This window comes from Staurois parvus, unplaced genomic scaffold (assembly GCF_062004578.1).
Source record: "Staurois parvus isolate SC_StPar_1 unplaced genomic scaffold, SC_StPar_1.0 ptg000988l, whole genome shotgun sequence".
Taxonomy (NCBI): Eukaryota; Metazoa; Chordata; class Amphibia; order Anura; family Ranidae; genus Staurois; species Staurois parvus.
The window spans coordinates 4,639,563-4,927,920 of record NW_028318784.1 but is presented as its reverse complement, the minus strand read 5'-3'; the positions used below and the strand labels follow the sequence as shown (position 1 = coordinate 4,927,920).

The 288,358-nt window shown below is 40.8% G+C and overlaps 2 protein-coding genes across 3 annotated transcripts in view; one reads left to right on the top strand and one right to left on the bottom strand.

Moving 5' to 3' along the window:
- The first annotated feature begins 115,234 nt into the window (after window positions 1-115,234).
- CHODL (chondrolectin) lies at window positions 115,235-235,691 on the top strand. 2 transcript variants are annotated; one of them, XM_089657376.1, is made up of 7 exons: window positions 115,235-115,609; window positions 208,959-209,271; window positions 214,091-214,248; window positions 218,691-218,738; window positions 227,271-227,354; window positions 227,700-227,802; window positions 235,158-235,691. In XM_089657376.1, the coding sequence occupies exons 1-7, from the start codon at window positions 115,519-115,521 to the stop codon at window positions 235,240-235,242; spliced, it is 882 nt and encodes a 293-aa protein (XP_089513502.1). In that variant the 5' UTR covers window positions 115,235-115,518; the 3' UTR covers window positions 235,243-235,691. The 2 variants fall into 2 exon arrangements, with proteins under 2 accessions (XP_089513502.1, XP_089513503.1); XM_089657377.1 differs by lacking the exon at window positions 218,691-218,738.
- A 42,055-nt stretch (window positions 235,692-277,746) lies between these two features.
- TMPRSS15 (transmembrane serine protease 15) overlaps window positions 277,747-288,358 on the bottom strand; it is a 450,422-nt gene continuing 439,810 nt past the window's right edge. The window contains exons 25-26 of the mRNA XM_089657394.1: window positions 287,601-287,740; window positions 277,747-278,730 (exon numbers count right to left, since the gene is read on the bottom strand). Of these exons, the coding sequence (XP_089513520.1) occupies window positions 278,575-278,730; window positions 287,601-287,740 (296 nt within the window). The 3' untranslated portion in view covers window positions 277,747-278,574. The remainder of the gene's footprint in view (window positions 278,731-287,600; window positions 287,741-288,358) is intronic.

Below are 288,358 nucleotides of genomic sequence, written 5' to 3'. Positions count from 1 at the left end.
ACTCATAATACAGGTGCACCTCAGTTTACGAATGCCTCGGTTAACATAATTTTCACTTTACGAATGAAAATCCATTGAAAATAGTGCCTCAGTTTACAAATTTTTTACAAATGTTTTTTGAAATCTGAAGTGTATGTCGGTGCCGATTTTTAAATGCAATTGCCGGCTTTTTTCCCCTTCACTATAGCTCACAGAATTAGCTGTCACTTTTCCCGGAGCTAAAGGATACTTTGTTTCTTTTATCCCGGGAAACAAACCAAAAGGAAACATTGTTTCTTTTAACTCAGGGAAATAAACTAAAAGGAAACTGTCTTTCTTTTAGCTGGGGGGAAAGTGACAGCTGATTCTCTGAGCTATAGTGAAGGAAAAAAAAAAAACAGTGATATACATTTAAAAACCGGCACTGACCTATAGTGACAGTGACTTTTGAAAAACGTTTTCTGACCTCCGGAACAGATTCATTGGTTGTCAATGCATTCCTATGGGAAACCGCGTTTCAGTTTATGATTTTTTTGCAATACAAAATGCATTAAATTCGTAAACCAAGGTACACCTGTATATGTATTTAAATTTGGATTTAGCTGTTTGCATGAAGTTCAGCTCCAAGGATTAGTTTTCTTATTATTTTGCTGCAATTTTGTATTCTAGACCTCTTTGTATAGCATGTTGAGTGCTAACTATCGGTAGGAGAAAGCAATTTATATAACTTGACAGCAGTCTGTAATTAAGATTGGAGGCATCATTCCAGAAGAAAACACGTGTCATCTTCATTGCGTCCTTTCTTCAAGATTCAGCTTTCTTTCAAGAGAAATAAGACCTTGAATGAAATCTGAAGTTCTCTATTCTTTTACAGCACTTCGCTCATGCGTAATAATTACTTTCTGTACCATAGGAAATGAGTGGTTTACTGTTGATATGAAACGTCCAAAAGCTTGGGTATAGTAATACTGTTCATTTTGCTGGTTAAGGCCTGACATTTCTCGGGATCGATCATATACTTAGCTCAGTTCATTCAGCAATGGCCATAAAACTGTCACATGCAATACAGAGCTGCCACCCTCCATGTAAATACACAATTATCTCATTGTCATCTTATCAAATGCCTCATGGATGCTCATGGTCAGATTCCCACCTTTAAAATCAGTATATCAATCAATAAAATTTGTGATGGGTAGTAAGTTATCAAGATAAAAATTGCCTGTGTTTTTATGGTCATACAATTGGACATTTAACAGCTTCTTATCCTTGTGGTTTTAAAGTGGCTGTAAAGGCTAGAGTTTTTTTTATACATTAATGTATTGAAATAAAAAGTCTTTCATGTTTTGCTCCCCCCCCAGTCCCCCTAAATACTTACCTGAGCCCAATTTCGATCCAGCACAGTTCCCAAGAACAGCAGCTCTAGCTCAAGGACAGCAGAGGGAGCTATTGGCTCCTGCTGCTGTCAATCACAGGCTGTGAGGAGAGTGAGGGATGTAGCCGAGCACCAGTGTCTATAGACACAGGCAGCATGGCTCAGGATTGAACCTGCAGGTATGCCACCATAGGAAGTGGAGCCCAGGGTGCCAGTGGAGCTGCTCTGTGCAAAACCATTACACAGAGGAGGCAAATATAACATGTTTGTTATTATTATTATTATTTTTTAATTTAGCCTTTACAATCACTTTAATGTGGCATGGGGCAGGTCCAGACAAACCTTCAGAAAACAACCTAGGAGCCAGCTCTAATAAGTAAGGAGCTAGGTTTTGATATGACAATAATTGGAGGAATTAGTAAAATCCATAACAACAATTTTTTGGTGCTATGGCCCTTTAAAATGAGCTGCACCAGATTCAAAAATCCCTGCCACCCATTCTGGTAGCTTTACTGACAAAAATTTTTTTCTTGAGTTTGTAGATAATGAAACTGGAGGTAATTAAGGCCAAATAGAAGGGTGATTTCACACTGCCCTACTGCATTTTGGGCAAAGGGCAGATAACCTGCGGTTTTCTTGAGGGTTAGCTGTGCTTTTCCATTGGCCTCTATGAAGACCTGCACTCTTGGTGCAGTTCCAGAAAGCACACCAAAATTCCTGGATGTTCCATCTTAGGTTTACTTTCTGAAATTGCACTGTAACCGAGGACATCATAGAAGTCTATGGGAAAGTACAGGTGACAGAGAAAGAGTGCACATTAAAGCGAACTACACTGTATCTGAGCACCACAAACCAAAAGCGCTATTTAATTCATTTTTAATAGTCAAAGCAAACTCACTCATCCATTCATGTCTCCATGCTTTATTTTGCTTAGAAATAACTTAAACCCCCCAGCATTTCTGGCCATGGCCATCTTAAGTAAGGGCAGATGATTCATGTACCAATCACTTCCTGGAATCCATTTTCAGATATACAGGCAGGAGGGTGTGCTTATCTGAGAAAACCTCATGTTCTTTTTTCTCACCTACCAAAGTAGAGGACAATAGAGCACTGGTAAGTGCACACTGGTGTGGGGGCGCACTGTGACCACTATGTTTTTTATCACTGAATATTCTTTGTTTTCACTGGATGTTTTTTCATCACATGGTGGATTTAAATATGTGATGATTGATTTAGATTCACATTAATTTATTTATTTTCCCACTTAATTTTTTCACATATTTGTTATGAGATTTTTTTGGTTGTTTAAATTTTTTGGAATATATGTACATTTTTTATCATTGGCTTACCACTGTTAAGTGTGTGCGCCAGTTTTCCACTATCCCTGTGGGTTTTAATTTTTATTCAATTTTCCTGTTGTGTTTCTATAATTAAACACTCATGCCACCTCTGTACTCATAGAACTCTCACCTCCAAACTGATGTAATAAAGCATATATGTATATATATATTTTTTTTAATTTAAATATTTATTGATTTTCTAAATAATTACACATTTCCATAATATTCACATTACATATACATAACTATTTCCTATCACCTTTCTTTTTTTCCCTTTAAAACAATTCCCTCTTTCCCCTCCTCCCTGACATCCCTACCTCCCCCCCCCCTCCCGACCACCCACTCTGCATTTTCTCCACAACCTCTCGACTTAAGCATGAAAAATCTACCCATCTACTCACTCTATATCATTCTATATTTCACTTTTTCACGTTTACTCCCGATTTTTCCCATTTCGCATAGTATATCCCCATCTTATCTTCCTGCATATGGTAGAGCTTTTCAAACTTTCTCATCTGGTTCACTCTATCTATCCAGTCTTCCTCTTTTGGTACTTCTACTTTCCTCCAAAACTTAGGGATCAGACCTTTTGCTGCGTTTAGATAGTACCCTAAACCTGATTTCTTATATTTGCTGACTGATAACTCTGTGCTATGTAGCAAACAGACCTCTGGGTCTAACCCGATGTCAATCTCAGTTATGATCCCAATTAAATGTACTATTGTTTTCCAGAATACTTGAACTTTTGGACATTCCCACCAAATGTGATACATTGTACCCAGTTCTCCACACCCCCGCCAACACCATGGTGATTTTTCCCCACTTATCTTATGCTGAACACTCGGTGTAATGTGCCATCTTGTCAAACAATTATAATTTTATTTCCACTTCTCTCATGCTTAAATTCTCGTGAGTAAATCTATTTATTTTCTTCTGTTTGTCCTCATCTAAAACCACCCCCATATCTCTTTCCCATTTTACTATGTGAATTGGCTTTGTGTTTGTGTCTAATTCAATGAGGATCCTATATATTTTAGCAGTGCCGTGTTTCCCATCCCCCCGTGATTCCAACAACCTTTCAAACAAATTCCATTCCTTTTTTCGTTCTCAGGGGCTGTGGGAGGTTTCCAATAAAACATTTTAATTGGCGATAGCGCCACTCATCTATCCTAGTAAAAATCTCTCCCGTTTCCTTTTCCAAATCCTTGAATGATCTCAATTTCCCCTCCCCCATTATATCTCTAAGTTGGACATCTTCCTTTTTAAACCATTTACCCGTTATCTCCTCTCTGCCCTGGGGGAAAAAATTCTGTGTTTCTTAATGGCATCAATATTGAATTAAAATCCCACTTCATATATTTGTGTAAATTATCCCACACCCTTAGTACATTTAAAGTAAATACGCTTACATCCTCTTTTAATCCTCTATATTGTGCTGGTAACCATATAATTTTACTTAAATTAGTTCCACTAAGTGCATTTTCAATTTTTACCTAACTTTTCCCCTCTAGATTAAATGTCCAATCAAAAATTCTCCCTAAAATTACTGCTTTGTAATATCTCTTAATATCTGGAACTCCCAATCCACCCTTCTCTTTATTTCTACGTAATAGTTCATAAGACAATCTCGGTTTTTTATTCCTCCATATGTATGTTGTTATCATGCCTTTTATTACCTTAAAAAAAGCTTCTGGAAGTTTAGTTGGGATCATTTGAAAGCTATATAAGATTTTAGGTACAATTATCATTTTTACCAGGTTTATGCGTCCTATCCATGACGAGATTCCTCTTTTTAATATTTTTAATTCCTCCTTGATTTCGTTTAATAATGAAATATAGTTTAATTTATACAGATACTTACTGTATATGAAGCAGTGAGTCGTACTCCTAAATATGTTATATCTGTTTCTTTCCAGATAAAGGGGAATTCTTTTTGTATTTTCTCTTTTTCACTTCTTGGAATATTTAGATTTAAAATCTCAGTTTTTGTTGGATTAATTTTTAAATTTGATAGTTCCCCATATTCCTTCAATAACTTCATTAAATTTGGAAATGTTATCCTGGGGTTTCCCACATAAAACAACAAATCATCTGCAAAGGCAGCCACTTTGTGTTCAATGTTTTCCATCTGAATTCCCTTTACATCTCTATTCTTCCTTATTGTAGACAACAAGGGTTCCAATGACATAACATACAACAAGGGGGACAATGGGCAGCCCTGTCTTGTTCCATTTGACATCCCAATAGGTTCCGTTCTTTCCCCATTTACTATGATAATTGCGCAGGGCTCCCTATATAGCCTTCTTATCCATTCCCTCATTCTAACTCCCATCCCCAGGGCTTCTAATGTGTCCATCATGAAACCCCAATCAACTCTATCAAAGGCCTTTTCAGCATCTATCGAAAGCACCGCCACCGGTGTTTTCCCTTTTCTACTTTTCTGGATGAGCATCAGGGATCTCAACCCGTTTTCCCTACCCTCCCTCTTCGGGAAAAAAGTCCACCTGATCCCCATGTATCCATTCGGGCATAAACTCTTTCAGCCTATTTGCTAAGACCTTTGCATATAACTTGGTGTCTGAGTTCAATAATGAAATTGGTCTATAGCTAGAACACTGAGAAGCATCGTTTCCTTCCTTGTGGAGCAACACCACATGAGCCAGTAGTGATTCTCTCCTCACGTCCATCTTTCCTCCCAGAGCGTTCATATATCTCTCTAAGTTAGGGATTAATAATTCACTAAATTTTTTATAGTACCTCACTGTGTAGCCGTCTGGACCTGGACTTTTCCCCATCTCTGTATTTTTTAATGCTACTTTTATTTCTTCTTGTGTAATTTCTGCATCTAAAGATTTTAATTGTGCTTCTTTTAATTTCGGTAGACCCGCATTTTTTAGATATATCCTTCTTTTTTCCCTGTTTTCAGTATTGTTTACAGAATCATAGGAAATGATGTTATACAACTTTCTATAATATTCCATAAACACTTTAGCAATCTCCTTATTTGAGTGAACTATTTCTCCCTTGGAGCTTTTTATTTTTTCAATATAATTCCTATTTTTCTTTTTCGGGGGGCTCTCATTAAATATTTTCCTGGTCTATCTCCCCATCTATACCTCTCACTTAACACTTTATTATAGATTCTCCTTCTCTCCTCCTCCATTAAAGTCTCTAGTTCTTTCTTTTTTGTTATTTTCTGCTTTATTTCTTTTACTATACTATTTTTGTGTATCTGTTCCAGATCAAATATTTCTTTTACGTTTCTCTCTTCTTTCTCTTTTCTTTCTTGCCCCAATCGCGATCAAGATACCTCTTATATATACCTTATGAGACTCCCACACTGTAGCTATCGACACCTCCTCAGTCTAATTCTCTTTGAAAAATCTCTCAATTTCTTCCCCAATCTTCTGGGCAGTATCTTTCTCCAGGAGAAGTGTCTCATTCAACCTCCAACCTATACCACCTGTCTTCCCCCTTCCCCATCCCATTTTCAACATAACAGGGGCATAATCCGAAAAAGACATTGCTCCTATTTCTACTTTAACCAAAAACTCTATAAGTCGATGATCTATCAATATATAATATAACCTCGAATACATCTCATGTGCAGAAAGTATTGTCTCTATCCTTCATATGCATAATTCTCCATGTATCCACCAATTGGAACTCATGGATCACTTTCTTTAGTAATCTCAGAGACCTACCCCCCTGTCTCTGCACAGAAGAGGTTGCATACTTTTGTGGGTCCATACAAAAATTAAAATCTCCATCCAGTATCAAACAACCCTTTTTAAAGTCCATCAATTTTTTTAACACACTTTTCAAGTATATCTCCGGCTTCTTGTTTGGGCAATATATATTAGCTACTGTACACTCCACCTCCTGCAATTTACCTTTCAAAAACAGATATCTCCCCTCTGGGTCTACTTTTCTATCCTCAGCTCAAACCTTATATTTTTGGAAAACCCTATTGCCACCCCTCTTGCTCTCCTAATCGGGGAATCTGCATAATACCATGTTGGATAATGTCTAGATTTTAACTTGACCTTTGATTCTATCTCAAAATGTTTCTCTTGCAAGAAAACCACTGATGATGCTCTATAATGTAGCTCTTTAAAAGCCTAAATCTTTTCCCAGGACAATTCAACCCATTTACATTATAAGTAATAATTTGTAACTCTTCCATCCTTCTTAAATCTCTCTTCTTCTCCTCCCTCCCCTCTCCTTTTTTTTCCTTGCTCTAGTACCTCCCTCAATCCTGCAGAATGTTAACCCTAATCCCCTTCCCCCTCCCCCCACCTCCTCAACCCCCCCCCCAATTTCCCCCACCCATCCCCCTCCCCCTCTCACCTCTTCCCACTTCTAATATGCCTATTAATCATTTGTGGGCCTAATCGCCACTTTTGATTTAATACTTGGGGTTAAACTCCGCCCATGGGCAGCTCCTCCTCCCTCCCACCTCCCCTGCACCCTCTATCTATTCAATTAACGCTCTAAAGTTCCACAAAACCCCTTGAAGAAGAACTCTGGAGGATCACTATAAGGTAGTAAATCTATCTTATCTATATCACTACAAATCCACGGACCTCTAGAAACAAACATCATGAGGAAATGCTATAAGAAAGGGGAAGGAGAAGAGTGGAAAGAAAAAAAAAAAATTTCCCTTTTTTTCCACCTCCTCCCTCTACCTTCTCCCTCTAACAGACTGCCAGTCCTCTTGTCTTGTCTCTCCTATGTCTCTATCTTCTTCTTCCTATCCGGCAATCTCCATTCTGTGCAACTCAAGCCTTTCACAGAAGTCTCTCAAGTCCTCTGGAAATCTCAAATAAGCTGTTACTCCATTTTTCCAACCAATCAGGCACGCTGGAGTCCCCCATCTATAAGACACGTTCTTTTTTCTCATCTGCTCTATCAGAGGTTTCAGGGTTCTCTTTCTCCACAAAGTCTCTGGTGTAAGGTCTGCAAAAATCTGAATGTCCATTTCTCCATATTTAATTATTGTTTTGCTTTTGATCTTCCTCCAAATCTCTTCTTTATCCCCATACTTATGGAATTGAACAATTACGTCTCTCGGTTTTTCCTTCCCGGCACTTTGATAGCGCTTTCCTATTCTCAAGACACCGTCCATTTTAATCAATTCTAATTCAGGTCTGTCCATTATGGAGTTTAAAATTTTACATACTAATTCTTGCAATGCTTCCCCTTTTGCAAGCTCTGGTACTCCTCTCATCCTAAGATTGTTCCTCCTGTCCCTATTGTCTTGTACCTCTAATTTATACAACAATTTTTCCTGGGATTTCCCCATATTCTTTATCTTCTTTTCTAGTTCAGAAATGTTTTGGGTCTGATGTTTAATTTTCTCCTCCGTTACTTCCACTCTCATTAGCACCTGCCCCAAATCATTTCGGATAGTTGCCATTTCATTCTATATTGTTTTCTCTAAGTCCTTAAACATTTCTGCCATCTCTTTTTTATTCGGTACTTGTAATTCACTTTCAGTTTCTCTCAACTCCATATTTCCTGTTATTTGTTGACTACTAACATTCAAGCCCATCGATAATCTAGGACTATTTTCCAGACTGATATCTCCTTCACATTTTCCATTTATACCTTGAAGCCTTTCTGGGGTCACATTTCCTTGAGACATATATTTTTTAATTGTACCCGCTTGGGACCCTTTAAGCCCACTTCCTTTAGTACTTTTATTCTTCATGTCTTCTGTGGGCCTTATTCTCCTCTATGGTCTCATATAATAATAGATGTTGCAAATATATGGTAGGGACCCAACTTTGCCTAACCAATTGTCCAGTTACTCTCCTTATTAGATTGCTTAATCTTCTTTTTACCACTGCTTCAAAGCCCCTGGGAATCCCCTCTTCTCTCCTTCATCCTTTGCTCTTATAAACAACACCATGAAATGCTTAAAAAGTATTAAGCTCCAGCCGCACTCACTCACCCGCCTCTCTCCTCTTCTGCAAAGCGGCTCCGGGTTGCAGACATCAGTCTCCTTTCATCAGATCAATCTCCAGGGGGATTACACAGGGTTGCTTCAATTCTATTTCCCTGGTTCTTCCCCAATAGGGGTCTATCTGTGGTTCACAGGAATGCCAGGGCGCACGTCTTCTCTCTGGTCCGGGTGACAAGCCACGGAATACACTGAGGAGCCGACAGTCCCTCTCCTCTCCTCTCCTCTTGGGATGCCGGCCACCTTCCTCCCTTCCCAGCGCTCCTTTGTGGCTGGCCACGTGGTCATGCCGCTCTCCTGTCTCCCGGCAACCCAGCTCTCTGACTCGCCAGCCTCCGGGTGGACCGATCTCTACCTACAGCTCCCAGTCCTCTGCATCCCCGGACCTCCGCTCAGCCACCGAGGCCCCCATAGCAAAGGCAGGTCTCACCCCGGCATACATCAGCAAAGGGAGGGTCCCTGGGGAGGTTGGATAGAGAAGTCTATCGGAGAGCTCCTACATCGAGCCCTCCGCAGCAGCCATGCTTAGGCTCCCATAAAGCATATATGTATAAATCTGCATGATATCCAATACCAGGCTTTGCTGCTGCATATGTCACTTCTGGTCCGCTCATGCCCTATGCGTTACGTCACGGTCATGTAACTTCATCAGTGGATTGCTGCAGGTCAAAGTGACGTATCCAGAAGCAAAGTCCGGTATTCTTATATGATTCAATGCGATTTTTTAAGTTTTTAAAGAGTGAGTGCAATTTGTTTTCTTATAAAAAATACTATTAATAATTTACTGCACTATGAGAGGCCTTTTGGTATCTTTCCCTCGCATGGGCAAGGCAAATATGGCTGCATGAATATACAATAGCTTTAGGGGTTGCTCACCCCTTACATCAATGGAGCCTTTGGGAAATATATATGGAGAGTCCCTAGCGGTCTGGAGGCGTTGGAGGATTCGAGCATTGTTGGAATTCATGGAGATTTATACATGTATGTTTTATTACATTGGTTTGGAGGTGAGAGTTCTGTGAGTACAGAGGTGGCATGAGTGTTAAATTATAGAAGCACAGCAGGAAGATGCCCTTGGTGTGGGTGTCAAACAAGCACAGAACAAGAGTTCTGTTCTTTTACAACATACGATAGAACATCTGAATAAGCAATTGCATGGTGGACTTTAGCACATTATATTTTATTGAATTTTGAACTCTGAGAAAGTTATATTTTTTCAGTATGCTATACATGATTATTTTGTGCATTTGATTATATTTATTTATTTATACTGCATTTATGTGTTTTGAGGACTATATACACACTTCCTTTTACAAATAACACAATATACCTTCACCAGCCACTTTATTAGGTACGCCTGTTCAATTGCTTGGTAACACAATTGCTAATCAGCCAATCACATGGCAGCAACTCAATGCATTTATTATTACTATTATTATTATATAGGATTTATATAGTGCCAACAGTTTGCGCAGCACTTTACAAAATTAAGGTAGACATTACAGTTACATTACAGTTTGGTACAAGAGGAAACAGAGGGCCCTGCTCGTTGAGTTGGGTTGTGTGATAGAAAAGGCAATAGCTGTGGGGGATGAGCTGATGGAGGAAATAAAAGGCAGTTTACTAATTAGAAGCAGGATAGGCTTCTTTAAAGAGAAAGGTTTTCAGGGATCGTCTAAAGGTGTATAGATTAAGAGATAGCTGGACAGATTGGGGTAGGGAGTTCCATAGCATGGGAGAAGTCCTGGAGGTGAGCATGGGAGAAAGTGACACAGGAACTAGAGAGCAGAAGGTCTTGGGAGGATCAAATAAGTGGTTTGGTTGTTATTTTGAGACTAGGTTGGTTATGTAGCTGGGGCAGAGTTGTGGATGGCTTTGTAAGTTGTTGTTAGTATTTTTAATTTTATTCGTTGGGCGAATTTATTCATGATGGCCTGGAGGGAGGATAGCCTATGTAAAGGTAAGCCAATGAGGAAGGAGTTTCAGTAGTCAAGGCGAGAGATATCCAGGGAGTGAATTAGGAGCTTTGTGGTATCATTGGTTAAAAAGGGGCATGTTGTGGAGGTTGAGGCGGCATTATATGGACAGGGATTGGATGTGGGCCTGAGAGGATAGTTCAAAATCTAGGGTTACCCCTAGCACCCTGGCATGCGGGGATGGGTTGATAGTGGTGCTATTGGTCCTGACCAAGAAATCAGGGGAAGAGGCTTGTGGGGGATTGAGTTTTAGGAAGTGGTGTGACATCCAGTCTGATATGTCTGTTAGTAAATCGGAGATACATGAGGAAACTTATGGGGTGAGCTGAGGAGTAGAAAGTTAGATTTGTGTGTCATCAGCATAGAAATGGTATTGGAAACCATGGGAAGCTATCAGCTGATCCAAGGAAGAAGTGTAGATTGAGAATAAGAGAGTCCAAGGACCAAACCTTGGAGGACCCGGACAGTAAGAGGAGTAGTAGAGGAGGAAATAGAGTTGTAAGTGACACTGAAGGTGCGGTGAGATAGGTAAGATTCGAACCAACGGAGTGTACAGTCACGGAGACCAAGTAAATAGAGGGTTTTTTTTGAGGAGGGGGTGGTCAACTTTGTCAAAGGAAGCGGAGAGGTCCAAGAGTAAGAGTACAAAATAGTGATCATTGATTTTTGTGGTTAGTAAGTCATTTGTGAGTTTTAAGAGTCCAGTTTCTGTGAAGTGTTGTGGGCGAAATTCAGATTGAAGGGGATAGAGACATTTATTCTCAATAAGGTGGCAACTCAGTTGGTTGTAGACTGGATGTTCAAGGAGTTTGGAGGCAAAAGGGAGCAAGGAGATGGGTCTTGCCAAGATTGGTGGGGCCCAGTGAGGTCTTTTTAAGTATGGGTGTGACTAGTGCATGTTTTAGAGAGTTGGGGAAGATTTCAGTAGAAAGGGAGAGATTGAAGATATGCGTTAAAGAGGGAAGAGGATAGAACCAGAGGGTGACCGTAGTATTTGCAAGGGAACAGGGTCCAGGGGACAGGTGGTTAGGTGGGCTTTAGAAAAAAGTTTACCAACCTCCTCTATAGTAGCTGGGTTAAACGAGGGAAGTATAGATTGCGCAGGCGGGCAAGGAGTGTAGGGTGAGGGATTTGTCTGTACAGAGGAGATTTCGTCACTAATATCAATCTTATTATTGAAGTGATTAGCGATCTCCTGGGCAGTGAGTGAGTTAGTGGGTGGAGGTAAAGAAGGACGAAGTACAGAGTTAAAGTTAGAAAAGAGTTGATGGGGATTATGTGAGAGGGTGTTAATGAGAATGATAAAATAGGTCTGTTTCACGGTGTGGAGACAGGAATTGTATTTTTGAAGGACAGATTTATATTGGTCGAAGTCTTGCTGTGCCTTGTCTTACACCATAAACGCTCAAGAGCACGGCTACATTTTTTGAGGCATTTGGTATTGTCTGTTTGCCAGGGCTGTAGTGGTCGGGCCTAATTCTGTGTGTAGTGAGGGGGGTCCATGTGTCCACAGTGGATGACAGTGAACTGTTGTAGACAGAAGTGGCCAGGTTGGGACAGGAAAGGGCTGAGATTTTGTCATAGAGACAATATGTTGCAGAAAAATGAAGAGAAGGGTTAAGATAGCAAAGGTTCCTACAGGTAACTGTTTGGTAGTTGGAAGACAAGGAGGAAGAAGCCAAGGAGAGAGTGAAGCTAATAAGGGAGTGATCAGAGAGAGGAAGAGGAAAGTTGGTGAGGTTGCAAGGAGTGCATAGGTAGAAGAGTATGAGGTTGTGGCAGTTACCATTAGAGTGAGTAGAAGCATGTGTCCATTGTTTTAGGTCAAAAGAAGTGGTTAGGCTCAGAAGTTTAGAGGCAGCAGGAGTGTTAAGATTAATAGGGATGTTGAAGTCACCAAGAATGATTGTGAGAATTTCAGAAGAGAGAAAGTAAGGCAGCCAGGCAGAGAAGTCATCAAGGAAGCTTGATACTGGTCCAGGAGGCTTATAGATCACATTAATTCTTAAAGAAACTGGAGAGAATAGACGAATACAGTGAACTTCAAATGAGGAGAGGGACAGAGAGGGAGGTGAATGAAGGACCTGAAAAGACATCTAGATGTGGTGAAGATGACCTGCTGAAGTTCAAACCAAGCATCAGAATGGAGAAGAAAGGGGATTTAAAGTGTTACTAAACCCGCATCAGTAAAATCAGTCTGTATATGCAGTAAAGCATGCTTGATATACTCACTGTGGAATCTAAGGGGTTCATCATCTGCATTGTGTAAAAATGCTGCTTGATCCTGAGTTTTTTGATCCTCTCCTGCTCACTTTGGTGTGTATTGCTAGAGAGGTTTTTTTTTCTTGGGAGAGTGCATGTGATCAGCACAAACGGCTCTGTCCAGACAGAGGTCAGGGGTTCTGTATTCTCCCAGAGTAGAAACTCCTCCTGCAAGCTTTTACCAGTGCTCTGCTGAACACTGATAGAAGTCACAAGACTGCTCTAACTGCTGATGAAAAAAGATATTTAGCAGTTTATATTTTAGTTTTCATGTTCTGTGTGCTGTGGGAGACCAGAAAGAGCGAATGCAGGCTCCTGGAGTTAAGTGACTTTTAAAGTGACATAGTTGTTGGTGTCAGACAGGCTGGTTTGAGTATTTCAAAAACTGCTGGCCTGCTGGGAATTTCACAAACAAGTATCTCTAGGGTTTACAGAGAATGGTCCGAAAAAGAGAAAATATCCTGTGAGCGACAGTAACTCATGTCAATATGGACCAAAATCTCTTAGGAATGTTTCCAACACCTGGTTGAATCTATGCCATGAAGAATTAAGGCAGTTCTGTAGGCAAAAGGGGGTCCCACCTGATACTAGCAAGGTGTTCCTAATAAAGTGGCCAGTGCGTGTACATTTTTAATGTCAGCAGCGCAGCACACTTTTTCACCTTTTCACTATACAGTGGGGATCGAAAGTTTGGGCACCCCAGCTAAAAATTTGTATTAATGTGCATAAAGAAGCCAAGGAAAGATGGAAAAATCTCCAAAAGGCATCAAATTACAGGTTAGACATTCTTATATGTCAACAAAAGTTAGATTTTATTTCCATCATTTACACTTTCAAAATAACAGAAAACAAAAAAATGGCGTCTGCAAAAGTTTAGGCACCCTGCAGAATTTATAGCATGCACTGCCCCCTTTGCCAAGCTGAGACCTGCCAGTGTCATGGATTGTTCTCAATCATCGTCTGGGAAGACCAGGTGATGTCATTCTCAAAGGTTTTAAATGCCTAGACTCATCTGACCTTGCCCCAACAATCAGCACCATGGGTTCTTCTAAGCAGTTGTCTAGAAAACTGAAACTGAAAATAGTTGACGCTCACAAAGCTGGAGAAGGCTATAAGAAGATAGCAAAGCGTTTTCAGATGTCAATATCCTCTGTTCGGAATGTAATTAAGAAATGGCAGTCATCAGGAACATTGGAAGTTAAAGCAAGATCTGGAAGACCAAGAAAAATATCAGACAGAAAAGCTCGCAGGATTGTGAGAAAAACAATTCAAAACCCACATTTGACTGCACGATCCCTCCAGAAAGATCTGGCAGACACTGGAGTTGTGGTACACTATTCCACTATAAAGAGATACTTGTACAAATATGGTCTTCATGGAAGAGTCATCAGAAGAAAACCTCTTCTACGTCCTCACCACAAAAATCATCGTTTGAACTTTGCAAATGAACATATAGACAAGCCTGATGCATTTTGGAAACAAGTTCTGTGGACCGATGAGGTTAAAATTGAACTTTTTGGCCGGAATGAGCAAAGGTACGTTTGAAAAAGAAGGGGCACAGAATTTAATGAAAAGAACCTCTGTCCAACTGTTAAGCATGGGGTTGGATCAATCATGCTTTTGGGTTGTGTTGCAGCCAGTGGCACAGGGAACATCTCACGAGTAGAAGGAAAAATGGATTCAATAAAATTTCCGCAAATTTTGGATGGTAACTTGATGCCATCTGTGAAAAAGCTGAAGTTAAAGAGAGGATGGCTTCTACAAATGGAAAATGATCCTAAACACGCCTCGAAATCCACAGGGGATTACATCAAGAGGCGTAAACTGAAGGTTTTGCCATGGCCTTCACAATCTCCTGACCTCAACATAATTGAAAATCTATGGATAGACCTTAAAAGAGCAGTGCGTGACAGACAGCCCAGAAATCTCAAAGAACTGGAAGACTTTTGTAAGGAAGAATGGTCAAAGATACCTCAAACAAGAATTGAAAGACTCTTGGCTGGCTACAAAAAGCGTTTACAAGCTGTGATACTTGCCAAAGGGGGCAGTACAAGATATTAACTCTGCAGGGTGCCCAAACTTTTGCAGACGCCATTTTTTTGTTTTCTGTTATTTTGAAAGTGTAAATGATGGAAATAAAATCTAACTTTTGTTGACATATTATAAGAATGTCTAATCTGTAATTTGATGCCTTTTGGAGATTTTTCCATCTGTCCTTGGCTTCTTTGTGCACATTAATACAAATTTTTAGCTGGGGTGCCCAAACTTTCGATCCCCACTGTATATAGGTGTGGAAACACACTTGGATGTGAGCAGAGGTTGTATTCATGTATTTATTTAGTTTATTGTATTGGTAGCACAGGAGTAACACATTTTTTGTAATGACACAACGTACTTTAAAGCGGAACTGAAGTCCCCAATACTTACCTTTCCTTCAACAATTTGATGTCTTGTGCCTGGCTTCTTCCGGTTGTGACCACCATGATTGGATGACATCTCCCCTGCACTTGCGAAGAAGTTCAGTCATCCCAGCACACAGCTTGTGAAGCTCAGTGTACATTCTAAAGAAAACTGCAAGCAGGTGAGTAGGTTTATTTTATTGCAGAAGAGACATAGGGGTTGATTTACTAAAGGCAAATAGACTGTGCACTTTGCAAGAGCAGTTGCTCCAGAGTTTAATAAATGAGCAGAAACTCTGCTGACTTCCATCATCCAATCATGTGCAAGCAAAAGTGCTTTTTTAAATTTTCCTTGCACATGATTGGGTATTCTTTTCAAAGTGAATCTTTATCTCATTTACAAAGCTCTGGGGCACTTGTATGGTGCCTATTTGCCTTTAGTAAATCAACCCCATTGCTCCTATCTTCTGCAATAAAAACCAGCCTGCTCACAGTTTTTAAGAAGACTTAACTTCTACTTTAACACACCTGCATTAGCACAGCACACAAGAATGGACAGGCCATTAACCTTGGATGTGGCATTCTTGTTTTCCCTATACCTACCTGGAATAATATCCTGACAACCCTTCCCCATTTCAAAACTAAAAAAGTTTGGATGGAGATATGCTTTAGGCAGTGGACGTAGACTTTCTGTTTTGTTTATGGCAAATTCACTCGCTTATATAAAGGAACAGGTGTTAGAGACGAGGGTGGTTATATTCCAGCTATTCAGCTGAAAGGACTCTCAGGATTCCCAACTGTATTACTTTCCATTGCAAGGTACGTTTTACTTCTTTTATATTAGCGGATATTTTTAGCTAAGTTTATTCAAAAAGCCACAGAGTAAAACAACTTAATTTCGTAATGAATTCAAAACCTTGTAGTTAGACTGTACGGTTCTTCATCACAGGTGGATGGCAAGTTTTAAAAGTAGAAAAGAAGCATTTATTCATGAGAAAATTATCATATTTGATCAGCGATGAGTTATTAGCATACAGCTGCAAACTATTAGTTAGAGTGAATGCAATTACCAATCCACTTCCAAAAAAACCTGCATCAAGTCCTATCTTTTCCTGTTATCAATCAGGCAAATGATTCAATGTAATCTGTATCAGGCAGAAGTGGTTGGAGATGAAATTTTAAGGGGCCAAAAAATAAGTTTTGTAATTTAAAGTGGAGCCTCCTTACTGATCCATTCAGGAGTCATTTATTAATAAATGAATTTTTATTGATGGAGTCAGGTGTTCTGCACCCACACAAACATCAATTTCATTATGTAAAATGCATTCTATGCATCATCAGGAGAAAGTCATCATAAAAATCAGATCATAAATTAAAATTGATGATTGTTTTGTAAAATGTAGTAAGGCTATCTGCCATTACATAAAAGAAGTTGCACTAAAGTTTGTTTCAGTAGTAAAAAAGCTGGTAATGACTTTAAAGAGACCCTGTCATCAACCCATGCATAACAAGATTAAACTATTAAACTGGTATTAAACCCCAAAGCAAACATGTATTATATTGCAGCTTACCATTTCTTAAGTATGATGGCTGCATTCATTTTCTTTTTTAGACTCCCTTTCTTCTATTTTCATCTGGTGATCCAGCCAGTAAGTCTGTTGTTTTTCAAAAGATCAAGCTCTCCAGCAGAATGTATCAGTTACAGAGATGAGACAAAACATTTATACTGATAGTGGTCCTTACAATGCTCAGAATTTTTTATTTATTTATAGAAAACCTTTATCCAAAAAGGGAAAAAACTGTTTGCTGTAACTGCTAATAAAGTATTAGAATCCCAGTCTAAATCCCACCAAGATGTTGTCACTATTCTTGGCCAACCATAAGCAACTGAAGCATTTCCTGCTCGCAGCCACACAAATGCATGCCCCTAGTATACATGAGTGGTGAGAAAAGCATCAGACTGGTCCTCGCAGCATCTTCTCCCCTCCAAGCTGGACCAACATAACTATAGAGATGTGTACAATTAAAAAATGTGTTTAATGTCAGATGCGTTCGTTAAGTTAATAATCTAATTTCATCATATAATTTATGTTTTGATTGATTTGTTTTCAGAATTTGTTTCATATAGTAGGATTTGTTTTTTATATTCGTTATTTTCAAATTGATTCAAAATCAACATTTTGGAAGACGACTATATTTGCTCTATTTTTTCTGTTCTGTTCTTTTCTATTCCATTCTACTCTATTCTATTCTTATCTATTCATTCTTCTTTTATTTTCTATCCTATTCTGTTTTATCCTTTTCCAATCTATTCTATCGTTTTATTTTCTATTCTATTCAATTCTATTCTATTCTATTCTATTCTATTCAGCAGCCTAAGTAGAAATCACCATCTTTTTACTATTACTATAAATACCTTAGTGTATTTATTGCATTTATTTCCATTTCAAATTCAAATTTATTTTCAAATTCAAATTAATTTTCGAATTTCAATTCGGATAATTTGTTTTATTAACAATTATTTTGGATTCATTGAAATTCGTTACTATTGCGAGTCGAAAATTTGCATACGCCCAAATCTCAGAATAAAGAAAATATTGTCTGAATTTAGATTTGTAACAAAACAAATCACACATGTCTACATAACTATGTATAAAATATCCATACCTAGATATTCACTTTAAGTCATAGAGAAATTACTGTGAGGAGTCCATGTTTGTTCAGCTTTAACATCTGTTCATTATTCTGTATCATTTATCTATTTGTAGTATATGCATGTTTTTTGCCATCCTGACCCTGTTTTGTATTGACACTTCTAACTTTGTACCTGTTTAGTAAACTGCAAGTTAAAGTTACCTCTTGTCTGATAATTCGGCTCATTACCTATTCCATGAAATAACCTATACAGCTTAGTAAAACAATGCAATTGTTGTAGGGCTTTTAACAATTTTTATATGTACATGAAGACACAAATCTAAGTTACTGTGACCTAATTTGTGTGCTTGAAGAGGTCAAATCGTGTGTGGATAGACAAAAAACAGGTGGCTAAATGAATAAAACAATTGAGGACAGCTGCAAGGTTATAACATACAGCCAATCGTGATATCATCCCTGGAATCTCAACCAGGAATATCCAATATCGCAAGGCAATAAATAACGATATACAAACAATGCCTGTATATTAACCACTTACCCTCTGGAGGATTCACCCCCTTTCCTGACCAGGTCGTTTTTTGCATTAAGGCGCTGCGTTACTTTAACTGACAATTGCGCGGTCATGCAATGCTTCACCCAAATTTAATTTACGTCCTTTTTTTCCCATGAATTGAGATTTCTTTTGGTGGTATCCGATCGCCTGTGCTTTTTTTTATTTTTTCACTCTAAAAAAAAAGACTAACAATTTTGAGAAAAAAACTATATTTTTGACTTTTTGCTATTACACATGTCAAGTAAAAAAAATTTAAAAATCAAATGTCATAAATTTAGGCCAAAATGTATTCTGCTACATGTCTTTGCTAATAAAAAATCCCAATACGTGTAAATTACTTGGTTTACGTGAAAATTATAGCTTTTACAAGTAGCGCTATATATACTGGAATTTTTATTTTTTATTTTTACTAGTAATGGCGGCAATCAGCGACTTATAGCAGGACTACGGCAGGCATTCTGACACTGGGGGGAACTGACTTGATGTCACTGACATCCCCAGTGACACCAATACAGTGATCAGTGCTAAAAAAAAGCACTGACACTGTACTAATGGCACTGGGCAGGAAGGGGTTAACATGAGGGGTGATCAAAGGGTTAACTGTGTGCTGGGTGTGTTTTACTAGGGGGCCATATGTTTGTGCTTCACTGTAAGCGCACTGCTTTGTGCAATGTGCACAGGCTGACAGGGAGGAGAACTATTTTGTTTACAAACGGGCCGGGACCAGGTGATCGACAGCCACGGCCACGAATGGTGGCGCAGGTAGGGTGCTCACATACCTTGCACGTGCCCCCTACCTGGAAATGCAAAATCACATATATATACATTATTTTGCACACCCGTGCTGCCCTGTAGCAGTATTTCTGCTATAGAGCAGATGGGAAGCAGTTAAAAACACTATGCTGTAGTATGCTAGATAATATTGGAATGTTACTGCAAACTATTACCTTTCTATTTCTATCTGAAACACAAATGTCCTTAAATTACTATTATTATTATTATTGTTTATATTTTTTTTTGCCAAAGAACTTTACACAATTCAAATCTACAGGCACATTGTATTACTAGGCAAGTCATGTAAACTGTCTAAAGATTTGAATACTGTTCAGTACTTTGGCATTTTTATCTTGATTACCAGCACAAAATTTGTGTTCCTCCTAAAACCACTTTATCATATATAATTCTATAGCTTTGATGAAGGGTGTGTGGGCTGGGTGCTCTCTACCCCCTGAAACCTATTGACTTGTTACCTTGAATACTGTAGGCATATATAAATGATCCTTTTGGACTCTTGCACCATTGGAGTTGGAAGTGTCTTGTTGAGTTCTCTTTCTCTTTGGGCTCTGGCCTGTTTGGGTCTAGCACAGAATCCTCAAGCTGTCCTGCCTAGTCGAGGTAGATACAGCAACCAAGGTGGAGAGTCAGAAGAAGTCCTGCTGGAGGGGGATGGAGTCTTCTTCAGAGGAACTTGGTATTTTCTTTAGAGAGGATGCAAGAAGTTAACTACTGCCTGGCTGTGGAGCTCTAAAGACAATGCTGCCGATTCTCCTTATTTTTGCAATACACCATGGTTCATGTTCTCTTTATGCAGCAGCAGGAGTGTGATTGGACTCTGGAATATATGTTGCTGGAGATGTTCAAAGCTCTAACCCTCTCTACTTGTGACCCTGAGGCAAATAAAACATCTGGAAAAGTGACTAATGCCCAACATTTTTTCAACTCTCCACTACAGTTATAGATCCACTCTGTGGTAATATCAGTCCGCCAAGTCGCTGTGGGTTTCCTCCCAACTGAAGGCTCACTACAGCAGCAATTTCAAGCAGCTTTGAGCCTACCAGTGCTTGGAGAGTTGCTCTTCTTACCTATTTGTGTCACGATCAGGGGCGGACTGGCCATTTGGAAACTCGGGCACTGGCCGAGGGCCCGGGGTCAGTAGGGGGCCCCATGAGATGCCCCTGGTACCTTTTTCATAGGCTTTTTTGAGTTTGGGCAAGGACACAGGGGCCCCATGATCCCCTATTGCCCGGGGATCCCATGAGTTGTCAGTCCGCCCCTGGTCACAATCTAGCCAAGAATATTCACATCTTCCTAAATCCTATGCAGAATAGCCAGTCCTTGGAAACTGATTGTAAAGTGATGTGTTTAGAAGGCTGGCTTTGCTGCACATAGAAGCCTAAAGGTATTATAACTTTCTTGCCTGCACTTTGAGTTTTTCACCTGCATAAGATGTGCATTGATCATGTAGTTTTAGGGTGTCATTTGTCATTTGAAGAGTAAATCTTCACATTCTGTTGTCAGAAATTTCAGTTTGTATTCAAACATGAGGCACGCTGTATGACACTGCACTGGCTAGTGCATGGCCTCTGTCTGTAGTCAGGAGAACTGACACTTCTTATGAAGAAACTGCATATCCCACAATCTCTGGCTCTCTCAGTCTAGCATTGGTGCAGAGGAGAGCTAGTTAGATCTGACCCAGACATAAGCAGACAAAGCAATTAACAGAAATCCCTGTTTCATTACATTAGCACTCCTACATTTCTGATGCTAGAGGAAATGTCTAGTCATATGCTGAAAGCTATGTGACCTGGAACAAGACATGGCCTGTCCCTTTAGTAACTAAGAACAAGCTAGGTGAATGAATACATGAACATAGGGGAATCAATCAGTGTCACGGATCCAACCCACACGCACACGCCCACAGCGACTAGCTAACCGAGGCGCGCACGTGTGGCCGCGACTTGGGGTAAGAGGGAATAAGGGGGACTTAATCTGAATACATATAAGTATATAAGACAGGCCGTGATATACTTTCACAGCCCGCACTACCTCTGGCCAACACTGGAGGGAGACTCCACTCCAATCCAGCTAGCTGACCACACACACAGGCAGATATGATCTTACATACAATCTGGTGCACTAATTAGGGTTGAGGAGCAGCCTAGTGATCGACACACCCTTCTAGGATTCCTCCAGCTATCCTCCAAGCCAGAACCCCGGTGTTAAACACTCTTCCACTGTCCACACACCCCCACACCAGACACACCACAAATGGTAGCTTGCCACCACCCAAAAGTTTTACTGGCCTGCTGGGACACCACACACACACAGATCTCCGTCTGGCAGACCTGTTACCTTTACAATCTGCATACAATCTGCCAACATGCAGTGCAATTGCATACAGATAGGCAATGAACTTTTTTTTTTTATTCCAAAAAAGTTTTATTGAAGTAAGAAAGACAAAACAGATCATAGACAGATACGGATCGCAGTCCGTGCACATCTTCATATATGTTCTCCCGTATCGCAGACGGGAATAGGACGTTAGAATAGATTTTAGAGCAACATGCATCCAATTCCCACAATAAAGCATATGCAAAAAGTATAACCATAGTAATAATATATACCATCTGTAATGTTCGATAAATATGGTATACATTAGTCTCTATGTAGAGAGAGCTCAAGCAGCAAGACTATGAGGCGCAAGACAAACGTAATATCTCAAGGCACATATGTCTGCTATATCCGTATCCAAAAATCGTGGGTTAGTTTTCTAAAGTATTATCACACTTGTACATCTAGAAGTGTTCTGATCCTTGTAAATAATATTGCTATTTAGAATGTGAGAAAAAGGGTTGCTAAAACGAGAAAGAAAAGAAAAGAAAGAGACTCGAGTGGAAATGGAAAAGGAGTATGGGAAGTAATATCAGAGTGAGGAGGAGTGGGACAAGGAAGACATATAAATAGGGGGAGAGAAAAAAAAAAAAAAAAAAAAAAAAAGGGGGGGGGGGGGGGGGGAGTTGGGGATTAGAATTAAATAAGTATAACTAAACCAATCACATCACATAGTATCGGCCTGGTTATAACAGATGCTGTCTTAAATTAAGGTTATAATCTCTTTAAAGTCCAGTAAAGGAATTATTCCTGGGGTGAAAGATCCAGAGGTTCTCCAGTTTACCAAATCTTCTCGCTCATTCCTTCATTAAGCCATGATAAGTCTCAGTAGATAGGAAGTGAGTCCAACATGCCCATGTCTTCCTGAATCGCTCGGGGTGTTCTTTCGCCACTGAGATCAGCTCCTCCATTTCCGCGATCTTATTGATCCTAAGAATCCACTCTCGCACGGTGGGAATATGGTCTGATCGCCAATGAACAGGAATACACTGTTTTGCCGCATTTATCATGTGTAATGCAAGCGACTTACGATAGGTCTTCACAGGAAGAGAGGAATGATGGAGTAGACATTGTGCTGGGGTAAAGTCTAGGGCGTATGTAGTGACTTGTGCGATTATGTCCAAAACATTTATCCAGAAGGGCTGCAGTTGCGGGCACTCCCACCATATATGCAAAAGAGTGCCTGTTGCCTGGCAACCTCTCCAGCATAAGTTAGGAACATTAGGATCAAATTTATGAAGCACAGATGGAACTCTGTACCACCTGGAAAATACTTTGTAGTTGCCTTCTTGTGTAGAAACACACATGGACCCTTTATGTATGTGGTCACAAATCCGGTCCCAGTCCTCTGGAGAGAGTGGGATTTGTAGATCACGTTGCCAGGCTATACAAGCCCTCTGCAAATGAGAGGTATTGGAACTTTCCAAAAAAGAATATATCTTAGATATTACATGCCGCTGAGGGGAGTCTGTAAAGCAGAGCTTCTCAAATGCAGTAAGCGATCTTGACAAATCCTGTAAATGTGGGGAGTTACGCAAAAAGTGGTGTAATTGTCTATACATCCAAGGCGTTAGAGTGATGGAGGGCCACGCCCGAGTAATGTCTTCTCTAGATAAGAGCTTAGAATCTTTGAAGAGCTGACGTACTGTCAGGTTATCCTCACGGTTATACCCAGCGAGAAATGTTGGAGACATCCCTGGAACAAAGTCTGGATTCATTTTGATCGGAGTGAAAGGGCTCGGAGAGGAAGAAAGTTCTTTTTTCTGGAATAATTGTGAGCTACAGCGTAATGTGGGACCTATAAGTGGGTGATTTCGAAACTCAGAAGGGACGTGGGAAGTTTTCAGCCATGGGGAGGTAGAAAGAGGCGTCTGAGAAAAATCAGCCTCCAAACCAACCCAGACCTTAGGAATGTGATTCGTGGTCCAGTCTACTAACCTGGCTAGGTGGCAAGCCCTGTAATAACGGTTAATATTTGGTAATCCAATACCTCCATTCTGCTTGGGCATAGTGAGTTGGGCATAGCTAATTCTTGGACGTTTATTATACCACAGAAAGGATGAGCAGAGCGTTTTATACGATTGAAAGAACGAATTTGGCAATAGATAGGCAATGAACTTGACCGAGCAAATAAAGACACTAAAATATAATACAATCTAATCTCTCCGGAGATATGAACCGCTTAAGTACCCAGAAGTCACTTATTAATTTTATGATTTAATATCCCAAAAGTGGGCAGTGCATAAGATATGTACAAAGTATAAAAAGTTACAGAGAATACAAAAAATACAAGAAGACACACAATTGACTATTCACTATAAAATAAAAGGGAAAAGTTATCCTGCAACTGGAGCAAGTCAGAGAAAGTCCGCGACCCGTCAGTAAATAGGACGGACGCCATACGAATCACAACGTCCATATCTCAGGGTCCTCAATTTATGGGAATATGGACGTAGGCTGGACATTAGTCCATGGCCAACTGACTCTGGGGGGTGTTCCTGTACCAGCCCACAGGACACTCTGGGTACTGGAATGCCCAAAGTCGATTGGACCAGAAACGGTTTGAATCAAAATCAGGGATTGAATTTCCAACACCAGCGCATCAGCCCGATCGTGACAGTACCAATCACTGTTCAGCTGTCACCATCAGGCACAAAATAACCATTTTCTGCATTTCGCTGGGATTCTACATAGGCTACAAATACGATTTTACATGCAGATGTAGCCTACATAGTGTCCAATCAGAAGGAAGTATTTTCATCTCTCTGCAACTAATATTTTAGCTTTTATGAGAGATGAAATATATTCCTTTAATCTACTGATATACTTCAAAGCTCTGGTCTCCCGCTTGTATACAAAGCAGTGTGCTTACAGTGAAGCACACTCAGCCCAAGTAGTGAAACAGCACACAGCACAAATTTACCCTTTGATCGCTCCAGATGTGAACCCCTTCCTGCCCAGTGCCGTTTTATTAGCCTTGATCACTGTGTTGGTGTCACTGGGGGTGACACCAAGCCATTTCCTCCCAGTGTCAGAATGCTCACCTATAAGTCGCTGATCGCCGCCATTACTAGTAAAATAAATTCCAGTATATATAGCGGCATTTGTAAATGATTTAACTTTTTTGACCTATATTTATGACTCAATTTGAGTATATTTTTTTTTTTACTGGACATGTTTAGCCATTTGGTAACCGCGCTCTAGCTGAATGATGGCTACAGCGCGGTTACCCAGGTCTGGGAGGGCGTCATGTTATGTCCTCACAGAATGCGCACCAGGTGATCTCCATGATCGCTGTGTCCTTAGGACACAGCTGATCATGTGATGAGGTAAAACACCAATCACAGCAGCCTTTTACCATATGATCAGCTGTGTCCAATGACACAGCAGATCACGGAGTAAATACAGTTGTCGGTTATTGCCAGCACTTTCCTCATGCTGTCACAGTGTGAGGAAAGTACTGCAGATAACCGGCAGCTGTCACGGAGCAGATCGGCACTGATAATCAGGGCACTGATCATCAGTGCCCTGCAATGCCGCCCAGCAGTGCCTCCCACCAGTGCCCAACAGTGCCAGCCATCAGTGCCCAGCAGTGCCACACATCAGTGCTGCCCAGTAGTTGTGCCCATCAGTGCCCAGCAGTGTCAGCTGTCAGTGCCGCAGTGCCCATCAATGCTGCCAGTCAGTCCCATCAGTCAGTTTCGCCCATCAGTGTCGACGATTATTGCCTATCAGTGCCAGCTATCAGTACCGCCTATCAGTGACCATCATTGCTGCATATCATTGCAGCATCATTGGTGCCTCCTCATCAATGCTCACCAGTGATGCCTCATCAGTGCATCCTATCAGTGCCCATCAGTGCTGCCTATCCGTGCCACCTCATCAGTGCCCATCAGTGCTGCCTATCAGTGCCACCTCATCAGTGCCCATCAGTGCTGCCTATCAGCTCAGCTTCATCAATGCACATCAGTGAAAAAGAAAAATTACCCGTTTGCTAGGTTTCATAATAGAAACAAAGAAAAACTTTTTTTTCTAAATGTTTTGCTCTTTTTTTTGTTTATAGTGCAAAAATTTAAAAAACCCAGTGGCGATTAAATACCACCAAAAGAAAGCTTTGTGTGAAAAAAAAATATAAAAATGTCATATGGGTACAATGTTGCATGACCGCGCAATTGTCATTCAAACTGCGACAGCACTGAAAGCTGAAAATTGGCCTGGGTAGGGAGGGGGTATAAGTGCCCAGTAGGCAAGTGTTTAATAGCCAAAAGTCAAAAATATAGTTTTTTTTCTCAAAATTGTTTTTTTGTTTATAGCGCAAAAAAATAAAAACTTCACAGGCAATCAAATACCAGCGAAAGAAAGCTCTATTTGTGGGAAAAAAAGGATGTAAATTTAATTTGGGTACAGCGTTGCATGACAACGCAATTATCAGCTAAAGTAACGCAGCACTAAACACACAAAAAATGGTCTGGTCAGGAAGGGGGGTAAATCCTCTGAAGAGTAAGTGGTTAATTATTGCATGCATTTAATTATTTATTTCCTTTTGTGGATTGACTTTAAGGTCTTTTTATGTGGTATTTACAGAGTATTTTTACTATTTTCAGTAAATACTGCATGCTAGCAATAAATTTACATTTTCAGTATCGCATGCGATGTGTGGTCATGTGACTGACTTAACTCATGTGATAAACTTTAGTGAATTGTGACCTGTATCTGTAGAGAACATACTTAAGACAACTCTCAATCCCATCTGCCATGGCTGAAAGCTAGCCTGTACTAAATAAACAAAGCATTGACACTTCCAACTAATGTTGGAGCTTGCTTTTCGCTCCTGCACCCCCATCCTTTATGTTCCTATTAGCCTGTTGTTAGAACTGACTGTCTTGTCATTGGTCAAAAGGAATGTGTTGATATAAGGGGAGGAGGGCAAGCTCTATTACTACCAGAAAGTTTCAGAGTTTTACCTATCCTGCCTACCCTAAATGTCAGGAAGGGAGGAGCCAAAGCCAAACACTCCAGAGCCACATACAGTATGTGTAGTCAGCTACTGCTAGGTCCCTGCTCAGGGTTTAACTCCTAGGCAGGGGCGGACTGACCATTTGGAAATACGGGCACTGCCCGAGGGCCCGGGGTCAGTAGGAAGCCCCATGAGATGCCCCTGGTATCTTTTTCATAGGCTTTTTTTTAGTTTTGGCAAGGACACAGGGACCCCATGATCCCCGATTGCCCGGGGGCCCCATGAGTTTTCAGTCCGCCCCTGCTCCCAGGAGAAATGTATAGTCCTCAGTAGGTGCAGCTGCAGCAGTCCTCTCTCTGATAAGACATGCTGAGAGTTGTTAGATGGTTTCACAGAGTCTAATGGGCCAGGTCAGAGTCCTCCGAGTAAGTACTAATGATCCCTAGGAGAAAGAGGGCAACATCTGAGAGTTTTCTTGGCTAGGCAGAGCTATACAGTGGGATATAGAGAAAGACTGGTAAGTACAGAAAGCAAATTGTTAATCTGGATGGACATAGCAGGATGCTTCACCTTAGTAACCTCAGTTTGAATAAAGCAGAATGTTACAGAAATTAGTATACAGAGAAATGGTTCCCAACACTGTGGTGGCTCCCAAGGAGAGGAGGTATAAGTGCAAGTGACGTGCAATGTTCTGATTTTACAAATGACTGCTAAAGTTTGTTGACTTTTGTGTATGGCGTTGTATGTCGAAGACACCTGTCAGTATGTCTATGTGATACTAATGTCAATGCTATCTCTAAAGAATAACCGTAAAGTATGGAAACTATAACTTTTGTGTGGACATTCCTTTCTTGAACATAAAGGCCAATGGCCAGGGATGTCATGCGTAGGCCTATGCTAAGGAGATGGGCACAAGATGCCAGAAGCTTTCAGCTAATAGCAGTGGGATGTTGTCCTCTCTAGAAGGAAGCAGTGCTGGAGCTTGAGCAATTTGGCACCAACAGTCGGCCAATCAGAAGCTCCCTTACATAATCACTTAAATTTTGAATTGCTTAACCAGGAAAATACATTAAAATGTACCAAACATAGAAGACATTTACAAAGCAGCATCAAATATGGATTGATTTTGCGTGCTCACTGCGGAAGAAAGGAAATAAATAAGAAATAATTTAGAATACACAAAATCAAATGAAGTGCTTCATACTCTTGCCGGGAGACTGAGTGAAGTATAGCGCAGGGATTCACAGAATGATGGAAGGAGTATGGGAGCCATTAAACAAAGATGGTTTTTTTTCTAACATAAGTTCTTTTTTCCTGATTATCATTTGTTGCCGTCATGAATGTACGTTTTTATCTTGAGTGCTTTTCTGATTGATTTTCCTTCACATTTATTTCCATAGCACATCTCTCTTCCTTACCAGAGCAAAAAAACTCTGAGTACTTTTCATCTTTTTCAATATCAACTTCTTAGAAGTCAAAAGTAGTGAAATGAGCCCAAATGGGTATTTATTCTGCCTGGCTCCTGCCTGGACTAAGGCTCTGCACAGGGGTCCCACTGCAATTTGGCTTCCTTATAGCTGAGCTGCATGGAGGTTTGTTGTAGAATAATTAGACTCATTCACTTCAACTCAGCTGTAGCAATGAGCAAATCGATTCACAAATCAAGTGAATGGACAAATTGGGAATTTTCAATTTGCCTGAATATATGCATACAGATGTCTCCAATCTGCAAGAATCAGGATTAACTGGTTTGCAGAACTGTGTGATTTTCCAAAACCAATCTGCATGTGAAATATTTAGCTGAATCAAAAATTAACAAATTTTGAATTCTCCTAATACAGTCATCATCATTAACCAGCTGCTTCTGAAACAAGAACTCTATGACCCTTATAGTTTCTGCATAGAATTGCAGCAAAAACCATGCCTCTGGCCCTAGGAGTTTATACCCAGTGTTGTTACTGTATAAATAATTTCTATATTTACAGTAACATTGAGTTACAACCTTTTGCCATTACCGTAGTATATCCATATAGAAAACCAAAAGTACACTTTGTGCATTGGTGTTCCTGATGCCATATTAATAGTATATAATTAAAGTGGTTCTAAAGGCTCAAGGTTTTTTACCTTCATGTATTCTTTGCATGAAGGTAAAAAACCTTCTGTGTACAGCAACCCCACCCAGCGTCCCACAATCCTTACTTGAGCCCCCTTTGATCCAATAATGTTCTTGACACCCTCTGCTGTCTGGGGACTTCCTCCTTATTGGCTGAGATATCAGTGGGATCCCATTGGTTACTGCTGCTCTCAATCACAGCCAGTGAGCCAATGAGGAGAGAGCAGGGGGCGCAGGCCGAACCGCGGCTCTATGTGTCATATGGACGCATAGAGCAGTGGCTCAAGGACAAGCAGGTAGCATTGCCCCCAGGGCAAGCAGATTTCCCTGAGGGCACTGCTTGAGGGGGAGGAGCTAGGAGCACCAGCAGGGACCTGAAAAGAAGAGGATTGGGGCTGCTCTGTGCAAAATTACTGCACAGAGCAATTAAGTATAGACATGTTTGTCATTTAAAAATAAAAGAAAAATGAAGCTTTAGTGTCACTTTAAAGCCACGTTACCAATGTATGAAAAATTCCATGTTGTCATTGTGTTTATGATGCCATGCTGAAAGTGCCTGAATGACTCTGTGGGAATGATTTACTAAAGCTGGAGATTGCAAAACCTTGTGCAGCTCTGCATAGAAACCAAACAGCTTTCAAGTATTTTTGTAAAAACTTAATTGAACGAGCTGATTGGCTACCATGCACAGCTGCATGAGATTTTGCACTCTCCAGTAGTAAATCAACCCCTATGTCAAGTGACGCAGAGCCTGCTCCCAAAATCCCCTCTCTTACCCCCTTCAGGGAATTATGGCAAGAAATAGCATGTGCTTTTCTTTGTTAATCAGAAGCCATCATCAGAAACCCACACTAAATATCTGTCAGGCATGTCAGTGGTTGTAAATGTCAAAATAGTAAGAAGGTTGCAAGAGCCTTGTGCATTACCTTTAAAACCATTTATTGATTAAAATCATAAAAATGTGAATGCACAAAGGCTGTGTGTATATAAGCCTATAGTATGACCAGAACTTCATCACAGTCCAAATAGAAGGAATGGATGACCAATGAAGACCAAGGTATGGTGAAGTAGGCAACAAGGTGAGTATTATTAAAAATCAATCTTTATTCAGTCCTAAGGAGTACATGCATTCCAAAATGGACCCAACTGACACATTTCAGTCCAGCAGGGTCTTAATCATAGTTGGTGGGCTGAAACATGTCATTTGGCTTCATTTAGGAGGGTGTTTACTCCTTTGAATTGAATAAAGATTTCTTTTAATAACACTCACTTTGTTGCTGACATCACCTTACCTTCGATGACTTTTGCAAGTGGATTGGAGACCGCTTTTCAGGCACGGTGAGTGAAGAGTGCTGTATCCCATTTTATACCTGCAATTGGGTTGTAATGACAGCACTTTGTTTTATAACTTGGACCAATGTAGACACCTGAGGTCACTTAAATGTAGGTGCAAGAGCTGACATGTTCTAAAGGGCATACCCTCTTCCTCAGAGCTAATTGTCGATGGCTCTAGGTTAGTTTTTTTACATTTATGTTTTGAGTGGGGAGAGGTTAAAAACCTAAATGACAACACATAGATTTTTGGCAAATGAAACTTCATTGTCAATGTCCATGTGGTAATAATTGGTGTGTTATTTTGCTGCACATTCATCACAAGTGAAAAACTAGCTTATTGTACCAAAAACTAATAGTATTTAAGTTACATAAAGTGAGCTCTGATGTTAATGCAAAGTCTGCCTTTACTGTCTAGGCCTCCTCTCCCTGTAAAATCACCTAGTGATGGTATGTCCAAAACCATTTTGGACCATTATTATATGTTACTATCTTTCCTGGCATTTTGGAAATGTTATAGATATGCAATTTTTATCTGAAAGTGGTTGGGAATGGTGAAGGTATTAGTCATAGATAGTGTTATATTTTCTAAAAAGGTGCACCTATCCTTTAAATCTCTGCTGAACCAGATGAATTTCAGTCCATCTATGGCCAGTACTACCTTGTGAGGCAAGATATACTCACCAAAATCTGCCATTTTGGCCCTTTGCCAGTAACGTTTGTGGGTGCATGGAATGGCAAAGGAACTAGCAGGTGCTCCAACACTGTGCTACCTGTGATCACCTACAATCTCCTTGCGTTGAGCCACTCCTCTTCTGGATAGCAGTGACATAACTGAGACGTAAATCTAAAAAACGTAATTGTATTGTAGGCTGCCCTGACTGCATTTCTCTGCAGCATAACAAGCACATTTAGCCTGGGTTCACACTTGTGATGCTGCATATTGCATGTGATTCGCACAGGAACCACACCGCATTCCTGTGGAAATCAGTAGTAGGGTCACTGGTTCAAATCCCAACCATGGCACCACCTGCCCGGAGCTTGCATGTTCTCCCTGTGCTTGCATGGGTTTCCTCCAGGTAGTTCGGTTTTCTCCCACACTCCAAAGACATGCTGGTAGGTTAATTGGATCCTGTCTAAATTGTCCCTAGTATGTGCATGAATGGAAGTTAGGGACCTTAGATTGTACGCCCCTTGAGGGTTAGGGGCTGATGTGAATATACAATATATATGTAAAGCACTGCGTAAATTGATGGCGCTGTATATGTATCTGAAATAAATATATATATATATATATATATACCGAGTTTAAATTTTTTTTTACTCCGGGGAATGCAGAGCAGCTCAAAGAGAAGACACTCCAAGCCATTGAAAGGACATCTTCTTCCCAGATTTTGGCTGCTCTATGTTTCCTAGAATTTCTCTGGAATGAGTGTGATACTACCCTTGCCTAGGGGCCATGGACAGAAGATTGAGTAAGGAAAATACACAATATAACTTTTTACAATATAGGTACAATTAAACATACTATATTTTTACAGATTTTACCAAAAGGTCGGTTTTAAATTAACCCAATCTCGAAGTCTAACCTTGGTCTGACCACTAATCCTTACCCCCAGTTCACCCAAAATCCTAGTCCACATATTACCACAGTGAAGGTTATACTATCATGACCATACAAATGCCAAAAATATCATTATGTTATGCTCTAAAAGCTATCATATCAACAGCGATATTGTTGCTCTTGACAGTAGACAAAAGAAACTGTTTGGCAATATATATGCTAGCTGCAACTGAGTTTGCTCTTTGGAGTGCCACCAAAATAAAACCTTTGGCTGTTCAACCTCGGTCAAATAGCAGAAAAATTGGTCCTTTTTAGTTTTCTGCTAGAACACAGTGAGTTTTGGAAATGTAAAGAATAAAAAATATACAGTACCTATCTTAGTTAAAAATTTTACCTCTACTCAGCTACTGAAGTGGAAAAAACAACACAGATTCTTCATTCTAAAATACTTGACAGAGCTCACAAAAAAACAACTCATCTGATTGTTTGCCTATTCTTTAAAAGACCTTTCCAGCTAATGCCACTTTACCCATGACAGACTGCAGTTCTGGCTTTTATATCTAATATTCTGTGACTGCTGTGTATCTCCCGTGTTTTTCGCGTACTGTCTGCCTATGAACATTGCCTTCTGTTCTGACACTTTTTGATAATGATTTGGATATGACGTTGGCTTGAACTTTTCAATACTTTGTTGAATTACAAAAGTTTTGTAACTTGATTTATTACTGGCTTCTCCTTTTCTTCAGACAGATATTTTTTTCACTCTCACTAGACATATTTGAGGGAATTCAATAAAAGCATACTAACACGTTTCTGCTACTATAGCCCTTTAAAATGGCCTGTCCCAGATTAAAGAATCCCTAGCGGCCATTTTGGTAACTTTACCAACATGTGTGGCAGACACAGGTAGTTCTGAAAGTGGAGCTCCACCCAAAAGGGGAAGTTCCACTTTAAGTCTTTTTCCCCCCTGCTCCCCATTAAGGATTGGCACCTTTGGGGAGCGGGTAACCGAATTTGACAGGTACCCGCTCCCACTTCCACTGTGATCACCTAGGCGATCAGAAGTGGAACTTGTCCTCCCCTCTCCCTCCACGTAGTCTTCTGGGACATGTGACAGGTCCCAGAAGACTACGGGGGGTATTCACAAAGCGCAGAGCTTCTCGCATCACTATGTCACAGCCGAGTGCCCACACTGAAAATGCCGGCCGTGGTGAGGACACCACTGGACAGAGGGACAGGTAAGTGTCTGTATTTTAAAAGTCAGCAGCTACAGTTTTTGTAGCTGCTGACTTTTATTTATTTATTATTCAACTGGAACTCCACTTTAATAGTGCCACTTTTACAAAGTCTGTAGGCTCTAATGAGCAGGACCTCCTGATTCCCCTTGTATTGAATTATATTGTAACTGTACTGTCTGCCTTCATTTTGTAGAGTTCTGTGCAAACTGATGGCACTATATAAATTCTGTATAATAATAATATTATATAGTTATTCTTCCAGCTACATAGAATGTTAGGTCTTACATCTGAATTTACTTACACTAAAAGAGAAGTTTGGGATTACAAAAAAAACAAGCATTTATATGCACCTAGGTGGATGCAGCATCAGTCCCCCACTGGCTCTAAGACAGAGACCTGTATGCTCAAAGACAGCTGATAATTCAATTCTTGATAATTCAATTCTTTAATGAGCAGTAAGCTGGTGATTGTCAGTTACCAGCTCTTTGCTCTGCGCCTCCAACACTTCCTAGAACGCTGGGCTATGAAGGGGGCTCAGGCTCTCAGCAGCACACTTTAAAGTTGTGATCTCCCCAGAGCCTGGACCAGCTCAATGACATCAACCAACAGTGAGATTTAGCACGATGTCAGCTGAATATGGGTCACAAAAGTGCAGAATGAAGTGCACTCCTTTGATCCCCAGGAGAAGTAAGGCCAAAAGAGCTTTGGCCCTACTTTTTTAAAACACCAAGACCAGAAATATTGTATATATTAAAGAGCATCTATAGTCAAAATGTAAAACCATATATTTTCACATTGTATTTAAATTTTTTCTAGCCAACTTGAGTTCTGTGATACATATTTACTATGCAGTGTGAGTAGGCATTGCTGTGTCACACATTTCACAGAGCCTGACTTCTGAACTATAGAGGTACTGAGAAAAGGAGTTTCAGGAGGCAAAATCAGTACAGAACAAATTGAAAGTAAACAGCAGAGGAGAAGCTACAAAGCATGCTAGTGTAGGTGGGTACAGTCTGTATTCTCCACTGCAGGTGGCACTGGACTGCAGCGGCAATGCAGAGGGGAGAGGAAATGGAGGGAATTTGGGTTCCTCTATGGCTCTCTCTGTCATATGGAACAGTGATCCGGCTAGATGCTCTGGTCTCATGTGACCCTAGTGGACATCTTGTGTCAAGCAGAATCGATTTAAGACTCTGACCCCAGGTTTTGGCATGCTTTATGCAATTGACTAGAGTAGGGAAAGGTTCCCTGTCTGGTTAGGAAAGTGCTAGTGACAAGGAAAGGTTCTGGAGCAGTAGGGAAAGAGCAGGGACTACGTATATCTTCCTAGGAAGCTTCCCCTTTGGGCTGGACTCCACTACTTGTGGCAGACATTGTCTGCATCACTGAGTCTTCATACCACTGTAACTACACTGCAGTTCTGTGAGTGTTCCTGGTTGGGTGAGCCTCCCCCCTGGTTGTACTATTGAATTACTGTTATAATACATCATCTTTTGCAAATCGGGACTCTGTGAGCTTACTGCCTGCTACACCATACTACACCTATTCAACACCAAGAAGTTGTGGAAATGGGCAGCAATCACAACATAAAATGTGATTTTTCAAGTAAGATGATATTGGGTTGTAAAAAAAATATTTTTTTTGTATTGCCATTGTTATGCTGATTTCAATAAATGAAAGTGTATGACTATAGATCTCCTTTAAGTAATATTATAGTAAATAATGAGCTGAATGAAAAAACATATTAGATTTTATGATCATCTTCCTTTGAATTTCAAGAAACATTATAAAGGATTGTCAATGTTGGTAGATGTGCTGCAAAGAGAGATATGGAATGATCTAATTAATTGACTGATACCATTAGGATTACCTTTAATAATGAAGACAGCTTTCTGACTCACCCTGTGATAGAGTAATGCCTCTTTGTACCTTTGGTGCCAAAAGTCATGACTGCATTACTCACAAGTCACAAATGAGTCAATCTCAGAATACTCTAAAAGCTGCAGCTTCCTTTAAACAATGCCCAAGAAATCTTATCTGGTTTTAATGTTTATTTTATTTAAAGTGGGAATTTCAACTGACACAGAATATTTTCAAATAATACATAAAACCTTGTACTTAAAGTATACCAATAATATTGTTAGGCAAATACAACTTTAGGGAGATAAAGGATGAATTGTACACCGGGACCCATTTATATTGTTATCAGTAGCTTTGAATCATCATATGATTTGTAACTCCAGAGTCAATGCACCAAGTGAAGAGGATGAGGCACCATTTTCTGATTGTTTAGCACATTCATTATCTAAATTGCCTTCTACTGTATTTCTTTTTTTTTAATGCTTTTGGCCTTTTGCGGTTTTACTTGCCTCTTGTGCTAATGCATTCTAACTTTCTAAATTCCTCACAACTGCTCCCCATGTTTGGGGTACTATTAAGAAATAATGGCACCAGAAGTGCAACATGCTCCTTTCTGTCCATGTTTCAATGTTGGTCAGGTGTGATTTCAGCCTTAGAAACCATCCTATATGCTTTCTGACCTTCTTAGAGAAAGGAAATTACATCATAACCATGTGGCTTAACTAGGAAAACATCACATTATACAAGGAATAAAAATTGCACATTGCCAAAAGGTGGTAGAACCAGTGAATACAGTATATGATATGGGAATGCTTGATGCTCCTATGTATAAAAAGCGTGCTAACAGAGAGAAGAAATCAAGCAATTCCTTGAGTTCTTTTGGAAATTAAAATTTGAGGGGTAGGAACAAATGCTGATGCAGCATAGTAAAGTACTTGAGCAGCATCCCTATTTCTTTCCCTAATTTCCAAGAATTGTTTTTTTGTGTTATTAACGGGTGCTTCCATTACAGTCACAGCTGCTGTGTTATCCTAGCTTGAGAGGTTTGAAATAACTGATGAGAAGACCCTTGCATCTGCCAGCTAGCCTTGGCAGTTGCGTTAGCACATGGCCCTGGCACATAGAATTGCCATAGGATTATTGTCATAGGACTATTTTGCTTAGAACTCCAGAGAGTACTGCATTGCTAGCAAGTTAAATGGGTTGTAAAGCTGCAGCCAATTGTTCCACAATTTGTCATATATTATTTTAACATTATGATATTAAGATCCTATCTTTTTTATCATACCCTACAACTTTCCTTCCCATTGCTGCAGTCAAACATTTATTATTCATACAGAATACAGCTCTGTGTATATAATTTTGCATGTCAAAAACTGTGCGGGATGGACTATTGTGAAATGTAAAGCTTTGTCAAACGGCAGGTAACATAGAATGCTTTTCATGTATTCTTTTATTGAAGCATTAGTATGAAAAGCTGAGTCACACCTGAGCACCAGTTAGAAATGACAAGGGAGGTTGTCTTTCTCCATCCTGCAGAAAAAGGTCATGTGAAAAAGGTTCAGCACAGCATGTGAAAACCATTGTGAGTGAAGTGATTGGCATTTAAATCTGTTATTTCATTTATATACAATCTCTTCATAAAAACCTTTCACATCAGCTTTATTTACAGATCTACAGATTCTGTTGGCACTTGCATTAAAGGACAACTCTAGTTAAAGTGTGAGTGAAGGCAAACTGCTAAATTCACATCTGACATATGTAAGTGTGAACTAGCTTAAAGTGGGACTTCACTCTCCCAATCAACATTGACTATTTTTAATCCTTATGTTGCTATTTTTAGTATTCACTTGTTTTAAACATTTTTTTTTACATTTCTTTAGTTTCTTACTGGTTTCTGACCATGATGTCATATATCCTAGGAGTCTTAAGAGGGGATCAGTTTTCTCAGCTAAGCACACCCTCCTGCCTGCATGCCTGGGCTTAGAGGAGCTGGATTCCAGGAAATAAATGCTACATGGATCAACTGCTCTTATTCAAGATGGCCACAGTCAGAAGTGGTAGGGGGAGTTTTTCATAGTAATTTCTCAGTAAATTAAAGCATAGAGACGTGAATGGATGAGGGGGTTTGCTTTGAAAATTGAAAATGAATGTAATAATGTTTTTTGGTTTGCGGTGCTCAGATACAGTGTAGTTCTGCTTTAAGGGCCAAAAATGTGTACTTTTGTTTAGCCAGTTTCCTAATCCAGGTATCCTTGTCAACTATCACCACCAGAATCTGATTGTTGCAAGGAGCACCTTAGCCATGCATACCATAGCCATGCATGCACAAATGTAGATACTTAGGGTGTTCTCCAACTAATGAAATGTTGTTGTGCTTTGTGTGGGAAGTTGCCAACAGCAGCATAATCATCCTTCAACTGCTCTTTGTCATACATTTGCTTTGAACTTGAATGGCATGTCTTCTGGTCTTCTGATGATGAAGAGAGGGGCAAGAATTTCCAAACAAATACAGGAGGCATCTTCCCCACCAGTTAGCATAGGCTATGGGTTTCTCTCTTCTTAATGATATCCTGCTGACTACTTTGAATGTCATACATGTCTAGATATGTTTCATTCCCACATATCCACTTGTTTGCAAGCATAATGCCCATCTTATAAAGCTGGGACTTTCCACTGTTTACAATCTTCATGTATAAAAGCTCCATCTGGGATTGTGCAGTGCCCCAGTGGAACATATTCAGATTCCAGCAGGACTGTCCTTGTGCTGTTCAACCACATGAACAGTAACATGTTCAGGTCTTACTGTGTAGCCAGCTGCAAGCCAATGCCAACACATGTAGCAGCCATGGCTAGTGGCAGTATATATCTTTCATAGTCCAGTTGGAAAATGTAGTTAGTGGTTGCCAAAATGAGCCCAGTACTTAAGAGGTAGACCTAACTATCTTTTTGAATGAAGGAATAAAAACAGTCAGTGCACAAGTTGCTACTCTGTATAGGACATCAAACCTGACTGTGATTTACTCTCCACTGTTGCAAAAGGGCTGTGTTTATATTAAAAAAACTCAACAATGCTTACTAATTTGCCCAGGTTTTTAGCCATACAAACATTTGTAAAGTTCAAGTTTAAGTTGCATCCAAACTAAAGGGACTTTTTGGCTAAAGCAAAGGGACTGGACTGAGTTCACACCTTTGATGATCCTATAGTTAAAAAAAAGCTGAGGGCCTTGTAAAGAATATTCAGGATACCGTCACACTACCTGTGCTGTGATCATCCCATTCACTATTTTCAGGAGCCGTGAATATTAACGCAGCATACCAACTGAAAAAAATCTCTTATTAAGCCTATGGACCAGGGGGCACGCTCAGTGGCTGATCCTATTCTCCCTCTAAGTTGGATGACTTCCCTATGCTATCTTTGGATTACTATTTCCCCAGTTATGACTAATTTTTGTAAACTTAATTTATACCCTGCACTACAATGAAGCAAACAGAGACTGAAAGCCTGGGATAAATTAACGTTGTTGCTTATTGGTTGAATAAATTTAGTGAAAATTAAAATCCTCCCTGTTCTGTTTTACGGTTTGCTTCATTCCTCAGTGTGGATCCCTTAAACATTTAATAAACAATTTATCTCTATTGTTACATCCTTACTGTGGCAGTCTTGCCCCCCTAGGTTTAGTGAATGGATTCTTTGGAGGTCTTGGTCTCAAGGAGGCCTGGCATGCCCTGAACTATTCTTTAGCGATCCTCGTTACCCATGCCCACAATTGGGTAATATCTGAAGACTCCAATGCCCCTGTGGTCCTGGAGACTACCCACTCAGGCTCCTATAAGACGCTACAGAATATTCTTCATAGAGGACTTCATGCTCCCTATCCAACCCTCGCCACTTCCATGAATGTGGTGCTTAAAGCCTGGTGCATAACTATGCCTAAATCCTCTGATTCTTATAATCACTGGTCTCCCTTTACCTCGCTTTGGTTCACACACACACTTTTTTTTCTGTTCTGACTACTATCCTTATTTGATTAATTGTTGGTGTATGTTTATTGGGACTGGTAGACCCCCTGTTATTTAGTAGAGCAACAAAGACCATTTGGGGTGGTTACTCTTATAGGGCAGAAAGGCTATTGCACTCAAATGGAAGTCAGATAGGGATCTCACCCTAAACTACTGGGAGAAACTAATTAATTCTGTGATTCCTCTCTATAAAGTCACCTATCTTTTCCATGGCTGTCCTAAGAAATCTGACAAGGAGTGTGATCTAGCTTAATTCAACATCTGTGACTGGGTCCCATTCTGACCCCATATCTACCCCTTCTGGTTTTGGTACTTAAAAACTCTGTTTTGTTTCTACATTGCTGAGGTTTTGAATACATTTCCAAATGCCTTTGTGTCATTCTGAAATTTGTCAGATTATGGGGAATTTCCCAACAGATTTATTATCCTTATGTATGTTTTTTTCTGTTATGTCATTTGAGGAGTCCTCTTTATTACTGTTGTATTGCTTCCTGAACCGGCTTACAGTCTGGTGGACCTGAGCAACAGTTAGTACTGTATAGCTTTGTTGTTGATAAGCACTTATTGTACGTGTTTTGTATGCCAGGGTATTCCCAAAGACTCTGTTTTGTATTTTACTACAATTTTAGATATTATAAAAAAAAATTAATGCAAACCTGATTAGTGCTGCGCTAGTATAACCTAAAATAACATGTCCCCCCCCCCCAATCTACCATATAGGGTGAATGTAAGTAAATGTGACTAAAAAAAAATTCAGGAAATCACATTGTATGATTTTTAAAGAATGTGAATGTGCACCTACAATGTGAATTTCAGACCCCTCCATGATTTCTAAGTGGGAGAACTTGCACAATTGCAGGGTGTTCAAATACTTCTGTTCCTCACTGTATATGTAAATTGCCTAGACACCAGATTTATACAATATAATTATTTTAAAATATGAATGACTTTAAGAATGATTCATGAAGAGAGATAGAAGTAGATGCAATGATAAAAATGTTTTCACTCAGCTGGACCAAAGCAGGACAGAAAGAATTGCAATGGTTAATGGGCAGTATATTGCCCCAGTGGTAATAGGGAAAGGTTATCTACATTTCCCTCTATTCCAAACACCAGAAATATACCTATTAAATAGGATCTAAAGTTTACTGGAGTAGGCTGTACCCCCTAGATTTTAGTCACACCCATCTCAGATCTTTGAGATCACTGCATCCACTGGCAACCAGCCATGATCCCGTTTCTGATTTCCAATGTTAGTCCCCCCTTCTCTGCAGTGGTATGTTGCTAGCAACTCATGATATCATGTCCATGACCTTCCCCAGAATTTACAGGAGGATGGTAGTCAAATTTCCCTGGAGTAGACCTGAAGCCTGTTCTGCCTCCCAACTCCCACCTCCTGCCTGACTGGTGCTGAAAGCTACAGGGGTACTCCAAAGACAGGGCCATGGATAAGAGGGGTACCACAAATTCTCCTGTACAGGGCCCAGGCCAGCAGGGGGCCCAGACAGCTGGGTGAATCAGATTTGGGCAGGGTGGGTTATCGGCACGGTGGGGCAGCAATTACTGGAACCAATCCCCTTTATGGCTCGCTCTGCAGCAGCTGAAAGCTGAGGCAGAGAGAGGAATACAGTGGATCGGTCCCAGTAATTGCACCCATCATCCTCCCTGTGCACCATACATTTCCCCCTGCTGCCCATGTGCCCCCTGTGTGCCTCCACCCCTGCAGTGCCACATAGATTTTCTCTCTTCTACTTCCCTCCAGCTGCAAGCACACAATAGGGACCTTCATGATGGAGAAGGGTCCAGAAAATATGTCACATTTACCATACCTGTGAACTTTGTAAAATCCAAAATTTTGAGAGTGGGAGTGGAATAGGGGACACAGAGGTGGGTGAAGCCAACAGTGGCTCACATAGCGCTCTGCTGCAAATAGTTGGTGTGGCAAAATTGATCTAAAAGTTAGAGGGGTTTTAAGCTAGGACCTATGTACAGAATAAAAAGTATGTAAGGGAAAAGGTGCAGGGGTCTAGGTTGTGTAGTATATTGTGTGTAATATATATATATATATATATATATATATATATATATATATATATATATATGATATTGGAACACATATTGTTCAATCTGGGACAGGTCAGTGAAAAAAACACTTTACACATGTTAATTTAATGCAAGATAACCTGGGTACTCAGGGGCCGACTTGTTACCATCAAAGTAGGTAATTTGCAAACTTGCAAGGGTGATAAAGTGCAGATAGCTCAGTCAGAATTGAAAGGAGTTGGTCAACACCTGCTAAAAGAATGCATCTGTCCAAGCCCAAAAGGCATTAACTGTCACCCAGAAGATCAAAGGGGCTACTAAAAGTGGCCAATCAGAGTGCTTGCCATTATACTGAATGGGAAAAATGTGTATATTAAGGAAGCTTCTTTCTGGTTAAATGTCACAGGAGAAAGGGGTTCTCTGAAGGTTTCTAATGATTGCATGAATATTCTAAGTATCCTGTCATCTGCCTTGTCTGTACCTCTATCTTATGAACTGTCACTGAACTGATTAAATGCATCTCTCTGGAAAAGAACTGTTAGTTGCTGTGGGAAAAGTACATTTATAAATATACACTGGTCATACGTCCTCCATCATTGATATAAAACAGCAGATTTGTCTTATGAACTGTTGCTGTGTGGACCTTTATAATATGATAAGACAACAGGTTGGGTAATGTACATAGTGCAAGGGTCAGGTATGTGCAAAACACATAGTGCAGGAGTCAGGTTTGTAATGTACAAAGTGTGGGGGACATGTCTGTAATGTACATAGTTTAGGAGTCAGCATAGCCCAGCGCACAGCATTCCATATACATATTGCATACAACATACATACACACATAAAACAAGCATAGATTTGACTAGACACATTTGCATAAAAGATACATATGTAACCATCCTGTTCTAAACAGAGGTGACTATCTAAATTTAGCCATGCTGGTAGTCAACTGTTTTGTTATGTTTTTTGGGGTTGTATTCAATATGTGCAAAAAGAGATTACACAAATACTTAAAGTATAGCATCTATTACAAGTATTGACAAATACAGATAAAGATAAAGAAAATACAACAAGAATACTTAACTAAACATGCTGTTTCCGCCATGAGTCCCTCCATTATATGGCATGGCACACAGGTGACCACAGACACATGCATATTGCAGCTCTGACACGAGACAAATATTTCCAGTCTAGCTGTATGTGATATAATGGACTTGTGTGTAAGCAATCAACAACCCACCCCTCACCCCCCATAGATGGGTCGTTTATCGGCCGAATTTTTGTCCGCACGAAGAATCGACCGATATTCACGCCATTAGTGGGGCCAGCCCATTGGCTGTTTTTCACGGATCTCCTCATTTATTTTTGTTGGTCATGCTGGAAAATCCGCAAAAAACTGATGTTTTTCGTGGACATTGGTGGCAGCCTCGGCAACGTGGCCGACCGATTTTTCATTTAACGACCTGGCCTGCCTTAGTCAGCTTACAATGACCTATGGTCAGCTAAGGTAACCAAAATAACCAGGATATTAGAGGCTTCATTAGATATTTATGAGGCCAACATTAACGAGGAATATGAAATATGCAATTTCCCCTTAATCAGCCCAAACTAATTTATTGTCCATTTGTTCACTTGGTTTCCCCTAAGCTCAGTAGTGCTGTTGCTTCTCTCTACTGCCAGTAAGGTACCTCTGGCAATAGAGTGAGATGCTACTGTAACAAAATAACTAAATGAAATCTGAGTAACTAAATATAAAAGCCGTGTAAGCCAGCCAGCAGTGGAAAAGTGTTTCACCTTACTTATATACTAATCATTAACTTAACCATTGCAGCGCTATGCTCTACCTCACTCAATAGCACAAATCTATTAATACATCTTAACATAATACATTACTTTAAAAAAACTGATAAATAATTAATACCAAAATATATCACACAAATTAATAAATTGCTTAAATAACAGCCAATAAAATAGTGAAAACATTTAACATGGTAAAAAAATTGTCTTAAATATATATTGGTGTTCTGAATATAATAAAGTGCATAATAAGAAACCAATAAGATATTACAGATATAGAAAAAAGAGTTCATATAGTAATGGAAAATCTCCTTCCACAGTGAAAACCTGCTTAAATGTTCTTCATATTTCATGCCAAGTGACACTCTCCACCTTGTGACACTCAAAGCAGTTCACCTTCCTATCATGACCTCTATATGAGAATGAGGTCAAAAGCACACTTCCCATTTAAGGATTATATCTCAAGTGGCCACCCTCAAATGAGCAGAATGCTTGGGACTGCGAACGCTAGTGTGATTAATATACCATGTGTCACAATACCAATAAAGAGAGAAGAAGAAACTGCATGGTGCACTCTAGATGTACGTTATTAAAAGCCAAAATAAAAAGCCCCTTACAGAAATAAAATAGACCACAGAATATCATATCTCGACTGCTAGCTTCCAGAGTACACCAGATGTCTCTCCACATTGGAATGACACTGGGATCTGACTAGCATGATGGTATCATCAAAATCAGGATCACCTCCTATACGCCTTACGCCGGAAACACAGGACTTCCTTCCTACTTTTCCCCCTGGTATGTAAAGTGGGGAGGGGTGCAGGGACTGGGCTAGCACAAATACTAATTAGATGCTCCGAGAAGAGGAGAGGGCTGGAAGGATGAAGGAGAGGGCTGTGCTAGAGAATTGACTCCTGTAGTAGTCAAATTTGCTAGCAAGTTCATATGCATGTTGCAAGTGAACAAAAAATAATTTGTGAGAAGGAAGATGCTGTAAATAAACATTTAAATGTATGTTTCTGGGTTTTTACCTGGAGTTTGTGACAGGGTCTCTTTAAACATTTATGTTTGGTACATTATTTAAAATGGAACTATGGGAGTAATCAAACTACCAGTGCGTAAGGCCTCATTCACATGGGCATACCAGTATATACTAGAGATGTAAAACTTCCTGAAATTTTGAAGCCATGTAAAAAAAAAATCAGTTTGAAGTAGTTTTAAAATTTTATACAATTTAATTTTGTTACACGGGAAATGTGAAATGCAGTGTATATAAAAGTATTATGCTTGAAATAAAAGTAGAGCTTATCCAGTAAATAAACTAAACTTGCTTTTTAAAATTGTATTTTTATTACAAATGGAATAACAAGGACTGTATATGTTAAGAACATTTCAACTATACATGACAACAGGTACCTACCCCCCTTTCCCTCATAATAATTTAAAAGGTTCCTGCCAATATGAATTTTCAGTTATTGACAATGCTGATCCAGAAGCATATATGGTTCTATGAAGAGTTTGATCAATGTTCTCCTGATTTTCAATTTGTAAAACAGTGACAATGTGCACTACCAAAAATCTAATTAATTAAATGCAATATTAATAAAATATGATTAAATAATAATGAATCGTTGCATCCACTGATAAGTGATTCCACACCCACAAAAATATGATTCAATGTCGCACTACTCAATAAAACATCTCACATAAGGGCATAAATTCAATAATAGTAAAATAATCAAATAATCAATGTGCCCATGAAAAAGTTCATATCCATACTGTATGTGTAAGTGATCCAAAATGGTAATTCTGTGCTTCACCCAACAACTAAACTTCAGTGATCCGGAATCAATCAATTGTGTGATAAACACCACATGTAAGGATGGCCACTCACCAGAACCTACAGTATATAACTAAATACAATTCATAAGTGCTTGCTTGCATTTTCATATGCACTTTTTTTAGATATTTTATTGAGTAGCACAACACTTTCTATTTGTATCTCCTGATTTTCAGGTGCCATTATATCTATAAATGAAGGGTTTGTCTATTTTAGGGAGGCAGTGTTTTGTAACACATCTTTACTTGAAGATGCTACTGGTGAAAAAACACTTTGTGATGATCCAGAAGTAGCAAAAATAATGTTTCTGTAGTGAAAACTCTGTAGGGAAAAGCTACTTTAACTTTCATTCTGGTCCTCATTATTTCATTCCATAAAGTATATGTTAATGTCTTTAGGGCACTTCTGGCATGCCAGGATTTGTTTTGTCATCCTGGTAGTATTTGGAAAAGAATATTTCAAAATATTAGCAAATTGCAGCTTTGTTCTGAGCAGAAATTGCACTGTGGAAATGCTTCCAAACTCTAGATGTTGGTCTCACCATTTTACTGAGAGAGGGAAAAGGAAAAGCAATTTACTGGCCAGACTATAGTTAAACATTATGTTGTGATGGTGGACAACGCTAATAGAACATATTTAAAGATAAACAAATTTTGCCCTATTACCTGTCAATGAAGGCCTGAAAGGACAGAAACTTACATCTACTGTATCCCAACAATCCTCCAACTGTAGGAGATACAAGATGGAGCTCACAAGCAACCTAAACTGCAGAAATGCATATTTCTCTTGTCTGAGAGCTGCATTGAGAAGTACAGTGTTAACTGAATTGTATTCCAGGATTTCCTTGTATTTAGCTGAGAGAACTTGCAATAATTTAGGACTTTACATAAAGTCTCGGAAATCTTTCATTAAGGTCTTCATGTTATATAGTTTGAATACCATGTCATAGATATATTATTTATCTTTGTAAAAGTACACATTCCACACTTCTTTCTTTTTTTCCACATTTTCCAGAAAAAAACAGCTTTGAATAAAAAAACTGCTTTATTTTCCCAATTTTTCTGTGTTTTTTCCAGGCTTGTCACATCTCGAGTCAGTACACATGTATGAAGGTCTGTCTTCATCTGCACAGGATACACAAGTGTTCCAATCAGCCTTATGCAGGCAGCCTGTTCAAATCAATGACAGGCAGCCAGCTTCACAGACCTGCATGGATCTCCAGTCACATCCCAGAATGTAATTATCAAGGTAGGCCCGGAACAAAAAAAAAATAAGTGCAGGGTCGACATGACTACGGGGAATAGAGGGGCAACAGAGGGTTAAATTATGGGAAGGAAGTTTTGGGGATTAAGGCTTACCTTATTGGATGGGGGATGTTGGGGAGAGTCTCCCAGGGAGGAAAAGAAGGGTCTGTCCTCAAGAAGTCCAGTGGGGGAAGTTTGGAAGAAGAAGCTTCCCACCCTCCCTCCCCTTTGTGCTTTGGTTTGGATTATCACGGCAGCCTTGGCGGTGGTTGGTCTTTGGAAGAGAAAAGAATTCTGTATGGAGACAGATTCAGGACCCATCAGTTGTATGGGGACCTCCGTACATTCCATTTAACAAGGGGTTAACTCTGAATAGGCAAAATGGTGGTCACTGCAGATAAGTAGGGTTATCCCTCGAGCCGGTGTGTTGCGGCTGGTGATAAGTAGGATTGTCCCTGAGCTGGTGGGTTGCGGCTGGAGGAATGTTTTCCGCAAAAGTGAAGGTGGGTTTATGGCCCTCAAAAGACCACCACATTTTCATCTGTTTATAATTTGGAATGTTATGTTATCTACTGTATGTTAAAATAATTTATTGGTTAATAAAAGGCTGCTATGGCCATTTTGACTCCAGAAACTTGTTTGCGTATTTTGTATAGCTGGGATGGTGGAGGGTATGGCCTAGCAGGCTTGATTAGGTTGGAAGGTGTATATTCTACCCTTGTCATGCATGTGACAACTTTCTGCACAGTTCTGTATACCAATAGCCTATGTAGACAAAGATCCTTGCATCGGCCCTGGTGATGGGCGCAGTGGTTGTGGAGGGAGGAAGGTGTGTCCAGTAAGCACATGTTTACCTCAATGTGGACACTGACAGAATCATGTATTTGTCTCTAATAGGGATGCGCTGAATACCCCCCTGTTTGGTTCGAGGTTGAACATTAATGAAAGTTCGACCGCAAACTTCAAACAGAGGTGACAATTTACTAAGCGGTATCTTACCGCATCTGAGTATGTGGTAAGATACCGCACAGCTACTAAAATACTGCATGAGTTATATTATAAAGTAATGCTGTACTTTAGTAGTGAAAACATTATTCAATGTTTCAGCTATCAGCGGGGTTCCCCGCTGACAGCTGAATGTAAAAAACATTGCCCGGCAATTAAAAAATGGTGTGGGGATCCCCCAAAAATCCATACCAGACCGTTATCCAAGCATGCAGCCCGACAGGTCAGGAAAGCAGAGGGGACGACCAAAGCACCTTGTCCCTATGTTGAGGGGAACAAGGGCATCTTCACCACAACCATGACCAATGGTTGTGGGAGTCTGCATATTGGGGGCTTATCGGAATCTGGAAGACCCCTTTAACAAGGTACAATACATGGTACCGCTACTCATTCTCAAAATCCAAAATGTAGTGTAAAAAATTACAGTACAGAGTCTTTGACAAGTCCTTTATTAAAAACAAAAATAAAAAAAAGTCCCACGAAGTAGATCCAATGTCAATCACAATGCCTGCTGCCAACACCAAACTGAAAAAAAAAACTCTCTCCTCTGACGGCTGCGCTGGGATGACAATCAACTCGAACATCAAGCCCAACACTAGTCTCTTAGCAGGTACATGAATTGGGCGTAAGCACTGATGATGCTGTGTGCTGGTGGAATTCTGAATGGTGTATATGCATTCCTGAAGGTGGCAGCTAATGAGTTAAACTAGCCCTGCATGGTAATCATAAAACACAAGCACAGTGGTATTTCATTTTAAAGGATAAGTTCACCTTTGGTAACATGTTACACCCATATTTAGGGATAATAAAAGAGAAATGTGGGATTTTTTTTTTCTAAATCATACTTACCCGGGTGGAAGCAGGATGAGTCTGATGCTGTATCTGTCCCCTGCCAGCTCTAAGGGTGAGAACTCAGTGATCACATGACTACTGATCACTAAGCTCTCACAGCCGCTGTGAGCAGAGAGCGATGTCTGTAAGTCACTGCTGTCCGCTCTTCTCCCCCCCCCCATGCTCACTGGAGCACTGGGATGTGGAGGGGAAAGGAGGGGCTGGCTCAGGTTCTCAGCAGCTCTCTGAGAGACTGAGCCAGGTGCCCAGGTGCCACTCCAGACTCTGGGGTGGATCCCTACCAGGGGTGGACTGACAACTCATGGGGTCCCAGGGCAATAGGGGATCATGGGGCCCCTGTGTCCTTGCCTAAACTCAAAAAAGCCTATGAAAAAGGTACCAGGGGCATCTCATGGGGCCCCCTACTGACCCTGGGCCCTAAAGGGCCCTGCCCGAGTTTCCAAATGGTCAGTCCACCCCTGATCCCTACTTTAACCCCTTCCCACCGACGTCACACAAATATGCAGCCTCCCAGAACTGGGCTTTTTTCCGTTGGGCCGCATATTTGTGTACCTGTCTTTGTGCTGGGAGTGCGTCGTACAGCGCACTCCCAGCACAAAGACCGGGGTGTCACCGAGAGCCCCGGGCCCTGTTCTAATGATCGGGACCCAGGACTCCTGATGCAGGATCACAGTATCGCTGTGATAATGTGGCAAAAGCGATCAGTCACTGTGAAGCATGCCCTTCTTGGTTTTTTTTCTCTCTGAATGGAGGAGAGAGATACATTCTATCTCTCTATCTCTTTGCAGAGAAAAAAAACTGTTAAAAAAATAAAAAAATAAAAAGATAAATAAATAAATGTAAAAAAAAAAAAAAAATAAAGAAAAAATACCTAGATCAAGGTTTGATCTAGTTCAGGGTTAGTTTTTGGGTCAAGGTCAGGGTCAAAGGTCAGGGTTTTTTTTTAATTGGTATCGGTGTCAGTGTGTTTTAGGTAAAAAAAAACAAAAAATAAAATGCGCACTATTGTTTCTGGGCTGTAGTACAGGTACAAACAACAAATAACATACACATATATAATATTCCTGCTGTTGTAAAGAGCTGGAAAATTTATTTTGGGTTGTTCTTTGGTGGTAGGTTATGGTAGTAACAAGAAACACACAACTAAATATAAAAAATGTTTTTTTTACTATTTTGGGCCAGATAATAAAAAAAAAAATCAGGAGATATCCATTATCATTTACCACCAAATGAAAGCCCAATTTGTCCTGAAAAAAATGAGGCATAATTCACCTGGATGTAGAAAGTAGATGTGATGATATGTACGGTTTTACTAACACATGTCAAAGTTGAAAATATTATTGAGGCTTTAAGATTTGTTTTACCCTTAGGCGTGAAGGGGTTAAAGTTGGGATCTTTCCCCAGCCTGGACTGGCTGAGAGACTTCAGCTGACAGTAGATTTCAGCCTGCTGTCAGCTGAAAATGGATCACAGGAGTGCAGAACAAACTGCACTCCTGTGATCCACAGGAGAAGTACAGCAAAATAGCTCTGGTTGCACCTCTCTTTTAGGTAGCATGTTACTTTGGATCAGTCCCCTACAGCTCCCCGATTCCACCTGTGACAGTGGGCAGGGGATCCTCTCCCCACACCCACTGTCACAATTTAAAAACAATGCAGCTATGCAGGACTCCACCAATGCAGCCACACCCTTTATTCACACAGATCTGTGAATGAATGAACTACAAGTCCCGTCTGCCACTACGGCAGATAGATTGTATTTTTTTAAGGGTGTTGGTGAGCATTCACATATTTCTTTACTCTTCCTGCACTTCAGTAACTGCCTGCCTTATCAGAGGTACAGACAGACAGCTGAACTGAGTGAACAAAGAACCAGCAAACACAAATGCTCCTGCGCTTGGGGATGGACTCGATGCAGGCTACATGCACATTAAGAATGTCCTGGAACATGCACACCTTGCTGCCCTCAAATAGACTGGGCGAATCCAAATATACTGAATGAGGAAAGAACAAACAGAGGGTGCACATGCCTAGGGCATTACCATAAAAAATGTTTAATAAGAAATAAAGTAGGTGTTGTACTCACAAACGACAATATATTCAAGGCTCATCATAAAAGAACAGCTGGGTCAACACCGCGCTGAGTAACAGTCCGCAATAGGGAGTGTAGACATCCAATAGGTTGACGCATTTCGAGGACTTGCCTCTTCCTCAGAGCCTCAGGCTCTGAGGAAGAGGCAAGTCCTCGAAACGCGTCTCTGAGGAAGAGGCAAGTCCTCAAAATGCGTCAACCTATTGGATGTCTACACTCCCTATTGCGGACTGTTACTCAGCGTGGTGTTGACCCAGCTGTTCTTTTATGATGTGCCTTGACTTTATTGTCATTTGTGAGTACAACACCTATTTTATTTCTTATTAAACATTTTTTATGGTAATGCACTAGGCCTGTGCGCCCTCTGTTTGTTCTTTTCTCATTCAGCTGTATTGAGTGTGTGCAGGAGCCTAACATTGCACCCTTGATCTGCTGATCACGGGTGTAATTCTCTGCAGCCCCCTAAGAAAAAAAAAAGGCACACTCTTTTTTACCTGCAAAAAATGTGCATTTTTTTTAGTGAACTTAGGCTGGCCATACACTATACATTTTTCTAACAATTTTCTGTCCAATATCTGCCCAATTTCCTTTAGATTTACCTTCAACTATGTAGTGCAAGGGCCTGCCTAACTGGATACAATTGAAAGTGTTGTTTACGTTTGACTTCATATTATATGTTTTTTTGGTAAATCTAAAGCAACATTCTCAAGAAAATTGTATAATGTATGGCCAGCCTTAGCCTTTAATCTTCGCCCTGTGCAAAAATGTCTTCAGCTTCTGCTAATAGCAGATGAAAAGTGAGTCCTTTGATGTATCTATGTCTTGCTTGCTGTGACTAATCCCTAACTGCAGCGTTTCACCTTCATTTCTGATAAGCCTTCCAATGCATACAAAGACCCAAACAATATATTGGAACATATGTAAGCCTTTAGAAATGAGCTTTTCATTCTTAGAACAACATTCTTCATTTAAGCAACAAAAACAATTTTGCAACACTTTTTTATAATTATGATTCTTTTAATTCTTTTTTTATAATTATAATTCTTTTAATTTAAAAGGTTAAAAAATACATTCTTCTATTCTTTTGTTTTTCCTTTTTAAAGGAATTACATTTTATTAACATAATGCCAGCAAAGAAATTGTAATTATGCATTTCAGTCAAGGGTTGCTGGATGCTGCAAGTCGGCAAGTGTAACACAAAACTTTATGTAAGGCAGGCCATACATGATTAATATTTTTCGTTCAACAAGCAGGTTGAATAAACAATAAATCTGATTCCCCCATACACAAACTCATTGTGGATGGGGAATCACTCCTGCTGTGCTGTTTTGTTCAAACAGTGGGGAGCCTTCCCCGCCATCAGAATACAGTGACCAGTACTGCTGGCTGTAGCCAGCAACGACCAACCCGACATGACTAGTGCACAAGAGATAGGCTAGTCAAGACCGCTTACACCACCATCTCACTCTCTAACATGCCCCCTTAACATACCATTAAAGAAAAACATAACACCAATTGGAGTAAAATGACCAACACAGCCTTTTATTAACACTGCAACTTCAATACACAAAACATTCCTTAAAACAGAAACATACAGGAGAAGTTGTTGGTCTTCGAAGGCACCAAACCAAAACCGATATCCTCCTTTGGAACCTATATTATAACTAGGCCTTCAGCCACAATGCACAGGCTTGGAGACAAAAACATATCATACGCAGTGCAGAACCACCACCTTCCAGTTAAACCTCGGTTAACTGGAATTCACCTGGGCACACCATATCACCGATGGGTCCCAACCATTAGCTTTAGCTTCAAAATAAGTGCTGCCTCCAAAGACCAACAACCGCCCCCCGGAACCAGAACAAAAACCCAGGAATTGACAAAACACCCACACAACCCTAAGGGAGGGCGGGAGGGAAACTCACACACCACTGTCTCCTCCTGCACTGAACTGGATGACCCTCCCCATCCATACCCATAGGTGTCAAAGACGCCAACCCCCAGTCACTAGTCAGGTAACTTGCCCATATTCTAAATCTCACCTTTTTCTTTAACCTTTTCCTGTCTTTACTACCCCCCTCTTAACCCAGTCATGTCTGCCCTGCGCTATTTTCTTTTTTCTTCCTTTCGCTACGGGCATCTCTGTCTAGTTGTACACAAGTGGATTGATACAATCAGCTAGCCTGCATATGGATTGAAATTTGGCCAGTTCCTGCTGAATTTCAATCCATGTATGGTTTTAGTCATTGGCACTTCCTAAGTTTCTAAGCCACAGTAGAATAGGAAGAGTTTATCTTCATTACTGTTCAAGGTCAAAATATTGAACCATAAGCTTGACAACAAGGCAACTGCATGAAGTAATCAATGGCAGCCTCCATGTTTCTCCCATGATAAGTTTACTTTAAATGTAAATGCAGCCTTAAAGTGTATATCCACTTTTGCAGTAAAATTTTGGAAAATCCCACTATAAGTTTGCCATGGGTTCCTATTCACTTAAATGCCTCATTTAAAAATTTTTTTTTTTACCTTTTAGATGTTTCTAAGGAGGTGGTGTCATGACTATGCAATGTTTTTTGAACAATGTTAAAGTGAACCTGTCTCAAGTTTGCCCTTATTGACACACAATGCAAGAGGTCCAGTCTAGAAGGTCCAGGCTAGAGCATCCAAAAAAGGTAAGCTGCAAGTTATCCTATGGGAATGGTGGCATGTTACAAATACAAAGCACGTGTTATCCCAATTTGACTTAAAAATTAGAAACTTCAATCGAAACCCTTCTGACCGTTGGGGCTTAGAGTGATACTAAACATAAACTGTTTCATTTACATTAACCTTTCTCTTTCTGTATGTGAATGATGGCACTGCAATTATTTTAATTAACATAAAAATCTAAGTATCTTTTTACTAATTGATATACACTTGTCACATGACCCAGCTTTTCCTAACCCGTCTGCAGGGAAACAAGGGAAATAAGCAGGAGGAGCTTCTAGTCCTCTGCAGCTGGTCATATGTTCAAAATAAAAGAAAAAACAGCCTGTGGTACAGAGTAAAAATAAATAATTCATATAAATAAACAATTTAAAATAGTCATACAAAATCCCTAACTGCATTGGGGACATGGACAGGAGGGGGAGATAGGGAACAGCAGGAACAAACCAGGTTTTCTGTAGAATAAAGAAAACAAATCCCATAGTAAATGGGTGCATATGAACAGTATGTAATACAGCATTTATTGATAGTTTTTCATGATGTGGGTTTAGTGACACTTTAACCACTTGCCCTTCTGAGGATTTCCCCCTTCTCCTGACCAGGCCGTTTTTTGTGCTACAGCTCTGCGTTACTTTAATTGACAATTGCACGGTCATGCAATGCTGTACCCAGATGAAGTTTACATCCTTCTTCTCCCACAAATTGAGATTTCTTTCGGTATTTGATCGCCTGTGTTTTTTTATTTTTTGCGCTATAAAAAAACAAAAACGACAATTAAAAAAAACAATATTTTTGACGTTTTGCTATTAAACATGTCCAGTAAAAAAAAAAAATAAAAATTTTGTCATAATATCACACCAAAATGTATTCTGCTACATGTCTTTGCTACAAAATAATCCCAATACGTGTAAATGAATTGGTTTACGTGAAAGTTAAAAAGTTTACAAATGGCGATATGCTTACTGGGATTTTTTAATTTTTACATTTTTTTTACTAGTAATGGCGGTGATCAGCGACTGCAGGACTGCGGCGGACATTCTGACACTGGGGGGAACTGACTTGGTGCCACTGACACCCCCAGTGATACCAATACATGAAAAAAATAGCACTGACTCTGTAGTATTGGCACTGGGCAGGAAGGGGTTAACATGAGAGGTGCTCAAAGGGTTAACTTTTTGTAGGAAGTGTTTTACTAGAGGGTCCTTGTCAGTGTGCTTCACTGTAATCACACTGCTCTGAATGCTGTGCTGTGGACAGCCATCCAGAGCAGTGTGCCCGAGCTGAGTAAACAAAACAGTCCTCCTACCCATCGAGAGATCTTCGGAAATCACCTGCACCGGCGAATAATTACTGGCCGGGACCCCGTGATTGACAGCCACAGCCGCGAATGGCGGCGTGGGTAGGGCGTGCGCCCCCTACCTGGAAATGTAAAATCACATATATATATATACGTAATTTTGCACAACTGTGCCGCCCCGTACCAATATTTTTGCTATAGGGAGGTTGGGAAGCAATTGAAGAACATGTGAACAATGTGACTGGCTATCACAGTGCTCACATGATCGAGAGCTTTTCCCACCAGCTCTTCATTGTAAATGAGGACACTGGTTCTGGTGACTCTATTGTCAACTGGGGATTTTCTCTTACTTCCTGTTATGGCTATGGGCCAGGAAGTGAAGAGAAATCTCCCCAATGGGATACAGATGGCAAAAAAAACCTGACAGGGGCTATAACCCTCCCTTATTCTATCCAATATGAAAAAAAAATGTTTGCCTTTATTTATACTTTAAATTACATCCTCATCCTTACTGTATGTTCAACTACTGGGAACGAAAAAAAAAATACAGGGTGCTTCTTGATATGGGGACCATAAGGCTCACTCTATTTCCTGCCGTGTGACAGCACTGATGATTGGTGATTGGTCACTTAGGCATACAGCGCTGTCACATGAGGGCAGTTCTCAGCTATGTGTAATCTACATGTCACCCCTTCTGGTTTCAGTAGTCTTGAGCCACAGATTCAGACTCATGCATCAAAAAGAAAATAAGAGAACATTCATAATTCACATACTATGTTAAAAGACTATTGTTAGCTCTATGTGCCAGTATCCCCATAGGATAATACAGAAACAAAAACAAAAGAAGTGGTTGGCACTTTTGAGACACTTTAAACACTACAAATTACATGCAAAAATCTCCAAAATCCCATAGCATCTTTATTTAGCAACATTAAAAAAACAATCATGGCTGTTCACCAACCAATCCAGGTAATACTAAAAGACGGATCACCTATAACACGGGTGTCAAACTGGCGGCTCTCCAGCTGTTGCCAAACTACAAGTCCCATGAGGCATTGCAAGATTGACAGTTACAAGCATGACTCCCAAAGGCAGAGGCATGATGGGACTTGTAGCTTTGCAACAGCTGGAGGGCCACAAGTTTGACACCCCTGACCTATAACATTGCACCACTGCTTCATTTAGTGTATAGATGACACATAATAGTGTCTTATATTACACATGACTTATTGCAGTTAGAAGTGACCTGATGTTTCGAACAGATGTCTTTTTCCACGGTGCCGGGTGTATATTATACGATAAAAGATAAAAAGAGCATGACGGCTATGTGTTGTTAAAAACTACAAGTCTCCTGTGGTATATGTAGAATATCTGAAGGCCAGCCGGTTGGCTAGGAGAGGGTCACAAGGGTTACATAAAATAAGCAACAATCAATCTTTTCTGCAGTATTCTTGACATTATAGAGGTCCTCAAACAAGCCCAAAAGTGTTGTAAAGTAATTTATTTCAACAATACTGGAAGACTTCCTTTCTAATGATTTCCAGGCTAAACCTGAGTATTGAAATGCTCCCTCCCCCTCCTAACAGCTTTGCTGGCTAACCTGTATAAGAAAGTTGTATATGCTTACGTATTTTCAGCCTGTTCTAGTCCAGTCATCTGATCTGGCTTCCTTTTGTAAGTCATTCATGGCTGCAGGGGAAAGGAAAGAATGTCAACAATGGATGGGCCATAGGAGACTATGGATGATGTCACCGCTCTCAGTTATTCCTAACCGTTGTGGAGTGCTCTCTCCTCTCCCCTGAAGCCACTGCTGGCTGACACAGGGGATTATATGACTAGGGGAAAGTGGGCTGAAAATAACCTATTTTAAAGAGGTAAGTATATATATCTTTCTTACATGGGTTAGTCAGCAAAGGTGTTAGGAGGGGGAAGGAGCATTTTTAAGACTAGTTAGGTTTAGCCTGGAATTCTAAACTGAATTACAAACACATATAAAAGATTAATCCAGCTCCAAATTTAATAAAGTATAATTTTATTTTTTAAAATGTAAGAAATGTAAGTACCTGAGTTTGACCTGGTATCAGTCTTTGGTAGTCCCTGTACAGCAAAGCTCAGGCTGGAAGAGGTAGAAGTAGCAGATGCATGGGGTGCTATTAACAATTAAAGAATTTGGGGTTGTGAACATGTGCGCTTTACGCATTTCTGCACCCGTATAAGTGTGAGCGCAGCCTTAGCGTTACCTTTCTGGAGGTGAAATATAATTAGGTCTTTTGAACCAGCAAACACAAATGCTCCTGCGCTTGGGGATGGACTCGATGCAGGCTACAACCACATAAGGAATGTCCTGGAACATGCACACCTTGCTGCCCTCAAATGGACCGGGGAAATCCAAATATACTAAATGAGGAAAGAAAAAACAGGGCGCACAGGCCTAGTGCATTACCATAAAAAATGTTTAATAAAAAATAAAGTATGTGTTGTACTCACAAACGACAATATAGTCAAGGCACATCATAAAGAACAGCTGGGTCAGCACCACGCTGAGTAACAGTCCGTAATAGGGAGTATAGACATCCAATAGGCTGATGCGTTTCGAGGACTTACCTCTTCCTCAGAGCCTGAGGCTCTGAGGAAGAGGCAAGTTCTCGAAACGCGGCTCTGAGGAAGATGCAAGTCCTCGAAACACGTCAGCCTATTTGATGTCTACACTCCCTATTGCGGACTGTTACTCAGCGTGGTGTTGACCCAGCTGTTCTTTATGATGTGCCTTGACTATATTGTCGTTTGTGAGTACAACACATACTTTATTTTTTATTAAACATTTTTTATGGTAATGTACTAGGCCTGTGCGCCCTCTGTTTTTTCTTTCCTCAATTAGGTCTTTTGACCTGCTAAACTGAGTTGTGCTGAATAGCAGACCTGTGTAAATCTCAGAACAGAATGTTCCTTTATATGTATGTATAAATATATCTGTGTATTAATCTATTTGCCTAGAGGTCAGCTTTGAAGTTATGTTAAAGGCAAACTAAAACAAAATAACAAAATGTCATAATCACCTGCTCTGTGCAGTGGTTTTGCACAGAGCAGACCCGATCCTTCTCTTCTTGGGTCCCTCACTGGTGCTCCAGGCCCTTCCCTCCTGCTGAGTGTCCCCACAGCAAGCAGCTTGCTATGGGGGCACCCATGCAGGCTAACTCCCGAGTCACTGCCCTGTGTGTCCAAGCACACACACAGAGTCATAACTCTGCCCCACTCCCTCCTTCTCCTCTTTGGCTCACTGGTTGTGATTGCCAGCAGAGGAAGCCAATGGGTCCTGCTGCTGTCTCAGCCAATGAGGTGGAAGAGTCCCCAGAGAGCTGAGGCTGTCATACACATCGCTGGATCGCGATGGAGCTCAGATAAATATTAGGGGGGCTGGGGGGGCACACAGAAGGTTTTTTATCTCCACGCATATAATGCGTGAAGGTAAAAACCTGGAGCCTTTACAAGCACTTTGAATATATTCCTTCCCATGTCTGACTGAAGTACACTTACATGAAATGCAGAATTCTCTTTCCAGACTCCTTTCAATTATCCATCCCCCATAATTGTCGTCTTTCTAATCCCGCAGAAGCAAGCCCTCTCCTTGGCTACACCAAGAACAAACCTCGGTTTGGTAATTAAATGTACTGACAACATGAATTGGCCTGTCAAGGAAAATTTGTCAGTGACATTTAAAATGAGGTAGTTGTTTTGCTTTACTAATTGTTTCCCTTCTGTTGTGCTGTCTTGAAAAATTAACCTTTTTCCTTTTATGTTCCATTTGGGTTAAATTTAGACTGGAGGAAACAGGTGCATTTTAAATTTGTAATTACGGAAGCATTTTGTCTCCCATACTTTTCACACAGGTTTATTGTAATATGTGTGATGGATAGTGTTTGTCTGAATGCGGTATGATGATCAGCAAGTATAAATGACAAAAATGAAACTGTGCACCACCTCCCTTTTTTTTACACATGCTATTAACTTTAAGTGGAGGAGTTATTTTTAAACAGCAAAAATGATTTAATAGAGAGAGTACGGAAATTAGTTCTTCAAGACTGGCTTGAATATTAAAATGTAAATATCATTTTGTCTGTTTTCCCACAATAATCTGAACCAGATTTGAAATGTGTTTAGTAAATGATTAACTGCCTCAATATCAGCATGTTACACCAGCTTTCTGCCCAGGCCATGTTTCAGTTTTCAGTGCTGTGATAGTTTGATTGACACTTATTTGGTCATGCAACACTGTACCCAAATTTATATCATTTTTCTAGACAGATACAGCTTTCTTTTGATGGTATCTAATAACCACTTTTTTCTTTACTACATAAGGGAAAAATGACAAAAGTGTGATAAAAAAAAATGTCCCTACTTCTGTTATAAAACATATTTAAATAAATGCCAGGACAGTACAAACACCCCCAAAATAACCCCTTATTGGACACCTCAAGGTGATCTTATTTCTGCTACTTTTTTGGAAATGAAGAAACATGTTTGTATTGAAGTCTTTTTTTTTAATCAGGTAAAGTTTATGAAGTCAGGCCATACATTATAAATTAAAAAAACAGAAAAAGATGTGCTGTCTAAGTGCAGAAAAGGTTAAAAGATGCAATACATGTCTTTTAACATTTTCTTAATGTAGCAACTCAAATAAAACAATTATAAAATGGTGCTCATCAGAATCAACTGCTCTTGAGGCATCAGGTCCCATAATGCCCGCTATGTATGCATTGAATGACACAAAGAATTCAGCTGGGTATCCTCGGCTAGAGGACTGAAGTCTGGCTAATCAAAGAAAAAAAAAAAGTGCCGATTCCCCCATCCACACATTCATGTTGGTTAGGGGAATCTCTCCCACTGAGCTATTGTATTTTAATTGTGGGGAGCCTTCTCAGCCATCACAACACAATGATAGGTGTTGCTGGTGGCACTGATCAGTCAGATAAAATCCAACAGAGTGATTGTACAGAAGTCAATAAATAGATAGGCTTTTTTACAACCAGGATGCCCATCTGAACCAGACGAATTTCGATCCATGTACTGTATGGCCAGCTTAAAGATTAATTATAGAATTTCAGAGTTACAACAACTGGGTGATAACAGAAAAATCCTTGTAAACAGCAATAATTATAAATAAATACATCTCAGGTTGCAAAATGATAACCAAGGAAAGTCATACAATCAGTACCATCTAAACACATACACCTTAAAATAACACACAGTGACTGCCAATAGCAAGTATTAAGAATATGTTAGGTACTTCACAAGATTTGGTCTAATATTAGGTCTATTGGTGACAAACCAGGAGTAGCCAGCCAACTCCATCTTAAATTTTCAAATTTAGCATGGAACCCTCTATGTTGAAAAAAAAACAGTTCAAAATGCAGAGTATTCCCTACTCCTGATGGGTTGGTGGTTTCTCAGACTGCCAATATTGCAATAAAAGTTTCTCAGCTTGGAACAAGGCTTCTGAAATAACTACTCTAGTATGATCCGATAGCTAATTTCTTTCTAGGATACCTAATAGGCAAGGTTTGGGATCTAGTAATATATTGATGAACTTTGGCCCAATATCTCTGCAGCTTTGGGTAGCACCATAGCATATGTATGAGATTGCTATGGTCTCTACAACATTTACTACAGATAGGAGTCTCCAAAAGACCTATTTTATGTAACTTAAGAGGGGTAAAATGGATATGCAGTATAATATATAATTGGGAAAGTCGTTGCAAGATGTTTAGGGAGTTTAGTTGAATGACTTTCAGGGCACTCTCCCATTGGTCCTCATCCACAACACCTACAATACCTTCTCAACTCTCTATAGCTTGAAAGGATAATCTTGCAAGTAGGAGGAAAGTAAGATAGCATAGCAACAAGTGATGAAGCCCTTAGTAGTAGACGCATTTTGCAAAAAATTTAAGTCTTCTGTAATTAATGGAAAAAAGTTCCCTGGACATTGAAATTGCATTGCACTGAAAGTATTTTATGTGCAATGTCAATATGTCATGGATAAATCCAAAACACTTTAAAGCCCCCAAAACAATCCTACAATTATTGGTTGTCAGTGGCACTTTAAGACCCTCTACGCTACGTCATTGGCTGTCAATGGCACTTTAAACACTCTAAAAATTATCCCACAATGTTCTCATCCAGTATGATGTTAAACATGGAAAAACAATTCCACAATTATTGTCCAGTAGGGAGGTTTTTAAATAGAACCAGTTATGATCAGGCTTAGGAAAGTTACTGGAGCTTGACTTCCCTTGATTGCATGGCAAAGCTTCACCAACTCCCATCCCCCTTGTCCATTGTCTTCACTAATTATAATTAAAGACATGTTAGTGGATGTAAATAAGACCAACTCTAAACTTGCTTACAAAGATGGGCAGAGTGCCTGTCTCTGTACGCTATGTAGCAGTTGGAAAATTTGCTGCCATTAAGTCCTTCCCTCCCCTTCCCTCATTTCACTAGTTGTTAAGGATGTTGTCGGCTTCACAGTTGATAACCTCCTAGTAACCAGTGCTAGACGGGGCTTGATGGGGACACTAGTTCACCATCAGTTTTGCTCTCTCCTTGTGATTGACAGCAGAAAGTGGGCAAAATGTATAGCCAGTAACAGGCTGTCTATTGGCTATAGATCCACCCACTGCTTGCAGTCGATCACAAGAGCAGCACACATAATGGGGAATTAGTGTTTGTGAAAAGCTATCAGGCTCTGCCACCTAACCTAAAAAATTCTTAGCCGCTGCACTGTCTGCGTGACAGCTGCAGAAGCAGGAGAGAACTCAGCTGCACTGAGGGCATGGTGTCTGTATGGACAGTCTAATTGTGCCTATGTTTATGAATGTACTGCATGCTGTAGTACTACCAGCACCCTTTGCTGGAAACATCTGAACTCAATAATTTGGAGAGTTGTCCATACACTACCTTTAACCATATATTGTAGGTGCGATGGCCATGTATCCATATAATGATGGCCATATAATGCATAGTCTAGTTGAGAATAAGCAGGTTTTATTTTTCACATTTCTTTATTTTTATTTTTTTTTATTTTTTCCTTTTTTTTTTTTTTTAATTTAAATATTTATTAATTTTTCATGTTATTACATAATATTCCATAAGAAGAGACATAATACATATAAATAATCCATACATTTCTACTTTGTCCCTTCTATTTACCTCTTTTCTTTCCCTTCCCTCCCAACCCACCTTTTCCCCCCTTCCCCCCTTCCTCCCCTCTGCAAGGTCTCCAATCTCTCAAGGCCCAATAACTTTAAGTAACTTCCTAGTTTAGAGTTTTCTATATTTCTCTTTCAATCCTGATTTTTCCCATTTTTCCCATTGCGATTGGTATAATTTCAACCTGTCTTCCTGAGTATAATAAGATTTTTCCATTCTACTAATCTGGTTTACCCTATTGATCCAATCCTCCTCCGTCGGCACCTCTGTCTTCCACCAAAACTTGGGAATCAACCCTTTTGCAGCACTTAAATAGTACCATACTCCTGATTCTTTGTATTTATTTACTGTTGTCTCTCAACATTATGTAGGAGACACATGGTTGGGTCTAATCCTATGTCATTTCCAGTTATTATTTCTATTAATTTGACTATTGTCTTCCAGAAAACCTGAATTTTTGGACATTGCCACCAAATATGAAACACCGTGCCCTCCTCCCCACATCCTCTCCAACACATTTTTGAATTCTCCCCCCTCATCCTGTGCTCAGTGCTCGGTGTAATATGCCATCGTGTCAAACACTTATAATTAATCTCAACGTCTCTCATACTAATACTCTCGTGAACTAATCTAAATATCTTATTCTGTTGATCCTCATCTATCTCCACCTCCATATCTCTTTCCCAATTTGTTATAAAAATTAATTTTGTGTCTGTGTCTAATTCTGTGAGAATTCTATACATTTTTGTGACACCGTGTTTCCCATCTCGACGTGTTTCTAATAGCCTTTCAAACATATTCCACTCCTTTTTTAATCTCAAGGGTTTTGGGAGAGTTCCAATAAAACATTTTAATTGATGATATTTCCACTCATCTATTTTAGTAAACATATCTCCTCCCCTCTCTTTTAAGTCTTTAAATGTTCTCAATTCCCCCTCTACCAATACGTCTCTCAATTGGATATCTTCCTTTTTAAACCATCTCCCTGATATCTCATCTTTTCCTGGAGGGAAGAACTCCGTGTTTGCAAGAGGCATTAATATAGAGTTGAATTCCCATTTCATGTGTTTATGTAAATTATCCCATATCCTTAAAACATTTAAAGTATAAGTACTTGTGCTTTCTTTAATTCTTCTATAATGTGCTGGAACCCATATCATGTTACTCAAATTAATCCCACTCAGTTCATTTTCTATTTTTACCCAACTTTTCCCCTTATAGTTAAAAGTCCAATCATAAATTCTTGCTAAAATTACAGCTTTGTAATATCTCTTGACATCAGGTAGTCCCATCCCCCCTTTCTCTTTAGTCCTACTTAGTGTTTCATATGATATTCTTGGTTTTTTATTCTTCCATATATATCTTGTTAACATTCTTCTCATTATCTTAAAAAACACCTCTGGGAGTTTGATTGGGATCATTTGAAATCTATAGAGTATTTTAGGTATAATTACCATTTTAATTAGGTTTATACGTCCTAACCATGATGGGTTTCCTCCTTCTAATCTTTTTAGTTCGTCCTTAGTCTCATTTATCAGAGAAATATAGTTTAGTCTATACAGTTGTTTATATGAGGTAGAAAGTTTTATTCCTAGGTATTTTATATCTTTTTCTCTCCACATAAAGGGGAATTCTTTTTGTAGCTTTTCTTTTTCACTCTTTGATATATTAATGTTCAGGATCTCTGTTTTTGTTGGATTAATTTTTAGATTTGATAGTTCACCATATTCCTTCAGGATCTTCATTATACTTGGTAGTGTTATTCGGGGATTGCCTACATAAAACAATAAGTCGTCCGCAAAGGCCGCTACTTTATGTTCTATATTTTCTATCTGTATTCCCTTTATCGCTCCACTATTCCTTATTATTGATAGCAGGGGTTCCAATGTCAAAACATACAGCAAGGGGGACAGTGGGCATCCCTGTCTTGTTCCATTGGACATCCCAATGGATTCCGACCTCTCCCCATTTACCGTGATGATTGCGGTGGGCTCCCTATATAATTTACCTATCCACTCACGCATTCTCTCTCCAATCCCCAACACCTCCAAGTTGTCCATCATAAAGCCCCAGTCCACTCTATCAAACGCCTTTTCGGCATCAATTGACAAGAGCACCACCGGGGCTTTCCCTTTTCTACTTTTCTGGATAAGCATCAAAGTTCTCAACCCATTGTCTCTACCCTCTCTCCCCGGGACAAAGCCCACCTGGTCTCCATGGATCCATTCGGGCATTAGATCTTTCAGCCTGTTTGCTAGGACCTTTGCGTACAACTTGGTATCAGTGTTTAATAATGAAATTGGTCTGTAGCTAGAGCACTGAGAAGGATCTTTTCCCTCCTTGTGAATGAGAACGACATGGGCCTGAAGGGATTCCCTCCTCCCCTCCATCCCACCTCCCAGGTCATTCATATATTTCCTCAACTTTGGTAACAATACTTCACCAAATTTTTTATAGTACTTAACTGTATAACCATCCGGGCCTGGGCTTTTCCCTCCCCCTGTACTTCTTAATGCTGCTTCTATTTCTTCCTGGGAAATTTCCGCATCCAAGGAGTTCAATTGTGTTTCACTGAGCTTTGGAAATCCCGCATTTTTTAAATATATCTTCCTTTTTTCGTTAATACCTTCTCTAATTTCTTTTGGTGACCCTTGGTGACTGATGTTATACAACTTTCTATAACACTCCGTAAATACTTTAATGATTTCTTTAGTTGAGTGAACCAACTCCCCCTTGGGGCTTTTTATCTTTTCTATATAATTCCTGTTTTTCTTTTTATTCAGAGCTCTCATTAAGTATTTTCCTGGTCTATCTCCCCATCTATATCTTTCACTTAATACTTTATTATATACTCTTCTCCTCTCCTCTTCCATCAATCTCTCTAATTCGTCTTTTTTATCCATTAACTTCTGTCTTGTTTCTATTGTTATTTTCTTCTTATGTATCTGCTCCAAATCCAGGATTTCCTTTAAGAGTCCACTAACCCTTTCTCTTCTTTCTTTTTTCTTCCTTGCTCCCATCGCAATCAAGATTCCTCTTATATATACCTTATGACTTTCCCATACTGTAGCTGTCGATACTTCCTCTGTCTCATTCTCCTTGAAATATACCTTGATCTCTTCCCTGATCTTCTGCACGATTTCCTCATCCAAGAGAAGAGCCTCATTTAACCTTTATCCTAAGCCTCCCGTCCACCTTTTTCCCCATCCTATTTTCATTATGACAGGGGCATGATCCGAGAAAGTTCTTGTCTCTATTTCTATTTTAACCAGCATTTCAATGAGTTGGTGATCTATTAGAATGTAATCCAGTCTCGAGTATATCTCATGTGCATTAGAGAAGAAGGTATAGTCTCTGTCTTTCATATGCATCATTCTCCAAGTATCCACCAGTTGGTACTCGTGGATCGCCTTCTTCAAGGCTCTCAGAGACCTACCCCCCTCTCTCTGCATAAGGGAGGTTGCATCCTTTTTTGGGTCCATACAAAGGTTTAAATCTCCTGCTATTATCAAATGCCCTTTTTTAAACTCTATCAATTTTTTCAGCAAACCCTTCAAAAAGATCTCCGGTTTCTTGTTGGGGCAATATATATTGGCTAGTGTACACTCAATTCCCTGTAATTTACCCTTCAAGAACAGGAATCTCCCCTCCGGGTCAGTCCTTCTATCTTCCAACTCAAATCACATATTCCTTGCCAATCCTATTGCCACCCCCTTTGCTCTTTTAATTGGAGAGTCAGCGTAATACCATGTTGGATAATATTTGGATTTTAGTTTAACATTTGATTCTATCTCAAAATGTGTCTCCTGTAAAAATACTACTGACGTAGCCCTGTGATGTAACTCTTTAAACAACTTAAATCTTTTCCCAGGACAGTTCAACCCATTCACATTATATGTTATAAACTGTATTTCTTCCATCCTTCTTGATTCTGTCTATCTCTCTTCTGATTCGTCTCCTCCTATTAGGCCCCCCTACTATCTTGCAGCATATCAACCCAACCTCCCCTCCCTCTGGTCCCTCCCGCCCACCCCCCATCTCCCACTCCCACTCCCCTCCTTCTCTTCTTTTTCCCCTACCCATTTTTAGGCTTATAGACTGCCTACAAATCATTTGTGGATCTGTTTCCACCTTTTGATTTAAAATTTAGGGCGTAAGCTCCGCCCATGTACGGCTCCCCTCTCCTCCGACCCCCCCAGATCCCCTCTCTCTACCAGCTAGACTCAGAAAGAATCTTTACTTCTCTCCCTTAACCGAAGCTTCCTGGAGAACCTCAACTTCCAGGGGGGAGAGACCAGGGGCGAGAGAGAGAGAAAAAAAAAATATATATTTTCTACTTAATTCTCTCTCCCTTCCCTCCCCAACCCCGAAGCCTCCCTCCCCCTACCCCTGACCCGCTGCCAGTCCTCTTTTCTTGTATTCTCTGTATCTCCTTTATCTTCTTCTTCCCACCCAGCTATCTCCATTCTTTGCAAGTCCAGTCTATCACAAAAGTCCCTTAGTTCCTCCGGGAATCTCAAATAAGCTGTGACCCCGTTTTTCCAGCCAATTAGAGATGCTGAGGTACCCCATCTATACTGCACATTCTGTTTTCTCATTTGCTCCAGCAGGGGTCTCAGGGATCTCCTTCCTTTCCTATTCTGAACACTCCGTCCAACTCGATCACATCTGTATCAGGTCTGTCTCTTATGGAGTTCAGAATTTTTTTAACTAGTTCATATAGCGTTTCCCCTTTTGCAGTCTCTGGGATTCCTCGTACTCTAAGATTACACCTTCTTTCTTTATTTTCTTGAGCTTCCATCCTATAGATCAATTTTTTCTGGGAGTTTTCCAATTGGTTTATTTTTTTCCTTAGATTATCTATGTTTTGGGCCTGGATTTTAACTTTCTCCTCTGATTCTTCCATTCTTGTTAGCAGGTGTCCCAAATCATTTCGGATAGCTGTCATTTCATATTGTATCGTTTTTTCCAAATTTTGAAACATTTCTATCATCTCATTCTTATTTGGTACTTGTAGTTCACCATCAGATTCTTTTTTTCCCGAGCCATCCACTATTTGTTGGCTACAACTGCTATTCATGCCCAATGATAATCTAGGACTGTTTCCTAAGCTAGTGTCCATTTCCCCTTTTGCGCTTGCGACTTGGGCCCTTTCTGGCGTAATATTTCCATATGATGTAAATTTCTTTATTGTTCCTGTTTGGGACCCTTTGAACCCTGCTCCCTTGGAACCTTTATTCTTCATATTCTCACGATGGGATTTTACCGCTTCTTTATGTTTTATGGACCAGACAGGCTTGCTGTTTTTCCTATGTGTTTTTACTCTCCTGGGACCCCTAGGCCTCCTCTCTTATTCTCTTCCAACCCCTGGGAATCCTCCCCTCCCCTCTTTCACCCCTTGGACTCCTGTGTCACTCAAGGATCCACAACACAGTAAGCCCCCAGCAGCACTCACTCACCCTTCCCTTCTCAGGAGGTGGCTCCAGGCTCGTGGCTCCAGGCTTATGTGGAGGGCCTTCCCTGCTGCTCAGTCCTGGGGGGGGGATTCCTCTGGGTTTCCGATGCTGTTTTTCTTTTGGATTCGTCCCAAGGAAGCAGGATGGGTCTCTTTGCGTTCATGGGTCTCCCTGACCCAGGATCGGACAGCCAGCCAGGGGGAGCTTGCAGCAATAGACCTGCGGCTCCGTGTCACATCAGGAAGCCGGCCGGTTTCCTCGTTCCCCCAGTAATGCTCTGCGGCAGGTCACGTGATCCCGCAGCGTCTCCTCTCCTCTCAACCGCACGGATCTCCCACTCATACCTCGCCGGGGGATCCGGCGTGACACTGCAGCCTCAGACCAGCTCCCATCTCCGGCTCTCCGGGTTCACCTTCCACCTCGTCCAGACTCCGGTGAGTCAGCACCTAATGAGGGTCACTGGGTGGGTCGGGAAGTGGGACCCAGCAAGGAGGTAGAGCCGCTCGCTCCCCACAGCCTTTTTCACATTTCTTTAAAGAAGGATGAAATCTGAAGTTAGCATTAGGGGATATTTCAGTAGGTAGCAGCTTTCAATTCACTTGTACAGTGTGAGTTGCTATCTAGGCTAGTCACGTTTTGTAGGATACTGGAAGTGTAATGGTCAGGTGTCCACAAACATTTGGTCATATAATGTACCTGTTTGTTTAAGACCACTTATTGGTAGTGAATAGAGATGAGCGAATCGAACTTGGCGAAGTGGAATTCGTTTTGAATATCAGGAAAAATTCGATTCGCATTGAATCCGAATTTTAGCAAACTTCGGGTGCACGAATCGAATTTTCCCCGATCAGCCGGAAAAGTGTCACTGCAGAGAGCTCCGCTATTTCTGACAGTTCTGACAGTTCATTTACAGCGGTTGAAACATTGTATCTATTTGTTTCCATTTAGGATACAGATGTTTTTATTCGGAAATAAATAGATACAATGTTTCAACCGCTGTAAATGTGAAGGAACTGTCAGAGAACTGTCAGAAATAGCGGAGCTCTCTGCAGATACACTTTTTGCTGTACTGGAATTCTTCTTCTTTTCATTCTTCTTCTTCTTTTCATTCTTCTTCTTCTTTTCATTCTTCTTTTCATTCTTCTTTTCATTCTTCTTCTTCTTCTTTTCATTCTTCTTCTTCTTCTTTTCATTCTTCTTCTTTTCATTCTTCTTCTTCTTCTTTTCATTCTTCTTCTTCTTCTTTTCATTCTTCTTTTCATTCTTCTTCTTCTTCTTTTCATTCTTCTTCTTCTTTTCATTCTTCTTTTCATTCTTCTTCTTCTTCTTTTCTTTTTTCTTCTTCTTCTTTTCATTCTTCTTCTTCTTTTCATTCTTCTTTTCATTCATTCTTCTTCTTCTTTTCATTCTTCTTCTTCTTCTTTTCATTCTTCTTTTCATTCTTCTTCTTCTTCTTCTTTTCATTCTTCTTCTTCTTCTTTTCATTCTTCTTTTCATTCTTATTCTTCTTCTTTTCATTCTTCTTCTTCTTTTCATTCTTCTTTTCATTCTTCTGCTTCTTCTTTTCATTCTTCTTCTTCTTCTTTTCATTCTTCTTCTTTTCATTCTTCTTTTCATTCTTCTTCTTCTTCTTTTCATTCTTCTTCTTCTTCTTTTCATTCTTCTTTTCATTCTTCTCATTCTTCTTTTAATTCTTCTTCTCATTCTTCTTTTCATTCTTCTTCTTCTTCTTTTCATTCTTCTTCTTCTTTTCATTCTTCTTCTTCTTTTCATTCTTCTTTTCATTCTTCTTCTTCTTTTCATTCTTCTTCTTCTTCTTTTCATTCTTCTTTTCATTCTTCTTCTTCTTCTTTTCATTCTTCTTCTTCTTCTTTTCATTCTTCTTTTCATTCTTCTTCTTCTTATTTTCATTCTTCTTTTCATTCTTCTTCTTCTTCTTTTCATTCTTCTTTTCATTCTTCTCATTCTTCTTTTAATTCTTCTTCTCATTCTTCTTTTCATTCTTCTTCTTCTTCTTTTCATTCTTCTTCTTCTTTTCATTCTTCTTCTTCTTTTCATTCTTCTTTTCATTCTTCTTCTTCTTTTCATTCTTCTTCTTCTTCTTCTTTTCATTCTTCTTTTCATTCTTCTTCTTCTTCTTTTCATTCTTCTTCTTCTTCTTTTCATTCTTCTTTTCATTCTTCTTCTTCTTATTTTCATTCTTCTTTTCATTCTTCTCATTCTTCTTTTCATTCTTCTCATTCTTCTTTTCATTCTTCTTTTCATTCTTCTTCTCATTCTTCTTTTCATTCTTCTTCTTTTCATTCTTCTTCTTCTTCTTTTCATTCTTCTTCTTCTTCTTTTCATTCTTCTTTTCATTCTTCTTCTTCTTCTTTTCATTCTTCTTCTTCTTCTTTTCATTCTTCTTTTCATTCTTCTTCTTCTTCTTCTTCTTCTTCTTCGTCGTGCCCCGTGACTGCCCAAATGAGTGAAGTGTGCGGTGATTCTAAGATCGACGGCACTCATCTGCATGTCATACTGATTGACAGTATTATTTCTCTTCCCCAGCAGACTCCAAGGGCATTTAAATTAAAGGTACAGTGTTCTGCACTAATATAAAGGCTCTCTGAAGCCTAGAAACCCTTTTAATAAGTTAAATTCGCGGCGAATAAATTTGCATCGAATCGAATTTCTCCCGCAAATTCGGCGAATCAGCCGAATCGAATTTTTGAATAATTCGCATCTCTAGTAGTGAAGAATGGAGGGGCTGAGGGATTGTAGACATCAAGAACAAAACTCGACAAAAAGCATAAAAAATGTTCCGAATGTCCTGACTCTGCTTTTTGAGTTTGGATGCACTTTGGGAAGATTAAGAGATACAGTTATGGGTCCCTAGCAGGCAATGAAGCCTCTGCTGTATTATAAATGCAATATAAGACCATGCTGTTCAGTATAACAGTGATCCCTTTCTACATTCACAAAATAACTCTGGAGGAAAATGTTAATTGCACCTGCTGGGAACTGGCCACTAATAGCATGGGCACAGTTTCAGCTTACAATTAAAAAATACATTTCAAATGCAGATAACTTGATACTCAAGTCTTCTATTAATTTTTATACTGACTGAATTAAAATTATCATTAGTACTGTGTAATAAAGTATCCTATTCAGTATTGTAGTAATGGGACTACACTACACATACTCTGTTTTTTTTTTTTTGTGGACCCATGATCCCCCTTAATAAGTGGCTTGCGTAGAAATTAGTGATCATATGGGAGGTATGCAAGAAACTGCAATTGGAACCAGAGTTGTATTTAAAGTGTTTACCCTGAGGTAGAATTGTAACAAGGCTATGGACATTTAAAGAGAAATAAGGCAAAACAGTTTTTGCATTTTGGAAAGCATAAGAAAGGGTTATAACCCCTGTTAGGTTTATTTTGTCATATGTGTCCCATTGTTGAGATTTCCCTTCACTTCCTGTCCCATAGCCAAAATAGGAAATGAAACGTATGGAAAATCCCTTCAAAGTGAGGGAATCCCTGGTTATCACTAGGGTTACCTGAGCTAGTGTCCTCAATGGACGATATCTCCTCTATTACTCTGATGGGGACAACCCAAAATGTGGGGTTTTAATTTACTTTCAATTTTGATGGTAACGGTAAACATGACATGCAGAGAGAAATAATCTCCCTAATTGGGACACATGCAGCATTAAAATCTGACAGGTGTTTTAATCCTTCTCCACTCTATCTATAGCTAAAAAAAAAAGGTTTTGCCTTTATTTATACTTTAAGTCAAATAATTTCACCTGTTGCCACATGGAGGAACCCAACAATTTAGCTCTCCCATGCAGCCTTGGAGCTCAGCTTTTGGACCTTATGTACAGATGTGCAAAATACATCAAGGCACTTTAGAGATGACTGCTGTATACTAATAAAACTTGCTGCATTTCAAAGTGCCTGTAGCATTGGAATACTCTTGTTGTATCATGTATGAGCATTAAATAAGCTTTAACCATTTGCCAACGTCCTTTAGCAGATATATTGCTACAGGGCAGCCACGCTGTGCATAATCACGTATATAAACATGATTCTGCACTTCCTGGGCACGGGTGTGCGTGTGCGACACCGGCGCGCCACTTCTGCTGTGATTGGTCACAGCATAAACTGGTCAGAGGGTACCGGCCATTGGATGAGCGCTGGCAGCTGTCGACCAGCTAGGAAACTGACAGAACACAGCTCTGCCTATGTAAATAAGGTAGACTTGTGTTCCATCAGCGGCAATGTGCTGGATTCTCTTTTCCTGGAAGCAGGGAATAGAATCCAGTACATTACCTAGTGAAAACAGCACACACAGTAAACATTACACATAGCTAGGCACACAGTTAATCCCTTCATCACGGTAGATGTTTAACCCCTTCCCAGCCAGTGCCATTAGTACAGTATCAGTGCATATTTTTGGCACTGATCACTATTAGTGTCACTGGTTCCCACAAAGTGCCATTTAGTGTCAGTTAGTATCCGACTGTCCACCACAACATTGCAGTCCCGCTATAAGTTGCTGATCGCCGCCATTACTAGCATTAAAAAAACGTTTGTAGACGCTATAACTTTTGCACAAGCCAATCAATATATACAGTAATTATTGGGATTTTTTTTACTAAACATATGTAGCAGAATACAGATTGGCCTAAATTTTTGAAGCAATTTGATTTTTCAAATTTTTATCGAATATGTTTTATAGCAGAAAGTAAAAAATTGTTTCTGTTTTCAAAATTTTCAGTCTTTTTTTGGTTATAGCGCAAAAAATAAAAAACCTAGAGGTGATCAAATACCACCAAAAGAAAGCTCTATTTGTTGGAAAAAAAAATAAGAAATATAGTTTTGTTTATGTACAGCATTGCATGACTGCACAATTATCAGTTAAAATAACACAGTGCTGTATTACAAAAAATAGCCTGGTTTGGGAGGGGGATAAATCTTCCGAAGGTGAAGTGGTTAAAACAAGCTCTCACTGACCACTGTAGCTGCAAGCATTGTGGAGCAATTTGTCCTACAAATATTCAATATAAAACACTTTAATTTTTATTTCAGCAACGTAGCTCACACCGCTCAGCCTTCCAGCCATACAGTTCAGCCCCTTTCTGTGCATTTTTTACCTGTGATTACACGGATCTAAAATGGACTGCAATATTTTCCTATGGGTGGCGGGATATGACCGGAAATCTGCTTGCCTATATCTGCCCACATCTGGGTCTGTTCAGGTTCAATGGACCAAACAGAACATGTTTCTACTTTTCCTGACCTGGCCAGATGTTGGCAGATATAGACAGACTCACATCTGCTTACATTGATGTAACGCCTTCTAGGGTAGTTGCCTGGGTATGAGTCAGCCTGGGAGTGAGTCAGCGAGGGTACTTCAGGTTAAGGCTGAAAGGCTCTGTAGGTCAGTTCTCTGATACCTCAACCTGCTCTATAAACTTGTATCTAGAAGCAGTTGGCGGTGGCGAGGAGGGGCTGATCTGCATTCTTAGTGGAATCTGGTCAATTCCCAGGCAGGAGGTCTGGTATGGTGGCTAAACCAGTCCAAAATATGAGAGAGCCTGGTAAGCAGAGACGTCGGGTTGAAGGTGGTGTGAAGAAGTGCTGCTGGTGTGGAGTCTGGGAGGGGTCCCCAGAAGAGGGGGGTCTTCCTACAGGCTGAAGCTGGACAGAAGGACCTCCACTGTCCCATAGTCTACTGGGGAGAAACAGCCTGCCAGCAGGGAAGGAGGTAGCCCAGCATAAGGCCTGAAAACAGCTTCAACCTAAAAGTTACAGGAACAGGACAGTGTAAATACTTACACCCCCCCCCAGGCCAAAAAGGGAAAGGGCAGTCAGGTACAATACCTAACTAGTTCTCCCTGGGACTATATTCTTTGTGTGTCTCAGAATCAATTGCCCTGGGATACTGTCAAGACAGCCAGGTCTGAGCAGGTTCATTTAAAGGGAACAAGTGCTCCTTGCAAAGACTGTGTGCTAATCTGTAAGAACAGAAGTGCCACTCCTGAAAGAGTAGAGAGCCTAGGATCCATTTTGTGCTGTTTCCTGGATTTTTGCCATTTTGCCTAAGAAGTTTGTCCTAGAAGTTGTTCAGTTCCATTGGGTATCCGATATACCCCTAGACTCCATCCAAGTTGTTAACCCCTAATATACCAACAAAAACTAAGCTCATGGATTGTTTACCGACTTTAGATGAAAGCGTGGAAAATACGTGTTGCCTGTCTGTGCAGAGCTTAGGGGGACCCAAAACCTCAACAGCCCTTAAGAGGGTAGTGCTGCATTCAGATACCCTTAGGTATTGCCTGGGTCCCTTTGTCACAAGATGGAATAAAAATCGGAACAGACACAGATGTCACATATGAGACATTTGTTTCTGATCTGACTTGGCAGGGGATCAGTCTAAAATCCTCTGCTGAGACAAAATGCAGGGCACCTGTGTGAAAAGGGCCTAAACTATATATAGAGCAGTTGCATGGGAAAAGGGGTGAGCATAATGCTGAGAGCAGACTTGAACTGCCTCATTGCTTCCCTAATAACGTTTGAAGATGACTTGTTCTATAGTGCCTGTTACTACATAGGTCAGTGAGGGTTTGCTTTAAAGCTTTTTTGCTGCTTGTTAAAAATATTTAAACATTTTAATGTCCATAGCTTAGCCACACTTATGCAGACTGGGACAGAGAATACTCAGGAGTGACCTTGGGAATCCAGTCTACCCTTGGGCCTCCTGTCTATGGGAAAGGTGTGTATGATCCCCCTGAGCCTGCTGCCCTAGAAAGGTGACCAGGTGAACTTCTGTCTGAATTCTGAGAGGCTGGGTGAAGCTGTGTCCTTAACTGAAGTGTGAGGACCTTTCCCCAAGGAATCTGTAGCTGAACCAACAACTGTCTTGCAGTGAGGAGCTGATTCCACTGAATGTTGGGTTGGCTTAAAAGCCATCTGTGAGGACTGTAAATACTTTTTGTTCCTTACCTGTAGTCTACATAATCCATGGGTGTCCCATGCCCTAACACTCTCTTCCAGGAGTGCTGAGTGAGAGTCAATAAACACAATTTGTTGCACCTAAAAGTGACTTAACAAGCGATTATGTGGTCAATTTCAATTTATTTCCTCATTTTTTGTTTGTTGCTAAAAGTGACTGAAGCCCACCTGTGCTCATTGTTCCCCTATTACTAAGGACTAGGCCCTAAGGTGAAAGACTAGCCTCCCCCCACCCCGACAGTCCCTGGTGATCCCACGCTTTAGGAAGTGACAGAGGTGCTGCAAACACATATTTAAAAAAATATTGAAATGGTCTATACATTTCTTTTAAGTGATTAAAAATATTAAATACTCCATCATTGTGCTGTTTGCAGGAAAGCTTGTCCTAAAGGCTTTCACTTCTTTAAATACAAAATTCTTTCTCATGTTTAATTTAACATTTTCACAGTTCCAGCATTTTGTTTGAAATTGTCTCCTTGCCAGCAAATAAAGAGCTGAGAATCAGCAATTTGAATGAACAATGTGTGAGAAGTGACCTACTGCACCTTACTGTATTGCCATTTACCTACTTTAATCTCCTTAAAATCAAAGAGAGGTTGTGAAGCCAGGGGGCAATGCCAGGAAAGATACACTTTATGTAAATAAAGATAGAAAGGAACATGCTCTTCTCAATAATTCTCTTTTTATAGTAAAAGTGCTAAATATACGGTTGCACTGTGACCTGAGCACACAACTTTGGATGACTGTGTTGAATTCTGTTTTAGCAAGTCATAGTATCACACTGCATGCCATCTATAATGGAAGTACTATAGTAAAAAAGGGTTATGAAAAAATATTTAGGATTGTATAAAACATAGCAAAATTTAAACATAGAAAATGTGTTAAGTAATCACTGCAGATTAAATCTGCTGCATTGCTCCTCTGGATCTGGAGAGAAAGGTACAGTTTGTCTATGGACAATTTTTTCTTGCATATATGAATGGTTCCTAAAGTTTTTCTATAGGACAAATATATCTCAGCCCCTCATTCTTCTACAAGAATGCCGCTTTTGGGCCCTGTTCAAATATCACATAGTGTAAACGAGAGTTCCTGCTTGCGATTTTTAAAGTGTGATTTACACTTGTTTTCGTTCACTTAAATGGGCTGCCCAGTGCATGTTTGTCACCCAAAGGAAGCTTCTGCTCCTTTTTGGGCTATAAGCTTTGCATGATTTTTTAAAAGTGCTTTTTGTGGCACAATTCTGTCGCAAGACAATAGTTGCAAAGTTGCACCACATTTGGAGTGCCATTAGAAGTAATGGCACCCAAGTGTGTGTTGTGCATTTTTCCGTGATTTGGAATCGCGAACAGAATCACTGCGAATTTGCTGGTGGTTCCAAATCACCATGCTGTCATGCTGAAAGCTCGAGAGGAGAGGAGAGCCGGTAATTGGCATCCCTCAGAGGGGACATGTACACTGATCATCAGGGCACTGATAATCAGTGTGCCCTGATGATCTGTGTATCCCCAGCAGTGCTACCTGTCAGTGTCCATCAGTGCCAGCTGTCAGTGCTCATCCATGCCACCTGCCAGTGCCCATCACTGCCACATCAGTGCCTACCAGTGCACATCAATGCCACATATCAGTGCCCATCTGAGCTGCCTTTCAGTGTCACCCATCAGTGCCATTCCGTGCCAGCTATCAATGCCAGTCAGTGGCACCTATCAGTGCTGCCAATCAGTGCCACCTATCAGTGCCAGTCAGTGTCGCCTATCAGTGTGCATCAGTGCCGCCAATCAGTGCCCATCAGTGCTGCCTATCAGTGCCGCCTAACAGTGCGAGTCAGTGCCACCAAACAGTGCCAGTCAGTGCTGCCTATCAGTGCCAGTCAGTGCCGCCTATCAGTGCTGCCTATCAGTGCCATATATGAGTGCTGCCTTTCAGTGCCCATCAGTGATGCCTTTCAGTGCCCATCAGTGCCACCTACCAGTGCCTCCTCATCAGTGCCACCTATCAGTGTCCATCAGTGCAGCCTATCATTGCCCATCACTACAGCCTCATTAGCGCACAATAATGAAGGAGAAAAATCACTTATTTACAAAATTTTATATTAAAAACTAAGAAAAAACTTTTTTTTTTTCAACATTTTCAGTGGTTTTTGGCTTATTTAAAAAAAAATAAAAAACCCAGAGGGGATTAAATACCACCAAAAGAAAGCTCTATCTGTCACAAAAAAATGATAAAAATTTCATATGGGTACAGTGTTGCATGACCATGCAATTGTCATTCAAAATGCAACAGCGCTGAAAGCTGGAAATTGGCCTGGGCAGGAAGGGAGTATAAGTGCCCTGTAGGCTAGTGGTTAAAAAATAATATTTACAATCACCTTAAGTTTTATGCTGGAAATCTGTCAATCCTGCAAATTTTTAAAGGCATATTTATTGGTGTAGAGTGTTGTACTATGTCAGTGATTGATTTATGCAGAAAGTTTGAAGTTTTAGTGATACCCTTTGTTGGCTAACTAGAGTTATTAACAATGCAAGCTTTTGGGATAGCTTAGATCCCTTCATCATTTCACATTGAGAAATGTAGAAAGGTTGACAAAGGGATCTGAGTTATCTCAAAAGCTTGCATCTTTCATATTTCAAGTTTGCCATTAAAAGATATCACTTAAACTTCAAATATTTAGGCCTATTTAGTAAAACAGTACAAGGAGTAAGTTGTTATGTCATCTGGGAAAAAGATACCAGCCTTCAGATTCCTTCCATAATACAAACATTGGCAACAAGTCCCATTTTATTACCCAGTAAAGTAAAATATCACTCACATGAGAATGCTAGAAAGGAACAAAGTGCTAAAGAGAATCTGAGTACTGGTAGCTGTTCCCAAACAACCAAACATAGCCAAAATGATTATTGACCAGTGTTGCCTATAGGCTCCCTGCAGCAGCAGAGATGCAAAAATACAGATCTGCAGAATGAAAAGAACATAAGCAGGGAGATTCTTGTACTGAAAGTTCTCAGGTACAGCTTCCTCTCCAGCAAGTAGAACCATGATCAGAACAGTAATGCCATCACTAAATCTCACTCCAACTCCCCTGAGAATAACAGCCAGAGACACAGTGACTTAGGTGATCTCAGATTGTAGATATACAGTTACAAGGCTTAATGCACAGCAAGTGCACTGCGGTTTTCAGGAGGAATTCAAGAATGTCACAGCTGTTTTGGTGATTATGAAAACAGGCCATCTGGAATCACACTGATTCATTCCTGATTACTCATAGAGGTCTGGAGCTCTCACTTGACAGTGGGGTCTGAGAACTAGAAATTAACTCAGATGGACATTCCTACTATGCAGTGTTACTGAGAATGCAACATTTTATTTATTCTCAAGATGGCAGCATTCAGCACTTTTACTTGCTATAGCCTAATTACAGGTAGAGGCTTCTGGGAGTTGTAGGCTGAAATCAGAACTTTCCACACAGTAAAGTTGAAGTTAAAGGCAGGAGGATATAAAAGAAAATGCTTGGGCAGACACAGGGGGAGTTCGAGAAAAACGTTGCAAGTTGAAGGAGTGTGTGAGAGTTTGTGCCGAGCCTGCTCCAGCCCAGAGCAGATTTAACTGGAGCCAACAGTATAGCTGGGGAAGCTGAAAAGGAGACTGTTAAACTGGACACCATGAATGGAGGGCTGTTCTGGGAAGACCTGTCAGCTGCAGGAGTGAGTGAGTGGCGGCCACCATAGCCACATCCTCAGTTGATGGGTGTCTCCCACTGCAAGACAACTGTCGCTTCTCTCGATTGTCACAGAAAGACCGGGTGATAGGTTCACTGACCCAAGCATCATTGCTACCAGCTACATTTAGTTCTTGTTGCCAGCCATACTTGTCCAGGTTATAATCATTCTTCAACACTGGCCTTTTATTAGAGGCTAATTTACCATTGCCCTTTTATCTGCAAGCTGCCATTTTTTTGTCTGCCATCGTGGTCCCTGCCCACAGGTTGATGTACTGAGTTAACCCTTTGCTCCCTGCTGGGCAGAATGTTTTCCCAGTAGCTGCATCAGCTTCAGGCCTTTTAAATAGAGTGCTTCTGCTGCTTAAGTTAAAGCTCACCTTTTAAAGTGAATCACGCCCACAATTCTAACACCTCAAGTGACTCTGGCTAACAACTCTATAGCTTAAAGTGATCTGTGCCAACAACTTAATATCTTAAAGAAAACTGTGCCAAAAATGTTCTCTCTTGAAGGGAACCATCCTGTTCATTCCACATCTTATAGAGACAGCACTTTGCATTGCACACCAAGGGCCCCAACTAAGCTAGCAGAAGAATCAACCTTCAGATTGTGTTATACTCAGGATCTAGCCATTGAACAGAACTGGTGTGCAGGAGGTCTAACAGATTTTCTTCAGGCCCAAAACCTAGACTCTCCAGACTGAGGACTTACAAATGAGCTGGCCAGTTTGATCCCTTGCTATTTATATATGTCTCATTTGGGGAATGGGACAATCTCCCAGTCAGAAGGCGATTGTTTATGCCTTTGGTCCTGCGAGCATAGGCGGCCACACCTTAAAGGGTATTTGACTGTACTGTCACTGTGTTGATTCACTGTGTCTTTCAGTTAACCTTTAAATGGTTGCATTGCTTTTTCATTTTATTGCTGCCTATACAACCTGGTCATTGTTTATTACAGCTAGTGTGTATCTTACCTGTGTGACTGCGGGGAGATCTCCCTGACCAAGGTATTTTGGTGGTATCAGCAGGAGTGGAACTCCGAAGGAAAGAGCAGAGGACCCAAATCTATTGGCAGCTCCCTTGGGGTACCATTACAACCAGAACATAAATTACCATAGCACAGGGCATTGTGTCTGGGGATGTTAATGGCCATGCTGGAGATGCCATTTGGAAAAAAAAGTTAGTTATATAAAAGTTATAACTATATTTATCCAAACAGAACATGCTCTTTAATTGCTTCGACTTCTCTAATCTAGTGAGAAGAAAAATCTGGTTGCTCTGGCTAACTTGGCAAATGATTATTGTTTTTTCTGCTGTAGTATTGAAGAAAGCTGATTATTGTTGATAAGGCTGTACCAGAATAGAGCCTTTTCCTGAGTAACTGTGGCTTGTTATGACCTTACATTCAATCATCTTGTTTGCCCACGGAGTCCGAACAGCTAAGGGAGGGCCACCTAATATATGAGTCTGCAGCATGAACTGTTATCTGGTAATGAAATAAAGCCAACACTATTGTAATTACTGCTCTGTTTGTATATAATCTGCAATATAATTATTATTCAATTTTTATATTCCCAGACAAACCCTATACATGAAAATAATTACCCTTAATATACTTAATTTTCTCATGCTCTGTATAGCTTAATTAAAATATATTGGTATTAAACAGTGGGTACTGTTTCATAAATGGTCTTGTGTTATTATGTAATGTGTTATGGTGTTATGATTAGTTTTGGAAGAAAAAAAGGCTCCTCATGGAATTTCTTGTACCTAAAGAAACAATTATTGCTGGTTAACACCAGACCTAAACTCCATGTCATCTCATTATACTCTACTGACTGATGGTGGATATGGATTGTTAAACACAGATCTTTTGTGCTTCATGTTCACACAGCAGGTGCTTTAATGGGGTATACAAATGAAGGAAAAGATCTAGTATTAAGAGAGTATTACTCATAAATCTTCTATGATATCACTTTAAAGAGCAACTTCAGAAAAGGTTGTTAAACTGCTAAGATTACCCAGGAAAAACTGTAGCTGTGAAAATGTCAGCAAACTTGTCCACATCTTATCATAAAGTAGAGCTAAACCTAATCAATACATCTCAGATCCAATCACATCTCATCTAATTTCAAAAATTACATTCAAAATTTCAAACTCAAAATTTCAACATTGAAAAATTACCTGGTGATCCTTCCATAAGTGAACTTGTCAAGGCACTTTCTGTTGGTGGATAACAGTACTCTGTCGCTGTTTTCCAGCTGTGCTCCTGAATTGTCAACCTGTGACATGTGCCCCTGGTGTAGTACAGGCAACCTGTAGGCAGGTGCAGTCTCTGTTCTCCACTGTGGATAGCACTCGGTGGCACTCAGCTGCAGCTGGAGAGGAAGTCAAGAGAATCCGGTTTCTCTATGGTTTCCTTGGTCTCCTAGGCAGCGTTATGGTTGGCCATGCTGCATCCAGGTGACCCTAGTGATCACCTTTGGTTAGCTGAGCCTTTTTAAGTGCCTGCCACCAAGCTTTGACATGCTTTTTGGTGAGTTGATAGCATAGGGATAGTTCATCTATCTATCTGTCATGTAGAGTGAACAGTGAGAGGGAAAGGTTTCGGATGAGTAGGGACAGGCTAGGGACACACTAACATACATCTGAATCCTCCCCATTGAGCTCAGACCGGCCAGGCTGCATTCCACGCTCAGAAAGAGATACTGTCAGTGCATCAGAATTTATTCAATCCACAAGTCTGCACAAAATTGTGATTGTTCCCAGCTAGGTGCCTTCCTGCTGGGCTGTTTGTAAATTTGGGTCATTTCATCAAAACAAGTTTTGTTATCTCAACTGGACTCACTGCCTCCTCACCATGCTGCACCTACCCACAAGCTGTACCAAAACACAGTGCACAACAAGCATGTAGACAGAGAAAGACATGTAGAAAGAGAGCTGAATAAGCTGAAGGATGGTCTCATCCAGGGGCGGACCTACAACTCATGGGGCCCCCGGGCAATAGGGGATCATGGGTCCTCTGTGTCCTTGCCCAAGCTCAAAAAAGCCTATGAAAAAGGTACCAGGGGTATCTTATGTGGCCCTGTACTGACCCCGGGCCCTCGGGCAGTGCCCGAATTTCCAAATGGTCAGTCCGCCCCTGGTCTCATCTTTTTATCTGTCTGTTGCTGCTCATTTTGTGCCCAATCAGCCTGGAGGCAAAAGGGTCACCAACTTGACTGTGCTGTCTGCGTTAATCTCAGGAATGACTATGTAAAACGTGAATTATTTGGTAATTAAAATACTTTTTATTCTGTATTTCAACTGTGTATTTAATTCTTTAGGCTTTAAAGGATGACTGATATCTGTTGTGCATCCCCTCACTCAAATCATCCCACCCAAATCTACAACTCTTCCTGGGAGGCACACAGCCTTTTTTACAACACAGGATGGATGTGCATTTACAGTCTCCATTCATTTTTTATGGAGAAATTGTCATTATTAGTAGTAATGTGCAGTCCAACTGGGAGAGTTTTCTTGAGGAAGTTGTGTAATTCTAAGCTGGTTGTATAATGAAGGTCTATGTGGACCAAAGACAGCTAACTGCAGCATTTTGGGGGGAAGCTGGGAGGGAGCTAGTTAGTAGAGAACTCTGCTAAAAGTACTGTTATCTTTTAGGTTACAACTTAAACCTACATTTTTATTATCTTTAAAGGTCTGCAGGTGTTATAACTTCCCACTGTACCACTTCTGTTCCACAACTGTCTTCAGTCTTCCAGGTTGAATGTCACTCAGCTTCACTCATTCTGGAAGACTGAGAATTCTTGATGTCATGGTCCTCCCCCTAAAAGAACATCACCACCCATGGACTATACTGGTGCAGAGTGGCACTGACGTCATCATGTCTCTGCATCAGTGCGGACCATCCAGCCTCAAGAAAAGGAGAAGAAAAAGAGGATATTGTAGATGCAAGGACCATCCTGAAGAATTCAGGAAATTTAACTATTAGGACCAGTTCACACCAAATGTGTCCGGAGTGTGTTTTTGCTTACATTTCACACCAAACTCCATTCCCATGCATTTTTGATACGTTTTGTTGTGTTCCAGTACAGTTCTGTGCAGAAAAAATGTCCTACTTTTTTTTTTCTGCACTGGAACTGACTGCACTGGTATGAACTAGGGCCATTGAAATACATGGAAAACACTGTGCATGCATTTTTGATGCAGAAAAAAAGTAACAGACTGCATCTGGTGTGAACTGGCCCTTAAAACAAAAAAAGAAAAAATATAACCTTTAGGGGCCACACTGGGTGGAAGAGGATCAGTTTTGGTAGTATGGAGCCCTGAGTTGGGCTTTAAGCTACCTGCAGACTTTAGCTGATGAATAGCCTTGCATGCATACTGTGCACTCACATGAAAGCACATTGTAGAAACCTACTCAACCACCATGTATTTTCTGGTCTAGGGAGTTTGAGTTCTGACTTATCTTTTCTAGGCAAAAAGCTCACATGCCAATATGATGCTATTATGCATTTGGATGCTGCAAGCCTAGTTATAATCCCAGTACCTATGCTAACATTTCTGGACTTTAATAGTGATTAAACTGCGGTTCCTTGCCTGCCACGATAACTAGTTTAGTAAATTTGGAAGAGGGCCACTTACTAATTTCACGCAGGTCATTGATCATCTGTCAGAAGCTAATGATATTCAGTCTCATCTATGCAGAGTCAGGCTACTACCAGACACTTACAGTTAAAAGCTCTGTGTTAGTGTGCCAATTACTCTACTCTACTCATCAACTTAGACAAAAAAAAAGTTTCCAGATAATCTAATACGTTCTACATTTATTAATTTTCTTTAATGTATTCTCTATCGGAATCACACCGCTTTCCCAAATTTACAGAAGATAACGAAAAAAGATTTCAGCTTTTGCAGATACAAATCATTTACTGCAGTCTCTGTTCTTATTTTAGGGGTTTAATCTCTTGAAATTAGTGACGGACTATAATTATATTTCAGATTGTACAGCTCATAAATTACAAAGTGCTGTATATCCCTCTGGCTATAACAGTATGTTCCAATTTAATCACATTTAGACAATAATTTGGTATGGTACTCATCTTTTTTTTGTTAAATTAGGAACAAGATGGAGTGTTGACTGAAACGTCTTGGAACAATTGATTGATGATTGTAATGAAAGGAAATGTTAGTTAAGGTTTTCAGCAGTACATCAGTTTTGTTAAGGCTAATGTAATGGTCTCATCCAACTCACTATTAAACATAATAAAGAGGCCAGTATAAGTCTGCTACAAAAGCTGCTGAAACGTTTAGGACCCGTTCACACTTAAAGTGGTATTCCAGCCATAACCTAACTAAGCATAAATCTATTCCCACCCCTATTCTAAGCCAATTCTATCTACCCGGTTAAAGGAAAGATATCTATACTTACCTATTCTGAAGCCACTCTGGTCCGGTCACATGACCAGCTTCCAGTGCCGGCTTTAATGTAGAGAAGGGACAACCAACAATGGTTGCCCCATAGTAACCCTATTGGTTACATCATCACCCAGGCTCTGCAGTCATTGTTGCTGCCTCTCCTGTTCACTAAATCCAGCGGTGGGCCCAGTCATTCCCTGGATGCCTGGAGCAGCTTCACCAGTGCCTTTCAGGAGGATCTTGTTTCTAAATTTGGTGAGCTCTTGGGAGGGAGGGCTTTTTTTCAATGGATAAGCACAAATGAGGAAAAAGAGGCCAGGTAATGACTACATGTTTTTTAAATGGCAGAGTTGATCTTTGATTCAGGTAGAACAGAGGTCAAAAACTGGAAGAATGGCTCAAGAAGGAGGCAGGTCAGTACTACTAACTTCAAAGTTAGAGAAAAAAGCTGTACAGAAAAAAGTCTCTTAATGCTTCCTGGTCTCGCTGACTATACTGCTGTTCATGGCTGTATTTAACAGATACGAATGATGATAGATGAAGACACTTTAGCATCTGACACTAGTGAGAGTGTCACATGCCTTGCTCCTCGCTGTGTGATGAGGTTCTATCCATAGACTTCTACATCATTAATGTTTGCTGTATTTAGGTGGTGACAGGGTCTCTTTAAAGTCAATGTATAGTGAATTTGTATGTATGTTCTTTTTTATTTTCAGGACTAAAAAAAAAAAATCAAAAAATATATTTGGGTAATAATGAATTTTTAAATATATTTCTAGTTCTAGTTGTAAATATATTTAGATTTATTTTAGCCAACAAGTACAGCTGTAAACTACTTTTCAGATTGATCTCTTCTGCCACCTTAGCACCTGTGTAAACAGCCTTTTAATTACAAAGCTCAATAGCTAAAGATGAAATCTCACACACAGTACAAGTAAATGAGTCAAAGGAGTAATTTGTCCTTTATTGGATAGCTCTGTTCAAGGTTTGAAACACAATGAGCCTCTAGACAGGCAGCTTCTGCTAGGTTCTCTCTTTAGATAACACAGTGTTCTGGGACTCTTTTGTCATACAATAAATGTTTATTTGTAAATAAATAAAGTACAGTTGCAAGAAAAAGTATGTGAACCCCTTGGGATTATGTGGAGTTTTGCATGAATTGGGCATAAAATGTGCTCTGAACGTCATCTAAGTCACAACAATAGAAGAACACAGTCTGCTGAACATAATACTACACAAACATTAGATGTTGCCATGGTTTAATTGCACATAACATGTAAACATTCACAGTGCAGGGAGGAAAAAGTATGTGAGGCCCTAGCTTAATGACTTCTCCCAGAGCTAATTGGAGCCAGGAGTGAGCCAACCTTGACTCCAATCAGTGTGATGACATTGGATGTGTTGCTGACAGCTGTCCTGCCCTTAAAAAACACACACCTGTTTTGGGTTTACTGGTTTCAAGAAGCACTGTCTGATGTGAACCATGCCTCGCAGAAAAGAGCTCTCAGAAGACCTACGATCAAGAATTGTTGACTTGTATGAAGCTGGAAAGGGTTACAAAAGTATCTCCTTGAGCCTTGATGTTCATGTGTCCACGGTAAGACAGACTGTCTACAAATGGAGAAAGTTTAGCACTGTTGCTACTCTCCCTAGGCGTGGTCGTCCTGTAAAAATGACTGCAAGAGCACAGCGCAGAATGCTGCATGAGGTAAAGAAGAATCCCAGAGTGTCAGCTAAAGACCTACAGAAATCTCTGGCACATGCTAACATTTTTGTTGACACATCTACAATAAGGAAAACATGAAACAAGAATGGAGTACATGGGAGGACACCACGGGGGAAGCCATTGCTGTCCAAAAAGAATTTTGCAGCACGTTTGAAGTTTGCAAAAGAGCACCTGGATGTTCCACAGCACTACTGGCAGAATATACTGTGGACAGATGAAACCAAGATTGAGTTGTTTGGGAAGAACACACAACACTATGTGTGGAGAAAAAAAGGCCCAGCACACCAACATCAAAACCTCATCCCCACTGTGAAACATGGCGGAGGGAGCATCATGGTTTGGGGCTGCATTGCTGCCTCAGGGCCTGGACGGATTGTTGTCATTGATGGGAAATTGAATTCCAGAGTTTATCAAGACATTTTGCAGGAAAACGTACGACCATCTGTCCGCCATCTGAAGCTCCGCAGAGGATGGGTGATGCAACAGGACAATGACCCAAAGCATACAAGTCATTCAACAAAACAATGGCTGCAACAGCACAGAATACGCCTTCTGGAGTGGCCCAGTCAGAGTCCTGACCTCAACCCCATTGAAATGCTGTGGCATGACCTTAAGAGAGCGATTCACACCAGACATCCCAAGAATATTGCTACACTGAAACAGTTTTGTGAAGAGGAGTGGTCCAAAATTACTCCAGATCGTTGTGCAGGTCTGATCTGCAACTACAGGAAACGTTTGGTTGAGGTTATTGCTGCCAAAGGAGGGTCAATCAGTTATTAAGTCCAAAGGTTCACATACTTTTTCCTCCCTGCACTGTGAATGTTTACATGTTATGTGCAATGAAACCATGGCAACATCTAATGTTTGTGTAGTATTATGTTCAGCAGACTGTGTTCTTCTATTGTTGTGACTTAGATGACGTTCAGAGCACATTTTATGCCCAATTCATGCAAAACTCCACGTAATCCCAAAGGGTTCACATACTTTTTCTTGCAACTGTATATATAAAACAGATATAAATGATCGGTTTTAAAGATATAAACAAAGTTCTAAAAAAATAAATAAAATTGCCACACAGCCACTGTAGTCTCCCCTTGAGCTGCACTCTACTCAATCGTTTAAGCTATGATTTATATTCTTTTGCGGTCTCATACTCTCTCCATGACTAGCATTAAAACATATCTAAATCCAAAAACAAAAATGTATCATATTGCGGCTTGCCAGTCCTTGGATGTCCTTTTCTTTTTTCATATGATGATTCTGCCAGTAACACACTTTCTGTCCTAGGATGACAATGCTTATCCACTGTACTGTATCTGTGGGACAACAACATTGTCACCCTAATACAGGAAGAGTGTTAGGATTCCAGAACATCTATCTCTTTCCTCCTCTCCCCAACATTGCAGAGAGAGAACACAGGAAGTTAGTAGCACACTAGATTTTTGACTGGCTCAAGAGGCATTTTTTTTCCTAATTTTTAGGACTTACACAACGAAAAGCTTTCAGAAGTATATTTAAATTGGTTGTAAATATCATATATGATATATGAACACAGCATATCCTTCTATAGTGTGTACTTGTCTTTGTCCATAGCACAAAGTGTCATCTCTGTCTGCAGCTTCATTCCTCTGCTATCAGCATGAATCACTTCTGACAAGTTTTCCTGACACCAAGAGAAAAAAGGTGTCAGGTAGGGTTCTCCAGCAGATTGATAACCTCAGCTCTGTACCTGTGTGCTGTATGGCAGGTTAAGCAATCGTGCAAACAGAGATGGACGCGGTCATCCATTTTGCTCCAAAAACTCCATCTTGTATCTCCCTCTTCCCTCATCCTCCCTCCCTCTCTGTTGAGTGACACGTGGTCCCTGGATGCTGAGTTCAAAAAGGCATCAAGGCCCAGTGGGGGAGCTCCTGGCTATATACCCCAATTAGCCTGGCCTCCATATGTGTGCGAGACTCTGCTTGGAAAAGGATCGTAAAACCATAAACCAGTCCCTTGCTGAGCTTCAATAACATTCCAGATAAACAGTGAACCAGACACCACATTCAGCATCCACTTTCCCCTATGATTACATATCTTGGAATATGAAAGACTAACATAAAAACCAGGCATATATTCAGATCGGTCACTTTAATACAAATCGTGTGATATATTACACCCCCTAGCTGACAGCTACAGGAGAGCAGAAAATGATTTCTCCTTAAATGTCCCAGCAGGTATGTCATATTTCATATCTAAACGTTCAGCAGATGATTCTGCGTATTAATCTACCCGTGGATAGAATGTTACATGTACCCAGGAAACGTTATTGACCATAGTATAACTTGTGAGGGATTTGGTCATACCCTGAGCTTCCCGCCTACAACACCCCTCCCCAAATGAGGCGATTGGTTCTCTGCTTTAAGGAGACACCCTGCTGAGTTCCTAGCAAAAGGCTGTTATGCTTGAAGCAAGCTAGGCTGAGTTGAGCTAAGTTGAAGATTTTCCCTTTTAACATCGGAACTAACTTTGGGAGATAAGGCACCCTTTTGGATCAGGAAACTTGATCTGCTTAAACCAGGACATTTGGCAAGTAGTTTACCTCCCTAAATGTATTTCTGTTATCTCTTTGCTGTGTCATTGCTCTCTGTATATATATATATATATATATATATATATATATATATTGGCTACATCTTTTTCTGTAAATATTTTTATTGCACCCTTTTGACCTTTTAGTAATAAATCTTAAATAAATAATCCAGCTATATGTGCAACAACAAAATTTTCCCCATATAATTTCTACAAAATCATAAAGTCCAGTGTCTCTGTGATTTAAATCCAATAATATAAAGTCCAGTGTCTGAGACACTGGACTTTATATTATTGACTTTATATTATTGGACTTTATATTATTGGATTTAAATCACAGAGACACTGGACTTTATGATTTTGTAGAAATTATATGGGGAAAATTTTGTTGTTGCACATATAGCTGGATTATTTATTGAAAGAGGGTAGATTCCTGTTTGGATCTATTGATTTGAGTTTAAGCTTTCAGGGGGTTGAAAGTTTTTTCCAATTTGGAATCAGTGTAGGTGAAAGGGTGTTTTCTGTTTTCACATTATATTTATATCATTTTCACATTATATTTATATAGTAATAAATCTTACTTTCTGGAAGTGTTGAACTGTTTCTAAAGCTCTTTAATGCAAACTAAGAACCCCTGTCTCTGAAGAGTGCTACTGTGTGTTTTTAAACGTCTGCATACATCTGTGGTGACATTGTGTATACAAACGATTATTCATCATAGTGTTATTGCTAATATTGCCACGTTTCCTCTTTCTCTGTACAAAAAGGAGGTGGTAGCAGTGTGAAGGGTTAATTGCGTAATTAACCTGACCCAGTAACAATCGCTCCCAGGCTGCAAGTACACAGATTGTGGTCCATTAGCTGGAAAATCTTTGTGCAGGGTGCAGCTGGTCGTGGCATTGTCACGCACGTGACAGCGCGGTTTTAGATTGGCTAGTCCTTTGGTCACGAGTTTGGTGAGAAGGGCTGGGGTCTGACGCCACGATCGTCACAGTGGGGTGTGTCCCTTCCCTCCAATCAGCTTTCAGAGCTCTCCACACCAGGGACGGACTGACAACTCATGGGGCCCCCGGGCAAAAGGGGATCAAAAGTTTGCCCAAACTCAAAAAAGCCTATGAAAAAGGTACCGGGGCATCTCATGGGGCCCCCTACTGACCCCAGGCCCTCGGGCAGTGCCTGAGTTTCCAAATGGTCAGTCAGCCCCTGCTCCTCACTGAACTCTTCAAAGTGTAATTTTTTTCTCTCTACTCCGATTTTCTGAACTGTCATACAAGCTTTAAAAATTCTGGACTTTGAACACATGTAGAGAAGAGAAGGCTGCTGATATACAGGTACAACTTTGCAGAAGGATTTGTTTAATCTCTGTGTATCACCTGAGGTCAGTCACTTCACTGGGTTTACAACCACTTTAACAGTCTAAAGGGAGCAAATAAGGTTTATTGTTATACTTTACCTTGCATCTTTTATGCCTTTAGAGAACCATTAATCCTACAGTACTGTACACTCTGTTCAAAGAGCAACCAAACAGCTCAAACTAAATAAATATAAGAAGATGTAACATTACCAGCTATTTATATTACTAATACTACGAAACGGCTGAACAAGCTTTCTCCCATCATTTATTTATTCATTTTTAGCCTTGAACAGTTATGGTCAGTTCAAGTAAAGGCATGATGAGAATGTATAATTAACTGCTTGGCGACCGCCTACTGCAGATATACTGTGCCACAGCTGCCCTGCTGCGCATGTATGTGCGTGTGATCCAGTACTTCCAGGTAGGGGGCGCATGTGCCCACCACCCCGGCTGTGCTCTCTTTCACTAAAGCACAAGTCAATCAGTGGGGCCTGGCCAACAATTTATGGCCATAACCCACTGATCAGCTGAGCAAATAACAGACAGCAGCGATGTGTGCTTTTTTTTATTTACAGGGAGTAAAATCCGTCACATTGCTTAGTAAAAACAGCACACAGTACACACAGTAAACATTGTTAGCCACACAGTTAACCCTTTGATTTCCCCTAGATGTTAACCCCTTCCAAGCCAGTGTCATTAGTATAGTCACAGTGTATAGTATTATCATTGATAACTGTAGTAGTGTCACTGGAGATGTCACTGGCAGTTAGACAGTTCCCACCCAGCATCAGTTAGTGTCAGATTGCCCACCGCACTATCACAGTCTCACTATAAGTCGCTAACCGCCACCATTACTAGTAAAAGAACAAACAAAATTCCAGTATATATATACCATCATTTGTAGAAGCTATAACTTTCATGGAAACCAATCAATATACACCTATTGTGATTTTTTTTTACCAAAGACAAGTAGCAAACTGAATATATTATATCGCAGAAAGTAAAAAGTATTTGTTTTCAAAATGTGCAGTTTTTATCTATTTATATATTAAAAAATAAAAAACCCAGTGGTGATCAAATACCACCAAAATAAAGCTCTATTTGTGTAAAAAAAAATGATATAAATTTCATGTGGGTACAGTACTGCAAGAAATGGCCTGGTCATAATGGGGGTAAATTCTTCCATAGCTGAAATGGTTAAAAATGATATATCACTGTCTGACAAGAAACATTTGGCAGAAAGAAAAAACAATGGTATGATTACTAAGAGACATTTTATGAAGGCCTTTGAGCGAACCCGCCTTAATCAATACCTGCAGCAATGTAAGCGCTCTATCTTGCTGTAATATTGTCTCTATTAAATCTCTGATATTTGTTTACCATCATGTAAAACAAATGAACAGACAGAGGAAAGTGAAGCATTTAGTGGTCTGCTTGAATCATTGTTACGATTAAATTCAAGCATTTGGCAGTTGAGTGGAAATAAAAATACAACATAAGAGGAGAAGCTAGGGAAATGGATTGAATTCACAGTACAAGACGGCACAGCAGAAAGCATAAGGGTTCTTGATTTATGGGTAAAGCCAGACACAGGAAAATATACCTATGAACAATTACAGCCAGAGTAAGTCTCCAAATAAATTATTGCATACCAAAGGTTTGATGACCTAAAAAGCTCCAAAAACACTGAAAAAAAAATTGGCTTGTAAATGAAGATGTTCACTTCGGAATGGATCAAAGAATTTTGCAGGCAGTTGTTCTGTGAATAAATGAGCCTATATTTAAAACCTGTGTTTTGTATTCACAAATTTAATTTGGCATAGTCACATAAAGTTAATCAGTAAAAATGAAGGGGCAGTAAAAATGTACCGTTGAGCTTCTGATTAAGCTGCAATTTTATACTGTAAGCTCTAATGAGCAGGGCATTCTGATTTCTCCTGTATTCAATTGTACTGTAACTGTACGGTTTGCCCTCACATTGTAAAGTGCAGCACAAACTGTTGGTGTTATATAAATCCTGTATAATAATAATTACAAATGGCAGAGATTGGGGGGTTACAAGACACAGTTACAATGCTTCGCTTTATAGCTGTGGCAAGAACTATCCATCATGTCATGATTGGTGGATGGCAAGTCCACCAAACATAACCCATTCAAGCAAATAGGGAATCACCGCATATTTGTTGGCAAAAATGGGTTTAAACCAGGCGGTGAGGAGGCATCATATTGTCTCCTCAACCCCTGTCAAAAGCACTCTGCACAGGGATCTCAGAGAAGCAATGGATTTAGACACACATCTAAATCTACCCTAGTATTCAATGTCGTATTTAAAATAAAGCAGTACTAAAGACAAAACATTTTTGCAGACCCTTATTGAGACATGCAGCCTGGCTGGTCAGGAAAGAGAAGAACAGTGAGCATGTGCCCACCTCTCTTAAGTGGGGTAAACACTATGAGAAAATCGAACAAACTAGCATCTGATTTTCAACGAAGGTGTGTATCATGATGTAACGGACAATGGTATTAACTTCTATGAAAATTCTTGAGAGACAAAGACTAAAATTCTTTCTTGTGTAGGATTTCTATGTTCATTGCCACCTTCTTCTGGGTCGTTCTCTGCTTCTGATCATGTGCATTTGTTTCTATTCAATTATTTATCTGAATGTTCTATGAGGCTGCATAACCCCTGACCCTCTGGCTGGACAGTGTTGATTGGCCCTGTACTGAACACATGTACCCTCCCAAAGGAAAAAGAAAAACCTCTCTAGCAATACACACCAAACTGAGCATGTGCCGAGTGACTACTAGAGCTCTGTACTATCAGCAGATGGATTGGGGACAGTAGAATAAAGGGAGGATCAAAGAATACAGGATCAAACAGCTTTTTTACACAATGTGGATTAACCCTTTATAGCCCACAGTGAGTATAACAAGCATGCTTTACTGCAGATACAGACTGGTTTTTACTGTTGTGGGTTTAGTAACACTTTAATGCTGAGTTTTAATCTGCTTATATTTTGCCTTCCTAGTCCTAACCCTTGGAGGGAGTTATGCAAATATCAAAATACCTATATGGGTAGATACTAAACACTGTCACTCCCAGCGCTCAGAGTACCACCGCTGCAAAGGTGGACCAGAAATGATGCACAATGAACTCCACCAGAGATGCATAGCTGATGCAGCCCTCCTCAGATAGGGGAATCATGTGACAACTACAAAAAGAACACACAGGAGGGAACAACCACCTACTGCAATACCAGTGATTTATTCTTCATCAAAACAACACAAATGCCAAATGGAGACTCACAAACGTTGAAGATAAAAAGGCGTATAATGATGTATAAAACCATAAGATGGCACAGTATATGGGAATCGTGTACCAACATGCACCCCACTGAGCTGGCAAGCTGATGTGTTTTGGGGGCGCACCCCCTTCTTAAGAGCTAAAACAACGTTTTATTAAGTTTCAGCTCTGAGAAAGGGGTGCACCCCTGAAACACTCCAATAAATTGATGGTAATGCACTAGGCTTTTTCTTTTTTCTATATGGGTGGATGTCAGTCTGTAGGAGTGGGTGTTCCCAGACAGCTGAATTTGGATGCAGATCATCCTAGGTCGACACCTTCCTCGACCTTTTCAACACAGAGGAACTCTTGAAATAACTTTCTGGACTCAGGGAACCCCTGCTAAAATTGACTATATCTACAACTCATGATACATTAGTGTGATGATCAGTGGGAAGAATTACCCCCTTAAAGATAGCTAAAAAGATCAACGGTGTCAGTGGGAACTTATCTCAGAGATAGAGATTGATCATTGCTCAAGGAACCCCTAATGACACCTGGAGGAACCCTGATTGAGAAACCCTGCCCTAGGTAATGCTCACATATAATTCTGAGTCTGATTGATTAAAATAACTAATATCCAAGCAAGGAAAGAGCCAGGACATGGATAGTTAGGTTGGAAAAGAAAATGCTCAAGAAAGCTAAACATCTCCAAACCAAGAATTGAGGCTGGCTGTAAGTAACTTATTGGAGTTTCTAATGCACACTGTGAGAATCTCACGAGTGTGCTGTGAAATGAGAGTAAGTCATTTCAGTACAGTAGAGGAGCTTGTAGAATTGTACATAACTGAAGTTAAGGCTGGAGTTCAGCTCTAACATTGATAAATATATACCAGCAAGTAAACAATTTTTTTTAAAACAATAATCAATGTACTATTATAGTAAATTGATATTCTAACATTGTACAGTATAAATATATTCAATTACATACAGACCAAGCAGCGTATGACAAGCTAGTTTGATCATGTGTTATTTTCTTTCCACATCATTTTATACCTGTCTTATTATTTTATGATATGATGGAACCATGAATTGTAAATTTGTTTAGACAAATGAAGGCTTTGCAATTCGGATTTACACAGAAAAGTAGAAAACATTAACAGATGAATGTAATAACATCACAAATCATAAAAACATTCTTAACAGACCACAAACACATTTCTAGTGTCCAGTATGCAGAGTCTGGACTTCCCTGCCACATGTTTTTGTTGCAGACTGCAATCAGGTTATGTTATTGCAACTCTGCTAATGACAGCCTAAAACATAGATACACTTTTTTTTCTCAGTTTTGGATCAAGTTATTAAGGGTTAGAACCTCTGTCAGGCTTCTATTGGCCTTTGTCCCTGCTCAGGAGATGCACCCTTTTGATTTGTCCTACAGTAGTGACCATTGTCACCAGGATGATGAATACAAAAATCCCAAATGTTACAGTTGCCACAGTTGTCACCAGAACAAAACTAGTGGGGAAATCTTCTAATGTGGACACCTGTTCTATTGTGAGTTGGAAATGTGTGCAAAATCACACACTTTTCTGACACACACAGAAATGCACTGCCTTTACCAGTTGAGCAGCGGTAATTCTTAATAGCATCTTCAAGAGTCTGCTAATGCATGTATTTTTGCACGAACCAAAATGTATGGTGCTGCAAGCAAGCTTCAATCATTTAATTGCAACACCAGCAGCAAGAGGGAGAAGAAAAGACTTGTTGACTTATCAGCTCCCTCTAGACCACCAGCACTACAATGGGGAATGCATAAAATTATGTAAATATATATATATATATATATACGTATATATATATATATATATATGTCCTGCAGCTTGAATAGCAATAGCCTTAAAAGAAAAAAGGTCCCTTTAACTGGAGAGCAACTTGAGTCCTGTGATGTTTAAAGTTCCTGTTATGATGGTATCTGTTGTCTTCTGCTAGCAATGGTGGAGCCCATAAACATTAGTGAACACTGGTACTTCGATGAAGTTAAACAGATAGACCGTGGTACTGCTCAAAGCAAAGATCTTCAGGTACTGAGGTGTAAAGGTGTCTGAATTCAGTGTCTCTAGAGTGATGACAGAATGAGGTTGGGCATCTGCCCATTCACCAATCCTATGGACAGCATGGCCTCCCAGGAACAGAGTTCTTGCTCAGGCTCTTGGCTGTTTGCATGGATGTGTGAAGTTAACGCATGATGGCCTGTCAGTGCGATGAGCAGATAAGTCTGCGTTAGTCAGATCAGACAATGATAGTCCCAATGCAGAGATGGTGTGCGATCCCAGTGTGGTGATTGGTGTCACTGCTGTGCTGAACTGATGTGCAGAGCCCCACAGCAGTAGAGCAGCAATCTGTCTTTGGAGGAGAACGTCAGTCCCCCTCTGTTCAGCTCTGAATTCTGTGCCAGGAGAGCAAGCCAGTCCTTTGCTGTAGAATATATCTGCTTTCCCACAATCCTCCTTATTCCTCAGCTCTCTCTGATAATTGTAGTTCAATCAGCACTCAGGAATATAGGATGTATTGGCTATAGGACTACAGGTCCCAAGATTCTGCTGTCAGAAAAACTGAATCCACTCTGTTAACAGGAAATGATATAGCAGTCCCAGTACAGGGCACTAGGGGGAAAAAGGATTAACCATAGCCTCATCTGTAAATGTCCCAGAATGGCTGGCACTTGCTTATACACACATACAGGTAAGTGTGAACCAAGCCTAAAGGCTCATTCACACCAAACAGCATGTGGTAATGTGCACTCTAATGTACATTGTGAATGGGCACTGTTGTTGGTAAAATGCATTGCAGTGATTGCTTCATTCCCAACTCTATAAAATTCTTATGCGCTGCAGTCCATTATAATATATTCAAATATATTCCATTTTTGCTGCATCGTGCAAAAATGTATCATGTCTTACTTTTTTCATTGCACACCAACACAGTGCATTAGTTTGAACTAAAGACTCAGGACATAAGGCTAATTGTCTTACTTTTGTGTTAGGACTGTGTTGCAGGGGCGTATCTACTGTGAGGCAAAAAAGGCGTCTGCCTAGAGCGGCAATTTTTTTGGGGGAGGCACCGCCCCGTCCAGAAGAAGGGACCTGGTGAGCAGCGGCGGACAGAGCCATGCATGGCCACCATCAGAGGGGTGCCACTGGTATTCCTGTAGGGGGCCCAGACAGCAGGAGGATCGGTGAGGTGGGGGAGAGCAGTTGTAGAAAGATGCACTGTGTGTCTCTCCCTCCAGCAGCTGAAAGCCAGTTTGAGGTTTCTCCCCCTCTCCCTCCCTTCTGTCACTCATCCAGCACATGATACACTGATAGATCATATGGGACTGCACACACACACAGTCATCATACTGTGTGTGTGTGTATACAGTCCCATACGATCTGAGAGAGAGGGGAGAGAGAGAGGAGAGAGAGGGGAGAGAGAGAAGAGAATAGGGAGGAGAGAGAAAAGAGAGAGGGGAGAGAAGAGAGAGACAGAGAGGGAAGAGAGAGACAGAAAGGGAAGATAGAGGGAAGGGAGAGAGAGAGGAGAGAGAGGGGGGGAAAGGAGAGAGGGGGGAGAGAGGGGGAAGAGAGCGGGAGAGGGAAGAGAGAGAGAGAGGGAAGAGAGAGAGAGAGGGGGGGAGAGGGAAGAGAGAGAGAGGGGGAGAGAGGGAAGAGAGACAGGGGGGAAGAGAGCCTGGAGGAGGTGATCTGTGTTGTCTTCTCTGTCTTCTCCCTCCTGTCATTCATCCAGCACATGATACACTGATAGATCATATGGGACTGCACACACACACACACACAGCATGATTACCACCTCCTGCGCACATTTCCTGCTGCCCGGAGATCAGCAGCCCTTTGAGGAGGGGGAGGGGGTAATCATACTGTGTGTATACAGTCCCATACAATCTGAGAGAGAGAGAGGGAAGAGAGAAGAGAGAGAGAAAAGTGAGAGGGAGGGAAGAGAGAAGGAAGAGAGAGGGACAGAGAGAAGAGACAGAGAGGGAAGAGAGACAGAGTGGGAAGAGAGAGGGAGGGAAGAGAGAAGGAAGAGAGAGAGGGACTAGAGAGAGAGAGAGGGAGGAAGAGAGAGAGAGGGGGGGGGGAAGAGAGAGGGGAGAGGGGGGAGAGAGAGGGGGAGAGAGAGGGGGGAAATAGAGAGGGAACAGAGACAGAGAGAGAGGGAAGAGAGAGGGGAGAGAGAGGGAAGAAAGAGAGGGAAACAAGAGAGACAAAGAGAGGGGGGAGAGAGAGAGAATCATACACACACACACACACACACACACACACACACACACACACACACACACACACACACACACACACACACACACACACACACACACACACACACACACACACACACACACACACACACACACACACACACACACACACACACACACACACACACACACACACACACACACACACACTTTTTCTGTTCCATAGGGCAGCACAAAACCTAAATACACCACTGCTGTGTTGGACAATACAACTCAAAGCTGTTGGTGTGAACAAGCTCTAAGAAGGGAATTCTGCTTATTTTGAAGGCATTTTCTTTTATTTTCTGTTGTTTCGTTAGGACAGGGACTGAGGAGAGACGGAGGCGTTTACAGGGTTTTAGTCATTCCCTAACTATCCAAAACCTAAAAATAAGTTGTGGCTGTAGATATACGTGAAATTGTTGGTCTGCACTCAGTTAATATCCTTTATCCTGAGTCTGTATACAGCCTACAAATACTTTCTTTATATTTCTATTTGAAAGTAGAGTTTGTCACTCTTGTTTGCAAATGCTTATTGCATTTGAGTGCAACTGATTAATTAAAAGGTTTTAATAATAAAAGAGCCCCCAGTTAAAATGCCACCGAACGTTTTGCCTGTTTCACAAAGCCAATATGACTTCTCAGATTTTACGCACTGCAGAAGGATCTGAGAAAGAGATATTGAGATATTCTAAAGTTCTTTAAATATTTGTAACATTTACTCTTAACGCAGGTGGTCAGACACTATAGCTAGCTTCTATGTTCTTCACCTTTAGCAGCCTCCTTTCCCATAAGGCAAGCAGGCCTACCGATACTCGGTTGCCCACAGGACAATGCTATAGTGCCTGGCTACCACACCAGGATAGGTGTGAACTGAGTACAGCAAACAGGTTCTTGCGGTTGCCAGACAGGCAGGGTGATTCAATGACAATCCAGGTAAAAGGCAGGCAAGGTTCAGAATAGTCAGGGTCAAATTTGAAGTCAAAAGGCAGGCAGAGCTCAGAGAGTCGTCAATATTAAATCTGAGGTTGTCAATGAGGGAATCCAAACTAGCAGATCAGGGCAGCCAAACAAGGAGCTTGGAACACATGCTACAAATGCGATATCACAAGCATGAAACTGCAAGCTTTGCTGGCTCAAGTCAGGATTGGTCTCCCCCCAGAGACTGGCAACATCAATCACCTTGCAGGTGGACAGATAGACCGGGAAAATGTATTACAGCCAAAACCAGGATGCTGCAATGAGACCAGCAGCTAGCATAGAACAGGAGAGTTTACACGCACCTGACAGTATTATGGCATTGAAGGACTAATGGACAATACAGGAAGATCAGAGCTCTAGGTTTCGGTTCCTACCACTTGTGTGTCATTTTTTAAATTATATGCTCCTATATCTGATCTACAGAGCTCTTCTTCCTTAACTTATTTTTAACAAAAAATCCCTTTAAAGTTACAATATCTGCAGCCACTAATTATTTTTGGAATTTCAATCAGTAATAGTAAATTTACATAATTTAGGATTATGTGCTGTGAGAGGAGCAGTAGTTGTCATAGTGAAGATATAATAATTGACACTGGGAGAGCCAGTTTTGGCCAGAAAATGGTGCTGTAGAACTCAGAACAGGAAACACAATGAAGGACTCTAATTAAGGACAGATGCTTTGGCTCTTAAGTGACTTCAAATTTTACTAAACTCACAAGAGTAAAATCAGTCTCTATATGTAGTAAAGCATGCTTGTTATACACACTGTGGAACCTAACAGGTTAATACTTTGCATTGTGTAAAAATGCTGTTTGATCCTGACTTCTCTGACCCTCCCCTTCTTCCAATGCCCCCTCCCTCCCTTATCTCCCGATAAGACATATTGTGTGGAGTCATTCTGCACATGCTCATTTAGGTGTGTATTGCTAGAGATTTTTTTTTTCCTGGGAGAGTGCATGTGATCAGCACCGTGCCAGTCAGAGCAGTCCATACAGAGGTCAGAGGTTCTGCATCCTCCTAGAGCAAAATGAAAACTCCTCCTATAAGCTTTAACCAGTGCTCTGCTCAACACTGAGAAGTAACAAGACTGTACCAACTGCTGATGAGAAAAGGTATTTAGCAGTTTGTATTAACTAAAATAATTGCATTTCCATGGTCTGTGTACTGTGGGAGACCAGATATAGTAAATGCAGAGTCCTAACTTTAGTAACACTTTAGTTCAACCAGAGTTCCTGAAACAGAGACTCAGGGGACATGCTGGGCATGCATGTCTAGGCATCTAGGTGCTGATACACCCGAAATGTGGCTGAACTGTGTTGCCCAAAAAGCTTCCTGTTTACCTGCAGCATTTTTCCATTCTATAAATATTTTTTATTCACTTGTAGTGTGTCTTTGAAATTGCTCGAAAATTTTACTTTACAGGAAATGATAGCCCCCTCTTCCATGTTATCATAGTCCTCTCCTCTTATGGGAGTGTTTAATTGCTTTCTTTGCTGCAGTCTCCTCCTCCTATCCTTCGCCTACCTACATAAGTGGATGATGAGAAGAGGAACACCATAGAGCAGGGGCGTCAAACTGGCGGCCCTCCAGCTGTTGGGAAACTACAAGTTCCATCATGCCTCTGCCTTTGGGAGTCATGCTTGTAACTGTCAATCTTGCAATGCCTCATGGGACTTGTAGTTTGGCAACAGCTGGAGGGCCGCCAGTTTGACACCCATGCCATAGAGTGTCACAAGTGACAGATCTGAGTTTGTTGGGGCTGCTGATATCACTTCCAAAATGGTGACTCCTAGTAACACTCTCAGGGCTTTTAGATGTCTACCCCCTTAGAAGTCGCTGAGTTTTTTAAGTCCCCCTATAGTCCTTGCACAGCCAGGCAACACACATTTTCTTCCACACTTGCACACTAGAGACAGTAAACAGTCCTTGAGCCATTTTTTGTAGTTTTATTAAGGAGTATTGAAATTGGATGGGGTTGAAGGATGTATGCCCAAGGAAATTTAGAAACTTGAGAAAAAACTCCTAAGCAACTATGTACAGATGTGGATAAAGAAAATGAAAGTCTGTCCTCTGAAGAGCTTTCTAGCCCTTCTGGCGTACCTCGTCATACCCCAGATGAATCCTCCTCTTTACCCAGTTGCCTGAGGGAATCCCTGAGCAAGGGGACTCATAAGCTGCCACTTTAGCAAAGCAGCCCCAAATGAGGAGCTAATTGGATTTGCACCTGACTGTCCTCTTTGCTTATCTTACCCAAGGGGTACAGGATTACTCACTCAGTCTTCTCCTGTAACCTTGAGGGTTGGTGGCTGCCTTCAGGCCTTACACTGGGCTGGCTCCTTCCCTGCTTCCCAGGCTGTCCTCTCTCAGGGGATGTTTGAGGCTGAGAGATCCTCCTTCCCAGCTCCCACCTGTAGGTAGGCCCCTCCCTGGGTCCCCACCCAGGCTTCACACTTCAGCCTTCTCACACCATGTTCCACTCGACACTGACCACTTCCTGGTCAAGCTCTCCCTTACTTAAGGGCTGCCCTGACCCCATGCAAAGCCTCCTGCTTGGGGATTGGTAAGAGTCCCCCGAGTATGCAGATCAGCCTCTCTTCACCCCCACCCACTGCCTTCTAAAAACATCTCAAATACCACCAAAATAAAGCTCTATTTGTGTGCAGAAAATGATAAAAATTTCACATGGGTACAGTGATGCATGACTGCGCAATTGTCATTTAAAGTGCGACAGCGCTGAAAGCTGAAAATTGGCCCGGGCATGAAGGGGGTAATAGTGCACGGTAGGCAAGTAGTTAAAGTAGTTTGCTTATGCTGACCATACACCCTGTAGGCTAAACAGCACAGATGAATGAATCTCCCCCTGTGGCTACTTTGATCAGATGCAGGTGCTGTTCGGCCAACAATTTTCCACCCGGCCCCTAAAGGTGGAGTGGTACCAACAGGGCCACCCAGTGATCAATTCAAAATTCACTCAGCATATGGCCAGATACAGGATCAAGTGAAGCACTTTGTATGTTGTGCGATGAGCCCAAAGTGTTTTGGGAATTTTGTTATCAACATCCTAGACTAAAACAGGGACCATATAAAGGTCTACTCACTGTTTAATTTTGCTTCCGAATTTGGTGTTCTACATCAGTAAGTATGACCAGTTTCTTTTATTTACCACATCTCTAACATCTCAAAGCTTGACAGCTCAATTTGACTTCAATATCCTTTGCTTATCTTTTTAAACTGCCAGCTTTATTGGTAAACGTACATCACCTATTCTGATGTCTTTACCAGATTACATTTAATTTAATATTGCTATTATTTTTATTTTGTGACATAATATTTCATCAGGATCTAATAAGAGGTTATCTTCTTGACATAAGGTTTTGAGATCTTCTTCCATTCTTTCCTTCTGGAAACATAAATATATCATAGTTATATAGGTTAGAAAAATATTATTTCTTTCATTAATAGGTCTCTTATCTGTTCCACTAAAATAAAATACATTTTATTGTTCTTGATTTTTGCTAACTCCAACACTCCAACGTTACTGTACAAATTCAAATAAGAGTGAGTCAATCATGTTATGCAAATACCGCAAAATTGTCTTTAAAGACAAGTAGTAGGTGTACAGCAATAGAAGAAAGAGAATGATCTACTATAACCTTCAAATGAATGCATTGCTTGGTAACCAGAAATATGAGAACCCCTCAGGGTACAACAAAATATACATGGGGGACCCCCTGGGACAGCATGAAGTAGGACCAATCAACAATTTGCTCTTCCGTTAGGGGACCTTTGTAGGGGCCCTTTATCTCAAAATAATGCTTTAATAGATATTTCCTATCAGTTGTCTTGGATATACAGTATATTTAGGATAAATTTCAGTTTTTGAAAATCACCTATCTGGGTGCTGAAGCAAACACATGTTCAATTCAAAGCAAAATAAAAATAACTCTTTTAGAAAAGAAACATCTACGCATGATGCCTGCTAAAACCAGTTCTTGTTTCAAGGTTCTTATGATAAAGAAGTCTTTGAGAACTCTTAAATTTGAGGATTTTATCATAGCCCTTGCAGCATAAAATCTTTTTTAGTGGCTAAACATACCCATTTTATTCTGAAGTCAACAGCACATCAAGCAGAGAGGGGAACATTCAAACAGCAAGGCTCCATAGGTAGAAGTAATACTTTCACATCAGTTATTTCCAAAACCTTTCATCTGTTGCTTTTAACAGAAATGTGTTGAGAATAATAAGAAAACCATTCATTTAAGGTAAATGGACACTTTTACTGTACACGGACTTGATCTTTACAACAATCTAATGTTATCCAACTGTATCTCCTAAACAGTAAATTTGTGCCAGAATTTTATCAGTTCCATACAACAGACTGGCCATCAAGCCAATGACACCTGCACATATCCATAGGGAAAATGTGGGTGTTCACTAAAAATCTTAACTTTTAATGACCCTTGAGTATGAAATTGGATGCAATTAAAGAGAGAAGATCACAGAAATGCTGTTATCACTCCAAAACGTGGAACAACAGTAAAATGCTGTTATAGTTTTGATGGCTTTCCCAAATTACAGCATATGTTATATGAAAACATTTTTAATTGAATATCATTGTGGTAACACTTTAGAACTCTAAGATGTATATGTAACCATATACGAGGGGTGCTCAAGTCAAACTGGGACTTTTGAGTTTACAGTATATAATAAAAGAACAAATTTCAAGGAGTGAAAATTGCATTTATTTTTCAACATGCACCCATGATACATTTATACACTAATCCCATTGTTTAACTAATGCCTTCAAAGCTTCGGCATAGAAAGATTTGTCAGTACACCTGAACCATCCTAGGACAGCCTGCTTCACTTCGTCAACAGAGGTGAAATACTGATCGCAGAAAGATTTGTCTCTTGTGCAATTTCACGACATGTTATATGTCGATTATCTAGGATCAGGTATTCCACTTGCAGAATATTCTCAGAAATGACTGCTGTGGGCTGGGAACCACCAAGACCAGGAGTGTCACTGAGGGATGTATGGCCATCTTTGAAACATTTTACACCATTAAAATGTCTTGCTGAGGCTGAGCGTCTCATCACTGTGCTTGAAGTCTTCTGTAGATAATCGCAGGTTCTATGCCTTTATTTGCACTAACACTGTTGTCTGACATCTTGATTAATGGTTTCTGGACTGACCTGTGACATGTGCTCCGCCTAACAGTAATAGGACATAATTGCCACTTACCAATACATGTAGAACCACCACGCTAGCATCCCTTTTTTTACCTGCAAAATTAAAAGTCCCAGTTTGACCTTAATGCCCTTTGTATTTTACTATTCATTTTTTTTTAAATAAATTAATGTACAATTAAAGTCTAGCATAAAAACGTATGAGCCGGCAAGCTCTTTATTGCAGAAGAGACATGCAATGTCTCTACTTCAATGCAATAACGTCATCTGCCTGTAGAAGTCATATTTAGAATGTACATTGAGTTGTGCATGTGCAACTCAGGGTACATTCTTGGCACAGATACTGTCAGAATGAATGAGTCAAATCATCCCATGCTGGCTAATTAAGGCAGTCAAGATATGGAAGCAACATGTCTTCGCTGAAGTTGGCTATACACTAGAGGAACCAGCTGAAACCAGCTCAGTGGGTGGCCCTGCCAGATCATTCAATCAACTTTTGTTGAAGAAATTAGCTGAATCTTTTTGACAAACAGCAGCTGAATTCAATCAGATTCAGGCTGTCAAAACACAGTAACTGTAGATTCACTCATCTGTGCTGTATAGGAATCTGCCAAAAAAGGCACCAGTGTTTGCCCAATATCACAAAAAGAGAGGAAAAGAGGACAGTCCCCTCAACCCATACTCCCCTCATTTATTAAGTATCCTCAGAAAGACCCATTGCCTGTAATCTGAAACCCCTTTTGTTATAAGATGTTGTTATCATCAGTCTTCCTCAGCTCTACTGTGTGAGGCCCAGTCTTCCCCCATGTTTACAGGGAACTTCATGTCCACTCAATAATTATTTTTTTTTTTTTTAAGAATAAGGCTTTATTCTTTTCCAAAATTGATACAGACAGAAAACAGTCAAGGCAGATTTGAGTAACATTCTCAATACAGTAGGTGAGGACAATCAGTCAATGGAAAAAAAGTGCTTGTCAACATGAAGAGAATTTCATGGCATTAGCTAAAGGCAGAAGCAACCTGAATATGACACAATTATCATGCACGCAGTAAAGGTGAGAAAGGAGGCCTGCAAGGACCTCCAATTGGTTTGTTGCCGAGATCCTTTTGTGGGTCTTGGAGTGTGTAGTGGACTGAAAGCACTGAGAAGATCAGTAATTACTGTGCTAGGCATCATTCCTTTTCACAGCTGTTACAGTAATGGGAAAAAAAAGGATGAAAGATGCAGGGAACAGTGAAAGGTAGAGAATAAAAGAAAATCAAAAAAATAATGAGAGAAGGAAAAAGAGGGGAGGGAAGGGGAAAGAGTGTGCATAAGGGGGATGCTCTTCTTTCTATGTTTTTATATTTTCTTTTTCCTTTTTTCTATCAGTTTTTTTTTTTCCGGTAATATGATGAATTGCTGCTGCTACTATTTGGTTCGGCTTTTTGCCGTCCCTCCTTGATGTCATTGGACATTCCGTTATTTGGCTAATACATCCTGCTGACTTGTATCTGTTTATGTATGTTATTGTTCTGCTCTGCCCCGGCGTGGGCATATCTTGAGCTTGTGGTATTATTAAAACAAAAACTTCCTTAAAAAAAATATTGAAATAGAAGGGGGATGCTCACCTTAGAAGCAATATAACTTAGACCTGAGATTAGGTGAGAATTATTTTAGACCTAAGGAAGCCTGAAAAAATTACCCAGATGTACCAGGTGACCCTTAGTTAAGATCTTTTAGCTCAATGTATTTAGTTATTTGGGCACCCAGCCTAAAAAAGATCTAACACATTCCAGAACCTTTTCATGCAGAGTCTCTCACTAGTCCTCCAGATGCCTTAGATCAGGCCAGGCTTTGGTCTGTGTCACCACCTCTGACTAAGATTCTGAGTGTCAACAGTTTGTCTCTAAAGAAACTGTTTTTGAGTCTCCTGCAATTGCCTCAGATTTACTGGGGTTTGTTTCAGACCGTATTGATGCATGTTTTCTTCACTGCACCTGGAGGATCAGCCTGCTGTTCCATACGTTGGGTCTTTTAGGGTTCCTACAGCTGCAAAGACATTTCCACTAAACTCACTATTTAAAATATTTAAGCCTTCTGCATAAAGATGCATCTTCACTTCAACTAATGAGGTACTGATTGGTTAGTTGTCTCTTTGGCATTTGAGTGATGAGAACACTCCTTTTAGTCCACAGACTTATTAGTTCCTGGCCCTTTCTGCAGCTGTTCCTCACTAAGGCAATGCACCTTTCTTTGTCTCCTTGCTTCCACTACATTCTTGGACTCCTTGTCCTTAAGCAAACAGGTACTTGGGTTTTGGGGTTGTATTCCATATGGAGTCTCATTCCTTTTCTCCTTAGAATCCTCTGTTGTTGTTCTGAATGAGTTAAATATCCAGCTTTCTGACAAACAAGCAGAGCTTCTGAACTAACAAAGTTTCTGACCAACCTATGAGCTAAGACCAAACTGAAAGTTCATCCCTAGTTTGGAGATCCATAGATCCATGTTCTTTGCTCAGGATTGGCTAGGTCCTTCAGAGTTTTTCCAGGCCCCAGAGACATCCCTAGGTGTTAAAGTGGATGTTTAATTGTCTACCCCTTTTTGTTCTGTGCCCTTTTCACAGGTATGGGGTTGGTGTATATTGTTTCATTTCTGCCTACTACTGAAGAAGTGTCATGTGGTTTCAGGGATAACTTTAATTCATATGGGATATTGCTCTGTGCTGATTCTAACATATTTTGGATATCTTGTTTGGCCAGATTGGCTGTCTGGTTGGGAAAATTTCCTTCCCTGAATTATTAGGGTTGAAAGTGCAAGGCTTGTACCTTCCCATGTATACTGGCTGATCTTTTCATGTGGATCTGGTTTTGTCCACGGTTCCCTCTGGGGATGTAATCTCACTGGGGCTTTTCCCAGTATTTTTTATGTTGACCAAATCATGTTGTGGATCAGTTTCCTCCTTAATTGGGTAGTTATGTTGTTCCATCTGTTTTCGTGAGGTTGTGGTTTCACCTCTCGCTTGTTCAGGCTCGGTGTTCCTTTTAGGTGAAGTCATTCTTCTATGGTGGTGATCACTTCTGTCCTGGTCTTGAGCAGCTTGAGTTGATCCTATTTAGCCTCCCATTGATAAATGACAGATTCCCCTGTCATGCAGGGGTCTTTACTTCATCTGGTTCAGATTTGGGCATTGGTCCTTCAGGTGGTTCTCAGCTACAGACAGTTCCCCATCTCTTCTTGTGGACCTATCAGTGGGTGTTATCCACCCATCAGTTGGATTGCTTTGAATGTCCCCACTGTATCTGAATTTTTGTGTCCCTTAGCAATGGGAAAGAAAATAAGATTTTTGTACTTTCTGTACAATATATTTCTTGGAATCCATTGAGAGACATATGTCTAACCCCCCTGTGTTTTTTGCTCTTAATCTTGGTACTGCTTTTCCTCAAAACTGTGCTATAAGGGGGCAGGCCTACATTATCCTGCTTGCCAATGTCCAAACCTCCTGTAGTTGGCAGTGTTACCTAGGTGAGCTTATGTGTCCATCAATGAACTCCTAGAACCATATTTCACAATAAGCAAAAATAATCTTATTTTTATTGCTACTAACTACAGAGCACTTTACTATAAGGAGACTAAAGATGAGGGAGGAAGGAAGGAAGGGGAGAGCAAGCATCTATTGCTCACATGGGGACATCTTGTGTGTTGTGTAATGGCACAGTTTGTCCTTCTATGGATTTCCTTGTAATTATGTCAGAAGCAGTAGTAATCACAACCATTTTTTAAATGATAAGGATATCAATAAATAATAACAATAATTAGTGATGGCCTTAATGTTCGAGTTAAACGTAAGATGGCAAACACACGAACGGTAAGGGTTGTCCTTTCACAATGTCAGTTCTGCTGCAGCAGGTTCTATACATTGTACAGATGTGCAAATTTGCAGGTAGTTTAAGGGGATCCCTTAACATGGAGGTGTTCAGCCCATCACGAACAATAATATTTATAGTACTTATAAATGTAAGTACTGTCCCTTGAACATGTAGCGCTACCCCCGAAGGGGCAGATAGTAATACCTGGTTCTTCTCTAATAGTACACATGCTGCCCACCACCACAAGCACCAGTCCATGCACACCAGCTCCAATAACACAGTCTAGGGGATGTCTTTTTGAAATGCATTGCTTAAAGAACTTTAAACAGGAGAAGGACAGGGCATGGGATACTGCAAAACACTGCACAGTAACAGGGGCACACACTTCTTTAAGCTCCCAACCAAGATTCTGCTGAGGACAAGGGAATGGCCAGTGCTGTGTGTATTTTAACCTGTTCCCACCGGCCGTAAGCATATATGCGGCCTCTTAGGGGGTGGGTTTTAATGCCAAGAGGCTGCATTTAAACGTACCTAATGTAAACATTTCTATGCTGAGAGTGCACACCCTGCACACTTCCGGTGCAGTTACCGGTGACTTCCAGAAGGCTCCTGATGGCTACTTGCAATTGGGAGCTTTTCAAACTTGTGACCACTGTGACAATTGCAGTGGTCACATGATTGGATTGCCCACCTCTGCCTTCAGGCATTCTGAACCCCTTAAAGGGCAGTGATGCTTTGTTGTTGGGAGGTGTTTTTTTTATGTTGGAGTGCCATTGACAATAAATGGAACTGCTACTCCCTAATATATATGTTTGTTGCATTGACACATGTGTTACTGTGATGCACAGATGCACATGGGCCTTAAAAGAAACATACTATATGCTTTACACATTTAGGATGAGGAAAGGGGAGGTGGGAGACTCGTATAGGGTATTTAATACCAAGGTGTACCGGTACTTCAATAAAAACTCCAGCAGCACTGAATGTCTGTTAGGAAAGCGCGCTGGATTCAGGACGGTAGCTTGATTGCATATTGAACAAGTTCTGGCCAGTGATCCATCCTCATGACCCAATAACAAAGTGGATCCTCAGTTGGAAAGGTCTCCAAGTCTGCTCTTGCCCCTAGATAATCCTGCGCCATATGATGCAGAAGCTGCCAATGGGTGCTTAAACCTAATAGCCGACCGCCTTCTGTATGGATTTTCCTTTGGCCAAACGAAGCCTCAGAAACAATTGTCCAGGAAATAGTAACCTCGCAGTGTTTGAAAAGTAGCTACACAAATTGTTTTTCAAGGCATCCTCAAGATATTTCATCCTCTGCTCCCTCTGCGAAGGCAGGATGAGCTCTGAAACTTTACCCTTGTAACGTGGATCAAGAAGGGTTGCCAACCATGTAGTTCTCATTCATAAAGAAGGAAAGGATGTCACTCAATGTTCAAGCTATAGACAGATTTCTTTACTGAACACAGATACTAAATTATACGCAAAAGTTCTAGCAAATAGGTTGAAAGACCTAATGCCTGAATGGATACACATAGATCAAGTGGGCTTTGTTCCAGGGAGAGAGGGTGGAGAAAACGGTTTGAGATCCTTGTTCCTCATTCATAACAGTAGACAAGAGAAAACCCCTGCAGTGGTGCTCTCGATCGATGCCAAAAAGGCATTTTATAGGGTAGATTGGGGATATATGATGGATACACTGGAAGCATTGGGGCTGGGAGTTAGAATGAGAGAATGAATAAGGAAGTTATACAGTGTACCCTCGGCAGCAATCATGGTTAATGGGGATTTATCAGAGTATTTTGGAATGCTAAATGGAACAAGACAGGGATGCCCTCTGTCCCCACTATTATATGTTTTGTCATTAGAATCTCTATTGTCTACAATAAGGAATAATATGGATATAAGGGGAATACGGATAGGAGATACAGAGCATAAGGTGGCAGCTTATGCGGATGATATGTTGTTTTATGTAGGGAACCCTAGGATAACATTACCAAACTTAATGAAGTCACTGAAAGAGTACGGGGAGATATCAAACTTAAAAATTAATACAACAAAAACAGAGATCTTAAATATAAACCTTCCAAATAGAGAGTAAAATAACATACAAGAGAAATTTCCCTTCGTCTGGAGAGAAAAAGAATTAAGATATTTAGGAATAAAATTAACTGCCTCCTACAAGAACTTATATAAATTAAACTATATTCCCTTGTTAAATGAGATTAAGGATGAACTAAGAAAATTAAGAGGGGGAACCTCGTCATGGATAGGTCGTATAAATCTGATAAATTGGTGATTGTTCCAAAAATCTTATATAAATTTCAAATGATACCAATTAAACTTCCAGAACTATATTTTAAAATAATTAAAAAACCATAACAAGATATATTTGGAGGAATAAAAAACCAAAAATAGGTTATGAAATTTTATGTAGAAATAAAGAGAAAGCTGGACTGGGAGTACCAGATTTTAAAAGATACCATAACTCGGTAATAATGGCGAGAATTTTTGGTTGTCCCCACACAACACCGAGGATTAGCAGATAGCACAAGTTGGTTCGCTTTAAATGTTTTAAGAGTTTGGGATGTATTGCACAGACAGAAGGGATGGGAATTTAATTCACTGTTAATGCCATTAGGGTCTACAGAGTTTTTTCCCCCGGGTAAAGAGGGAATCACAGGGAAGTGGATTAAGAAGGAAGACGCACAATTGAGGGATATAATGGTGGGGGAGGAAATGGGTTCATTCAAGGATTTGGAAAAGAAAAAGGGAGAAGTTTTCACGAGAATGGACGTGTGGCATTATTTCCAATTGAAACACTTTGTAGGGAAGCTTCCAAAACCCTTAAGAAATAGAAAGGATTGGAACCCTTTTGAAAGGTTATTGGATACATGGAATTTCTAAAATATATAAGATTCTCACTGAAATAAGCACAGATATAAGGCCACCATATATAGAAAAATGGGAAAGGGATATAGGTGTAATAATAGATGTGGAAAAACAGAAGAAAATGTATAGATTAATTCATGAAAATATAAACATGCGGGAGGTAGAAATGAACTACAAATGTTTGGCAAGATGGTATATTACACCAAGTGTGGCACACAGATTGAGTGGAAATAATTCACCTTTGTGTTGGCGGGGATGTGGAGGTAGAGGCACTATGTATCACATATGGTGGGAGTGTCCTAAAATACAGCAGTACTGGGAGAAAATAGTGTACTTGATCTGGAAAATTACAGAGGTTGACATTATATTAGATCCATAGACTTGACTTTTTCATAGCACTGAGCTCTGTCAAAAAGTATAAAAAATCTGGTGTATTGTATTATTTGAATGCAGCAAAGGGCTTGATACCCAAGTTCTGGAGGAGACAGGAGGTGCCGAAAATAGAGGACTGGGTTGATAGGGTGGATCAAATATGTAAGATGGAGGAACTTTAAAATATGAATGAAGATAAGATGGAGAGATATTATATAGGATGGAACAAGTGGGAGGAATTTAAAAATTCAAAAAGTCAAAGTTAAATATAGAATGTATGGGTGAATATTATAAAATTATAGGAGTATACCTTTCTCTTCTCTTTGGAGGATGTGGATCCCCAGAAAGGAACAGGAAAATGCAGAGCGGGGGGGGGGGGGGGGTTGGTTGGGGAGGGTGGTAGATAGGAGGGTGGGGGGGGGGGTAGAAAAGGTGATATGATAAATGTACTGTAATTGTGTCAATGTTTTTAAAAGAGTAAGTTTATATAATTGATTTATTTGAAAATCAATAAATATTTAAATTTAAAAAAAAAGAAGGTTTGCCAACCAGTAATGATCCCCCTCCTTGATACCACAAATCCTCAGGTCCTTTCATAGTCTTTGCAGAATCAGGGAGCCCACGCAGCATAAGTTTGAGAAGGAATGAGATTCTGAGTCCTCTGTGTCACTGAAGATGACACTGTTAGGAACTACCTCTTCCCAGCCACGTTCTACTCTTGGGGTTTCTGGGGACTGAAAACCATCCCTTAAAGACTACCAAATGTCATCCTCTACTTCCATGCTGCCACAATTCTCCTCCTCTTCCTCCTCCTCCTGTGTGTTATGCGGCCCCAAAGGAATGGTATCTGCATAAAGGGGGGCTTGAGAGGAAAGGAAGTCCTCCTCTTCCTCCCACTGTTCTGCCTCAAGTGTCCTCTCCATGATTCCATGCAGCATGTGCTCCAGCAGGAAGACTAGAGGGATAGTATTACTAATGCAAGCATTGTGGCGGCACACAATACTTGTGGCCTCCTCAAATGGTGACAGGACAGTGCATGCATCCCTTATCAGCAGCCACTGGCATAGTGAAAAGAAGCCAAGCTTCCCTGAGCCTATCCTTGTGCCATACTCACACAGGTACTCATTGATGGCCCTCTGCTGCATGTGCAGCTCCTGCTGCATTGCCAATGTTGAGTTCCACCTGGTGGGCATGTCACAAATGAGGCGGTTGGTGGTTGAATTCCCTTTGAATGTCAACAAGCTGAACACTGGCCGTGTATGACCACCGAAAATGGCCACAGATTTTTCTGGCATTCCTCAGAAGACCTTGTAAGCCTGGGTACCTGTTTAAGAAATGCTGCACCACCAGACTCAGGACATGTGCCAAGCATGGAACATGTATCAAGTGTCCCTGTTGGAGGGCGGAGAGAAGGTTGGTGCCATTGTCGCATACAACCATTCCTGGCTCAAGCTGCCATGGCATCAACCACCTCTGAGCCTTCCCCTGCAGAGCTGACAGAATGTCTACCCTGGTGTGACTCCTGTCCCCTAGACAGGCTAGCTGAATCACCTCTTTTAGCCTGACTACTTATGTAACCCCTTGAACGCTTACGGAGCACTGATGGTTCAGAGGACAATTCAGCAGAAGAAGCCATAGAGGAAGAGGAGGGAGTGGAGCAGACAGATGTGGCAGAATCACCTCCAGCTTTTTGGAGGCGTGGTGGTAGAACAAGCTCCACCACTGAACCCTGTCCTACATCCTTCCCAAGTACCAACAGAGTCACCCAGTGCGCCGTGAAGGAAATGTAACCTCCCTGGCATGCCTGCTAGACCACGTGCCAGCAGTAATGTGAACCTCGCTGCTGACCACCCTGTCCAACGAGGCCAAAACATTGCCTTCCACATGATGGTACAGAGCTGGAACAGCCTTACATGAAAAGAAATGTATTTTTGGAACCTGCCACTGTGGTACAGCATTGTCTGCAAATTCACAGAAGGGGGCAGAGTCCATCAGATGGAAAGGCAGCAGTTGTAACTCTAGCGATTTGGCCAAGCTAGCATTTAGACACTGAACATGTGGATGGGAGGGACAGTATTTTTTTTATGGTTCAGCAACAGTAGCAAACTTTGCCTGGTGAAATCAACAGGTGGTGTTCTGCTAGCAGATTGAGTGCAAGGACCTGTAGCACCCATTGCTATACCATCATCCCTCTCAGCGGAGGCTGTTGAGAAGAATTGAGGTATAGTAGGAGTAGAGATCCCAGATGAGGAGCAAGGAGAAGTCTGCAGTTTTTTTATGATGTGGGTCTTTCAGGTGCTGTTGCCAATGGGCTGTATGACAGGTCATCATATGTCTTGTCAAGCATGTGGTGCCCAAGCGGCTAGTGTTTTGGCCACGCTTGATCCACTTCAGACAGAGACTGCAAACAGCAATGCTGCCATTTGATACACGTGTTAAAAAAAGCCCACACCATCAAACTTTTGGAAGTAAGTGGGAAGTCAGCAGCGTCCGGCACTTGAGGAGCTTTGTTGTGTGATACAATACCCCGGCTGCCCTTATGCCTGCCCCTGGAGGACATCCTGCCTTCTTGGAGTTGTGCTTCCTCCTCACTTTCCTCCTCTGTTCTCTCAGGCACCCAAAGTACAGTCAGTGACCTCATCATCCCCTCCCTCCTCTGACTACCAATTTCTTGTCGGTCATTGGCACTCCCTCTCTCTAGTCTCACATCACTCAAGCACATCCTCCAGTAGCATGGGACTGACACTGTTCGAATAGATCAGCTGAGTCCTCTGTGCGTGATGGTGGGGCTACAGAAGGAATAGCTGTGGACAAGGAGCCTGTGGAATAGGCTGCTTTGGCAGCTGCAGTGAAAGGCAAACTAGTATGAGCCTGATTGATAGAGGATGAGGAGGACAAGCACCAGTTGAAAAGGACAAATGTGCCCTGCCTGCAGAGGATGCACCATGTCCACAACCACTTTTCCCTGTAGACACAGAGGCTGTTTGCCCACTTATACCTGCCTGTGAGCATCTGCATCTCCTTGTTGGCCTTTTGGACATATTGGGCACTTTTATAACTTTTTATTTTAGAGTGTTAGATGGGCAATTGGGTGCAATACGTTTGTGCTCGGTGCACTATAAACCGTTTAATTATTGTTTTTTTAAATAAAAAAAATAGGGGGTACAACAATTATTTTGTACTGCTTCTTCTGCAAAAAAAATTAAATAAATGTAAAAAAGTTAAGAAAGCCACCCCCCCCCCCAAGACAAAAAAAAAAAACTCTGGTGATGCAGAAGTAAGAACACCTGCGACTCAGAAGCAACAGCAATTATGGAGAACATTTTTTGCTGCTGCCGGAAAAAAAAAAACAGAACGCCAAAATAAAAAGGGGAAGCACAGCTTATGCAGAAGGAGGAACACCTGAGATGTAGAAGGGGGACAGCAATTTTGCTGCTGCAGCGAAAAAAATATATATATAAAATTATAAAAAAAAATTAAGAAAGAAAAAAAAAATATAAAATTATAAAAAAAAATTAAGAAAGAAAAGAAAAAAAAAGTGAACCACTGCTGACGCAGAAGAAGTAACACCTACGGAGCAGAATGAGGCACAGCAATTTTGCCCTAAATATTTTTCTGTTGCTGCTGCGGCAAAAAAAAAAAAAGCAAATAAAAGGGGAAAATAGGAACACCCGTGACACAGGAAGTGTGGAATACTAATGATGCAGCAACAGAACCTGATGCTTCAAGAAAAAAAAAATAATACTGAAAAAAAAATTTACAAAGAAAAAAAAAAAATGGGAACAGCAGTGATGCAGAAGTTCTGTAAAACACACTGACACGTCACTGACACCACTACACCACTCTTCACAACACTGCAGTACACTACACTCCTAACACACCACTAACTCCATTAAACTCCAGCAACACATTACACAAGGCTGCTGTGTAAGCAGACTTACACTGTATAGTGTGGGGCGTGGACTTAGCTGTGAGCCATGACTGGCAAAAGTCACCATAACTTTGGCCAATCATGGCTCTCACAGTGCATTGTGCTGTGATTGGCCAAAGCATTGCACCTGTCCTGTGGTGCTTTGTGGGTCACCCAGCGGGAGAACAGCCTGCCGAACGTCCTTACTGTTTGGGAGTTCTGAGAACAGACGAACGGCCAATGTTCAAGTCGAACTTACATTTGACTCAAACATCGAGCCCACCACTATCAGAGACCTGATCGTCTCTGATCACCTCTATAGTATTACAAACCAGAAGCGACCTGTATAAGTCACTTCCAGTATCACTGTTTTGTTTACAAGCTATTGCTAGCTTGTACAAGCTTGGGATCAGACTGATCTTGGTCTGATCTAATGCAGTTAAGGTCAGAGGAGACATCTAGGGTCTAATAGACCCCAAATGTCTCAGTAAAGAGGACCTGTCACTGTTGATTGTTGTCAAAAGGGATGTTTACATTCCTTGTGACAGCAATAAATGTGATCCCAAAAAAAGTTTAAAGAGACAGTGCAGAAAAAAAATAAAGCAAAGAATAATAATAATAAAATTTTTTTTAAAGCGCCCACATCCCTCCGTGCTTGTGCCCAAAGTCAAATGCATGCGTGAGTCGCGCGCACCTATATAAGCGGTGATCATACCACACATGTGAGACATCACCACAAATGTTTAAGCAAGGGCAATAATTCTAGTGCTAGTGCTTGGAACTCTAAACTGGGAACCTGTAAAAATGTTTAAAGCATCACCTATGGGGGTTTTTAAGTATCATAGTTTGTTGCCATTCCACGAGCGTGAACAGTTTTAAATCTTGACATGTTAGGTATCTGTTTACTCGGCGTAACATCATCTTTTACATTGTACCAAAAAGTGGGTACTATATTGTGTCTGTGTGCACTAAAATTAATCAAAGTGTATTTTTCCCCTTAAGTGAGCATATCTGGCTTCACAAGATAAGGGGGAAAAAGCTCAACAGGATTGGTTCGAGGTAAGTGGGAGGGAGAGCTAGTCCTAAAAACAGTTTCAGCCTAGAGTGGGGCTTTAATGTTTGCCATCAAGTGAACTGTCTGTGCAAAGTACAGATTCAGTCTAACAGAAACACGCTGGGAGAGAATTACAAAGAGATTGCATTTGCTGACCTGCTTTTGAAAATGCTAGTTGCCTGACAGCCATGCTGAGCCTAACCTTTCTGAATCACAGACCTAACACTAGTATACAAGAGTTCTGCAAGAGATTCAGTATTACTGCCAGGCAACTAGCATTTGCAAAAGGTGGTTAGCAGTGGAAGTCTCTGTATTTCTCTTCTGACAGGTTTTTTTTAGAGGATATGTAAACCCTAACAATAAACCTTCCCTTTGGTCTGTTAAATGTACCACTGAAAGTGTTTCTCATATCTGTTTAATTCCTGTTTTGAGGTTCAAAATCATACCTGTTGATCCTGCCAGAAACCTTGTGAACTGATAACTTCTTGTGCTGTGCTGTTACCATTTATCATTGCTCCCAATTATGTCTGAAGACTACAGAACACCTCCCCCATGCTATACAGATAGCAATTGGGGGAATGAGTTCTATAGTCCTGAAACATTTGCCCTAGAGTGACAACACTGCTTCTTCATACAGTACAGTGAGTGAGTGTTGTCACTCTAGGGCAAGTGGCTCAGGACTACAGACCACCTCCCCCATTCCTATCTGTATAACTTGAGGAAGGTGTTCTGTAGTCTTCAGACTGGCAGAATATCCAGGTGGCTATAAAGAAAAAAGCATAAAAAAGAAGAAAACTAATGCAGTCACCACATTTAGCTTATGTTCACATTTGCATGTGTCAGGGAACATGCACAGAAACATTCTGCGGTGCCATTAAGTTCTAATGGCACCCTCAAGCATATGCTACTGCACATGTTTTTGCACATGCTCTGTGATTTTGTAAAAGGGTCAGGAACTTTTTTTGCACTTAAGGAAGCCTATTGAAATGAATGGACTGCCCTACACATGCTGTGCGGAATCGCATGTGCACTCCATCTGACCTGCATGGTCTGAACAGTATTAAGAATTGATTGGTTGCAATGTATACTGTACATTTTTTTGTTCTTGGGTTCAGATACACTTTAAGGAAAAGTGCTTTATCATATACCGTGATTTTTTTTTTTATGTAATACAGTAGGAAATTCAGATCTGCAAAGAATAAAAGAATACACTTCTGACACCGTGCCTCTTCTTGCCAAGTCTGGAGTTTGCAGTGACCTGTTACTGGTCTGTTACATAAACCAGAAGCCCTGGGATTGGCTGCTACAGAATGAAACGGACAGAAATCAATAGCAATGGGATGGAGCTGGTTACAGCACAATACTTGAGGCACTCCGAGGCATTGCTCATTAAGAGAGAGCTGGCTGTGCTCATCATGACTTACTACAGCAACTGAACATTAACAGCAAAGAGGAGCAACACAGAGACATGACACATCAGACTGTCACTTGTACCAGAACTAGGATTCAGGAGCACAGGGATTGATAACTGCCTATTTCTTACAGTTTTTTTTTGTTCCTGTGAGATATATAATATTATTATTGTATTAATAGTATTCTGGAGTCTGTAATCATCATGTATCCAATTCTGTATTCAAACGCATTCCTGATGCTGCTTGGTGCCAGCCTCTGGGGGCATGGCAGTTCAGACACACGTGTCGTGAGTGGTAAGTGCTGCATGCAAACTTTGGATCAGGAAACTTTGTACGGTGGCGGGGCTGCATTGACTTAACCCATGTGGCTGCTGAGCAAGACAGTTGCTTTGATACTTAAAAATTGGATTAGTAGGATCCTTTCTATTGATTGTTCATGTTGGGGGATGGGTGATTGTGGTCATTGATCAATTGTATCATATCTCATCTTTATTAAGTGCCTATGGCACCTTTTGTACACTGTATCGGTATAAATTTTCTAGACTGTTTATACTGTCTGAACAATGCAATTAAATTACTGGGGTTTTTTTTGTAAAGCACTGTCCTCCAAAGCTGCAAGCAATGCACATCTTAATTAAATTGACATTTGAAAGTATGTTAGGGTTTGGGAAGTAAAATCTGGTAATGTCATTGCTGTATATTAAAAGATAAGTACCCCTGCAATAATGTGCCAAAGATAGTAAGAGGCACTGTGATATTTATTAAAGTACCTGATCTACAACCTCACATGGTAATGCAGTAACTGAACTTTGCAAATCTTAATTCTTATATTTTACATTTCCCACAATTTAAATTAAATACTTGTTTTTGTTTCTTAAATCTGTGTTGATTTTATGCATTAATTGCTGTTTATATACTTTATTAACAGTACATTGTACATTGATGTGCAGATACCTCTAACAGCCAATCAGGACACAGGTTTAAACAGCTGTCTAGTGAAAAAAAATCTGATTGGTTGCTCTGATTGGTAACTGCACTTTATATAGCTGAAAATAGTTCATTTTAACTCTGTCGATCAAGGACAACTGTGTTGCACTGTTATAATTTTGACAGCAGTAAAAAAAATGACCAATTCTAATTTATAGCAGATTTAGTTGTGTAACAGTAGCCGTAGCAGCCCATTAGACAGCTGTGGGCCTTGAGGTAGGAATGGACAAATCCAAGTTAAAAATTAATTCCTTGCAATGATGCCCCCCTCTTTCCTCATAACTCCTGTCTGAATCACTATCCCTGGTAATGTACTGGCTACACTGACAGCTGTCCTGCTACCTGTCTTTTATTTACTCATGCTTTAGGGGTTATTTACTATAACTGGAGAGTGCAAGATCTGGTGCATAGAAATCAATCCGCTCCCAGGTTTTATTGCCAAAGCTTAATTAACAAGCTAGAGTTAGAAGCTGATTGGCTACCATGCTCAGCTGCACCAGATTCTGAGTGCTCCAGCTTTAGTAAATCCCCCTTTTACTTCATCAGTGATTTGTAAGTATGACCCTAAGTAGATTTTGACAGGCACATTCATCATCTGGCTATTTTACGTTCCAGATGTGGAAATAGACTTAAAAATGTGTTTGCAGCTTTGGCAGGTCAGGATAAGGCATGGGGACTTAGGGAACTTTTCAAAGCTGAATTAAGTCAAACTTCAGAGGATCTTAGCTGACTGTAAGCTATTTTGTTACATATTCTAATAGAGTTAGCCTGTACTAGTGTGCCATGGCGCTGAGGCAATTATAGCTGTTTGGGTAACAATGTACAAAGAACACTGTTTTATAACAACCAATCAGATGTCTTCATTTATTAGTTTAGAAAATGTAGAATAATGAAAGATGATGTGTGACTTGTCTGATGAAGGGTTTTCACTTATTCCTGTCTTTGGTTGTAAAAATCAGTTTTGCTATTCTTCTACATCCCAAAAGATGTGCTTCTTAACTAAATGTACTGCATATCTGAGAGTCTGGGAACCTCCAAAAGATTATCTGACCAGACTGGAGTCCAGACCTTTTGGTAGCACATACAGACAAAAACTACAAACTGTTTCTAAGTGAAAGTGGTAACCAAAATTGGGCTCTATAGGGATAGGTTAGATCAGTTTTTTCATTCAGGGTTCTGTGGAACTCTAGGGTTCCTTGGGAGTTTGCTAGATGTTCCTTGAGCAATCAGTCATTTCTGCCTTAGATAAGTTTCCACTGACACCTTATATCTTTTTAGCTGTCTATAAAGGGGGCATCCTTCCTATTGATCACTAACATAAGGGATATTCTTCCCACTGTCCACCTCACTAATATAACTTGAGCTGTGGATATAGTATTTATTGGCAGAGGTTCCCCAAGGTCTGAAAGTTATTTCAAGGGTTCCTCTGTGTTAAAAAGGTTGAGAAAGGCTTGACTAAATGAATATACATGTATTGTGTCGTATGTAAATGTGTAGATATTAAAAGCAATTAAACCTCAAATGTAATCAAAAATTTGAATGTAATTTTACAAAATGTTCTTCCTAAAATTTTACTTGCAGTGGAAAGGTTTTGATGGAAACTTTAAATCTACTCAGCAGTTTAGAGGAAATCTGCCAGGACATAAACACGGGAGCTTCCTTTACTGATTTCTTTTTATAGGTCCTCCAACTACAAGGCTGTCATCCTTATCCTCGCTTTAGTACTTAGTGATCCACTGACCTAATATAATGATCAGTTGATTCAAAGCCTGCTAAGCACGTGCTCAGATACAGTAAAAGAAGGATAAAGTGGCCAGCGCTGGAGTATATACCTTCTAAAATAGTCTTTCCCAACCATTTTACCCCAAAGGAACCTTTGAAATAATTTTCAGGTTCTGGGGAACCCTTGCTAAAACCAAATCATTGGGGGTCAGTGAGAAAAATGCCCCTTATGTTGGTGGTTATTTTGAAGAATGCTCCCCATTACAGTGGTGGTCAGAATTCAGCTAAAAAGAAAATTGGCTTCATGCAGCTGGCTCTGCCAAGTGGCTTTGACCTCAGAACTATGCAGCCACCATCATTTAGGTGGCCAATCAGTCACAGCTCAGGGTAAATCTAGCCAATATAGATTTCTGTCTGTGGCAGGTATGTCTTTCAAGCTGTTGGAGAACTACACATCTTATGGTCATATGCTAGAGCTGGCTAGAGCATGATGGGATTTTTGTTTAATTTTTAGTAGATATTAGCATGTAAGGTTGACATGGCAGCTGTATAGACAGGATGATCTGCTAACAAAGTTGAGAATCCTCACTCAAACAATTGAGTGAATATTCACTTCAATTATCCAATCATGTGAAAAAAATACTAATCATGTGTATATCCATTTCACATGGCTGGATAACGGAAGAGAATATGCACACAATTTTTGAGTGAAGATTCTCAACTTCTTTAGTAAACTCAAATCATCAGCACAACTCTAAATATAATTTATCCACAATTATTGTACAAGTTGTATGGTGCAACATTTCTGGCAAAAATTATGTTCAGCCAATAAAATTAACCATTTGCATTCTAAATGATGTTTTCTCCTGTTTTGAATTAAAAATAATTTAAAGAACAGAGCAAAAAGTCAATTTCATAAGCTCCATGACTTAAACAGCTGCCTAATTAATAAACTGCAGAGTACAGCAAAACTGTCAGGTTATGTCAGTTCCAATTTTAAAATAAGTTTGGCAAGTCCACAGAGCTCTGTGCATAATGGAGAGGTAAGAGTGAGGTACTGTAACGATCGGCTGGCCATAGCTTTAAATGAAGTGGCTGAAGTGCCTGAGGTTACTCACCAAAGTGTCCATTCTGCAGATCTGTAGTAAGCCACTGCCAAATAATTCAGGGAAGCACAGCAATTAGGATTCAATCATGTCATGCTGTTGGGTCTTCATTTAAGGAACAAAGAACAATGCACAAAAAACGAATTTGCCCATGAAAAGCTTTCTTTACTTTGACAACTCTAAATTCATTAAAGCTGATTGACAGCTGGATTGCTATATTGCTGTTTGCACTTAACTAATTGCCGAAGGTGTACAGGCATTAGTCATTTAGTTGATGTGTAAGCTGTACCAACTAATCAAATTTAGTATTCTCCTTTTTTATGAGCTTTGATTTGACAGGTATAAGCTTTTATTTTGCCAGTGATCATGTGTCATGTAGTGAAGCCTAAAATTGGAGTCACATTAGAGAAGAAATAGGGTTTGGGTACACAGGTGACCTTTGAGCCATATTTCTGGCTCTTCATGGTCATGATTTACTGTCCCCGATCCTTTGTCTTTGGAGAAAAGAGCATCAGGTGGTACTTTATCCAATTCTATAACATTTATCTTACCTACATTTAAAAATCCATATTAGTATGAACATCAAACTGGTGTTTCATGTACCTCTGTTCTCGTTCTCAATTGTTGCATAAAATTATATCTTAAAATTGAATCTTTTAGGTGAGGCTGACGCTTTTTATCACAGCACCTTTATAAAACATATCCAAATCTTGGTCCCTTAAAGCTAACATGCTATGAGGGATAGACTTCTGAAAATTGTAGGTTTCTGGCTGTCCATGGCTTCAATAAGTCTTTATCTGTGCACTAGTTCCAGGCCAGGGACTCAGAAAGTAATGGAGCTAGAGGCAGTCGGAGAACTAGCATTTTCAGAAAGTGGTGATTGACCAATTATGAGAGGTTTTCTTGATGAAGCTCAGAGTCTAATGACCATACTACAGGTAGACTAACATACCAGTATTTTTTTTTTAACTGAGGGAGAAAAGACAGAAAGAGGACAGACAGAAGATGGAAAAAAATGTGAGAACATCTTATATGATCTGGTATGTACAGTACTTCTCTGCATGGAACATTTTGCCTAATTTTGAGTTCACTGCAGGGTAGTAAAGGAGGAGAAGGAACCTTCCTGATCCCCTTCCTTCACTCGAGCAGGATTTGGCTAGAACTCCTATGGCCCCTTTTCTTACCCAATTTCTTTAGTGAGAATTGAACCCAGAACACTAAGACTGCAGTCATCAGGGCTAGCCACATAGCCATTGTATTGTTCAGCATAATCTATTTATGTGTACCTATAAGCTAATTTGCATTATTGATAGAAACTTTTTTTTAATAAGGAACAATGTAGGGGCTTGTTCCTACTAACTCCATTGAGCTCAATGCAAGGGCACATATTGTAGAGAGAAAGTGTCTGCATTTTGAAAGCTGAATTCCAGGTATGGCGTTTTCTGCATAGTTGCATTGATCCAGCTTGGACCAATGTAAAAATGTATGTGCCATGGCTGATGCCTGCAATAGTTGGGAATCACTGTTTAAGGCACTGCTCCTAAAGTGATCACAGCTGGCTTTTTGGTCCCAGATCACAGAAGGTCACTTGCTTACCATGGAGAGAACACGTTGCATTTTGCAAAGTGTTCTTTGATTAAAGGTAGCAGAAGTAGAGTGGCAGGCAGTGATGTTACAATCTCCACCTTCTCTAATCAGTGAATGCCATGCATTCCTTGAGAAAAATGAATGATCTTGCAAGGGACTGGGAAGCTAGCGGTGGTCACTGTAGTAGCAGTTCCTACTACAGTGATTTCCATCTTCCAAAGGGATTGGCCAGGTATGGCACATGCATACCTACCTTGGTCCAAATCTGGAACTATACAAAAAAGCCATACCTAAAAATCAGCTTTAAGAAATGCACTTCAACCCATTTCAACTCAGCATTATGGGATAAACAGGGAACATAGAAAATTATTATGGGACTTAGAATCCCAATGGAGCAGTTCAGTGAACACGTGATCAGGCTAAGGACTGGTTTTAGAGATTAAGATAGTAGCTCCATTCTGTAACCATGTGGGAGACATCAGGCCTGATGCAAGAAGTGTCTGTGTGTGTGACAACAGCGCAGTTTTGCTTGGACTGTGGACAGTCTGTGGCCTGTGTGCTATGTCTTAGCCAGCCCTGTGTGGAATGCAGGGTACACTCAGAGTTTTTTTCATTCAACCCTGCTGAACGAAAAAAAAAAAAAACCCAGAGAAGTCACCATACTAAGTGATGTTAGTGTGGCGATCCCCCGCTGCTGATCTATTATGTTCTGACAGGCAGTCTTAATTTAGTTGACAAAAATATTTTGGTCATAATTTTTGTCAGTGGCATGTTCTCACTGACGAAAACTTAATGAAAATCAATTCAAATTTTTGTCAATTGAGGTCAACTATGACAAAAATCAATTCCAATTTCCGGCTGCAAGTGCTGATCAGTTGCTGGTTTTCCAGCATACCCATTCGATAAATACCTGCATTTGTCAGACAGGCTGCTGTACACGGGCCAAATGTCAGCTGTTTTTTTGTTGAACTGGCCAATACTGGTTGATATTCGGCCCATGTGTACCAACCTTTAGACAGGTCCTGGTGTAAGCCATTTGGGCTCCTTGGGTGTGGTTGGACCTGCCCACACAGGTTGTTAGGCTTACAGCTAAGTCTACATGAGAGAAATCCCAATGTCAAGCTCAGAGTCCATAAGGAGACAATTGGGTCCTCATTCCAAAAGTAGAGACTAGAGATGAGCGAATCGAACCAGGCGAACCGGAATTCGAGTCGAATTTCAGGAAATATACGATTCGCGTCGAATCCGAAATTTTGCCTACTTCGGGTGCCCGAATCGAATATTTCCTGATCAGCCGGCAAAAGTGTCCCTGCAGTGAGCTCCGCTATTTCTGACAGTTCTCTGACAGAAGGAACACATGTTTAGCGGTTGAAACATTGTATCTATTAGTTTCCATTTAGGATACAGATGTTTCAACCGCTGTACATGTGAAGAAGCTGTCAGAGAACTGTCAGAAATAGAGGAACTCTGCACATACACTTTTTGCCGGCTTGGAATTATTCTTATTTTCATCCTACTTCTTCTTCTTCTTCTTCTTCTTCATCCTCATCCTCATCCTCAGAAGAAGAGGATGAGGATGAAGAAGAAGAAGAAGTAGGATGAAAATAAGAATAATTCCAAGCCGGCAAAAAGTGTATGTGCAGAGTTCCTCTATTTCTAACAGTTCTCTGACAGCTTCTTCGCATGTACAGCGGTTGAAACATCTGTATCCTAAATGGAAACTAATAGATACAATTTGTATCTATTAGTTTCCATTTAGGATACAGATGTTTCAACCGCTGTACATGCGAAGAAGCTGTCAGAGAACTGTCAGAAATAGAGGAACTCTGCACATACACTTTTTGCCGGCTTGGAATTATTCTTATTTTCATCCTACTTCTTCTTCTTCTTCTTCTTCTTCATCCTCATCCTCATCCTCAGAAGAAGATGGATCCATTTATGGAAACAAATAGATACAATGTTTCAACCGCTGTATGGAAGGAATGTCCCAGAACTGTCATAAATAGTCTATTTCTGACAGTTCTATGACATTCCCTCCATACAGCGGTTGAAACCGCTGTATGGAGTGAATGTCCCATAACTGTCAGAAATAGACTATTTCTGACAGTTCTGGGACATTCACTCCATACAGCGGTTGAAACATTGTATCTATTTTTTTCCATAAATGACATTCTGCAAATACACTTAGAGGAGCGCTGCAGATACACTTTTTGCCAGCTTGGAATTAATCTTATTTTCATCCTACTTCTTCTTCATCTTCTTCTTCTTCATCCTCATCCTCATAAGAAGAAGAAGAGGATGAAGAAGAAGAAGAAGTAGGATGAAAATAAGAATAATTCCAAGCCGGCAAAAAGTGTATCTGCAGAATGTCATTTATGGAAAAAAATAGATACAATGTTTCAACCGCTGTATGGAGTGAATGTCCCATAACTGTCAGAAATAGACTATTTATGACAGTTCTGGGACATTCACTCCATACAGCGGTTGAAACCGCTGTATGGAGGGAATGTCATAGAACTGTCAGAAATAGACTATTTCTGACAGTTCTGGGACACTCACTCCATACAGCGGTTGAAACATTGTATCTATTTGTTTCCATTTGTTTTCATCTCCAAGGGCATTTAAATTAAAGGTACAGTGTTCTGCACTAATTTAAAGGCTCTCTGAAGCCTAGAAACCCTTTTAATAAGTTAAATTCGTAGCGAATTAATTTGCATCGAATCGAATTTCATACTGAAATTCGCCGAATCAGCCGAATCGAATTTTTGAGAAATTCGCTCATCTCTAGTAGAGACAATTGTTTTGTGTGAGTACTTAACATGTAAGCAGCACCACCAACATTCACTGAACCAAGGGGCGGACTGACAACTCATGGGGCCTCTGGGCAATAGGGGATCATGGGGCCCCTGTGTCCTTGCCCAAACTCAAAAAAAGCCTATAAAAGGTACCAGGGGCATTTCATGGGGCCCCATACTGACCCCGGGCCCTCAGGCAGCGCCCGAGTTCTGGTCAGTCCGCCCCTGCACTGAACCTATTTTTTGGCAGGAAACCAGAGTGCATATAACTGCAGGCCTTCATTTTCTTTTTAATTTTCTGTAACTGTGACTCTACATCTCAGTTCAAACATTCTCTCTAACTGCTATTCATGATGGGTATGATGTGGGTACTCTAGGTGTGTGCGGGGCTTAAGGCGCCCTTGTGGGGACACTGAAGAAATGCACTCCCTAATGCCTAAGCCATAGGTAAGGGGCTGCGGTCATGTGAAATCAACATAAAGGCAGGTCTCCCAATTCAGAAGCAAGCAGAAACTTGCACAGTTAACTCTTTTGTATCCCGTGGCCAGACTCCTCACACTGTTAACACTAAGCACTCTGGACACAGCTATTGTTAGAGAACGCCACTTCCCCTAGGTGTGCAGCATTCTGAGCCGGTGCTGTGCAGAGTGTACACCAATGTAGCAATTCCTGTCACCTCACTTCCAGTGACATGTCCAACTGTTGCTGCTGGATACAGGTAACAAACTTTTATGGTAGCTACATACTTGTTTTCCTCCTGAGGCCTTGCTACATCTCTCTCCCATGACTCCAAGTTCAGTCCCAGTATGTGGGGAGCCGGTTGGTAGTGAAGGGGCCAAGCATAACATCCCTTCACTAATAGAGTGGCTGTCACCCTTGCTTGTCACCAGTTCCCTGGCTGGTAAGTTACGGTTAGCAAATACATACTCACTTTTCCCTTGCAATGGCCATATAGCCTACACTAGATAGCACCTTTCATGATGATTTCTCTGTACTGTATCTTCTCTAGTCTATGGTCCCCTGAAGGAAGCCCTGTTCTTTGATACACCATGCATGTACCCCTTGAGAGACTTCAGACCAGGCAAAGTAGATGAACGACAAAAGAAGCTTTACTAAAGTAGTTCAGGGTAACACAGTTATCAAATGACATCTTCACACACATTCCTGTACAGATTCCTCTAAGTGCACTGGAGGTAGTCATACCTGATTTAGCAGAAAATTTCATAAAGCAATCCATAACAAGGCAAGAGTCCAACAAGCAGTAATCAACAAGGCAGAAAATATCCCTCACAGATTAAAATGCCATTTTAGTTTTAGTCATATTTTATTCACCTGAATTGTTTTAGTTTTAGTCATATTTTAGTCGACTAAAATCTCCAGTACATTTTAGTCGACTAAATTCTAATGGGTTTAGTTAAATTGTAATGCATTTATGCATTTCTCTAGAATTTCCAAACTTATTGCATACTCCTGGAGCAAATGTTATTGGTTTTAAGTTTGAACAAACTACACAGACACAGATTTATCTGTTACTGTATATAATGTCTTTATAAGTAAAACCAGGTTTCTGTTTTTTTCACAAGAGACGTCCCTCCCTAAAATTTTCGTTCAGTTTTCGTTCACTGACAAAAATTGGAATTGATTTTTGTCATAGTTTTCATCAATTGATGAAAATTCAAAGTGATTTTCGTTTAGTTCGGCATGGGAACTGGTTTGACAACCCACAGCAAGGGGGTGCTACGTGTTCACAAATAAAAAATACTTTTCTAGGACATTCAAGATCTATTCAATAAGGGAAACCTATTAAGTAAGAAATAGGAGTACTGCCATTTCTGGTCTCTTTATGAGGAGATGATTTTTATGTTGACCCTCTTCTGAGACAGTGACCCAGGACAGGTAAGCAGATATGGAGTTCTAATCTAATTCTGATTTCACTTGCTGCATGCTTGTTCTGGGTCAGTGATTTAATTTACTGAATCCAAAGACAACCAAGAAACTAGCAGAAAGAGGGTAACAATAGAAAGCTTCATAATCCTCTCAGTACAGGTTTCCTTTAAGGTAGAATGCAGTTGGTTAGTAAAGGCACACTGTAGAGCCCTATACCGTTGGTCATTTTCTATGAAACGTCTGTGGAGTTGTGATTTATACATAATGCTTGTTAGCTAAGGTCTATATAGTTTACCTTTACAGCAAGGGGTTTCTAAACTTATAAGTACAAGGACCACATTGTATATTTTTCAAATATTTGCAGGCTGAAGAAATTTCAGCATTACATTTAGGAGTGCCAATACGAGTCCCCTCTTACATCCAGAAGTGCCCAGCAGATTGCTTCTTTATATCTGTGTGCCCAGCAGAGTGCCCCCTATATTTATGTGTGCCCAGTAGCATCCATCTTACATCCATGTGTGCCAGCAGAGTTCCCCCTTACCTTTCAGGCAACACAGCAACAGGATGGAATCCTGGAGGCTGAAGATGTCTGAATGGAGGAAGTCCTGTCCTCTGCAAATGCTGAGGGTGGGATGACAATACTAGAAACCAACCATGAGGGAGAGGGGATTTGCACAGGGCTCTGTGTGAGGGTTAAGAATGGCTGGCAGAGGATGCAGTGGTCCCTGTAATATGTTACACAGATTTACACATCCACTGCAGGCCAGCCAGGGTATTTTCATGGACAGTTGTTGAGGATGGATAATATCGTGTAGCAGGCTGTGCGCAGCCTTCATACTGTAGCCTGGCAACCCCTACCTTACTGCAACCTGTTACATTGTTTTTGATGCTGCTCAAAGTAGAGGTGAAGCATATGCCTGTGTTCTAGAGCATGAGGTGCAGGCTTGTCCTGATACCAATCCAGAGGGAGAGAAAAGAAAAAATATAGTGTGGAGCTACTAAAAAGTATATAAATCTCAAACACTAGAGAAAATAAATCAGATAAAACAATACAAAAATATATATCAGCAAACACCCGGCTGACCATCCAACCCATGTATGAATCCTCCCCATAAAATAGTGTAACACCATCTAGTGAATAAACAAATTCAGATGAGCTTCCTGTTCATATGAACCATAATCAACATAATTGTATTACAATTTTGTATTACACATGTTTTGTTTTTGATTTATTTTCTCTAGTGTTTGAGTTTTACATACTTATTAGCAGCATCACACTATATTGTTTCCTTTCTGGTCATTTTTATGTGGGAACACATCTTGTTGTAGGCAGCAGCCCATCTTTGCAGGTTGTTTTTTGGCAGCGCATAAGTCTCTTTTTTCTTATTTTGTACATTTAATCCAGAGGGCTAGTAAATGTAAAGAGGAAAAGATCACTGCTAATCCTGACCAGCCCAGGTGAATAGACGATAAGCATCAGCCTCAGCCTACATGTCTCCACCAAACCACACACCCTAATGCATTTTCTGTTTGTATGGTTTGCTGGAGACATGTAGGCTGAGGCTGCTCCTTATCGTTTATTCACCTTGGCTGGTCAGGAGAAGCGGCAATCCTTTCCTGTTAACATGATGTTCTACTGTTGGCCTTAAAGTGGAGTTCCAGCTGTTTTTATGTTTATTAAAAATCAGCAGCTACAAAAATTGTAGCTGCTGACTTTTAATAAACACACACTTACCTGTCCCGGAGTCCAGTGATGTTCTCACCTGCGCGGTCCTTTCTCTCCTTCTCTCCACGACTCTATTTGCAAGTCTATTTATCTTTAGTAAATCAACCCCTCTGAGTGGTCACCAGAACAGGAATAGAAGGATAAACTTCCGATTGGGACACTCGTTCTAGTGACCCTGGTGACTACCAGGGATTTCCCTCACTTTGGAGGGATATTCTCTAAATTATTATTGGATAGGAAGTGGGGGGAAATCTCCCCAATATCTCCCCCCCAAAAAAACCCTTAGAGGTGATTCACACATGTGTGGTGCAGATTGAAGCTCAGATTTCACAGCTAAATGATACAGTAGTTCAGCGGTTCATGTCAAGTTTACATCAGGTTTGGGATAGGAAAAGCTCAGGATCTTATCCTGTTCTCACATATGCGGTTTACAAATGATTACCATAGAAGTCAATAGCCTGTAATCCGCGTCTGAACCTGAAGGCACTGCTCAGAAATCATACATGACTCTTTTTCAAACCACACCAAATCTGCACAGAATCTGTGCCATCAATGCACCGGACATATTTGAACAGGAAAAAAAGGAGGGGAAAAAAGGGGAAAGGGGAAAGAAGTGCAAATGAACTTTAGAGGCACAGAAACTCTATACACATATTAGTAAAATCACTTGTACTTTATTTTGACAATAAGTCATGAAAAAACATATTTAAATTAAAACAGATCATTGTACAATGTCCCCACAGACAATGTTCCTCAACCCGCCATATTGAATGAACAAAACTAGTGATAAAGCATACAGTAACCACCAGAAGGTCCTTTTGGGGAGTGAGAGACATTAAGTCACTGGAAGAATGGCCCAACATGTTTCCCAACAACAATCACTTCTTGAGGGGCTTAGTGGTAAAATCTAGAAAAGATATACATATGCTGAATATACCAAATTACAACATGTAGACACAGAGAGGGTTATACAACAATATAATAGGACTTACATATAATATTAATATGGGCAGCACAGTGGCTAAATGGTTAACACTTCCACCTGGCAGTACTAGGGTCATAGGTTTGATTCCCAATTACAGCACCACCTGCCTGGAGTTTGCATGTTCTCCCTGTGCCTGCGTGGGTTTCCTCCGGGTACTCCGGTTTCCTCACACACTCCAAAGACAGGCTGGTAGGTTAATTGGCTCCTGTCTAAATTGGCCCTAGTATGTGTATGTATGAATGTGAGTTAGGGACCTTAGATTGTATGCCCCTTGAGGGTTAGGGACTGATGTGAATGTACAATATATATATGTAAAGTGCTGCGTAAAAGGACGGCGCTATATAAGTACCTGAAATAAAGAAATATGCACCCTGCAGCGATAAACCCTCCAATCATAAAGGGCAGGCCTCCTCTACGTTTCCACAAGGCTAGTTGCCATCCAGAGGGCCAGATATGGGGGCGCAGTTATGGCCGACAATGCAGAGCCCCAAAGGTCAGCCAATAAAGAGAAAAAGTAAAGCTCAAGCCAAGGAGTACAGGCACCATAGGAAGCAATGTTTTTTCACATGTAATGTGGATTGGATGCAGTTCAAAATGTAACTAATCTGCATATATGTGAACCGGCTTTTACAGGGGTTATAACCTTCCTTTCACTGTCCAAAACGAAAAGGATTGCCTTCAGTTTTTCATTAATGTCGTTTTTTTTTTGTGAAAGACTGAAGGCAAAAGATAGATCTATGGTGTTGGCACAAATAAAATTTCTAAATATTCCTTAAAAGATAACCAACCTTTACTTTTTGAATTCAAGTCCACTTTAGGGCCCATTCACACTAGAGCACTGACTGGTGTTTTTCCACAGTTGTCACTGCTATGGCTCATATGTGTCTATGTGTCTCGTTTTCATTACAACACAGCCCAGAGGTCCTGCATGTCTGCATAATATCGCACCTCACTGGATGGCAAAACACACTGCTTCCTACCACATGTCAGTGCAGCTCAAAACAGATGTCTTCCTACACACTAAACTGCTCCACTGTTCGGACAAGTGTGAATGGGCCTTTCAGAGCCTATTCACACAATTTGCATTAGGATGAGTGGGACAGCATTGCCCACTGGGGGCCCAACACAAAGACAAGGCAATTAGCATTTTTTACTGTGGTGTCAATGTACACCACTACATTGTGATGGTGTGCACTGATAAAAAGTATTGCATGCACTACTTTTGTCAGTGCAGTGGGATACTGCAAAAACCTTCACATCCCAACACCGCTGTGTGATGACAGATTAATGAAATGTCACTGGTCACATTTCAGTAAAGTTTTACCTAAAATGGTCAGTGGGATTGCCCCTTCAACACTGTGTCCTCCCAATGCGCTCCAGCAGCTGCAGATTCAGCGTAATTGTTGGTTTAATCAATCCTATATATCTACACCATACATTTTAATACATGTAACACATGTACAGAGGTTAGCTAATGGTTCAAAAGGTTTATGTTAGTTTTTGGATGCCACAGATTACTACAGTGATTGTGAGCTTCCCTCATCAGGTATGATATATACAGTATATACTTACTTTGTGCCAACCAAAGTATGTAATATAGATAATTCCTGGTGTTCTGTTTTAAAGATGCAATAAACCAAGGATTTTACACTTTTATGGTGTATTGATTACATATGGAAATATTCATATTCATTGGATATCCATAGGGGCATGTGGATCTTGTATCCTGCTGGTGTTGCTAGAGTGAGCAGATGTTGCGTGAGCTGGCTGCCTCTCTTCTTTACTGGCTGCACTGAACATGGAATTAAGATTCCAACCTCATGTCTTCAAAGAATAAATCCGGACATCAACATATTATACATATTTATATTGGTCTAGCTTGGATCAATTTACCTATGCATATGACATACCTGTCAAATGTCACTGGAATGTGGATATCTTCCCGGTGCTGTGCCAAGTGGCTGCTCTCCTGCAATATGAAAACAAGAGGTCGACTGCTAGGCATGGGAGCCAATCAGAGAATGCTTTGCATTTTTTTAATGAATGCAAACCATTGAAATCTGCTTGGATGGGGAGGAGAGGCAGAGTGGTGATGTCACACTCTCTGCCTTGCCCAATTAGAGGATGCTTTGCATTCATTCAGAAACAGCAAAGCATTCTCTAAATGGCTCCTGTGCTGAGTGACCAACCTGCTGTTTTTACAATGCGTCAGGATGTCTGCTCAGTATGGGACCCAAAAGGAACTGGAGATCACTGAATTAACAATGTCTATTTCAGTGATTTCCAGTTTTCAGTGGTATGGTATATATATTATTACATTGGTCCAAGCTGGACCAATGTAACTATGTATAACATGCTGATTTCTGGAAAATGTCTTTAAAATAACACATTTGAATTACACATATTCAATAGCTGATTAAGTTGATGATTCACCTTATATTTATTTAGCCACAAAGAATGTGCAAGACTGGGAGCCTTTTGACATTAGCCTAGATACTCTAGAAAATCAACATGAATATTGGGTCTTGGGGCTACCAAAAAATGCCCTCCAATATACCAGCTTCCCTGGGACCAAAATGTCAACATTACTACTCTCTCAGTTATGCAATGGGCTGGCACAGGGCACTAATGCTAAAGAGGAAAAGATCTGGGAAGAGGTCATGGCTGTGCTTGCTCTCCATTTCCAGACCTATCCTTATAACTGAGAGGACATGTGTTGCCAGCAGAAGATGAAAACTTCAACATGCTGGTGGATTGCTTGAAATGATTGTAGGGTGGTTGGTGGTAGGCAGCCCAGGTTTCAGGTATTCCACCAGTATTTTAATGTCTGTGTATTGACAACATTATTCATTTGCTGCCCACATGTTATCATCATCGCCTATTTGTTGCCCACATATTATCATCATTGCCTATTTGTTGTCCATCTGTTGTGATGAATGGCCATCTGTTGACCACATACTGTCACATTGTTGTGCATGTATTGTAATAATTGACCATTTGTTTAACATTTATTTCCACAATTAACCATTTAATCACCACATATTGCCCATGCATTGTCACAACTGCTAATTTGTTTTTCTCATGCTGTTCCAATTGCCCATTTGTTTCCCAATTACAGACATGATTTCCATTGTTTAGATGGCATGAATTCACCAAATGGTGCCTATGCATGCTACAGTATGGCTGATTCCCCTATTCATATGTATTTGGTTTCAGGACTCATTCAAAGTGGAGCATAGTGTTGGAAACCCACATTCCATGAGGGTTTGCTGCACTGCATTTCTAATGTACTGGGCGTGCCACCTGCTGAGGGTGTCGATAGATTCCTAAAAACACCCCAAATGCAGATCACAAATGCAGTGTGTATGTCTGCAGCAGATATCATAGTACCGCAGTACCATGCGATTCGGTTGCAATGTTTTTTTAAAAGTAATGCATGCACTACTTTGGTGCAATCCAATGCTATTTCAGCCATTCAAATGAATTGGCTGAAAATGGCATCATACTGAATTGCACAGGAATTGCACCAAAATGTGGGACAGAAGTGTAATGTGAATTAGTGCTCAAAGGGTTGCGGTGGCAGCCCTACTAGAAACAAGTATGCAAAGATGACATAACTGCAAAGGTAGGAACCTGCTCATTGGTAACAGTGGAACTTAGTTACAAGAAAGGAAATATTTATTTTTCCCTATTCTTATAAAAAAAGCAACACCATGATGAAACAAGAAGATTGTATGTCCCTAAGCCACAGATTAATCCAGTTAATGGGACAGCACTGAACCTTTTTACAACACGTCAGCAGCTTAAGCTGACAAGATTTTTCTTTAACAGTATACACATACGTATACCTTATATTAACACAAGAAAACAAAATGTAATATGAGAAAAGAAGGACACCACCTCTTACAATTTTGCTTCGGTAGACCAGGGCCTGTGCCCCTTTCTAAATATCCTGGCATGGATCTATTGCAGCATAGCTTAGGTTCGCCAGTACTTTCAACTTAGTTTAATAGAAGAAACTACACACTTGGCTCCAAAGCTACAACTTTCCTCCAAGCACTGTACAAATTGCATCTGTTTGCCTTCTCAATAATATATAAAGGACATAAATCGAGTATTTGTAGATAAACAGTTTTTGGTGTCTCCCAAAGACAGCCCTAAGCTAGTAATGTAAATGCTCTGTGTTCCTCTAGCTCTGCTGCAGTGCTGTGCCATGACATCATAAAGAACGAGAAGTGATGATAATGCACTTTGTAGAGATGCAATTACTTTAAGTATATATTGGGCAGGAAAGATGCAAGCTAATCTTGTTACCCACCATTTAACAACCAGTGTATTAATCATAGCCATTATACCTTAATGACTGCTGTTTACTGCATTCTGTTTTCATTTTTTTTATACAGCAGGGTTTTATATGAACTGCTGCAGATTATTTTTTTACTTGCCAGTTACAAAATTGTAAGCAGTGGTACACACACCTTGTAGATGGAGAGAGAAGTTTAGAAAACACATTCAGTATTATTGTACAGGAATAGATTTTTTTTGTTTGGTTTAAAGAACTCCCATGAAAATTAAGGTGTATCCAAAATGATGAACATTTGAATATATGGTATTTCAGCTTATCAACCCTTAGATGAGGGGTATGCATTAGCTTTCTTTTATTTCAGTGCTTTTTTGCTTTTTTTTTCACATAGTGATCCTAACCATGACACACTTCCTATCCTGGGGTGACAACACACACCCACTGCACTGGGGAGGAGCAGGGCTGTCACCCTAAGACGGGAAGTGTGTTAATACTACAGCACACCTCTCCCTTCTTTTAATTTCCATAACATAAGGGGTGCTGTTCTGCTGTACACAGAAGATAATTGGGCAGGGGTATGAACACTAGTTGAAATGTGTTTCTCAGTTTACAGTACAGAATTTAGAAGCTTGATGGATTTCTGGCAGGATCAACTGGATAAATTGGTATTTTGTCCACTTTCAGAATTTTCAAAGAGGCAAAACATAGCAAGTTACCCAGTGAAAGTGCCTTTACATTTGTTCTGTGTGAATTCATTAAAAAAATGAATGCTATTAGGCTATTTCCTGTGCTGGTTGAATGTCTTTCATTGATATAAAATGGAAATACTTAATTTGGCCACTAGATGGAGCATAGTAGCATAGACAGTATAGACCAGGGGTCCTCAAACTTTTTAAACGGGGCCAGTTCACTGTCCCTCAGACCGTTCGAGGGCCGGACTATATCCGGACTATATATAGGCCCATCAATGCAGTCTGATCAGTGCCCATCAATGCAGCCTCACCAGTGCCCATCAATCCAGCCTCACCAGTGCCCATCAATGCAGTCTGATCAGTGCCCATCAATGCAGCCTCACCAGTGCCCAACAATGCAGCCTCACCAGTGCCCAATCAGTGCCCATCAATGCAGTCTGATCAGTGCCCATCAATGCAGCCTCACCAGTGCCCATCAATGCAGTCTGATCAGTGCCCATCAATGCAGCCTCACCAGTGCCCATCAATGCAGCCTCATTAGTGCCCAACAATGCAGCCTCACCAGTGCCCATCAATGCAGTCTGATCAGTGCCCATCAATGCAACCTCGCCAGTGCCCATCAATGCAGTCTGATCAGTGCCCATCCAATGCAGCCTCACCAGTGCCCATCAATGCAGTCTGATCAGTGCCCATCCAATGCAGCCTCACCAGTGCCCATCAATGCAGTCTGATCAGTGCCCATCAATGCAGCCTAACCAGTGCCCATCAATGCAGTCTGATCAGTGCCCATCAATGCAGCCTTAACAGTGCACACCAATGCAGTCTGATCAGTGTCCATCAATGCAGCCTCAACAGTGCACATCAATGCAGTCTGATCAGTGCCCATCAATGCAGCCTCACCAGTGCCCATCAATGCAGTCTGATCAGTGTCCATTAATGCAGCCTCACCAGTGCCCATCGATGCAGTCTGATCAGTGTCCATTAATGCAGCCTCACCAGTGCCCATCGATGCAGTCTGATCAGTGTCCATCAATGCAGCCTCACCAATGCCCATCAATGCAGTCTGATCAGTGTCCATTAATGCAGCCTCACCAGTGTCCATCAATGCAGTCTGATCAGTGTCCTTCTCCTCGGCTGTCTGTCACTGCCCAGCGCGGGAGAACTGCAGGCAGCCCCTCCAGAGATCACAGACACCACCCCTCTATCATTTACTCGCCACGCTGCCCGGATCTACATCCCCAGCACACAGGAATATCACTGGGGGTGGAGCCGAGGCGGAGCCGAGGGGCAGGTGAGGGAGCTGAGGGAGGGAGAGGCAGAGCCAGTCAAGCGCGGTGGTGCTGGTGGAATGAAAGTGAAAGTACACAGGGGGGTGACAAATACTACAAAACACCCGGCAAGCGGCCCACGGGTCGTAGTTTGAGGACCCCTGGTATAGACTATGTATCCCTTACTCACATGCAGGGGGTGGCTTTTGGGACGCCTCTTATGTTAACCCCTTCACGCCTAAGGGTAAAACAAATCTTAATGCCTAAGCACAAATTTGCAACGTTGACACATGTTAGTAAAACCATACATATCACCAGAACTACTTTGTACATCCAGGTGAATTATACCGTGTTTTTTTTCAGGACAAATTGGGCTTTCATTTGGTGGTAAATGGTAATGGATATCTCCTGATTTTTTTTCATTATTTATTAAAAAATATATTTTTTAATTTAGCCGTGTGTTTTTTGTTACTACCATAACCTACCAGCAAAAAACAACCCAAAATAAATTTTCCAGCTCTTGACAATTGCAGCGATACCATATATGTGTATGTTATTTGTTTTTTGTACCCGTAGTACAGCCCAGAAACAATAGTGCGTATTTTGTTTTTTTTTTTACCAAAAACACACTGACACTAACTGACACTGATACCAATTAAAAAAATACATAAATCCTGACCTTTGACCCAAACACTTACCCTGGCACTGAACTAGATCAAACCTTGATCTAGGTATTTTTTCTTTACTTTTTCTTTTATTTTTAAATATTTATTTATTGATTTATTTTTAACAAACATTTTTTCTCTTTATGCCAGGAGTTAGAGAGATACAATGTATCTCTCTCCTCCAGTCATGGAGGAAGAAAAAAAACAAGGGGGGCGGGCTATACAGTGACTAATCAATGTGATAGCCAGTCAGAGGCTATCACAGCAATCATGTGACCTGGAATCAGGATTCCCAGGTCCCGATCATTAGAATGGAACCCGGGGCTCTCAGTGAAACCCTGGTCTCTGTGCTGGGAAAGCACTGTACGGCGGGCTTTCAGCAGAAAGACAGGTATGCAAATATTCCGCCCCACGGAAAAAAAGCCCAGTTCTGTGAGGCCGCATATTTGTGATGTCGACACAAAGGGGTTAAAAAGGGTTTCCAGATTCCATTGAGCACCTTACCCACAGTCCCCCACAATCATCAGGCCAGTGTCAAGAGGAAGAGGCTTTTGTCCTCATCAACATGGTGCTTTACCAGGGGGCCACAATGTTTAATGCTCTTGGGGCATTATTCCTCCCTCTCATATGAGGCACTATTCCCCCTCCCACCCACAGATACCAGCAGTGGGGCATAATTCCTCATTCTGATACCAACAATTGGTTATTATTCCTCCCACTGACACCAGTGATGGGGCATCACATCTTCCTCCAAAATCAATGATGGGGCACTATTGCTCCCACTGTAACCCACAATGGGGCACTATTCTTCCCACTAACACCGGTGATGGACCACTATTCCTTCCCGTGATACCAATGATGAGGCACTATTCCTTCCAATGGCTCCAATGATGGGACATTATTTTTTTATACTGACACAAATTATAGGGCACTATTCCTTCCACCAACACAAATGATGAGGCACTATTCCTTCCACTGACACCAATGATGAGACATTATTCCTCCTAATGACACTAGTGATGGGGAACTATTTTTCGCTCTGCCATCAATGATAGGGCTCTATTCCACCCACTGACACCAAAAACGTAGCACTATTCCCTTCACTGACACCAATAATAGGGCACTATTCTGCTCACTGACACCAACAATAGGAGCACAATTCCTCCTCCTGCTGACCACAGGGGTGCTATATACAGTATATATTTTTTACTACCACTGACACATCATACATTGTACAGGTGTGCCACTTCACGGGTAAAGGGCTAACTCTAGACATGTTATTGTATTGTTTCAATTAAAGCAATATTAAAATTGCTACTCCCCAAAATCATTTTTTAAATTGTTTTTGCTTTGGTACATGTTTGCTAGGGCAGTGCCTAGGCCCCATGCCATTTGTTTGAAAGCCCCTTGCCTAGTAGCCCAGAAAATGGCCATTACTTGTTAACATTGACTACCATTGATGTCAGTGGGATTCGGATTTGACACCAGAACTTCAGTAAAGTCAGTTGAACCTGCCTTGAACCCAGGTAAGTTTAGTTCATCCCTACACCTGGTGTAAAACCACTACAGAATCTAAGTCACCAAGATTTATTCAGAATAACTGAAGGCTGAGGTGTTTTTGTGCCTGCACAACCGCCACTGTCTAGTGAAGGGCTCATTCAGAGCCAGAGAACAGACATAAACATAAAGTATAGGCAGTGGCAGTTGTGGTGCAGAATTACCTGGGTATTCAGTCATTCTGAATGAATAATTGTCTACTTAATAAGCATCAGAACTCTATATACAGTACATACACATGGATGTCAATATGTGCTGAGATGCACTATAGATCACTTTATATGCAGAATGTCAGCTTTCTGCCACAAAATTGTCAGTAACTTTCTATGCCTGTGCATGAGCCCTTACACAACCAAATTTTATATACAATTTTACAAAAGTATGAACAGTCACTTTCGACGATCACACTGAAAAGCAGTTAGTTACATTGTCAAGGAATTTGGGGAAAAACTTAATTTGGTGCAATAATATGTCCTTTATACAAGGCAATCTAAACTCCAGTAGTCTATGATTTGTCCAACGTAGAGGGAAATGTTTTGTCCTATACACTGCATACCTGTGTTGGCTTAGTGAAAATTTTGGGAAGGTCAGCTTGTTCTTATGGTTTCATTATTGTGCATTTTGAATGAATCGAGTGGATTCTGCTTCCTATACTCATTGAGTGCAATCAAGCACCTACTGATAAAGAGAAAAACCCTACACCAAAAGAGATACTTTCTCAACTTGATATAAGCCATTTAGCTGACTGCATCTCACCAGTTGACTATAATGCCAAAATTATACTCTTTGCCATGTACCTTGGTTGCAAGCTAAGTTGACGAGAGGGCCTCCCTTGTGGCTCTGGTCTGAGCACTCCTGAATGTGGTGAAAGAGGTACATGGCTCAAAGAAACATGGGTGATAGAAGGTGACTGCCATGGTCATGGATGTAGTCAAGGTGAGCCAGGGTCATACACAGTGAGACAACAGCGTGGTCAGGAGGCAAGCTGGGGTCGGTACCAGGTTAGCATGCAGAGCGAGGTCCAGTAGCAAGCCGAGGTCAGCACCAGGAGATCAGGCAGAGAATAGTCATAGGCAAGCCGAGGTCAGCACCAGGAGATCAGGCAGAGAGTAGTCTAAGGCAAACCAAGGTCAGAATCCAGACTTCACAGAGCAAGGTCAGGAGCAAGCCAGGTTTACAATGGAAGATCAGTCAGTAGAAACAGGAACACAGGAAGATGGGTCACAGGAAGCTGAAGAACATCCAGCAGTTAGTACGCAGCAGAGTCTCCTTCAAATAGGCAGCTTGGCGCCAATGCGGGAAGAAATGTGCCTATGCGTCAGTGCACCCTGAATATTAGCCTGGGCTTGTCTCTGTACTGGTACATGTGCACGAACATTAGCTGCATGGGAATGAGCATTAGCTGAAGAAGAATTCTCATGAGCAGCAAAAGAATTAGCATGAGTTTCTGAAGAGAAAAGGGGAGGAGGGTCTATGGCTAATTCCCCCCTCAAAATCTCTGTTATCATAGTGCTAAACTCTAATCCATTTTCCAATCTCGGGTCATTTTATATGGAAGACAGGAAGAAAGCCAGTCTGTCCTCATTCCCCATATCAGGCTCCTACTGTAAAGAGCAGAGTCCTCCTACCAGTTGCTATCGGGCCCCTGCACCTACTGTCAGGAGTGATGCTGCAGTCACTCATGTTAGTGAGAACAGGAGAAGCAGAGGCACAGTAGAAACTCTCAGCGTGCCTGTCACGTACCTTGGTTGAAGGCCAAGTTGACAAGAGGGCTGCCCTTGCAGCTCTGGTCCAAGCACCCCTGAATGTGGTGACAGAGGTACAAGGCTCCAAGAAGCACAGGTTTGGGAAGATGTGCACGCCGATGCACATAGAAATGCACCTACATGTCAATGCATGCTGGGTATTAGCTTGGGCTTGTGTGTGTACTGGTACATGTGCACAAACATCAGCTGCATTGGAATGAGCATTAGCTGAACGAGAATTTACATTAGCTGCACGAGAATTCACATTAGCTGAAAAAGAATTCTCATGAGCTGCTAAAGAATTAGCATGAGCTGCAGAAGAATAGCATTAGCTGCATTAGTTTCCTGACACTCCTGCTGGGAAGAGACATCCTAAGCATACACAAGGTACATCAACAGCATAATGTCTGAACCAGTGATTCTAAAGCCATAAAGACTTATCTAGGATGCGTAATTATTGCAACCTGCCATCCATAAAAACCCCAAGCCTCAGATAATGTGCACTCCAATAAAATTATCCTACAAAGAAGTCAAACTGTGACTTATTTACAGATTTGTCCATCAAGATCAAAGCTGATACAAACAAGAGCTCACGCATCAAGTCAAAACGCCTGCTAACAGCAAAAGGCCTAAAAAGCTCATCAGACTCATCCCCAACTGTCGTTGTGCAGAAATTTCCCTTTCCTCAGAAACTGGAAACAGAATCTTCCATACTTGTCAGGAAGTCCCTTCAACCAACTAGACAGACTATCCTATAACCACCCATAAGGGATCTTGCAAGCCTTGCTACTGTTGTAGAAGTGACATGATGTCTTCATGGGCTGTTGGACATCCCAGTGTCTTCATGGACTGACACCTCCTGGTGCCCATGTAACTCAGTATACAGTATCTAAGATTCACCTGGAACCTCAACCTTCTCCTATGGATCGGTATATGTTTCCAGTATTTATTCAATTGGACAACTTGGACGTATTTTGTTTATCTTTGAATAATAACTTCAATCAACTGAGGTTTGACATGCTCTGGTCTCTCTGATTAGATGGCTTCTTCAAAAGAATCATCTAAGCCTTCTAAAAACAACCAAATTATGCTAAATTGTTGTAAGCCGTGTACCGGGGTGGGCTCCCCAGGATACAGTGAAGTCACGAACGAGGAAAGCAACCACAACACCAGCTTTTGCCACAACAGAATTTTACTTAGATGTGGCAAATAAACACAACCACAAATGCTGAGAACATACAATAAATTTACATACACCCAGCCCAAAGGCTGAGACCCTTGTGCTGCACAGCACGGCGCCTCCTGATGGATGAAGGTAGAAGTTGTAGTGATTTACCTACTGGTGGGCACAACTAAGCTGCCACATCTTACCCGTTATTACCCTAAAAGAGCAGGAATCAGTGTATGGGTGTACGGCATGGGCTAGTCTGCGGTGCAGCACAACAGCTTACAATCTTACACAAATCTACAGTATTCCCCCTCCCATAACTGGTCCTGTAGTACGTGCCTGAGTATTCCTTCTGAGCAAAACGCCAGTCTGGCTTGAGTTTGTGGGATGTTATCAGCTCTCCAATGTGAAATGTCACTTTAAGTTGTGGAGTCCTTCCAATAATCAGTAACAACACTTGTGGTCTGACACAAACAGAGACCCTAACTAACTAACTATAGGCCTGGACTCAGTCTCAAGGCTCCAACACTGAAATGAGGTGTGTGCACGATCTTACCGACCCGGCTCTGCTTTGCATCCGCTGGTGACTATGAACAGAACAAATGTCTCTCCAACAAGCATGCGGTCTCCCCGTATATGTTGTTAAGTTCCTCTGCTCTCATCAGCATTCCTGGCAGCAATCTCATAAGCATTCCTGGCAGCAATCTCATCAGCTTCCTGGCAGCAATCTCATCAGCTTCACTTAGCTGCAGCTCTGGTTACGGAGAGATGCTCTCACACCTGGATGTCATCAGATTCTCAGCTCACACGGCCCCTGCATTCACCATCCTCTAAACATGGCTGCTCTCTCTCCTCTTCCTGTTCCCTCAACTCTGTGTGAACACTCCACCTCTTCATGAATATAGAAATATCTATGCAGTCTGAGGCTGTGTTAGAAAAACAGTGACATCTTTTTGCTAAACTGCAGCTTGTCAGTGAAAACATTTAATTTACTCCACACAAGCAGTATTCAAACAATGAGAGCTGTTTCCCCATCTCACATTGTTATCATTTGTTTTTGCATCTTTCATGTCCCTAGGACCAGCCAGCTATGTTTATTAACGTATCTCATGTTGAGTTTTTTTGTGTTTACTGCTGTTGTATTAGATTGTACTGCATTGTTATTGAGAATGATGCACTTAGTGACACCTCATGATAGCATGATAGCATGGTGGCACTACAGCTTGGTATTGTGTGCATTTGTTATATTCCTTGCTCCCTTACTTTTATCTGCTAATTGGGTAAATCTTTAGATTGTGTTTTGGCAACCCATCAGTCATGATCTACCAGTCAGTCACAGCCAGATGATTGGTAGATCATGCCCTGTGATTGCTGATCCACAGTTCCCAGAGCAGTGAAGTGGGGGCCTGCACTGCCGGAGTGATACAAACTGCACTCTGCCTCTCTGTATCCAGCCTAGGATAGAGCAGTGCCAGGAGAGGATGGTGCCCTTGAAGTAGAGTTCACATGTGGGGAAGGGGCACATCTGGCTGTACACTGAATGCTGCAGTCTGCTAATTCAGCTTGGTAGCATAACCACATGCCGCCCAGCCACTATAGAAATACGTTGGCAGGGTGGCACGGCTGGGCAAAACCACTGTCCTGCCGATCACGGCCGCAGTTGTCAGTCGCCGGGTCACAGCTGGTCGTTACCGGCTGTGTCCCGCCGATTAGCAGCAATCACTGACAGAGAGCAGGGCTGCAGTAGCTCTGCTTTCTGTCAGTTCCCTGTCAGCTCCTGACATGCTGAGCCGGAGAGAAGAGTTTATCTCTCTCGATCAGCCTGTCCCGTGCAGTACACACCCCCTCACACAGTTAACCCTTTCAGTAAATGAAAAAGTTAACCCCTTCCTCCCCAGTGCCATTAGTACAGTGTCAGTGTTTTTTTTTTGCACTGATCACTGTATTGGTGTCACTGGGGATGTCAGTGACCCCAAGTCAGTTCCCCCCCCAGTGTCAGAATGTCTGCCACAGTCCCGCAGTCCTGCCATAAGTCGCTGATCGCCGCCATAAGTCACTGATCGCCGCCATAAGTTGCTGATTGCTGCCATTATTAGTATAAAAAAAATTTAAAATCCCAGTATCTTTCCTGCCAATTGTAAATGCTGTAACTTTCACGTAAACCAATTAATTTACACGTATTGGGTTTTTTTTTTAGCAAAAACGCATGCATTTTGGCCGAAATTTATGACGAAATTTGATTTTTAATTTTTTTTTACTGGAAGTGTTTTACAGCAAAAAGTCCAAAATATTGTTTTTTTTCTCAAAATTGTCAGCCTTTTTTTTTATAGTGCAAAAAATAAAAACCGCACAGGCAATCAAATACCACCAAAAGAAAGCTCTATTTGTGTGAAAAAAGGAGGTAAATTTCATTTATGTACCATCTTGCATGACCTCGCAATTGTCCGTTAAACTAGCGCAGTGCTGTATAGCAAAAAAATGGCGTAAATTGCAGTATCTATACCATAGTTTGTAGACGCTATAACTTTCACACAAAGCAATCAATATACACTTATTGGGATTTTTTTTACCAAAAACATGTAGCAGAATACATTTTGGCCTAAATTTATAACTAACTTTGAGTTTACTTTATATTTTTTATAGCTGAAAGTAAAAAATATTGTTTTTCTTCAAAATGTTTGGTCTTTTTTTGTTTATAGCGTGATCAAATACCACCGAAAGAAAGCTCTATTTGTGTGAAATAAAGGACATAAATTTCGTTTGGGTGCAGCATTGCATGACCGCGCAATTATCAGTTGAATTAGTGCAGCGCCGAGTAGCAAAAAGAGGCCTGGTCATTAAGGGGGGTAAATCCTCAGGAGGGCAAGTGGATAATGTCTGGAAAGATTAAGATCAATGAAGAGATGTCAGTGCAAAAGGTTATAGTTGAGACAGAACACTTTTGGGTAATGGAGGTTTTGTGCCTATAGGATCAAGTGATTAAAATCAGTTCCTTTCTTGACATAGGTGAAGCCCTGGAGAGTGTTCTTGTATGAGTGAGGTAATTGTAAGCTCCACTGGTTCAAGATCCCATGTAAACATGTGCAGAATATATGGCCAAAAGTATTGAACACCTTGGGGATGAATCAGAACATTGATTGCAAGACAGGTCTTCTCATACAACGTTAGCATCTGACCTCACAAATACTTTACTTTTTTTTGCTGAATGGGCACAGATTCCCACAGACCCGCTCCAAAATCTTTTGAGTGGAGGTTGTTACAGCTCCGGGGGGGGGTTATGAAACTTAATAATTATGGCCGTAGTTTTAATTGGATGGTCAATAAGCTCATATTGGTGTGATGATCAGGTGTTCACAAACTTTGGCAATATAGTGTATGTTAGTGTTGTATATGTCCAAGAAATTGACACAGCATCATCTGTGATATGGTTTATGGTCAACCTCAAAACCTCTTTAATAAATTAAGCTAGGACTCCCCAGGTAAAGTATGCTGTTTACTTTTTGGGTAGGTAAAAAGCTTTGTATGCAGCCGAGGAATGATTTGCAGTTTCTGGTCAAGTGAAATATTGGAAGTGGTGGAAATAGTAATAATAATGGGTGAAGCTGGCAAGACTGCCAGTTTCTGACAGAGAAAATGCTTGCATGCATTTTACACACTGATTTATGTTAGATTCCTGCCCACGGACTTAGGTAGTCATAATATATTAGACTTTAATTTCTCTGTTTTGGCTGGCAGTTCTTTAGCAATCAAAAGAAGCTGAGTACTTTAATATGCAAAGACTGTAAAAAGTGAAAAGAAATAAATAAGGAATATAAGACATTTCAGATATGAAATGTATCTGTCCTTCAAACATGTGACATTTAAATATGCTCTCTCTGGGGCAGAGCTGTGTGTAAGGTTTTTCTTTTCAGTACTGGGTTTCTTGGTTTATTTCCAGAGGCATCTAGACATACAGCCTTCATCTTCTTTCTATATGGCTCCATGCACACGGGGCAGCGTTTTTTTTCTCAAGAAAAGTCCAAAAATGCTGGTTTGCCGCGTTTTACTGCATTAGAGCGTTTTTACAGCTAAAAACTCCTCTAGAAACCAACTAGTCCTGGGTTTTTTTCCAGCCAAAAAACACCCCTGACAGAAAACGTTGAGTACAGTCTATGTGTGCATGGACGCATAGGATAACATGCTGGGGAGTTTACTGGCTGTAGAAAAAAACACCAAAAGCCAAAAACAGCAGCTGTAAAACAGGGGTGGACTGACAACTCATGAGGCCCCCGGGCAATAGGGGATCATGGAGCCCCTGTGTCCTTGCCCAAACTCAAAAAAGCCTATGAAAAAGGTACCAGGGGCATCTCATGGGGCCCCCTACTGACCCCAGGCCCCCGAGTTTCCAAATGGTCAGTCCGCCCCTGCTGTAAAAATGTCCAGTGTGCATGAGGACTATTTGTGAATGTTCCTTTTGGTTGTATCTGTCCCATGCCTCAACTCAAATGTAGCAGGTAGGTTAATCACTTGACCTCCAGAGGATTTACCTACCTTCATATTCAGGACATTTTTTGCTTTTTGGCACTGTATTACTTTAAGTTCTCATTCTCACTGGGGGGACGTTTTGATAATGCAGCGTTTTCCTGCGTTTTTCCACGTTTGCATTATTTAGCATTTTTTTAATCAACAAATTTATTTTTTTGGTCGAAAAAACACCAGAGATGCCGGTTTGGGGCATTTTACCGTGTTTCGCTGCGTTTTTCAGCGTTAGGGCGTTTTTCCAGCTAAAAAACTCCTCTAGAAACTCACTAGTTCTGGGGTTTTTTTCCAGCCAAAAAATGTTGATTATAGTCTATGTGTGCACATAGACACATAGGATAACATGCTGGGGGGTTCAATAGCTGTAGAAAAAAATATCAAGAACCAAAACCAGCAACTGTAAAAACGTCAAGTGTGCATGAGGACTAACTGTCATGTGCAGTCATGCAACACTGTATACAAATTAAATTCATATAATTTTTTTCCACAAATAGAGCTTTTGATTGGTGGTATTTGATCACCTCTGAGTTTTTTAATTTTTGGTGCTATACAAAAAAAGACCGAAAATTTGGAAAAACAAACAATTTTTTACATTCTGCTTTATAAAATAACCAAAAAAACCCCCAACAATTTCTTCATAAATTTAGGCCAATATATATTCTACTTCATATTTTTGGTTTAAAAATCCCCAAATTCCAATAGGCATATATTGATCGGTTTACATGAATGTTATAGTGTCTACAACTATGGTATATATACTGGAATTTTATTTTTTTAATGTTTCTAATATTAGTAATGATGGCAATCAGCGACTTATAGCGGGATTGCAATATTGCGGGATATGAATGCTGCTGTTGACTCATACACCTTACCAACCGATCAGCGACTGCTGCCCCTCTCTGCCAATCCCTCCACTGGCTTCCACTAACCCAATGTATAAAATTCAAAATACTAACCACAGCTTACAAAGCCATCCACAACACTGCCCCTAGCTACCTCACCAACCTCATCCACAGATACCACTCAAATCGCCCACTCCGCTCCTCCCATGATATCCTCCTCTCTAGCTCCCCCATCACCTCCTCCCACGCTCGCCTCCAGGACTTCTCCAGAGCCTCTCCCATCCTCTGGAACTCCCTACCACAGCATGTCCGGTCAGCCCCCACCCTGTCTGCCTTAAGGCGATCTTTGAAAACTCACTTCTTTAGGGAAGCCTACCCCACCTCCACCTAAGAACTGTACTTGAATCACCTCCACCAGATCATCCCGCGCAGCTATCACCTTTTGTATCACCTCCCCCTTTCTTTAGATTGTAAGCTCCACGAGCAGGGCCCTCCTATTCCTTCTGTACTGAAATGTACTGTAATTGTACTGTCTCCCTTATATTGTAAAGCGCTGCGCAAACTGTTGGCGCTATATACATCCTGTATAATAAGAATAATAATAATCTAACACTAACTGACACTAACAATTTGTGGAACCAGTGACACTAATACAGTGATCAGTGCTAAAAATATGCACTGACACTGTACTAATGACACTGGCTGGGAAGGGGTTAAACATCTAGGATGATAAAAGAATTAAATGTGTGTCTAACCAGAGTTTTTGTATGTACTTTTAGGTGCTTCACTAAGGGATGTGCAGGATTTTATTCCCTGCTCTGCAGGGAAACAAAGTCCAGCACATCTGCCTTAACAGGACAGAGCTTTGCCTTGTTTACATAGGCATAGCTCTGTTCTGGCTTTCTCCTCTCTGATCAGCGGGTGCCAGTGGTCATCCATTGGCCAGCATCCGCTGATTGGCTTGTGCTGTGTCTAATCACAGCACAGCTGGGTTGCCTGTGGCGTGTGCACCCCCTAACTGGAAATGCCAGATCACGTAAATGAATATGACCAATATAATGCATTAATGGCACAAATACGGATAAACTTGCATGAATGAAATGCGCATGCAAAATGCGACTTTAGGTCTATTCTTTAAGGTGTGAAAAAAGTCCTGTGTGCATGAAGCCTAGGGAGAAGAAACATTTAGAACAGTAAGTCCACCCAAAAGTGTTTTTTCATTTGTAGGTTGAGTCTGGTGGGTTGAGGCGTCCAATGGCTTCTTTAGAGGTTTCTGGCAGTGAAGTCACAAGCTGATATTACTGGCATTGTCACTGTCCACCTTGTAATTGTCATGTTCTCTTCTGCTTTGGGGTATCAGTGACTTTTTCAGTTTCCATATTAAAAATAAATAGAAATTCCAACAAAGAGAGTGGCATTATATTCTAATGGCTGGGGCAAGATTGAAGGCTTGGAAATTCAAGCTGACAGAACTCCCCATTAGTTGTTTTAAACTTTGAGATAATAATTCTGACTGATTCTGTAATTATTCCGAATGTATTGTCCATTTCTGAGCATCAGTATACATCATTGCAAAATATTACAGACCTAGTGAATATTACCATTCATCAAAGCTAGACATAATCATTCATCAAAGTAAATGTGTTTGATCAGTGACATGTCACAATGCATAGAGTGATGCATCAATCCTCACTTGTCAATTTTCACTCATCACTCATGTGTTGTCTTTAATGATTTTCGACAAGTCTTTACTCAGCATTCATCCCTCATGGCCTGTTCCCACTTGCAGTGCTTGAAATAATAAAAAGACCTAAATTAGCATTTTTGCCTTAGCTTTAATGAGCATATTCAAAACATTTTATCACCATTTTGCTATGATTTTTTAATTTATTGTGGTATTTTGCTTGTGAGCGATCATATTAATATAGACCTAAACCCTAAGACTAAGTTTAGATGCACGGATAGAGGGGCCATAAAAACGAGCAGTTGAGTCATAGCTCTCCTTTTTGCTGCAATGGACTGTGGATAGAGGTGTTCAAATTCTGTAGTTGCAATGCTTCGCTTTGTGCCCTAGGCAAAATCTTGCTTACATGCCCATCAAACATTGCACATTCAGGTGAATGGATAAGCTCTGCAAATGCCTCACAGCCATGTTCAATACGTGTAGTTGTAGCGTGTTTGCAAAAATGTGGTTAAAACGGGCATCACACTGCCTGATCACTACCTGTCAATTGCCTCTGATGCACGATCCAAATGTGGACAATGCTTCAGAGGAGGGGTAGATTTAGATGTGCCTCTAAATCTACCGTAAAAGAATGAAATTTGGTTTGCTAAAACACTGTGTTTCATAAACAACTACCAAGTTCTTTTGTCACCTGCAAGGTACCAGCAACAGCATGTACATGAAAAAGGAATTTCATAGTAAAACCACCATTATTATATTAATGAAAGCTGCATCTACAGTATATACAAAGAACTTGAGGAACCACTCAAAGGAATGCAAAGCCTCCTCTTGCAGTCCAAAGCACAAATCGGGTGCCGACGTTCAAACAAGCTCATTCAGGCTAGCAGAAGCCACACACTAGAACCCATCCACTATACAGAAAGGTAAAGATACAGCTTCAGCCTGAACTCCTACTGACTACGTAGTCAAGAGAAGCTTGGGCTGAAGCTGTATCTTTACCTTTCTGTATAGTGGCTGCCTGGGTTCCAGTGCACTTCCACCTTCTGTCTTCCAATGAAAGCTGCATATTAAAAATTTGCTGCTTGAGTATTCCCCCCATTGCAGCTAAAACTAATAGTCATGGTCAACTGAAATGCTAGGTCCTGAGTCTGAAGGTTCATATTTGGGTGTCCACATCGCTAAATACTTCAGTTGCATGATGATTTCACATTAAGTATGGTGCAGACACATAGGGGTTTATTTACTAAAGCTGGAGAGTCCAAAATCAGACTCCCTTCTGCATATAAACCAATCAGCTTCCAGGTTTCATTGCCAAAGCTTCATTGAACAAGCTGAGGTTAGAAGCTGATTGGTTTCTATGCAGAAGGGAGTCTGATTTTGGACTCTCCAGCTTTAGTAAATAAGCCCCATAATGTAGCACTGGTTGACCAGTCTCTGGCTGAGTCGGGTGAGTAAAAAGAAAGCAACCAGGCAACTTTTAATCAAAAACTATATTATTTCACAGAAAAAGGAAATGCACATTGTAGTGAATTCATAAACTGTCTTGAAGCTTTTTGCTAAACTGCATTTTTATTGGAAAGATAACTGCCATATATTTTAGTTTTTCAAAAATCTACAGTAGAGTGTATTTTTTTTTTTTTTAATTTTTCTTCCTTTATAGTAAAAATAAAAAATACAACATGTAACAGAAGCGTAGGCAGGACAGAGCACACGGAGAAGATGGGGAACACACAAAGCTTTATTGAAGCAACAAAATGACAGACACTCAATGGGGAAATGGCAGGGAGGGTGATGTGTGCGCAAACCAGGAACGATTCCAGGCACGGGGGGTCTTCGGCGACAGGCAGGCAATCTCCCTCCTAGGCTTGGGGCCTCAGCCGAGCTCCCTCCGTGACTGGACAGCGGAATGGAGACTCGGGCAACAGGCGTCAATCTACCCCTGGGCAGGGGCCTCGGGCAACAGGCAGCAATCTACCCCTGGGCAGGGGTCTCGAGCAACAGGAGGCAACCTACCACTGGGCAGGGACCTCGGGCAACAGGCGGCAATCTACCCCCGGGCAGGGGTCTTGGGCAACAGGTGGTAACCTACCACTTGGCAGGGGCCTTGGGCAACAGGCAGCAATCTACCCCTGGGCAGGGGTCTCGGGCAACAGGCGGCAACCTACCACTGGGCAGGGACCTTGGGCAACAGGCGGCAACCTACCCCTGGGCAGGGGTCTCGGGGACTCAACGGGACTCTAGCTGTGGAGTCTGGCCTCAGCACAGCTCCCACCCAGCTTTCTAGGGACATTGGGTTCACGGGGACTCACAGGTAGCTATACTCCGGGCACGCTATGGAGTGGTTCAAGTAAGGGTAGACTAGGCGTGTAGTAGGGCAGTGCATAACCCAGGTGGTCTGTGCGCACAACAGGGACAGTTGAGGACACAGGTGGTCAGTGCACACAGGGGGGCAGTTCAGAACACGAGTGGTCGGTGCACACAGCAGGCACAGTTCAGGACACAGGTGGTCAGTGCACACAACAGGGACAGTTCAGACAATGGGTGGTCGGTGCACACAGCGGGGACAGTTCAGGACACAGGTGGTCAGTGTGCACAACAGGGACAGTTAAGGACACAGATGGTCAGTGCGCACAACAGGGACAGTTCAGGACACAGGTGGTCAATGCGTACAACAGGGACAGTTCAGGACACTCACGGTAAGCAGCTTGTAGACCCTCAGCGGCAGGTGGCTCCAGACAGGGATGACCAGCGGTCGGCGTTCCAGGGACAACCAGCGATCAGCAGACAGCAGCAGCTCCCTGGGAACTCAGCAGCGGACGGCTTCCAGGGACCCGCGGCCATGGGCAGTGTGCAGGGTCCCTCAGCAGCAGCTCCCAGGGCACTCAGCAGCAGACAGCCTCCAGGGACACGCAGCCATGGACAGTGTGCAGGGTCCCTAAGTAGCAGCTCCCAGGGCACTCGGCAGCAGACAGACTCCAGGGACACGCAGTCACGGATAGTGTGCAGGGTCCCTCAGCAGCAGCTCCCAGGGCACTCAGCAGCAGACAGGGTGCAAGGGTGCTCAGTAGACAGGCTTACAGACTTGCAGGGTCTGAGCTGTGGGGTCTGACCTTTGAGGAGAAGGCTCATGCAGAGCTGTGGAGACTCCCAACCCTGGGGTATTGCAGAGGGCTACAGTCCTGACCTTTTGGGGGTCTGCAGAGTGCACAGGGGGGATGGCTGGGGAGGCGCAGTCCCCCTCACCCGAGTCTCCCAGCATCTTTCTGGGAGCAAGATGATTCCAGCAGCATGGACAGGAACAAAGATAGGAGGGCTGCTTCCTGTGCGAGTCTTTTGAAAACCATGTGGTATGCGGCTAGGTTGCATCAGCAACGGCCAGCCCAGCCCTGTCCATGGAAGCTACAATGTCATCGGATTGTGCAAGGGGAAAGGGAGGGGTTGAGGGATATGGCGGGGGATGGGAGAGGCCCTGGCACTCCGTGACACAACAGTTTTTAAATACTGTACCACCAAAAGAAAGCTCAATCTGTCTAAAATGTTTTTATATAAACATCTTATGGCTACATTTTTGCATGATGGAGTAATTGTTAATCAAACTATCACAGCGCTGAAGACTGAAAAATGGCCTGGTAATGAATGGGTATTTCAGGCTGGTATAGAAGTGGTTAAACAATTGAACTAAAAATCATACCCCATGCCTCTTTCTTTAAATATAACTGAAAGGAAAAAAAAGAAAACATGAAAGAAAAGAAGCAGCTTCCATACCCTCCCATTTTTTTGTGTCACACACAGAAAGATATGTCAGCCAGAAAAACTATTCTGCATTTTCTACTAAATGTGCTATATTAGAGTACAAAACACACTCTGTTTGAATATAAATATGGACATTTTGTGCAATGATCGCCAGCATGTAACTGTCCCTGACAAAACTCTGAAAAATCTATCTGTAATTTGTATCACTTCCAAATAAACTCTGTGAGCATATCCGCAACCGCATGTAAACACAGAGAGGTTGACAGTATTTTTTTAGCAATTAGCACTGAGCACAGAGATGGACACCTAACTTTCCTTGCCTTCTCTGATCTTTCCTTAACTGCTCTATATCTTTTGCAACACATAATGAACAAAGGAACCCTGACTTTTTTAGAGGGGGGCTGGCACAATGGAAAACTGTCACAATTGGTCCTTCCATACCACCTGGTTGCAGTTCAGAGGCCAGAAAGTGCATGATTGGTAATGTTTGTCAAACAGTGAACAGCTCAGATTGAAGTCAACCCAAATTCGAAGCTCATCTTACAACTCCTTGGATGTGGTGATTGCCTTAGTTTTCTACTGCAGGTGCAAATTTGTTTATATTCTGATACTGTTCACTATAGTACCCATAATGACAGTAGTAAAGTATAACTAAAAGCAACACATTTTTGTTAGTTTTGAACAGAGTGGAGAGGGATTAGAAACCTTGTTAGATTTGTATTGTTGTCTGTGCCCCCATTAGGGAGATTTACCCCCTCTATTTGTTCTGTTTACCATTATCATTGAAAATTAAGGTAAAAGAAAACTCCAATTTTTGGGTTGTCCCCAGAAAGGTAATAGAAGTTAAATCTTCCAATAGGGACACTAGTTTTGGTGACCTGGGGGCCCCAAGAGATTCCCTTAATTTGAAGGGATTTCATTTCACTTCCTGTTTTGCTTATAAGAGAGAACAGGAATGAAAATTAAATTTCCCAAATGGAACACGCTATTCAAAATGAATAAAAAGTTTTTCCTATAGTTCTACTTTAGGACACTCATTAGTTTTGTCAGAAGCTGACAGAGGTAGCCCTTTCTCAATCTATGCAAAAATAGAAAAGTTTTGGCTGTGGACACAGTTTAACCTATTTTCACATTAGTTGACAGAAACAGGAAAGGATTGGACACTTATTGCTTCAGTCACCTCCATCTTTAGAATAACAGCGCAAGAACCTCTTGACTCCTGGAATATCCTGACTTAAATTGAGCTGCTGGACTGGAGATCAGTCTTTCCAGTGTTATGTCATAAAAAAGGCACCGCAGGACATTCTAGAACAGGGTTTCTCAACCAGGGTTCCAAGGAACCATAGGGTCCCTCTAGATTTTACTAGGGGTTCCTGGAGCAATGAGCAATGTCTGCCTCTCAGATATGTTCCCACTGACACCATTGACTTTTTCAGCTATCTGTAAGGCAGTAATTCTTCCCAATGATCACAGGTGTAGGGAGCATTATTCCCACTGTCCATCACAATAATGAGTAGTAGACATTTTTAGCAGGGGTTCCCTGACACTGGAAAGTTATTTTAACCACTTGCTGACCAGCCACTGTAGAAATATGGCGGCATGTCGGCACGGCTGGGCAAAAGCATGTTTTAAAACGTGCGATTGCAAAAGAGGTAGGGGGTGCGCACGAGGCGCGCCACCGCCCTACCTGCACCACCGATCCTGGCCACGGGTGTCAGTCGCCAGGTCACACCCGGTCATTACCGGCCGTGTCCCGCCGATTAGCGGCAATCACTGACAGAGAGCAGGGCTGCAGTAGCTCTGCTTTCTGTCAGTTCCCTGACAGCTCCTGACACGCTGATCAGGAGAGAAGAGTTTATCTCTCCCGATCAGCATGTCCCGTGTACACAATCCCGCCCCCTAGTAAAACACTCCCCTCACACAGTTAACCCTTTCAGTGAATAAAAAAATTAACACCTTCCTCCCCAGTGCCATTAGTACAATGTCAGTGGTTTTTTTTTGCACTGATCACTGTATTGGTGTCACTGGGGATGTCAGTGACCCCAAGTCAGTCCCCCCCAGTGTCAGAATGTCCGCCGTAGTCCCGCAGTCCTGCCATAAGTCACTGATCGCTGCCATAAGTCACTGATCGCCGCCATAAGTCGCTGATTACCGCAATTATTAGTATAAAAATAAATTAAAAATCCCAGTATCTTTCCAGCCATTTGTAAATGCTATAACTTTCACGTAAACCAATTAATTTACACGTATTGGGTTTTTTTTTTATTTATGATGAAATTTGATTTTTACATTTTTTTTACTGGACATGTTTTATAGCAAAAAGTCCAAAATTGTTTTTTTTTCTCAAAATTGTCAGCCTTTTTTTTTATAGCGCAAAAAATAAAAACCACACAGGCGATCAAATATCATCGAAAGAAAGCTCTATTTGTGTGAAAAAAGGACATAAATTTCATTTATGTACCATATTGCATGACCGCGCATTTGTCCGTTAAACTAGTGCAGCGCTGTATAGCAAAAAAATTACGTAAATTGCAGTATCTATACCATAGTTTGTAGACGCTATAACTTTTACACAAAGCAATCAATATACACTTATTGGGATTTTTTTACCAAAAACATGTAGCAGAATACATTTTGGCCTAAATTTATAACTAACTTTGAGTTACTATATATTTTTTATAGCTGAAAGTAAAAAATTATGTTTTTCTTCAAAAAGTTTGGTATTTTTTTGTTTATAGTGTGAAAAATAAAAAGCGCACAGGTGATCAAATACCACCAAAAGAAAGCTCTATTTGTGTGAAAAAAAGGACGTAAATTTTGTTTGGAAGCAGCATTGCATGACCGCGCAATTATCAGTTGAATTAGTGCAGCGCCGAGTAGCAAAAAGAGGCCTGGTCATTAAGGGGGGTAAATCCTCAGGAGGGCAAGTGGTTAAAGGTTCCTCTGTGTTGAAAATGTTGAAAAGCAAAAGAAATGTTTAAAATCCCTATTTTTTTTTTGTTTTTTTGTTTTTATGTACAGTTGCAAGAAAAAGTATGTGAACCCCTTTGGATTACGTGGAGTTTTGCATGAATTGGGCATAAAATGTGTTCTGAACGTCATTTAAGTCACAACAATAGAAGAACACAGTCTGCTGAACATAATACTACACAAACATTAGATGTTGTCATGGTTTAATTGCACATAACATGTAAACACTCACAGTGCAGGGAGGATAAAGTATGTGAACCTTTGGACTTAATAACTGGTTGACCCTCCTTTGGCAGCAATAACCTCAACCAAACATTTCCTGTAGTTGCAGATCAGACCTGCACAACGATCTGGAGTAATTTTGGACCACTCCTCTTCACAAAACTGTTTCAGTGTAGCAATATTCTTGGGATGTCTGGTGTGAATCGCTCTCTTAAGGTCATGCCACAGCATTTTAATCGGGTTGAGGTCAGGACTCTGACTGGGCCATTCCAGAAGGCGTATTCTGTGCTGTTGCAGCCATTGTTTTGTTGAATTACTTGTATGCTTTGGGTCATTGTCCTGTTGCATCACCCATCCTCTGCGGAGCTTCAGTTGGCGGACAGATGGTCGTACGTTTTCCTGCAAAATGTCTTGATAAACTCTGGAATTCATTTTCCCATCAATGACAACAATCCGTCCAGGCCCTGAGGCAGCAAAGCAGCCCCAAACCATGATGCTCCCTCCGCCATGTTTCACAGTGGGGATGAGGTTTTGATGTTGGTGTGCTGTGCCTTTTTTTCTCCACACATAGTGTTGTGTGTTCTTCCCAAACAACTCAGTCTTGGTTTCATCTGTCCACAGTATATTTTGCCAGTAGTGCTGTGAAACATCCAGGTGCTCTTTTGCAAACTTCAAACGTTCTGCAATATTCTTTTTGGACAGCAATGGCTTCCTCTGTGGTGTCCTCCCATGTACTCCATTCTTGTTTAATGTTTTTCTTATTGTAGATTTGTCAACAAAAATGTTAGCATGTGCCAGAGATTTCTGTAGGTCTTTAGCTGACACTCTGGGATTCTTCTTTACCTTATGCAGCATTCTGCACTGTGCTTTTGCATTCATTTTTAAAGGACGACCACGCCTAGGGAGAGTAGCAACAGTGCTAAACTTTCTCCATTTGTAGACAGTCTGTCTTACCGTGGACACATGAACATCAAGGCTTTTGGAGATACTTTTGTAACCCTTTCCAGCTTCATGCAAGTCAACAGTTCTTTATCGTAGGTCTTCTGAGAGCTCTTTTCTGCGAGGCATGGTTCACATCAGACAGTGCTTCTTGAAACCAGTAAACCCAAAACAGGTGTGTGTTTTTTAAGGGCAGGACAGCTGTCAGCAACACATCCAATATCATCACACTGATTGGAGTCAAGGTTGGCTCACTCCTGGCTCCAATTAGCTCTGGGAGAAGTCATTAAGCTAGGGCCTCACATACTTTTTCCTCCCTGCACTGTGAATGTTTACATGTTATGTGCAATTAAACCATGGCAACATCTAATGTTTGTGTAGTATTATGTTCAGCAGACTGTGTTCTATTGTTGTGATTTAGATGATGTTCAGAGCACATTTTATGCCCAATTCATGCAAAACTCCACGTAATCCCAAGGGGTTCACATACTTTTTCTTGCAACTGTATATGCACACAAATCAGTTATCAAGACACGGAAACCCTACCATGGTTAGGCATGCATATACATTTATCAGGTACATCATTTTTCTTAACACGTTTTTATTCTGATGCATTGCAAGGAATACATTTAATGAATGACGATTGGCTAAAATGGAGACTGTGGGCATCAAACACACCTCAATGTGTTTAGAGAAGCCCATACATACTGCTTGTTGAATTATTATGTATAACGTGAAACAAGCAACTGTACAAAAGGACACGAACTACACAACGATGACAACTGAACAACACTGTTTTCTACACAAGGTACTAAGCATTTTTGTCAGTTTGACAGAAATAGCTTCTGTCAAATGGCTTTGAGTAATGTGAATGGAGCATGTCTTGATTTCATGGATGATCACTATGAATAAATTACTTTATGATGTATAAATCACCTTGCACGTTTGACAGGGATGAGTATGTGCTTTTTCTTCTTATTGAATTCTTGGTTGGCTTTGAATGGCATTTAATATATATGATTTCCCAGAAATACTGTCTCGTTCTTTGGTTTTCCCCTGCCAGATTGTTTAAAAAAATGTCTGAATGTCTGAAAGGAGAGGATTTTGAACATTTACTGACATATACTGTACTTCAAAGCCATCAGCTGGAATCTTATTAGTTGCTATAGGCAGCACAAGCATTTTCCTGTAAGACCCTTCTTACACGCAAGACTCAAATGTAACTGCATCAAGTTCAAATAGGGATAAGTCCACCAATATAAAGTTTTTAGAGATATTCTATGGCAACATGAACATACACTGTATATTTATCATGCAATTTTAAATATATTTTCATCAATTATCTTTCAGGATGGCCCACTCACAGACAGGAAACACCAACCCCAGAACACTTTAAAAAGAAATAATATAATTGCTGCTTAATGGCTGCAGGTGCCATTAATAGTTTTAAAATGCATGTAAACTAGGACAATAATTGGCTGGTGGGCAGGGGGAAATCTGCCCCCAAGCCAGTACTGATATGTTGGGCTGGTGGCCCTTCACCATTTAGACCAAAATCATAGCTATTTGTTCCCTGTTCAGAGCCACTGCTTGGATGAATGCATCTGGTAGAGGTAAGTCCTCCAGAAGCAACTTTCTTAGTGGCTCTGAAATGATAGGTGAATGAAGCCACAAAGATGGAAATGTCTTTAAAGGTTTACCATGCCCACCAATCAATGAGGTATATTGGCATACTTTGTGTGGTACATAGAAGCTACCTTCGACAGGAAGACTTAAATGCAATGTTCTTGTAAAAACTGACAGTACTCTCGGCAAGGAAAATCAGGCTGAGAGAATAGACTGGGGCAGGCGATTGTCAGCAATCTAGAAGTCAGACAGCAGGCATAGGTAGATGGCAGAGTCATGATCAGGAGACAGGCTGAGATCACACTGGAAAGGCAGCAAAGATAAACCAAGGACTGGGCCTAGCCAAGTTCATGCTGGGAATCAGAATGAACAAGCTGTGGTCAGGAACTAGCTAAGGTGTTACTGGTAATCAGCAGAAATAAGATGTGGTAAGGAACTAGCCGACATCAATAGCAGGAAGGCAGAACAGAGACAAGTCCACAGACACACTAGGTCAGCAACAGAAAGCAGATCTCAGAAACAGGTTCAGCTTCAAATTGCAGAATAACAGCTGAAGACCATCCAACAACTGCCTGTTTCAGCTCTGCTCCTTAAAGCGGAACTTTACCCAAAAGGGGAATTTCCATTTTAAGTCTTTCTCCCCCACTCCTTTACCACATTTAGCATATCATTTTTCTGGGGGGAGCGAGTACCTAGTACCTTCCTTGACAGGAAGTTCAGCCCCTTCTTTTTGCTTGCAGCCTTCTGGGACCTGTGATGTGGGACAATTCTAAAGTGCAACACTGCTTGAGCAGTAGGAAGCTGGCTGTGAAGTCACAAGCTGTCACAGTCGGCTTTCCACACTAAATATGGCAGCACAGGGAACTCCTAAACTGGTGAAGAGCTGGTTCTGATGAAAACACACTGTATCTCTGGACAGGTAAATGTCCTTTTATGAAAATTCAGCAACTACAGATTTTGTAGATACTGACTTTTAAAGTGAAGAACTGCATTAAATAGGCTATCTAGCACCAAGTCTGGAATTAGCGTGCTCACACAAATATGTATGTGTAAGTAGCTTTCAGTGACCATTGTTCTGTAAACAATATTAAACTCTAGGCAAAAACATTTTGCCTAGGGTTTAATTGTATTTTAAAGGATGACAGGAAGTATTTTGGTAGGGTGGGAGACAAGATGGACTCCAAAATAAATACTTAAACTCTCCTTGTTGCAGGCATCAGCAGCTATTTCTGTAAATGCCACTTATATCTCTGTACAAAGATCACATGTATTTTGCTCTTAATAGGAACATACTGTAGCTTCGGCTGTCTTACAAATAAGACTTAATAACTGTGTGGTGTCAATTTGTTGGTCAGACAATCCATCATTCACTTATTAATGGATCTCTTTGGAAAGGGGTATTGTCTACAGGGCATAGACCTGTATGTTACAAACTGGATATCAGAACAAATGAACTGACAGTCTTTCAGAACAGGCTGCCTATTCTTTCTGACCAGGTTGTGGTGTTTGTTTTAATCAGCTAGTTATAGTCTTCTACAATCTCTCAGTAATACTCTAGTCTAGGCCTGCTCAGAGAGGATTAAAAAACCTTTCTATCCTCAACTCCAGGCTTGTAAGAAATCCTATTTATAGGTGAGCTACTTAGTCATAGCTGTCAGGTTCAAGGTAAGGCAAGCAAAACATCAGGCATGCAACAGACTACAAAAAGCACCCAACTGGTGTATGGCTCAATTACTATACTTCCCTAATTTCCTCTGCATCAGCTAGACTACTATTGTTCCCCTCTTTAACTGGGAGCACATTGCACCCATGGTAATGGTACACATGGCTATCAAAGTGCCCCTGCACGTGTCCAGCTACAAAGGTCAGACCTGAACCTTGTAGCTCTCCCCATTGTGTCTTTTCCCCTATGCTAGCATTGTGTCCACAGTAGCACTTGCGTAGGCAGGGCAGGGTAGGACTGGCCATAGAGGGATTACTTTGACGCAGTTGGCCAGCTTAAGCATGTATTGCAATATGTGTGAACTAAATATCCCTATTTATTGCATAGTTTGCTTGAAAGGGTATATACCAGTGTGCAGAGGGTCCTTCAGAATTTCTACAGCTACAAAGGTCTTCCCCATGTTCCCTAGTACAGACCTCCCCCCCCACTACTAAGCTCTTCTTCCATTCCCTCCCAGTACATAGCTGTTCCCCCAACCCCACCAGCTACTTACGCAATCCTCAGTACAGGAAGACCATTTGCCTGGATGCATGTACTCTCATGGGAGTACTCTGAGTGAGGCCAGGAGAGGAGCTTCCTCTGCTGGATTCTGTGTTTACATCAAGTGAAAGTGGTGAGCACAGAGCCAGTGCCTGAGGTGGCAGTATGGAGTATGGCAGACATCTGGGTAAAAAAAGGTCTTGCTGACAGGAGTTACATTGCAGTCATTCCTATCAGTGAGGTACAGGGTGAAGGGAACGAAGAAGCTTCTAGTGCTGGAAAAGCTGATCGAATTCAAGTTTTCCAGTAAGACCTTTTGACAGAAGTTAGTCATTGAACAGGCAGTTGTAACCTTTTATTGAAAGTAGCCTGGTTCCAGCTGAACTAGCCAACTTTCTATACATTTGTACTGGGCTTGATCTGAAGTTGCCAGGGTACTTAACATGTGATTACTTATTATACCAGCCTCTTGATGACTTGAAATTTATGCTGGCCATATGTGTATCAAAATTCGGCCTTAGCAGGAACTGACCAAAATATGATCCATGTATGGGCAGGGAGGTTGTACAGAAGTCAAATTACCATACAACCTTCTGTACAACTGCCCTGACAGATGTTCCCTCAACATAGCTTCCCTATAGCCGACAACTGATTGGTGTATTCTGATGGTGGGGAATTCTCCCTGCTCTCAGAATACAAAGGTTCAGTGGGGAGGATTCCTTCATCAACCTCAAGTGTGTGGATGGGGAAATCGAATCATTTTTTTTTTTCAATAAACCCGCTAGCTGAATGTGAGTTGAAAGAGTTAAACCAATTGGTTTAGTTCCAATTTAATTTTCAGGTAGAGTACCTAAATCGATTTTTTTATTTTTCAGTCTCCCTCTTGTATTAAAAACAGTTTCCAAACTTTACTTACCTTCTCTTCGATACAGCTTTCTCTTCGGTCCAGTGCCACCAGTCCTCTTTGGGTAGAATGACACTGACAACATTTTGCCTGTAGGCAGGTGCAGTGCAGCCTCCAAGGTATAGATGGTGCTGTTTCACTTTGTTCCTCCGAATGCTCCATACTTTTCATCAGGGTAGCAGCTGTCTGATTGGATGCTGCAACCTTGGATGACCCCAGTGGACATGTTTAGTCAGGGTAGTACTTGTCACTGTCTCAGCTGTTGGGCACTGTTAAGGACCGACTGGCGGTAGCCTCTAGCGACCCACAGGCCGGAATCCCTCAGGGCGCGGAATCTAAGCCCCAGTCTGCTGTTTCACCAGAGCCCCTGATGGTGGGGATGGACTTGAAGCAGTCTGAGACCAGGTCGCGACCCCCGAGTTCAACCAGCTGTGGTAGAGGTGGATTTGCCAGTGGTAGGTAACAAGTGAGAGCCAGATGTGAAGAGGTAGCGTGTAACGTAGTAAGACAGGCCAGGTCGGTAACAGCAGAGGCACACGGTACAGATCAGCAGGCAAAAGGATAAACGGGTCACAGGCCAGGTTCAGCAACAGGAGGTCAGGTAAACAGGAGAAAGCAGAAGAATGGTCAGATAAGCCAGGGATCAGGGCAGGAGAGAATCATGATAATCCGGGTCAGGCAGGTTCGGCAACAAAGGCAATCTCAGGTACTAGGAACAGGAACACAGGAATAAGACCATAAGGCAATGTGAGCATTGCAAGAGCTGGTTTAAATAGCCCGCCCGGCACTGACAGGCGTGCCTGGGTCCTAGTGCCTGCCAGCACTGTCATTGGTCACAGGCGCGCCTGGGTCCTAGTGCCTGTCTGCCTCTATGTCTTGTCGGAATCCTACGCATGTGCAGATTCATGCGTCGTGGCGATCTTCTCATTCCCTGACATTGCCCCCCCCTTATGGGCAGCCTCCAGATGCCCAACTGACTCCTCTTTTGTGGATGGTTCCGAAAAATTTTTTGAATTAGCCTGGGAGCGAGGACATTTCGGACTGGTTCCCACAAATTTTCTTCTGGCCCATAACCTTTCCATTTTATAAGGTACTGTGTCTGACCCCCTCTCTTCCTGCAGTTTAGAATTGCTTCTACTTCAAATTCCTCCTCTCCCTGAACGTCTAGGGCCACTGGTGGCTTTGATCTACGGTCCAGGAACGGATCTGGAGTGGCAGGTTTTAGCAGGGATACATGAAACACTGGATGTATTTTGAAAGACTCAGGCAGAGCTAATTCAAAAGCCACTTCGTTAATTTGACGCTTCACCTGAAATGGGCCCACGAACTTGGGTGCCAATTTCCTCGATGGGCATGCCATCTTTCGGTTGGTAGTTGCTAACCATACTTGATCCCCTGGGTGCACGACCAATTCCCCCCTTCTTCTTTTATCAAAGGCCCTTTTGCTATCTTCCTGAGCCTTTGCCATTGCCTCCTGTAACAGTTTGTTGTTGGACGCGAAGAAATTTAAGGACTCTTGAGCTGCAGGAACTGGTATTTCTGGGATCAGGTCTGGCAAGAAGGTGGGGTGGAAACCATAATTGGCAAAGAATGGGGACTGCCTGGTGGCAGAGTGATTTGCATTGTTGTAGGCAAACTCTGCCAGGGGCAAGAGTGGCAACCAGTCGTCCTGTAGGAATGAGGTGTAGCATCTGAGATATTGTTCCAGCGTTTGATTGGTCCGCTCAGTCTGCCCATTCGTTTGCGGGTGATAGGCTGAGGAAAAGGACAATTTCACTTCCAGACTTTCGCATAGCGCTTTCCAGAATTTGGAAGTGAATTGAACACCCCGATCTGAGACTATATTTTTGGGTACACCATGCAGTCTCACTATTTCCCTGATGAAAACTTGTGCTGTTTCGGAAGCAGACGAGGTACTTTTCGGTGGAAGGAAGTAGGCCATTTTTGAAAGGCGATCCACCACCACGAAAATTGCAGTATGATTCTGCGACGGTGGTAGTTCTACTATGAAGTCCATGAAGATCATGCTCCATGGTCTGTCTGGCACCAGTAAAGGATGTAACAGGCCCCAAGCCTTGTTCCTGGAGGGCTTATTCCTGTTGCAGACTGCACAGGTTCTTACATAGGCCTCACAGTCTTTGGCCATACTTGGCCACCAAAATGTGCGTTGCACCAACTCTAGGGTCTTGTGTACTCCGAAATGGCCCGCCAACAGATGGTCGTGGCAGTAGCCCAGGACCAAGGTCCAAGCTCCTTCCGGTACCATGATCTGTTTCCCTTTCCATAAGAGACCCTCCCTACTCTGTATTGGAACTCCAGGTAAGTTGGGGGGCTCCAGGGACGCAGCCTGTAATTTAGACAGGAGCTCTGATTGTAGCAATAGGAAATTACCTGCTGGCAGGATGGTATCTGGTTTGGGCATTTCTTTGGGGTCCTCATACATACGCGAGAGCGCGTCAGGTTTTGTATTCTTGGACCCTGGTCGATACGTAATGTGGAAGCTGAACCTCGAAAAGAATAACGCTTACCTGGCTTGACGCGGTCTGAGGCGTTTAGCTGTCCTCAGATATTCCAAATTTTTATGGTCTGTGTAGACCAGAATGGGATGCAAGGCTCCCTCCAATAGGTATCTCCATTCTTCTAGTGCTGTTTTAATGGCCAATTCCGGATCGCCGATGTCATAATTATTCTCTGACGCGGTAAGCTTCCTGGAGAAAAAGGCCACCGGATGCATTGGTTCTTTTACACACTTTCTTTGTGACAGGATGGCCCCCACTGCGTTTTCTGACGCATCTACTTCCAATATATAAGGTAGGGACGCATCAGGGTGACTTAAGATGGGAGCTGTCGTGAACAGCTTCTTTAGTGATTCAAAGGTGGCCTGTGCCTCTGGTGTCCACTGAAAGCGTACTCCCATCTTTGTGAGTTGGGTGATAGGAGATACCAGACCTGAGAAATTCTTAATGAACTTCCTATAAAAATTGGCAAAGCCGATAAATTGCTGAACCCCTTTCTTATCTGTGGGTACCGGCCATTCCAGGATGGCCAAGATTTTTTGAGGGTCCATAGCAATTCCAGTGGAGGAAATAATTAACCCCAGAAATGGGATGCTGTGCTGCTCAAAACTACACTTTTCCGCTTTGGCGTAGAGCCCGTGCTGGCAAAGTCGTTCCAACACGCTCCTGACGTGACCTCGATGTGCCTCCAGAGATGATGAAAAAATCAGGATATCATCTAAATAAACTATCACAAAGATGTCCAGGAAATCTTTGAATATGTCATTCACAAAGTGTTGAAATGTGGCCGGTGCGTTACATAGCCCGAAGGGCAAGACTAAATATTCGATGTGCCCGAATTGTGTGCGAAAAGCGGTCTTCCACTCATCCCCCTCACGTATACGGACCAGGTTATATGCACCCCTGAGATCCAGCTTAGTGAAAATAGAGGCTGATTTCAACCTCTGAAATAACTCAGGGACTAAGGGCAGAGGATAACGGTTTTTAACTGTAATCTTATTTAGATCCCTATAGTCAATACAGGGCCTCAGGGATTTTTCCTTTTTCTCCACGAACAAGATTCCGGCCCCTGCCGGTGACGTGGACGGACGGATAAATCCCTTTCGAAGGCTTTCATCAATATATTCCTTTAAGGCCCCCAACTCCCGTTCAGACAAGGGGAAGATTCGGCCGAAGGGAATTTCAGATCCCGGGAGAAGGTCAATTGGACAGTCATACTCCCTGTGCGGGGGAAGGATGTCTGCTCCCCATGGACTAAAAACGTCAAGGTAGTGGTGGTATGCTGTAGGAACCGTTTGTGCTAGCTCAGTGTCTGTGTTTATACAAAGCAAAGTCTGGGTGTCTAGTGGTGACCTGGGGTAGCAATGTTCCTGGCAATAGGGTGAATTAAACTGAATTGACCCAGTCCTCCAGTTAATTTGGGGGTCGCGTGCACGTAGCCAAGGAAGCCCCAAAATAACTGAGAATAGTGGGGACACAATGGCGTCCAAGCGGAGGAGTTCTTGATGATGACCAGCCATTATAGTGCATATAGGAGGGGTCTCCCGATCTACCAACCCAGACTTAACTTGAGTCCCATCAGCCAAGAGGATGTTCAAGCCATGCTCCTTGGTCAGTAAGGGAATCTGCTGTTGCGCTGCAAAATTGAGGTCAACAAAACAACTATAGGCCCCTGAGTCAATAATGGCCGTCACCTGTACGGTTCTTCCGGGGAGTTGAAATGAGATTGGTATGGCTAAGTGAGAGGGTTTATCTACACAAGCAGGATTCATAGAAAAAGTAGGAGAAGAGCACTTACTTAACTTCTCCGGGCAGGAGCGTACCACATGGCCTGCTGCTCCACAGTATAGGCAAAGGTTGTTTACCCGGCGTCTCTGGCACTCTTCAGATGTTAGGGAAGGCCGCATCAACCCAAGCTGCATTGGTTCGGCTCCCTCTGCTGGTTCCAGATTCCGAGTACTGGTAGGGAAGTTTGGAATGGTCAGAACCCGTGGTAGCATCCATGTGGGTTTTAACCCTTGACTGGATCTTTCAAACCTCCTTTCCTGAAGCCTGCGGTCAACCTGAATTGCCAGAGTTATCAATCCTTCCAAGGAGTCAGGTACCCCTACTCTGGCTAGCTCATCTTTTAGAGGTTCAGATAGGCCTAGGCGGCATTGGTGACGCAAAGCTGCGTCATTCCACTGGGTGTCCCCGCTCCAGCGCCTGAATTCTGAGGCATAGTCCTCTGCTGTCCGGCAACCCTGCTGCAAGGTATGTAGCACTGCTTCAGCTGAAGCAGCTTGTTGCGGGTCATCGTATAATTTTGCCAATGCTCTGAAAAATGAGGAAACTGAGTCCAGATGCAAATGGCGACTCTCCAGCAGGCAGTGGGCCCAGCCTTGGGGTTCCCCCTGCAGTAAGGATATAATGAATCCCACCTTTACAGATTCTGACGAAAAACTCAGTGGCTGTAGGTCAAAGTACAACAGACAGGAATTCTGGAAGGCCCTGAACTTACCTCGATCCCCACTGAACCGCTCGGGTGTTGGTATTTGAGGTTCTGGCGGAGGCATGGCGAACACTGCTCAAGCGGAAGGTTCTGTGTGGCCCCTGGCCGGAGGAGGATCAACTGGAGCTGATGGTGTGGTTGCTGGCGTGGTTAGGGTCTGAATACGTCCCTCCAGGTGGGTGTAGCTTTCTTGGAGTGTTTTGACAGCTTGGGTGAGTGCCGCCACGTGCTGGCATATCTCATCCCAAGATGAGGGACCTCTTCCCAGCTCAGTCATGGCAGTATGGTTCTGTTAAGGACCGACTGGCAGTAGCCTCTAGCGACCCACAGGCCGGAATCCCTCAGGGTGCGGAATCTAAGCCCCAGTCTGCTGTTTCACCAGAGCCCCTGCTGGTGGGGATGGACTTGAAGCAGCCTGAGACCAGGTCGCGACCCCCGAGTTCAACCAGCTGTGGTAGAGGTGGATTTGCCAGTGGTAGGTAACAAGTGAGAGCCAGATGTGAAGAGGTAGCGTTTAATGTAGTCAGACAGGCTAGGTCGGTAACAGCAGAGGCACACGGTACAGATCAGCAGGCAAAAGGATAAACGGGTCACAGGCCAGGTTCAGCAACAGGAGGTCAGGTAAACAGGAGAAAACAGAAGAATGGTCAGACAAGCCAGGGATCAGGGCAGGAGAGAATCACGATAATCCGGGTCAGGCAGGTTCGGCAACAAAGGCAATCTCAGGTACTAGGAACAGAAACACAGGAATAAGACCATACGGCAATGTGAGCATTGCAAGAGCTGGTTTAAATAGCCCGCCCGGCACTGACAGGCGCGCCTGGGTCCTAGTGCCTGCCAGCACTGTCATTGGTCACAGGCGCGCCTGGGTCCTAGTGCCCGCCTGCCTCTATGTCTTGTCGGAATCCTACGCATGTGCAGATTCATGCGTCGTGGCGATCTTCTCGTTCCCTGACAGGCACATTTTGCATGCGGTTAGGTCAGGGACAGGAGGATTCTGACGAATAGGGAGAGTGTGCTTAGCATTAGGGAGAGGTTCCAGGGAAGGAGGAAAAGCATAGGGACTGTTGTCAGAGTTTCTAAAAGTGGAACCTTTCCAGTGCTAGTTCACTTTCTGCGAACGTTATTGCCGCTGCATAGACTTTGTTACTGTATGTTGGAACATTTTTGACAATACAATTCTTGCAATTGCAACTGCTGGGTATACCATGTCTTCCCTCCAGGATGCCTACCATCTGGGTCCCTAAAACCTACATGTCCATTTGCCTAGGTTGCATCATCACACATGCTGGGCTTCACAGTACTTAAGCACTATGTGTTGCTCACACTTGATTATGTGAGTGCTGATCAGTCCAGAAGGAATTTCCGCCAAGAAAATGGGGAAGCTCCAATGTCCTCAGACTGGCTCCAATACTGCAGGGAAAATGAATGTGTAGTTTTTATTTTTAAGATAAAAACATTGGGTGCGTTTTTTCTTTGGTGGTGCAGTAATGGTGGTGGGGTTGGGGGTTAATAATCCTTTATTGAAATAGCCTAGCTACATGGTAACTACTCATAGTGGAAGTGTTGTCTTAAACATAGCAAGGAGATAGGAAAACCCTCCAAGGGCAGTAACCAAGCTGCTAGGGTGGATTGCATTGTTCTGTCAGTGGAAGAGTTTTCTCTGTTCACTGCTATAGTAAAAATTAAGAATACGCAATGCTGAAGTAAACTCTGTGCAGGCCTCTAGGCAGTCCTAACCTTGGGGCCCCCTTGCAGGTTCCTGGAGGTTTCTCATGCACGCTTTCTAGTGGGCTAACATTGAACTAAGTAGTGTGCACATCGGCTACTAGATGGAGCTGACCATTACTACTGTACATTACACATACAGTATGTAGGTGAACCAACATTTTTTACAAATTGACAGCTGAAAGAAGATGAGCTTTTAGTAGACAAACTTTAATGTAAACCTAATATCTATGGTTTATGTACTTGTTGTTCTTGGGTACATTACACTAATACAGTATTTTTTCTATAGAGTCTTTAATGTAAAGTTTTCGTTTCTTTGAGTTGAAGTTTTTTCTTTTTTTTGTAAACAAGAATGTTTCATTGTATTCTCTTTCAGGTACAAATCAATATTATTTTAATCCATTGTTGCAGGGCCTTTAAACAGTGTGGGGCTCATAGGCCGGTGTCTATTTTGCCTATTTGATAACCTGGCACTGGGAATACGGTTCTATCCCAGTGGACATTAAGCATTCCATGTACACTTCACTTTGTTGTGCGAAGGAACCATCAATACAGGTAGCCTAGCATTGGAACTACCTCCAAAGCTGAACAAGTAGTTTCTCTATCTCCCAGTTTCCCAGGGACAGGAGTTCCAATACAACCTTGATATAGTTTTGTTCTTTGTATGTGTTAATACCCTTATGTGTAATTTTTTTTTTTACTTAAATTGCCTCTTATCTGATTTTTAATCTAACTTCATTACTTCCTGCAACACGTTTTGGATTTCCATTTATGTAAATCCTTTTCAGCAACCTCCATTAACTTCCTTTTGAGGTGATTAGTCACAGCTGTGCTCAATCCTATATTAATGTAGTGTTACCCATTAAATTTCATAAGGTAATGTTCAACCTCACCTCGAGAAGCCATGGTACCAGCTCGAGTCATTTATTTTATAGCCCCCCCAACTTTAGTGGCGCATGATAAGCGACCATTGCTTTGTACTCAGTTGCCTTCGGCAAGCACTCTGTCACAATCAAGCTGAGTCATAAAGTTCATTAGGAAAAAAAAGTAAACACAAAGAGGATGCATTTAATGAGAGCTAGTAAAACACAAGAAAAGGATCTGAAAAGGCCAGATGAAATAAAAAGGGAGTAATTGGAAAAGCAGCTAAATTACAGTGCAGAATCCATTTTAAAAGATCAATGTTTAATATACAGTATGGAAGAGACGCCAGCTATCTGTACATTTTTCCACTTAAAAGCTACTGTAAAACTGCCATGACTCAGGCTCTTGGCTGGGAAGCATTTTGTCATATAACACATTTAAGATCTATTCCCAGATAGAGAAATTTGGCGACAAATACACTACCTCATTTGCAAAAATACAGAAGCTTATGTCTGTTCTAGCTATATTACCAATAATTGGCAGAAAAAAAGTGCTAAGCTCAGCGGCTTTAACCCAACACCAGAAGCATCTATCTGTCTAACGTCATCTCATCATCACTCAGATTTATGTATAGCTCTACAACGTACGGTTCAGAATTTGTTTGCTGTACCAGCTGATCTTAAAGGAGAAAAGGCAAAACAAGCAGATCCCAAATAATATTATAATATGAATGCTATGTACATGTCTGCCTTTTGTTTCATGGTGTCCAACCTCATATTACTCAGTTCTTAGTCTCTGATATTTGCTACAATATATGCATAGAGGAAGGTACTTTATTTCAGCCATCAGGTTCAACATAGCTCCCAAATGTCCCTAATTTAAAGAGATCATCCCTCTGTCCCTGTCAGTGTTGCTAATCTACCAGATTGAAATTCACTAACATGGCACCCAAATTTTACTGGCACAGCCAATTTTTTACTATTATTTCCAAAAGAGAAAAAAAATCAGTTTTAAGTGCAAATCTTAGTATTTAGGCTACAAACAAGTACAATCTGCAATTAGCAATGTGATTTAAGTTAGATATTAAAACATATTTTCTTCTTTTATTTTCAATATAGTAGGTAAGTAGCTCAGGGACAGGACAGGAAGAGAAGGGCAAGAAATTAAAATGGGCAGTGACAGCAGTGTGCAGCAGCACCAATGATGATGACACCTCACCGAGATGACATGTACCCTCCTGAGTCATGGTGACAGTCTCTCTCCATGCCAAGTGGTCCCTTCAGGACTCCTGTGCAAACAGCACTGACAGTCCTACTCCAGATTTGCCTTTCTCCCGTCCTGCACACAAAGCTCCAACTTGGCTCCCTTGGACCATGATATCACACGATATGCTCAGGTACCACCTCCGCCAAACCCCCCCCCCTCAACCAGCACCGTCTGAACACACTGTACCAGACGCTCAGATGGTCTCAGCTGGCTCTGGACTGGAACTGCAATTGCCAAGTGTCACAACCATATTTTAACTGGCAACTCTTTCCTGTCACTGGCATCTACTGGCAGGAGAAAAGTGCCCTTTTTTACTGGCTGCCAGTAAAAATACTGACAGTTGGCAACACTGCCCTTAGGTGTCCCTTATTTCGGTCTGCTGTATGGAACTCTATAAAAGTAGTATTATTTAACTACCTCTAAAATTAATGGATGTGCTTGGAAAAGCCAGTATAAGGAAAAAGTAGCAGTAAAACCGATAATTTTTTGCACAGTAATTTATCATGCCACACATAGTTGGGGGCGTGGAAGGAGCGCTACAATCCATCCTTCGTTTTCTAATACTACTATGTGTCAATATAATGATTACAGTCCTTTTATGGTTCCTGCATATTGGATTAAAAAATTGCCAGTGCTTTTGGCAAAGAAAGTTTGAGCTTTTTTTATGCTAGCCTTTAGGAGCGATTTTGCGTTATTTTCTACAGCTCTAAAAAATGCAAAACAGACGGGGGTTTTTTCCTGCCTCTAAACGCTGAGCTTAAAATATGCCTCTAAATAACTTAATGTGCATGGACACATAGGATTACATTAGTAGCTTCTACAGGCAAAATGCTAAACTCCTCTAGCAGTGTTTTTTTTTTTAAAGACAGTGTACCTTAGTGGGCCCTTAGTGTCCAGATTCTTAATCAGTCCAGCAGTTTTTGAGAAGCCCCATTTGGTTACATTTGGCTCTTTTTATTCTTTTTTTTTATTGAGCATTTTACTTTCTAACAGGTAAGAAGCTGGACAAAAACAGCAATACTTAAAGAAAATTATAACACTGAATTTATCTTATTCACTTTTTTTTGGTCTGTTAAATGTAACACTCTCCCAACCCCCAAAGACTAATGGGACCCCCAGGGACAGGGTGGGCTAGCATTTTATCTGAGGGTGTAATCTTCAGCAATAGTGTAGCAATGCATACAGATGGGCTATAAAAAAAGTTTATTAATTCTCACTCAATAATCTGGAGAGATAGGATAAGGGCACAGACCCCCATGGACTAGCAGACTCCAAAAAAAGGGGAACACAAGTATTTACAGTCATCACAGATGGAGAACCTTTAAACCGACCTGGCACTCGGCAACCATAAACTTTGACTCTAAGGTATTTATTAATTCAGCTGCCAACACCCTGGGAAGATGACACCACACTCCATTGAGGTCTAAGCTTCCAATCCAAGCCTCCCCCCACCATACATCTGGGGTTCCTTCTTGGCTCCTCAATCCCCAGGTCACACAAACTATGCCTCAAGTTCAGGCCTTTGCACAGCCACTTGGTCACCCTCTCAGGCAGCAGGCCTAAGAAGATTTAACAGCGAAACACATCCCTCCACTTAGCAGGAAGCCCAAGGGAGAACTGGCTTCTCAAGGTCACTTCTTGAATACTCTTTCCTTTATACCCTCTCCCAGCACATACTGCTGGCCATAAACCACCTAGTGGTTGGCTAGAGAGAGATACATATTCATAACTCTAATTAATTTAGCTCTCCTACTATTTCCAGATGCACTAATGACAACTGGCTGCAGCAGACGAAAACAAACAGTAACCAGAGCTTAGGATAAACCTTAAAAAACTGAACTATCGATTCATCAGTTTTGCTATATCAGTTAGATAAGTGCAACATAACAGTTGATCATGTCAGAATTCTTGTGAATTGATAACATGTTGTGCTCTCTATCTCTGCTGACTGTTCACAGTTACCATTATTCTGAGTTCTCTCTGTGGAATACAGAACACACACCATCCATTTTATGAAGATATTGAGATAGGGAGGAGTTCTGTAGTCCTTCATGTGGTGACAATGTAGTTCCTACATAGATACAGTACAGTGAGTGAGCATTATCACCCTCAGACAGAAAATCTATTACTGGCAGGATCACTTGATACAAATAAAGGAAGAAACAATCCTGAAAAAAAGAAATGAATGCGACCACCACAGCTAAGAGCCGGTAAGCTGCAAAATATAAAGTTTAGTCCTTGGGTTAGATTTGACCTTCCCCACTTCTATCACGCTATTTACATTCCCATTGCACTAAACAGTAGTCAGCAGATGACCTAGACCAGAAGGCACTGTCTATACAGGGCACAGTGGCTCTGTATCCTCCTCTGAGCCATGAAGACACATGTGTAACCTTTTGTCTATAGGCCCTAACACAGAAGTTATTTTTCTTCAATCTAGCATATAGACTGCTTCTCTATTTATTTATTTTGATTTATTTCAGGTACTTATATAGCGCCGTCAATTTACGCAGCTCTTTACATATATATTGTACTTTCACATCAGTCCCTAACTCTCAAGGGGCGTAAAATCTAAGGTCCCTAACTCACATTCATACATACACATACTAGGGCCAATTTAGACAGGAGCCAATTAACCTACCAGCCTGTCTTTGGAGTGTGGGAGGAAACTGGAGAACCCGGAAGAAACCCACGCAGGCACAGGGAGAATATGAAAACTCCAGGCAGCTGGTGCCGGGGTTGGGATTCAAACCAGCGACCCTAGTACTGCCAGTCAGAAGTGCTAACCACTTAGCCACTGTGCCCTATTAAGGCCTATGAAGAAAAGCCTGTATATGCATAGTACTGCACAGCCAGGCAAATTAAAAGCCACAACTGCTGGCCTAGGTTGACAAATAATATGAGGACTATACTGGGGAGATACATAGCATGAACTGGGAAAACTGTTTTTTTAAAGCACTGAAAAACAAGGACTTACATTTGTGTTTTTAAAGAGATAATCTGCCCAAAATTGATATTTCAGTTTTGGGAGATGTTGATGCCTATATCGTCTAGTAATTCTATTTATGCGATCCTCGTTCTTGACTTATTGGGTTTGTGAACCTGCTGTGGCCATTATGAGGGGCTTCCACCATCCTTGTTGGATTTTTTTGTTTATTTTGTAGCGCTTCCCATAGGAGCTGCAGGAATACTGTCCAGGTCTTTCCCAAAAGCTTTGCCCTGCAACCAGGTACATAGGCTTATTCATACATTTCATCAGTGACCAGTCTAGAGATGATGTTTTGGTTGTCTTTATTTTTGGAGAACCTAGATAGGGTTGAGGGAATTAGATTAAATACTCCAAAAACAATAACTATATACAGTTGAGTATAGGTATTCTTTCCGATAAGCTGTGACAGACTCTGTGCTTGAAACAAACAGTAGACTTCAGCTTTAAGTTAGCAGTAGTAGTAGTAGCAAACTAGAGCAGAGTCCCTTTTGGTAGGAGATTAAGTGGCCAAAGCTCTTCGGAATACCAGCTGATGTCCCCTTTAACAAGACCTACAGTCTCTAAGATCCTTTAGGGTTGTCTGTACTCACAAGGTCCAAGAACAGCTGGTTGCCTTCCTCTGTGATGCCAGACCATATATTCAGTAGAAGGCCCCTCAGTCACCTTTAGCAGAGCTCAGGTCTCAGCATTCGGGCCCCCAGGTTTCCCACCTGAGGCCTATGGCAGTAGATCCAGCAGCATTGCCTGGGAGGGAAGCATGACCTCTCCAGGCTGGAACAATCCCATACAGGAAAGACCCAGAACTCAGTGTGCTAACTGAATATATACAGTTACCCAGCATGCCTTCAGAGCCTCTCTCTCTGGGATAGGCCAGGACAGGCTGTATCAATATTCATACTGCCATCTGCATAACATACAGTTACAGTTACCCAGCATACCTTCAGAACCTCTCTCTCTCTCTGGGATAGGCCAGGGCTGTATCAATATTCATGCTGCCATCTGAATAACTCCACAGCTGTTATCCAGAAGCTTCTCAAGCTTTCTGGATGCAGAGGGTACTATCGGTCTGGCAGCAGCTGAACATACCTAGCAGACCTAAGTAGCAGTACACAGCAACACTGTTTACACGATTGTTGTTACCTAACAACAATTATAATCACACTGGCTACAGTGTGATAGCTAAATTTACCTATCAAAACACATACTAAATCTTAACTATCTAAACTTAGCATCTATGTAGGAGGATGCTACAATTTCATATTATTAGAAATGCAAAATAAAGCACTAGAGCACAGAAAGGAAGAGGGGAATCCCCAAAACTCCAACGGGGCCAGCAGCAGAGTCATGCATTATAGCTGGGAGATCTTACTGATACAATATCCTAGATGTAAAAACTCATCTGTTTAGTCAGCCCCCTAGGCTTTTCTTAGACCTAAAATCAATTACTTTTGAATGGATTGGTCCTTCCATCATTTACCCACCACAGAGAAAAGTGCATCAATAGTGGAAACAGACTACTGCTGTGTTTTCTTGCTGAAATATAATACATAACTGAAACAATTTATATTTTCCAAAAAAAGCTGTACCTTTGATAATTAAAAAGTAGTTCTTGGACTTCAATCAAGTGATTTACCAAGGCTGAGATAATGACATCATGCTACTGCAAGCAGGAGGAACCCTTGCCTCAGTCTCTTTTCATACAGTGATTAGACTGCAACAATGTAACTTTGTAGCTGGTCATGAAATGAGAGGCAGCAACAGGGGCTGATCTGCATCAGAAATTTGGTAAACAGGGCCAAGAACTGCTTAGGCACTAGGATTTATAGGACTGTGTCATCACTGACATCTCAGTTCAGAAAGTAGATGCTAGACATGTGCGATTTCTTTTGTTACAAATTGAAATTTGGATGACATTTTTCTTATTCAGAGATTCAAAAGTGTCTGAATCTTTGAATCAAAAAAGTGATGAATTTCATCAAATCCAAAATTATAACGAAAACAACAAATTCATTCCTATTCTTTTGTTTCATTTGAATGAAACGATGCAATACTTTGGGCCTTTTGGTAATGCTGGAAGCATCCAGAACAACGTAACAACATGGAATGATCCGAATTGATTTGAATCCATTTAATTTTTATTTTGCATTAACATTTTTCTTTATTATAATAAAATGCACTACATGATATAGAAGCATATTGCAATCAATACAGTAAGGTATGAAAGTGATTTAAGATGATCATTCCTACTTATTTTGTTTTGCTTGAATGGAGGTGGATCCATCAGAATCTCTAAATCATAATATAATCCGAAATTAATTTTGTTCCATTCATTATTCCAGTCAATATCATCCAATCAGCTAATTAGAATCTTAGAATCATAACAGAACAAATTAATGAAAATAATTTCATTCCATTTTTTTTTTCGGATCCATTTCATGTTCATTTTGTATTCACATTTTTCGTTATTATAAAAAAATGCACTACATATGAAATGGAAACATACTGCAATAAATATTGGATGTAGTTGGATTCATCAGAATCTCTGAATCATAACCCAATCAAAAATTAATTTTGTTTCATTCGTTACTCCAGTCAATATCGTCCAAACAGTTCATTATATTTCTCTTTGTGGGTTGGACTAGCAGGGATGACTCAGAGTGCATAAGTAATCTCCCGAAATAACATGTTAAATTGAATATAGCCAATCTTCCGAAATAACTTCCGAAATTACAAATCATTTCAGTACAACAAACGAATCCGAATATACAAAACAAATTCCGAAAATGAATCATTCTAACATAACGAATATGACGAAAAACTAAATGATTTACTTAACAAATTAATTTGAAATGAAAACAATTTTTTTGTCGTGCACATCTCTAGCAGATACCCTGGATGATGTTTGAGCAAAGATGGTTCCATTCTATGATGATAAAAAGCAGGGGAAGTACTGTAATTTGTTTGAGAGGTATTAAATATCTGTGTTACATTTACACATTACCACACATTACTAAGTATGCATGCAGTTAACACAAAAACATGTATCTGATGATATTAGGCAATAGCATAGGGAAACATTTTCCACCCCCTCTGCTACCCATTTTCATCAGGCTTTACCAATTTATTCCTCATTCATACTGCATGAGATTTCATTATGCATGAACATTGCTCCCCTTCAACACTCTTCTGTGCATTGATATGAGCTTGACAGGCGCAAGCAGAGATTCATCACCACCTGAAGCACATTCAGTATCATAGAATAAACTCCAGGAGCTGGCAGGTGTAGAATTATTTCATGTTTGCTGGCAGGACCACAGTGACCAACAGAAGGATACAACAATATCATTTGTTATGCAAACATGTTACAAATTCTATCAAATATCCCTTCATCAAAAAGTTCCATTGCAATGAAAAAATAATCAAAAGAAATAAAAAAACTTACAAAAAAAATGTTTTTTCAGTTTTTTAGGTTTCTTTGTATATATACATCCGATAAATTTCCCATTGTTGTAGAGCACAATAAAGCCTGACCCAGGTTTAGTCCTATTTTAAATAGCTCGTTTGGACCAGGCAGACCCAAATAAACTATTTTCTTTACTAATAAATGTGGCTGCTGTCAGCGCTCTATAAACTGTATCATATACATACATACACTGTGTTTTGAGGACTTCCCATCTGCTGCCACAAAAAAAATCCAGCTGAGTGCTTTTCAGACATTTACAGGAAGCCTTGTATTTTTAATAATGAATACAAGGCTTCATCTGATTGGTTGAGGTGGAGAAATGGGTGGATAATATCATGACTTACTGAAAAAAGAAAAAAGGAAACTGGGTGATTTAGGATGGCTTACTGGGAATGAAAACAACCAAAAATTCTTCATTTATTCAAAACAGCATAACACAAACTATCAAAAGAGTAAAAAAGACAAAATTCTGTGTACATCATATAGCAGGGAAACATTCTTTTCACTTATTTGTGTCCCATTGTAACATATTACATGATCATATTACATAGTCAATGCATTTTGCGGTCACAAGCCGCTTCTTCAGGATTAGTATATGGCATATTTCTTGGAAAGCCTTATTGTAACTCTAAAATTCAGAAAAAAGGGGAAAAGGGGGTAGGGGAAAAAGGAAACAGAGAGAGAGAGAGGAAGGAAAGGAAGAAAGAAAGATGGTAAGAAGAAAAAACACTAAACTAACCCTGAGGGATAAGGTAGTAGTGTGCACCTGGAGGTAAAGCCTTTTCACGGCTAAATTCAAAACATCTGTAGGCCAATCGTGGTCACAGATATGGCAATATTCAGCACTGGTGTGTCTTGTGGGATGTAACAAGTAAAAAACATAAAACAGAATCACCATGCTCTATAGTATTTATTTGCAATGAATCAAAAACTAAATCCAACAAAAAATCTGTACCTGTTAAGATGACATACCTCTCTTTGGTACACCACCACATGACCATTCTCCTGTTTCAGATTGCGCTTACTAACCTTTATCAAAGTAACTCCCCTATATATGTCCCTGGGTCTTCCAGGGATCACCCCCGTAGACAATGGCAGCACCATCCCCCCTCCCCAAGACACAGAGGTAAAAAGCATATAGGCAGTGAGGAGGACCCCTCCCCACTGGTAACTACCAGACAAGCTTGACCCAAATAGAATGCCAAACCCCCCCCCAAGGGGGAGGGGGACAACACACACAAGTCACATTGTAAGCTGAATAAATCAGCCATGAACAAAACATGCGGTCAAGATGGCCACCACACTTGAAATGATGGGGATGTATGTGGCTGCCACTCTTAGAAATAATGGGGATGTATTCTGCCCAAAGCCATGAAATGTAGTGACTCTAGTTGACAATTGTGTCTACTTGAAAATGTCATCTGACGGGGCTTTCCAAATTGGCCCCCTTGATGTCAGACATGTGGTCTTTTATGTGTTGCCAGAATTTCCTTCTCGTCTTTCCTACGTAAAAGGCATTGCAACCGCAGGATAGCAGATAGACTATGCCAACAGTCTCACAGTACACAAAGTGTTTAGGGGTAAAACTATAAGAATCTATCTTCATCGTATTGCTAGAGACTTGTATAAATTCACAATACTCACAATGACCACATTTGAAAATACTCCATGGTCTTTCTACTCTTTGATAGTTTTTTATGTTGTTTTGCATAAATTAAGATTTTAACAATTTTGGCTGTTTTTACCAATGAGCCATCCTAGATCACCAAGTTTCCTTTTGTTTTGTTTTTTTTCAATTTATTTTAATTATTTTCAATTTATTTTGTACATAATGTGACTTTCACCTCAGCCCATTAGAGGAAGTCTTGTATTCAATGATTAAAAAACAAGGCTTCCTGTGAATGGTTGAGCAGTGCTCAACTTGATTTGTTTTTGTTCTGGCAGCAGACAAGAAGCCAGCATACCAGTCCCAGAATTCCTAAATGTAGCTTATGTTAAATACATTTTATACAGCGCTGACAGTGGCTGCATCTCTTAGCAATGTAAATAGCTTGTTTGAGCCAGCTTGGCTGACTGGCTTAGAGCTGCTATTTGGCCGCGTTTATATTGAAGGCTATGGGGCCAAAACTGACCAATCTGCCTGAAAAGAAACTTTGTACTGTACTGAGTTCCAGAAATTTTGCTACAGGTGACACATTGCTCTGATGTGAACAGGGGCCATTGAAACAAATTGAATTTTGCTTGTTGAGCATCTTGGAGCTTCAAACTACAAAATGCTCAGTCATGAATTCAGCTTTGGGGGTTTTCATTTAGTTTAAATACATGGGAGGCTCTGCTTCCTCCTTTATAGAGCTAAATGATGAATCTGTTTTACAGCTCCAGCTCATGAGTTATTCAGCCTATTGAAACTAATGCACTGTATGTGGTTGATATCTTATTTCACTAAAGAGACATACTGTAGAGTAATTACACTGAACCACTGGTGGCTAATCTGCATATCTCAATGTTTAATGCGAAAAAAAATATGGACATCATACCAAATTTTATTTGAAGGGAAATAACGCAACAATAGGAAGACATAAGTGCCTAATGCGTGGAGGGAGGGGAGAGGAGCACACTGAGAGTTTCTACTGTGCCTCTGCTTCTCCTGTTCTCACTAACAGGAGTGGCTTCAGCATCACTCCTGTCAGGAGGCACAGGGGCCCAATAGCCACTGGTAGGAGGATTCTGCTTTCTTCAGGAGGAGCCTGATGTGGGGAATGAGGACAGACTTGATTTCTTCCTGTCTCGCTCTATCATGTGACATATAACATGACCCAAGATTGGAAGATGGATTAGATGTCAGCACTATGATAACACAAAGATTAGAAGGGGGGAATTAACCATAGACCCCCCTTTCCTCTTCAGAAACCCCAAATATTCCTTTAGATTCCTATTTGCCTTATGGCTTGTTTATACATGCTGTAGCCCTCGGAAGAGCAACAAATTGTAAAACAGTTTTCATAGGGCATAGGGCAGTGAGGAAGTGTTATGTTGTCTTTATACTGCCTGTTTTAACTCTTAAAATCCAACACCACTGTGCTAAAAAATGTCTGTTTTTACCACCCTCAACAGCAAGTGTAAACAAGGCATTAGGGCTCGTTCACATGGGCAGACAGAAGGCGGTAAAAGCAGTTTGCCATCTTTGCCCTGGGCACTGGATAACTTTGTCCCAGCACTGCTTTTCTTATAAGGCACAGCGTGTTACAGTTCATGACAAAATATTTCAGCAATCAAGACCTTGACACACCAACATTTGTAGTTTAAAAAAATGCGCTCACACTCTGCTGAAGGACTTATGCAGTATTGGAGACGCTAATAAAACCAAGTCATGGCTGTGCAGAAGAATAAAAAAATGACAATTAACCATTGTTATCCACCACATTAAATGCCTTGACTTATGGTTCTCAAAGGGGTTAGTTGATTTTAATGTAGATCTTTGTACTTGGCGATAACTGAAAATAAAAAGTTTATAAGAAGAGTAAGGTTCACTGAAATATGCATAAGGCTGGTCATGAGCATCTAGCATTTATGTGCTTACCTATCTCCAGTCATAGCCTGCCATTATGCTATACTGATTGGAGGCACAGAGATGTGCAGAGCATTCTTCCCACAGAACTTGTTTTGTAAGTGGATTAAAAAGCACAGAAAACTCCAAAATTATTCGGAGCCCATGCTTTTTGAGAACTGTTGGCTACATAAGGCAAGCAATGATCTTATAGTTTAGGCAATTTTAAAGGCTAAGAGTTACGTTATTGTTAGGCTTTAGGATAAGGGATTAGAGGGTTATGTTTGAAGGTTACGTAAATCCTGCTCATTTTCCCTCTAACCCACTGAAGGCCCCACTGGAGGTGGTTTGTTTCAAGAGTTATAGTTCCAGTTAAGTTTTAGAAGTGGGTGATTTTTTTTCTCCTTCAATACTTTTGTGAAGCTTACTAGGTTCACATGTATGCAGTGCAGGAAGCACAGTGATCTCCATACTACATTGCAGTCACACTGTGTTTGTAATCTGCTGCAGGTGTCAATCCAAAGTTTATGACACACCAAATGGATCACAAATGCAGTGCAGTTTGCCTGTCCCCGATCACATGGTACAAAATGACCATGCAATTTGGTTGCAGTGCAGATCCGAAAAAGGTGCCTGCACTACTTTGGTGCAATGTGGTATGATGAATGGGCTCAAACTGCACCAGGCCTAAAGGTGTTGGTAAAATCATAAAATTACAAGGTAATTGTCATAGGTCGAGATGAGTCATCTGTTGTGGTTTGGCCAAAGGTTTTTAAAAATCCCCTAACTTTAAAAATGTGGAATTTCCAAACTAGAATTCCCCTGGAGGTCAATGGGAATATAAACCAGGCTCCAAAAAAGTTTGCAATGCAGAACAACAATTTGTACAAAATTGTGTAGAATGGTTTGGGAAGCTCATGGCAGCCCTGCCTGTGATTATGGGGCCATAAAAAGTGCCAGGGATAATATGATAGAAGGATGGCACCCTAGCAGTCAAGCTAACGGTGTCCTGGAAATTAGCAGATGCAGACATAAGGCAGACACAGCCTTTGGAGCAGCCTTTGGTCCATTTCCTCCCAAAGCCTTTTGGGGATCTAAACTGCCAAAATATTACTTAAATTCTGATTCAGCCTGAGACATCCAAATTCATGAACTTTAGTCACAACCTAATGTCATCCAATTTCAGGGACAACACTAGTCAAAGGATGCATCAATGATCATGATGAGATGCGTTATGTATAAAAATAGGTACAGTATATAAACATCATGAAAAATTATGTCAATTTGTCACTGTAATGAGCTTAATTAACCAACTCAAGTGTAATTGATGATTATAAATCTACCAGTTTGAGCATAAATTTCGGCATCATCTACTGCCTTGATGGGTCACCAGAACATTTATTTTTTTACATATAAGGATCAGCTTAAAGGTAAATTGATTAGATCATCTTTGGGATTGATATCTTTTTGGTTTTTTTTTAGATCTACTTTTTACTGGTCATCAATATTATTCATTCTGCAAACAATAATTTTGTATTTCCTGTAATAAACAGAAAATAATGATAATGATGCACTAACACATACAAAGGAAATGCAATATAACTTGTTCTGAAATGATAATTTATGCTGCTGTCATTAGGCTATGAATTTAATGTAATTAACTTCATATACTAAGATGCTTATGACATCTAAAGCTGAATTACAGTGACATATCGGTAGCTAATGATGAGGGATACAAGCAGGACCATTACTGTTATAGGATTAGACTCAATGAAAAAACGCTGGATGATGATATTAAAGGGAATCCAACCCCATTTACAACTGGAGTAAGCATTATTTTAGAAATGTACATGTTTACCCAATATGTTTGCATTTGTGTATTTAATTCTTAACTGTCACTGTCAGTCGCATACAAAAAAAAAAACGGATCCAGAGAAAATTATGTAAGATATTAAAAAATATTTGGATAATGTATGCTCCATTATAATTTTCATGTTCAGTATTATTTATTTAAAACATGTCAGCTAAAGCAGTCTCAAAATGTGAGATATACAGTAAACTTTTCATACAGAGTTTTACATTATTGGGCAGCACGGTGGCTAGGTGGTTAGTACTTCCACTTAGCAGCACTATGGTTGTTGGTTCAAATCCCAAGCATAACGCTACCTGCATGGAGTTTGTGTGTTCTCCCTATGTCTGTATGGGTTTCCTCATACATTCCAAAGACATGCTAGTAGGTTAATTGGGTCCTCTCTAAATTGGCCCTAGTATGTATATGTATGAATGTGAGTTAGGGAGCTTAGATTGTAAACTCCTTACGGGTACTGATGTGAATGTACAATATAAATATGTAAAGCACTGCGTAAATTGACTGCGCTATATAAGAACCTGTAATAATAATAAAAGTTACTACAGATCACCATTTCTGAAAGCATTTGAGGAAGTGCATGAAGATCATTTTCCCATTAGGGCCTACTATTCTTAGCTGAAGGGTGTTTTAACAGTAGAGTTTTCTTTAAATTCTGAAAGTTTGTTGGTTGCACAGTTTTGTAGGTGCCCATTCAATATAGAGAAGAGATTCCGAAAAGGGGAAGCTTTAGGGGAGAATACTTGTAGTAAGGGCACCTTGACAACTAGAAAATTCTAAGAGCCCTATAGGAAAAGCCTTCAAAAAACGTTTTTCAAAATTCTCCACTCAACACTGGGCTGATCTAACTCAATGCTTAACTAGTCCTTATACACTCTCCAGCCATAATCCACCATGATGTTTACCTATGTCTGGCCACTTCTTTTTGGTGCCTGCACATCATCCAGATTGGTAAAATGCCCACAGAAGTCCATGAGTTCTGCTGTGCAAGCACCAGAAAGAAGAGGACCAGTTATCCAAAGCCATACTATGCTTGGACAGAGGGGTACTAGAACTGCAGAAATATGGAGTTTTATGGGGGGGGAAGAGGGGAGGGTACAGTTCTGGGAAAAGGTCCCGTAGCATCCATAGTGAAGATGTCAAAGTAAGCCCTGTCCAGGGAGCTAAGCCAGTAGAGACTTATCCCTGTATATATTGGTGGGCCAGCGCAGAAATGAAAGCTCTAAGCCAAAGATGCGGGAGGGGTTGCAATGAAGTTAGATTATTGTTACTTAGTCCTAACTATATAAACCTAACCAGAATTTAATTGACATACAGTATAGGTAATCAAAATCTGTTCTTCCATCTGGAAACTAAAGTATCTTATAACTTACCATGGTGAAATTTTATTCTGTGATTTGTCCCTTATATTAAAAAAATGTAAATCATGTTGCTCGCACAAACATTTTAATGCAGTGGGATGAAGGGGTTAAACTTGTAATTATTTAATTTGTTAGGCTTAAAATTAACCCAAAACACTCATTTGTGAATCATGACTACAAATGAAGATTGCAGACAAAGGTTAAGGAAGAGCAGGACAGAGTTGTCACATTGACAACTCTGTATTGCAGATGACACTGGGAGATTGGTCTTCCCAATACAATCAACAGGGCATTGCTGTATGTGTATCAGCTGTCCTCTGCATTCTGTTTATCATGCAAGTCTGATAATGTGCAGGGAAAGGCCTCAAGTAGACAATGAAGCCTCATTGATTGTTCTTCGGAAGCCAATCTTCAGAGAGCAATGCTAGTATAAACTAGGCCCTAGAGGGATGCTAAATATGCAAAACAGCTTCTAAACCAGAACCAGAATAATTTGTTGTCTATGCTCATTCACCACCACCAACTCTGGCATGCTTATGAAAGCTCTTTATTTATTCATTACAGGTACTTATATAGCTCCATAAGTTTATGCAGTATATATATATATATATATACAGTGGGGATTGAAAGTTTGGGCACCCAAGCTCAAAATTTGTATTAATGTGCATAAAGAAGCCAAGGAAAGATGGAAAAATCTCCAAAAGGCATCAAATTACAGATTAGACATTCTTATAATATGTCAACAAAAGTTAGATTTTATTTCCATCATTTACACTTTCAAAATAACAGAAAACAAAAAAATGGCGTCTGCAAAAGTTTGGGCACCATGCAGAATTTATAGCATGCACTGCCCCCTTTGCAAAGCTGAGACCTGCCAGTGTCATGGATTGTTTTCAATCATCATCTGGGAAGACCAGGTTATGTCAATCTCAAAGGTTTTAAATGCCCATACTCATCTGACCTTGCCCCAACAATCAGCACCATGGGTTCTTCTAAGCAGTTGTCTAGAAAACTGAAACTGAAAATAGTTGACGCTCACAAAGCTGGAGAAGGCTATAAGAAGATAGCAAAGTGTTTTCAGATGTCAATATCCTCTGTTCGGAATGTAATTAAGAAAAGGCAGTCATCAGGAACAGTGGAAGTTAAAGCAAGATCTGGAAGACCAAGAAAAATATCAGACAGAACAGCTCGCAGGATTGTGAGAAAAACAATTCAGAACCCACGTTTGACTGCACGATCCCTCCAGAAAGATCTGGCAGACACTGGAGTTGTGGTACACTATTCCACTCTAAAGAGATACTTGTACAAATATGGTCTTCATGGAAGAATCATCAGAAGAAAACCTCTTCTACGTCCTCACCACAAAAATCATTGTTTGAACTTTGCAAATGAACATATAGACAAGCCTGATGCATTTTGGAAACAAGTTCTGTAGACCGATGAGGTTAAAATTGAACTTTTTGGCCGGAATGAGCAAAGGTACGTTTGGAGAAGAAGGGGCACAGAATTTAATGAAAAGAACCTCTGTCCAACTGTTAAGCATGGGGTTGGATCAATCATGCTTTGGGGTTGTGTTGGAGCCAGTGGCACAGGGAACATCTCACGAGTAGAAGGAAAAATGGATTCAATAAAATTTCAGCAAATTTTGGATGGTAACTTTATGCATATTAATACAAATTTTTAGCTGGGGTGCCCAAACATTTGATCCCCACTGTATATATATATATATATATACAGTATATATAGTACATTCCCATCAGTCCCTAACCCTCAAGGGGTGTAGAATCTAAAGTCCCTAACTTACAATAATACATACATACAACTACCAGGGCCAATTTAGACTGGATCCAGTTAACCTACCAGCATGTCTTTGGAGGTGGGAGGAAACCCATGCAAGCACAGGGAGAACATGCAAACTCTAGGCAGGTGGTGCCATGGTTGAGATTTAAATCAACAACCCTAGTACTGCCATTTTTTTTTTTTGGGGGGGGGAGATTTGTTCTGGAATCATGTGGGAAGAAAGAGGTTTTGAGTTGGGGGGATGAGTGGGCAAAGATTTGTGCTGGAAAGGGGGAGTTTCATTAAGGGGTTGGATTTGTACTGGGAGGAGGGGGAATTTATGCTTAGGGGTAAGCATGCTGATTAATGCTTCATTTTTGGGGGGAGGAGGGGATTTTTGCTGACACATAATACTCATACATCTTGGGAGGCGCAATTTTTCATGTTCGCTATGGACTCTAGATGACCTTGTCCCGGCACTGAAAACAACAGCCCAACAACATTTAAAATAAATAGCTTAAAACAACAGCTTAACATCATTTGACTCGAAGAAAATAACTGACTAGAGGACAAAATAGCCTAAAGCAGCAGTCCAGGAGCATTTGACCATAAGAGAAAATAGTCTAAGGCCCCTTGCACATGGGCGTCATAATTTACTGATGTTTACTCAGGAACCTGTGACTCCCATGTGAAAGGGGCCAAAAACTGTGTGTAAAGACCTGAGTAATGTTGAGTAAAGTCGAGTATAGGCGATTGAGCGTAAAGACGAGTATAGATGAGTAAAATTCTTTCTCATTGCCAGTATTGTAACTAACTCACTTATACTCACGTAAACAAGTAAACGAGTAAATATGCGAGTACATTACTGCACTCAAATTAAACATTTTCTATCTTTAGTTTACTGCTCTTTACTCAACCTCTGTATTACTGATCTTTACTCAGCTGTGTACAATGTCCCATAGATAACAATGCATCTCATTTCAGATCAGTAAAAAAACTCAGCATGTTTTGCTCCCGTGTGCAACAGGACTAAAACAATAGCCAAAAACATTCAGCCAAAAATAGCTTAAACAATAGCCCATCAACATTCAGCCAAAAATGAACTAAAAAAACAGCCTAACATCGTGCGACCAGAACAGAAAATAGCCTAACAATATTTGACCAAATTTAGCCTAAAACAATAGACTGAGAACATTCAGCCAGAAGAGAAAATACGTTAAGAACATATGATTTGCCCCATTCGCACAACAACCACATCTTATACATTATGTGGAAAATCACTAAAAATAATGAGCAAATGCTGGTTAATTCACACAGAACAAATGCACATGCAGTTTTACCAAACCCTTAAATGTCCAAGAAAGAGTTATTATTTTGATGAAATTACACTGAGGTTATAGTACAATGAAAATGTAGATGTAATAAGTACTTAGTGGAGTTATTTAAATAGTGAATTATTTTCATTGTGAAATAACATCTGCATGTTTTGGAACAAACTATGAAGAGTCATAAAGTTATCGTATTTGCAGTGAATTGGCTGCCCACATGGAACTCCGGTATTCTAATTGATTTGTGAAATGTTAGAAGGATTCCATTGTTTTCAGATCTAATTTTCAAGTGCATTTCTCTCAAGGCTGCATAGTGGTTTGGTGCTTGGCCAGAAACAAAACCATTTATATTTGATAAGGCTCTGGAGATCACTTCTCGGTTTATTGGTTAAAGTAATTCTGACAGTAAAGACAGTTTATGCAGGGATGGACAATGATCCTTAGCATATAATGGTAAAACTGACTTGATGGAATTTCTAAAACACAAATACATTTCTGTAAGAGTGCCATGTCCATTTGCATGAAAATGATTTAAAGAGCAATGCCTGGGACAAGTTACTCTCTGGTCTGCTAATTTACATCCAGGAAATATTAAAACTATTTGAAGATAGTCCACTCAAATACCTTTAATCAGAGTAAATATCTCATAATCTCTTGTGGCCAAATCAAGCAAGGCTTTCACAGTGCTTCCTGGTGGGGTTACAGCCATTGGCTTAAACTTTGTGCTGAGACTGCCATCAGTCTGCTGTACATTTCAATGAGAAGGAGTTATTGGAATATTTTCTGTAAGTTCATCCGTAAAATTTCCTTGCTACTAAATATTCCACGGTCAACAGCAACTCAGCCACAAAGTGATAGGCCATGTAAAATGACAGAGTAGGGTCAATGCATGCTGAAGCACACAGTGCGCAGAAGTCGCTAACTGTCTGCAGAGTCAATAGCTAAAGACCTCCAAACTTTGTGTGACCTTCAGATCAGCACAACAATAGTGTGTAGAGAGCTTCATGGAATGGGTTTCCTTTGCCGAACAGCTGCATCCAAGCCTTACATCACCAAGTGCAATGTAAACCGTCGGATGCAGTGGTGTAAAGCACGCCACCACTGGACTCTAGAGCAGTGGAGACATGTTCTCTGGAGTGATGAATCATGCTTGTCTGTCTGGAAATCTGATGGACGTGTCGGGGTTTGGTGGTTGCCAGGAGAATGGTACTTGTCTGACTGCATTGTGTCAAGAGTAAATTTTGGTGGAGGGGGGATTATGGTGTGGGGTTGTTTTTCCGAGTTTGGGCTTGGCCCCGTAGTTCCAGTGAAGGGGACACTTAGGGCATCAGCCAACCAAGACATTTTGGACAATTTCATGCTCCCAACTTTGTGGGAAGAGTTTGGGGATGGTCCCTTCCCGTTCCAATATGACTGTGCACCAGTGCACAAAGCAAGCTCCATAAAGACATGGATGAGCAAGTGTGAGGTGGAGGAATTTGACTGCCCTGCAGAAAGTCATGACCTCAAAATGATAGAACACCTTTGAGATGAATTAGAGCAGAGACTGCGAGCCAGGCCTTCTCGTCCGACATCAGTGCCTGACCTCACAAACGTGCTTCTGGAAGAATGGTCAAACATTCCCATAGACACCCTCCTAAACCTTGTGGACAGCCTTCCCAGAAGAGTTGAAGCTGTTATAGCTGCAAAAGGGTGGACCAACTCAATATTGAACCCTATGGATGAAGATTGGGATGCCATTAAAGTTCATGTACATATAAAGGCAGGTGTCCCAATACTTTTAGCAATATAGTGTATACACTGTGTATTCTGCTGGGAGACTGGTGGGTAGAGTTACAAATCCTAGCTTTTTTGATTTTTGTTTATAGACTATTAAGCTATATGTCTTCAGTCAAAAGTATTGGCATATCCTGACACACTTGGGCCCTCCTGCGAGCTATGACCCTGATTTTAAAGTGTATGTAAAGCAATTTTTTTGCATAGAATAGAGAAAGATTAAAACCATTGTCAGATTATTGCTTGCTCTCTGTGCCCCATTTTCTTCTGCACTTCTTTTCATGTAGATGCAACAGGAAGTGATAGGAAATTTCTCCAAAGTGAGGGGCATTCCCTCCCTAGACAGTTGTCATTGAAACAGGTGTCCCCATTGGAAGATTTACCCTCACCTCTTGTTTTGGTGACAATTCTATAAGGCTCAGTTCACACTTATGCAAGTGGAAGATGCTGCGGGACCCACACTTCATCTCCCAGCTTCAACTACCCACACACAAAATGCAGGATACGCAGGAAGTTGCCAATCATTTTAATGGCACACCGCCTGCACTGGAAATCGCACCTGCACTGGGAACCCGTGTGGGTTGTGATTTCTGGAAAGGTACAAGGACCTTTTCCCTGCATTTTGTAAGGCACAACAGCCATTTCAAATGAATGGGCTGCGTGCCTGTGCAAAAACACCAGCACAACACGCTTAAATATGAACCTAGGCTAAGAAAAGGATTTCCCCACACTTTCTGTTTTAGCAAAAATTATCAAAAAAGACAACTCGAGGGGTAACTCTCCCTAGAAAGGATACAGACAGCAATAAAAACTTGACAAATTTAAAATTAAAAAGGTTTTGCTTTTTAAATTCTATACTTACTGCTCTAGACTTAAAGTGGAACTATAGGCATTTTGGATAGAGCAAAAGAGGGTTATAACCCCTATCAGATTTTTTTTGCTATCTGTGTCCCACTGCAGAGATTTACCTTTACTTCCTGTCCCATAGACAAACAGGAAGTGAGAGGAAATCCCTACAAATTAAGGGATTCTTTTGGGACCATCAGCTCACAAGGACTAATGTTCCCATTGAGAGAATTTCCCTCTATTACTTTTCTGGTGACAACCCAAAATGTGGGATTTTCTTTTACTTTCTTTTACTTTCACTTCAAATGATAATGATAAATGGGACAAACAGAAATGGTGAATCTCCACAACAGGGGCACAGACAGCAATAAAAACTGACAAGCATTCTAATCCATCTCTACTCTATCCAAAACTAAAAAAAAAGGTTTTGCATTTAGTTATACTTTAAAATCTCAAAGCCTTATGACTTACAACTAACATGAGTATACTATCACCTGCTCCACCTAAACCATCCAAATTACATAACCTCTCATCCAGGATATGGTACTTCCCAATTATGAAAGTGACATCACAGGGTTTGAGGACTTTTCACATAATCCTTTGTACACTTTCCAAATAGATAAAAGAGAGATCCCAAGGGATCCAGTCTACGCTGCAGATAAGAGGTCAATAATGAGGGTTGCGGAGCACTAGCTATGGACTTTCTCCAAAGGGCTTGCTCTGCAATAAGCAATTCAACTAAGAAAAGATCTATTTGAGTTTTTTTTTTTACTCCATTGGACCCCTTACGAGTTCATTATGGGGTTTATTTACTAAAGCTGGAGAGTGCAAAATCAGGCTCACTTCTGCATGGAAACCAATCAGCTTCCAGGTTTTATTGCCAAAGCCTAATTGAACAAGATGAGGTTAGAAGCTGATTGGTTACTTTGCAGAAGTGAGCCTGATTTTGTACTCTCCAGCTTTAGTAAATAAACCCCTATCTGTTTAGTAGATTTTGAGTATCTTCTCAGCGAAACGCATTTTTGAATCTCCTCTGCCAAGTTGTCAGAGAATTTGCCAAGTTTTGATCATTTCTAATTTAGAGACATATTAAAAAAACATATATGACATAATGCATTTATACTAAAAAATTAAAACATACATCTGCAGAGATATCAACTAATACATAAACATAGCATTAATTATAAAGTTAAAGTGGTATGATGATCTTAGCAAAATGTGGTATTGGCCAAATATAGACATGGTTTAAAAGGACACAGCTGATTAGTAACTTAATCTGGTATGGGAGAATACTAGAGACCGCTTTAGCAGGATAGGTAATTGTCCAAATGATCAGAGAGGGAGTAACTTTAGCTTGCACTTTACCAAACAGGAGCAAAGTTAAAGTGGGAGCAAACTCCTTTGGTTTAATTTTACCTAGAGGTAAGCCAATAATAAGGCTTACCTATAGGTACGGTAAATATCTCTTAAATGTGCACATACAGTATTTAATCTGTCAGCAGACGGTAACTTCACCGGGGCATGCTCTCTGTAGGAACAGCATACCCATGCTGTTCCTTCAGAGCCCTGTGCTATAAAGAGTGACTCCTGCGCATGCGTGGGAGTGACGTCATCGTGGCTCAGCTATTCATACCCCTGAAGACCACATAACCCAGAAGGAAGATCGGGTGAAGATAGAGGCGCCTACAGCAGTGACAGCGCGCTGCTGGAGAGCTTTGTTTTCAGGTAAGTCTTTCATACTAGCACATTATGAGTTGAACTGTCCGGGGCCCAATTTTATTATTTTATTTGTTTCAGTTTACTTCTTGTTTAAAATCAATAATGAAAAACAGGTTCAGAGTGGCAAAACATGCATACACAGCAAAATAATAAAAGCTACACAATTATATGAAAGCTGCACAGATGTGTTCTTCACAGAATGTCAGGGAGGGTAACTTAGGGGGAGATTTACTAAAACTGGTGCAGATGTGCATAGTGACCAGTCAGCTTCTAGGTTTTATTGGCAACACTTAATTGAACAAGCTGAAGTTAGAAACGTCTCCCCCCAAGTCTCTATAAGACTCTATAACAGAAAGTCAAGGTGAGAATCGCTACTTCAGTAAAACAGTTCAGAACACAGTCGCTTGTGACAAGACAACAACCCTTGTTTTAGATGGAAGTCATGAACACAGCTGCTTGTGATTATTCTCATAAACAGCATCTCTCACAGTTACATCCAGGATAGTTCTGGTAACACAGATGAACAACTGGAGGGATCCAAGGTCAGAGGACAAACCCCCTCATAGAAACTAGAGTACTCTGGTAAATGTTAGGGAGGGGATCCCAACACTAGCTGGGTCTTCTGAAGAAGTTGCATGCTAGTAAGCTGCAGCCCAGATGACCTCACACCAGTTCTGACAGTGGAGAGCCTCTTACCTAGAGGCAGGTCACTTTCCCAGCTACCTCTGCTCATCAGGTATTGTCTCTCTGAGCTTCTGAGGGAAGGAAGCTGAGGAATCTATATTCCTTGAGCATGTCCAGGAACCCAGAGAGTTGTGAGAAATTGAGTTAGACAAAAAATAGAAACACTATGATTTGCAGATGTGAAAGTAACAACACATTTTGCATTGAAAGCAAAAGTGATGTAACCTAAATAATAAGGGATCCTCCTGTGCTCATGGGAATAATTGACAAAATACAGCTGCTGTCACTTAGCTGATACCAATAAGTGCAAAATAAAATTAAAAATTAGTGAAGCGCTTGTATCACATGAATACAATCATGTATCTCCATATAGTGTAATTATAAATCAAAGTGACCACTATATATAATAAATGTGTGTTGACTCCCTCTAGTGAAAAGAAAAAATAGTGTCAACCAAAATAGCTAAATAACACACATTAGGAAACTAAATATATAGTGCATAAATCAAATATAATGAACAGAATATATATACGTGAAAACAGAATATTGGCCACATACAATGGTGTCTAAATTATACATAAATGATATATGCCATAGGTGAACAAGACAATATCAAAGGTGAAAAAAATATTCCATGCATGTGACTGTGCTTTAAGCTGGAACACACACGTGATCTCCACTTCTAAGTGCAAGTACTCTCCTTCAAATGGCAGCAATGCCTGCTCACCTCCCTTCCTCGACCCACACAGGGCCTCAAAGCAGTTACCACCTCAGTGGTGTATTCCTCTGGCAGACTCCTTATTCCTCCTCCTCTCTTATGCAACTCATAAAAAGACAAGAAAGCCTTCCATAGTGTAGTAAATTTAATAGGCAAAGTTAAAAATTACAAAGTTTTCCACTCACATGCTCCTTTCCATAAAAAAGCGTTTTTCCCAGCCTGTGGGTAGATATGCATGCACCTGGGGGAATCCAATATGGCCACTGTGTCCGGACATACGTCACCAGGAAGTAGACAAACCGACGCGAATGAAGTCACGACGCACGTGACGCTACGCGTCGGTTTGTCTACTTCCTGGTGACGTATGTCCGGACACAGTGGCCATATTGGATTCCCCCAGGTGCATGCATATCTACCCACAGGCTGGGAAAAACGCTTTTTTATGGAAAGGAGCATGTGAGTGGAAAACTTTGTAATTTTTAACTTTGCCTATTAAATTTACTACACTATGGAAGGCTTTCTTGTCTTTTTATGAGTTGCATAAGAGAGGAGGAGGAATAAGGAGTCTGCCAGAGGAATACACCACTGAGGTGGTAACTGCTTTGAGGCCCTGTGTGGGTCGAGGAAGGGAGGTGAGCAGGCATTGCTGCCATTTGAAGGAGAGTACTTGCACTTAGAAGTGGAGATCACGTGTGTGTTCCAGCTTAAAGCACAGTCACATGCATGGAATATTTTTTTCACCTTTGATATTGTCTTGTTCACCTATGGCATATATCATTTATGTATAATTTAGACACCATTGTATGTGGCCAATATTCTGTTTTCACGTATATATATTCTGTTCATTATATTTGATTTATGCACTATATATTTAGTTTCCTAATGTGTGTTATTTAGCTATTTTGGTTGACACTATTTTTTCTTTTCACTAGAGGGAGTCAACACACATTTATTATATATAGTGGTCACTTTGATTTATAATTACACTATATGGAGATACATGATTGTATTCATGTGATACAAGCGCTTCACTAATTTTTAATTTTAAAAGTGATGTAACATTCTTTTGCTTCCACTGTGTGATAAGGCACCTAGGTATCAGGTGGTAAGCCGCACTTTCTTCATTCACTGCATGCGCTGCTAGTAATACGGAGTAATGTCAGAGTATACTGTGCTTCAAAGAGGGCAAATTGTTCGGGTCCGCTTAGCTGGTGCCTCTTCGATTGAAGTTGTTACGCAGGGTTGTGAGCCAGAATAAGAAAACAACTGCTGCTAAAGTGACTGCATAGCTCAATCTCAGTCCCACAAAGACTATTCTTTTTGAGGTATTTACCCACACTGTTTAGTCTGACACCCATCAAAAAGAAAGGAAGTTGAAACATTTCCCCTTGCATTCTACTAAACACTAAAGGAAGAAAAATTCCATAAGGCACATAGTCTGTTAATGGGCTGCAAGTTTTATGCTGCTTGAGCCATCAAGTACTGTGTGCAGGCAGCCCATGTAAGTATATGGGGATGCAGGGCCTACATGAACACAGTTGCTCACTCTAATTTCACAGTGTGGTGGTTGCTGGCAAGTGAACCCAAACTCATACTGTATGGCGGCTCAAGCTGCATAAACCAATGTTTCTCAACCTTTTTTCATTGAAGGTAACCTTTAAAATTATACACCATTCTAAAATTTAAAAAAAAACTAAAATTACAGTTTTACATAACACAGCAACATCCACACATGTATGACATCCAATATTAGAGGTGATTTATTCTTCCAAAGCAAATACACTTTTGTACACTGGTACCGAGTAGTATTCCAATGTTTCTGTTCTGCCTCAGTTTCTCTCCCTCACTCAGATAATGTGACCCCAGTGCTGAAGGAGAGGACAGAGTAGGGGCAAACAAGGATACTGTGCATGCACCAAACGTCCTCCTTACCAACTGTGATGTCATTGGTTGTTAGGACACCGGTGGCTAGAAGTTTGTAGTAGTGCAATGAAAACCTATGACTTTGTGTCACTAAAAGACAGGCTAATCCATTCCTTGGCTTGTGTGCAATTTGTGGCCAATTTTTAGGCATTTTTCCAAGGCACCCCTGAAGACACCTGAAGACACCCTGGTTGAAAAAGGCTGGCATAAACACACAATCCATTCACGGACTATGGACCTCAGCACCTGTGTGAGTGTGAATGAGGTGTAAATGATGACACAGAAACCAACAAAAAAATTCCTAACCTTTTCATATTCTTCCCCTCTTACAAAAATGTATTGTGTGGAGTTGAACCTTAAAGTACATTTGTGCTTTGTCCATTCAGAATAAAGCAACCTGTTCCAACTTCTGTAGATGCATATATTTACCTTCCATTCACTCCTCTGCTGCTCTGTTCAGCCACCAGAAGTAAAACAAAAAGACTTCAGACTCTGTGTATTTACTGATGGCTCAGTGCTGTCATAAAGAGGGCCTCACAGGCTCCTCCATACCCAGAAGTAGTGGGTATTTCTTTTGACTCCCAGCAATGAATGGAGTGGTGGGGGAGTGAACGAAAGGTAAGTATATGCTGCTGGAAACAGGGAATAAGACCTCATTCACAAGAGCATAATTAAGCCTACATTAATATGAGGCCTGTGTTTTGCCTGCATGAGATACACAGGCATCCTATGTATCTGCCCCATTCATGTTAATTTGAGTGCAGAGGCTGTACAGACACAGCACTGCTTCCAATTTTACATCGTGTGGGTGTGGGTATATGCGAGAGCATGTCACCAAATGCAGACAGTGTGAGTTTTGGTACACGCACCTACACGGATGTCATATTGGGAGCAGCAACTGTGTGCAGCTGCTGCATCTCAATAGACATGAGTGGGACTGTCTGTCAGGCAAAATGCAGCTCTCACGTGGGTGCATTTAAAGCGGAATTACTAAAAGATAGAGGCTGTTTCACAGTGCCACATCCTTGTTTGTCATACTCAAGAATTTTTTTTCTATATACAGAAAGCAGGACTTTTGAGGAATCACATATACAACAAAAACATTTCTTAAAATTTTATTTATTTAAACAAAAAGTAAGAAACAAAGTTAAAATCATTCTCCACATTGCATCAAAAATTGTATGAAGGCCTACATTTTCAAAACATTTCTGTTACCCATTTACTTGGAGCAATACTATGCATCTAATACCCAATGGGTAACAAAATAGAAGAAAATCCCCTAATATTCAAACTATCATACTCCTTGAGTGGTTGTGACAGATGTCATAGCTCAGCGTGTTTTTCAGAATACATAATCCGCTTCATCAGAAGCATGCAAGGTAATTTCACTAAAGTACAATAGAGATCTCATAGAGACATTCAACTTTCCATGGACATAGAAGGGGTTCAATGCAGAGGCAGAAAGGAAGAGTGGAAAAGGGAAATCCCTAGGGCAACACCCACTGCAGCAAGTAGAGGACTTTTATGGAAATAATTTTTTTGTACATGCAATTGCTTTAACAAAAATAAATCTAAGGGCTCTCTTGAAATATTCATATATTGATTCCTTTTAATAATCCCGATAAAGGACAGGGCATCCATCTGATTGCAAATATGTGATATAGGTATCTCAGTCCCCAGTCTTAACAGGTTAAACTCTTAGGAAATCAAGTAGTTTATATATATCTCACAAATGATCTTTCAGTCTGTAGCCTCATGGTGCGATGCAAGCCGAAAGCGGAACTATACTAATTTTGGCTCCAACGAAAGGGGCATCCTAGAGCTCTTAGCCCTGCCTCTGACATCTTCAGACTTCTTCAGGTAGCTGACTTCTGGGTCTCAATCACCAGATGCTGTCATTGGGATGACATTACTCCAGTGCATGCACGGGAGTTCAGTCAGATTTGACAATGCCGAATTTCGACAGTGCGCTGAGCTTGTGCTTAGACAAAGCATGTCTCTTCTGCATTAAAATTCCTTTTTTTAAATTTTGGTCAAAAGTTCCACTTCAAGTACTCCCCTGTGAACAAGACCTAAAGCCAACTTGTTGTTTTGCTATGAATGGCCAAATCACAGTTTTGTTTTAAAAGCCATTTGCTAGGTTCTCTTTCTCTAGTAAGATATAAATCTAAATTGGTAAACTGTGGCATAGACTTTCTGAAATCATTTATACAATCTGAAAAGCCTTTTGCTTACTTTACTATGACACCTATAAATGATGGAACACCATAACGGAAGCTATATGGCTCAAAGAGCGATGTAACCAGCAGTGTATTAGCGCTAATAACATCTTTGATTTGAAATACTATATCTCAGCCATTAGTCTGGCACATTACCAGGGAACATAATAGCAATTCATAACTGTTGGGTTTTTATGGCACTTGTGTTAATAATTATGAGACACAGAAGTAAGGGGGAGTGTAATTAAAGTTAATGATCTCCCTGATATGTCTGACAAAAAGTGACCACTGCCCTTCTATACAATTTACCTCAACAGGAAGCCGGTTGGAAGTTTTATATTTTGCTTTAAAAGGCTTACATGGTGGGCTTGCAATAAATCCGATTGTATGTGGTCTATTAAAGTAATCATAGTGCACTGTGGGTTTTTTTTTTTTGTTTTCAGTTAGCACTGTTATTTTATTACTGTTTTAAAGTTTAAATTGTAAGTTCAGTTTTACAAAAAAGCACACTATGCTGTCTCATTTGTGCATACTAAACCTTCCTACCAGCCTTCGGTTTAAACTATGAAGTCAAAAACTACATTTAGAAAAAGCTTCTTAAAATCCTCAGCACCCAATGATGGCTCTGTCCAGGGTTATTGAAAGGACGAAGCAGCCCTTGGAACCACTGTCTTGTTCTTTTGGGCTGCATATGTGCAGTGTGTACTCTCTAATGTTGCCTATGATGAGCTCAGTGGCTACAACAGAAGAGAGTACACAGTGCACATGTGCGACCCAAAAGAACAGAACAGGGCTCCTTCCAGTGGCACTAGGAAGTGACAGTGCCAAAAGCTGCTCAGTCCCTACAATAATCCAGAACAGAAAATTGCATTAGGGGGTGCTGCTCCCAATGGCTGCAATAACTTGTAACAAAGCCATCTCTGTCTGCAGAGGAAATTAAGAATCTTCTAAATGTGGATATAGATTTCACTGTGTAGAGAAAGGGAGCCCTGGCTGGACAAAAAGATTAGCACACTATGCTTCAGTACCCATATGGGACAGCATAGTGGGCATTTTTTGTAAAGTTGACCTTACACCTTAAATATTGTTTTGCAGCAAAGTTTCTTAAATTCTCTTTCTTTCAATTTTTCTTAAATTCTCTTTCAATGTGTTTTTAGTCTAGAGCAGTGGTTGTCAACTTATGAGCTAAAATGGGCCTCAAATGCAGCCCCTGACATCACCAAAGGGTTGCACATAAAGTTCATTGCTTGATAGGACTGTCAGAAACTGCAGACCAAATAGAGGAAAGGAGGGTCAGAGAATGTGGGCATGCTACTCTTTTGGCTGGGGAAATGCTGCAGAAGACAATGCAAAACTGGAAACATGTTACATGAGGCTAGTAATCAATGCTACTAATCAATGTTCCTACTACAAACTGCTGAAGTCCGAGGGCTGCACATCATATACCAAAGGGCCACAAGTGGCCCCATGCCACAGGTTAGGCACCAGGGGTCTAGAGAGCCCTCATCCTGGACATAAAAAGTGATGGTGCTAGAGCTGTCACTATTAAAAGAAAAATCAAATAAAAAATAAAGCCCTGTTTGCAAAGAAAATAATTAGTACTTACCTGTCTTGGTGCTCACATTGCCGATCTTAAGGAGCAAAACTTGCGGAAGTATCTTATCTGACACATTTTTGAGTGTATTAAATGCTAAATTCCTTGCTGCTTGCTGTGGTTCCATCCATCAGCACCTTCAATACATACAATACACTACAGAGATTGTGGTGAATAATGCACCGTAAAAGAGATGATGACCTTGAGATTTTGGGCGCCCCCATCCACCTGTGTGTTCCAGCAACTCTTGTTACATTTTACAGAATGAAAATAATGGGAGAGAGGGAAAGCCTCACGAAGGCCAAAGCATGTGGTAGAACTCGAAATGTAAGTGTAGAGATTAATGTACTCCCTCAGTGATATAAGATGCCAGGTGGTTTAACTTTTCAGCATCTTCAAAAAAGCTAAAATGTCAGTTTTGGGGACAACTAACCAATTAGAAAACTAAGAAATCAAATTAAGTTTTCAGCTGTTGAATTCTACCAATGTTTTGCTCTAATATTCTTAGTTTGCAGTAATCTCATGTCCCCTCTCTTATTGTAACCCTCTGCTTATTACCATATAAAATTGTTTCATTTTGATGCATTTTATCACCTATTTGCTGATCTCCATACATAAAAGAAAACATAACAAGAACAAAATGCATTGCTGTTCTAAAAATCAGGCCATTAAATCCCCCACAAGTATATATTATCTTTGACAGCTGCTATATGCAATCCCTCGTAGCTGAAATCCATATAGACTATCCTGAGTAGAATCTCAGCATGTATAGCATATTTGTGAAATGTAAGATCTCTTGTTGTTTAGGTTTATGCTCTCAAAAAAGTGTATCAAAGAATTTGATATTTGTCAGATAGAAGACAGACTATCAGAGAATCACAGATATCATGCCGCTTGCGCTTCACAACAGCATCTAGCAAAACAGCATCCCATGAATTATGTATGTCACATTTACATCAAATTTCAAAGAATTATATAGATATAAGAAATATTTTATGTACTGGAGATGAGTACACTAGTGGGCTTTCTACAGATTAAAGATGTCATCAAAGGTGCAGTGGATATTGTGTTTTCTCTCAGAAAGGTACTGCCAATATTGTTTTTATATTGTAACTTTGGTGTGGTGGAACACTGCGGGTTTACTTATTAAAACAAGAGAATAAATATAGAGTAATTGTCCATAATGACAACCAATTATTTGTTTTTATTCTGTAGCTTGCAGTGGATAAATGTAAAATAAAAAGTGATTATTTGCCACGAGAAGTACCTCCAGTCTTTTTTGCTCATCAAAGATTGGTCATCACAGAGATCACATAGTACAGAGCCACTTAGATTGGCTCACTATATCATGTCTGTGAACTGAGTTATCCAATGAGGGCTAGGTTCACAACTATTAACAGAAGTGCTGGCTGTCCTGCAGGGATTTCTACACTGCCATTTATAAATAGGAAAAATAAAGTTAGGTACATACTTTAAGAAAATCAGGCGAACGATAATCCGTTTTACCCTGAAGAAGTCACATGATCAGTGACGCACCGCATCGGGCAGAGCCTGGTGACCTCACTCCCGGTACTGTGCAAATTGGCATGAGCAACGTGAGGAACCATTTTGGTTGATGGCTATGTTCATGCTAGCTGTTTTATTATCCTTGTGAATTTACTTTTACTTGAATAAAGTGGTGTATGTTTTATGGGGTTGTACTATGATCTGTTCTTTTCCCTCCTGATCATATACCACATAATCCCATTGGATATCCTGGAGTCCATTGCCTTAAAGGACCAGAGTCAAGAAAATAGCCACTAAAGGCTAGCAGTGGACCAGCAGAAGTCGTTCAGTATCCCTAAGTGTTTATGACCTACCTGATAGGTCAAGGGAGAAGGTAAGTGTATGGTGCACCTATTTGGTGATGAGAAACACTACGGTTTAGCCTGCACGGTGGAGAAATGCGACCATTTGATTACTGCATTTTGGAGCACATTTTCTTTCATTTAATGTGAGTGCATATCTGAGTGTATAAAATTTAAAAATTTTTGAAAGCGGTGCTGCGCTACGGTATATATTTTTAGTTTTTCTGCACGGGTTTGGAGCTAAAAGTCCAATGAAGATATAGCATGTGAAAGGAGCTCTACATGAATTAGAAATTTGGAGGCTACACAGTCCTTCTAAAATCGCATTTGGCCTATTATAATTTATACATAAAGCTTCAAGGTGAGCAGGGAGTGGGGCTACAATGCAATCACGTTGGATATTGTTGGATGACAGCACAACATATGTTGGAGTGGACTGACAAAACCTCCCGTTTTGCACTTTTAAAGTTTATGTTTTTAAAGTTTATGTTTTTAAAAGTTTATGTTTTTAAAGTTTATGTTATCACATTTTGAGGCGTTAGTGCATCACATTTTTGTTTAACTATTTAATTTGAGTAAGAGTACAATTTATAAGTGAGTTCAGCTATCTCCTCCTTCCTTTATTGCATTTGGGGTGTAGCATCAAACAAGCCTTTACTATTTGTATTATTGGTTTTCTTTAATGTTTCACAGCAAGCTGAACCTGAGGTTGATAGTAATTGTTCAAAAAATCTTGAACAACAAAGGTTTTTTTTTTGTTTGACATAGAAATGTTGTAGCATAGATTATTTATTATTGTTTGATGTTTCTGATCATGCCCAGCCTTTCGTATCCAATTTTTATTATACAAAAACAGTACATATTATTAGAAAATTGATAGTTCTATTCAAGTACAAGAAAACTTTGGCGTTTGTCCCTTTAGAAATTTTTATTTGGAAACTCTGAATCAGATGTTAAAAGTTGTGCACACACTATACAAAAATCGAACAATCATTCCTCATATGGAATTTTTCTTCTGATTTTCTTATTGTGTGCACCCAGCTTTAGTGTCAACCACTTGGTCATTTTTAAATGTACTGCAGTAAAGACATTTTGACAGATGAACTGTAGGTAAACAGCTGAATACACAGGTAAAACACTTATATGGTACATGTATTGCCCACCTTTTCAGCATTTCGGCCCCCTAGCATTATAGCACAGCCTGGTGTTGCACGTTTTGAGACCTTGCTGTACACTACAGCTGACCAATACAATCTGGTCTAGGACTCACTCCAGCCTATGATTGGATAATGAAGTATTAGCTGCACGCTTAAAAGATCATTACTTTGCTCTCTACTGCTTGGCTGCAAAAATGACATGGTCTTTTGGAGTCAGAAATATGCCCAGTGGACTAATAGGCTAATTTACTAATTTACACAACGAAAAAGAGGGGGAAAGGGCAAAGGAATTTTTCCTTATGTAGAATGCTTGCTGAGCCTACTAGTCCACCGGACATATCTGTGCAGCCAGACAGTATATACTGCCAATGTTCAGCAAACTGCTGCATATTTAACTCTAAAAGCATCCTACAAGAAGAGTAGAGTGATGATACTATTAGTGTATAAAATATAAAGTGCAGCGCTATAATTGTGACATAAATTAAGAGAAAGGGATATGGATAAAAATAAAGTAAAAAAATGGATCAAAATAAAAGAAAATAAGTCCCAATGTAGAAAAGTCCCAGTAAAGGTGACTTCAGGCGGCCGTACACACTGACCACAGGTGCATGCAATATGGCAGAGATGGAGTTCAGGACGTAGTCATCATGGACACAAGAAGGGTAGATGCAATCCCTGGATCAGTGAAGATCCTCAGACCAAAGCAGCACAGGATCCACTAGACAGCAAGGAAGAAATCACAGCTCCACCTGAGAAAACCACCACTCCTCCACTGCACATCAACGATATCTAGGAGGAGATAAATAGTTGAGATTACTGCCGTCATATCACTGTGTTGTGACCTTTGGTGCTCCTCAGACCTTGGAGGCTTGCATTTAATGTGACGCCACGTCTGCTCCACCCTAAACTCATCTCCAGCAGGTAGGTTGTGGCAGTGCCATTAACTCTTTCCCAGCCGATCCAATGCAGCCCTGAGTTTTCCTGGAAAGTTTTTCCAGGAAAACTCAGGGCTGCATTGGATCGGCTGGGAAAGAGTTAATGGCACTGCCACAACCTACCTGCTGGAGATGAGTTTAGGGTGGAGCAGACGTGGCGTCACATTAAATGCAAGCCTCCAAGGTCTGAGGAGCACCAAAGGTCACAACACAGTGATATGACGGCAGTAATCTCAACTATTTATCTCCTCCTAGATATCGTTGATGTGCAGTGGAGGAGTGGTGGTTTTCTCAGGTGGAGCTGTGATTTCTTCCTTGCTGTCTAGTGGATCCTGTGCTGCTTTGGTCTGAGGATCTTCACTGATCCAGGGATTGCATCTACCCTTCTTGTGTCCATGATGACTACGTCCTGAACTCCATCTCTGCCATATTGCATGCACCTGTGGTCAGTGTGTACGGCCGCCTGAAGTCACCTTTACTGGGACTTTTCTACATTGGGACTTATTTTCTTTTATTTTGATCCATTTTTTTACTTTATTTTTATCCATATCCCTTTCTCTTAATTTATGTCACAATTATAGCGCTGCACTTTATATTTTATATTCATGTGGGGATTTTTGGTTGTCCTGTGTGTTTCAGCTGCTTGTCCATTTTGAAGCGCTCACTTTTTTGTTCTTTGTTTCATACTATTAGTGTGCAGCTGATACTTCATTGTCAAATTATAGGCTGGGGTGATTCCTAGACCAGATTGTATTGGTCAGCTGTAGTGTAGATTAAAGGTCTCAAGAAGTGCAATATCAGGATGTGCTATATGGCTAGGGGGAAACACAAAGCTGGTCAAGAAGTTTGGACAGTTCCATACCATATACTGTACGTATGTGAGCACACAGCACATCCCGATGCATAAATTGTCCTGATACTGAGTCCAGGTAGGCCTGATAAAGAAGGAGGTTACCTTAGAAATGCATAGCCGTCCATCCATTGCCACTACGTGCAACTTTTTCCTTGAGGTTGGTATATGGCCCAAACGCTGAATATGACAGTTCCCCTGAGCATGGTGCCGTACCAGGGTCTATTAGTCTTGCACTGTGGGCTATAGATTTTCAAGCTGCCATTGCTATGTGTCTCCAAGAGGATTACAGTTTCCAAGATTTTAAGTATCATATTGTATTTTAGTTTATATAAATGTGCAGATCATTAGACATGTAAAATTTGTTTTGTTACAAATCCAATGAAATTATTGTTATCCAGAGATTCGGATGTATCTGAATTTCTAAATCACAACACTAAGAAATTTCAACAAATCCAAAATAAATTATAATGAAACAACAAATTCATTTGTTTCAATTGGATGACAAATAGTTTGGCCTTTTGTTAATGTTTGAATCATCTGAAATAATATATATGAAATGGAAACATATTGCAAAAAATACAATTATACAGGTATAAAAGTGAAATAAGATGGTGATTCCTACTTATTATGTTTGGGTTGGATGGAGGTGGATTCAACAGAATCTCTGAATCATAACATAACAAAATAAACTGAAATTAATTTCATTCCATTTGTTACTTTAATCAGTGCAGTCAAAATATCGTCCAATCAGCTCATTATATTTCTCTTTGTGAGTTGGACTAGCAGGGATGACTTCATATCTCGCATAGAAAACACGTTAAAATGAATATAGGCAATCTTCCAAAATAACTTCCGAAATTACGAATCGATTTGGAACATACATAAATACATGAAATGAATCTGTACATATGAATCGAATTCCGAAAACTAACCATTCTAACATAACGAATACAGTGAAACAATATAATTTATTTAATGAATGAATATGAAACTAAACAAAATTTTACGTCGTGCACATGTCTACAAATCATTAACTAGTTCTTGTACCCTTGTCTGGTCTTCTTGATGCAGCATGTTGTCCCCAAGTTTTCTCTAAAGCTTCTTTTACACAAGCGGGCTCCGCCAGCAGATCAGCTTGGTCAGCAGAGGGTTTGTTCGCTGATCCCCACTGAGCGGGCAGACGACAAGTCTATGTCAGCTCTGCTTGTCCTGAACGGATACAGCCTTCTTTCTTCTATGGGTGGTTGGATGTAAACAGACCGCCTGTCCATTTACATCTGACTGTATTCCAATACTCTAGATGAATGGGGAATGGATCCCCATCCATGTGTTTTTAGTGGATCGGATGCAGGCAAGTGTAAATAGACACATGTCTGTTTACATCAGCAGCTCAATAGTGGGCAATGGATAGTTCGATCAGGTTCGCCTGAAAAACGGACGGGCAGACCCGATTGATCTGCCTGTGTGAAAGGGGTCTAAGGATCTAAGAATCTATGCTTTTATGGACCATAATTATCTAAAAACTGCTTTCCGTGGTTGTTTCTTTCATATTCGTCTATAAGCAAGTGTATTTGTGTGCCTATTAATGCATATATCTATATAGAATATGAAAATAGTACTTTTACAGTGTATTAAAGTGAAATTAAACTCTCCCATCCTTTACAGCTTCTGTTGGATCTGTATTGGCCATGGTGCTGCAAATGTGATCATGAGTTATGACACCAGCCATTTAATGGCTTAATAGTTTAGTTGAGAGCAAAAAGCAACTGTAAGACGTATCATTTACAGCATGCCTTGAATGTAACTGTTTTAGGAATCAGTTAAATCAATGGGTTTAGTTCTGCTTAATGTGGAACTAAACATACTTCCTGTCTTGGACAGGAATTAGAAAGTGAGAGAAGGAAATCTCTACAAATTAAGTGGAATTCCCCTCTTTGACATTTGTTCTATTGGATAGTGTCTCTATTAGGTTCCGCCTTTTCCAGTGACACAAAATTTTGGATTACATCACTTTCTGTCTCTGAATAGAATAGGGTTTCTGGAATATTGTTGTTATTAATATTATACAGGATTTATATAGCGCCAACAGTTTGCGCAAGCGCTTTACTAAGTGAAGGTAGACATTACAGTTACAATACAATTTGGTACAAGAGGAAACAGAGGACCCTGCTTGTTGAAGCTTACAATCTAGGAGGAAGGATTGAGTGATACAAAAGGTAATAGCTGTGGGGGATGAGCTGATGGAGGATATAAAAGGTAGTTTACTAATTAGAAGCAGGATAGGTTTCTTTAAAGTGAAATGTTTTCAGGGATGGGAGAAGCTCAGGAGAAGTCCTGGAGGTGAGCATGGGAGGAGGTGACATGGAAACTACAGAGCAGAAGGTCTTGGGAGGATCGAAGAGAGCGGTTTGGTTGATATTTCGAGACTAGGTTGGTGATGCAGCTTGGGACAGAGTTGTGGATGGCTTTGTAAGTTGTTGTCAGTATTTTTAGTTTTATTTGTTGTATGAGTGGAAGCCAGTGGAGGGATTGTCAGAGAGGGGTAGCAGACACTGAATGGTTGGTAAGGTGGATGAGCCTCGCAGCAGTATTAATGATGGACTGGAGGGAGGATAGCCTATGTAAAGGTAAGCGAATGAGGAGGGAGTTGCAATAGTTGAGGTGAGATATAATCATTGAGTGAATTAGGAGCTTTGTGGTATCATTGGTTAAAAATGGCATATTTTGGAGATGTTATGGAGGTTGAGGCAGCATGATTTGGACAGGGACTGGATGTGGGACTGAAAGGATAGTTCAGAAACCAGGGTTATCCCTAGCACCCTGGCATGCAGGGATGGGTTGATAGTGGTGCTATTGATCCTGACCGAGAAATCAGGGGAAGAGGTATGTGGGGGAGGAAATATTATGAGCTCAGTTTTGGATAGATTGAGTTTTAGGAAGTGGTGTGACATCCAGTCTTATATGTCTGCTAGTAAATCTGTAATACGTGAGGAAACTGATTTAGGTGAGCTGAGGAGTAGAGAGCGAGATTTGTGTGTCATCAGCATAGAAATGGTATTGGAAACCATGGGAAGCTATTAGAGATGAGCGAATCGAACTTGGCGAAGTGGAATTCGTTTCGAATATTAGGAAAAATTTGATTCGCACCGAATCCGAAAATTAGCAAACTTCGGATGCACGAATCAAATTTTTCCCGATCGGCCGATTTTCATCCCTTCTACAGCCGGCAAAAAGTGTCCCTGCAGAGAGCTCCGCTATTTCTGACAGTTCTCTGACAGTTCCTTCACATTTACAGCGGTTGAAACATTGTATCTATTTGTTTCCATTTAGGATACAGATGTTTTTATTCGGAAACAAATAGATACAATGTTTCAACCGCTGTAAATGTGAAGGAACTGTCAGAGAACTGTCAGAAATAGCGGAGCTCTCTGCAGATACACTTTTTGCTGTACTGTAATTCTTCTTATTTTCATTCTTCTTCTTCTTCTTATTTTCATTCTTCTTCTTCTTCTTATTTTCATTCTTCTTCTTCTTCTTCTTCTTCTTATTTTCATTCTTCTTCTCCTTCTTCTTCTCCTTCTTCTTTTCATTCTCCTTCTCCTTCTTCTTTTCATTCTTCTTCTCCTTCTTCTTCTCATTCTTCTTCTCCTTCTTCTTTTCATTCTTCTTCTCCTTCTTCTTCTCCTTCTTCTTTTCATTCTTCTTCTCCTTCTTCTTTTCATTCTTCTCCTTCTTCTTCTCCTTCTTCTTCTTCTCCTTCTTCTTTTCATTCTTCTTCTTCTTATTTTCATTCTTCTTCTTCTTATTTTCCTTCTTCTTCTACTTCCTCTTCTTCTTTTCCTTCTTCTTCTCCTTCTTCTTCTCCTTCATCTTTTCATTCTCCTTCTTCTTTTCATTCTTCTTCTCCTTCTTCTTCTCCTTCTTCTTTTCATTCTTCTTCTCCTTCATCTTTTCATTCTTCTTCTCCTTCTTCTTCTTCTCCTTCTTCTTTTCATTCTTCTTCTTCTTCTTATTTTCCTTCTTCTTCTTCTTCTTATTTTCCTTCTTCTTCTTCTTCTTCTTATTTTCCTTCTTCTTCTTATTTTCCTTCTTCTTCTTCTTCTTCTTCTTCTTCTTCTTCTTATTTTCCTTCTTCTTCTTCTTCTTCTTCTTATTTTCCTTCTTCTTCTTATTTTCCTTCTTCTTCTTCTTCTTCTTATTATTTTCCTTCTTCTTCTTCTTCTTATTTTCCTTCTTCTTCTTCTTCTTCTTCTTAGTTTCCTTCTTCTTCTTCTTCTTATTTTCCTTCTTCTTCTTCTTATTTTCCTTCTTCTTCTTCTTCTTCTTCTTCTTCTTATTTTCCTTCTTCTTATTTTCCTTCTTCTTCTTCTTATTTTCCTTCTTCTTCTTATTTTCCTTCTTCTTCTTCTTCTTATTTTCCTTCTTCTTCTTCTTCTTCTTCTTCTTATTTCCCTTCTTCTTCTTCTTCTTCTTCTTATTTTCCTTCTTCTTCTTCTTCTTCTTCTTCTTATTTTCCTTCTTCTTCTTCTTCTTCTTCTTATTTTCCTTCTTCTTCTTCTTCTTCTTCTTCTTATTTTCCTTCTTCTTCTTCTTCTTATTTTCCTTCTTCTTCTTCTTATTTTCCTTCTTCTTATTTTCCTTCTTCTTCTTCTTATTTTCCTTCTTCTTCTTCTTATTTTCCTTCTTCTTATTATTATTTTCCTTCTTCTTCTTCTTATTTTCCTTCTTCTTCTTCTTCTTCTTCTTCTTCATCTTCATCTTCTTCTTCTTCTTCTTCTTCATCTTCATCTTCATCATCTTCTTCTTCATCTTCTTCTTCTTCATCTTCTTCTTCATCATCTTCTTCTTCATCATCTTCTTCTTCATCATCTTCTTCTTCATCATCATCTTCTTCTTCATCATCATCTTCTTCTTCTTCATCATCTTCTTCTTCTTCATCATCTTCTTCTTCATCTTCATCTTCTTCTTCATCTTCATCTTCTTCTTCATCTTCATCTTCTTCTTCATCATCTTCTTCTTCATCTTCTTCTTCATCATCTTCTTCTTCTTCTTCATCTTCTTCTTCATCTTCTTCGTCGTGCCCCGTGACTGCCCAAATGAGTGAAGTGTGCGGTGATTCTAAGATCGACGGCACTCATCTGCATGTCATACTGACTGACAGTATTATTTCTCTTCCCCAGCAGACTCCAAGGGCATTTAAATTAAAGGTACAGTGTTCTGCACTAATATAAAGGCTCTCTGAAGCCTAGAAACCCTTTTAATAAGTTAAATTCGCAGCGAATAAATTCGCATCGAATCGAATTTATTCTGCAAATTCGGCGAATCAGCCGAATCGAATTTTTGAATAATTCGCTCATCTCTAGAAGCTATCAGTTGACCCAAGTAAAAAGTGTAGATCGAGAATAGGAGAGGTCCAAGGACAGAACCTTGGGGGACTCTGACAGTAAGAGGAGTAGGGCAGGAGGAAGTAGAGTTGTAAGTGACAGTGAAGGTGCGGTGAGATAGGTAAGATTCAAACCAACGGAGAGTACAGTCATGGAGACCAAGTAAATAGAGTTTTTTGAGGAGGAGTGGGTGGTCAACTGTGTCAAAAGCAGTGGAGAGGTCGAAGAGTAAGAGTACGGAATAGTGACCATTGGTTTTAGTGGTTAGCAAGTCATTTGTGATTTTTTGGAGAGCAGTTTCTGTGGAGTGTTGTGGGTGAAATCCAGACTGAAGGGGATCAAGAAGGTTTTTCCCAATAAGGTGGCAGCTGAGCCGGTTGTAGACTAGACTTTCAAGGGGTTTGGTGGAAAAAGAGAGTAAGAAGATGGGTCTTAGGTTGCTAAGATTGGTGGGGTCCAGTGAGGCCTTTTTAAATATGGATGTGACTAGCACATGTTTTAGAGAGTTGGGGAAGATGCCAGTAGAAGGGGAGAGATTGAAGATATGAGTTAAAGAGTGAAGAATAGAACCAGAGAGTGATTGTAGTATTTGCGAGAGAACAGGGTCCAGGGGACAGGTGGTTAAGTAGGCTTTAGAAAAATGTTTACCAACTTCCTCTATAAACCTTTGGGTTAAACAAGAGAACCATAGATCGTGCAGGTGGACAAGGAGTGTAGGGTGAGAGAGATGTCTGTACAGTGGAGAGCTCATCACCAATTGTATTAATCTTATTTTTGAAGTGATTAACTATCTCCTGGGCAGTGAGTGAGTTAGTGGGTGGAGGTAAAGAAGGACAAAGTAGAGAGTTAAAGGTAGAAAAGAGTTGACGGGGATTGCTTGTTTGGCAGTGTGGAGACAGGAGTTGTATTTTTGAAGGGCAAATTTATATTGGTCGAAGTCTTGCTGGGTCTTAGTCTAAACCTATAAATGCTCAAGAGCACGGCTTTGTTTTTTGAGGCATCTGGTATTGTCTATTTGCCAGGGCTGCAGCGGTCGGGGCCTAATTCTATGTGTAGTGAGGGGGGCCAATGTGTCCACGGTGGATGACAGTGAACTGTTGTAGACAGAAGTGGCCAGGCTGGGGCAGGACAGGGCTGAGATTTTGTCATCGAGACAATCTGTTGATGAAAAAAGAAGAGAAGGGTTAAGATAGCAAAGGTCTCTATGGGTAACTGTTTGGTAGTTGAAAGACGAGGAGGAAGCCAAGGAGAAAGTGAAGCTAATAGGGAGTGATCAGAGAGGAAAGGGAAAGTTGGTGAGGTTGCAAGGAGTGCATAGGTAGGAGAATATACGGTTGAGGCAGTTACTATTAGAGTGAGTAGAAGCATGTGTCCATTGTTTTAGGTCAAAAGAAGTGGTTAGGCTCAGAAGTTTAGAAGTAGCAGTAGTGTTAAGATCAACAGGGATGTTGAAGTAACCAAGAATGATTATGGGAATTTCAGAAGGAATAAAGAAAGGCAGCCAGACAGAGAAGTTATCAAGGAACCTTGATACCCATACAGGAGGCAGATAGATCACAGCAATTCTTAAGGAACCTGGAGAGAATAGATGAATACAGCGAACTTCAAATGAGGGGAGGGACAGAGAGGGAGGTGAATGAAGGACCTTAAAAGTCCTTTGAGGAAATAGGAGGATTCCAACTCCACCTCCTTTCCGCCCACTAGGCCTGGGAGAGTGAGTCCAGAGGTGACCACCATGGGAGAGGGCACCAGGATAGAGAAAGTCAGATTCATGAAGCCAGGTTTCCGTAATTACAAGTAGGTTAAAGGAGTTTGTGATAAAATGGCCATGGACAGAGGTGAGTTTGTTACATTCCAAAGGGCACAGGAAATTGGGAGGCTGGTTCTAGGAAGAAGAATAGTAACCAGATTGTGTGGATTGCGGCTGCTGTTAGAGGATAGTGTGTCGGTTGTGTTGGTCAAGGGAAAAAGATGGCGGCCTAGGATTTGGGGAAATGTCTCCAGATGTTAGGAGAAGCAGAAGGGTGAGAGAGGTAATATGGGAGTATTACTTATATGGAGGGACAGGTCCCAGTGTCCTGGAGGTTTGATTAGTATGTGGGTTCAGAATTAGCAGGAGTTGATTAGTACAGCAATAAGGTGAAGACAGGAGTGAGGGTGATATATAAAAGTTGTGGGGTAGAGAAGAGAGGTGAAGGAGAGAGAGTTTGAAGAGGATACAACTGTAAGAAGGAGGAGTAGGTACAGCATGTTACAGAGTAGTGTACAGAATAGGTCGGGTGAATCTCTTAAGAAGGGACATGGATAAAAACCAAGCAAGTTTCTTGTTCAATCCAGGGATTCCATTTCCATTATAATGTTTACATTTAATATAATTTTTTTACATGTTCCTTCTCTTCATTATTTGAAGGGTCTTTGTTGGTTTGCCAGTATTTAGTGATCAGTGATTTAGCCAGGGCTCCCTTAGAAAATAGTACATTTAGAGGGCTCCATTAGTAAATCGTTTTTATAGGTGATTGTAATCTTTGCTTGTGACTTTACCATCTGCAAGGAAATAATACTTGCTCTGTGATTTTGCTATATCCCTCATATCATTATTAGCAGCTTATAAATTCCCCGCTCTGCTTAACCGATTCACGCAATATAAGGGATATCGTTCCCACTGCTGAATTTTCTACTTTAAGTTAGAGAGGAGTAAGTTCTTGCTTCCCTTTTCTATGGCAACAGTGGTGGTGACGGCTCAAATCAAAAACTTTGACAAAAGCTATTAGCTGATTCAACTATCGTTCATGCAGAATTGAAATAACATTTATTTTGGTAGCTTTAACCTTTGATGGATTTATATTTTCACGGCATCTTGACGGACATTATAAAGCAATTACTTTTAATCCTTTCCAAGCTCTTGCATCCTTATATTTGTGTATTTTTATTACAGGCCGGAAGATTTGCTACGCAGACTACAAACATCCTTGTTATAAAATTGCTTACTTTCAAGACTTAACTGCACGAGTTGGCTACCATCATGCTCATCAGGTTTGCAGTGGAGAAGGAGGCCATCTTTTAAGCATTGAAAGTGAAGCTGAACAAAAACTGATTGAGAGAATGTTGCAAAATCTGACTAACTCAGGATCTGGAAAGTCAGACGGGGACTTTTGGATTGGGCTGTCACGGAACATGGAATCCATGGCAACTTCAGGAGCCTGTCCAGACTTTTACAAGTGGGCTGATGGTAGCACTGCACTGTTCAGGTATAATTATTAATGATCCCCATAATCTTCAAATGAATTTAGCATAAGGCAATAACTTAATTCAGTTTATTATAAAATGCTAATAGAATAACAATTTCAATGAATGTCTCTGGATACTCTCAAAAGCCAATTAAGTTGACTCATTCTGAGATAATGCATAACACACCTCTCTATTTTTAGTATAATGTCACAACATTTAATTTTTCATTTTACTGTAAGGTTATTATCAAGCTGGTCTCAGAAATTCTGAAGAAATTCAAGGATTATATTGTTAATTTTATGCGCTTGCTAAATGGTAACATGAACATCAATATAAAATTTACTCTAAAGTGTATATTGATTTTTCTGTATAATCGATGTATGTTATACTGCAAGTTTTAACCTAGTTAACAAATCTTATATTTTCACGATGAATTTTCAAGTGGACCTATCAATATAATTCACACTGTACAAATTAACAGGTCATATGCCAGTGTTACCAAATCACATTACTGGTCTGCAGTATTCTACGTTCTGGATCAAACAGCCTGGATCACATGATCTCTGTCTATCAATCACATCTGCAGAGAATCTATTGTTTTTGATGACCATTGAGTTACAAAAATCAAAAAGGTGTTCCCTATGCATGTAGATGATAAAACAAAATAGACATAAAAAAGAGTTTTACACATTAACACACATTGATAAGATTGTTTTTAACTCAAGCCAGCCATACCTGGATCAAAAGTTGGTTGGTTCAGCAGAGAACGGAAAAATTTCAGTCCATGTATGGGTTAGTTGGTTGTATTACTTTGAAAAGTAGTTCCTGCACTACGTTTGCTGATTTTGGGTGCGACTTGCTTAGACATCTGTGCATGCAGTTGCACAGATGTCTGCAAGTCACACCCAAAGTCACATTAACATGTGACTTTGAAATCACATGACTTCAACTGAAGTCCCACAATTTCTAATTCACATGCAGTGTGAATAGGGGCTTGCACACTGATTAGAGCCACACTGGTTGCAGTAAGACAAGCTAAATTTACCTAAAAAAAACCACCCAGCTCCACTGAACATAAAGCTAATGTAACCAAATGGTTAAAGGAGTTCTATGGTCACAGCATGCACTGTCATTTTATAACAAAAGCATTGTAATGACAATACAAACCAGGGGAGGACTGACCATTTGGAAACTCGGGCACTGCCCGAGGGCCCGGGGTCAGTAGGGGGCCCCATGAGATGCCCCTGGTACCTTTTTCATAGGCTTTTTTAAGTTTGGGCAAGGACACAGGGGCCCCATGATCTCCTATTGCCCGGGGGCCCCATGATTTGTCAGTCCGCCCCTGATACAAACAATAGTTATTTTTGACAATCCAATATAAGCTTACTTGAAAAATTTTGTTTCATGTTGTGAGTGCTGCCTGTCTGTTGGTCTTATTCCAAAACTTCTTGGTTTCCTTGCATGCTTTGCAGCTTCTGTTGACTACTTTCAGCTTTTAAGAACTACATATCCCATGGTATCTTGCTGCCTGCAAACAGTGATTCCTGTACTGGCTCTGCCTCCTGAAACTCCTCCTCTCAGCACCTCCTGTAGATCAGAAGGCAGGCTCTGTAAAATGTGCGACACAGCAGTGCCTACTCACAGCACCTAGTGCATACGTGTCACAGAATTCAAGGAAGTAAATGTATGTAGGTCTTTGTGAAGTAGGTTTACAAACTTCAGAATCATTCAGATTAAGGCTCCATGCGCACTAGCATTTTTTTAAGCTCAAAATAAACGCTGGTAATAGTGTTTTTTTTAGTAGCATTTTAGTAGTATTCAGAAGCTAGAAAAAAGCTGTTAGGAGTGTTTTAGTAGTGTTTAGCAGTGTTTAGGAGTATTTAATGTTTTTTTCTGCTGGAAAAATGCTCTAAAAAACTCTACAAAAACTATTTTTTTTCTGATCCTAGACGCTGAAGCTAATAGCCTAAAGTAATTTGTATGGACACATAGGAGAACACTATTTATCTTATAGGAGCAGAAAAAATATATGCTGATAATAGCTAGTAAAACGCTAGTGTGCATGGAGCCTAAAAAGAGTAGGTAGAAATGAATCTGGGCCATAGATTCACTTTATTTCCAGGGGTCTTCCAATTACTTTGATGATGTCACAGGTCATCCCTCTTCTCCATCTCTAGAGTTGGCCCTGACTACTGCACTGAATGGCCCTTACATATTGATGTGTGAGTTGCATTAAGTATATGTAAACACTCACCTTGTAAAGCAACCCATACAGTTTAAAATAGAAATGAAAGGGAAAACATTTGTGTATACATATAAAAACCATTAATGATATTCTTTTCAGTTTTTTTTTTTAAGTGATCATATACCATCTGTTCTCAGTTGCATAAGGGGCTCAGAGAGCTGGGGAAGGGTAAACAGCAGAAGACTGGTCTTCCCAGTGAATGGCTGTGCAGTGGGGGTGTATCAGCAGAAGTCTGTACAATGGAAGAGGCTGAGTTCCCAGCACAGCTAGAGAACTAACCATGCTGTGCTTTCATGCTTAGTGTGGTCAGTTTTTAATAGGAAAGCAGAGGAATGGCCGGAACACCAGGGATTTCACACAAACGGGATACTTTTTCATACAAGTACATGGTACAGCAGGCACACATCAGCAATATGAAATGTTGGGTTTACATATTCTTTAAGTTGATTGTGGAGATCTACTTAACTATTTTTCACCTTTTTGGAGCATAAGGTGGACTTTAACTCCTTGGCACCAATGGTACGCAACCATTTTTTTTTAAGTTATTTTATTAAATGTGTAGATTAGATTATTAGTCACTAGTGTCAGGTTAGATTAGCTACTACACTAGCGCTGCTTAACTGCTTCACTGGTTTTGAAATAAGACATCGGCCAAACAGCCTGCCTACTCCTAGACTTGTATTGTCAGAAGAAAAAGTAAAGCACCACCATTGTGCAGTATTGGAAAGCAGGAAACACTGCTTTTGTATGTAATGAGCAAACATGGTTGTTCTTCTGCATGGTGATAGCTTCAAATTGTACAGAAAAACAATTTTGTATATTTTAAATATTATAATATGATGATCTCTTGATTGGTTTGCCTAAGCTAAATATTAAAAATAGTCCCCTTTTAAATGGGGTAGACTCTGTTCCGAATAGCAGGAGATCCACTGAGTGGAGAAGACAAATGAAATATCCATGTCTGCTCAGTATCTGCAGAGCAGACATGGACAGGGCCAGCTATGATCTATGTGTAGCCTGGTATAAAGGACTCCTCTGACATTTACACCTGACTGCCCTCCGATCCAATCTGATCTACCGAAATGGACGAGAACAGATCCACTTCTGTATTTTTTTTTTAGTGGACCGAATTGGACCTGGAGGTAGGCAGGTGTAAATGGACCATCCAATCAGGTTCACCTGAAAAAAACTGACAGTCAGACCTGATTGAACCTGCTGTGTGAAAGGAGCCTTAAAGTAATATTAACCCCTTGGCACCAGCACCTCCCGACTCTTTAAGGGTTTCGGAAGCCAGGAAGTGGGGTGGGGTTTTAAGGTCATGTGACTGCCGTGAATCACCATGACGGCGGTCACATGATCGGTAAAGGTCCCAATCGAAACAGGAGATCGGCGTCAAGACCCAGACTCCAGGAGGCCACACATTTGCGTACAGCCGGCGTGAAGAGGTTAAAGGCGATTATTTCTTTTTTAAAAATAACAAACATGTTATACTTACCTGCTCTGTGTATTGATTTTGCATAGAGCACCCCTGATCCTCCTCTTCTTGGGCCCCATGGCGGCACTCTTAAGCCCTCCCTCCTTCTGTGAGCCCCAACAGCAAGCAGCTTGCTATGGGGGCACCCAAGCAGGCTTGCTCCAGAGCCACTGTTCTGTGTGTCTATTCACATACAGAGCCGTGGCTCGACCCCGCCCCTTCTTTCTTCTTATAAGCTTCCTTGCTGTGATTGAAAGCAGCAGGAGCCAATGTATGTTTCAGCCAATGACGAGGGAGAGCCCCAGAGAATCCAGGCTTTTGTGCACATTGCTGGATCACGATGGGGCTCAGGTAAGTATTAGGGGGGCTTGAGGGGGGAGGGGTGGCTGCACATAGAATGCATGAAGGCAAAAAAACCCCTTGAGCATTACAACCACTTTGAGGGAAGATTTACTAAAACTGCTGCACTCAGGAAATGGTATAGCTCTGCATGGTAGCCAATCAGCTTCTAACTTTAGCTTGTTGAATTAATCTTTGACAATAAAACCTGGAAGCTGATTGGTTTATATGCAGGGCTGCACCAGTTTTAGTAAATAACTCTCTTATTGGAGTATTACACCAAAGTGAATTTAGGTAATGGGATAGTTTGATTCCTGAGGGTGGGTTCTATCTTAGGTATGCATTTTGAGGTTCAAAATCCAATTCCATGGAAGCATAGATTTCTATGGCCACTTTAATAGGGTCAATATGTGTTGCATAACTTGACTACAACTCTAAGACTAATTTGTTATTTTCACTCTGATAACTAGAAAAGCACACAAGTGCACATTCCTAGTTCTCTTCTACTACGTTAACATTCTTGCTGCATGGGCATTGTTCTTGTGACTTAAAAAAGTGTATTGATGTTACCAAGTGGTTAAAAATACATATGTAGTTTTTTTTCAGTAAAACAAGATGGAGTGCTATGTAAAAATAATGAGATGTCACCTTTTTGTAAATTTAGAGATATCAGCATAATGCCAGATGATTGCTGATTGGCTGGTATGGGTTATTCCACTTTGAATATTGGTCTGTCCAATGTTAAAAACAAGGATAATGAACTGTTTATGTGCTTTGACAGGAACTGGTATGCAGATGAACCATCATGTGGCAGTGAAGGGTGTGTGGTCATGTACCACCAGCCGACTGCTAATCCTGGAATAGGAGGACCATACATGTACCAGTGGAATGATGACCGGTGCAACATGAAGCACAATTTTATATGCAAATACCCACCAGGTAGGTGGAATACAATCATTTCCTGTCTAATATAAAAAGGTTCTCTACAAAAAAAGAGAATTATTTCTTTCATAGTTCTGAGAAAAACTGTTGAGTGATTTATAGCCTTCAGCATACGAGTCTCCAGTGGAGAGCCGAGAGTGAAGCCTGAGCCCCCACGTCAAACCAGCCATTCAAAGACTGACTGTTTCCAGGAGCTGCTGCCATAGATACCTATTAGGTTCAGTTCCATATCTGTTGCCCGTTTTAATAAAAATCTGTACTTGATGATGTATTTGTCACATAGATCCAAATGTGTGATAACAGACAATGTCTGCTTACGACCCTTTCATGTATCCCTTTGATCTCTGGGAACACAGCCTCACTCGAGCTCAGCTAAGACCGTACAAATACAACCCTGCAGCCTAATGAAGATATCTTCTGGTTAATGTCTGTGAAGAAATAAAGAGTAACATCAAAAGAACCAACATATGTATCTCTTGCTACAATCAATGTTAGTGTGGATAAGTCAAATGTCAACAGGATGCAGACACAGAAAAAGACTGTTCTGCCTGGGAGGGCAGGGATAAAAGAGCGTTTTATCAAAAAGTGCATAAATATTGTTTATATGTGCAAATACACATGTACATACAAAAAACAAAACAATAGTATTTTTGTAAATGAAGGCAGACTAAGCATGGTTGCATCGTAAAACTCTTTTATGATACTTGTATAAATAAATTCTTTGTTGTTTGCATGTCTACATTTTACCAAATCTTGAGTAACCTTTAAATATATGATATATTATAAATAATTGATTGATATAGTATCATGTGAGTTTTTCTGTTTATAGATGTTGATGTGACACTAAAGCTTCATTTAAAAAAAAAATAACAAACATGTCTATTCTTACCTACTCTGTGCAGTGGTTTTGCATAGAGCAGCCCAGATTCTCTTCTCTTCGGGTCCCCGCCAGCACTCCTGGCTCCTCTCCCTCAAGCAGTGTCCCCAGGGAAAGCCGTTAGCCCTGGGGGTACCACTACATGCTTGTCCCTGAGCTGCAGCTCTATGCGTCTATAATACACATAGAGCCATGGCTCGGCCCTGCCCCCCCACTCTCTCCTCATTGGTTCACTAACTGTGATTGAATGGGCTCCCACTGCTGTTTCAACCAATGAGGAGAAAGAGCAGAGACAGCAGAGGCTGTCAAGAACATCCCTGGATTGGAGGGATGTTCACACAGAAGGTTTTTTACCTTCATGCATAGAATACATGAAGATAAAAAAACCTTGCACCTTTAGAACCACTTTAAGGGTAGCTGTTAGCAGGCCAGATAGTGGTACAGTGAAGGCAGGGATTACTGTTGCCTTTACTTTAAAAAAGGTGCATTTCTGGTCCCCTTTAAGGCTGCAGGAAGCTAGCTACATGAACATGACAGAGGTATCCAAAACACTGACCTGTTACTGGAGAATTTACCAGAAAAACTGTGGCTGAGCCTCAGTTCACAATGATGGGACTTATCATCTTGATGCGACTTAGGACACATATAGTGGCATGACAAGTCATAACATATTCATTTAATGGGTGCCTTCTGAATCAATGCAACTCAAAAAGAAGTTCCTGCACGTAATTTCTGCATCTTTAGTGCCACTTCTGTGCCGTAGACTGCAATGTTAAAATCACAAAAGATACAAGGATTGCCTTAATCTAGTCACACAGAAGTTGCAAGCAAGTTGGAACGCAAAGTCACACTGGAAGTTGCACAACTTTCATGTCTCAGCAGTATTAACCTTAGCCTGAAATCTAGCCTATTCTCAATAAAGGTAGAACTCAGGTCAATTGTAGTGATACAATCCTTGAGGGACTAAAACCTTTAAGGTTGAGATTACTCCATCATCTGGAAGGAATTCTGGACAGCAAATATAATTTTTGAGTAATGTAAACAGACAAACTGTTACTTTTGTTCTTCAATCCACTGTTAGAACCTTGTTAAGCTCTGTGTGAATGTTAGAATCCCCAGTTAAAGTGTTGAGTTTAATTGCTGGCTGTAGAGTGTTGTCTCTACAAAAGCATAAACTGTGCTGCTATCTGCAATGGTCCATACCTCTACGAGTGTCAACAGACTGCATTGGGAACCCCCAAAGCAACCAGTCTGTTTTCAGCAATTCTGCCCTCTAAGATCAAGCTAGTATCAAAGTTGTCAGGCTGTGGTGTAGCCTCAGATGAAGCAAGCATATATATTTATGTAATTATTCTTGGAAAAATAAGAAAAGTTTCAGGTGGCTGGATTGTGTTTGCATGCCCAACTGCTGTCCAATGTCTATAGCCAACTTAAGGTCTCTTTTCCACTTTTAAGAACACATGCTTTTTAAACATACCTCTTTAAAAGGCATTTTCTGCATATTCTGCATGGTGTCCAGGAAAATGGAAGCTTTATGCATTAAAATGTTTAATATATGCTATCTATCATTCATGCATAGGATGTGCCTTCTGGAATATGAAGGTAACCTGCAAAAAGTAGGATTCCTTAAAAAAGATCTAAACCCAATTATTAAAAAGTTATATTTACTATGACATATTAATGCTTTGCAGTGCAATCTTGGAAATCTGCAGCTTTCATTAGAATAACTTGGTGATCCAGCCATAGAGGGTCTTTTTCAGGCACCTCCTGTCATTGGATGACTACTGTCTTCCAGTTGTACTCCTGTATTATTATCATGGTGGCGACTAGCAGTGGCTATGCCAATCACATTATGCAATGGTGTGCTGCTGATACTTGAATATAACAGGCTATAGCAGGCTAGAGGAAATCACCAGTATTATTATTATTATTATTATTATTATTATTATTATTATTATTATTATACAGGATTTATATAGAGCCAACAGTTTGCAAAGGGCTTTACAATATAAAGGTAGACAGTACAGTTACAATACAAAAGAAAAACAAGATGATTAAGAAGGCCTTGCTCATAAGCGCTTACAATCTAATAGGGTGGGGCAAGTGGTAAAAAAGGTTATAACTTTGGGGAGATGAGCTGATGAAAGTTATAGATGGGCGTGATTAATATGAAAATAAGGGAAAAAACACAAAAACTGTATTACATAGAAAAAATAATGATCGTTTATGATGCTCAGTGCTTTCACAAACTAAATGTCATCTGGTTAAAGTGAACCTAAGATCAAAAAGTGATGATTAGATTATAGAGAACAAATAGACATGTTAATTGTGCCTAAGCAGTTCTCTAAAAATGTACCTTTGTTCTAAACTGCACCTGAAAAAAAGCTGTGCACTTCCTGGTATGTGAAGGTGCCTAGGCACTTTTGAGTTTATAGCCTCATAAGTATATATTTGCACTGAGATCTAAGGTACTGCTGCTTTCGACTGGTAATCTCAGAGAATTTATTATTATTATTATACAGAATTTATATAGCGCCAACAGTTTGCTCAGCGCTTTACAATATAACGGGAGACAATAGAGCAACAATACAGTTCAATACAAGAGGGAAAGGAGGGCCCTACTCCTTGATTTGAAATGAGATTTGGTGATGTCACTATTGTGCTGCTCACTATTGTTCCTGCTGGAGGCTATAATGTCAGGGTGCAAATCCCTGCCTCTACTGTTGGCCGCCTCCATTTTGCAGAGCAAGGCATGCTGAGGCCATGTTCACATCTGGGTGTTTGCAGTCTCATACAGAAACGCAGCGTATCTGCCCATGATCTCATACACTTTGCAAAAAGACAAATCACACCATGCCTGTTCAGATGCCATTCCTTGTCAATGGCACAAAAACACAGTGGGGTTCTGCAGCGATTGTTGTGTGATAAATCGCACTGCAATCGTGGCAAATCACATTGCGCGAAGCTTGTTGCCTAAAGTAAGCTCCTGCTCCTTTTTAATCAACAAGCTTTGCACAATGCTGTTTGCCATGATTGCAGCATGTTTATTGTGCGAAATTTGCGGCAGAACCTCGCCGTATTTGGTGATGTGATTTGTCATTTTTGCAGATCGTTTTGAGATCGCGAGCAGAATGAAATGTGAAGTGGGCCTAAATCAGTAATAGGTAAAGATCAGCTGCAGGAAGACCACAGGCAATACTGGTGACTATTCTTTTGTCCTCTACATGCCTTGTTAACACAGCTTCAAGAATTCTGTATCTCTTTAAGGTTTAGATCTACTTTAAAGCTGCATTGTAAAAGTGCGTATAGGTCAAAACAACGGCACAGAACTCTGCTTGCACTTTAGATGCCATAAAAATGTGCCTAAAGCATCGGGATGTCAACGGGCCCTTAACTCAGTAACATGCCTTTTTTCAATGTATTATATCTAATAGGCTCAAGGTTAGCTGAAGCTTTTTGGTGTTGTAGCAGTTTATTTGGCATGATGTAAAATAAATGACTGTTTGTTACAGCCAGCTAATGGATTTCTACACCTCTTGGGCTATTTTCTTTTCTTTAACAGAAAATATCCTAGAAAAAGAATTAGGAGACAGAGCAGAGCCAGACTATGGTAAGAAACTTAAAAAAAGCCTTCCAACGGGGGCGACAAGTACCCAATGATTCATCAGGAAGGAGGATAACTCAATAATAAAGGGCAAATTGATGGTAGCAAATAAAGATGGAAAGGCAATCAAGTAGAAACGAATAATTATCCATGTTTTTCAAATGTTCCCTTCTGTATTATAGTAATCCAATTTCCAGATTTGACGTAATGTTAGCAGGGACATGTCTCAAACACAGATTTTCACAACTAGTTTATATAGCTAGCCTTGAGGGAATAAAGATACTGAAACAATTGTATGGGCCAAACAGATGCTTAAATAAAGAATGAAGGAAACAGAAACTAGCTGGATATACAGATGGAATATGATTCACTTTAACTGATAGCATGATCTTTATCCCCCAATGTACTTCTCCTACACCCACATACAGGCTTATTTAACGTGACTGTTTTTTCATTTAAGCTTCATGTGGTGGGTATTTAAGTAGAGGTCTTCTTGTCATAGTTGTTAATATCAAAGAAATTGTTAAAATAAAGATATCATTTTTAGAGCACAGCCTATGGCAGTAGATCAATTACATCACTGGGGAATCGTATAATAAGTATTAGGGATCCTAATAAGATTTCACTTAATTGCTGAATGGACATTGGCAGAAGGGTAACTCGACATTGTACATGAACTACATTTGGGAACTATTTATTATTTTAATATATGCCCATGACTTAAGACTGCTCAATCAAATAGCAGGTGGAGCACATAATCTAATTTTCAATCATTACTATATATGAGCACATTTTCATGTATTCTAATATGCCAGAACAAATCTACAACTTAGCCACTTAACATCCACCCTATAGCAGTTTTACTGCTACAGGGTGACATTCCTGTCCAAAATCACGTGATTTGTTTTGCATCTCCGCCACAAGAAGAACAGAGCTGTATCTAAGTTTACATACAGTCAGGTCCATAAATATTGGGACATGGACACAATTCTAACATTTTTGGCTCTATACACCACCACAATGGATTTGAAATGAAACAAACAAGATGTGCTTTAACTGCAGGTTGTCAGCTTTAATTTGAGGGTATTTACATCCAAATCAGGTGAACGGTGTAGGAATTACAACAGTTTGCATATGTGCCTCCCACTTCTTAAGGGACCAAAAGTAATGGGACAGAATAATAAACATAAATCAAACTTTCACTTTTTAATACTTGGTTGCAAATCCTTTGCAGTCAATTACAGCCTGAAGTCTGGAATGCATAGACATCACCAGACGCTGGGTCTCATCCCTGGTGATGCTCTGCCAGGCCTCTACTGCAACTGTCTTCAGTTCCTGCTTGTTCTTGGGCCATTTTCCCTTCAGTTTTGTCTTCAGCAAGTGAAATGCATGCTCAATAGGATTCAGGTCAGGTGATTGACTTGGCCATTGCATAACATTCCTCTTAAAAAACTCTTTGGTTGCTTTTGCAGTATGCTTTGGGTCATTGTCCATCTGCACTGTGAAGCGGCGTCCAATGAGTTGTGAAGCATTTGGCTGAATATGAGCAGATAATATTGCCCGAAACACTTCACAATTCATCCTGCTGCTTTTGTCAGCAGTCACATCAACAATAAATACAAGAGAACCAGTTCCATTGGCAGCCATACATGCCCACGCCATGACACTACCACCACCATGCTTCACTGATGAGGTGGTATGCTTAGGATCATGAGCAGTTCCTTTCCTTCTCCATACTCTTCTCTTCCCGTCACTCTGGTACAAGTTGATCTTGGTCTCATCTGTCCATAGGATGTTGTTCCAGAACTGTGAAGGCTTTTTTAGATGTCGTTTGGCAAACTCTAATCTGGCCTTCCTGTTTTTGAGGCTCACCAATGGTTTACATCTTGTGGTGAACCCTCTGTATTCACTCTGGTGAAGTCTTCTCTTGATTGTTGACTTTGACACACATACACCTACCTCCTGGTGTTCTTGATCTGGCCAACTGTTGTGAAGGGTGTTTTCATCACCAGGGAAAGAATTCTTTGGTCATCCACCACAGTTGTTTTATGTGGTCTTCTGGGTCTTTTGGTGTTGCTGAGCTCACTGGTGCGTTCTTTCTTTTTAAGAATGTTCCAAACAGTTGTTGTGGCCACGCCTAATGTTTTTGCTATCTCTCTGATGGGTTTGTTTTGTTTTTTCAGCCTAATGATGGCTTGCTTCACTGATAGTGACAGCTCTTTGGATCTCATCTTGAGAGTTGACAGCAACAGATTCCAAATGCAAATAGCACACTTGAAATGAACTCTGGACCTTTTATCTGCTCATTGTAATTGGGATAATGAGGGAATAACACACACCTGGCCATAGAACAGCTGAGAAGCCAATTGTCCCATTACTTTTGGTCCCTTAAGAAGTGGGAGGCACATATGCAAACTGTTGTAATTCCTACACCGTTCACCTGATTTAGATGTAAATACCCTCAAATTAAAGCTGACAGTCTGCAGTTAAAGCACATCTTGTTCGTTTCATTTCAAATCCATTGTGGTGGTGTATAGAGCCAAAAATGTTAGAATTGTGTCAATGTCCCAATATTTATGGACCTGACTGTAGATACAGTTCTGTTGCAATGGGGGGATTCATTAATCATGTGTCTCTAGAGAGCTGAGAACACAATCCATCACTTCCCATAGTAAAAGCACCACCTAGTGTACACCAATCACATAGCTAGGCAAACACTTAACCCTTTGATCACCCTAGATATTAACCCCTTCCAGACCAGTGTCATTAGTATAGTGATTAGTGTATACTTGTAGCACTGATCACTGTATTAGTGTCACTGGTTCCCACATAGTATCAGTTAATGTAAAAATGTCTGCCACAATATCGCAGTCCCGCTGATCGCTGCCATTACTAGTATAAAAAAGAAAAAAAAAATCCAGTATATGTACCATAGTTTGCAGATGCTATAACGTTTGCGCAAACTAATCAATATACAATTATTGGTATTTTGTTCCAGGAAGTATGCAGCAGAATACATTTTAACCTAAATTTATAAAGAAATTAGATTTTTACATTTTTATTGGATATGTTTTATACCGTTTCCATGAAAATAAGACCTACCCCAAGAATAAGACCTACAGTAGTACTGTTTTTGGGAATTGCTGAAGTATAAGACCTACCCTGAAAATAAGACCTAGTTGTGATCAGCTGTTCCACCACTTCTGGCACTGGCCCTGTGTACACCAATATCTACTGTCTCCTATAAACATAGAAGCGCGGCTTCTGTGACAATCCCTCTTGTAAGTATCAGCACTATCCGCTCCCACAGAACCCCCCTACCTCTGTACTCACTGTGGGACAGGGAAGGAACAGATATCTGAGGGCGCAGTGTGTTTAGGGGTGGGGCAGGGCATCTCATCCTGCAGCCTAATGCATGGAAGCCAATGCCCCAGGGGTGATCACTGGCCAGTGAAGAAGAGGCGGAGTGGTGAGTGAGTGCGCTTGGTGCACTGTGTGGGAAGATAGGACCCGAAGCTCACTTCTGCATCCCCTGTCTGCAACTCACCCCTGCACCCTGGCTGTGGCTCATCTCTGCACCCTGTTTGAAACTCACCTGTCAATTCACCTCTACAACACCTGACTGCAGCTCATCTGTCATCAGCTGGCCCTCTCTATAGTAACCCTCATCCACAACTGCCTGCAGGTCACCTCTGTACCCCCTGTCCACACCTGTACATTAAAAAAATAAGACCTTTTTTGGGGGGGGAAACACATGTAGCAGAAAATAAAAAATATATTTTTTAAATTGTTAGTCTTTTTTTGTTTATAGCGCTAAAAGTAAATCAAGTACCACCACAAGAAAGTTCTATTTGTGGGGAAAAAAAAGGATATAAATTTAATTTGGGTGCAGTGTTGCATGACCATGCAATAGTCAATTAAAATAATGCAGTGCCATATCGCAAAAATAGCTTAGAAAGGGAAGTAAATATTCTGAAGTGTTAAAGGATAACTGAACCCAAGCACAAAATGAAATATATTGCAGCTTAGATGTGTTGGATGCATTTCTTTTTAGGAAAAGAACATGTGTAGCATGTGCAAAAAATATCTATTGATCTGGCCACAAATGCAATGTCCTTGTTACTTTCTGTGAGATGACCTGGATGCAGCTTTTTGTGTAAACATTTAATCTCCATCACCTACTGGAGATGAACCAAGACAGAGATTTTTGAAATACAGATTAGGTGGATCCCTCCATGGATACAGTGGGACAGTAAGTGTATTATTTGCAGATTACCAGCTGAAAATTAAAGTACCGTAGTGCTAAAGGTAAAATCATATTATATATGATACAGCTGTAGCATATACCTTTGAAGGAGTTGCTGTTTTTTTCAGGTTCCCTGTTCCCAGTGCCCACTTGGAAGAGTGGATATTTATTGCAGCAATATAAACAATAGGATAATCACCAAATAAATGGAAATGGCATTAATCACTTGAACAGGCATGTGAAACAGTGGCAAAATAAAGTATACAACTGAAAATAAGTAAGCAGAGCAGAGAATGACTCCCAAACCGTAAACTATGGAAGGTCCTGTCCAAGGGACAAAGCTATGACAATGTTCCAGCAGCCTTCATTAAATTCTTCCCTACTGGCTACAGGCCCAAAGCCAGCGTTGGGGTGCTCAAAGATAAAGTCCCTCCTAACCCTAGTATAGGTGTCTAAATGATATCCCAGTAAGCAATGCTGTTACTTAGGTAGGGTGTGGTAGGGTTTGTCCAGTAACCTTTCACTGACTCCTGGGGTAATGACTTGACTTTTCCCACTCTGTCTCCAAAGTCAGAATCCTCCACCAATGATCAGATGACAACACCAGACTCAAAAATGGAATTTCCAGAAACCAGGAGATGTCTGCTACTCAACCTTTTACCATGTTTGGTAACATGTCCTGATAGCAGCATGCTGTTTTGTGTCTGCTTCCCACAATGTTCTCCTAAAGACTGCCCCTAGCCTAAGAACAGCCCTTTTCATCTCCACAGAGCCTGTGGTAATGCTGGGATTTATAGTTCCAGTGCTAATCTGAAGTACAAGCTTGCGGACTACAACCCCCCCTCCCCCTCAAGTCTCAGTTCTAATCTGAAGTACAGGCTTAGTCAGCTTGCGGACTACAACCCCCCCCCTCCCCCTCAAGTCTCAGTTCCTTCCAGTACAGAAGATGTACACCAGACATCCTCTGTGTTCTTCGGTGATGGATTGGGCTTCCCTCCATCTCTCCGTCTCTACACAGCCCAGCACCGATCAATGTCCCCTCTCTATCTCTCTCTGCAGCCTCTCTTCTAGCCCTGCAGTGACCCAAGAAGAAGAGAGAAAGTGAGGGGTTGGTAGCAGTGATAATAGCCTAGTCCTTTCTATGATACAGAGAAGTTCTGTGGACTAGGCAGCAGCTGTCCAGGCACTACACAACTTTAAGAAAGCAAGTTTTGTTTTTCTGAGTCGCCCTATAACTTTTTTTTACCAACTTATCCTGCTGTTATCTTTCAACTTCCTATACCAGACCAAGTCATGCTGTAAAAGTGGAAGTTAGAGGGCTGAGACAAACCATTTTACACTGACAGTGCTTACAATAGTCAGTTTTTATTAATTTAGCTAAAACCTTTATCTCAAAGAAAAAAGGTATTTCTGTAAATGCTTAAAATGTTGTCAGCTGAAGATAGAATAATTTTATAGTCACTTATGTAAAGTCCATCTGAATCTACTAATCCATTTAACATTACCATCTTTAGACATTGCTGCTGTCCAAGGGTGTCTCTGTTGCTGCTCTGTAGTTAGAGGAGCCACCCTAGGAGAAGAAGTGTGTTACTGGCAAGATTACTTGGTGAAAATAAACAAAAAAAAATTAAATAAGAAAACAAATACATCCTCCATATCTAAGGACTGGCAATATATTAAAAGTGTGTGTCCTTTGGTTTAGATATGCTTTGTGTGAGAAAAGCCTGAAAAATAAATCTAATGCCGCCAGGACATCTAAGAAATGGTATATATTACAGATTTGTTTCAGGTTTAGATATGCTTTAATGCACAGCATCAACAATGAAAACTATAGTGCCTAAATTTAGTCCTCCCGATATTTGGCACCAAAAGGTCCCTACCTGAAGCAACTGATCTGCATGTACAACGTTGTAAAGTTCACATGGTTCATGTGTACCTTGGGAAGACATAAATGTTTGTGTGCAGGGTCCAGGTTTAGAAGAATTTGAGACTAATGCAATGTGGATACTCATATTATATAGTGGGATGTGCTGGCGTCCTACATGTACTCAACTTTTTGAAAAGTTTAGATACTGTATGTATGGGAATTCTTAGAGCTCCTTAGGCATGCTGGAGACCTGTAGATTTATCACTGAAGACAAATTGACCAAGCTTTAGATCACTCCTTACATTTTCTGTCTCTTACTGTATGCATTCTGTATTTGCTCAGTTATATTACTTATTTTCCCCTTTTCAATGATTATTTACAATTCTCCATTTGGCACTTATACTTTCTCTTAGTCCACCTGCAAAGACTCACAAATATCCACTGGGCCTATTAGTGAGGTCCACCTAATGCAGCTTTCTATGATTGTGTGACAACAATGCTGCTCTTCTGAATTTAGAGCAGAGTTGCCCCTCTCATGTAGGCTGTCCCTGATGACAATACAGTGGGATGAATCAACATTGCATGGGGTGTGACTTTCAGCATTGTCGCTGCAGATTCCCAAACCTGTGACATGTCAAGTAGTACCTATCCACACCTAGTTCTGCCTATAACTTTCTGTATTGTGAGTGTTGCTTTTGTTACTGAAACCCCCACCGTGAGCTGTAGGGTCTGGGAGGGGAAACATTAAAGACACAAATAAAGAAGGATTTGGCTCACAAGGGGAAGGTAAAGAAGCGTTGTTTTTACTTTATGAGACTTGTGCATCACTTGTTTATAATGTCCTACCTTTAGTTATACTTTAAATTAAGGACATTGTATAGTTGATTGGCTGCACTGAACCAAAATAATCCAGGACATCCTTGATCAGATCAAAGGACAGAACTATAAGTGTTGTTTCATATTGAGGTACGTTAGACATCTGAAATCAGAAATGGATTTATAGCTCAGAAATTAGAAAGTAAGAACCCTTTTATCTATGGCCTAAGGAGATATAATTGGAATGAGCCATGCTACTGCAATCAGCATCAGTGCTGTGCTATTAGAAGAGCCATTTTATCAGAAATGCAGAATTACCATAAGCCTACTATTATCTCAAGGGTCACATAATGTGATATGCAGTAAATAAAAAGAGGTGCCAGAGGTGTCATGCTATCAATAGAGACATTTGAAGTGTGTCATACTGCTGCCAGGTGGATATTACCTCCACATTTCTCATGCTACCAAAGAAAATGTGTTACCTGATAAGTGGCACTCCAGACCTACAGACCCCCCATATGCCCATCTCCTTTTCAAAGTTCAAACTATCCAGCAAAAGGAAAAAAAATAAATATATACCTTCATGGTAAATGGAGGCTCAGGGAGTGATTACCATCTGCAATAAATGACATAATTATACGAGTCCAACATCATAGAATATCCTTCTATGTAATTCTGATATATTGCAGATGGTAATCACTCCCTGTGCCCCTATGTGCCATGAAGGTTAATATTTCTTTGTTCCTTTTTGCTGGATAGTGATATTGGTTGCAGGTGAAGAGCAAATGGGGTTAATGCAAGTTGGATGATATTACTAATGGTACAGTTCAAACTAGTCAAGGAAAAATACTACTGATGTCCTAATGTAACACAAAGGGGTAGCCACTAGGTAAACAGAGGTAACCTAGGCTCTGGGAGCACAACAGTTACCCAGAACTAAGAATACCTTTTGTTCTGCCTCTCATTGCATAAGGAGAGGACTGAAAAGTTTAGGCCTGAGAAGGAAACACAACTGACTGGTCTTTTCATAGCAGAAACAATTCCTTGTGGACAAAATTGCACCACACAGTTTTTGGTGGCGCCACAGTGAGTAGTGGTCATAGCGAAGGATAGGTGTTGACCTAAAGGATATTTTTTTTTGTAATGGAAGACTTACCTCTGCCAGATGCTGGGGTTGCAGGCAAGAACAGATAGCAGATACTTATATAACACCCATCAACTGTCACTGACCACAGGTTGCACGCTAATTGAGGTCTGAATGGTGGAGTACTTCCACGCAAGGACACCTGCGTAAAATATATATTATTTGTACTGGCCTGGGGGTAAATGCCCTCCTGCCCAATTCTCCTCAGCATTGTACCAATGGAAAAATTATATTATTGTGTTCATTTGCTAGATAAATATTTCTTACTATATTGAGGTACGTTCTTGTTGTCTGGGACATTTGAATATTATTTGGGGGTTATTAATAATGAAGAAATATTGCAGGACCCACTATCACATTTCCAGGCCCAAGGGTGTATAGTTATTCTAGTTATTCACAATAAGTTAAAATATAATAATAATAGTAGTAGAAATTGCAATTATTACTATAATTTGTGATTTTCAGACCCACGATCCCCTGTGACAACGGAAAGAACCTATGCAACCAACAGGCCGGATGACTCTTCTCATGTTACCGCAGTAGAAACAGGTGATTTGTTTCTGTTATTTTTAGACAGCTCAGCTGAAATTCAATTGTGTGGGTGAAATGCTTACTACATTTTCCAATAAGAGCTTCAGCATGCAGTAAATATTCCCATAATATGTCTGTCAGCCTTAAGGAATCTCGCAGAGCAGGCTGTTTCCTAAAGCAGTAATTAAAACTGTGATAGTAGCTGATTATTAATTAATTGTCAATACACTTAAAAGCTGTAATAAATATAATTCTGTTTCTGTTTAAGAAAAAAGCATTAGATATGTGGCCCAATCTGTGGAATGTAATACTTAATGGGCTGGAAAATAGAGCTTTCATATTTTCTTGTTTGTTATTTTCTAGGAATAATGCCAAATTTAATCTACGTCATTATACCGATCATCCCTTTGCTGTTGCTGATACTGGTGGCTTTCGGAACTTGCTGTTTCCAAATGTTACATAAAAGGTAAACCTTTTCCAATGCATTTAAAGTGTAAGAAGCTTTCTATTTTTAGAGACAGATAAGAAACGTCTGCATCTCCAGCTATTGGTCATCGGGGTTGTTTGGCTGGGAACTCGAGTATATCATTCATAACTAGCAGCACTTGTTAACTCTCTTTGGCTGTCTTTTGACTACACAGCTCACCTCAATATTGGCTTCTAGTATTAGATGTGTCATAAAAGGGCACTCTGTTTTTGGAAACCTGTTGAAAAGCAATGGGTTTCTCAGGAAAGCTAAAGTAAATATAACAACTTTAAGTAAATTAGACTATGGGACTAGCCACAAAAATTGGGGCATTTCACCAGAAGACATTGGGGAAGGTAAAATTGGGGTGATTTTATTTATTTTTTTTAAGGGTGTCCTTTAAGTTGTTCCTGAAGGTTACAGAAGCCGTTTTAAAAGTGTACCTTAAATAGATGTTTTAAATTGTTTAGCATTGTGCCACACTTTCTTGCAAAGTTTCTTACCTGAACATCTTGCCAGTAGCAACACTTCCCGTTGCAGGCTTGCAGCACTAAAGTTGGTCATACACTAATAGATTTTTGTTAGAAAATTTTCTTTGTTAACAACGATCACTTGATTTTCTAATTCTTAGTGGGGTCAAATCAATGTTTGTTTTTAACCGCAGTGAGGAGAAAATTCAAAGGAGCAGGATGGAATTTTTTTCTCTAACAAATGTATTTATAACAGCAAATGTGCTTTTCATTTACTCCAAAATGGAACGTTAAAATGTTTTTTGAAGTACCTTTGAACAACATTCGTTATTTCAATGTCAAATCTGCTGATGAGAATTTTCATACATATGTTCGCACAAGCATTTGTTTGAAAATCCAGCTTGACCAGCTTAAGCCACAGAGCTTTTGTAGTTATTCATTAAACTGCCTAGTGTCTGTAGGAAATGCATGCCTACCTGCTAGGCAGTCTAAAATGTACGTCTTTTTCCTTCTGCCCAGCGGTGTTAGTACAGCGATCTCCCCCGCTGTGCTATTGTGTTCTGACAGGGGGACTGCCCCCCACCACCAGAACACACCAGTCAGCGCTCTCAGCCATTGGCTGAGAGCGCTACTCAGAAACCGATTGGCACACATTTTTCAGTCATGTTCCTTCATCCGGCTTCTCTCAGATTGGCTGCTGTACACGTGGACTGAATGTTGGCTGGTTCCTGTTGAACGACCTCTGACCTCGCAACGGCACTGCCCCCCACCACACCCAAGGCCCTGCCTACCGTAACCCCCCCATCACTGCACTCCTTCAGCCCTACTACCACTGAGGAAGTCACCAGAGTCTTCTCAGAAGCCCGCCTCACTACCTGCCCCCTGTACCCTATCCCCTCTCAACTCCTCCGGTCACCCCCCTCTTCCCTCATCCGCTCCCTTACCCACATCTTCAATCTCTCCCTCTCTACTGGCGTCTTCCCCTCCCCCCTAAAACATGCGCACATCACCCCCATACTCAAAAAGCCCTCCCTGGACCCCACTGACCTCAACAACCTCAGACCAATTTCCCTGCTGCCACTCACTTCCAAGCTCCTTGAGCGCTTGGTCTTCGATCGCCTAAGCGCCCACCTAACTGACAGCAACCTCCTTGACCCACTACAGTCCAGCTTCCGTCCCCTACACTCCACCGAAACTGCCCTCCTCAAAATCACCAACGATCTACTAACCGCCAAAGCCAAAGGCGACTACTCTGTCCTTCTCCTCCTAGACCTCTCCGCGGCCTTTGACACAGTCGACCACCCCCTCCTCCTTAATAAACTACTCTCCCTTGGCATCAGAGACACCGCTCTCTCTTGGTTCTCGTCCTATCTATCCCAACGCTCCTTCAGCGTTTCCTACAACGATGCCACCTCCTCTTCCCTCCCCCTCTCTGTTGGGGTCCCCCAGGGCTCTGTCCTTGGACCCCTTCTCTTCTCCATCTACACCTCCTCCCTTGGCAAACTCATACACTCCCACGGCTTCAATTACCACCTCTACGCTGATGACACTCAAATCTACCTATCCACCCCTCACCTCACCCCCACATTCTCCGCCCGCATCACTCACCTCCTAAACGACATCTCTGACTGGATGTCGCTCCATTTCCTCAAGCTCAACCTCTCCAAAACCGAGCTTCTCGTCTTCCCCCCAGCCCGCGCCCCCCATCCTTTCCATCACTACCAACAACACCACCATCAATCCCGCCCAGCAAGCCAAGGTCCTTGGCGTCATTCTGGACTCAAACCTTTCCTTTCAACCTCATATCAAATCACTTACAAACACATGCAGGCTCCACCTCCGGAACATCGCCAAGATACGCTCCTTCCTTACCCCAGACACCACTAAACTACTCGTACACTCCCTGATTATCTCACGCCTTGACTACTGCAACTCCCTCCTCACCGGCCTACCCCAGTGCAGGCTCTCCCCGCTTCAGACCATCCTGAACTCAGCGGCCAGACTCATCCACCTCACCAGCCGCTCCACCTCTGCCACCCCCCTCTGCCTCTCCCTCCACTGGCTCCCCATTGCCCAACGCATTAAATTCAAATTGCTCACCCTGACCTATAAGGCCATTCACAACACTGCCCCTAACTACCTCACCGACCTGATTCCCAGGTACCACCCTACCCGTACCCTTCGCTCTTCACAGGACCTCCTTCTATCTTGCTCCCTGGTCTCCTCCTCCCATGCACGACTGCAAGACTTCTCCAGGTCCTCCCCCATCCTCTGGAACTAACTACCCCAATCCATCAGACTGTCACCTTCCCTCCTCACCTTCAGGTGCTCCCTGAAAACCCACCTCTTCAGGGAAGCCTACCCCACCCTCACCTAACAGCCGCTGCCCTTCCCTCCTCCTACCACTCCATCCCCCACAGCCGTTTCCTCCTGTGCCTCTACCCCCTCCCTCCTAGATTGTAAGCTCGAAAGAGTAGGGCCCTCTTACCCCTTGTGTACTGTTTGATGTTACTGTTCTGTTTCATGTATTGTCCCCCCCTCTATTGTACAGCGCTGAGCAAACCCTTTGGCGCTATATAAACTCGATAAATAAATAAATAACGATACCGCCCAATATTCAGCTCAAGTGTATGGGGCTTATTGGCCAATGGAGTAGGTGCACACTCTAGGCTGAAACATGCAGCTAATTGAAAGGCACTGGTGGGTTAAAGTTTGGTTTGTACAAAACAAGTCTCAATAATATTCATATAAAAGGTTGCCAATGTTTAGATCATTAATGTAATTTCAGAGCTGAATTCCAGGCAAACAGCCAAAGACTGTCATTCTAATTTTGGATTTGGGCTGTAGGATATAGTTTTATAATCTGTCCAGCTTCTTTTTTTAGTTCATACACCTTTGCCAGGCACCACCATTAAGAGAATGACACCACTTTCTGTATTCGAGCTTAAGAATATTGTGGTGTCACCTTGCTGTCCTTAGCCTTTGAATTGGACACTGGAAAGTCATCAACTATGCTCACTATCATCTCCTCCAGTCAGCATATGTCCAAGCAGCAGATTACCATTAGCTCTTATAAGGGATCTGACACTTCTGGGAGTGTCAGATGTCTGTGTCCTTTGCCACCCATTATGGTTCCATATCCCTACTACACAACTGGAATTGTCAAAGAAACTGCGGGACTGCAGATGGAAGAGAGGTAGAACACATGGTCCACACAGGGGCATATTTACCATAAGGCAATCAAGGCATTTGCCTAGGGTAGCATTTTTCAGTGGGTCAGAACCTCCCCATGGGAGAAAGGATGAAAGAAGGGACACGTGCAGCATGGGAACCAGATGAGATCTGAGAGAGGCTGCGGGCTACATGATGATATATGTAGAGCTTGGCTCTCGTTCCCGGAGATGTCTGGAGCTGTGAAGATGAGTGTCTCTCTATCGCTGGGGGGGAGGGGGGTAGCGGAAGGCTTTACTGGGTGGGGGCAGGGATGTTGTTAGTCAGTGTCAGGCTCTCTCCATGGGAAGGGGAAGGGGGGTTGTGTCGGTTTCCATGGGGGCAGACAATTTTTGTGTTGCCTAGGGCAGCACAAAACCTAAATACACCACTGAGTCCACAGGAGAGGTGAGTACTCTATGGCAAAGTACCGGTGGTTTCTGAGTGGGTCTCTGTAATACCCTCTCTAATTCAGGGATATATTTGAGTAACTATGCCAGCTGTATGTAAAATTAAATGAAACTATTTTTATAAGAGGTACCATGATGCACTAAATGTATTTTCATTTCCGCCTTGGGTTCAATTTAAACATGCAGGTCAAATTTACCAGTTAACCTGATAGTATGATGCCTCTGTTATTGATACTTACATTCCCAGTGCTTCCCTAATCACTATTCAATGCCCTCTAAAATATCTGGTACATGCTAGTCTCCCTTTCTGACCACAAAGTAGTGCTTTGCCCTAAAGTGGCCATTCAGTGGCCCTCCTATCCCTCTTGTATTGAACTGTATTGTTACTGTATTGTCTCTCGTTATATTGCAAAGCGCTGAGCGAACTGTTGGTGCTATATAAATCCTGTATAATAATAATATTAATAATAATAATAATAATAATAATTCACCAGGCCCGAGCACTGTCATTTGAAAAAATGTAGGTCCTTATCCCTGTGTAGGCTTGAGTATACACAGGCCTGAGTATACACAGGGCTTTTTACTCCAGGAGGTAAATAGGACAGTGGAGGAGCATGGAGAAGGCAAATATAAGTAGCAGAGGAGATGTCCACAAAAAGGGGTTAAGTTACAGATTCATTTTAAGTGAAATCTGATTAGTTGCTGCAAGGTACTGGACTTTGCAATGGGTTATTAGCTTTAGTCACTACAATTTTGACCCAGTATTGTCAAGTCTGGGATCAATTCAAATAAATATCAGATGGCTCTAGTGATAGTATAGTTTTTGTGGTTAATTTGGTTTAGGTTAGGATATATTCTATCAGCATCTATGTTTCTTAAAAAGCAATTTGATTGTATTACGGTTGCTCAATTAGTATTTGGTGGCATTAGTGTTCCCAACTACCGAGTGGCCATTTTTGGCGCAAAAATAGGCTCAGTATAGTTTGAAGGGCTGTTGGCTCAAATCCAAAACACGGCACTACCTGCTTGGAGTTTGCATGTTCTCCCTGTGCCTGTGTGGGTTTCCTTCGGGTACTCCAGTTTCCTCTCACACTCCAAAGACATGCTGATAGGTTTATTGGCTCCTGTCTAAAACTGGCCATAGTATGTGTACGTATGAATATGAGTTAGGGTCCTTAGATTGTACGCTCAGAGTTAGGGACTGATGTGAAGGTACAATATATATGTAAAGTGTTGTGTAAATTAACGGTGCTACATAGGAACCTGAAATAAAATAAATAAATAAATGAATTAATTTCCTTAATCATTGGAATTCATTTACTTTAAAGGAGATGTAGGGCCAAAGCTCTTTTGTCCCTACTTCTTCTGTGGGTCACATGACTGCACTTCGTTTGCACTCCTGTGACCTGTTGGCTGATGTCACTCAGACTGTCCAGTTTCTGGACTTTAAATTCAGGATCCACCCAGATGCCTGGACCTGCAGCTGGATTAGCCTCTCAGCTAGCCCTTAAGAGCCTGAGAAAGCTGCCCACATAGGGGATGGGGGCAGCTTGCTCAGGCTCTCAAGGGTTAACTGAGAGGCTCAAGGGCTAGCTGAGGGGCACAGCCCAGCAATCCAGTGAGCACTGGAAGGAGAGAGCAGAGAGCTGCCTGCTCACTCAAGACTCAAAAGAGTGATTGGCTGTGTTTGATCACTCAGTTCTCTGTCTTAAGAGTGGTGGGGGACAGAGTATGACTGTTTTTTTTTTATTCCAAACATCTCTTTTAAATGGCTCCACTTAAATTCATCTTTTCTATTTCCTACAATGCCTTTCACCTGTGAAGGAGCTCAGAAGCAAACAAATATAAACTGAATGCACTTATAAAGAGTGTCTCATTACCATATTGGTGTAATGACATCAGCCAGTATTTGTGGCCCCTTTGTTTACATTCAGTGGTCTGCTGAGGAATCTTCCAGCTGGCAGCCAAAAGGAACTGGTAGGGGTCATTGGTTGCTAGGAAGCTGGAGGCTGCCGGTGTCCTAGCAACCACAAGTCTCATGCTGGAAACTGCCACATTCATGACAGCTTTCCAGCAAAAAATCCCCCACTCTAAGCACTGGTGTACATCTGTAGGCCAACTTAGAAATTGTAAACAAGACAGATCTCTCCCCTGTCAGCTCCAGCATGCTACTTTGTTTTCCTCTGCATAGCAGAGCAATACAAACCAGAATTCTTACACAGTAAAAAACACACACAGCACACAGTACACATAGTAAAATGGCACACAGCACACAGTTACCCCTTTGATCGCCACATATGTTAACCCTTTCCTGCCCAGTGTCATTAGTACAGTGTCAGTGCTTTTTATTTAGCACTGATCACTGTATTAGTGTCACTGGGGATGTCAGTGGCAGTTAGCCAGTGGCAGTTAGTGTCAGAATGCCCACTGCAGTATATATGCCACTATTTTTAGACATTATAACTTTCACATAAAGCAATTAATTTACACGTATAGGAATATTTTTTAGCAAAGACATGTAGCAGAATACATCTTGGCTTAAATTTATGATTAAATTTTTTTTTTATTTCTTTTTTACTGGATGTTTATAGCAAAAATCAAAAATATTGTTTTTTTTTCAAAATTGTCAGTCTTTTTTTGTTTATAGAGGAAAAAATAAAAAATGCACAGGTGATCAAATACCACTGAATGAAAGCTCTATTTGTGGAGAAAAAAGTCATACATTTCATTTGGGTGCAGCGTTGTATGACTGTGCAATTTCCAGTTAAAGTAATGCACTGCTGTATCGCAAAAAATGTCCTGGTCAGGAAGGGGGGTAAATCCTCTGGAGGGCAAGTGTTTAAAATACCAGTAGTTACTACCTGGATTTGTTGTAGGTATTTATTCTTACCAAAACTCTTGCAAATGCTTGCATTTATTGGAAGCAGGTAGTTTTAAAGGGAACTACATCCAGAAAAGTGTTGTAAATGCTTCACTGAATTCCCCAGACTACAGAAGTACATAAACCCTTTGAATAGTCAGACTTAGGCCACCCAGCTTTACCATCAAAGTGGTATGTGGTCCTGATGTTGGTTGGGTACATGTTATAAACTCCCGCTGATAATAGAAGTTATCTTGGTTTGCTATATCCATTTGGAATAGAATAGATTTGACAGCTCATATTAATATTATACAATAAGAGTGTATAATTCTAATTATACTGATGTCTATAATTCTTAATCTACTTTTCTTGTTTGTTTAAACATCACTGCCCTGTTGTTTACAGCAAAGAACGAACAAAGACTAGCCCGACCCAGTCTACTTTGTGGATTTCAAAAGCCCCAAGGAATGAGATCAACATGGAGGTATAGATATAACAATGACTTGTATCACCATAACGCAAGAAAAAAAAATATATCCCAATTTATTTTCTGCATCACTAAACTTTAAAGCATTGGCTTGGAATGACTTTTTATCTCAGCATCAGTATTCTGTTCAGCAAGAAGAACTAACGGCTCCCCCTTGAGGCACATTTTAAGAACACTTTTATAATACTCATGTTTCATTCATAAGCAAACTGGAATCCTTGTCTTGCTACATTACAAAAAAAAAAAAAAACCCTGACAATCTATTGCTTTTTTTGGCGTTTGAAACTGTTCCGTTATCACGCGGTTGAGGAAATGGACAATTCCTTTTCAGATTTATACTGAGAGATGTTATGTATGTTTGACATTGTTTGCAATAAGGGTGTTTGATTTATTATTTTATTTCCCTTCTATATTGTACTTTTTTGACTTACATTAAAGTGTATTGCTATGAATGTGTATTGTTAAAAAATAATTTATCTTTGCATAAAGGTTTGATAGAAAAAAAAAGATGATTCTGCTATGGTTTCCTGCCTGTCTTTAACGTCGTTCTATGTTGAGATGGATTATAGACAGAATGCACATATGCTGATAAAATATGTTGCTGAGTTTTGGAAAGCTTTTGGTACTTTTAAAAGCAAATAACATCTGCAGGTAAATGTAATGCTACTGTAATCACTAAAACTTTTTATGTTTTTTATTTAAAAAACTGTTGTTTAATATGTTTTGTTAAAGGGGCTAAGCATACAAAATACAGAGACACTCTTAGTTTATTTTTAAGGGTCATAAAGGTCTTGAACTCAAAATGTGAGGATTTGCTAATTTATAGATATCATCTAGAAATGTTATGTGACTAAGCTGCAATCTTAAAGATCTAACATTTGTCTTGATTTCCTCCTGGGAAACAGTAGTGCACTTCCTGCATTTTGAATCTGATAGTTGGATGTCTACAGTGTGAGAATATCTGAGGCACTGCTATCTCTGACTGCCCTTTTCACAAGATTTAGAGTGAGATTTCCTGATGTCATTGTTGTGTTGCTCCCTGTTCTACTTGCTGGAGAGAAAGCTGTATCTGAAGACCTTCAAGAATCTCACTGCTATATCTATTCTGTGGATTTCTGATTTCGAAACCTCTCCTGCTGCTTTCTGAATACATGAATATTCCTCTTCTAATCAGGAGATCACCAATCATCAAGAGGTGAGGGTAGTCTAAGGAAGCTAAGCCTTCCTTATCTACCAAGATGGCCACCTACACTCAGAGACATGGTGCAGAATAAGACATGATAGGTCAGTAATTGGGATGCAGATGACTAGTCCTTTTCATACTGCATTTATTTTTGGGCACAGTGCCCACAATTTAAGTCTTCATTAAAAGAGAAGTGTGTGATTTTAAAAAACAAACAATCATATAGACATACGCACGCTGGAAATTTTAATTTCATTTCATTTCAGATGTTTCTGTTCAGTGAAGAATTTTGTTTCGTCATATTCGTTATGTTGAACCGATTCAGATTTGGAATCCATTTCATATCTTTGGCATTCATTTCGTATATATGCGTTGTTCCAGGTGAATTAAAAAAATGTTGCAGTTTTTTTGGAAGATTGCTATATATTTTATATATTATAGAATCAGACGGATTTGAATCGGAAGGGTTCAACATTTTTAGACGCTAGTCCAACCCACCAAGTGAAATGGCATGAGCTGATTGGATAATATCGACTGGTGTCTTGTGCATCTAAATTGGCAAATGGAACGAAATTCTGATCCATTCGCTATCCAAAGATTGAACCAATGTATGTGTTAATTTCATTATTCCGTTCTTTTTTTATTTGTTGATATTCGTTACTATGTTCATTGAAACATTTGTATACATCTGAATCTCTGAAATTAATCACTAAACAAAATGCACACATCTACAATCATACTTACATAGGTGAGTGCAGCATCAGTCTGATACTATATCTGTCCCCGTCGCCTACAAGACTGAGAACCAAGCCACCAAAGACCACTGATTGCTTGGTTCTCAGCCTTCACTGAACAGAGAGCTGGTGACTTTCAGTCTCCGGCTCTCTGCTCTGATCCTCCAGCACTCACTGAAGCACGGGGCTGTGCAGGGCGCTGGAGCTGCTGACTCAGGTTCTCAGCAGCACGATGAGAGGCTAAGCCAGCTGTCAGTTAGGCATCTTGGTGGATTCCAACAGTAAATAAGGGATTCTTCCAGAGTCTACACCGGCTGAGTGATGTAAATCAACAGCAAACTTTAGCCCACTTTGAATACAGGTCACAGGAGTGCAGAGCTAAGTGCACTCATGTGACTCACAGGAGAAGTGGGGCCAAAGGATATTAGGATAAAATTACATGAATTCTGTTCAGTTTAGATTAATCTTAAAAAAAAAAATAAACTCCAATATCTCCAATGCTAGCAATCTCCAACATAGCCTCCACTTGCATTACCGCAATTTCAAAGTTTCACTGAGGTTGGGCAGCTCATGTCACAGATCCGGAGGTTCATAGCACATGTAAATATAAAGAAGATATAATGTGCTATGTTTGTGAAGTACTGTATATCTTTATTGGATAAAATAGTAATAAAAATGTACTCCCAAAATCAGATGAATAAAATGCATATAGAGTACATGATTGGACTACTCCAGACACAAAGGATTAGACTGAGCATACATAACTGGCTTCTGCCAGCATTTAATGATCAACTATTCTAAAGATGTTTTTAGGTTTGGGATGGGTTGTGTTTGGAGATGTATGGCCATGTATTCTCTGAGCATTTTATTTACAAGGTCCTATGCCACCAAACTTTTTTTTGAGCTGCTGCCAAAAGTCCTTCTATTCTCTGGTTACTAGTACTTTATGGACATTCCTTATTCACATCTGGCGTTATGTTGATAATTGCTGTCAGATATAATTGCAAGTAAAATTCTGCATTCAGCTTGCCAATCAATTAACCATACCAGCTCAAATAATTTGGCTACCCACTATTATTTAAAGTAAGGGGTTCAGACCACTTATAGGTCCCTGGTTTTCAGGAAGTAGGGAGATGTAGCCTAATGGTGGCCATACTTGGCATTCCTGCTGAATCAGCAAAAACCTGAACTGCAGGTGGCCTTTAAGGCACTGACTAACTCAACAAATGTTGATATGAAAATCAAGAGTCCAGCTTAAAGAGGTTCTGAAGACTGGAGGTTTTTTACCCTAATGCAGAGAATGCATTAAGGTAAAAAACCTTATAGGTGCAGCTCTCCTCCAGCCCACTTTATACTTACCTGAGGCTGTTCTCTATTCAGCCATGTGCATGACAGCAGCACCTTTCTCAGCTCTCTACCTCCTTATTGGCTCCCGCTGCTGTCAACCACAGCCAGTGAGGAGGGAGCACACAGAGCTGACTCGGGAGCGAGCCCACACAAGTGCCTTCAGAGCAAGCGACTTACAGGAGGAAGGGTCAGCCACACACCGGAGGATTGATGAATGTAGTGTATATTTATTGATCCATAGGACACATAAAACACCAGGACATGAATACAGGACCTGTTAACGCATTTCATGCGATCTTGTGCTTAATCATGGGCATGGCTTGCTATGGGGGCATTCGGCAGGGGGGAGGAGGTAGGAGTGCCAGCCCCAGAAGAGGAGGATCAGGGCTGATTTGTGCAAAGCCGTTGCACAAAGCAGGGAAGTTTGTTATTGAAAAAAAATATATGGGTTTACAATCACTTTAAAATTCTTAGCCAAACAGTGACTACAGTCAATCAGATGCAGTCACTGTTCAGGTATTTTAGGCAACAGCTGTCAGGGGAGATTCCTATGCCCTGCAAGCTAAATAAGTGAAATCCTGTTGTCGGACAGGAGATCACAGACCACATAAAGAATATCTACATAGATGTTTAAAGGATAAGTTCATCTTTTCTAAATTGTTAGAAAATTGTTACATATTACACCTGTATTCAGGGTGTAAAATGTAACAGGGTAGCGCTGCAGCTGACCAGCTACCCCCCCCCAATTACTGGATCCTCTCCTCGTGTCCACTGTCACAGTTCAAAAAAGATGCCCGACTGGCCATGTCTCTCATTCTCAGTATTCTGTAAATGGGAAACTACAACTACCATCAGCTTTTGTGGCTGTTGTAGTCTCAATGAAGTACCAGGGAGCTGTAGAGTGCTGTGGAAGTTCATTGAGTCTTATTGTCAGTGTGTAGCTGACTACTCATACAAGGTACAAGCAGACAGCTTACACACAGAGTCTGCAAGATCTGCTGATCAAGGGTGCAATGCTTTCCAGGCTCCCAATAAAAAAAAATAAATGCACATTTGTTTACCTGTAAAAAGATGCGTATTTATTATGTTTTTTGGAAAAGGTGAACAATGTGAGTGGAGGCATTTTCCTGTAGTTTGGGAACATCATGAATGAACAATATGTAAAGGTTGCACTACCTTGTCACATGTGATACCGTTGCTTGACAGGTCACTTTAGCTGACCTAGAGTGCCCTTACATCTGTATCACTCCAGCCCATTTTCTGTCAAATGCATCTTTTGGGTTTCTCCACACATAAACCCATCTGAATATAAGGCATCATGAGCACTTGGCATAAAATACGCCACTTTTAAGGGCATTTAACTTTTTTTAATGTAGCCTCTAAATGACTCTCTCTTTTAGCCTGTGTGGCCATGCACACATAAACGTTTACAGGCAAATTAGAGGAGGAGCATTTAGAGGCTGCAAAAATAAACCATCACTTGCATGTCCAGTAGAGGAGCGTTTGAGCAGAAAAATGCTTGACACACCTAAACATGTCTAAACACGCCTAAATGTGCCTAAATGATGGGTGCTAGGTGTGTTTTGTGCCTGAGCATTCATTCATCTCAATGGCCAGAATGCCCAAATATGCCTAAACTTGTTTGCTAAACCTGGCCTGGGGTGCATTTTTAAGCTGCTTTTTTCCTGCTGGGAGCTGGGCACATGCACATGCTCAGTGTGCTTGAGGCCTAAGAAATCAAAGTAAAAATTGCTCATTACTTCTTGCTGAAATAATTGTACTTTAGCGGGAGTGTGAAGTTAGAGGCACACTGATTTTTGGCATATCAATGTGAATTGTTCTGTATTTGCAGCATTTTCAAAATGGTAAAACATGGGGCAAGGTGAACATATTGCAGAGATGTACTGAATGTTATTATTTTTCCCAGGCATATACTTTAAATGCTGGTAAAAATATGTTTTCTCAAAAGATAACTATGAAAAAAATATAAATAGTATATTTATAGGATTGAAAGGCAGAATAAAGAACAGTGAGATGTGAGTATATGGCATCATTAGGGGGTGGGATCCAGAGAGACACACAGCAATGGATGAAAAGGTGAGCAAAACAGCAGATGAGGAACACTATAGAGTTTATTTATGAAACCTGGAGAGTGCAAAATCTGGTGCAGCTCTGCATAGAAACCAATCAGCTTCCATGTTTTATTGCCAAAGCTTAAATGAACAAGCTGAAGTTAGAAGCTGATTGACCACCATGCACAGGTGCACCAGATATTTCACTCTCCAGCTTTAGTAAATCAACCCCTATGCATTTGATTTACTCAAGGGAAATAGACTGTTCACTTTGCAAGGGAAGTTGCACTATGTAAGGACATTTTTCCTGTGGGAATTTAATTTCTTTCCATTCCTGCTGACCACACAGAAAGTGTATAAAAAATCCCCAAAACAATAAAATATGACAGAGGTTCTAACTCTCACCTTCTATTAGAAGGAGTACCGTAGTTGTTGTCTGTCTCCGCTTTTAAGATTTTTTTACTTACCGCCTGCTGAGATGATCAAATAAGATGTTATGGTGGATTTCCCCTTTGGGGTCATAGATCACAATAAGAGCATAACAGAAGTCCAGACTATTCCAAATTTTAGCAAAAATTTGAAAGAAGAAAATATTGTGGCTGGAGCTTCCAGTAGCCCTATTCAGGATTTTGTTAAAAAGATTAATACAAAAAAGCAATTGGTAAGACAAACACAGCCAAGTGTGAGATCCTTAGCTGGAACCGATTACACTTTATAGCTTTGCAGTGCTTTGGAACTTTGGACGCTCAGCAATTATAAGAATATCCAAGTTAAATACTTCTACACACTTCAGGAGACATACTTCACTGCGAGTCATAACTCAATTCCACCTATCAGCAATGAGGGAATTATGGCATGTAGACAAAAGGTCAGGCACTACATCAATTGAGTTCATAGCCTAATTAATTTGTGAAGTGATTTCCCGGCTATGACCTGGATAACAGATACTATCATTGCTTGTGGACTGGTCTGTGAAAGGGACATCCACAAGCATCTCCATATTCTTGCACGCAATGTTATTATGGACATTAGTATTCCATTAGTCTTGCAAAGCATGCTTCTCCTGTGCCTGTGTTTGCCTAAAGTCTGTTAAGCTGATTGGGAGCTGGATTTCCTAGGGAGAAAGACAACAGGAGGAATATTGATTACGGATAAACCAAGAGGGCCAGGGATTTATGCATTTACTTTTCATTTCAAATTTCAATTGAAGACTTTTAGAAACTGAGAAAATGAGAGAAGATCATTGAGCTCTCATATTGAGAAGGAGCTTTGTATGTGATAAATGATTTAATATCAATAATGCAGACATTTCCATGTATTTGTACACCAACTAAGAGGGCTTTATTCTAGGAATATCATAGAGTTAATGTATAAAGTACGGATGAATCATAAGTGTTCTACTATTTGCGCAGCGCAGGCTGAAGCTCTAAAGCTGATCCACTATTGTCATCCTGTTATACTGGATCTTACCATTTCACCAGTATGACCAGCCTTGCATGCTTAGACACTTGGAATGTTATAGACAATGTTCTGATGCAGCTAGTGGTTGTGACTAAGCAACACCTTACCACCCTACCAAGATCAGCATGCCTTCCAAACCCTGGAATTATAGATGCTCACACCAGTGGTGCAGGTGCTAATATTGCCTCCTCTTTTACTCTGAAGCATTTGCATGGGAGTTCACTTCTACAACAGTGCTGAAAATGTATTAAAGTTGAAGGTAGTACAGTTTTCGCAATTTAAGAAGACAATAACCCATTCTGATAAATAACGTTAGTTGACAAAGAAGATATTAGTTTTGGATGGATTAAGAACAGGTTGAGATTGATGAATTTATTTTTTTTCTACCTTGTTAAACATATCTGTGTTTCTTTATATGCTTGCCTGAGGAAACAACATATGTGTACAACGTGGTGGAAAGATGGTGTTGCAATTGTATAAAGGGATGTCATGTGTTGGGTTGCATGTCCTCCATGTGTACAGTAACTAAGTAGTGGGGGCACATTTGCCCTTTTAAACCCATTCCTGCCCAGACATAAGATGGTACCCTAAACCTAACAAGGTACTTTAGACCTCCTCGAGGTACACCTTGGAACATGTCAATGCACAAGCACACACTGGGAGGCCCCCAGCCTGGTCAAACCAGCACACAGTTTGTCCCATACGTTCCTCAGCACTGACGGCAATCGATAATGATACAGCCTCATCCAGTACTGTCCATTTCCAGAAAATTTCCTCATCCTGAGGTTTTAAGAAATAAGAGTCCAACCAACAAAAACCTTTAAAGAGGACCTTTACACTCCTTCCTCCATTTTGTATTTCTAAACCCCTGCTTATCTGGTTGCTGGTCCAGCACAGTAAACATATGTAGCACCTACCTAGTCAGCTGGAGAGAGTTAGAGCCCTGATTGTTAGAAAGAAGGGCTGAGTAGCATCCTGAGTGTAATAGTCAGGAGGTAAAATTTGGGTCAGGCGCTGGGAGGCTCTGCAGACCAGTCCTCTGGAACTTTCCCCTGCTCTAGATCTTTGGAAAAAAGTCTAGAAGCAGTGGGCGGATCTGAGGAGTGGCTGGCCTGAACTCTTGAAGGATCCTGGCCAATCCTCAACAGGAGGCTTAGAAAGGGGCTGGGACAACCTTTAAGAGTTTCTGAGCCTGCTCAGCTGAAGGAGAGTTCAGGTGGAAGACAGAGAGGAATTGTGAGGCTGAAGACAGGAGCCTGAGAGCAGGCCCAGATGGAGAGAGGAGCTCACCTACGAGCAATGGGGCTAGAAAGGTGTAAAGCTCAGAGCTTCACTTGCCCCCAGAGTGAAGACCGCCTGTACAGCAGGGAAGGAGCGGTCTAGCTAAAAAGCCTGGTAGCAGCTACCAACCCATCAGCGGTACAGAAGAGGATCTGAGTCGGTACCCCTGCACCCCCTGGGGAAGGAGCACTCTGGTAGGAAACCAGATGCGCTACCTACTTGGAACTGTCCACTTCTTAAAATAACAGGCACTGGATCCCCTGCTCAGGAATACCTCCAGATTGCTGGGTGAAGGAAGAGGAGTTAATCTAGCATCTGGGGTGGTACATTAAAGAGGTGCTGGCTAGCTCTCCAACAGAGACTGTGTTGCAGTGGAAGCTTGTAAATAGTTCCAGGAAGTTGTCCCCAGCTCATCAGTTCCCTTGGGCACTCTGTACACCCCTAACCCTATCCCAGTTCAAATCCCTTAAATAAAATAACAAAACCAAAGCTCAAGGACTGATTTCTGACTCTGGATGCAAGCCTATGTGGAGATGCGTGTTGCAAGACTGTGCAGGACTATAGGGGTACCCAAAATCTCTTTGCAACTCCTAAGGGGCTAGTGCTACATATATTCATCCACCTAGAGGAACCAGGGGTGTCCTGCTGAGATCCTCTTCTGTCCCACAGTCAGTTCCGTGCCACCATCTCCGTAAAGGACAATGATTCACCACTAGACCTGCCCTCTTCCTCTCGTCTCATTGAAAGCTAATTCCTCCAGGGACATATAATGTGCATGGCCGGGGATGCGCAGCGGGCAAAATGCACATTGATTTCCTAGGGTAATTACATGAATGGGGGGGGCAGGCTAGAAGAATTTTAATTACAAAAAAGGTAAATAAAACAAGACAAACCCCCCAAAAAAGCATTTTCTGAACAGTGGAGGGGAGGAGGAGTGCCTAGAAGGGAAGGTACAAATGAGGGTGAAGATCTGCTTTAACTGTTTACAGAATACAGCTGATAATTACAGCTTTACACACTTGAGTCATCCCAGAGGTGATATCACATTTTAAATTAAAAACAATAAGAAGAGAACCAAGCTGAGGCAAATGAAGTCACTGTAAACCAAAATCGTAACCGTAGTCAGTTCATTTACATCAAAATATGAAATTTTTAACTTGTATGTTCCTGATTCTGTAAACTGTGACCAGAATTAACCATTGCACTGTAAGCATTGTAATCCAACAGTTATTCTCTACCCCATGAAAATAAATTAATTTGTAATTTTATACTGCTACAGTTCGCATTCAGAAATGTCTCAATCATATGTAATTTGCTTTTACTATATGAACATTTATTCACTAATTGAATGGACTCCTCAGGAATTATGGATGTGTTCCACTGATGATCTAGGTATGCAAAGAGATCCTGTTACCTTCTTAGATAGATAGCACTCACTTGGTTTCTTGAGGAAACATATTTTTTTGTGTGAAAAACCGTTTGTGATATGTATAAAATCAGTTGTCTGGAAAAAAAAGCTCAGAGTACTGTGCATATTACCTTGGTTTGGTGCTTGCATTCATGTAAGTCATAGACAGAACGCTTTATTCTATTTCGAAGGTTTCCTTGAATACTGTTCCATCTGAACAAATGTACTTTGCATATAAATGAATAGTTTGAATTTGCGACTTTTACAAAAGCACACCATACTTAATGTAGTACATGTCAATCAATGTATTACAATGGCTGAAATTGTGCACATTGTGAAAGATTGTTCAGAAAAAAAATATGTTCTTAGGGTAACCTCTTCAAGGTAAAACTTTCCTGCACAGATCTTACTGATACCACAAATCTACTAAAACATAAGCATCTTTGGAATGTTTTTAAACTTTAATTTAAAAGTGAAGTTTTACAAAAAGAAATGTAAAAACTGCCATTGATACGATGCAAGGCTTCTAGGGCTTCCATCTTTAAACTGACTTCACTGTCTAGCTTACCAGGTATAGGGGGTCTCAACTGCAGCCCCTGGCATCGCCAAAGGGCCATACATAATGTTTATTATATGTAAGACTACAGAAGTCTGTCTGTGGACATACCACAGGAGATAATCAGAGACTGCAGATAAGCTACAGGTATGGCTGAAAAGCTTTCTGCAAGACACAGAAAGAGGCTAGGAACATGTTACAACAGACTGCTAGAGATCATTGTCATCACAGTTCCATACAAATCAATGCTCTCCCAACTGACTTCTGGAAGCTGATTGGTTTCTATGCAGAGCTGCACTACACTTTGAACTCTCCAGTTTGATTAAATTAACCCTTATGGGTCTCGCGTGTCTCTGACCTGAAATAAAGATGCAGCATCCTACATACTGTACATGTTACAGATGAATGACTTACCAAACAGCAAAGAGAGAAGGAAACAAGCTTTAGAATGGGAACCTTTAAGGATCTCCTTTTAAAGGAACTTTTTTTTATAGCATGAGAAGAAGATATTTGGAGAGTAACAGGAGAAAGCACCTCTCTCAATAAAAGGTCTGTTTAGTTATGGTACAGGTCTTACTTCACCCACAAATTAATGCTTTACACTGAGGTATTATGGAGGGTATCAGGTACATATATGGTAACTTTGTCCAAATGCATTGGCATTGTGGATACACACAGGTACCATCTTCTGTACAAATTATCCTGTCACGTACCTTGGTTGGAGGCTGAGCTGACAAGAGGGCTTCCCATGCGACTCTGGTCCAAGCACCCCTGAATGTGACATAGTCAAGGTGAGCCAGGGTTATACACAGTGAGACAGCAGCATGGTCAGGAGGCAGGCTGAGGTTGGTTCCAAGGAAGCAGTCAGAGTGAGGTCCAGTATCAAGCCGAGGTCAGTACCAGGAGATTAGACAAAGAATAGTCAGGGGCAAGCAGAGGTCAGAATCCAGAATCCACAGAGCAAGGTCAGGAACAAGCTGGGTCAGCAAAGAAAAATCAGTTAGTACAAACAGGAACGCAGGAACAGGGATCATAGGAAGCAGAAGAACATCCAGCGATAAGTACACAGCAGAGTTTAGGCAGCTTGGCGCCAATGCGCAAGGGCGTGCGCACCAATGCACAACAGCGCACAGAAATGTGCCTATGTGTCAGTGCATACTGGATATTATCCTGAGTGCTGGTACACATGCACGAGCATTAACTGCATGAGAATGAGTAGTAGCTGCACAAGAATGAACATTAACTGTGGAATTAGCATTAGCTGCAGAAGAATTAGCATTAGCTGAACTAGCTTCCTGACATATCCCTTTATTGGCATTAACTAAATCCAGTGCTCATGCTCACTGATGGTGCTGGCTACATTTGCCTTTCCTCTCCTGCAGAATAGCATGCCATTTAAGTCACTGTGCACCAAAATCCTAACATTCAGTTCATTCATTTACATCACATGCTACAATTTTTCACTTGAACATTCTCGATTCTTTATGTTGCAGTCAAATTTCACCATTGCACTCTAGGCAGTGTAGGTCAATAATTATTACCTAAACTATGGAAATGAATTCACATGTTTTCTTTGTAACCTTAGGATATGGATACTGCTCATGTTCAGAAAGGGTTTCAAGCATTTTATTATGTTTTTTCACTATTTTTATCTTAAATTAATTCCTGAGGAATAATGTGTATTCTCTGCACCCACTGGCCATATATTTAAAGAGACCCTTTCACCTTATTAAATAAATAGCATTTGCTTGTTTTCTTGAGGAAACACATTTATTTTTCCCCTATTTTGTAAAGAAAAACAATTGTGATATACTGTATATAGTATGTATGAAATCAGTCATGTGAAAAAAAGAGTACTGTGCATAATATCTTGGTCTAGTGGTCAGAATTCATGTAAGCCATAGGCAGAAAGCTTTATTCCAAACTGAAGATTTCTAGGAATAATTATGGCATTCATTGAATGTTGCCATCTGAATAAATGTACTTTACACATAAACCAATAGTTTGAATCTGCAACTTTTACAAAAGTGCAGAATACTTTTTTAGGGTGTTTATTTTTGCTTTTCAAATATTAAATATGAGGTCTTACCAAACTTTCCATTAGCTACTCTGGTTCTCCAGGGGACAAAGTGCATATAGTTCTTTGTCAGGTTTTTGGTGTGTATACTGAGCTAGTGTGGTTGACAGCATGCCCCCTATGGACACTGCTCACAGGGTGATGAATATATTTATAATAAATTATGGGAAACAGCACTTGTCTTGGGCTCTCTTTAGAGCATCGGAAACATGCTCTCCTTGTGTTTTTTGCCATTCAGCACCACCTCTCTGTTTTCAATAACCTCTCTGATATCATTCACCTCCCTGGTGGACTCAACTATCCCGTAAATGTGACACAAAAGAAGAGGATGGGAACAAGATTTACAGTGGTAGGTAGGGAAAGAGGAATGGTTGTGGGAAGCCAAAGGATTGCATAGAGGTGTCAGGAGAGAATAAAAGTAGGAAAATACAACAAAGGGGTCTGTAGCTTTGCTGGAACTCCCACCAATCAAGAAGTGCTTTCCTGGGCCAGGAGGTAATATTTTGTATCTGGTTAGAGTTCTTTAATTTATTAAGCAATAATAAACAACCTGAGGGCTGTTGGATAACAACACAAGACATACTTTACATTAATCCTGCAAAAACACATGAAATCTCCCTCTCCCTCCCTTTTAAAACAATATTATTAGGGTTTTTTTCTCACAGAATAGGTGCAAATATCCCCCCCTTCCTAGGTACCTCTTCACTCCTCCCCTTACCCACCTCAGAGCACCATCCCTCAGTTCCACCTCCTACCCCCCCCCCCCTTACAGTATCACCCTTTTTAGAGAGTTCAGAACCAAGTATCATTTTCTAGTGCTAAGTAATTTGGATGGAATTTGTTATTGATAAAAAGTAAATCTTTAAAAGAGATACCCTGCAACCAGGAACAATATATCACCCTAGCACAAATAGATTTCCCACTAGCAACAAAGACCCCTCCCCAGTGACAATAGATCCCCCAGCAACCAGCATGAATAGACCCTCCAGCACACCCCAGAACCCCTTGGCATTACATACTGTACTTTCAGTGCTGGAGGTGCCAGAACTGCGTTCCCCCATATTCCTGCTGAACAAAATCCCTAAATTTTGTTAATGAAGAGTGTTGCAATTAATTTAAAAAATTGTCTAAATAACACCTCAATAAGTATGAGATGTATATAGCCCTTATTGTTAGTTTAGTTTAGTTAGTTAGGTTTAGCCAAGAACCCCCAATTTTGTTACATTTAGCTGTACATTCTTTCTCCATATATAAGCTTGAACTTAGAAGACCTTTGTCAAACACATTTACAAACATACTGGTTGTTGGAGTGTGTGCTTGGTTTACATGCTGAAAACTCAGCAATCTGAATTTGGATTTATTTAGGGAATTGTGGGTGAAGGGATCAAGATCACCTAGGAGGAATACATCAGGGCTCTTAGGGGTCGTAAAGCCCAGTTTCTGCTGTAAAGTGGAATGCACATTAAACCAGTAGCCTTGTATTAGTGGATAATTAAATTATCAAAGGGTTACTGTGAGAGAACCAAACTTTGCCTTCACAGCATGATGCAGTAAATGATATTTAAATGAACATTTTGTTAGGAGCATTGTGATTTTCCTTCAAGGTTCAAAAGTTTATAAAGACTCTATTTAGGAATAGATACGTATGTGAGATACTTGATGCCCCACTTCACCCACCAGACAGTGTTGGGGTGGTAGTATAATTCCTGTATATTGGGATTGAACCTGAAGTGGGAAGTGGAAAGCAATGTAATGACAATAGTTAATTCTTTTTTTTTTGCTCTTTGCTATGCCAAGAAGGTATCTAGGAAGTGAATTTTTCCTTTAAGGAGAAATTCAGAAATCATTTTGTCTCGGTAATGCAGTACAAGGCAACTTCATCACATGAAAATATTCACGAAGAGAGAAATGATGGGGTGACTGTTACTGTTCAGAAGTTACTTCAATTAATTCAGATGTTTAACTGAAACAATGACAGAAAAGAGTCTCTTGCTGAGAAAGGCTGTTTCACAAAAAGGCATTCTGGATCAATATAAATGTCAGCAAGAACAAAGCCGTCTGCTTCACCTGCATCTGCTATGATTGTCACATGATGGGTAAAAGCTTTATTCTTTCCCTTCTCTCATGAAACCAATTATCATCTCTGCAACATAAAACTAATTAACTACCCCTGTCATCCGGATGTCAGAATCACTCTCTATACTGTCCTCATCTCTCCTCTCATCTTCCAGAAACAGGTTCCCCATTTTCCCTATCTGCCCAGGTATTGCTTAAACTTATTGCATAAAGAACTGTCTAAAAGTCGTGTCCATAGTTTCTAACAGTAAATCTGTTTAGATCTCTAAATATAGATTGGATGTTTCCAATAAAGATTTTACCCTCACTTCCTGGAGAGGAAGAAAGGGGAAACCTCTGCAATGTGGACACAAATGGCTATCACAGTTCAAGGGGTTCTAAACTTCCCCCACTCACCAATCAGGTCTTTAAAGAGGAATTCACCCGTCCAAACCATGGTAATTTTGCTTTTAAACCCCTAATTTTTTGCCAGGTTATGCTCAGTTAACACCCAGAAGATCTAGCATTGTCCTGTTCTGATCCACCAATACTCCCCCACACTCCAGGAGGAGGGCCACCATCTTCTTTTCTTATCCACTCTGGTAGATAAGTTGTCTTTTATGTGTTCCTGCAGCTGGCCCTCTGATGATTTACTATCTGGACCTTTTCTCTCCAACCTCTGAATGGAAGCTAATGCCTCTTGGGATATCTTGGAGCAGGGCTTACACCATTCTTGTCTAGGCAGAATGGAGGCAGGGGGTTTGGTGGAACAAAAATCCCCTAAAAAAGATAAAAAAGAAAATTAAAAGGTCGGCTTTTAGGATATGTGGATGAAAATAAAAAAGCATATGTGGATGATGGATATGGGGTTAGTATTCCCTCTAGAGGTACCACCCCTCTGTAGTTAAATGAAACAACAACACTTACAGTAGAGTTGGGACTGTGAATGTACCTCCCGAGGTATAGAACAAAGTCAAATATCAATATATAAAAACAGTATTTTATTGTTAACATATACTTGTATCACAAATACACATCATAAAAGACTAATAAAATGAATAATGTCACTTAGAGTGTAACCATATATCTGTTCAAAAAAATCCTAGTCTTAAATGGCCGACGCATTTCATGGAAAACAACGCTTCCTCAGGGCCTTGGATCTTGTTTGTACATAAACTAGGACAAAATATACATAGTTAATGACATTATGTAGCAATCATAGCACTATAAGCAATCATATGTGTTTTTATGTATTGATATTTGTCTTTGTCCTATACCTCGGGAGGTACATTCACAGTGTCAACTCTAAGTGCTGTTGCTTCATTCAGATATGTGGATGGCAGAGGGTTGCAATGCTGCAGTCTTTTATTGCTGTTCAGGTCTGCTTTCAGCTAGAAGAGCTCTTTCTACACTTGATCTTAGCCAAAAGGCTGAGAAGCGATAGAAGAGCTTTTTCTATGCAAAGTTAAAACTTGATTGGCTGATGTAGGCAAATTGCTCCTTCACCTTTCCTTTACCTTTCCTTCTCCTATTCTTCTCCTTTCTTTCTCCCTTTCTTCCTTCCTTCCTCTCTCCTTCTTCCTTCATTCTCCTTTCCTTCTCCTTCCTTTTCCTTTACTTTCATTCTCCCTTCCTTTTCCTTTCCTTTCCTTTTCTTTTACTTCTCCCTTCCTTTTCCTTTTCCTTCCTCTTCTTTTCCTTGTCTCTTCCTTTTCTTTTTCTTTTCTCTCCTTTTCTTCCTCTTTCCTTCTCCATTCCTTTTCTTCTTTCTTCCTTCTCCTTTCCTTCTTCCTTCCTTCTTCTTTCCTTCTCCCTTCCTTTTCCTTTTCTTCTTTCTTTCTTCTCCTTTCCTTCTTCCTTCTTCTTTCCCTCTCCCTTCCTTTTCCTTTTCTTCTTCCTTCCTTCTCCTTTCCTTTTCCTTTCCTTCCTCCTTCATTCTCCTTTCCTTTTCCTTTATTTCTCTCTGCCTTTTCCTTTCCTTCTCCCTTTCTTCTCCTTTCCTTCTTTCTCCTTTTCGTCTCCTTCTCTTTTCCTTCTCCTTTTTTTCACCCTTCCTTTTCCTTTCCTTCTCCCTTCCTTCTCCTTTCCTTCTATCTTCCATTCCATCTATCTATCTATCTATCTATCTATCTATCTATCTATCTATCTATCTATTCATCTTGTATCCATCTCTATTCCTCTATTCAGCACAAGTACAGTTTGTGCCTTGAAATATGTATTTCAGCAGGAATTCTCTTTCCTGACAATTGCACCTATTTGATTGCTGTGAGATAATGGTGCAGCATGGATAGAACAAATCATGCTCATTTGTAGCTATTCCTACTCAATTTGGGACCAAATGAACTTTAGTGCAGTCTACTTCTTTGAAGTGACTTCTCTACCATTTAGGTCCAAGAACATTTACTTCAAAGTGAATTGCTGTCAGAGGTGACTGAGTCAAATATACGACTTACTTCTTTTCTGATGTTCCTGTTCATACTGTATAAAATTGTATGGGAAGAGCTCTTGGAATCTGTCATTATAAAGCCAGGTTTGCAGAAAGAGATCACACTATTTGTAATGGTGATTTTAGCTTCAAATTGTATACCATAGTACTATAAATAAATATGTAAAAATATGTTTAAAGCGTGTCTACATTGAAATGTATTTGGCAGTAGTATTCAAATAATTGAATGTTCTCCACATCTCACTGGCATCTACAATTTGATGCTATGCTGCATTATCACTGATCCTGAAATACGTTGTACAGCTCTGTGCTCATAGGTACTCATGGAAAGGTCCCACCACCTTTTTCAAATGATTAGTTTCCTGAAAACTACAACATGAATGTACTTATGTACCAGAGCTGTAGATAATTTTTTTGTTCTGGGGAGTTCAGCTCGCAGCCACAATAGTAAACATTGAATGAATCAATTATTTCTCTAGTCACAGTGTGTTAAAAAAAAAATTGTAAAAAAAAAAATTAAAAAAACGATTTACATTTTTTTTTGTACATGCTGTCACCAGTCAGAATCCCTGATTACTGTCACACCAGTTATGTGATGATGCTGTACTACACTGGTGGCAGTATGTAAACATTGCTCTAGTCACAGTGTGTTAAAAATAAATTGTAAAAAAAAAAAAAAAATTTGAAAAAAACAATTTACATTTTTTTTTTACATGCTGTCACCAGTCAGAATCCCTGATTACTGCCGCACCTGTTATGTGATGATGCTGTACTAAATTGGTGACAGTATGTAAAAAACAAATTGTGAAAAAAAAACATTTTTCAAAAAAAGTCTTCATTTTCCAAAAATTTGTGACAAAAAAAATTACAGCTTCAAAAAGCTTGCTGTGTCTCTTACTAATTACCTCAGATTGTCTACTTTCCAAAAAGAGGCCATTGGGGAGTATTTGCCCTGTCCTGACATTTGGAGGATATTTGCACTGTCTTGACATTTTGGGGGATTTATACCATCCTGACATCTGGGGGGTATTTGTACTTGGCTGAAATTTGGGGGATATTTGTTCTGTCCTGACATTTGGGGGGTATTTGTACTGTCCATACATTTGGGGGATATTTGTACTGTCCTGACATTTGGGGGGTATTTGTTCTGTCCTGACATTTGGGGGGTATTTGTACTGTCCTGACATTTGGGGGGTATTTGTACTGTCCATACATTTGGGGGATATTTGTTCTGTCCTGACATTTATTTATTTATTATTTATTTAATGAGTTTATATAGCGCCAAAGGGTTTGCTCAGCGCTGTACAATAGAGGGGGGGACAATACATGAAACAGTACAGTAACATCAAACAGCACACAAGGGGTAAGAGGGCCCTACTCTTTCGAGCTTACAATCTAGGAGGGAGGGGGTAGAGGCACAGGAGGAAACGGCTGTGGGGATGGAGTGGTAGGAGGAGGGAAGGACATTTGGGGGGTATTTGTACTGTCCTGACATTTGGGGGGATTTATACCATCCTGACATCTGGGGGGTATTTGTACTGTGCTGACATTTGGGGGATATTTGTACTGTCCTGACATTTGGGGGTATTTGTACTGTCCTGAAATTTGGGGATAATTGCACTGTCCTGACATTTGGGGGTTTTTGTACTGTGCTGACATTTGGGGGATATTTGTACTGTCCTGGTGTATTCTGGCCTCTGGAAATAAGATCGGCTATAAGTACATGTGGATTGATCGATTTTCAGATATATACCATAATTTGTGGACTTTCCTACAGAGTAAACAATATACACTGATTTGGGTTATTTTCTGTAGCAGAATACAGTTTGACCTAAATTTATGAAAATATTATTTATTTGCAAAATTGTATAACAGAAACAAAGAAAAATGTTTTTTATTTTGGTATTTTTTTATTTAGGAAAATTAAAATGGTGGTGATTAAATACCACCAAAAGAACTCTATATGTGTGAAAAAAGGATAGAAATCTCATATGTTATAGTGTTGCATGACTAAGCAATTGTCCGCCTCCTTAACCCCTGCAAAAAATTGGGGGGTGGGGTGAGACTGGGAACAAAGGACGTGAGGGAAAAAGAGGAGGTGTGGGTAGAAGATGGGTGATGGGTGGAGAGGAAATGGAGTGAAACTAGGGCATCCTTGTCTATATAGGGATAAAAAAGGGGGGAGGATTTGAGAGAGAGAGAGAGAGAGAGAGAGAGATGGATGGACATGTGTGAGGATGAAAGGAGGCAGGGCAGGACATTGGCTGAGGTGGAGAGGAGGATGCCAAGGAGAGAGGGAGCAATGAAGACAGCTTAAGATAGTGAGAAGCAGGGATAATGGACCTCACCTGTAATAAAAGAGACGGCCACAGTGAAGGAAATTGGGAGGAGAAAATCGCAAGGGCCCCTGGGCAGAGAGAGGAGCAATATAATCTAAAGCAGCCTGAAGGGAGGAGGGAAGAGGAGAGGGAGGCAGCTGCAGGACACAGGCTCCCAGTGCGCCGACCTTGGCTTATATCGGAACTGCACTCTGCACACTGCACTAGCTGCCGAATTGAAACTGTGCCCATTGTTTTGTACAGACTGTCCCTATAAGGGATGGTTAGCAACTCTCCTCTGGGGGGGTTCAGACCCCCCTGACTCACCCCCCATCTACGCCCCTGTGATGTACTGTACATGCAGGGCCACTACAGAGACCTCGAGAGAAAGAAGATATTAAATCCTGTTGACTGAACTGGAAGGTAGTCTTAAGTCTCTGATCTTCAGCCTAAGTGCCTCCTCCTCTGTACAAATCTTTCAATGGATTTACAGTATCTACATATTTCCAGAAAAAGCTAAACAATTTTCAGGTGTCTGTGATAGGGATGCCTTGTAGATCACCAACTCAGGGTTCCCCAGAGTGCGGAATCTAAGAACCAGCCTGCTTCTTCATCTGAGCCCCTGAAGGTGGGGATGGACTTGCAGCAAGCTGGAAACAGGTTGCAACCCCCAGGGTACACCCAGATGAGGATGCAGAAAGCACCAGTGTGTGCAGAATACAAACAAAAGGACAAAGAAGTAAATCCAGGAAACAAGCTGAGGTCAAGGTGTGCAGCAGGCAAGCGCAGACTGTAGACAAAGATGGGGTTGGTACACAGGACGTCAGACACTGAATACATCAAAAGTGGGCAAACGGGAGCTCAGAGAACTGGAAAGTTGTTCAGGCAACCAGGGCTGCACTGAGCATGTCTATATATAGGGAAGCAGACTAGGAGGGGACCCAGGAAATGATAGAAGGGAAACGGATATAAATCTTCAGTAGAGCAGGCAATCCCCATAGGCAAACAGAGAAGCCAGCAGCATATGTGAAGGGAATTACAGATCCAGCAGAACCACTGCAGCAAGGAGGTACGAATTTCACAAACAGAAACCTGCAGTCTAGACTATGACACAGATTACTTCTTATAGTGGAATTCCTGAGATAACCCTACCTACTCTTTAAACTGTTCCCTCCCCATCTCCAAACACCTATGATTACTAATCTGTGTAAGAAAGATCTGTATATTTACCTTTGTTTATCCTGCTCCATTCTGTTCATGGGATCTATGTGTCAGACAGCAGCAGCTGCAGGGGAGAGGAGAGAATGTTCAGCGATGGTTGGTAAAGCCTAGAGTGGTGACATCACTCATAGGCTTCAATGGCCCATCCGTTGTAGGTGCTCCCTCCTCTTCCCTGCACGCAGTGCGGCGCTGGCTGACACAGGGGAGTGGGATCACATGACCAGACCAGAACTGCATGTTTTTTTACACAGGTTAGTAAGTATAGGTGTTAGGAGGGGGGAGGGGACAGTTTTAAGAGTGGTTAGGGTTGTCCAGGAATACCACTTTAAGTTTACTTTTCTGACATAGCATAGCACATGTCCAATTTGGTATCCTTGTTCTAGTTATGCCATTCCTTGATTACCACAAAATAAGAGAAAGAAAGGGACACACAAGCCTTGCGCATTACCTAAGCAATAGTATTTTATTAGTAAAATGTAGCAGATGTATACTCACAAACACTAAAATTCACAAGCATGCCATAACCAACACTGGCCCATGCCCTGGACAGGGGCAGACTGACAACTCATGGGGCCCCTGGGCAATAAGGGATCATGGGGCCCCTGTGTCCTTGCCCAAACTCAAAAAAGCCTATGAAAAAGGTACCAGGGGCATCTCATGGGGCCCCCTACTGACCCCGGGCCCTCAATAGGAGATCATGGGGCCCCTGTGTCCTTGCCCAAACTCAAAAAAGCCTATGAAAGAGGTACCAGGGGCATCTCATGGGGCCCCCTACTGAACCCTGGGCCTCGGGCAGTGCCCGAGTTTCCAAATGGTCAGTCCGCCCCTGGGCCTTAAATACTTCATGAGTCCCACATTCAGGAAGATGTTAAAAGAATAGCTGGTGCATTTCTAGGGGGATCCCTCCTTCCTCAGAGTCAATTTGCAATGCTGTAACGGAGCCTGTGACACCTAATAATGATAATGGTAGGATATATAATGGGTAGCGTTACAGCATTGCAAATTGGCTCTGAGGAGGAGGGGATCCCCCCTGGAAATGCGTTAGCCATTCTTTGAGCATCTTCATGAATGTGGGACTCATGCAGTATTCTAGGCCATGAGCCGGTGTTGGTTATGGCATGATTGTGAATTTAACATTTGTGAGTATACATCTGTTACATTTTACTAACAAAATACTATCGTTGAGGTAATGTACAAGGCTTGTGCACCCCTTTCTCTTTCTTAGTGCGTTTATGGGCTTCCCCAGCCCCTAGGGGGCTGCACAGCATTGCCTGGTTGGATTGAATGAAAAGGAAGGTTGATGAAGACCTGTCCATGCATGCCTGATCTGGTCTTTTCAGAGTAGGAGGTTTTCTCTTGATCGTTGATTACTGCAGCACCTATGAATAAGGAGAAGTGAACCCTCTTATTCTTTTGCAGTCAAAGACAGCACCATCTTAGCTTCTGTTTGGAACTGCAGTTGTCATGGCATTGCACACAGGAACCGGCAACGACACCAGGCATTTCAGAACTTGAAAGAAGAACATTAGCAACTGTGACAGTGATCACCAGAGGCAAGCCCTGAATGTAGTATACACTGAACATGTGCTAGTAGGCATAGTGTAAATGAAAACACTGCAGAAAACAATTGCCTTGTGCAGCTTAATAACATTTATTGAACATTTTTAACTAGAACTGTCTTTTGGGAAACAGAAACATCAGTGGGTTTAATTCTGTTTTAAAGACACTTTCTGGGATGTTAACACATCCCCTCCCTCCTTCCTCTAACTAATCAATGATATGACAAAGGACAACTAAATCTAAATGATCATTATACTTATCCAAACCTGCAGTCACATGATGCTGCTGTCCTGATCTCTCTCTTCTTCAGATTTCTTTCTCTGGGCTCTTTATGACATGACATGAACACTTCCTATTGGTTGTCCAGTGTAGAGGTCCTATCACACTTTGAATGACAATTGTGCCGTCACGCAACACTGTACCCATATGAATATTTTCACATTTTTTTGAGACAGATAAAGCTTTTATTTGGTGATATTTATTCACCACTGGGATTTTTATTTTGTTTGCTATATAAATGAAAATGTCCAAACATTTTGAAAAAAAGTGTCTTTCTTATAAGATTTTGCAAATAAATAATATTTCATCATAAATCTTGGCCAAAATGTATTCAGTTATCTTTTTAGTAAAAAAAAATAACCCAAATTAGTTTATAACAAAAATTATAATTTTTTAAAAATATGTTTGAATTTTTATTTTTTTATATTATTATTTTTTTTTTTTACATACTGTCACCCTAGCAGTACAGTGTCACCATGGTGACACTGTACTACTTGTGGGGGGGGGGGGGGGGGAGGATGAAGATTTTTTTTGTACACTGATTGCTTTTACACCCATAAAGGCAATAACAGCAATCATTTCTCCTTTTCTCTGGCTGCATTCTTGCAGCCATTGAGAAATACTGTGTGAGCTGTGATTGGTCACAGCTTGTCACATGGTACAAGGCAGTTGTAAATAGCCTTGTACCATGTGGCCTCTGTGATCATTCACAGATTTCACACGTAGTAAGCAATGATGTCAGAAGTCACATCTTGCTTACTATTCTGCATGTGATCAGGACACACAGAGGTCCTATACGACAATCGGTGTTCCACTGTGTCCAGAGGACATAGCAGGCACTGGATCGTGGTGCTGCACAGTCCCAGGGAGCGCGCACAAGCAGTGGGCGGGAAGGCTGTTTATTAACAGCCACCCGACCCTGCACTGCCACCATCCGGCCATTTATATACAACGGCCGGTGGGGAAGTGGTTAATGGAAGAACGTGGGCTCATTTGAAACATTTGTGGAGGCTTCTAAAACCAGGCCTAGTTTAGACTATGCAGCCTGGTCTCTTTGTAGAACCAACAAATGCACTAAAACAAATCAGACAGAACTGGAAGATTATCAGTCCAAACACAATGTATAGGTAGATATGGTACAAAACCAGCTGGCATGTTGCTGTATTCTCAGTTATTATTGTGATGTAGAACTGCCTGTCATTTACTTTACTTTTTTGGGCTGTATATGTGTGTTATTTTTTAGGCAGGGATGCACCGTTATATGTCTCGTTTTAGGTGAAACAGTTTTGGTTGGTTAAGAAAACCCAGGCTCACCAGACAACCATAGTGGAGGTTGTGGATGCAGGTGTTCCTATGATGGTTTTACTGTGGGGACCCATCATGTATTATTGCTACTATCACTAAAGTCTATCATTCATTATCTCTCTCATTACTCACTCATGTCAGAAAGATATACGTTTATGCTACATAAAATATATGAGTAGCAGAACATATAATTGATCTGTAACAGCATGTTCAGTCAACTGACAGGATGATTAAATGACTGTAAAAACTGGGACGAATTGTCTATATGAAGCGATAAGTTAGAAATATGCTATATATTAAATGAAACATTGATGAATCAGATAACAGTGACCAATGTTACAGTTATGAAGTCGTTGAAAAATAATAAGCATTGTTGGGGTTAATACATTTCTAGATATCGCACACTGAAACAAAATTTAAAGCTGAACTCCAGGCACGTATTAAACGCAATTTTTGTCCAATTTCTTTTTTTTATATTATGAAAACATCCATAAATTTGTACATACAAATACTATAAGTATTTTGGGAGAAAGAGTAACAGCAATGCTGTAATCTATTTATCATGCTTCATCAATGTCTCTTCAAGGCTGGAACTCATCCTGGAAGAGGTTGTATTGTTTAACTGAATTGTGAAGCAGTTGGCATGGAGATCCAGGACCTGGGTATGCTATATCACAGGGTTGCCTGGATCACAAGACTGAGGAAGACAGAATTAAAATTGAATTCCATGTTAAGATTTTATTGCATAATAACATTACTCCAGCTTGATGCAATATAACTATGCATGGGTCAAACCTGCGGGACTACTGTAGAAGCAGAGAATCACTGTAGTAGTCATTGCCAATGCTAGGAGGACATCGCCAATGCTCAACCTACCTCCTCACCTAGCCTCCCTCCCACTATAACCCCATCAACTCTCCCCTCCTCTGACCTCGCAACCGCCCTACCCCCCACCACACCTAACATCCCGCACACTATAACCTCCCCAACACTCCGCTCCTTCAGCCTTGCTACCACTGAGGAGGTCACTAAGGTCTTCTCAGAAGCCCGCCTCACCACTTGCCCCCTTGACCCTGTCCCCACACAACTCCTCCGGTCACCCTCCTCCTCCATCCTACGCTCCCTCATTCACATCTTCAATCTCTCCCTCTCTACTGGCGCATTCCCATCCCCCCTAAAGCACGCACACATCACCCCCATACTCAAAAAACCCTCCCTGGACCCCACCGACCTGAACAGCCTTAGACCCATCTCCCTGCTGCCATTTACTTCCAAGCTCCTTGATCACTTAGTCTACAATCGCCTAAGCACCCACCTCACTGACAACAACCTCCTCGATCCACTACAGTCTGGCTTCCGTACCCTACACTCCACCGAAACCGCCCTACTCAAAATCACTAATGACCTGCTAACCGCCAAAGCTAATGGCCACTACTCAGTCCTCTTACTCCTCGACCTTTCCGCGGCCTTCGACACAGTTGACCACCCCCTCCCCCTTAATAAACTACAATCCCTCGGCATCAGAGACTCCGCTCTCTCCTGGCTCACCTTCTATCTATCTCAACGCTTCTTCAGCGTTACCTATAATGCTACCACCTTCCCCTCTCTCCCCGTCTCTGTTGGGGTCCCCCAAAGCTCTGTCCTTGGGCCCCTTCTCTTCTCCATCTACACCTCCTCCCTCGGCAAACTGATACACTCCCACAGCTTCAGCTATCACCTCTACGCCGATGACACGCAAATTTACCTCTCCACCCCTTGCCTCACCCCTTCAGTCTCCGCCCGTATCACCCACCTACTGAAGGACATATCAGACTGGATGTCGCTCCATTTCCTCAAATTGAACCTTTCCAAAACCGAGCTCCTGATTTTCCCCCCAAGCCCGTGCCCCCCCCACCCTCTCCATCACGACCAAGAACGCCACTATCAGTCCCACCCCGCAAGCCAAATTCCTAGGTGTCACTCTAGACTCAAACATGTCCTTCCAACCCCATGTCTTCAGGGAAGCCTACCCCGCCCTCACCTAACAGCTGATCTCCTCCACTCCTCCTACCACTCCATCCCCCACAGCCACTTCCTCCTGTACCACTATCCCCTATTGTAAGCTCGAAAGAGCAGGGTCCTTGACCCCCTCGTGTTTTGTTTTGTTACTGTATTGTCTCATGTTCTGTCCCCCACTATAATGTACAGCGCTGAGCAAACCTTTTAGCGCTATATAAATACTGTATAATAATAATAATAATTGCTACTACCAATAATAACTGTATTTTGGGCACCGTACCAATCGCTGGCCTACTGCAAAGTAAATACAGGGGCTGCTCGCTTGGCATGGGTGCCATTAACAGAATTTTTTTCATTGAATGCAAGGTGTTCTCTGATTGGATGAGGTATAGAGGCAAATGATAACGTCACACTCTTAAAGTGGAACCTAACCGTATCTGAGCAACACAAACTGATAATGCTATTTAGTTCATTTTTAATATTCAAAGCAAAATCACCCATTCATCCTCCATGCTTTATTTTGTTGAGAAATCACTTTGAAAAACACCCACTTAGCATTTCTAGCTATGGCCATCTTGAGTAAGGGCAGATAATTCATGTTGCATTTACTTCCTGGAATCCATCTTCCCTTAGCTGAAGCATGCAGGCAAAAGGGCGTGCTTAGCTGAGAAAGCTCTTCCCCTTCCCTCCTCCCCTTATCCAGATGAAAGAAAAAAAAATGCCTATGAAGACTCCTGGGATGTATGGCATAATTTTGCCTATGCCAGAAATCAGGAAGCAACTGAAGAAATGTAAAAAATTATTCACAAAGGCTGTGTGAATGTTGTGGACTCCAACATGTGTGTATAGACAAAGTTTTTTTTTCTAAGAGTACAAACTTTTTGCAGTATTTGTCCTCCAGTAGGAAAGTTTATCCTTCAATTTCTGTCCTGGAGATGCAACAGGAAGTAAGAAGATATGTTTTCAGAAATGTCTTCAAAGTGAGGGAAATTCAGTTGTCACTAAACCAGGTGCCCCAATTGGAAAAGTTACCCCCCACCTCTTGCACTGATGACACCTTTAAAATGTTGTATTTTCCATATAGTATCAATTCCTTCCTCCTCCAGGAACTGCCTACACACTCTCGCCACATGAGGCTGGGCATTGTCGTGCACCAGAAGGAACCCAGGACCCATTACACCAGAGTAGAGATCTATGTGTCCCTCCATGGATATGCTTCCCCAGACCATCACTGACCCACCACCAAAACGGTCATGCTGAACAATGTTACAGGCAGCATAATGTTCTCCATGGCTTCTCCAGACCCTTTTACATCTGTCACATGTGCTCAGGGTGAACCTGCTCTCATCTGCAAAAAGCACAGGGCACCAGTGGCCGCCCTGCCAATTCTGGCATTCAATGGAAAATGCCAATCGAGCTCTATTGTGCCAAGCAGTGAGCACAGGGCCCACTAGAGGATGTTGGGCGCTCAGACCACCCTTCTGGTGCAGGACAATGCCCAGCCTCATGTGGCGAGAGTGTGCAGGCAGTTCCTGGAGGAGGAAGGAATTGATACTATTGAATGGCCCCCATGCTCGTCTGACCTAAATCCAATAGAATACCTCTGGGTCTTTGAATCCATTTCTCTGTAGGTTGATCATTTTCTTTTCCATCAAATGATGGGGCATCCTTACGTTCCTAACACATTACACAGTCCTTATCAGTATAGATATCCAGCATGATATTTTTCCCCATTGAGATCTGATGTGTGTTCAAAGTGTTCCTTTAGTTTTTTTGAGCAGTGTACTTTCCTATCTATTTACTAATGCTGGCAGCATAAGGATTCAAAATAGTGAATGTTTATTAAGAGAGTGAAGTTCCATTTGATCATACTTGGTCTTTTTGACTGTCAAGAGTCTTATCTCATTTAGATGTTCCCTTACTGTCACAATTCTGCAGTTGGTATACTAGTGAAAAAGGAATGTGACATCATAGGACACTGTTTTATTTTCTGGCTCTAACATCAGTTGCCACATTTGTAGAGTTCTATATATGGTGTACCATATTGCCAACTAAAAGGGATAGTAACCAGATAATTAGCAACGTTGTATGAGACAGAGTTGATGCTGCCTTAGAAGGACATCTCCCTTGTATATCTTAGAGAGTCTGTACAGACATGGTGTAGCTTTTTTCAAAATAGAGATGGTAGTACAAAGTTTGATCAATGTCTTATATCGGCTTCTATGACTTTTTCCTATAACAGGTAGTGGATTTCCCTTTTAGTGGCTCATAAGTGTTGACATCACTGAGAAGAGTGGTCACCTTAGAATGGTAATAGGATGCATTCATAACCACCGTGCTTTTACCCTTATATGATGGAAGTATTGTATTCCTCAGATCCATATTAGGCAATGTAAGAGCCCTCCTCTTTAGTGGGGTCAAATTGAAGAGAGGTGGTTCTTGAGGTTTTCTCATTCTTGCACCAGTTTCAGGGTTTATACCCATACATCTATTGAATGATTGGATTAAGGTGTCTTAACGTGTGGCTATAAAAACTGGGGTATCCTCCTTACATGCATTCAAACTGAAGAAGTTTCTTGGTAGGCTCACAAAAATGACAACCTTCACAGACAGACTTTTCTAATAATAATAATGTGACTTGGTAATGCTGACATTAACCCTACTAATCCATGTTAAAGGGCAGGTTTAGATTTATATAAATTTTTACTACAAGTGTGTGCCTGGACTGGCTGGGCACCCTCAAAAGTCAAGAAGTACACTGTAAGTTTTCAGGAGAAATCCAACAAAAAATTTTTAAGTGCAATTAACATTTCTGAATGTTCCCTATAACAAAGCAAGTCTTACATTTTTAAGTGCAGGTTCATTTGAGCGGGTTGATAATAAAATGTCTAAAGCTGGGTTCTCAGGAAGGGTATTCCATTAATAAAGATGATCCCTCTGGGTGGAGTCCTTTGCACAGTCGCAGGACAGCTCCTTGCCCTTCACATGCACTTAGGAAATGTGCATATGCTCATGCACGTGCGCGTCCATGTGCACAGGTGCACGCATCTGTAACAGTGCATGGCTCCAAAAGGACTATTGTCTGAGTAGGTGCACTGCTGCAATGTTGTCTCATCTACAACGTTTCTGTGCAAATATATGCTCTGTTATCCTGCATCTGATTCCAGTTACTGACCCGACTTGTCTTGACTACTCATTGAACTCTTTCTGCACTGACCGTGACTGGTCTCCAGACCTCTGATTCTGCCTGCTCCCTTGGCTTCTAGAGTACACCACTGATCTGTTACCAACTCTGGCTTGTATCCTGACTGCTCTTCTGTCTGTGCCCCTGCATCTGCTATAACTATTAGGATCTGACCTGCCTGACCCCGCTGCTATCCAGCCTGTTGCTAGTCCTCTGCTGCAAGCATGTGTCTGCTACCAGCCTGTGCCTCACCAGTCTGCTGCCACCAGTGACAGCCTACCTTGTCTACTGCTAACCTGCCATGATCTAGCTTGCCTGCTCCACAGTGGTTCAAGGACAGCTTCCCGCTACCTGGCCTGAACATCCTATTGGCTTTGCTGCTAGCAAGAACCACAAGCACTGATGCCATTCTGTGCTTCTGCACCACCTGTCTACTCTATTAGGGGCCCCGAGCCAGAGGGGTAAGAGAGGCTTTTCTCAACATGTCACACTCCCCACCAAGTATGTGATATGGGTATACACACAGCAAATGGGCTGAATGAAAAACAAAACTAACAGATTCCCTCATACACACAATCAAGGTGGATGAAGATATCTATTGTATTCTGAGAGCAGGACATTTCTGCTGTCAGAATACACTGATCAATGCTGCAGCCAATTGGCTGCAGTGGCTGATTGAATGGAAGTTTTCAAGCCGTTCCAGTCAACAGAAGTCAAACTACTGATTGACTTTTATCAAACAGGGAAGGCCAAGTAACTGAATACTGACCAATCTTTGTGATTTGCAGCCTCCCTAATTGCCAGAGAGAGGGGAGCAGAGTCAACAGTGGTGGGCCATCAGGGCCAGCAAGGCATTTTCTGCTGGGCTAAACTCTGCCTAAACTATCAAAATCAATTACTTACATTTTTATGGTTTTTGTTCCAGGAATGTGTTATTCCCAGTAGCCTATTCTTTTCATTTCATAGCTTTTCTCTTGGTTTTGCTGCTTCCAGTAGTGTTCAAGCTTTTATCCAATTATATTTCAGGCATGATAGCCATCATGTGTTTCCTGGATCAAATAAATCTGCCTTGAGGTCTTCAGAATTAACAGTGTAGGTGTTTGTTGCTTACAGTAAATGGTAACCAATCAGAATCTGAGTTGGCAACATCGGGGGCATCTAGCAGATGTACATTTTTTCTGGAGGAGGGATTTTTGTGTTGTTCAGTTGCTTCGGTGGGTATAATGCATTTTGTTTACCTTTTTTAATACAATAAACCCTGGATAATCCAGGCCTCACTTTTTCAATGCTGAATTTTTAGGATTACAGCCAAATATTGCTGGATTAATTCAAGTAGGAGGCCTATCTGTGAAATGCATGGCCTGCCACTGAGAGCCAGCAATTATGTAATTTGGTTGCTGCTGGCAATTAGGTCACACTACTATTTGTGGATCCAGGAACTCCCTAGAGAGCAGAGCTGGTGTACCCGATTCTAAAGATGCCTCCAAATAAGTTAGGTGTTCAATTGTTCTTTTGCATCACAGGTTTGTTTTGAAGAAAAAGCCCAATTCTTTTCTTGCTTTATTTTTCTACTTTGCTAAGCATATTTATATTCAAATTGCAGCTTTAAATAAAAGAACCCATTGTAAGGGATAATCTTTATGACAAGTTAAATTGTTTTTAATTTGTTATGCCATGATATGCATTTTGAAATAATAATAGCCCATCTACGTACACTAGAACAATGACTCTTTTTTTTGCAAGGAGAAAAAACACAATTCTGCTGCCATTATGCCGATGTGTTTTGCCAAATTATTATTTTTGCACAAATTGGCAATGTTCTTCGTCTTTTATTCAGAACTGACAGGACTTCACAGTCATATCAATCATAGTCAAGTCTCAAATCGAGACTTAACAAAGGAAAAACATGCCTCTGATCCAAGTGACAATTTTCAAATATTTATTTAGAGATTGCCAAAATATTCTTCTGAAATGTACAAAAGAGAAAGGAGTCTTTGTACTCATAAATTGGAAGGGAGACACAATACGACTGGAGACTTTGGTCCGTATGCAACAAGTACAGATACAATTCTCAAGATTGAAGTCTATTTCCAAGTTCTTTAGCATGCCAACCTGATTTGCCCTAAAACTGTACTCCAGGCAAACAGCTAAATACAGAGATGAAATACATACAAGGGAGCTGTTTTAGCTTGTATTTCTGTTGTCCATCCAGTTTTACAATTTACACAACTCTGTCACAGAGTACAGTCCTTTCAGGCAGGGCAGAAAACCAGATTTGTTTTCTGTCTGCAACACTAACAAGCCTCCTCCTCCCCACCCTGTGATTGAATAGTAAAAGGAGAATCAGCAGACTGATGAGCTCATCTCCCTGTTCCTCTGCTCCCCCTGTAAGCAAGGCAATTACAATGCAGCACAACTGGTTAGCTCCTTTGACTGCAGTGCAAAAAACTATTCTTAGAGGTGTGGTAGCAGAGTGACAGAGAGATGACCTCATCAGTCTGCTACTTCTCCTTTACTCCTTTCACTGCCAAAGGCTGATATCAGACCAAATTCAGGCATTTGCACTGCTTACATATAAAAAATAGATTATGAAATAGATTATGAATACAGAACTGCAATCGTTTGTGTCTTTTATAATTGCCTGCAGTTTGGCTTTAATTATCTGCTATTAATATTTTATAATTGTTCAAAGCTGGAACAAAATTGTACAAGTTAACCATCTTTTAATGCACAACGTTTGGAATTTAAGTGATACCTTTTTTGGCTAACTTAATTTACTAAAGATGCAAGTTTTCCAGTTGTTTTAAGGCCCTTTTTCAGGCTTTATACAATTATTAAAATGTTTATGAAACCCACATAGTTATACACAGTTATACACAGAGATACAAGGACAAGCAATGAAATATGAATATTAAACAAAAGAAACCCCTGCCCAATCAAAAAAACTCTCATACTTCTTTTTTTAAAACTGTTACTGCTGCTCACACTATATGTGTTCCACATATGCCACTAAAAAAAAAAATTCAGTGCCCCTGACGAAGTCCAGACGTCCAATCTTTTAAAATGTCCCTAGACCAAAGAAACAATGAGATATAATGGTTAGTGATGGGCTGAACATCCCCCTGTTTGGTTTGCAGTCAAACAATCGAACCTACTGAAAGTTCGACTGCGAACTTTGAACAAGGACAATTTACTGAGCGGTATCTTACGCATCTGAGTATGTGGTAAGATACCGCTCAGTTACTAAAATAACACATGAGTTATATTATTAAGTCATGCAGTATTTTAATAGTGAAACATTCCTTCATGTTTCAGGAACCCCGCTGACAACTGAATGTCAAAAGAATTGTTGGCATTGCCCAACAATTAAAAAACAATTTGAGGAGAACCCCCACACCAAAATTTTTCAAAAAATGTCATGGGGATCCCCCCAAAATCCATACCCTTATCCAAACATGCAGCCCCGCAGGTCAAGAAAGGGGGGGGAGCAAGCACCCCCCCGCCTCCTGAACCATACTAGGCCACATGCCATCAACACGGAGGGGAGCTTTGGGGGGCTCCCCGGCCACTGCACCTTGTCCCCATGTTTATGGGGACAAGGGTCTCTTCCCTACAACCCTGGCTAGTGGGTGTGGGGGTCTGTGGGTGGGGGGGCTTATCGGAATCTGGAAGCCCCCTTTAACAAGGGGGCCCCCAGATCCCCCTCCCATATGAATGAGTATGCGGTACCGCTACCCTTTCACAAAAAAAGTGTAGTTTACAAAAATACAGGAGACAGTCTTTGACAAGTCCTTTATTGAAAATAAAAATGTAAAAAAACGTCTCCCAAAGTAGATCCAACTGCAATAACAATGCCCGCCACCACCGTCGACCCAAAAAAAGAAAAAAAAAACCTGCTCCGTTCCCGACGCTGGATCCTGGTCATCTGACCGCTGTGGCGCGATGACAGTTTTTAAATAGGGTGATGACGTCAAAAATGGGTGTGGTCAATCCACCCCCTTGCAACGTCATCATCATGCCCTGTGATTAGCCAAAGCATTGCACCTGACCTGTGGCCAATAATAATGCACTGTCAGAGTGCAGTAGATTGTGGGGTGCAGCAGGTGAACAGCCCTTACCATTTATGTTCAACTCGAACATGCAGCCCATCACTAATAATGGTTGTTTTTTTAGATGCATAAAGGAGATAAAACCCTAGCCTTCACATGTAATATAGTCACACCTAATTTCTGTTTAGTAAGCACCATGAGCTGCCTGTTCATATAATGCATTTGGTGCAGTTTAGATGTCCTCAGAGAATAGAGCTCTTTTTTCAATAGTGAAAGTTACATGCAAGAGCCTCAAATTGTATGCATGTATTAGATATCTTGACTTTAAGCTCCCACATAGAAGCACAGGAGACAGGCTCCCGCTCAGCCAGAGAAAACCTGTATCCAAAGCAGTACTGGGACAAGGTTATCTAATGCCCATGGTGAAGATGTCAAATGGTGCCCCCCCAACCAAAGATTCTCCCACTTCCAGTACAAATCCCAGCTCAAATCCTTTACCTCTTAAATTTCCCCTCCGAGTATAAAACCTAAAACCTACACCCCTCTCCAAATCCCTCTGTCCCAGCACAAATCACCCCCAAATCCCCTTTCCTAGCACTAATCCCCCCTAAATTTGCCCTTCTAGCACAAATCCCCCCAATCCCCTATTCTAGCACAATTCTTCCCCCCTAACTCCCTCTCCTGAACACAAATCCACCCTCCTAGTACAAATTCACCCCGCCAAATCACCCCTTCTATCACAGCCCCCCAAAACCCCACCCAGGGCAGTCTCCCTTCCTCCCCACCCCTTGTCCCAGCCCTGATCCAAAGTTTGCATCTTTGGTAGTCAACCTTACTGTTTTCACTAAAGAGGTGCAATAAATAGACTGGTTCTTAGGAGGCCTAACAGCAATCAGTCCCGTGCTTCTCTACGGCCTCTTTATTGGTGGGACAAACCAAGATGGCCAATGAACGAGCAACATTTAGGTCAGAAAGCACTCTCCTCTGTCACCAGACTATATAGTGATTTCTAATCATACACAAAGTGTAAGTGAGGTGGCAAAACTCTTCATTCTGACTATTAATGAAGCGGTGAAAAAGCTGTGAAAAAGCGGTGCTTTATAAGACAACCATGCTACAAACTCCTTGGCAGGATCAAAGGCTGAAAAAGCAGAACACTGCATATCCACTTTAGAACTTAAACTGGGTCTCAGAGAACACAGACATCAACAAACTGAGCTGTTCCTTGTGGTATAACATCACTGACTTAGAAAATCTCTCAAAGTGGGAACAATTTGGAAATGATCTGCCTCTATTAACTCAAGCAATTTTTTCCTAACTGCTGAGTAACAAACAGTTAACTGTAACAAGGTGTAGGCAATCTTGGTAGGCAAAGAGGTTGCTAACCTCTTTGGTTATTTACAACTTAATTGCTGTCGGGAAGTAAAGCTTTCTCTATACTTCTATCACTGCAACAAAAGAGCTGCTGGTCTCATACACAGAAGCTGTACTGGCATTTATCCCCTACTCTCCCCTTGTCCATTCACAGAATGCCTTGTAGTATGTGAGCTAAACTATTCACAAAATACAAAGCATTCTATGAATGAGGAAAGAGGAGCTAGTATGGCTTGTGAGCCGTATCTCTCCTGTTGCACTACCAGAAGTATAGGCAAACCTATACCTCCAAACATCAATATAATTATAAATAGTCAAGAAATGGCAGCAACACACACACACACACACACACACACGCACACGCACACGCACACGCACACACACACACACACACACTTTATGTCAAGGAATAGAGTAACTGCAGGCATCTCTGTCTTTTGATTACTAACATGCACTATGCAGTGAAAATGGAGGTATGAGTGTTCAGGGCTTAAACAGCATCCATATATACAACACTTGAAATACTATATTCATAACAAACTCTTTCTTCTAGATACCTCTTTTTTTATAGGAATTCCCCTTTTTACAATCAATAGTTTGCAATGACAGGTTCAACTTAAAGAAAATGTATAATAGTTTTTTTGTTCTTTATTCAATTCAGGAGTATAAAATGTTTAACAATATTTATTTTTCATATTTCCCTCCTTTTTGTTGATTCTCCAAAAAAGTCTGTCTTTTACAGGCTTAAAGTAGTTCTATGGCTCCGTGCACAATAGCTGTTTTTTTTCAGCTCCTAGAAGCTAATGTTATTCTATGTGTCCATACACACTACTTTAGAATATTAGCATTTTTTGAGTTTCAGCATCTAGAAGTAGAAAGGAAATTGTTTTTATAGAGCTTATTTGGAGCGTTGTTTTAGCAGAAAAAAATGCTAAATGCTCCTAAACGCTACTAAAATAGCTTTTTTCTACATGTACTGTAAAAATGCTAATAAAATGCTAACACTCCTAAACGCTTCTAAACTCTACTAAAAAATACTATACCAGCGTTTTTTATCCACGTTTTTTTTCCCAGCGTCTTTTGAGCTTAAAAAAAATGCTAGTGTGCATGGATCCTTAAGGCTCAAGGTTTTTTACCTTCATGTATTCTATGCATGAAGGTAAAAAAGCTCTGTGCAGCCCGCCCTAGTCCTTACCTGAGCCTCCTTTGATCCAGTGATGTTCACAATAGCCTAGGCTGTATGGGGACTCTCCCTCCATATTGGCTGAGACAGCATCGGGAGCCCATTGGCTCCCACTGCTGTCAATCACTGCCAGTGAGCCAATGAGGAGAGAGCGGGGGGATGTGGCCGATCCATGGCTATATGGGGAGCGAGCATGCAGCGGTGTCCCCAGGACAAGCAGCTTTCCCTGGGGGCACTGTTTGAGGGGGAGGAGTCAGAGCACCAATGGAGGACCTGATAGAATAGGATCAGGTCAGCGGTGTGCAAACCTACGGCACAGAACAGGTAAGTATGACATGTTTGTTTTTTTATATTAAAAAAAACCTTTAGTATCACTTTAATAACTCAAGCTGAAATATGTACACACAATTAAATCAGTGAAAGCAGTAACCCAGCCCCCTAACTGTAGTACTGCTCTGAGATTTTGCTTTACACTGTTGCTAGAAAACCCATTGCACTTTAGGTATTATTTGTCATGCATTAAATGTTTATTTATAAAAAAAATTATCTTGTATATTATATAGTATAACAAACTATATAAAAGATCAGTTTAAAAAAATTAAAAATTAACATTTAAAATATACATTTACACAAAACTATTATAACTCTTTTTAAGAAGAAATTCAGCCAAGGCATGCGAATGGAGAACAGTTGTTTAGCTGTGTCCAAATTGTTTTATTTTTGTACATAACGTTCCAAACAAAAACCAAAACTCTTTAAATGACTGCAAATGCAGATTGTAGATTTTGCTACACAGAGCAGTCACGGTGATTAGGTTCAGCTATGGATTCTATTGTGTGCTGTTCACTTCAAACATTCACATCTACCGCGAATCCATTTTAACATTAGGCCAGCTGAAAAAAATATGTAAATATGTGGAATAAATAAAAAGAGTCCCATGAAATGGTTTCAGATTCTTCCTTTCAGAAAGACTGAATAATTGACTATCCAAACTGTTTTTGGGAGGAAGGGTTAGACCCTAAACTAGGATTGTATTGCTCTCTTTGACACCGTTGGTAAGATCACTTATTGTATTGTTTCCTGGATTTGAATGAAGAGAACAACAAAGACAGAGAAAGTAATAGTAGCAGTAAAAACCTCTGTAGGTTGTTTTCCTTTATTATTGTATTCTGTGTTCCTCTTTGGGGAGGTTTCTACTTATGTCCTTTTTGGTTACCAGGACAGGACATGATGGACATTTTCCCATTAAAAAAGACATCAATTAAAACAACACAACAGAGATAAAAATACAATTGTATCTATTGGTATATTACTCCTGTATATTATACCAATTATTTGTGCTTGGAACCCTTAAAAAACAACAGACACAACTTAATGCCCAAAAAATGCACACAGCTTACTCACTGCTCCAAATGCCATATCAAGTCCATAAGGAGATACGCATAGAAGAAATCCAGGGGTATCCTGCAACTCCTGGTTAAAGATCTGGGTGGAATGGATCCACTCAATGATATATACAAGAAAACACAGTGCAGGAGTTATAAAAATCAGTATAGCATCACCTAACTAAAAACTAGCACACAACTTTATTGAGGAGGGCAGTGTAGACCACAACATCCCTGGACACTTTACCTCGAAACATGACAGCTCCACAGAGGGTCTCAGAGTTTGGATTATAAAATCCATTCCTCCATGTGACATGCGGCGGAAAGATTGCTGCAGGGAAACTTTTTGGATATTCACGCTCAACACCCTTTTTGATCTCTGTGTATCTTTAGTAGGATGATCGTATTTAGTGTATATATCCTTTAGTCAGGGAGTCTGTTATTTTATTATTATTACTTTTATTTTCTATTATTTCCTTTATTTCTATATGTGTTGTATGTGTTATCCGTGTATATGCATGCATGTATGTGTATATACATGGATAATATGTATAGTTTATGTAGCATATGTATAGTTAATGTAGCATACTATCAAAGACTGATGATTTTTATGTGGAATTGTTAACTACTTCCCATCCGGGCCATGTACATAAACGGCCAGACGGGAGCAGTGCAGGAGCGGGTTGCCGTTCATAAAGGGCGCCCAAATTTTGAGGCTGTGCACACTCCCTGGGAGTGTGTGGGCACTGTGATCCGGTGCCCGCTGTACACGGAACACTGATCGCTGTACAGGACCTCTCTGTGAGGTCCCGATCATGCGATCACTGATTGGCCAATCAGTGATCACATGAATAGTAGTAAGCAAGATGTCACTTCTGACATCATTGCTTACTACTAGTGAAATCTGTGAATGATCACAGAGGTCACATGGTACACAACAGCCTTGTACCATGTGACAAGCTGTGACCAATCACAGCTCTCACAGTATTTCTCAATGGCTGCAAGAATGCAGCCAGAGAGAAATGATTGCTTTTACAGCTTTCATTCAAAGTGTGATAGCACTGAAAGCTGAAAATTGACCTGGATAGGAAAGGGGTAAAAGTGTCCAGGCTTGAAGTGGTTAATGACAATTTAATAATGAGTAAATCATTGACATTTTTTTCAATATTAATTATTATTATTATTTTTTTCCAAAAACGCTTTATTAGTATAAGAATATCACTAGAGCATACAGAGCATATACAGTTAAATAACTCAGTCAGAACATAGACATGATATGTAGCCTTCCGTTTCGCAGACGGGACTAATTGTAAACTGTAAAACATGACAATGTGGGGTAGAGCATTACATCAAATACACATTGCAAGCCAGTGGATACGCAGAGATATGTGGGTATATCTATGTAATAGTATGTTGTCACGTCTGGGAAATCTGCACATTATAATGCAGAGGCGATATGAAGTTTAAAATATGGAAGGCATTGGATGTTATGAAAGTCATGGTTTACGTGATTATAGCTTGAATGTATGATATAGTTGAACCCAGTCATATCTATGTAAAAGTGAATGCTCTATCTGGTTGTTGAAGAGAGAGTTATAAGATGGTATGACAGGTGTGAGAAAAGAGATAATTATTATTATTTTTATTCATTTGTTTATTAGAATTATACTGTATTTGCCAATATAGAATCTGCTGAATCTGAACCTTTTGAATGGCTCCACCTATAATATATTTAGTATCGCAACAACAAGTTTATATTAACTTTCTTATTTGTAAGTCTATTTAATAATCATTTTCTTAACTCACTATCTATAACCCTGTTTGTTATGTTTGCTTATTAACTTATTTTGCATATACATTGATGTAATTTGTTGTAATTTTTGCCTTTTGCCCTGTTATATATACTGGTATTTGTTTTGTCTATCATACAGCAGCTGTATAAAGTGCTGTAGTCTAATCTTTCGCCTCCTTTTGGTGTTTCAATTATCCTCTTTTCTGGTTTTGTGTGCTAAAGCTGGCTCTTTCCCTTATGAGCAAGCTTGACAAAGGGGGTACTGCCCCTGAAATGCGTTGTTCTGCCTTCTCTTATTGTGCTGCTCTAGCTACAGCTGTAGATGCTGCCCGTTATCTCCTCACCTGGCAGGTGTAGTTCTATTACCTTATAAAGCAAGCTGCAAAATAATTCATTTTAAATAGGGGTTTCTGACCAAGTACACATTTAATAAAACATGACCTCTTTATTTTTGTTTATCTAAAAACAATCCAATGTGTAAATGTCTCAAATGTCCAAAAAAGAATACATACTATTAGGATCCAGTATGTGCTGTTTATGTTTTCCTTGTGTACCTTTGAATGTTGATCATTCTAGTACTGTCAATTGTAGGGGAAGGGACTATACAGTTGTTTTTCCTTCATTAATATAAACTATTGCATTGTGAAATGTTTCATGCATGTTATTATAATAGAGCCAGTATGTGAGTGTGAAGGACAAATTATAAGAGCATTTTGTCAAGTGATGTGACATTGGAGAAAGAGCTCTTAAAAGTTTTCCTTTCCATTCACATGCTAGCTCTATTACAGATTTTTTTTTTATACAATATACTGTATATACTATATATGTTTTTATTATATAAACATGTAAACTTGTTTCTCTGTGTAAGTGAAATTCGAATAAGCACTCACAAAAATTCATAAAAGAAACTAACCTTCCCAAAAGCATAAGATATATGCTTTTGCACAATATTTATGGGTAATGTTATTTTGGGGGTGGGGATGTGAGATGACCACTACCTTGCATGCAACACATCCAACACTGTAGCAGAATCCGAGTAACACAGAAACTATTTAGAGTGCTTCAAACTAAAGGGGTCTTGTGGTCTTGTGTATACAAGAAAAAAAACCCTTTAGGGCATTTCTAGCCTCCAGGATAAATATGGAGGATTTATCCTGGAGACTTGACCTTGAAGGACGTAGAAGTAGGTCCACATTTGAAGGTAGTTTTTGATGCTTTATATGAACTTGAAGTAGCACAGGAGGACAGGTGGATTACCCAAAACTCACACAGGGCTCTTACAGCTCTTCGGTTAGCAGTTTGTTGGTGGGCTTCAGAATCGAGAAGCATCACACAGCACTTTTTTGGTTGTACATCAGATACAAGACAAGAAGTTCAGGTGTAACTTGCTTCTAGTGGTGACTAGCAGAAAATCTCTTTTTAGACCCACATGGCATACCCTCTTAAACAGTACGGAGATACCCTCTAGGCCAGGGGTCTTCAAACTATGGCCCTCCAGCTGTTTTAGTACTACAAGTCCCATCATGCCTCTGCCTCTTGGAAGCTTGCCTGTGGCTGTCAGAGTCTTGCAAGGCCTCATGGGACTTGCAGTTCCTCAACATCTGGAGGGCCATAGTTTGGAGACCCCTGCTCTAGGCCCTTGCTATAGGTGCTCATAGTATGGAGGGTAAAAAGAGTTTCCTCTTCCCATGAGGGAGGGGAGAAAAACCTCTTCCAGAACATTGCCTCACTGTTTTGTTAAAGCTTCTAATAAGCTCACCATGGGTTAGGCTGCAGAAGGAAAAGACAGACTGTGCCCACACCCCAACACAGGTCTCTGGAGCCTCATCAACACAGTGAGTGGCAGGTGATATAACACAGATCATCCCTGGGTGCAATACTTCTCAAGACATATTGACATACGCAAAGGTGAAAGAAATAACACAGGACTGTTGGGAACATCAACACATTTGTGTAATTAGCAGCCTATATTTCCAGTGTCTCCATGGTATTGGAATTGTGGGCTCCCCATTACAGCGCTCACTCTAATGCGTGCTGGTGTTCCTTTAATTATACACTATAGTTGGAGAATGATTGTGAGGCACTTGAGACTAAGGATCTTCACCCTCATGCTCTAGATGATCGCTGTGTGTTCCATGGTGGAACGCATCACATGGCGGCGGAACCAGATGTGACAAAAGATCTCCTGTAGGGCTGGAACACAGGGCCTAGCCGTGCTTGGGGTTAATGATGCTGGTATGCTTTCCAGCACAAGGAACACTACATTTTAACTACCAGCACCGCTTACATTGCAGCTGTTTGGCGCATAAATAATAGCGGATATATCAAACCTGCTACTTATAAGTTGGTTTCAATGTTCCCCAATCCTACTGATTTATCTTAGGAAATCTAAACATACATACATATATATGACTGTATATGTGCAGGGGCGGACTGATCATCTGGAAACTCGGGCACTGCCCGAGGGCCCGGGGTCAGTAGGGGGCCCCATGAGATGCCCCTGGTACCTTTTTCATAGGCTTTTTTGAGTTTGGGCAAGGACACAGAGGTCCCATGATCCCCTATTGCCCGGGGGCCCCATGAGTTGTCAGTCCGCCCATGTATATGTGTAATAAAGTGCAGCGCTAAGCGTTAAATACCATCATTAAGTGCAATGTAAACGCATGAACAAATTACTCAATAAAATATGTGAGCAATAACAAAGATAATGACATAAATTAGTGATGCATATATGTCTATTCAGTGATGAAATAAAATGCAAAAACACTAATGACAAAAAGTGTCCGTGGTACTACAAGTCACAGCAAGTGTACAGCCATTAGAGGTGGTGGATTCCCTCACTGGATTACAAGCATGTACATCCAGCATTGGCATTGCTGTGACTTGTAGTACCACGGGCACTTTTTGTCATTAGTGTTTTTGTCATTAGTGTTTTTGCACTTTATTTCATCACTGAATGGACATATATGCATCGCTAATTTATGCCATTATCTTTGTGTTATTGCTCACATATTTTATTGAGTAATCTGTTCATGCTTTTTACATTGCACTTAATGATGGTATTTAACGCTTAGCGCTGCACTTTGTGTCATTATCTTTGTGTTATTGCTCACATATTTTATTGAGTAATTTGTTCATGCGTTTACATTGCATTTAATGATGGTATTTAATGCTTAGCACTGCACTTTATTACACATTTCATTGGGATTTGTTGCCTTTACCCTTTGTACTAGCAGCTTCTAGATATCAGCGCTCGCCAAATATTTTGCAATGATATGATTGCATATAGTGCGCCCTCCCTGTTTTTCGGTGTGTGTGGTCTCTGTGCATGGATTTTTGGGTACTTATATCATTTAGAGTGATATCCTCAATGGTTTGGTTTATTATGAAACGTAAAATACAGTATATGCTACAGGAGCATATGTATTTGTATCTCTTATATTATGATAGATGTGCAATTTATAGTCTGTATATGAGGAGGTGAGCTCTGTCCACGGGGTGGGTGGGGGGTGCCCCCAACTGAAAACAGCCATATAATTTTGCTATTTAGGCATGGATGTAAGTTATTGTCCTTTTAACTCTGAGGAAGAAGCAAGTCCTCGAAACGCAATAAAATCAGAAATGGTGTCTGATTTGATTTTATTCTCTATGACACAATGGTATGAGTATGTGTAGAGTGTAAGCAAACCACTAATTTTCACAGTTTTTATACACAATTTTTATTTTTTATTTTTACTATTGAATTGATTTTACCACAATTTTATTATTGATAATATTTAAATATTTATTAGCACTCAGCATACACCATAGTATCTCACAAGACCCCACACTTTAGTATCCATTTAAAGTCCTCGAAACGTGTTGGCCTTTTGGCTTTCCATTATTCCACTATGAGATGTGTTGTATCATGGACTAGAAGATATTGTTGTATTATGACATACTCCGATGCATCAGTTAGTGAGTAAACCACTTACCATCTTTTTAATAATAAAATACATATTTGGAGGATATTGCACTAGGCTGGCGCACCCTCTTTTCTTGATATGTTTTGTGGTTTCAGTGTATTCAGACTTCCCCAGTTTTAAGAGGGCAGCAAGGTGTGGCATGTCTGTAAAAGCCAGGATGGGAATATAGACAACTGTTATCTCTGGGATCTACTTTTACTCACAGGAGGTTGTGTATTTGTTGTCGGCATTTCTTGTAATGATAAATTGTAGAAAGATAGGCTAAACATGGATGTAATATTAGAAATTACTTTAATGCGAACACTGCAAAAATATGTCAAATGCACTCACTACAAATATACTATATTTAGTTTAAAGTGGTTGTAAACCCTTACATATACATATGAAGTGCCTGGCCTCAGGTGATCCACAAAGTTTAAATAAATCCACCTACAGATGTGGTACCTATTTATCTGCAGTCTTCTCTTCTCTACATCCTTTCAAAATGCAGAATTTACACAGGATCTCTCAGCTCTGAAAAACAAGGGGTGGGGAGCTGAAGTTACATCAGTGAGGAGACCTCTGAGAGCTCATTGGAGGGAAAGGGACACACCCCCTCCCCACAGATCACAGGTACAGAGCTGAGGCTGTCAATCTGCTGGAGATCCCTTCCCTGTCACCATTTTCTCTTGGTGTCAGGGCAACTTGTCAGAAGTGATAGCAAAGGAATGAGGCAGCAGACATAAATTACACTTAGAGCTCTTAATTGAGTCAAGTACACACTATAAAGGGATATGCTTTGTTCATATTTTATGTCTGAGGTTTACAACCATTTTGAATATAAAATTCAGGAAAATTATATTTGAAAATGTAAAACACACATCAATAACAGCTAAAAATTATTGTTTACATGAAAAGTGTGTTTGTTAACATATCACAAACATGGTTCTGACATTTTGTTTACAATGGTATCAGGCAATTAAATATTGTTGATACAAAAAGCACTGAGCAATAAAACGCATTTATTAAGCTTTAGCATTTGTTCACATTTTGGATTGTGCAAAGCAACTTTAAAAAAGGATTGTTGTGCAAAAAAGGTATGAGGCTTTGTTGAAGGTATTCTCTAAATCAGAAAGCTCTGAATCCATTCTGTAAATGTTGTCACTCGTGCATAAACTCCAGGTCTTTCTGGTTGTGCACATCCTACTCCAAATGAAGTCACTCCCGCCAAGTACCAGCGATTTTCCTGCCAACACATCAGTGGGCCACCAGAGTCTCCCTACAAGAGTCAGAAAGAGTACATTGTTTATAAAGCAGCTCTCTCAGGAAAGTACTGTCTAGAGCAGTTATTCTCAACCAGAGTTTTGTAGAACCCTAGGGTTCTTCTTGAGGTATCTAGGGTTTCCTTAAAGTGGTTCTAAAGGCTAAAGGTTTGTTACCTTCATGTATTCTGTGCATGAAGATAAAAAAACCTTCAGTGTGAAGTTCCTTCCCGCCCCCCCAATACTTACCTGAGTTTGATCTCGATCCAGCGATGTGCATGAGAGCATCGGCTCTCCCAGGTCTCTCCCTCCTCATTGGCTCAGTGCGTAGAGAGCAAGGCTGGGGCTAAGCTGTGCTCTGTGTGTATTATAGACAAACAGAAGTGACTCAGGAGCGAGCATGCAGGAGTGCCCCCAGAGCAAGCAGCTAGCTCTGGGGGAACTCAGCAGGGGTGAGGAGCCAGGAGCACCGTTGGGGGACCCGAGAAGAGGAGGATCGGGGCTGCTCTATGCAAAACCATTACACAGAGTAGGTAAGTATGTCATGTTTGTTATTTTTAAAACAAAACATCTGAACCTGAATAGCTGTGGATGATCAACCTCCTTTTCTGATAGTACCTTCATAGTTCCAGGGCCAACTCTGCTGTAAGGATTCATTCACATGGATGGCTGTGGGGGAGAAGGGGAGTTTGAAGGTGGTAATAACAGGTGGCTAAGTTGCCGTTTTACTGTACTCCAAACCACCCACTTAAACAAAGCAATGCAGCTGCTCAGGGCTATACCCTTGCTATGACCAGAATTCTTTCCTTCATGGTCATGGCAAAAGTTAAATGGCATGTCGCTTTTGGTAAATGGCACTGTCACTGAATGCAACCAGTTCAAGTGAATGGGGCTGCACCACAATTGCCTTTGTGGAGCATTGGTGTGGCATTTTGAAGGTTAAAGCAAGTGGTGAGAAGGCAACATATTGCTTCCTCATCACCTGTCAAATGTTTTCTGAAAAATGATCTAGTGTGGATTTTCAGAGGGGCACTAGTATATATTCACATGTGAATGAGCCCTAAGAGAGAGTTTGTTCTCCATCATAATGTAGTTACTTTCAATGGGTCCCACTACCTCCAGGTGCAGGGGGTAGCAATGGGGGCATGTTGTGCCCCGTCCTATGCCAATCTGTACCTGGGGCAGTGGGATCGGATGTTTATGGCTGATGAGGGATTATCGTAATAAACAGACTATATTTGTATGTGGAGTCAATATATCAATGATATTTTGCTTGTGTAGGATGGATCTGAGGATCTATTATGTAAATGTCTGGAAAGGATGAATATGAATGAATTTACACATTTACTATGACCAAAAGGAGGTCACATTTCTAGATGTTGCAATTCAAGTGCAGAATGATGGTAGTTTGGCAAGCAAATTATTTCGTAAATCGTCAGCTGGCAACATCGTTCTGCACGCCTCTAGTTTTTATCCCCAATCATTAATAAGAAATTAAGAAATTGGATAACACAGAGCAAATATAGAGGCGATGCCGGAAGAGACCCATGTAAACGTAAAGGTACTTTTATATGTGGTGCTTGTAACTATTGGAAATATATGCATACTGAAGTGAAACCTAGACTACCCAATGGTGGCCTCTTTAAACCAAAACATTTTGCAAATTGCAAAACTTTTGGGGTTATTTATTTGCTGTTATGTGAATGTGGATGTTTCTGTGTGAGCAAGACTAAGTTTTGGAGAAGAGCTTACAGACATATCAAAAGTATGAGAACTTGTGACCCTGAATTACCTTTAGGGCGTACACAACATTGGAACATGGTGGTAAATTTTGGGGGGCAGAGCCTGATGTTTGGACGTGGATGGGTGGGAGCAGACTGATGTTTGGTGCCATTTTGGACATGTAGGCTGCTGCTTATTGAGTTGGAGCTATTTATATGCATATACTCCATTCCAGATCTCTCTCTGTTTGTCGGTGGATAATTTTCTTGACAGTGCTGCCCCTTAGCCAGAAACCGCTCTTGGTAAGCCAGCCCTTTCTTTTTCCCTCTGCACAGATACCACTAATTGGGGTCATATATATATAATTTTCTATACTTATATATAATTAATACTCATATGGGTTTTTTTTTATACTATTGTTGCAAGGTCTATCTGGCCAATTTTCCCCCCAAACAATTTGAAGGATTGTTCTGTGCATGGAGTCATGGAGTTGTGCTTTCTCACCTATAATTAAATAACCCACATGGAAGAAAAATATATTTTAAAAATATTTTAAAAATATTCTTCCCAAATATATTGACATATATTTGAAGTACTACAATTTTGGCCATATTCAATATATTATTAAATAAATAAATGAAAAAAAAACAATCTCTCTCTCTCTCACTGTGATCGTGGAATGGTGATTGGTGCCAGATGGACTGGTCTGAGTTTCAAAATTTCAAAGACTGTTGATCTACTGGGATTTTCACACACAACCATCTCTAGGGAAATCGAGACTCATCAGACCAGGCAATGTTTTTCCAATCTTCTACTGTCCAATTTTGGTCAGCCTGTGCAAATTGTAGCCTCTGTTTCTTGTTCTTAGCTGACAGGAATGACCTTCTGCTGCTGTAGCTAATCTGCTTCAAGTTTCAAATGTTGTACATTTCTGGGTATTCTGCATACCTTGGTTGTAACAAGTGGTTATTTGAGTTACTGTTGCCTTTTTATCATTTCAAACCAGTCTGCCCATTCTCCTCTGACCTCAACAAGGCATTTTCGTCCGTACAACTGCCACTCACTGGATATTTACTCTTTTTCGGACCAGTCTCTGTAAACCCTAGAGACTTTTGTGCATGAAAATCCCAGTAGATCATCAGTTTTTGAAATACTCAGACTAGCCCGTGTGGCACTAACAACCATGTCACGTTCAAAGTCACTTAAATCCCCTTTCTTCCCCATTCTGATGCTAGGTTTGAACTTCAGCAAGTTGTCTTCAACATGTCTAGATGCCTAGATGGATTGAGTTGCTGCCATGTGATTGGCTGATGAACAATTTGTGTTACCAAGCAATTGAACAGCTGTACCTAATAAAGTGGTGAGTGCATGCGAACCCTCACCCTGTAAAGCAACCTATTCATTTTAAAATAGAAATGAAAGGCAAAGCATTTGTGCTATAAAACAATTATAAATATATTTTGTGTAAGTGACCACATACTCTCTGCTCTCAGCTGCACAGAGAAGTGAGGGTGGAGAAACAGCAGCACACTGATCTTCCCAGTGAATGGTGGTGCAGGGGGGGAGCTGTCAAGACAAGTTTGATCATTGGAGGAGAGCAGGCTGAGTTCCAAGCACAGCTAGAGAACTGACCACACTGTGCTCTCCTGCTTAGTGTGTGTGTTTTTTTTTTTTATAGGAAAGCAGAGGGATTGGCAGGATCACCAGGGATTTCATACAAAAGAAGCAATAAAAAGAGAACAGGATACTTTTTCATACAAATACATAGTACAATATGCACATGTTAGGAATATGAAATGTTCGCTTTACATATTTTTTAACGTGGAATGACCAAAAGCCAGAAGTGACTCTGTCCAGTTGAATGTGATTTATTACCTAATTACTACTAGCCATACCAAAACTTATTACCTAATTACTACTAGCCATACCAGAACTTATTACCTAATTACTACTAGCCATACCAGAACTTATTACCTAATTACTACTAGCCATACCAGAACTTATTACCTAATTAATATTAGCCATACCAGAACTTAATACTTAATTACTGCTAGCCATACCTACTCTCCTCTCCTTTAGGCACACCCTGAAAACCCATCTCTTCAGGGAAGCCTACCCCACCCCTTACTAACTTGCCAACCTCCTCCACTCTCCCTACCACTCCATCCGCCACAGCTATCTCCTCCTGTGCCACCATCCCCTCCCTCCTAGATTGTAAGCTCGAAAGAGCAGGGCCCTCAATCCCCTCATGTTTTGCATTGTATTGGTATTGTTCTGTCACATGTTCTGTCCCCCTTTGTAATGTACAGCGCTGAGCGAACTATTGGCGCTTTATAAATACTGTATAATAATAATAATAATACCAGAACATATTACCCAATTACTACTAGCCATCCCAGAACTTATTACCTAATTACTACTAGCCATACCAGAACTTATTACCTAATTACTACTAATCATACCAGAAGTGACTCTGTCCAGTTGAATGGGACTTATTACCTAATTACTACTAGCCATACCATGACCTGGATTGGCTTCATATACTTATAAAGAATATGTAACAAGCAGGTGACAAGTTTTAATGTAGAGCACTAGGCTCTTTGTAGAAGTGTGACCTGAACAGAAGGGAGATCAGATTATACAGACTGAACCCTGGAACTGATGCAATGTAAAAACAATAGCAGGAACTGGTGTTTGCTATCTATTTAACCCTTGTTTGCACACAACCCTTTTCATCTTTTTTTGCTTGCTTCCATTATCATTAATGCATCTCATTCATTGTTTTTCTCCTATTGCTGTTTTGTTTTTGTTTTTTCTAGTTTTTATAGTGGAGCAGAAGTGAGACATGTTGTATAGTAAATAACTGTCATATTAAGAGGTATTTTTTCAGCTGATCAAGAAAAAGCTATATTTATAACCCTGCCAAACAACTAGAATGTTAAAATGTTCTTTATCTGTCTAAGCAATCTGTTATTGTAAGGTTGTAGCTTTAATTCAGACAAGAGATTCCTTCAATGCATAAGGCTGCCACAGAAAGTGGTGTTAGTTTTTTTTTGTTTTGCTCTTTGTATTCTTTTTTGAAACATGCCAACACATTCTTAGAAAGCCGCTCTATAGAATGAACCATTCTACTTGTGACTACTGTGCTGTCATTGTCAGAAAGGTTAGCAAAGCATATCATAAACCCAGCTTGATAGAGTGTATCACAGTAAGGTATGCTAATTCTCAGTCAATGCTATGCACTGTAGGTTTTCAGCTGCTGTATTCCCAAGCTGAAATAAATTTTTATCGGCCTGCAGGCCCCCGATCCAATGCATATAGCTGAAGGCTGGAATGAATCTTAATTGGTTTGCAGGGTCCTAATTTATTGTAAATTGTAAAAGGCTGCTTTGAAATTCAACAACACTGCTGAGACTAATATTATTATTTGTTTGTTTGATTTATATAGCTATCCCATATTCTGCAGTACGTATATAATGCAATGTGTACCTAGCCCTGTTCAGAAGAGCTTGCAGATTAATATCCCTAATGCATATTCACATAGGCCTTTCACATTTTGAATAAGAGCTAATTAACCCACCAGCATTTTAGGAGAAAATAAAACATAGACAGAACATGCAATCTGAATGCAGACCTGTGTTTGTGCATGCAGATTGCATGCTTTTTCTATGTTTTTTTCTTCACTGAAAAATGCTGGAGTACTTACCACCTAGCCACTAGGTTACAAAGGAGTCTATTTATAAGATGTTTGTTGCATGAATATCAGAAGCCTTCATGCATGTTGAACAAAATGTCCAGTATTTTCCCTAAGAGATTAATGCCTGTATCATCAGCTCCAGCTAGTGGTCAAAATGCGGTACAGATTTCTGAAATACCTCAATGAGAAACCGATACCACACTTTGGCCATTGGATGGAGCTGATCCTACAGACATTAATTACTTAGAAAAACAAGAGACATTTTGTTCAACAAAATGAATATATTATAAATAGACCCCAAAGACTCGGTGGCTTAAAAAAAAAAAAAAGAAGAGTAATAATAATTACCAGTCCCAATCTTTGCTGGTTTGCAGACCTTTACTGGATAAATTATCTTTGGTGTTCAACATTTCTGGGTATGTTGGGTGTCTGTGTCCCCTGCTTTGCCCTGGGGTTTCGACCAGCGACTTCTAATGTATTCATGGGCTGTACTTAGGGTTGCCATCTCATCCCTTTAAACCCAAACACATATTAATTACACAGGTTTTGTGGCTGAATAAGGTGATAATTAAACTCACTTGGTGCCCTATCTGCATTATATTTGCCCCAGAACCTGTGTAACTAATGTGTTTGGTTTTAAAGGGATGAGGTGGCAACTCTAGCTGTACTGACAGATGCAAGTACAGCGTGCGGTGGTGGAGGGCAGACATCTGACATACCAGGAAGTGTCAAATGCTAACGGCTGGTCTAGGTCTGAAAAATAGTGAAGATCTCAATCACTAGTACTGGTCACTGGTACCATTATGGGTTGACTTTTTAAAACATTTTTGGCAGAGTGGTGTGAAAAATTGTTCACATTTCAGTGCTAGACCTCTCCCCTACTTGGAAGTCTTTTCACTACCCAGTTTGGGCATTCGTGCAGGAAAATAGGGGAATCCATGTGTAAAGCCCAATTTTCTTGATCCTCTTACTGATTCACATACCTAAACTTTCAATAGCATTGCTGAAAGAGACAGAACCTATACAATAGCACTTCCATAGACAGGGGATGTGATGTGTGTACTCAAACTGTGACAGATTCTATGTATTTCTCATACAGCCTTACTGGTATTTTAAAAGCCTTTGTTTTAAAGCCCATTTGAACTTTAAGTTTAACCCCTTTGTGCTGGTGCCTTGCGGCTCTTTAAGAGTTTCAGAAGCCAGGAGGCGGGGTGGGGTTTTAGGATCATGTGACTGCTGTGATTCGCTGTCACGGCAGTCACATGATTGGAAAAGGTCCCGATCGCAAAGGGAGATCGGGACCTTTCCGTGAGTCACGGACATATGTGCTGGGAGCGCGCAGGGCGTGCGCTCTCAGCATATATGTCTTTTCAAATGGTATGCAAATATGTGGCTGCTTGGCATCAAGGGGTTAAAGCAACTAAATATATTCCAGGTATATTAAAACAAAACGTGTGCAGTGTCTTAGGCTGCATTTACACTTGAGTATTTTGTAGCTTGCAGCTCGAAGCTCCAAAAACACTCAAACTTAAAAAATTAATTGTTCTCTATAGTGCCCGTTCGCGTGATCAGGTGTGAACAGGCACCATAGAGAACAACTGATTTTTTAAGTTTGAGATTTTTTGGAGCTTCGAGCTTCAAGCTACAAAACGTTCAAGTGTGAATGCAGCCTTAGGCTCCATGTACACGGGACACTTCGGAATGATGGAAACTGACTGCTGGAAAACGTAGGTTATAAAACGTCTGTTTAGCTGCGTTTGCATACAGCATTTATGTGCGTTTGCGTTTAGAACCATTTTTTAAAGATAACCTCAGGAGACCTTCCCAAATGCCCAGAATGCACTGAAAAACAGTAAAAAAATTAACTATTTCAGACATTTTGAGAGAAATAGAGAGAGCAGAAGCAGAGAGAGCAGTATTTGTTGAGATTAGCTGTCTTTTTTTGTTTTTTTTTTGGCGTTTGGATGTGTTCCAGCTCATTTCTGTGCAGAAATTATTGCAACAGTGTCTAACTTATTTTCTTTCATGTGAAACCTCAAAGTATGGTGTACCAGGTCCATTTGAGTACAGGGAAAATGCTTTGCATTCATTTTTCATGATAAAAAATGGCTCTGGACAGCATCTGGAAATGAGTTAAAAAAAATTCCAAATGCAAACGCTTATAAAAGTGGTTAGCCGCATTTACACTCGTTTGGCGTTTGAAACGCTGATAAAATCTACTCCTGAATGCAAGTTTGGTGCATTCAAAAAAACAACTGTAAACTCAACTGCCTGTAAATGACGATGTGTACATGGACATATAGGAAAACATTAGGGAGAGTTCAGGGGCTGCTGAAAAAAAAACGCAGAAAAGCTTCTAAACGTGAGTTTATCAGCTGCAGTGTACATGGAGCCTTACAGTTTGTTTTCTTTGTAAAGCAGCCACAGCCTGAGTAGAAAAGCCTGCCCTCTGCCAGTAACTGCAGTGTAAAACCCTTGCTGTCTGTGTGCTCTCCTGGCAGAGTTCTGACACAGCAGTGCTCTCCTGGCAGAGGTCTGACACACCTCATACTTAATCAGACTTATAGCTCTGACTCAGCAAAGAGAGTGTTTGACCTCTGCAGGGAGACCACTGCTTCCACACAGGGAGAAAGGGTCTCAATCTGCAGCATGCTGGCAGGCAGCAGGCTTTTCTACTTGTGATGTGTCTGATTACTAAAGAAAACAAACTGAAGAATATGAACACCTTTTGTTTTGATGCACCTGAAATCTATTTAGCTAATTTTAACTTTGGGTTTTAAGTCCAACTTCAGACAAAACGCAGACAGTAACAAAAATGTGGCAAATGTTCTCCCCCTCCCCATTCAACTAAAAAAAGTATTTTTGTTACTGTCTGCATCCCCATTGGAGGGACTTTCAGTCATTCTCTGTCTCTGTTATGCTTTCAAACTATAAAAAAGTCAAAAATTGGAAATAAGACAATGATAAAAAAAGTAACTTTTTTGCTACATTCACACAAGGCTCCTGTATTTGTTTTATTTAAATGAAAAGAAATTGATCTAATCTCGCTTTCTCCTGCATTTAAATGTACCTGTTTTTATGTGTGTTTACATGTGTTTAGACATGTTCAGATGATCTAATCTGCCTCTGAATGCACAGATTTATATTTTCACTAAAAGCAAATAACCTGAATGCACTGCAATGCAATGCAAAAAAAAACCCATGAACGTGAGCTATACAATTAAAAATCATTACATGCATTTATACGTGTTTAGAAATGTCTTATAAATGCACGTTTGTCACTGCCTGTGGGAATAAAGCCTTATAGTTATTAATTTCATTGCACTGATGTACAAAATCAACTTGAGAATTAAAATGGAGTTGTAAATCCTAATCACTATTTACAGTGAAGTTGCAACTAAAAATTATAAGTAATAATAGTGATAATAATAATTAGTGATCTGACATTCTACAACTACCACTTCACACCTGACATGTGTCAATCCCTCCTTCATTATATCCAGCACAGATCATAGAGTTGGTTATATTATACTCAGGCATTTGCTGCTGGCATTTCTCATTGGTTATCAGAGGTACCTGGGCTTCTTGCAAAATGTTAGGAATGGGACCTGAAGAAAAAAAAAAAAAAATGAGTAGTTAAGAATAATGAAGATAATTACCAAGCCTAAACAAATTACAGGCAATGTTATAGAAAGGACTTTCAAGGGGTCATTCTACATAAAACAGATTATTTTACTGGGCTGGATTTCCCACCAATCATATCATTGTGATGCTATAGATATGATCTTTGCCTATAGCAGAATCTATGAAAAAACATTACATTATGGTGCTTGATGTGAAACAGTAGCTCCTTTGCACTGGACACACAGCTAGAGGTTTATAAGATCCATATTAGGCACATCAGTCCTTGGATTCTAAAGACTAGTGAAGTTTCTCCAGAGACTGAATGGATCTCTACAGCAACAGAAAAGGAACAGCAGAGGGCTTGACCTAAGTGCAGTAAAAACTGATATTTATTAATGAAAAAGAAAATTGGTGACTCGCATGTAGTAAAAATACAAGTCCCTGTCATAAAGACTTAAACCTCAGAAGCTGAAATCTGGGTGGCAATAGTACACATGGCAGCAGGAATCCAGTCCACGGTCTATTCATATTCGTTGGCCCATGTCCACCTATATAAATCATTGTGAAAGTGTAGGAACAGTCCAAAATGACATCAGATGCAG

Coding starts and splice junctions, on each gene's coding strand:
- CHODL (XM_089657376.1), top strand. CDS start 115,519: ATGTATCCAATTCTGTATTCAAACGCATTCCTGATGCTGCTTGGTGCC. Junction 209,272..214,090: donor GGTAGCACTGCACTGTTCAG/GTATAATTATTA, acceptor GTGCTTTGACAG/GAACTGGTATGCAGATGAAC. Junction 227,355..227,699: donor TGTTACCGCAGTAGAAACAG/GTGATTTGTTTC, acceptor GTTATTTTCTAG/GAATAATGCCAAATTTAATC.